General features: G+C 40.6%; 3 protein-coding genes across 14 annotated transcripts; 1 reads left to right on the top strand and 2 right to left on the bottom strand.

Moving 5' to 3' along the window:
* The first annotated feature begins 84,068 nt into the window (after positions 1-84,068).
* Positions 84,069-116,041, top strand: NEMP2 (nuclear envelope integral membrane protein 2). Of its 6 annotated transcripts, none has more exons than XR_010839154.1 (11): positions 84,069-84,316; positions 92,788-92,903; positions 97,598-97,829; positions 97,968-98,040; positions 99,501-99,594; positions 100,642-100,756; positions 102,399-102,624; positions 105,336-105,512; positions 106,239-106,427; positions 115,199-115,254; positions 115,864-116,041. XR_010839154.1 is itself a non-coding variant. In XM_059054666.2 (10 exons), exons 1-9 carry the CDS (start codon positions 84,211-84,213, stop codon positions 106,378-106,380), a joined length of 1,281 nt encoding a protein of 426 aa, XP_058910649.1. In that variant the 5' UTR covers positions 84,069-84,210; the 3' UTR covers positions 106,381-106,427; positions 115,864-116,041. The 6 variants fall into 6 exon arrangements, 3 of the variants coding, with proteins under 3 accessions (XP_058910649.1, XP_066882563.1, XP_058910646.1); XR_009334100.2 differs by lacking the exon at positions 115,864-116,041 and adding an exon at positions 115,811-115,858; XR_010839153.1 differs by lacking the exon at positions 115,199-115,254 and having other exon boundaries at positions 106,239-107,161.
* A 925-nt stretch (positions 116,042-116,966) lies between these two features.
* Positions 116,967-195,226, bottom strand: MFSD6 (major facilitator superfamily domain containing 6). 4 transcript variants are annotated; one of them, XM_067026460.1, is made up of 8 exons: positions 194,872-195,226; positions 167,712-169,322; positions 139,319-139,416; positions 123,478-123,639; positions 122,455-122,553; positions 120,946-121,226; positions 119,247-119,271; positions 116,967-119,099 (listed from the first exon to the last, which is right to left on the bottom strand). In XM_067026460.1, the coding sequence occupies exons 2-8, from the start codon at positions 169,268-169,270 to the stop codon at positions 119,089-119,091; spliced, it is 2,235 nt and encodes a 744-aa protein (XP_066882561.1). In that variant the 5' UTR covers positions 169,271-169,322; positions 194,872-195,226; the 3' UTR covers positions 116,967-119,088. The 4 variants fall into 4 exon arrangements, with proteins under 4 accessions (XP_066882561.1, XP_066882562.1, XP_058910635.1 ...); XM_067026461.1 differs by lacking the exon at positions 194,872-195,226 and adding an exon at positions 194,290-194,723; XM_059054652.2 differs by lacking the exon at positions 119,247-119,271 and having other exon boundaries at positions 194,872-195,210.
* A 29,702-nt stretch (positions 195,227-224,928) lies between these two features.
* Positions 224,929-259,839, bottom strand: INPP1 (inositol polyphosphate-1-phosphatase). Of its 4 annotated transcripts, none has more exons than XM_067026457.1 (6): positions 259,653-259,839; positions 235,909-236,176; positions 233,277-233,337; positions 230,118-230,318; positions 227,394-227,568; positions 224,929-225,659 (listed from the first exon to the last, which is right to left on the bottom strand). In XM_067026457.1, the coding sequence occupies exons 2-6, from the start codon at positions 236,110-236,112 to the stop codon at positions 225,092-225,094; spliced, it is 1,209 nt and encodes a 402-aa protein (XP_066882558.1). In that variant the 5' UTR covers positions 236,113-236,176; positions 259,653-259,839; the 3' UTR covers positions 224,929-225,091. The 4 variants fall into 4 exon arrangements, with proteins under 4 accessions (XP_066882558.1, XP_058910654.1, XP_066882557.1 ...); XM_059054671.2 differs by lacking the exon at positions 259,653-259,839 and adding an exon at positions 251,903-252,290; XM_067026456.1 differs by lacking the exon at positions 259,653-259,839 and adding an exon at positions 251,789-251,923.
* Positions 259,840-266,534: the final 6,695 nt, after the last annotated feature.

Genomic DNA, 266,534 nt, shown 5'->3' with positions numbered 1-266,534 from the left:
TATTATCTTTAAGTTGGATTGGAAGAGGTGGTGAATGTATCAGGTACAAGTGTGTATCAGGAAAAGGAAAGAAAAGCAGAATGGGTTCAAAAAACACCCTCTGCACCAAGTGCTTTCACCACACTATGGTTCACATATGAAGAAATTGAGTGTGTTAATATTAATGATTGGGCTAATTGTCACAACAAATTACTCAACACTGCCTTCTAGGAGCAGACACTTGGAAGGACAATGCATGTATTGTACAATAAGAGACTTAGAACTATTGAGATAAAAGTAAATCAAACATAGTTCTGTTTACATATAATTGCCAAGTTACAGTCTGGATTATATTGTGCTTACCCAGATTTACACATTGTGTCTCATCAGCCTGCCCAGGATTGGCAATAATATATGGTAGTCAAAAATTTTAAGGACCTTGATTTCTTAATAATAGGAACTATTGCTGCATTTTTTTTTCACTTTCTACTGTAACAACAGTCTCTAATAGAGAGTGAGAGTTTTTTCCAACTACAAATATATTCCTCAAATAAAATTTTCCAAATCTGGTGTCGGGGCTCTTATGCGAATTGCTGGTCAAAGGGTAAATAACCTTCAGAAGGGTAATTTGGCAAATTGAGCCAGGAGTTTCAAAAGTGTTCATACAATTTGATCCAACAGGTTCACTTCTAGGTTATTATTCTAAGTTTATAAACATTAAGAGGAAGATATTTATTACAACATTATTTACAAAATTGAAAAAGCAAAACATCTGAGATGATGAATTGGTTAAGTTATAGCACATCGATGTAACGGAATACATTTAATAACATTGGGAAATGCTTATGATACAATAGTAGTGGTCAAAATAGTACAGAGCAGAACACACTATAATCGCTCTACCTAAATATGAAAGGAAATTTACCAAATGTTAGCAGCAGTTATCTCTAGATGATGGTATTATAATTTTTTATGCTTCTTTTAGTTTTCAAAACTTTAACAAAAACATGCATTACTTTAAAAATCAGGGGGGAATTTTAATGTTTTTTTTGCGGTACGCGGGCCTCTCACTGTTGTGGCCCCTCCCGTCGCGGAGCACAGGCTCCGGACACGCAGGCTCAGCGGCCATGGCTCATGGGCCCAGCCGCTCTGCGGCACGTGGGATCCTCCCGGACCGGGGCACGAACCCGTGTCCCCCGCATCGGCAGGCGGACTCTCATCCACTGCGCCACCAGGGAAGCCCTAAATGTTATTTTAAAGAAAGATCCTGCTTCAAAAGCCGTTTACAATGAAATAAAAATGAAAACAAATTTGTATGTTTATCTGTTTGAAGACAGTAACAAAAATCAGGAATTTGGGCTTCCCTGGTAGCGCAGTGGTTAAGAATCTGCCTGCCAATGCAGAGGACACGGGGTCGAGCCCTGGTCTGGGAAGATCCCACATGCCGCAGAGCAACTAAGCCCGTGAGTCACAACTACTGAGCCTGCGCGTGTAGAGCCTGTGCTCCACAACAAGAGAAGCCACAACAACGAGGAGCCCGTGCACCGCGATGAAGAGTAGCCCCCGCTCGCCGCACCTAGAGAAAGCCTGCAGACAGAAACGAAGACCCAACACTGCCAAAAATATATAATTATTTTAAAAATAAATCAGGAACTTATCCAACAAATATGTATGTATGGAGCCCTTCGTACGTTATTAGTCCTGTATAACTCTGTGTATTGTGAGCCTACCATGTGTGAGATGTGAATATATGTGTGTGTGTATATATATATATATATATATATATATATCATTATATATATGTTTATATATGTATCATTATATGTGTGTATATATCTGTATATATATATATATTATAATGTTACAAATATAGTCTTCCTTCTTTTATTTTTCTGATTAATCATTCAGGCAGGTATAAACTTGTATCTTCTTGAAGGTGCCTCTACTCCAGGGACATATGCAGTCCCTGGGCTTTTGTAATTCTTTCTTTGGGCTTCCACAGGCAAACAATGACAGAATTGGCTTCTGGGCAGCCCCTGGTGTCACTGTTTCTCACTGCCCCTGTTTTGCCGCAGTAAACTGGGCCCACCGGATGCAGTGCTGGTCCAGTACTGCTGAGACCCTTCTGCAGCCTGCGTGGTTCTTTAGGAGAGGACAGAGGAGCCCACTCTCTATCTCCAAGACTGCCCTTTGCAGGGCTCTGCTCTTCCTTCATTTCACAAACACAACCATCTCCCAAGAGTGTTGGCTCCACGCTGGCCTTGGTCAGCTCCAGACTCAAAGCCACTCCTGTCCTCATCCCAGGAATCAAACTACCGGCAGTGGCTCTCTTTCAGACTATTTTCTGATAGATTTTAAATTTGTCTTACAGTATCTTTTCTGGATTATATAAATTTTGAGTCATTCTTCTCATTCCTGTTCTTCCAACCTCTCAGCTTGCCTAACAGTCGAGGTTCATTTGCGTAAGGACTATTTACATTGCTGAGAAGGTTCCCATGGCAGGCTGCCCAGATGCTTACGATCCAGATCCTCTGAGCACCAGGGTAGTTGCACAAGGCCCCTCTGTGTGCCTGGTTCTCGCCCTCCACTCCTACTCACACATACTATGGAGGAGTAGGAGTTTTGAAGAACTGAACGCTCCACCTTCCTTGTATGCTAAGGTCAAGAAATAGGCAGGTTACTTATAAGGTGGCATTTTTGAAACAAGAATGGACACCCAGAAACAGATGGACAGTGGGACGGCCATTAGAGGCAGGACAAGATGTTGTCAAGAAGTAAGAATAGTCTAGGCTTCCCACTTGGCACAGCAATCTGACAGCTAGGTGTCCTGTCTGAAAAAGAAAGGGGGACTCAGGTGAGACAGGTCCTCAGTGCTGCCGGGAACAATGTGGTTGCTCCTTTCTCTGCAGGGCCGCACAGAGATCTAGGCAACATCACTTTGGATTTCATCCTGCTTCCTTCACTAGCTTTCACACCCCCTGTCAGGCACCCAGTGTTCTCCTGATGTCTGAGTTTGGGTTGTTTCCTGAGAAGGAAGAATATGATCTGATCCAGGTATACCTGGAGGTGTTAATGTTGCAGTGTGCTACTTTTCCAAAGATGTGCATACCTGGAGATTGTTTGAGCAACAACTAAACACCTACTGAAGGACACACACACACTGTACTATATACTCAAGAGAATTTTAAAAATAAAATAAATAAGCCTCTGCCCTAATTCCTGGTCTAGAAAGGGGAATAGACATATGAAAGAATAGTTACTCCACATTGTAAGATGTTCTTAGTCCCACAGTGGAAAGGGTGATGATTCTGCCTTGGATGGGGCACAGGGGTGAAAGTCATGAGGCTTACAAGAAAGTGACAATTGGACAGGTCTTGAAGGATGAATTTAATAGAAAGACTCAGGAAGTACAGGCACTCCCCAGCAAGTACAGAGGCAGTGAAACAGCATGAAGCAAGAGCAGTGAATTAGGGCAATAATTGTAAAATGAAACCTAACTGGTTCCAAATGACTTCAGAATGAAATGTGAGGAGGGCAGAGGCAGAAGATGAGGTTGCAAAGAACAAATTATGTAGCATCCTCATATGATACTCTAAACAGTTGTGGGTTTTATCCTGTTGGTATAGTCCTCATCTTCAGTGAGTGCAAGAATCAAACTGGTAGTGTTAGACATCAGAATAGTTAAAATTAGGGAAGAAGGAGGTGATTGGAAAGGGAACAATCAGGACTTCTGAAGTGTTGGCAAGGCTCTTTCTTGTTTTAGGCTGTGCTTGTATGGCTGTTCACTTCGTAAGAATTTATTGAACTGAATATTTATGATTTCAGTACTTTTCTTAATGCATGTTACACTTCTCAATTGTGAAAAGGTTTTCTTTTTAATCAAACTGGGTAATTTGTTCAAAACACAGATTCCAGGGCCTCACACTCAGACATTCTGAGTGTAGGCCTGGGCTGGGACTCAGGAATCTGCATTTTTTAAACAATTACCTTGGAGGATCTAAAGCCAAAAGGGACCCCTAGACCACACTTTGAGAACACTGCTAGGGCTGTTGGGGAGTCACCCAAAAGGTTTAAGCAAGAAATTAAGAACAACGATTTGCCTGTCTGAATGTGCTGGATTAGGGAGAGGAATAAGTTGAGGATGGCTTCCATCTTATACCCAAGAGCACTTGCAGGTCCTGTATCCCATTCCCTCTTTGCTTTTGAAAGAGATGTGACAAACAAGGTGCTAATGTATTTTTTGAGATGTGTTTTCTTTTGGGGGGTTCTTAAATATGAAAAGATTTGACCCCAGTACAATAATTTCTAATAGTCAAATTTAAGGCATGGAACAAGCCCGTGGGGTAGATATTCTGGGGCAAGGAGCAACTTTCTAGAATTTTTTAAATGAGTGCATGCTTAGCCTATGAGTAATAGTTGTTCAGCTACTGATCCACCATTGTTATGTCATGTACTTAAGGATAAGTGATTTACATGGATGCAGCTAAATTCTTTTTCTTGTGCCCCTTTATAATCAGAGGGATAGTTTTGTGACATAAAGCAGCCAACATGGTATTCTTCCAAACCATAATCCCTATGGAAAAAAAAAGACAAATTTTGTTTTTCCTTTGGTGTTCACAGAGTTGGAAAAAGAAAGGGCAAACTTTACTTGGCCTTGAACAGAGAATGGGAAAGTCCAAAAATATGACACAAAATATTCGCAGATTTTCTTCCTCATGACTGAAATACTGAGGAAATGCCACAAGGTTTTTTAATTGCCAAAATTATTACTTTGTAACCAGAGTCTGTCAGTCCATTCCTTAGATCAGCAAAAATGTTTAAGTCTGACAATACAAAGTGTTGACTAGGATTAAGAGCATTAGGACTCATATACGTATAAATTGATGTAATCACTTTGGAGAGCAATTTGGCAATATTTAGTCAAGTTAAAGGTGTGCATACTCTTTGACCCAGAAATTGCACTCCCAGGTATATTCTCAGAGAAACTCTCTTACCTATGCCCAAGAATATTCACAGCATCACTGGTTGCAGTACTTAAAACTTGGAAACAACTTGTTGATATATTATATCAATAGGAGAGTTTATGAGTAAATTGTGATATATTCATACAGTGGATATAGCTGCGAAAATAAATGAAATAGATCTACATATCTTCCATGGGAGAATCTCACAAATATGATGTTGGATAAAAGAGCAAGTGGCAGATAAATGTGTACAATCTGATGACATTTATATCAAGGTTAAAAAATGTAAATACTATTGTTTTGTGGGAAATTACCTTGCTGCTACAGAAGCCTGTTAAGTATAACAACAGGCAAACTGTCCAGGAGATCACAGAACAGAAGGGCTTACAGACCAAATTGAGGTACTTATATCTCATGGTTTATTAAATCAATTGAAAACACACAACAAGAAGCAAGGTGAAAGAGCTGGGGTAGTTTAAGATGACACTACCTGAATTCTCAGCCCTGTCCCTGTCTTCCTTGATAAGGGTATGCCAACAAGGACCAGAGTTGAGATTTGATTGAGCAAAGCGACCCAACACATAGAAGGTGCCTAGTGTCAAAATGCACACTTGCTCTGCAGGTTTGGGAGCAAGTGCATCTGGCTGATAGCTGTATTGTAATTAGCCTGATGAGCAGTTATGGATTTTATTTTGCATTAGTTGTGCAGAGGACGTGAGGAGCCAATGGTCAGCTGAACTAAGACCTCGTAAATAGTGAATGCCTCGTGTGCCTCCTGTATCTTCAGTGTGTCATGAGTATTTGATGATTCATGGCCTCATATATGTTTAGTGTATCATGACTATTAGGTATTTCTTGGTCTTTCCATCCATTTCTAATTATGTTCATTATAGTTCATTATTCAAATGCTCTACTTACTTTATGTCTAACATGTCTCAGAAGTTACTGACTTATCTTATGTATTTTACAAAATTTGCCTGTCTCATAAGCTATTTGCTTTAATTCTAGTTTCACTTTTCTCCCTATGTATTCATTTCTCTTATTTTTTAAAGCAGAATTGAATATTCTTTGTTAATTGAAATATAGTTAACATATAATATCATAGTAGTTTCAGGTGTAATACATAGTGATTTGACATTTGCATATATTACAAAATGATCACCTTGTTAAGTCTAGTAACCATCTGTCTTCATATGAAGTTATTACAGTATTATTGACCATATTCCTTATGCTATATATTACATCTCTGTTACTTATTTACTTTATAACCAGAAGCTGTTACTGCTTAATCCCCTTCACCTATGTTGTCCATTCCCACCCCCCTCCCTTCTGGCAACAACCTGTTTGTTCTCTGTATCTATGAATCTGTTTTCATTTTGTTTTGTTTGTTTTGTTTTTTAGATTACACGTAAAAGTGAGATCATATGGTATTTGTCTTTGTCTGACGCATTTCACTTAGCACGATACCCTCTAGATCCATCCATGTTGTCACAAATGATTTCATTTTTATGGCTAAGTAGTATTCCATTATATATATATATACCACATCTTTATCCATTCAACTGTCAATGGATACTTAGGTTGCTTCCATATCTTGGCTGTTTTAAATAATGCTGCTATGAACATTAGTGTGTATATTTCTTATAGAATTAGTATTTTTGTTTTCTTTGGGTAAATACCCAGTGGAGTTGCTGGATTATGTGGTAGTTCTATGTTTAATTTTTTGAGGCACCTCCTTACTGTGTTCCACAGTGGCTGCACCAGTTTACAAGTCCACCAGCAGCACACAAGGGTTCCCTTTTCTCCACATCCTCATCAATACTTGTTATTTGTTGCCTTTTTAATGATAGACATTTTGACAGGTGTAAGATAGTATCTCATTGTGGTTTTTTGCATTTCCCTCATAATTAGTGATATTGAGCATCTTTTCATGTGACTGTTGGTCTTCTTTGGAAAAATGTCAACTCAGATTCTTTGCCCAGTCTGGTGCTTGTTTTTTTGATGTTGAGTTATATGAGCTATTTATTTTAGATAGTATCCCCTTACTGGATATATTGTTTGCAATTATCTTGTCCCATTCAGTAGGCTGCCTTTTTGTTTTGTTGGTGGTTTCCTTTGCTGTGCAAAAGCATTTTAATTTGATATGGTCCTATTTGTTTATTTTTGGTTTTGTTTCCCTTGCCTAAGGAGATCCAAAAAATATTGCTAAGACTGATGTCAAAGAGCATACTGCCTATATTTTCTTCTGGGAGTTTTATGGTTTCAGGTCTTATATTTAAGTCTTTAATCCATTTTGAATTTATTGTTATATATGATGTGAGAAAGTAGTACAGTTTCATCCTTTTGCATCTAGCTGTTCAGTTTTCCCAGCACCATTTATCAAAAAGGCTGTCTTCCCCATTGTATATTCTTGACTACTTTGTCATAGATTAATTGACCATATAAGTGTGGGTTCATTTCTGGGCTCTCTATTCTGTTCCATTGATCTGTGTCTGTTTTTGTGCCAGTACCATACTGTTTTGATTACCATAGCTTTGTAGTATAGTTTTAGGATGCTTGATACCTCCAGTTTTGTTCTTCTTTCCCAAGATTGCTTTGGCTATTCTGGGTCTTTTACGGTTCCAATACAAATTTTAGAATTATTTGTTCTAACTCTGTGAAAAATGTCATGAGTATTTTAGTAGAGATTGCATTGAATCTGTAGATTGCCTTGAGTAGTATGGTCATTTTAACAATATTAATTCTTCTAATTCATAAGCATGGTATATCTTTCCATTTGTTTTTGTCTTCTTCAATTTCTTTCATCAGTGTCTTATAGTTTTCAGAGGACAAGTCTTTCAGAACTGAATACTTATAAATAATTCAGTAAACAGACATTGTAAATATATGTGTAACATGGTTAAAGTATAAATAAATGCTTGGAAAGAGTAATCCCCAAGTTCAGCATTTGGCTCAAGATGGTGGAGAGGGAAAAAAATGTATTCAGATGGAGTTCACAGGGCTTTAATTACATTAGTAATGTTTTATTTTTCAATATGGATGGTAGATGTATGAGTATTTATTATATTATTCTTTAAATTTTTCACATCTGAACTTTTTCAAAATAAATTTAAGAAAATTTTGAAATAGTAAATATATGGTATCTTACATGTAATAGGCATTTAATACATATCATTTTGATTTTAATAAAGTTAAAGAATTGGACTGGGCTAAGTAAATTGATATGTCATCCTTCTATTGCTGGTACCTACATATATTTTTCAACAAATATTTTCTGAGTACCTACTATTTACAAGGAAGGCATTGCACCAGTTGATACGGATGATGAAAAGCTGAGTGAAAGAAAATTCTTACTCTCAAGAGTTAATCTCAAGGTTGCAATTTAATCAGAGAGTTGAGACTACTGAAAAAATAAGAACAATACCAGAGCATAATATAAGTGCCTTTAGAGATATACAGACTGTGGCTAGTCAGTCTAGGTGTGGCTAGTCAGCCTATGATTAGATCAAAATGCCTTTGAGAAGTGGCATTCAATCTGGGCCTTGAAAGAAGTACATGTCAACAGGTGAAAACAGTGAGGAAAGCATTCCAGGAAAAGGAAGTACAATGAACAGAGAAGTAAAGTGTAGGGCATGCTCACTCCGTGTCAAGGGTGGGTATGGGAGAGTGGCACAGAGGGTGTTAAGAAGTTAAGTCAGGACAAGAATCCTTCTATACAACATTAGCAGTGGTTACCTATGGTTGAGATTATGGGTAATTTCAATTTTTTTCTTTGTAATATTCTGTATAGTCAACATATTCTACAGTGACCATATATTACCATGTATTACAGTGACCACAAAATTGATTTTTGTTGAAATAGCTGGACAATTTGTGTATGGAGCTCTGACCATCTGGAAAGGCAGGGACAAATACTCTATTTTGCTCTTTTTGAGATTTATCAGGATTGCCTGGCTAAAGCCCATTAACAGAGAACAGTAATGAGGCCCTGAAATAAAATTTTCTTTAGGAATGGGCAGACTTAGGTATCCTGTCATAAACATAAGAGCCTAGGTATTCTTGGAGGAAGCATAGCACATGGCTAAGCTGGAAGTTCCTTGGGACCCAGCCACACTGGCCCAGTGCTGTGCATTAGGGGAAAATGGTAACTCCTGCTGAGTATGTGAAGGACTTGAAGAGAGCTGTAACTGCAGATCCACAGGTCAGGGCCCTACCATGGCTGGGCAGGGGCCAAAACCAGCAAAGGCATTTTCACAGAATGGACTATGTACTAATGAAAGGGCCTAGATCTTTCCCTTTAGACCTGGCATTGGAAACACAACTCACACTTGTCCTTTGGACTAAACCCTTGAGGTCTTTAGACAGTTTGAGGAGAGTCTATATTAGACTTTCTGCTGATAGGGCAAGTAAAGGTCTAAGAAATTTATTATAAAAATAAAGATATGACTATAGCAATAAAATGGCTTTGTGAGTTAGGCCAGAAAATATTGGTCCATGTTATGCAAATATTCTGCATTAAATATGTGTTAATTTATAATCAGATGGATGTTACTTTTATGAGTCCTATTCTAAACACAAAATTAACTTAAAAATACAACATGAACTTTGATCCATAATCAATATAAAAGTGGAAAAATATTAATATAAAGATTTCTATACTTTAATCTCTTAAAATGACTTGATATTATAACTGGTCTCTGACAGTGTCTAAATAAGTTTTGTTACCTTGACAAAAAGGACTTTGCTGTACTGTCAACATAGATAGCCTGGTTCGAAATTCAACATGATCATATCAAAGTTGGTGGTTCTACACAACCGGAGGAGGGAAGTTAAATCATGTGTAATCTGCTTCATCTGGCTGGACATGTAAGCATCTTGGAAGACACTGTTTCTTCCTCATCTAGAACTCTGCAACACTCATCCAACACATTTGAAAGAATTTTAGTTAGTCAAACCTTACAAATTCTTGAGATTTTTGTAGCTGAGGCTCATGCTTGGCTTCTTGAAATATGCAACAAACTCTGCAAAGTAGTAGTATAATTTCTTAACATGGAGATTTTCATTGAGAGCAGTGTTAAAGGAGAATAAATCCTTTCACCAGTGTACATTAGGGAAATATGGTACACTCTTCTTATCTAACTTCTACTAGATAGAGAGCTCCTAGGAGGCAGGGGCTGTGTCTTAATGGTTTTTAAACTTTCAGTATTTGACCTGGAATAGAGTCTATAGTAGCTGCCCAATATATATATATGGTGAATTACTGGTTTTTTGAGGAAGGATAGTTGGCAGGGTTAGGCGCAGCTGCAAGCGATGCTGTGTATCATTCTGGACCGAAAAACATACCTTTTACTGTTTGGATATATTGTAGGATTACTTGTGTGTTCTAAAGTTCTTGAGAGTTTGGATACTTGAACTTGATAAAAGGACTACGTTTGTGCTTTGTTGCCATATAAATTGTGGAGTCAATGTTTTAGCAAAGACTTTTTAACGTTGCACAGAAGAAGTGAACTTCAGGCCAAGGGTGGAGGCAGCCCTGTCTCCTGAGGGACAGGGAAGCCTGTCCAGGGCCAGGAAGCCTGCAGGAAGCAGGGAAGCATGCTGTCTTTCTCCTCTCTGCTTTTCTCTCTGTAGATTTCTTTCCTCTTTTTCTGCAGGTGTTTTTACTTCCTCGGGGTGCACAGCCCCAAGCACTGCTGATCCACAGCTCCCCATCTCTCATCTTTTCTGTTGGAGAAACCAGGACAGACTGAAATGAGCATTTTTGTCTCCATTTCCAACTCCAGTGAGAAAGACTGGTCTGCCCAGCTCAGGCCAGGAGGATACTCTTCACTCAGTAATTTGTGTGATAACAGAGACTGAAGTTACAGGCATTACAGAACTGATTTTATATTTTCTAAGGAAAAATGTGTATCGTATATATCTCTAGTTAAAATCACATTACACTGTTGGGCTCTAAATTCTCAGAAGCCTGGGAGGTTTCCTTCCTTGAAGGGTGAAAAAGTAGTGAACAGATGGCCCTCCCACCATCAGGCCCATCTCCCTGGGGGCCTAGAACACATCTTTGGACCTCTGCTTTCAGAGGAGACTGACCAACCATGCCCAGGACGTCACAGCTGACAGTCAGCTGGCCCCAGCGCCTCCCCCAGCCCATTCCCGATAGCCAAGTGTGAAGAGTAAACAACCTGCAGAAATTCAGTGGTGTCAAAGGAGCTAGTCCAAAGTCATGCCTTGCTGCTCTGATTTTAATGACGCCCAGGAACAGCCCCAGAGGCGAGTGTGCAGCTGCCAGGGGAGCAGCTGGTGGGCTTCCCGCTGGGTTATGGGAGGCTGGGCCCTGGGGGTGCGGGGAGGGGTGGAGAGGAAGAGCGTGGCAGGGGCGCGCGGAGGCGGCCCTCCGCGCCGCAGTCTGTTTCGCTCGGCTTGTTAGGTTGGCACTCGGATTGAAAAATGTACGTCTAAATCTATTTCTGGCTTTTAAATGTGTGAAGGAAACACATAACTTTATTATTTTATTTTTGTCAAGTTAAAGAGAGAGCCAGATGCCCCTAAAGCGTATGCATTCTGTAAGGAGTTTCTATTCTTTGTTGCAGCATCTTTGGAAGCAAAAAATCAAAGACAAATAGGTCATCTCCTCTAAGTTTTCTGGAGGAATATTGGCAATAAAAAGAATTAGAGTCAGCACTGGTAACTAATGGAGATGAAGGAAATAAAACCAGGGAAGATGTTGAAAATTTTCTAAAAGAACTTGTAAAGGAAAAACAATGAAGTAAGTATTGATGTAATATGAATATGTTATTATTTGTTAAAATGCCCAAAATACTGCAGATATAAATAACCTTTTAAAATTTAGTGAGAAACATATGAACAGTTGCAGAAAGTCCCTCGCCAGAGGAGTTTGGAAATCTTCAAAGCTTAAGATCCTTTTGTGAATGGTCAGGGTGATTAGGAATGAAAGAAATCTGGAAAAATAAAAGCACATTAGCAATATAACAGATATATTCCTGGGAGGGGTTGTTATGATAAATTTAACTTCAACTGTAGTGCTTCACAGTCAAAGAAAATCTTATAAAACAAAATACTGTAGATGTGTGTTTATTTTGTTCAATAACAAATGAACTGTAACATCAGGGGAGCAGCTGGTGGGCTGCTCCCCCAAAATACTGTAGATGTGTTTGTTTATTCAAAAGATATTTTTTGAGCATATGCTATGTTCCAGGCACTGTGCTAAGCATAGGGAATATACTGGTAAATAAGTTGGATGCTGTTCCTACACACATATCCCTACCTAAGCTTTGAGCTGATCAGAGAAAATATCTTAATCACCAAATCAAATAGCTGCATGGGACCTAAGAGATCAGTTAGTCCAAACTTTTATTTTACACAGGAAACTGAGGCCTAAAATATTGTATAAATGAAACTGGCTGTGCTCTTGGCCTCTCTCTTTCTGCTCTCGAAAAGAAGCATTTCTTGTCCTATAGGTCCTTCTCAAATCTCCGAATTGTATGCCATGTAACAAATGTAGACATTAATCTATTTCTATTATAGACTTTCAATATTCCTATGCTTTTCTGGAAATGAAACAGGAAATCAAATTAAAAAAGAAAAACCCTGAAGTCCAATTTTCAATATCTAATCCAGTTTTTCCAGGAAGTGTTAGCCATGTGATTTCTATTGCCATCAAAAACAGTCATGTCGTGTGATACTGACCATCTGTTTAGGAAATGGCAGATAAGCTTGGAAAATCCAGAGTAATAAGAACTCAAAACCATCATTGGTTAGAGAGGTTATCAGTCCGAGAAGATGCCACTTCGGTCAGATGTGGATGAAGCTTTATTAGTTGGACCATCTGGATTTCACGCCTACCTGTGCTCTAGACTTGTTCTGATAACTGTGTGTCCCTTGGTTGTCTGACCTGCAGTTGTACTGCACTGTTAGCACAATGCTTGCCACCCACAAGGATGTTGTGACAATTGTTCAAGTAAATGCTATAAAGCAGTCAGAGCAATTCAAAAGAAGGGTGCTGCATAACCACCCAAAATCATTATACAGGTACAGCTCTTTTTTTATATTTATGTAGTCTTAATACAGTAATATAAAAGATTCCTCAAGATATGTTTGAATGTCTGTGTGTGTTTCATTCCATTTTTTATTCATTCTAACTTTTAAATTTATTATTATTATTAACCTGGCACTAAAGGGAACCTATTTTCTAGAGCCCCACCCCACCCTCTGCCTGTTAATCTATAACATAATGAATTGGGTCATGATTTCCTGGCTGAATATGGATCATTTGGCCAAGGACTCAGATATGTTGGAGACACATGTTTGAGAATCTATTTGGCTGGATGACTTGGACTGAAGCCTCAAATTAAAAAAAAAAAAAAAAAGGAAAAACACAACTAAATACAAGCTAATAAATCCAAATACCTGACAGCATTGAAGCTGTCAGGGATGATGGTGACCTAACCATCACAGATGAGTTTCTATACAGCCCTCTTTGTTTTTCTTCCCCCCTCCCTCCCTCCCTTCCCTCCTTCCATCCTTCCCTTCTCTTTCTTTCTTTTTCTTTCTTTCTTACAATAGGTTTATTGAGATGTAATGCACATACCAAAAAATTTACCCTTTCAAAGTGTGCAATTCCGTGTTTTTAGTATATTCACAGTTGTACAATTATCAGCCAAAATTCCACAGCATTTTCATCAGCCCCCAAAGAAACCCTATACCCATTAACAGTCACTCCCCAGTGCCCCTCCCCCAACAACTACTAATCAACTTTCTGTCTCTATGGATTTGCCTACTTTGGACATTTTATGTAAATGGACTCGTACAATAAGTGGTCTTCAGCGTCTGGCTTCTTTCACCCAGAATAATGCTTTCAAGGTTCATTCATATTCATTCCTTTTTATGGCCAAATAATATTCCATTTATGGATATGCCACATATTGCTTATCCATTCATCAGGACATTTAGGTTATTTCCGCTTTTTAGCTATTATGAATAATGCTATTATAAATATTAGTGTACAAGTTTTTGTGTGAACATATATCGATATTTTTTTTTTTTTTTTTTTTTTTTTTTTTTTTTTTTTTTTTTTTTTTTTTTTTGTGGTACTCGGGCCTCTCACTGCTGTGGCCTCTCCCATTGCGGGGCACAGGCTCCGGACGCGCAGGCTCAGCGGCCATGGCTCACGCGCCCAGCCGCTCCGCGGCATGTGGGATCTTCCCGGACCGGGGCACGAACCCGTATCCCCTGCATCGGCAGGCGGATTCTCAACCACTGCGCCACCAGGGAAGCCCTATATCGATATTTTTAACTAGAATTGCTAGATTATATGGTAACTCTATGTTTAACTTTTTGAGGAAATAAAACTGCCTTCCAAAGTGACTGCATCCATTTTACATTCCCACCAACAAATAATAAGGGTTGAAATTTGTCCACATCCTTGTTGGCACTTGTTATTGTCCAAATTTTTGCTTATAGCCATCTTGGAGGGTGTGAAGTGGTTTCTCATTATGATTTTGATTTGCATTTCCCTAATTACTAATAATGTTGAGCATCTTTTCATGCATTTGTTGGTCATTTGTATATCTTCCTTGAAGAAATATCCAAGTCCTTTGCCTATTTTTAATTGGGCTATTTCTTTTTTATTATTAAATTATAAGAATTCTTTGTATATTCTGGTACAAGTCCCTTAACAGATAAGTGACTTACAAATATTTTGTCCCATTCTGTGTATTGTCTTTTCACTTTCTTGAAGCACAAAATTTTAAATTTTGATGATGTTCAATTTACCTTCTTTTGTTGATGCTTGTGCTTTTGGTGTCATATTTAAGAAACCATTCCTAATCCAAGGTCACAAAGATTTATCCCTATATTTTCTTCTAAGAGTTTTGTAATCTTAATGTTTATATTTAGGTCTGACTCATTTTGAGGTAATTATTTTATATGATGCAAGGTCAGAATCCAACTTCATTCTTTTGTGTGTAGATATCTAGTTGTTCCCTTGAATTGTCTTGGTTAGCCTCCTTGTAGAAGATCAGTTGACCATAAATATGAGGGTTTGTTTTTGGATTCTCAGTTCTGTTCTGTTGATCTGAATGTCTATCCTTATCCCACTACCACCCTGTCTTGATTACCATAACTTTGTAGTAAGTTTTGAAATGGGGAAGTGTGAGAAAATTTCTGCAAAAAAGCCAGCTGAAATTTTGAAATGTATTATATCGAGTCTGTAGACCAATTTAAGGAGTACCACTACTTTAACAATATTAAGTCTTCCAATCCATGAACCTGGGGTATCATTTCCATTTATTTAGATCTTCTTTAATTTCTTCCAGTGATGTTTTAAGAGTTTTCAGTGTGGAAATCTTTTATTTATTTTGCTCAATTTATTCCTATTTTTATTCTTTTTGATGTTACTGTAAGTGAAATTGTTTTCTTAGTTTCGCTTTCACCTTGTTCATTGCTAGTGTATAGAAATATACTGACATTTGTATATTGATCTTGTATCCTGCAACCTTAGACATTGTTTGTTAGTTCTAGCATTTTTTTAGTAAATTTCTTAGGATTTTCTATATACAAGAGCATGTCATCTACAACTAGAGATAATTTATTCTTTCCAATTTAGATGCCTTCTATTTCTTTTTCTTGCCTCGTTTCCCTGTCTATAGAGCCTCTGGTACAGTATTGAACAGAAGTGGCAAGAATGGATATCCTTGTCTGTTTCCTAATCTTGGGGGAAAGCATCTGGCCTTTCACTATCATGTATGATCTAAGTTGTGGACTTTCTGTAGATGACCTTTATCAGGTTCAGGAAGTTCCCTGTGAAGCTCTCTTTAAATGCCATTGATGGGCAGGGCTGAATTGTTCAAACTAATGAGATCTAAAAGTTCATTTGGGACTTTATGTCCTTTTCAATGTTGTAATAAGATATGGAAACAATATGCCCACTAGAGCCGGATTATCTATTTTTTTTTTCTGGAAAAGGCTGCATGTTGCAGAAGGAACTTTTCTGTATTTCTCTTTTCCTATCCCCCAAGCATTCTTCCTTATCTCCCACCACATGAGAGCAAACAACTGATTGTGGCAGGAGCTTCTCTCCATGCTCTCCTTATGCTTGTAGGATGCAGTATATTTGTACACAAATTTCAATAGTACATATTCTATGGATGATATATAAAATAAGCTGCAGGAAGTCAGTAAAGGTGTCAACTCCAGAAAACCATCTCAACAGACTCCTAAGAAAACAAGACATTATCAAATCCAACTTAAATTTTAGTTCTCAGGGGATCTGGCAAATTAGGACTTGCTCCGCATCCTGGAAAAAGAATTGCTGATTTGATGGTGATTGTGACAATGATAAAGATGATGATGATGCAGCCTCATCAGTTTACTGTATAAGAGCTACCAGGTGCTAAGTGGTACCTTTAAGAGTCGGAAGTCAAAGAGCTAATGCAGGACTGGCCACCCAGGTAAAAACAATCCCAGCCAGGGAAGACACAGTATGGCAGAATTAATTGAATGGCTTTGGTTCTATTCTCTAACTTCTATTCTCAATTTTCCAACTTCCTATTGCAATTAGACTGCCATTTTCCCTAGTGGCCAGTATTCATCTCTCACTCTCAACTTTTAGCATTTTGCCTTTTGCTCTGTGTAGTGTCTAGGGACAATACGTACTGCCCTTGGCTGCCCCATGAACCTCTCCCTTAAATGGCAGAATAGAAACACTGCATGTCTCTTGCGTCTGGAACTGACCCTGCATGCACCCCAGGTTTGACTTTGCTTAGCCTTGCATTATTTATGTATGAGAATTATAATTTGAAAAGCAAACCATGACATTAAAAAAAATCTTTAAAGTCCACATCATGTGCTTTCAGAGCCAAGTAACAAATGTCTAATACTCTAAGTCTTAATAGCAAGACCAATTCTGCTCTTTGAATTGAGAGCCAGCTTCACTACCTCTGATAGAAGAGAGATTATTCTTTGCTTATTTCCATTCTTTTTTTAGCATTCTCATGCATTTTATTTATTTATTTATTTATTATTTTATTGGATTATAGTTGATTTACGATGTTGTGTTATGCGTATTTCCATTCTGCCAACTCCCAACATTTTAGGCAAGAATTGTCAGGATAAAAAGAACTTTAAAAGAACAGAGAATCTTCCTTTGCTTTCAGATGAAACTACAACCCAATCACAGAGTAAGTTAGAAGTTAGGTAATTGGGAATTATTTCTTCTGCATAAGGCTGACATCATTTATCCCTATCTAGTAACTTCTGCTTGGTGGAAGGGAAAGAAGGAGTGATGGAAGAAAAAGGGGTTGGGATACATGAAAACTCACAACAGTACTATACCTTTTTCAGGTCTCAGTGAAGGAGTTTGGGTGTTTCTCATGAAGTGCCACTGATCCCTTTGAGAAATATGTTTGTAGTGTTCCATGCCTGCTCAGAGAGTCCAAGAACTGCTAAAAACTGATGGTAAGAACTAAGGAACCACCTAGAACAGCTGGCCAAGGGTGAAGAACTGAACAGACAAGGGGAGATGAGATTTGTAGTTTAGGTCACACTAGGTAAACAGTGAGGCAAAACAGTGGAAAGGCAGGATTATTTTTACTAAAGCCTTGATGAGTTATCACACTAAGTTGTGAGCAAAGTGGAGAACAAGCTCAGGTCTTAGGCTCTGACTTAGCTCTACGATGAGACATCATGTCCTCGGAGGCTTCTCATGTGGCCTCACTAAGAATCCCAGGAGAGGGATTTTCCATTCAGCTACTTGATAATAAAATTTAAGTCCTGATTTTCAGGCAATTAAAAGAAAGGACAAAGCTAATGTCCTCATAAAAGCCTGAAAAATGGAAACAATTAAGGAAATGATCATGAAACTCTAAGAACCATTTCCAAGATTGAATCATAAAAAATATAGACTAAAAACTTACTAGCGATAATCATGGTGATGAGGATAAAGAAGACTGTAGTGCAAGCAGAGAAATCATTCAATTCCCACATGGCTGTCCTAAGAGAAAAGAGACTCTGGCCTAAAGGAAATATCAAAACTTATTTTTTTAAATGTATGATCCTGTTGTTTTTTTCAGAGAATTTGCATTTGGAGGTTTATTCTGAGTAAATTTCCCCAGAGAAACGTTATGCTCTCTTACTCTGAGGATACAGAGAGTACAGATAGTGTCAGAACAAGAAATGGAAATGACACTCAGAAATTAAATAGGGGCCAAATGGAAATACTGTGCAGGTGAAATGTTTTTCAATCATTAGTGTATTTTCCCAATCTCTCTGACAGGGGTAATTTAGTTTTGGGTGAGAGTGGGGATAGGATGGGTGGGGTGGAGCTAGGGGGAATTTGTGGTACCCTTAGAACCACAGGACTAGAAAGGGAAAGGAAGAGTATAAAATCCACCTTTTGTTCCTCCATCTGGATTACCCTAAACAATTTCCAAATAAATCATACCTTCTCAGGAATACATCTCAGGAAAAAAAAAAAAGAAAAGATTACCGAGCCTCCAAATAGAGTCTAACTTCAGATGACATAAAGGCCTTGGAAAGACCCTAGGGTAGTGGACATTAATTAAAACTGAAGTGGAGTGGGTTACCTAAGGACTAGGAATTGAAATGTTCATAAATCCAATTATTCAAACAGTCTAGAAACTATTTTTAGGAAAAAAATCACAAAATGTATTTGCAAGGCACAGGTAAGATGATTAAGGAGAAATTTGTCTGAGAAACAAGTCTCAGAGTTCAGAATTAGGAACTCAGCACATGGGTTCTGCATCTGTGAGAGCCAAGGGGGCTGCAGGAGAGATCCAAAAGTACAATTTCCTTCACCCCAAAAGAGGATGCACCGCAGTGAACATTTCCTCTTATGTTTTGAGGTTGTGAGCAGATCTCCAAGATACGTATCTACATGTTATCTTACAGATTATGAAGTCCCTCATTTGTATGTAAGAGTTTACTGTTCAGATGCGACTTGAGATAGGATTTAATTTTAACACATTTAAGTTTTAACACATTTTACTATACACTGAATTATTGCACTGCATAATAATTAGACATAAATACTAACTTTGTATTTTTCTTCTTCTCATTTTGCCATTTCTTCAACACGCAAAACTAAGGTCAATGTTTATGTCTCTAATGCCAAGTACAATTTAACTATCATACTTTTTGGTCCTAACTTTCTCATCATGTACCTGCTTATTTGATTCAGTATCTGCCCCTCAGTACCTGAGTCCATGCTCCTGGCCTGGTATTCTCTGTGCCAAAGTATTTTATCCCAGCATCCCTCTGCCGCGTCTACCCGTATTCCAGGATTTGGGCAAGTGCTTTCTGCTCCCACTCCTGCTCATTGTGTCTTGGGCAATGAAAGGCTTGAGGGGGCAGGAACTCGGGGCCATGACTTAAACTGCAGGCTTCAACAGAAGGGCAACAGTAATGTTTCTATGCTGTGGGTGAGGAAGAGAAGGACCAGGGATGGCAAAGTAGAGAGTAAAGAAGGGAAGGAATGGGGTGGGCCTAGAGAGAATAGGCTGGGGATTCCTGGATACCTTAGATTCCTCTCTAAATTATAGTAAAGTGCCAATGGCACCCCAGCACCACGAGGCCAAAGCAAGCGAGAGGAGACCTCTTTACGATGTGGTAGTTGATGCGATATGTCACTCAGGTCTCCTTCTAGGAATGAAGGCTTTATTCCTCCAAATGCCAGAAGTGCTGGTAGCCGACAGCCTTCAGCTCTCTGCCTTCTTTAGAACTGCTTGGGCTGAAGAGAGCTGCCTCGCCCTCAGTCACAGCCCCTTCTTGTAGCACCGTTGTGTCCAATGACTGGTCAAAATCAAAGAGCTTTCCCTTCACCCCCAACAAAGAACATCTCTGAAAGTCCATCTCAGCCTCACTGTGGTGAGGAATGGGGAATTAGTGTTTAGTGGACATAGAGTTTCACTTGGAGATAATGAAAAATTCTGGAGATGGATAGTGATGAAGATGGTTGCACAATAATGTGAGTGTACTTAATGCCACTAAACTGTACACCTGAAAATGGTTAAAATGATCAATTTTATGTTATGTGTATTTTACCACAATAAGAAATTCATAAATTAATTAAGAAAATACAGGGGTGGGATCAGGTGTGCTTTCAGTTTCCCTCCAGTTCTAAAGGTCCATAATTACATTAAGTTACCCTTTGCACCCAAATTTGGGTTGGTGTGATTTCAGGGGCCAGATTATACAGCAGTTCTCAATTTTGGCTGCATACTAGAATCACTTTGGGAGCTTTTAAAAAATGATGCTTCAGCACCCCCATACTGATTTATATGTTATTGTCTAGGGACCCAGGTTTTGGTATTTTTAAAATCTCCCAGTGATTCCAATATGCAAAACACAGTTGAGATTTACTGGGCTAGAAGAACGCCAGCCCACACCTTCCCCACCCACTTGCTATTACTGCTGAGGATTTGGCCACTTGCTTATCTTTCTAGACTCATCTTTCCAACTCACCCCCTCCTACACATACCCGAGGTACAGCTGAACCAAATGACTTGTCATGTATCCTCTCCCATCAAACCCTGTCTGACTTCTGTCCCTTTGCTCCTGTTTCCTCTGACAAGATTGCCCTCATCTGACTGATGTCAGCCCCATTGGACCCCTTCTTTGAGCCCTCAGCACCCCTCACTAGGCTGTGCGGGGTACCCTCCTCTAAACTCTGGAAGCGCTTCATGTGTAGACCCTTGTACTGCTGCCCTTATCACAGAGGTGGGAAATCCAACTCCCCAGTGTTGGGATCCAGTCTTTCTTTCTGAGTTCCCAGGTGTGAAGAAAGACACTAAGGAAGTTATCAGTAGATATAGTTGAACAGGTAGGTTTCTTTAATTAGAGATAATTCATCGCACAATTGAATAGCATTTTTTGAAGTAAATGCATTAGGAAGAACTAGTGTATCAGTGTAAATAAGGCAGTTTTCATTTAACATTTATTGAGCCATTATTATGTGTCTGGGATTGTGCTAACACTTAGAATTTCTTACTGCATCTCTGTGGCAACCATAGGAGGCAGGTACTATCATCTCCATGTTGTAAATGAGGAACCAATTTCAGGCAGGTTAAGAGCTTGCCCAGGATCCCAGCTAGTGTGTAGCAGAGCTGGGAGTTGCCGTTGGTATACAAGTGATGACTCTAGATCTTTCCTGATTTGGGGAAAAGGACAGAGCAAAAAATGTATGAGGTCACTGGGAATCTTAAATGGGAAGAGAGGAACTTCCCTGGTGGCGCAGTGGTTAAGAATCCGCCTGCCAATGCAGGGGACACGGATTCGATCCCTGGTCCGGGAAGATCCCACATGCTGCAGAGCAACTAAGCCCATGTGGCACGACTACTGAACCTGCGCTCTAGAGCCTGTGAGCCACAACTACTGAGCCCACTCGCCACAACTACTGAAGCCCACGCACCACAGCTACTGAAGCCCATGCGCCTAGAGCCTGTGCTCCACAACAAGAGAAGCCACTGCAACGAGAAGCCTGCGCACTGCAACGAAGAGTAGCCCCCGCTCGCCGCAACTAGAGAAAGACCATGTGCAGCAACGAAGACCCAACGCAGCCAAAAAAAAAAAAAAAAAAGTTTTTTTTAAAAAATGGGAATAGAGGCTGTTACTGGTAGGAAAAGGGAACTAAAAAAGGTGAGGTCGCAGACAGAAAAGACAAATGTTGAAATCTTGCTTATTTTACTCAGGCCTCAGCTTAATTGTGAGTAGGTATTTAAATCACATTCTTAGTCTGGAAGGTAGGTGCTGTGGGCCCCTCATTCCTCAGATATACTTCAGTTAAGCTCGGCCCAACGATATTTACTGAGGATCTATCACACGCCAGAAACGGTGCGAGATATCTGCATTCCAAGTACAGATGATACTAGATCTCTGCCCAGATAGAGTTCTCCTTCTAGTGGGGGTGAGAGGTACACTGTCAGCAGACACCCCAAGTACAAAGGTATGTGTTCTTATCATCAAGGTATGTATCGGCAGCTGTAGAAGTGCAAGAGGACCAAGTGTCCCAGAGAAGTTAGGGAGGGCTTTACAGCATTTGAACTTGGGTTTGGTGGGTGTATAGGAATGACATTTGAACTTGGGGTTGGTGTGTGAATAGGGGTGGCCACGTGGGAAAAGAAAATGAAAGTTCAGCAGGTATGAAAGCATGGATTTGAAGGACATAGTCGTTTGGGGATGGACCAAGGAGTCAAGGTTGTGATAGGGAATAGGGATGGGAGGAAGACGGGGCCATCTATGCCAGGCTAAGGAATTCTGACCTTATCCTGTGAATTTATAAATGAGAGAGTGGCATAAATAAATGTGTATTTTAGAAAAAAAAATGTATTTTAATGGCAACATGGAGGTTTGAAAGAGAGAACAGTTAGAACTCTTACAAAATGAAAAATGAGAGTCCAGGAGTAGGTCTGCACTGCATGGGTATGTTTGTATGTGTTTGTGGGAGAAAGAATCTGTAGGACTTGGTGACCAGTTTTTCAAAAAGAGAGTGAGAAAAAGGGAAAAGTCAAGGGTCCTAGGTTTCTAGTTTAAGCATCTGAGTTGATTGAATTAAAGACTGGGAACATAGGAGCAGTTTTGAATTCAGTTTTGATCAGGTGGAATGTGAAGTACCCCAGAGACATTCAAGTGAGGGCAGAAATAACACAGGAGGCATGAGGCTGTGATCCAAGATGTCAGGTTAGGGAGGCAGCAGAATAAAAATATCACCAGTTTTTAAAAAATGAATGCCAGACTGCCAGATGACATTAAAACACATCTGGGAGTAGAAATGGGCTTTGGAGCTGCAAGACTCAAGCTTCTAGACTTGGCCACTGAGTGCTGTGATCTTGGGATGTTACCTAGCCTCTGGGACTCTCAAATGTAAAATGGAAACAATATTAATCTATCTCGCAGGGTTGTATTCAGATTAGCAATAAAGTTTGCAAGCTCCTAGCAATGCTGGTCCAACTGAGTTGGCCCATGGTAGTTTCTGTTAAAGTTCATGGATGGAAGGAGTAGGGTTAAATTTGGGAGAGGGGACTGTCCTGTGTTCAAAAGAAAGAAAGAGAGTCCACGGAAGGGACTATTTGCCTAAAGTGGCTAGGGTACAAGGTGGACTTACTCTCTGTAGAGAAATGGATCATCATCATCCATGGCCCTGTTCAGGTCCCGGAAGTAGGTGTTTGAGGTAGAAAAAGACCATAACCACCTTTTCTATTTGATTCCCTCTAGTCACCCTCAAAGAATTAAAATCAGTGTACTGGGGACTTCCCTGGTGGTGCAGTGGTTAAGAATCTGCCTACCAATGCAGGGGACACGGGTTTGAGCCCTGGTCTGGGAAGATCCCACATGCCGCAGAGCAACTAAGCCCGTGCGCCACAACTACTGAGCCTGTGCTCTAGAGCCCGCGAGCCACAGCTACTGAGCCCACGTGCCACAACTACTGAAGCCCGTGCGCCTAGAGCCCGTGCTCTGCAGCAAGGGAAGCCACCGCAATGAGAGGCCCGTGCTCCGCAACGAAGTGTAGCCCCCGCTCGCCACAACTAGAGAGCGGCAACGAAGACCCAACACAGCCCAAAATAAAATAAATAAATAAATTTATTTTTTAAAAAATTAGTGTACTGCTAGGGTTGGTCTTCAGAGTAACCCTGTCTGTGCCCACCCTTTCCCCAAGAAGGAAAGCAGAAAGGAAGGGAGAGAAGGAAGGAGGCACCTGTAGAGGGACAGGAGGACTGTCACCATCTGCTTATTCATACCTGGCTTTCCTTTCAGAGTGTAACACATTCTTTCATTTTATAATAGAGAAAAAATTCAAATGAAATTCATTAATTCCAAATTATAATCAGTTGATCAATTTACAAGTAAAAATGATTAAAATGAGGTCCTTTCCTATTTCGATAGGAGGAAGGAATGAAGGGGGAAGATTTGAACATGGAAAAGAGAAGGATTGTTGGGAGAGTTGTTTAAAAAGAGAATTTTTTTTTAAAAAGGTGAAGAGTGAGGATATAGAAAACATACTTCAGATTTTGCCTACAGTTGGTTTCCAATATTTGACAGACATTAGCAGCATGTAAGATTTTTGTTGTACACAGCTGCCAACAGTTGCAGCTGTGCATCAAGAAATTTGTAGAGCTGTTGTTATAATGTTGTTGACTTTTGTTCTAAAGGAGCTTTGTTCAGTGAGAATCCACAGAACTCTCTACCTTCCTAAGAGCCCAGGCTCCCCAGATACCAATGTTTAGTGCAACTCAACACACACTGTTGCAGTAAACTCCATATGTCAGAGACGACACCGGGAGTGAGATAAATAAAGGTAGTTTTTGTCCTCAAGGAGTGTCCAGTGTGGAGAGGAGTAGGGGTAGCAGCCATGGTGGTGGAAGCAGATGAGGGTGGGGGGAGGCAGATGAATAATGGCCACATAAACAGATACGTTTATTAATTCCCTGATGTGACTGGGACCTTGACCCATTTGCAAACATTATGTAATCACTGAAACAAGTCCAGCTAAATTATTCAAAAATCTCTAAATGCCAATTCCATTTAATTTTAAATAACAAGCATCCCTGAGAGGGATGATTTTCGGAACGATGACTAAGGGAAAATATTTTTCCAGCAGGGTTTCTGCACAGGAAAAAATTCATTGCTTCCATCCCCACATCCCACACCCCGCATTCCACACCCCTTGGTGTAAAAATATTTGTATTTAAATAATTTTAAATGTCATGCATTTATAATTAAAAGCAATTCTGTGCTCAGAGGAACAGAAATTACTGACTTTAAATCAATGAGAAAAACTAAATTTTCCTCAAAGGAAAATTTCATGAGATTCAAAGGTAGTGTAGATCAAGCTAATGTGATATAAGCCTATTCGTTGCATATGGTCTCTGGTGTGACCACTGATATAACGGCCCACCTCCAGTGGCAGGAGCATATAGGACATTCCAGCAAGAACCCTTCGTTTCTCCCAGAGGGTCTCTTCTCCTTCCCATCTTTAAGTACCCAAGGACTGGATTTGCCCAGAATGTTTCCTTTTCCTTCAAAACCACACTCCGCTACCCCCTACCCTTGGTTGGTGAGATCCTTCTAGTTAAACAGCTCCTGATGCCTGCTCAACATCCCTTCTGAAACACAACAGCCTCTCTCCCCATTCTCAACCCTAGTCAGGGCATTGCATTCCCTCAGCCACAGTGATTGGTTCAGCAGGGAATGAACTGGAAGATGAGCCAGCCAAAGCCTTCACCAAGGAAGATGGGGTGGGGTGGGTTCCTGATAACTTTGGGGCACTCCATGGATTCTACTCTGCCTGTGGTGGTTAACTTTATGTGTCAACTTGCCTAAGCTGTGGTGCCCAGTTGTTTAGTCAGACACCAGTCTAGGTGTTTATGGGAATGTATTTTTTAGACGTGATTAACATTTAAATCAACAGACTTTGGGTAAAGCAGATTACCCTCCATAATGTAGGTAGGCCTCATCCAATCAGCTGAAAGCTGTAAGAACAAAGATAGATTTCCCAAGAAGGAATTCTCCTCAAGACTACAACATAGAAACACTGCTTGAGTTTCCAGACTGCCGCCCTGCAGAATTCAGACTGAAGACTACAACATCAACTCTTACCTCATTTTCCAGCCTGCCAGCCTGCCCTGAAAATTACCCTCACAATCACATGAGCAAAGTCCTTAAAGAAATCTCTTCTCTCTGTCTGTCTCTCCTTCCCTTCCTCCACCCTTCCCCTACCTTTTCTCTCTCCTTTCCTCTGTCTTCTGTTGATTCTGTTTCTCTGGAGAACCCTGACTAATATACTGACTAAGTCATATTTTCACTCTCAAAAAAACACAGGGTTTTATTTGTGTGTTTGTTTAAGCCAGCTTGAGTTGTGTTTCCATCACCTGTACTAAGAGTCTTGAACATTCCTGTGTGTAAATGGACAGAATGCCCTATAGGTTAATAGATGAAAGATTCTTCCAGAATTCTAGTTACTATACAGTAAGTTGCTTAAGGACTGGGATTGTCTGATGCTTTATTCAACTGACATTGCTTAGAATTCTTGATACACAGTCATGTTAATAAATGTTGGTTGAGCTGAATTATAGAAGGAGGTGACCTGGAGTGCTCAGCTCCTGGAATTGCCCTGGTAGGTGGAGATACAGATCTGCTGACGTTTAAGAAGCCCAAGAGTGACCACAGGTTTTTATCATTTGGTTATGATAACCATAACAAGTAGCTCCAGCAATTATTATTTTCATGGAGTTTCTTAGAAGTTGTTGCAGTGTGTTTTCATTTATGTCCTTACATGTATATGTCTATTATCAATACACATGCATTTCATTCTAGGTGTTTGGATTGGATGGTGCACATTTCTTAGCCACATCAAAGCCGCACCCTTCCAGGGAGATTCTAGTCAAGAGCAGGACAGCTCCATCATTGCTACATTGTTGTATTAGTTTGCTTGGCCTGTCTTTTAACAAATCACCACAGACTGAGTGGTTTAAACAACAAAAATCTATTGTCTCACGGTTCTGGAAACTGGATGTCTGAGATCAAGGTGTCAGCAGGGCCTTAATTCCTCTGAAGGCACAGGGAAGGATTGTTCCAAGCCTCTCTTCTGGCTTCTGATAGTTCCTTGGCTTATGACAGCATAACTCCAACCTTCATGTGGTATTCTTCTTGTCTGTGTGTGTTCATATACAAACTTCCCCTTTTAATAAGAGCGCCAGTCGTATTGGATTATAGGCCCACCCTAATCCAGTATGAGCTCATCTTAACTAATTACATCTGCAGTGACCCTATTTCTAAATAAGGTCGTATTCTGAGATATTGGGGGTTAGGACGTCAACATATTTCAACCCATAACAATTGCCTATACTTCTTCAGCTCATTTCTGAGCAGCCTTCCTATGAAGGCACTAGAGCTGTGAGTGACAGAAGGACAGGAATGCTGGCTGCCAGAGCTAGGAAGCACATTGCTAAGATTCTGGCCACTTGGTGGCTCCGTGATTGCAGCTACACATTCCTACACCAAACAAATAATTTCTATCTAGAAGCAGCAGCCTTGTTCCAAAACTAATACTGATTATCTTCCTCTTGTACCCTCCTCTAGCAGGTCTCCTTTCCTTCTCCAATATCTTTTAGTTGGTTTTCAACCTACTTCTTCTCCCTTCTTGAAAAGAATAACCAAGAAACAAGAATTAGAAACAACGTAAAAAGAAAAGAATGAGAGGAAGAGCAAGAGAGGTTTTAAAAATAACACTGTTAAAGATGGCAAATGTACTGTTTTCTGTGACGTATAGAGCTGAGGTTGGAAAGCTTTGAAAAGTCATTTTCTGATGTTCTAGGTGCTTTGTACCACTCAGACTAGCTAGAGATGTAGGAGGTGACAGATGCAGAAGCAGCAAGGATGGTGCTTGGCAGTGGAAGTGGAAGAGCGTGAGGCCATTGTGCTGCTGCAAACTCTCCATTTCAATGCAGGAGGGGGTCAAAGACAGTTCTTTCAGGTGACTGGGGAGAGGGAATGTGACTAGGATGGGGGGCAGGAAGCTTGGAGGAGGTTGGTGAGTTTGTGGAGAAAACTTGCCTAAGGGACACTGCAAATAGGCCCAGGTGCTATCTTTGTCCTGCTTGCTATAGGTCACAGTCACCTACTCTTGGAAAGCTTTCAGTGTAGTCCCTGATGCATAAAGAGCTGTGAACACCTGGCCTATATCAGTTGGATAATTTTACATAACTCCTCAGCCAAGTAAATTGACACCAGATTAGGGGCTGGCACCTAACACAGAAGATAGCATCTAAAAGCAAGTAAGAATTAAAGTTAAAATTAAAACTCTTAAATGTATTGGCAATATTTATGCTATTCCTATTTACTTACATTTAACATATTACTAGTAAGTCTGTGGCAAATATGGAAAAATATGATGAATAATTTATAGGCCAGAAAGTATATATTTTTTTCCAGAAATTGTCTGAAACAGATGTTTCAAGAGTTTTACCTGTGATGTTCTTCTGGGCCTGCCATCCATCTAGCTGAAAATAAAAATTTAGCCCAAGAGCATTTTTTTGTTTGTTTACTTGTCTACAAGTAGTAAAACAATAGGAAACAGAATTTTCACCACATAGTGTAATCTTTTAAAGCTAGATGTTTGGCTTTATAAAAACCCAGCCTACCTTTTGTAGAGTCCCTCTCTCCTAGTCCTTGATTTCTGTCCTACATTTACAGCTGGAAAAGCCAGTAGTTTTTAATCTTCATTAATATCAAAATAATGGAGAAAAGACTAATTACAGCACAGTTTTAAAAGAAATATATCTGATTTTTCTGTGAAAATAAAATCTGCTTAAAATTGGTACAAATCCTGGTCCACAGTCAGTGTTCAATAAGTGATAGTTGAAATAAATCGTAGAAGGAAGGGGCCTGGAATGCTACTACCAACAAACACACACATACACACACACACAACCTTACCATTTGTGGTTGTTTTCTATTCTTTAGGAGCAAAATACAAGTCAAGATAAGATGTAAACACCGAATAAGGGTGTATCCTGAAGCTTCAGATTAAGGTATATTAATTCTTAGTCACTCTGAAGATAACGAGGTTTGGTCATAAGGTTATTCAGTAAGGTCAGTGTTGTCTGCAAATTACAATTTTGCTGGTAACAAAATATTTTAAGTCTGTGTGGCAACATGGTAAAATGGATCTAGAATAACTATGTCTCAGTTATGTTACGAATAAAGATAGTTGCTCTCCTAGCTAGTAGACACAGTGGGTTCTTAGAGAATCACAGTAAAAAATAAGTTATTCTGCTAAAATGTGTTTTCAGCAGTGTTTCAAAGTAATTTGCAAAGTTTGGGGGAAGAAAAGAAAGCAACACTTGATGCTCTTCCATGGGGAAGGCCGCAGCGCCACAAGTGATGAAACTGACTGAATCGATAGCATTCTTCAAGGCAAATGCTTGAATCCAGTAAGACATTCTGTCAAAAAGCAGTTATAAGTTACAGTTTAAAATAGTATTTGTAATATTGGCTTGCTTGGAATAAGATCAGTTTCCTCAAAACATTTGTAGGCATCTTTGAATAACTTCCATAAACAGAATGACTTCAAGAATAAATATCTGAATCTTTCCTCACTCTCTTGGAATCTTCTCTTCCCCTTCACTAAAGGTCCTCATCTCAGCCTAAACCAGTGATTTTCAACTAAGGGAGATTTTGTCCCCCAGAAGACTCTTGGCACTGTTTGGAGACGTTATTGGTTGTCACATCTGGTGGGGGGGGGGGCTGCGGGAGGAGGGAGGGGCCCACTGGCATCTGGGGGATGAGGCCAGGGCTGCTGCGGAACATCCTAGAATGCACAGGACAGCCCCACAGCAAAGAATTATCTGGCCCAAAATATCGATAGTTCTGAGACTGAGAAACACTAGCCTGGAGGTATAAATGAGGCAGGTGTGTGTGTGTGTGTGTGTGTGTGTGTGTGTGTGTGTGTGTGTGCAGCATTGTCACACAAACAAGTAAACTATACACATGCTTGAACTCTAAAAGCCCACTGAAACCCACGTAAACTGGTAGCCTTACAGATCAGCAGTTCCAGTAGAGAAATTCTACTTTCAAGCTAGATGTGAGGCAAGCTCAGAAAGGGTTTATTTATTCTTTGCTCCACCCCAACTCCTCAAGTAGAAGTTCTAAAGGAAGCATTGTTGTAAACGATCAGAAGGACCGTTGACTTTATTCTAAGGTTTTAGAATTGTGGCTGGGCCTTAGCCTGAGATTCTCCACTACTGGATGGGGCGCCTTCATGAGTTTGTTCCTTCTATCCTGAAAGTTTTAACTGTGTATTTTAACAGTGACTGCCATGTGAGCATTCTTTATGTCATCCCTTTTGTTTACCTTTTGGTTTTTTCTCCTCACCCTCCAGGCCCTTGTCCAAGACAACAGGAAATTTTCAGGTCACGTGTTTCCTTTCCAGAGTGTTGTTTTGTGGATAGCAATGGAGTCTTTAGCATTCACAAGATTTAGAGGACTTCAGCATAATTTTATTGTCACATACCAACAATCACTTATGGCAAGTACCTTTTCTCTCCTGACAACCATAGAGCACCCTTTTGTTTCCCCATCCAGTCCCGTCTCAACTGGCCACAGCTCTGAAACGGCTGTGTTCTTTACCACAGTCTTCCTGAGACAGGTTGCTGCCTCCTTTTAGGAATACCCATGGTAAACCCACCTGAGGAGGGTTTTGACTCAACTGAAAGTTCAACCGGCATCACAGGCTTTCGAAGTATAACTGATAGGTACTCCAAATGTCACTAATGTTGGTAGATACCACACAAGAAATTTTAAGCAGATAAAGCACCGTTTAGCAAAACTACCACCTACCAACATCTTTTCAACAGACAAAAAAAGGCAAGAGGAAGAAAAAAAACAATAACTTATATAATTAATCTGTACAAAATAACACAATTGATATATTTTTTAACAGTAATAATCACAGAATGCTAAAGCTGGATGGAACATTCTGTACTGCTTAGGTGGGCTGCCTGGTGTAACAAGTGCTGGCTTCTTTCCTTTTCTCTCTCTTGTTTTACTTTGGTGATGAAGACACAAAGGCTCAGGGAGGGGAATTGACTTGGCCCAAGTCACACAGGCAGCTGGGCAAAGTCAGAATTGGAAACACAATGTGCACCTTCCTCCACATATATAAAAGGCTGAAAACACAGAAGACTGTGATATTTATATGCATACTTTTCCAATTTTTTTCCAGTGTTTCCTTTTATCCCTGTTATCTTTTAACCCAAATTTCCCAACTCCTTACACAGACTACTTTGGAAATTAGAAGACATAGTTGTAATGCAAATAATGCCCTTTTAAAAGAAGTTGTAAGCACCCACAACATTTTTATGCTTAGTGACTTGATGCCAACTATATATATTCATAGGTGGATGGGTATATCTGGATCTATAAATGTCATTTGTATATTCATATACATCCATACACCAGATTTCCAAATCTAGTTGTTTCCCCTCACCTCCAAGGAACACACCACTCCTGACATTTCGATAGCATAGCCTAACTATACAGTTCCATCATGGGAGTTTGTATTATATATAAGTTTATGGTAAAGGTAAAAATATGGGTCTTGATAGTTTTCTTCCAGTGATATTCATTATCTTTTGCTAGGAAAGATGAAAATATAAGCAATCAGTGCTTTTCTGTGGAAAGGAAGGAGAATTAGATCTAAATAAGAATAAGCATCTCAGGCTTGACAAACTTTTCCGGAAATTTTTTTTTCCCTGCTCTGCAGAGAGCCCCTAGCATGGGACATGGGTCTGAGATTGCTGAAAGAAGTGTCCATGCAAATCTCATTCTCTATTTTCTGTAATCACCACCTGAAATATGTAAGTAAAGCACACAGTCTAATGTATCTTAATGTTCATCCTCATACTTTAAAATAAGCATTATTTCTCGGTGAGTATACTTGAGAAGTTTTCTATTTAAACTGCATATACATATGATACCAATTTTTAAAAATCCTGTGTGTATTCACATATATAGGAACAAAAATGTATATGTATGTTTACCAAGATGTCGACAATGGTTTTCTTTCAGTGGTATGACTTTTCTTTATACTTATCTCTATTTTTTACAACAATTGTTGATTTTTTAATGTTCAGAAAATTATTAATTTAGCACAAAATATTACGTAAAGCCTTTTCAAATGGCATCCTTTGTCTCTCTGATTCACTGGAGTTTGTAGCTACTTCTATTCATTCAATAAATATTTAATGAATACCTACTATGCTCAAGGTCCTGTGCTAATGGCTGTCAGATAAATAGTTTTACTATTTTACAAAGCTCAAGCCTGTCAGCTGACATATTCACGGAGTGCCTGCTCTGTGTTCATAGCTGCGCAGTAGGAGTTCTGGATACAGTGGTGAACAAGATAATGTTCTGTCTCCAGGAGCTTCTATAAACACGTAAACAATAAATAACAGTGGTCAAGACGCGTGTTATGAAGGACACTTTGAGGTAATGTCGCAGATAGTAACTGGGAGGATGAGGCTGCTTTAGCTGGGAGTTTGTGGAAGCCCTCGCTGGACAGGTCACATTTGGATTGAAGACTGAATATTGGAAGGAGACACTTTGTGAAGATATGACCTCGCACAGAAGGAAGAGCAGGAGGGAAGGACCCAAGATGAGAACAGCTTGGTACATTCAGGGAAAACAACAAAAATTGGCAGAGTACAGAGAAGGAAGAAGAATAAGCAGAAGCCAGTAGGGCAGCCTTCCAGGCCACAGTACAGAATTTAGATTTGATTCTCTGTTGCAAAGGGAGGTCTTTGGTGAGTTCCAAGCAGAGAAGTGATGTTGCCTAGTTTACATTCAAAAAAGATCCTGCTGGCTTCTGTGTCAACAGTGGATTTGGCGGAGGCAAGTGTAGTGGCAGGGTGCTGTTGAGGACAGAGTGAGAAGCTGCCACATAAGGATAATTGTGGAGGAGAGGTACTGAAAACTTTAAAATGAGAGAATACCTCTTGGTTGGGGCAAAAAAAAAAAAAAAAAAATGTGCTCTACCATTGTATAGCTACTCTTCTCTTTTAACTTCTGTCTTTTAGAGTGTAGCTGAGATTAACATCATCTGTCGGTATCCTTTCTCCTCTATTTTCGTAATAGAACTCCCTGAGTTCTAGCTAGACACATGGCCATTAGGTCATCAACTACATTTCCCAGCTTTCCTTGCTACTTGGAGTGATCTTAGGACTAAATTTAGACCACTGGGAAATGAAGTAATGTGTGCTCAGTCTAGATTATCTCCTTAAGGACATAGTCACTTGGTAAACTTTCTTCATTCTTCTCTTGGGCTGAAACTCAGACATGCATCAGCCCAGCTTTGACCCCGGGGCATGAGAACATCACCCTAGGGCATGGTGGAGCAGTGGAAGGACCGGAAGGACCGACTTCCCTGAATCACCTCATGGGACAGCCCTCTGGCTGACCCTCAATGCTCCTGTTCAATCTATATCACGTGAGAAAAAGAAAGTTCTTTCTTTTTTAGAGCTGTGCTGTATTCTAGGGTCTTTTGGTTAGAACTGCTTATCCCATACCTTAAGTAAATGAGGAGCTTTGGGGAAGCCAAAAGAAGCATTTACAGCAGAGAAACCAGGGCATGGCAGATGTCTTTGGGCCTATCATGTCTAGGGCCTATGTCTTTGGGCCCCCTTGTCTGGAATAGGAAGAAAGCATAGCCAAATGAGAGAAAAACTATTTGGATACTAATCTGCTCCAAAGCCCTAGGGCCATACCCAAGCCTTGGGAGAGTCCTGACCACCAGTTAAGATTTAGGGTGAGTAATAAAGGAACATTCCAATCATGAACTCTGTATAACATTAAGTTGTGATAAGCTGATAAAAAAGAAACTGAAAAATAACATAGACTCGTTTTCCTTACCAGTTATTTTAAAGAAACTTTACATTTTGAATTAATTACTCCTAGTGAAGAAGTATGTATATACTACACACAAATGGAAAATACACCAAGTTCTATATCAATGGAGCACATTTACACACGAGGCCTTGTTCCTCCATCTGTACTGGGTGGCTACAGCTAACTCTTCTCATCTGGTTGCAGTGTGCCTTAATTTGGAAGCTTACAAATTTTTTTTAAAAAGCCCATCTCAAGGTTATGAAGGTTTACACACACACAAAACAAAATGAATTAAGTAATACTAACATTATGTTAGGTAAGAAAATAATCTTCAATATGGAAGAAACACAAGCTCCCTTAGAGAGGTTTTTTTTTTTTTTTTTGAGGATTAAAAAAGAGAATGTATGTAAAGCAACCAGCAAAAAATATTGTTGTTGTTAGTTTCTCCCTTTCCTGTACTCACTCAATTATTTTTCTTTCAAATTCCAAAATACTCTGAAATCTGCCATGAGTCCCTGAAAGAATGACTAAATGATCATTCTCAGTAAGCTGGTAATTTGGCTTTTCTACATCACTCAATATATAGGATTGAAGTGAAAGGTGGGAGGGAAGGGACACTAATATTTATGGAGCATCTACCATGTGTTCACTTTAGGTTGGTTATTTCCTCTGATCTTAATAATTCAATGTGGTGATACCATCATTCTTTTTTTTTTAATTATTGCAGTAGTTAATTTACAATATTGTGTTAGTTTCAGGTGTCCAGCAAAGTGATTCATTTATATTTTTTTCACATTATATTCAGTTAAAGGTTATTACAAGGTTATAGTTCCCTGTGCTATACAGTAAATCTTTGTTGCTTATCTATTTTATGTATAGTAGTTTGTATCTGTTAATCCCATACATTTTTAAAATTTTTTAAAAATTTTACTGGAGTATAGTTGATTTACAATGTTGTGTTAGTTTCAGGTGTACAGCAAAGTGAATCAGCTTTACATATACATATATCCACTCTTTTTTTAGATTCTTTTCCCATATAGGCCATTACAGAGTACTGAGTAGAGTTCCCAGTGCTATATAATAGGTCCTTATTAGTTACCTATTTTATATATAGTAGTGTGTTTATGTCAACTCCAATCTCCCAATTTATCTCTCCCCCCCACCCCCACTTACTCCCTGGTGACCATAAGTTTGTTTTCTACATCTGTAACTTTGTTTCTGTTTCATTTATAGTTTCATTTGTACTCTTTTCTTAGATTTCACATATAAGCGATATCATATCCCATACTCTTAATTTGTCCCTCACTCCCTCCCTCTCTCCCTCTCCCCTTTGGTAACCATAAGTTTGTTCTCTATGTCTTTGAGTCTGTTTCTGTTTTGTATATACATTCATTTGTATTATTTTTTTAGATTCCATGTATGTGATGTCATATAGTGTTTACCTTTCTCTGTCTGACTTACTTCACTAAGTATAATATCCTCTAGGTCCATCCATGTTGCTGCAAATGGCAATATTTCATTCTTTTTTATGGCTGAGTAATATTCCAGTGTGTGTGTGTACACACACACACAAACACATACTTGGGTTGTTTCCATGTCTTGGCTATTGTAAATAGTGCAGCTATAAACATTGGTGTGCATTTATCTTTTCAAATTAGAGTTTTTGTTTTTTCCAGATACGTACCCAGGAGTGGGATTGCTGGTCATGCGGCAGCTCTATTTTAGTTTTTTAAGGAGCCTCCATACTGTTCTCCCTAGTGGCTGCACTAATTTACATTCCCACCAACAGTGCAAGAGGGTTCCCTTTTCTCCACACCCTCTCCAGCATTTATTCTTTGTAGATTTTTTGATGATGGTCATTCTGACCGGTGTGAGGTGATACCTCATTGTAGTTTTGATTTGCATTTCTCTAATACTTAGTGATGTCGAGCATCTTTTTGTGTGCCTGTTGTCCATCTGTAAGTCTTTTTTGGAAAAATGTCTATTTAGGTCTTCTGCCCACTTTTTTTTTTTTTTTTTTTTTTTTTTTTTTTTTTTCGTTATGCGGGCCTCTCACTGTTGTGGCCTCTCCCGTTGCGGAGCACAGGCTCCGGACGCACAGGCTCAGCGGCCATGGCTCACGGGCTTAGTTGCTCCGCGGCATGTGGGATCTTCCCGGACCAGGGCACGAACCCGTGTCTCCTGCATCGGCAGGCGGATTCTCAACCACTGCGCCACCAGGGAAGCCCTTCTGCCCACTTTTTGTTTGGGTTGTTTGTATTTTCAATATTGAGCTATATGAGTTGTTTGTATATTTTGGATACTAACTTCTTGTTGGTCGCATCATTTGCAAATATTTTCTCCCCATAGGTTGTCTTTTCATTTTGTTGATAGTTTCCTTTACTGTGCAAAAGCTTTTGAGTTTGATTAGGTCCCATTTGCTTATTTTTGCTTTTATTTCTTTTGCCTTGGGAAACCGATCTAAGAAAATATTGCTATGATTTATGTTGGAGAATGTTAAACATCATTCCTATTTTAACAATAAAGAAACCATATTTGACAGAGGTTAAATTCCTTACTCAGTCACATAACTAATAAGTGGTTGTTAATGGTTGAGCTGCAGTTCAAACTCAGAGCTGTGTGACTCCAAAGCTTCCCTTTCTGGCTGTACCTCTGGAGTGGTCTAAGCCTCATGGTACACAGGATGCAAGGTTGTATGTGACAGTCCCAAACAAAGTAGTGGACCCCAAAACCACTTCCTACTCTCAATTTTCTTTTTTAATCTCAGGCAGAATTAATCATTTCCTCCTATGTATTCCCATTTAACATCTTGTATACACATCCATATGTAGAGTAACTATTGGTTTACAGACCTATTCATGGTTGCCTTCGCTAGACTGACAGCTTTTCATCAAACATTTAGGCATTTTGGCATCTGTGTACTCTTCGTGTCTAGTATAATACCTGCAGGTAGCAGACACCTAATGAATGTTTATTGAATCATCCACAGATTCCCGAACAGCAATAACATATCATCATCCAGTTGCCCATGACCATCGCCAGGACTGTCTCTGAGTTATCTTCAGTCTAGGCCCCCAAGCCTTGTGAGATTTCCATGAGCAGCAGGTATCACATGTGTGTGAAGACATGTGAAGCACTGCCTGTCAGAACTGTCACACATTGACTAATATAAACAAAACCCTTTTGAAGTTGTGCTTTATGGTAACTGCAGAAACCTTTCTTAGTAAATGAGAAAACACCTTTTTCACTCTGCCTTGGTTTGATGCATTAAAATGTTCTGAAGGGCAGCACATGTATACACACACACACACACACACACACACACACACACACACACACACACACACACAGTGAGAGCTAGCATTATCCCTACAGTATCAGGGACCTCCTGAACTGTAATCTCACCACATGGGAGCTGAATCCCAATAGTAAACATTAAGAGGAGCTTTCACAACAAATTCTTTAAACATATTCATAGCTGTCAGCAATGATATTGCGTTTAATTAGGCAACCCTGATTTGTGCCGCATACAGTCTTTATTGTAATTAGATTCTTTGTTGTACACATTTTGTCACCACTGAGGAAAGGTCATTAAGAGGCACACTCTCCTATAGGTAATCGCACCCTGGACCCTATAAGCGTGACAGTAACTGGTAAAGAAAATGCACAGCTTCTTCCCCTGCATGGTAATACAAAGGGAACAAATAGTGCCTGAATCTCACTCATTTCCATTTTTTGTCAAAATGTTCTTTGTATAATCTTGCTGAGTCCATAAGAGCATGTAGCAGAATTATCACTATCATTTTGACAACACTAGGCAGAGAGGTAAAAAGCAAGCATCATTTCTGTAGAGCTCTGTGCTGTGATTGTTGTTTTACAATCCAGACTGTTGTTCAATGTGGAGATAGTGTCAAGAACTATGGAAAAGTCTGATATTGTACTCTACTTGCAAGCTGACAAGTTAGCCTGCCATAGTTTCATGTATTCTGGTAGAAGAAATAAGAAAATAAGAAGAAATCAGAGACAAAGGACAGCTTATTATTCACAGCAATACTAGGTGAACCGACTGTGCTGGCCTGGGGTTGCCATTAGGAGAAAAGTTAAAGCATCTTACCTGGGAATGGTCAGAGAAGAATCCTAAATTTTCTAATTAGGATTATATAACTTCCTACCCCTTTCATCCTAATCATTACCCAGGAAGCAGCTGAGAGAAACTGATCCCCTTCTGGGGAGATCTAATTGTCTGAGTAAGGTATGTGGACCAGGAGGAGGTGAGGGAGGTAGAGTTGGAAACATTGTTGAATCAATTATGGAGGTGGCAATTCCAAAGCTCAACAATATACCAGATGCCCATGATAGCTTGACTATAAGTCCATTGTTGAGTAGCTTGTGATAAAAAGCACACCATTGTCAGACTGTAAATGTCCAGACAGCCAAAACCTTGACCTGGATTAGTTTCAAGGACCACGATAGTGTTGCCAGAGTTGGCAGATCAGACTGGAACAGAAATAGCTTAACCTGAAAAAGTATTAACAGCCCTGAGACCCCCATGGATAGCCCTGGGAAGGGAGTCAAGTGTAGTTCTTCTGCCAGGAGTCAGTAGGGTTGATGGCCCACATGATGTGTCCTTCCTTGCGCAAGACAGATGGGTCAACTTTTGGCAGGTGGTCCAAGTCTGGCATGCAGCAGTAATCTCTGTGCCAGAAACTAGAGGCCTTTACTTTGTGCCCAGCCTACGATGCTTCCATAGTAAGTGTTTCCATGTCTGGCACAGTGATGGATCCAGGCAAGGATGGTAAGAATCTGGACAGTAACAGCTTAATGAGCAGCTTGAGTCAAGTCAGTTTTGTCAGAGAACAGACTCTTAGCATGGGCTTGATCCAGACAGTTCTGTCGGCAGCCACAATTTATTCCCACAGTTTGCAGCCCCAAAGAGGGTGTCTCCAACCTGCCATTCTTTAGTTTCTAAGAGGCAGATCAAATAGCTAGACCACTGGCAACAGCCCAAGAGTCGGTAAAAAGTATAACAAGGTTCTTCAAGGATAGTATTATCTAGAACTATGAGGAAAGCCTTGAGTTCTGCCCACTGAGTGGAGTAACTTCATTCTCATTTGGTTTTTGCATCACAGCACTGAAGTTGAACAGCCATAGCAGCCCAGTGAATACCACCAGGTTTCAGATAAATGGAATAAGTAGACCCAGGCATTTAGGGAAACTGCTGTGAATTGACAGTCCTGTAAGGGCCAGTGAGTTTGCTTCAGTTGACATAATAAGGCATAGAGTTTCCCCCAAAGGAATAGGTACCACTTTTACATGTAAAGCCTAGATGCTGCTGAGGCCAAGCTGGCTGTGTTTTTGAATATGCGATTTTCATTTGACAAGTGAAGCTTGTTGGGACTGTCCCCCTTTGTTAGTCATTGAATCTGAGTTGACTCACCCAAAAATAGAAGAATCATATCAGAGAGTCACACAGTTTCCATGGGTTAGGCATTCAGTTTTGATAAGAGCACAGTAGCAAGCTAATAGCTACTTTTCAAAAAGAATGTTTCTGGTAGTTGCATCAGGGAAGTAATGAATCCAAAACCCCAAGGGAGCATCGCTGGGTGGAGACAGCCTCCTTTCGCTAGAGGCACCAATCAAATCATCAGTCACAGAGGACAGGGAAATATTGACCTCCATCTCTAACTGTTTCTCCATAATGTGGCTGAGGTAAGAAGGGTAGGAGGACATCATTTCCTCATTCTCATTCATCAGCATTGTAAACCCAATCCAGAGTAGTAAGAGCCTGGATCCTAGTCAATGCCACATCTGTGGTCTCCCACAGGAGTTTTTCTGTCTCAGAAAAATCTCTCCATGAAGGCCAATGCTTGCTTATAGAAGCCAGGACCCACTGCAAAAGAAGTTGAGACCATTTACTGTCATCTCCAAATGGATCTAAAGTTAGCATTGTAGATTGCAGGAGGATTTGAACTATGAGAAAGCCCAGCTGTTGTCATTCTTCCTTGATAAGCATTACATACCCCATTCCCTCAGCTCCCAGGCAAATCAGCCAAAGCTCTATTGATTTGTCTCGGTTTTGCCTACCACCATAGCAATTTTCCTTCCTTTCATGCTCAGTGTGGATTTGGGTCTTTGTAACTTGTCTGAACGGAAGTGGAACCTTCTACCCACTCGAGATGAATCTTAGTACCTACTAGCTGTTATAATGGGGCAGATATGAGGTTGACCCCCGGGTCGATGAGGAAGTTCCCCCACCTGGAAGAGAGTTAGCAATAAGCAGGGCACTGGTCAGGCAACTGTCTCTGAAACTCCTTCCTGACAACTCAGCCTGCAACCACCTTCCCAATTACTTCTCTTTAACAGGCAATAAAGTAAAAAACAAACAGACAAACAAAAGCATTTATTTTCCAGTTGGCCATAACATTTGGTCAACTCCCTACTGATTCCCTTGAACTTTCCTCAAATCCTGTTAATTGGCCTGGGAGGCACTCACGCTTTCTCTTCCAGAAAGCCATGTCTTTGTCAGCATACCACCATCATTGTCCGAACTGCCAAGAACTGTGAAGGGTCTGACGTTTACCCTACTTGCAAACTACAAAGTTAGCCTGCCATAGTGTCATGGGTGCTAATAGAAAGCCTGCGATTCCTAGGCCAGAGATGCAGTTTATTACAGCACTAACAACAACCTGAACATCAGCATTTTTATATCCGTTCCTAATTCCCATGGAATGCGAATAGGATCAGGTAACATCCGCCCATGCAGTAGGTTGTGTTACAGAAGGACCCCAAGCTCAAGGAACCGGGATCTTTATATAATGGCCCATAAGTATGCCTGCCCTTTGTTCCAGAGAGAGACACTACCTCTCACTTCCAAGGCTCTTCGCTTTACGAACATCTTTTTAAAGGAACAAAGGGCAAGTCAGTGCTTTGGCTCACAGGTGTGCAGAAATATGAGAAACCCTCAGAGAATTGCCTCCATTAGCAAAAAGCAATAAATAGCTAGCAACAACAGTATGGAAGTGGCACTCAAACACCCGTGACTAGGAATTGAGTCCACAGCTCATGGCATTCTGTGGATTATATACCTGGAGGTATTGGGAGCTTATGATTACACAGATAAATTGTCAACCTTCTGCAAGAGGTTAAAATAAAAATCCTCACAAGAAGAGGAAGAATCTGAGAATTTCAGGTATCTAAGTGGCAGTAGAAGTCAAGGCATTTTTTTTATACTAGATTAAATTCAAGAGCTATTGAAAATTGTTGCAGTATGATGGGTATCTGGGGGTTCTTTTTACTGTTCACTCTATTTCTATGTGTTTAAAATTTTTGGTAATAATTTAAAATTTTTTAAAATTAAACAATGTGAGAATAACAAAATTCTCTGTTGAAGAGAAAGTGCTTAGGATAAAAACTTCTAATGGTTGAAGTTGGTATAAGAATGTTTCTCCGGGCTTCCCTGGTGGCGCAGTGGTTGAGAATCCGCCTGCCGATGCAGGAGACACGGGTTCGTGCCCTGGTCCGGGAAGATCCCACATGCCGCGGAGCAACTAAGCCCGTGAGCCATGGCCGCTAGGCCTGCGCGTCCGGAGCCTGTGCTCCGCAACGGGAGAGGCCACAACAGTGAGAGGCCCGCATACGCAAAAAAAAAAAAAGAATGTTTCTCCCCCAGAAAACCTGTGGTAGGAAGAAGAAAAATATTCAAGTATTTCATCTATAGATATTACTAAAATTAACATTTAGTTTTAGAAATACTTGATATATTTTAAATATGGGGACAAAGACCTGGGATGAAAGAAAGTTGAACAACTGAATTTTACCGGATGATTAACTGCTGAGGATCTAACATATAACCCAAACATCACTAAGATTCCAGTGTTCACTGAGCAGAACAAAAAGGAGTGACTTGAAAATGTTTACAGCAGAGGCTGCTTCTATATAGCAAATGGAATCAAAACAAACGGTAAGGGGAGTCTAGTCATTCATTCTTGCATTGAGTATCAACCAAGTGTCAGCACTGGGCCAGGTGAGTGTATCTAAAGAGAGAATAGGTTTAAAGATTTTTTTTTTTAAGAGAGGGGGAATAAACTCATGATCTTCAGTATTTTTCTAAAAATTGTATTAACCTTATATTGTGATAGTTCTTGTATTATTTAGGATTTGAACATATTTGGGGAAAGGAAATAGAGAATGAAATCTGAAAGGGGACAGGTACAGGTGATACATATCTGAACTGATGAAGAAAGAATGCAAAGATACCTCATCAAGCTTGGAAAATGGATAGAAAAGTATGCAGTAACTCTCTGCACGGGCCACAAGATGACAGTGAGTGAGTCTTGGGCAAATTAACCTAAACGATGATTATAAGATGATCATCTCTGAATTATCTGAGTCATTAGAAACCCTGGCAATAGAATCCGTTATTGTCTTTTTACTCTGGCCCCTGTTTTATAGCTGCCTCAACCCCACATCCCAAGAAAGGCAGAGAAAGGTCAGTAGGCTCTAAATTAAGAATTAATAGGAAGATTAAAATCCCTTGAGAAGATGGTTGCTGAGAAAGGATATTATCAAAATATGTAAAACCTTGGTGAAGCCCAGGAGTGCAGTATAACACTGTACCAGTTGCACCCAGCAGGGGCACCAGGCAAGGGCATGGTGCAGGGGAGGGAGTCGAAAGGGGACCAAGCTGGGAGTAAAACGTAGCCATGGTCTGCTCACGGAACCGTGCACCTGGCACAAGACTGCATCTGCCTGAAAGAGGGAGCACCCTTCCCTCAACTGAGTGGCCAGGGGGGGTGCTTTTTTCTTGTGTGCATAAAGCTCTGTCTGTGCTAGCTACAGCTCTAGTGTGAGAACATCCTCAAATCCTGGAATGTTTCAGGGCATCCACTGAAATTCTATGAAAGTAGTTTAAAGATAAATAAAAGATGGCATTACTTTATACAGTGGGTAGTAAACATATGGAACTCATTATCCTCAAGATGTTGCGTAGTCCACAAATATAAATAGGATAAAGAAAGATTTAGATAAATTCATGCTTGTTAGATTCATATGAGCTGCTAGAGCGTTGTTAGAAACACACAGGGAAAGTCTCCAAATGCTTTCAGGGAAAACACCATGTTTATCTTCAAAATGTCCTGCAGTGCCAGTGCCATGAATTGAGCAGGCAGATCTCTGGCTTTCCAGGTTTCTCAGCATCCATAATACTGAAGTTTTCCAAATAACAGAGGGCTGAGCTTCTGTATCATAAGAATTTTCTTTACATTAACAAATTGTGTACAAATTTTTTCTCAGTGGTGGTATGAAGTTTTATGTGATCTTAAACTGAGTTTGCCAAACTTAACCTTTTCTTGAGAACTTGGAAATGTCATGACAAATGTGCATTTTTGTACTGGGCTGTAAGTGTACCCAGGGCATCAACTCAGATGTGTGGCACTATTTGACTCTCACCTATTCCCACAGAGTTACTGTGGTTTGTTCTTTTCATTTCTTTCAGTATTTGTGCTTACTTTACATAAACATTTTAATCTTCTCTCCTGTTCTTCAAGCTTCTGTTTTCACTCTTGTCAGTGGGCTTGCAGGGAAAACCCTTTCACTCGCTGCTTCCACCTCTTTGACTTCCGAGGAAAGCATCCTACTCTCCTCTGTGTCATGTCACCTCAGCTGTGAAACAGACCTTACCTTAATTCACTACAGCCCTCAGAGACCAGGCTGCACTTTTAACAAGCTTAACTGAAGGTTGGGGAGTAACAGAAGAGAAGTACATTTTAGTACTGCTGCTGGATTTGGCTACCAGATGAGCTTACTCTGAACCCAGCAGGGTTCAGACCCATTCTGAGTCTTCCACAGAGATATGCCTGTTTAGTTCTCATCCCTGTCCAGCTCAATCCAACACCAGGAGCAGGTCAAAGGTATCCACAACTCCAAGCACAAGCCCACTGCCAAGCTCTGGACATGGGAAGGAGATGTTTCCTCCCTCCCGTTCAAGGCCTGTGTCTCCAATCATCATTCATTGGTGCCAGCATCTTATTACTTTCCTAAGATGACAGACCAACAGAATCATGAACTTGTCCCATGGTTCCCAGTAGGATAATGCATCAAAACACAACAGTGCAACATCAGTACATTCTAGATTATTTGACCTTATGTAGCCCACAGACATGAGCCCTACCAAGTGCAATTCTGTCCTTGGTGTAGTCTGTCCACTAGTGTGAGATGCATGTCTTGTCTACTCATCCTTCATGCAATCTCCAGATTTTGCTTCTGAGCAAGGGTGCACACAAATCTCCAAAGGAATAAGTGGTACTTTTCAGGCACAATTTAGTCTAAATTCACTCTTTGAAGATAATAAATATTTATCAAAGGGAAAATACAATGTGCAGAGATGCAATTCTGCATATTACAAAACAGGCATTTGTTGTTAGGTGATAAAACAAAGATGTTTAGCAACTCAGAGTCACCCTGATTGAAAGTCACCAGCTCAGAACAAGGCCTTTGCTTAGGTTTGACACCTAAATGACTCATTCTGATGATTTTCCCAAAATAAGAGAACAGTCTACCCTGGGGGTGAATTCTAGCTGCCGTCTCTAGGGAGGAAAAAACTGTCTATAGCTTTTAAATCACAGAGCTTTTTCCCTCCTTCTGTCCGTCAAGTTTTCAAAGATCTTTAAGCCCGAGTTTCAGTGCAGTTTCCTCCACAGGTAAGCATGCTATTTAATAGATTCTAAAACACCCTTATTTTATTTTATTCATTTAAATTTGTACATTTCAACATCTCTGAAATCAGGACACATAATCTGTGACAATCACATTTTGCCAAGCAGCATTCATGACATAGTTGCCTACATCGTGAGAAATTAGTCCATTAAAAAATGAGCTTGGGGCTTCCCTGGTGGCGCAGTGGTTGAGAGTCCGCCTGCCGATGCAGGGGACACGGGTTCGTGCCCCGGTCCGGGAAGATCCCACGTGCAGCGGAGCGGCTGGGCCCGTGAGCCATGGCCGCTGAGCCTGCGCGTCCGGAGCCTGTTCTCCGCAACGGGAGAGGCCACAGCAGTGAGAGGCCCGCGTACCGCAAAAAAAAAAAAAAAAAAAAAAAAAAAAAAAAAAAAAAAAAAAAAAAGAGCTTGTTGGGCTTCCCTGGTGGCGCAGTGGTTGAGAATCCGCCTGCCGATGCAGGGGACACGGGTTCGTGCCCCGGTCTGGGAAGATCCCACATGCTGCGGAGCGGCTGTGAGCCATGGCCGCTGAGCCTGCGCGTCCGGAGCCTGTGCTCCGCAACAGGAGAGGCCACAGCAGTGAGGCCCACGTACCACAAAAAAAAAAAAAAAAAATGAGCTTGTTGAAAATATAGTGACTTGGTTGTTCCCATCAGGGCCTGACTGGACAACTGCACATCTTCAGACAGCAAATCGTTCGAGGATATCTGAGTTAGGAGTATAAACCTGTTGTCTGAACACCTTCCAGCAACTTCCAGGAGGATTCATAAAGCTCCAGATTTAAAACTTGCATAATGGGGGTTACTAGCTTGGGGAAAAGTCGTTGAGATAATAATGAACACTCTTTTAAGAAATGATGCCTCACCCATGCTCTTGGTGGCACAGTGTCTGTAGAAAACCACAGATACCAGTGATTCTGAATTCAAAAGTGATTCAGAAGCACAATCCTCTAAATGTGCAGAAGTTTTAGAGAGTACTTTTTTTTTACTGAAAGATAATTTATTTACAATGTTGTGTTAATTTCTGCGATACAGCAAAGTGATTTAGTTATGCATATATATACATTCTTTTTCATATTCACTTTATCATGGTTTATCACAGGATATTAAATATAGTTTCTCATGCTATATGGTAGGACCTTACTGTTTATCCATTCCGCATATAAGAGTTTGCATCTGCTAATCCCAAACTCCCAGTCCAGCCCTCCCTCGCCCTCCCCCTTGGCAACCACAAGTCTGTTCTCTATGTCTGTGAGTCTGTTTCTGTTTCGTAGATATATTCATTTGTGTCATATTTTATTGTTTGTTTGTTTTGTTTTGTTTGTTTTGTGGTACACGGGGCTCTCACTGTTGTGGCCTCTCCCGTTGTGGAGCACAGGCTCCGGATGCGCAGGCTCAGCGGCCATGGCTCACAGGCCCAGCCGCTCCGCGGCATGTGGGATCTTCCCGGACCGGGGCACAAACGCATGTCCCCTACATCGGCAGGTGGACTCTCAACCACTGCGCCACCAGGGAAGCCCCCTGTGTCATATTTTAGGTTCCACATATAAATGATATCATATGGTAATTGTCTTTCTCTTTCTGACTTACTTCACTTAGCTTGATAATCTTTAGGTCCATCCATGTTCCTGCCCTATTGCAGTATGGCATTATTGCATTCTTTTTTATGGCTGAGTAGTATTCCATTGTATATATGTACCACATCTTCTTTACCATTCATCTGTCAATGGGCATTTAGGTTGCTTCCATATCTTGGCTATTGTTAATAGTGCTGCTATGAACATTGGGGTGCATGTATCTTTTTGTTTTTGTTTTTGTTCCCATTACGCGGGCCTCTCATTGTTGTGGCCTCTCCCATTGCGGAGCGCAGGCTCTGGACGCACAGGCTCAGCGGCCATGGCTCACGGGCCCAGCCGCTCCGCGGCATGTGGGATGTTCCTGGACCGGGGCACGAACCCGTGTCCCCTGCATCGGCAGGTGGACTCTCAACCACTGCGCCACCAGGGAAGCCCCGCATGTATCTTTTTGAATTAGAGTTTTGTCCAGACATGTGCCCAGGAGTGGGATTGCTGGATCATATGGCAACTCTATTTTTAGTTTTTTGAGGAACCTCCATAGTGTTTTCCACAGTGGCTGCACCAGCTTACATTGCTACCAACAGTGTACAACGGTTCCCTTTTCTCCACACCCTCTCCAGGATTTGTTATCTTTTTAATGAGAGTCATTCTGACTGGTGTGAAGTGATACCTCATTGTAATTTTGATTTGCATTTCTTTTAGAGATGACTTTAACCAATTTATTTTGATTAATTTACCCTCTTCGTTATGCAAAAGAGTGATACATGATTTTTTTAATCTGTTGTCCAAATACCTCATTCTGTGTTATAAGAAAGCCTCAAGTCATAGTTGGACAGTGTGTTTTTTTCCTTAGAGACATGTAAACGAATGGTTTATGTGACTGAACATTGTACTCGCTCAATCTGTCCCCCAGACTTCCTTGTGCTCTTTTAAGTAGGCTGTGCATGTGACTAATTCTGGCCAGAGGATATGGATGGAAAGTGACTTGTGTTATTTCTCAATCCAAGCATGGAAAAACTAGGTCTTGACTTCAGTCACTTTTCTCTCACCATAGTAAACCCTGAAACTTCTTATAGAGATGATGGAGCCTTCATCAGCATGTGTCTCCTGAGTGACTAAGTAGAACAGAAGCTTCAAGTGACCTTCACCTAGCATGAAACGAACTATTGTTGTGTAAGGCCCTGATGTGTGGGCCTTGTGTTTTCACTACACACTGAGTCTAGCATATCCTTACTGTAATATTATAACGCACAACAACAACCAATGATATCTTACATTTGGTGAAATACAGTACAGGCCTACTCATTGATGTGCTAGTAAGTGCCCAACAACCAGCTCTCATGGGGGTGGGAGGAGTCCCTGACTTGTATTATTTGCTTATTTTTGCAGTGTAAATACTCCATCATAGCCGATTTTGAGTCATCAATGTGACATCCACCAGCTTGCTAAGTTCCAGAAAATTTAACAATTGGCTCTTGTGAACCAATATAAGTGAGCTCCAGCATACCACCAGACATATGCTATAAACCTCGCCAGTTTACTTCTCATACAGCATCTCTTGGTTTTTGACACCCAAATTCACAGAACATATATCGCTCTCAATATATCCTTTTGGGGCTGACATTATGGGGAAAACATACATTTACATACTCAAAACTCAGTAGAACATTTTTAAAAAGCAATACGTGGGGAAAATAACTGATAGAAAGTTAGAATTGTGCACGGACTTTAAAAAGTGCACATTGTCAATGAAGGTGAGTTTCTGTGTCAATGGTACCAAGACATCGAAGCATTCAGAGCAGCTGTTAACTTCTGTGTCCATTCTTCCATAATCAGTAAGCTTGCTTAGTCATTTTGACATTTATGACATCATAATAAGTCATCTGTTACTTACATATACACATCTTAACTATGGTTTCATTACCTTTTTAGAAATCTGTCGGTGGTTTGGGGCTGATGTGTGACACATTATAATTTTTCCCGTTTGAAATAATGGGAAACAGGCATCCAGTCAGTTTGTTTCATGTAGAACAGCTGATTTTCAGTAACGGATTACTGACATGAGGTAGGAGATGTCGGTTATATAAATTCTAAGACCTTTAGTTCTTATGAGCTTGAGCATATGAATTTAATGACATTTATTTTGCCTGCTCAGGGAACTTTTTGCATAATTCTTGGTTTGTAGTTGTGTTCCAGACGGACAATACTTCTGGGGAGCTAAGCTGTGGATGGCTGAAGCAAAGAATTCCTCACTTCTAATATAGTTAAAAATATATAGGGCTTCCCTGGTGGCGCAGTGGTTGAGAGTCTGCCTGCCGATGCAGGGGACACGGGTTCGTGCCCCGGTCCGGGAAGATCCCACATGCCGCGGAGCTGCTAGGCCCGTGAGCCATGGCCGCTGGGCCTGCGCGTCCGGAGCCTGTGCTCTGCAATGGGAGAGGCCACAACAGTGAGAGGCCTGCATACCGCAATATATATATATATATATATATGGAACAACATTAGTTATTATCTATTCTGAGGTGAGAAACAAGGTGGAATCTAATTATTTCTGATTCATTGATGCAAAATAAATCAGTAACCATTCCGAGAATGGTTAACAACCTTAGCTAATTCATGTGCTCAAATGTCTTTCCTTTGGACCAAAACTTTCATCCTTTGACCTTCTCAATCCTGATGAGTCAGAATGAGACCGAGACCCCTTCTTAAGACTTTTCCCAGCACTATCACTTTTCCCCACTCCTTTTATCCTGGGCAAGGTCAGTCTGTGGAGGAATGAAAAGGCCATTTAAGCCAGTCCACCTATTAAAATACACTTTTCTGCTTGTCATAGGGTCTGACATTTTCCTGATAGAGCTTTATCCTTTTGTGTCTTGAAAATCTGGAGTCTTAAAATAAAGAGTCCCCTGGGAAAGGTCACACCTTAAATTCTTTACTGTCTGTTTCCTTGGAGGAGATTAAGACAATTAGCTGAGGTCAAAATCCTGAGAAAAAGAGATCAAAGTAGGCTCTTAGGGAAAAGCATGTTCTAAGAAGGGAAAAGACAAGCAGGTAAGAAAGGACTAAAACAAACTTCATTTCCTTGACAGTGTAGTTTGGAATTCCCAAGAAGTCCCTGACATTTACCCTAATAGACCGTATTATCACCACCCTAAGGAGACACCAATCCAGCTCCACACAGATTTCACACTCCCTCACATAATAAATTTTGGCCAATGAAAAGAGCCAAACTATGGTTTTCAGATGGCATCACAAGGCTCCTTTCCTTTTATACTATTAATTTTGTGATTCCATGGATAGAATAGTATTGAATCTTATCCTCCTAATGCAGTATGTGTCCTTGCCTAGGAAAATAGGTGAGTACCTGAAATTCCATCAATGCTTTCATCTACAGCCTTGCTTCTTTTTTTTTTTTTTTTTTAGCATCTTTACTGGAGTATAATTACTTTACAAAAGTGTGTTAGTTTCTGCTTTATAACAAAGTGAATCAGCTATACATATACATATATCCCCATAACTCCTCCCTCTTGTGTCTCCCTCCCACCCTCCCTATCCCACCCCTCTAGGTGGTCACAGAGCACCGAGCTGACCTCCCTGTGCTATGCGGCTGCTTCCCACTAGCTAGCTATTTTACATTTGGTAGTGTACATATGTCCGTACCACTCTCTCACTTCGTCCCGGCTTACCCTTCCCCCTCCCTGTGTCCTCAAGTCCATTCTCTACGTCTGTATCTTTATTCCTGTCCTGCCCCTAGGTTCTTCAGAACCTTTTTTTTCTTTTTAGATTCCATATATATGTGTTAGCATACAGTATTTGTTTTTCTCTTTCTGACTTGCTTCACTCTGTATGACAGACTCTAGGTCCATCCACCTCACTACAAATAACTCAATTTCGTTTCTTTTTATGGCTGAGTAATATTCCATTGTATATATGTGCCACATCTTCTTTATCCATTCATCTGTCGATGGACACTTAGGTTGCTTCCATGTCCCGGCTATTGTAAAGAGAGCTGCAGTGAACATTGTGGTACATGACTCTTTTTGAATTATGATTTTCTCAGAGTATATGCCCAGTAGTGGGATTGCTGGGTCGTATGGTAGTTCTGTTTTTAGTTTTTTAAGGAACCTCCGTAATGTTCTCCATAGTGGCTGTATCAATTTACATTCCCACCAACAGTGCAAGAGGGTTCCGTTTTCTCCACACCCTCTCCAGCATGTATTGTTTGTAGATTTGTTGATGATCAGCCTTGCTTCTTTGAGTGGCCTGTGGACAAGCATAATTAGCATCTCTTAGAAATATAAAATCTTAGGCCCATCCCATACCTACTTAATCAGAATCTGTGTTTTGATAGATCCCCTAGTGATTAAAATGCACGTTAACATTTGAGAAGACTGATCAACAGTACTTGGAAAGCTAAGGAAGCTCTGAGGACTTCTGGACCATCTCTCAAACGAGTACCGCATATGTATCCGAACTTGGTGCTTAGCAAACATCTGAAGGTTTTTATCACTGAGGAGAACACTTCTGGTCTTCTTTCAGTACTACACAAAGTTGGACTGGCTGGTTTATAGAAATAGAGGCTATTCAGAAATGACTGATAAGCGTTCCAGCCTGTTTTTATTAAATAATTCTCCCTAGTACATAGCAGGACCTTCTTCTCTATATTCAGTTTGCTTTAGCATTGCTGTGGAGGACTTGGGCCTCAAGTTCTCTCTGCGTTTATATGTTTTACATACAGCCTGTCCAATAATAGTGCTAATCACACAGAGACATTCTTTTGTTAGCTGATCTTAAGGCACCTTAATATTTGAAATAATTCTGTATTGCTTAAAGCACTGTATAGTCCTAGAATCATAACGTCTTAGGCTTTTTGCATAACTCTTCGGGGTATCTTTAGTACACCTCTCATTTGCTGCTGGACAGCCAACAACTGGTCGTCTTCCCTCTGTTTGGACATTTCTAATGACACGACATACCACTGAAACCACACAACTCAGATTGGGACTTGAACCCACTGTCCTTTAATTTAAATCACTCACCTGGTCTCGGTTCTGAATGAAGCTCAGGTTCTTTATGTCTCAACGCAGAAAGAATTCAGTGAGAGACGAAGTGATAGGTAAGAAGTGGATTCATTTAGAGAGATACACATTCCTTAGACACAATGCAGTCTGTCTCAAAAGGTGAGAGTAGCGGAAATACAGGCTGGTTAGTTTTTTTTTTTTTTTTATTTTTGTGATATGCGGGCCTCTCACTGTTGTGGCCTCTCCTGTTGCGAAGCACAGGCTCCGGACGCGCAGGCTCAGCGGCCATGGCTCACAGGCCCAGCCGCTCCGCGGCATGTGGGATCTTCCCGGACCGGGGCACGAACCCGTGTCCCCTGCATCGGCAGGCGGATTCTCAACCACTGCGCCACCAGGGAAGCCCAGCAGGGAAGCCCCTGGGCTGGTTAGTTTTTATGAGCTAGTTAATTTCATAGGCTAAAGAGTGGAAGGATTATTCCAGCTATTTTGGAGAAGGGGCAGGGATTTCCAGGAATTGGGCCATCACCCACCTTTTGGCCTTTTATGATCGGCCTCAGAACTGTCATGGAAGCCTATGGGTAAGTTATTTAGCATATGCTAGTGTATTACAATGAGCATATAATGAGGCTCAAGATCTACGAGAAATCGAATCTTCTGCCATCTTGGGCCTAGTAGGTTCTAACCAATTTATATCATATCCTCAACAACGATGTCATTCTTTTAAAGGTTGTGCCCTGCCCCCTTCCCTCCTGTTTCACCTCCTCCTAGTTTTGAACAATTCTAATCAGTAGAAGTTCTTTCTCATACTGGATTAAAACTTATTGTCCATTTGTATTTATAATCATTTATCCATTGCAGTTATTAATTCTACATCATATTTTCCTTAGCTGGTTGATATGTTCTTTCTTGTTACTAGGAAAATTGGGAACCAAGACACAGAAATATTATAGCACAGTTCCATCCAAAAGCACATGAAGAAACCGAGACACTAGCCTCTCTTTCTAATTTATAGTTCTGTTCACTAGACTGTCTGCCAAGAAATGCTGCTCTGTGACCAACACTGTGATAATACACAAGCAAAAACATCAGTCCCTGGGAAAGATCATGGATCAGGGTGTGGTAAAAATCCAGAAACTCTGTCCCTCCCTTTTGGGATCAAAAATCTGGCAGACATCCTGGGGTAGGATCTGTGGCCAGAATCCACCGTGGGGAGCTGATTTGTTCCCACAGGGAGATCTGAGTCTCTGGCAGCTGGCAGTTTCCCTTTGTGAAATGGGTGTTCCTGGCACTCCATAAAAGTCCTCCCTCCTTCCGCACTCTTTTTTCTCTCCACCCCCGCACTCCACACCCTACTGCACACACCCTCCTGCACACACCCTCCCACTCCTACATCAATGAAACCCCTCCCTAACATACATTCTGCACACACACATGCCCCCAGAGCTTCCTCTGCAAACACACCCACACCTCTCTCCGACATGCACCAGGCAGCACAAGGCTTTCTGTCTCACGCCCTCATCCTTGCTTCCATTTAGCCTCCTCAGAGCACCTTATACCGTATCTACCACCCCTACTTCCTGTTCTCATCATCTCTTCTATTTTATTTTATTTTGTGATTTTCCTTCACCTCATCCCAGCTCACCCCGCTTTGCTCCCGGGGCCTGGGAATGCTGGCACTGTAATTTTGTTCTGCACATGTGTAATCTGGAGCTGTCACAGGCAGGAAAGTAGTCAGCCTGCATGTGCCTGCCTGTTCTTCTCCCACAGCTAGTCTAAGACGGAGGATGGGAAGGAGCTGGCAGTCAGTCCTATTTCTGGAAACTACAAAAACTCTTGTTTTCCCTCTTGAAATTCCTGGAGGAACCAATGCTGTCTCTACTATAGTCATTGCTCCTTCCCGCTAACTCTGTCACAGGCTTTCCCATCCTTTCTTCAGATGCCCTTCCAATATGAAGCTGGGGGTGGCATCCCTCACATGCTGTCCATTACAACCAGTCACTCGGGGTTAGGAGACCCCACAGAGGATATAAAGGACAATGAAAGAGGGCAATTAGTTTGATCAGGTTTAACTAGAACCTTAAATAATTTAAATATATGCTAGTCTTCTGGACTCTACCTACAGCTATAGCATTGAAAAACATGCTGAATCAATGAAATACAGAACATATCAGTTTACAGAACTTCTGTGCTCATAGTACGTGATAACTTTGCTAGGATTTAAAAGTGGTCTTCTTGGGCAAATGATTTGCCACAGTTGCCTAGGTTTCTTATTTTTCCTTGGTGAGGTAGATGGTAGTTTAGCTAAATAAATGTTAAAGCAAAGGGGGTCCTTTATTCCTTTCATACTAATAATTCTTGAATTTTTAATAACAGCTGTTTACATCAACTAAATATTAAGCATAGCTACCACATTGCATTGGACATTAAACAAGCAAGTAGAATAGATGCTGTTTTTGTTCACTGAAAATTTACCATCTAAAAAAAGATATCAATAGGACAAAAAATATGTGAATAAATAGCCACAAAGAGCTTTGATCACTTTCTTTTCACATTAAAAGGAAAATAAATTAATGAGTCCCTGCTTTCCAAAGAATAAAGTCCTAACATAAATTTGGTATTCAGGAACCTACTGATTTGAGTCCTACACTCCTCTTCAACTCTATCTTTCTTCCATTTTCCCCACCAATGTAGTAGTGGACTCATTGATTTGCAAATATCATCCGTGCTTTCCCACATGATCCAGGGGTCCTGTCATTTCTACATTGTATCCCTCACAGTTCCTAGCCATTGAGTTATGCATAATTTTATAGTTGTTGAATAAACATTTGCTGAAAGTAAGCTTCATGAGAACAGGGCAGTTGCAAATAGAGCAGAAGTAGAATTTGGAAAGCTCATTGAATAAAAGAAAGGTATGTCATGTCCTCTTAGCCTTCATAGTGCTTGCTGTTCCCTTACATTAAGCCATCGCCCTTTAAGCATTCTTTTTTTTTTTTTTTTTTTTTTTTTTTGCCATGGCTCACGGGCCCAGCCGCTCCTCGGCACCTGGGATCTTCCCGGACCGGGGCACAAGCCCATGTCCCCTGCATCGGCAGGCGGGCTCTCAACCACTGCGCCACCAGGGAAGCCCCCTTTAAGCATTCTTAATCATCAACACTGTTTTTCTGTTGCCATAACTGCCCAACAATGTTAATACATTTATAGCTTTAGGATGTGCTTATTCAGCCTCACATGTCCAGGCTTCGCTTATCTTTAGACTGGGATTTACCAGAAACTAACAAGTTGCTATCACCACATGTATCCAAAACACACAGAAAACAAGTCAGCACAGCACAAGTAGAGACTAGAAACAGACCCCCATAAACTAGTTAATTCATCCTCAATTCAGTACATTGTAGAAATACTGTCTTCAGGGGTATATAAGCATTCACATGTTTCATTAATTTCTTCCCTCCTAGAGAACAGTTCTTAATGCTTTGGTGCATTTTGTTGCTTCCTATTTTATTTAATGTCAATACATATGATAAAGTTCAATTTATAAACTAGGCACAGTAAGAGATTAACGATAATTTAATAATAAAATAGAACAATTACAACAAAATATTGTCGGGACTTCCCTGATGGCACAGTAAAGAATCAGCTTGCCAATGCAGGGGGCACGGGTTCGAGCCCTGGTCTGGGAAGATCCCACATGCCGTGGAGCAACTAAGCCCGTGTGCCACAACTGAGGCTTCGCTCCAGAGCCCGCAAGCCACAACTACTGAGCCCACGTGCCACAACTACTGAAGGCCACGCGCCTAGAGCCCGTGCTCCCCAACAAGAGAAGCCACCGCAATGAGAAGCCCGCGCACCGCAACGAAGACCCAATGCAGCCAAAAATAAATAAATTTATTTTAAAACCCAACAATATATTGTAGTAAAAGTTGTGTGAATGTGGTCTTTCTCTCTCAAAATATCTTACTGTACAAATTTTTCCATCTTAACTAAGCACTTACCATGTACAGTGACCGTCACTTTTGCAGTTTGAGATGTGACAGCAAAACTAGAATGAATTTCTTTTCCCTTCTTCACAATTTTGCGGGTAGAAGATTCATTCTTACCATAGGTCTTAGCACCCTTGGCATATGATTTTATTCTTTCCTTTTTAAGTAGAGAACTCTCACCTTTTCACTTACGGCTTTACGGCTTCTCTTTGGCATATTCGAATTGCTGGCATCACTACTTTCGCGCTTTGGGGCCATTAAGTAAATAAAGGCTTACTTGAACACAAGCACTGCAGTACCGCAGCTGTTGACCTGATAACCCAGATGGCTACTAAGTGACTAACGGGAGGGATTCGCTGAACAAAGGGGTGATTCACATCCCGGGCAGGATGGGGCTGGACGATGAGAGACTGTGTCACACTACTCAGAATGGCACACAATTGAAAACTTATGAATTGTTTATTTCTGGAATTTACCATTTAATATTTTTGGACATGGTTGACTGCCGGTAACCACAGAAAGCATAACCGTGGGTAAGGGGGACTACTGTACCCTTTTGAACCATTGATTTCAATTTCTGCCTTCTCGTAACCAACACTTTAAAAATAACAGAGTCATAGGAGAGCAATTTTAATTTAATCTCACCTATTTGACCACTTTATATAATGAGTCAGAGGTACTAACAAGCTGTGAAATGTCTCATAAGAGAACAATGGAAGAGAAGACAAAGTTTGAAACCTCTACAAACTAGATAATCAGGTCATGAACAGATGAGAGCTTTAAAAAAAATCATATATTTTTTAAACCTCTAGTAATATTGATACATCGCAAGGAAATTCTAAGTTTTTAGTAAAGTAAAAAAGAAATTAGTTTCTTACACCAGATACTTTAGAATTTAAGCTTTGAATTAAAAATAATTGAACAAAGCCTTGCAGAGTTGGGCGTGGGGCTGGAGTGGTGGGATGGGGGGAGAACCATTTGTTGAGGATGGAGGGAAACTGAAATTCTGGGAGCCACTGTTAAAAAGAGACAGAGTCCAGAAATTAAATTAGTACTTGTCTAGGCCTGGTGGGGTGAGGTGAGAGGTGGATGGAGAGATTCAAGTGATGGCTAAGGGGTGTGGGATTTCTCTTTGAGGTAATGAAAATACTCTAAAATTGACTCAAGTTGATTGGGATGGTGAATACACAACTCTGTGACAATACTAAAAGCCACTGAATTGTAACTTTAAGTGGTTGAATTGAATGGTATGTGAATTATATCCTAATAAAGTTGTTAAAAGACAGAGAGAGAGAGTCAGTACGTGTTTGCTTTGAGAATTTACTTAATCTGACTCATTCTAATCTGACTCATTCCCCTCCAATTTTGAAACCATTTTTTACTTTTTATAAGCATATAAATCTTAACTGCTCTCAGGTATATTCAAAACGAGAAAAATGTAAAAGGTACCTGAGTTCATGCGGTTTTTTCTGCGGAACAAGCCGGGGCTTGAATAGCAAGCTACTGTACCTTTGAGTCAATTTCTGTTTATCTTCCAGCAAGTTTGAGAAAATAGAGGTTTTACTGCAGGAATAAATATGAAGTTTAGAAAACAAATGTTAAAAAATTCACATAGCGATGTAAATAATGCCATAAACTTCCAAAAACAAAGAAAAAAGATAAAGATGGAAAGAAACACACCAGGTTTGAATCCCAGCTCTGCTGGATAATGTTAGGCAAAATACTAATCATTCCAAGGTTTGCTTTTCTCCTTTATAAATGGAGGGTTTTCTAACATGCAGGGTTGTGCTGAAGATTAGAGACAATATATAAAAATACCTGGCAAGGAGAGGGCATTGAATGAATGGTAGTAATTATTATCATAAAGGATATATATTGAGCCTCTACCATTGGTCCAACATCTCATTCAGATTATTTTATTAATCCTGAGAAAACTTTCAGCAGTCACGATAGACTAGGTTATGCTGCAATAAAAGACAATGTCAAAGTCTCAGTGGCTTAAAAAAAAACTAAAGATTTATTTCTTACTAAATTCGCATATCCATCACAGGTTGGCTTAATGCTTTGCTCTGTGCCATCCTTACTCTAAGACTCATTTAAAGAGCTGGTATGGGGCTTCCCTGGTGGCACAGTGGTTGAGAATCCGCCTGCCGATGCAGGAGACACGGGTTCGTGCCCTGGTCCGGGAAGATCCCACATGCCGCGGAGCAACTAAGCCCGTGAGCCATGGCCGCTAGGCCTGCGCGTCCGGAGCCTGTGCTCCGCAACGGGAGAGGCCACAACAGTGAGAGGCCCGCATACCGAAAAAATAAAAAAAAAAATTAAAAAAAAAAAAAAAATAGCTGGTATGATCTGAAGTATTTCCGATCACACGTCATAGGGAAAAAAGAATGTGGCATATAACACACAGATCCTTAAAATGTATGCCTGGAGATGACACATGTTACTTTTGCTTCCATTTCACCGGCTAAAGCAAGTCACTTGGCCATATCTCTCGTCAATGGAGCATGAAATTGCATTTTCACCTGTGCCTGATGATAAAACAGATAAAGCAAATGATAAAACAATATTTGTCAACAAGCTTAAAGATTACCACACAACCTTATGAGGGAATTTTTATCCTCAATTTAAAAATAAGGAATCTGAGGCACAGGGAGAGTAAGAACTTGCCTACAGCTATATAACTAGGAAGTGGCAGAATAAGACTCAAACCCAAGTCTTGTGTTTCCTGATCATTCCAGCCAGACCCTGAAAATTGAAAATATTCTACCTATGAGGATATGTGAATATGTCTTCCTCCCCACATTCATAGAAAAATATGCAGATTTCCTTTGGGAACAAATTGGTACTGCCTTCTCAGAAACCAATTTGGAACAAAAACATTAAGAATCATAAACTGTTCACACACCCTTTGACCTAGTAATCCTAGTTCTGGGAATTTATCCTAAGGGAATCATCCCAAGATAAAAAAAAAATAATACTTATGGAAAGATCTATTGTGACATTGTAAAGAACTGAAAAGAATCTTCATTTTCAATAATAGGAAGGGTCAAAGAATTTATTGATTATACACACAACTATTATAAAGCCATTGCTTTATAATTATGAAGACCATGTAGTAACATGAAAAAAAAAAAGCTTTCGATATAATGTTCGGTAAAAAGCAAAATAAAATTGCTTTTACTATATTGCAACTATGTGATCAACATTTGTATGGGAAAGACTGCTAACACTCTGCACATTTGTTCTCTCTTTTCTCCTTTTGATAATAGAAACCCCACCTCCAGTTTTAGCTGGTCCCAGCTAGGGAACACATTTCCCAGCCTCCCTTGAAGCTAGGTATTACCATGTGACTAGGTTCTTACCAGTAGAACGTGAGCAGAAGAAATGTGTACAACTTCCCAATTTTGCCCAGAAATGTGATGAGACACATGTTCTCCATCCCTTATTTACCCTTTCTCTAGAAAGGAAATGGTGACAACTGAAGCAGTTGCCTTAGGTCCAAAGATGAAAGCCACATGTTCATGGAAATGTGAATTTTTTTATTTTTTCTGAAACTTCCTTACTGTAAATTTTGTTATTTTTAAAAGGTGTGAAAGTCTTTTAGCCATAGTTGTAATGCCATTAATAATCAAAATTTCACTTAAATGTTGTTTTTCTAAAAGAAAAATAGATTCTCTCATAGCAGAGATGTTTGAGGAAGACCTGGAAAAGAAACAACAGAAAATAATAGAGAAACACATGAAAATGACATTTTTTCCCCAATCTGGGCATCTTATAATTTTGAACCACCAGAAATGATTAGGGAACATGACTGGTAATGACTATGGATAGGCAAGGCATGCTGCAGTGCTGGGGGTAAAAATACCAAGAATCTGTATAGCCTGGGGCAACAGGAGACTGTCAGGCTGTGGCAGGGAGAAGAGAGGCGATGATATCATCAGTACAGTCTATTAAAGGAGGAAGGGGGAGAAAGGGAGAGAAAAAGAGACAAACCAGTTATTGTTCAGTTTTACCAGTGTCTTAACTCCTTTCCTTTCATAATGCTACTGTGGAACAGAACATTTATCAGCTCAAGTAAAGCCCTATGGGTTGACTCCATGGATCAGCATTTTAAAGTTATCTACCAATACAAAACCAGGAAAATATTGCACACCTGGAAATTCTTAATAGAGAATCAGATTGTCACAGCTACCTATGATTTTAAAGGAAAAGATTTTAATTTAAGTAAAAAATATATTAATAGCTAACGTTTATTGAGAACTTATGATATATGCCAGACACTATTTTAAGTACATTACATGTATTAGCTCATTTAATCTTCCAAAACCCTATTAAATAGGTACTATTATTTTTATCTCCACCTTACGAAAAAGGAAACTAAGGCACAGAGCACTGAAGCAGTTTTCTTAAGGTTACACAATAATCAATAATAATAAATGGAAGCCAGCAGTCTGCTTCAGAATCTGAATTTTACCTCCTAGCTACACTCCCTTAATCATGAATTATTAAATCCAACACAAATATGTAATCAAAACTTCAGATAATGAATTTGCTAATTACTTAATGCTTATGTCAGCTTTTCCAGCAGTATATATAAAATAACAAATCGACAGATTATTTTTGTTTGAAATGAATTACACGGCAGTTACTAAAACATGTAAAGATTGCTTTTTGCCTATCGAATATTCATTCTCCTCTGTCAAAGTAATGAAACTCCTGTCCCAAGCTGGACATATTGTTACCTACCTAAAAGACCACAACTTGCTACCAAGCTTGCAGCTATTGGTCATGTGACTAAATTCCTCACAAGGAGACCTAAATGAGAGTAGGATAGTGACTTCTGGAAAAGTCTTCCTGAGAGAAAGGACGCACCCTTCTCCTCCTCCATCCTGCTCTTCGGGGTGTGGATGTACTGCCTTACATTCCCTGAGCCTTAGCAATAAAGCAGCAGGAGTTTTGATGATTATGAAGCCACCATGCTAGCTCTGGGCTACTTTCTCCAGATTTCTTTTTACAGGAGGGAGTAATCTAATTGTTAAACAATCACCTTGGGGTCTCTGTTAAGTTACTTGAAGCTGAATTTAGTAATCCAAAGTAATACATAAACCTAATGTTACATAATTTCCATTCAGATTTGGGAGACATCAACAAATCATCTAAAGGTATGCAAATTTAACTATTCTTATAAATTTAATAAGGAAGCAACTTTTTTCAGACTTTATCTAAATAGCTGTCATTCCTTATAATGGATTTTTATGGCACCTGGGTAAGGCATTGCTTCCCAACCTTTTTCATGACAGGGCACTCAAAGAAAACTCATAATAATCATACAGTCCTGTATAAAACAGTTAGGCTGTTCTTAGCCAGAGGATGCTGATTCAGGGGGTCTGCCTACCCTAAGAAGTGTGGGGATCAATTTCTCAATCCCCCCATTCCTGACCCATTCCCCACAGCCCAGCTTTAATTGGGATTCCACAATGGATAGATTGGTGCTAATTACTATTAGATAAAATTTGAATGTGGAACTTATTCAAAAATAAGTAAGGCTTGAGCAAAGTCAAGTGAGTAAACTATGTATTGCACTTTATTGTTGAAAAAAATAGATTTGTTGCAAAGCTAGCCAGATTACACAAAGGGCATTTCTTATTTCACATAGGATACTTTTTTTAATGCCTTCATTATATATGTGCACACTAAGTATTCTTGTATATACAAAGTGTAATGGGAGGGTCCTTGTGAGTCCAAGCAAAGAGGGGTTTCAAAGAATGAGTTTATACTACTGAAAACTAGTGTCTTGGTTTTTTGATCTGTAAGAGGAAAGAAGGGAACCTATATTGATCATTTTCTTTCTTTTTTTTAATCTTTTTTAAAATTTATTTTATTTATTTATTTTTGGCTGTATTGGGTCTTCGTTGCTGCGCTCGGGCCTTCTCTAGTTGCGGCAAGCGGGAGCTACTCTTTGTTGCGGTGCGCGAGCTTCTCGTTGCGGTGGCTTCTCTTGTTGTGGAGCACAGGCTCTAGAGCGCAGGCTTCAGTAGTTGTGGCGCACGGGCTTAGTTGCTCCGCAGCATGTGGGATCTTCCTGGATCAGGGCTCGAACCAATGTCCCCTGCAAAAGTAGGTGGATTCTTAACCACTGCACCACCAGGGAGGCCCTATATTGATCATTTTCAACCCACCAGGAGCTTCCAGATGTTTTTTCTCATGAACTCCTTACACTTTGTAAGGAAGATGTTAAAGATTTTAAAGATTAGGAAACTGCAAGCAGCAGAGCTAAAATTCAAAGCCCTTCCTAAGTGTCTATGTGACTGAATTAATTCCTGCAAATTAATTGCTTTTATTTTTCATTTAAAAAATGTATTCAATGTAAGGTCGTCACAAGTCTACAAAATCAAATGGTTTAATAGTGCTTACAGTGAAGCTCAACTCCAGTCCTGTTCCACCCCCCCACCCCCAGAAAAAACTTTCAAAATTTTCCCTTTAGCTTTTTAAATTAAGTTATACTTAACATACAATATTATTTGATATTTTATACATTTTGAAATAATCACCACAATAAGTCCAGTTACCATCCATCGCCAAAGTTGTTAAAATATTATTACTATATTCCCTATGTGTTCATTACGTCCCTGTGACTTCCTGTAGCTTTAAAGATGGTTGCCTCCATATCTGAAAAATGATATGCCTATATTATCATTTTTCTTTCTGACATTGTTTACATTTTCATCTAAGTGATAAATGTACAGAGTTTAAAAAGCCAAATCTCTCTTCAGAAGCCAAAAGAAAAAGAGCAGCCCCTTTCCCTGCACAATTTGCAAGTTCTGGTTCTAATTCCATCCCCAAAGCAACCACACTCAACTTTCAGCCGTTTCTTCTGGTATTTATCTCCACATTTCTAATGCTATTTCTTGGTTTTTCAAAGTTCCAGATATTATCTAGGACTCTCTTCTATGGAAGATATGGATTTAGCTTCTTATACCCTCCTCTCATTCTGCCAATATAGTTATATCACAATGCTTTTTTCAGGTCACTATTCGGTTTTATATAATTAAAATAATGTAAATAGTATTTAAGGCTGAGGCATGTAATATACTATGATTATATTACCTTTCTCAGGACAAATTTGTTTTCCCTGGAATTGGTCATCTCATTTTATTTGTATGCTTGCTTTTCTATGTACCTGTCAAAAAAATTCCCTATTCTCTTCCAGAAATGCAGATCGCTCAATACATTCAAATTCATGACACATTCTGTAAATTTCTCAATTTTCTTGGAGACCTGCTTCCTGAAGCCCTGCGTCCTCTTGCATCAGTCTGAACTTACTGCTCTCTAGGCTTCTTGCAGAGCTGCTGTGCTCAAATCACCTTCACAAAGACACAACGATCATGTGGATTCCCAATGTGATGGCTCTCCATTTTTTTTTTTTTTTTTTGCATCCGATGTCTTTCTCTTTCTTGTCTTCCCCCCTTATTTTTCTAGATCATATCCTGCAGTAGCTTCCTACAAAAGTCACATGAGAGGTAAATGTTCTGAATTCTTCTATGTTTGAAATATCTTTATTCTGCCCTCACACTTTATTGATAATTTGGCTGGGTGTTGCATTCTAGGTTAAAAAAATTATCCTTCATAATTCATAAGGCATTGCTCCTTTGCTTTTTTTTTTTTTTTTTTTTGCGGTATACGGGCCTCTCACTGTAGTGGCCTCTCCCGTTGTGGAGCACAGGCTCCGCGGCCATGGCTCACGGGCCCAGCCGCTCCACGGCATGTGGGATCTTCCCGGACCGGGGCACGAACCCGTGTCCCCTGCATCGGCAGGCGGACTCTCAACCACTGCGCCACCAGGGAAGCCCCGCTCCTTTGCTTTTTTGAGTCCATTGCTATTGTAGTTGTGAAACCTGATGCATTCTGATTCCTACTTTTTAGTATAAGACTCATTTGTTTTGTTTTTCTGGACGTTTTTGAGATTCTTTCATTATTCCCACTGGCCTGACACTTATTTCTCAATGATGTGCCCTTTTTTACTTGTGCTGAGTAGTTGGTAGGCATTTTCAATTTTCAGACTTATGCCTTCCTGTTCTGGAAACTTTTCTTGGATAATTTTCCCTCCATGTCTTCTCTTTCTAGAGGTCCTTCTAGTCAGATATTGTACCTACTGGATTGAGTCTCTAAATCTCATATCTTTTCTTTCTTATTGTTCATCTACTGATCTTTTGGTTCTATTTTCAGATTTCCTTGATTTTATCTTCCAATTCTTCTACTGAAGTTTTATTATTATATTTTTAATTTCCAAGAGCCCTCTCTTGGTTTTTCCTTAACATTCTTTTTATCATAGCATTCTGCCTTTATTTTACATATACAAATCTTCTCATAATTTTTTGAGGCTATAAATTAGCATATAAACAGTATTTTTCTGTTCTCTATCGTTTTCTCTTGTATCCTATTTTCTGTTTATCATAATGAGTCCTCTTTTTTAGGTTAGAGTTTGCCTTATATACCTGGTGGTCTTTTTTTGTCTGTTCATATTTAAGAACAGCATGCTAAAAAAACTGATGAGGAACTCTGTGAGTGTGGATGGTGTTTACAAGGTGACGGTTCACTTTTGGATGGCAGAGAAAACATTTTGTTTCTTCGCTGAGTCAGTTTAGCTTTTTTGAAAAACATTCCTCTAATCTCTTGCCTAGGGAAGTGATTTTTAAACATTTTTGACAGAAAGAAATTATTTTTCATCATGTCCAGTCCACACACACACACACACACACACACACACACACACATATGTACACATATGTACATATGCAAAAAAGTTTCATGAAACAATATTTAACTTTTCTAAATATAATGCGCTCAGATATTTTCTATTTAGTCTATTGAATTTTATTTGTTTTAATATTTGTGACAGACCTTGTGATGTACCAGTCATATTCTCTGCAATGAAAGTCTGGTTGCCCCAGTCGCTGAGCACTGCTGGTGGGCAGTCTTCAGATGTCAGCCCCTCCAGGGATTCCCTCAGTTCAGAGAGTTGACATGCCCAAGGTCACACTTCCTGGGATGACCACATCCAATGAAGGAGGATGTATTAATTTCCTAGGGCTGCCACAATAAAATACTGTGGACTGGGTGCCTTAAACAACAGAAATTTATTTTCTCTCTGTTCTGGAGGCTAGAAGTCCAAGATTAAGATGTCAGCAGTTTGTTTTCTCCTGAGGCCTCTCTCCTTGGCTTGCAGATGGCCATCTTCTCACTGTGTCCTCACGTGGCCTCTTCTTTATGCAATGCCCCTGATGTTTCTTTCTCTTCTTATAAGAATGCCAGTCACATTGGATTAGGGCTCTACCCTGAGGCCCTCATTTTAACTTGATCACCTCTTTAAAGACCTCATCACCAAATCAAAGATAAAGGGGATAAAGGCCTGGCTACATTGGCCTGACTTGGGACAATTCTGAAGAGCCATTCTAGCTTCAGTATTCCCCATGGGCTTGGCCAAAGAGGTCATTGGGCCTTGAATCACAGCTCTACTTCATCTTTTGTCCAATTCTGTTTCCTTCTACAGGTTTTGATCCCAAAGTCTCACCCTAATGAATATTCTGAACTCTCAGTTCTGTCTCAGAATCTGCTTCCTAGGGAACCCATCCAATGACAGTGTTCGTTATGACCCATTAAAATGATTTCACAATCCACTAATCATAACTATTTCATAACCCACAGTTTGAAAAATCCTGGCCTAGGGGTTAGTTTCCTGATTAACAGTGCTTTGATTGTGTGGCAGTGGAGAGGGCACAGATGATCCAGCCAATGCAGATCTCGAATTCCTTTTGCTGTTTATATCCCCATGCCTTATCCATGTCTTCCCTTTTCTTTTTTAAAAATTTATTTATTTATTTATTTTTGTGGCTGCATTGGGTCTTCGTTGCTGTGCGTGGGCTTCCTCTAGTTGCAGTGAGTGGGGGCTACTCTTCGTTGCGGTGCGTGGGCTTCTCATTGCGGTGGCTTCTCTTGTTGCAGAGCGCGAGCTCTAGGCGCGTGGGCTTCAGTAGTTGTGGCACGCGGACTTCAGTAGCTGTGGCTCGTGGGCTCTAGAGCACAGGCTCAGTAGTTGTGGCGCATAGGCTTTGTTGCTCCGTGGCATATGTGATCTTCCCAGACCAGAGATCGAACCCGTGTCCCCTGCATTGGTCGGCAGATTCTTAACCACTGCTCCACCAGGGAAGTCCCTCCGTGTCTTCTGTAGACCTGATTTCTCTGATGCCCAGGCCTTTCCTACTGAGTATCTCCAGGAATAAATCTCCCTCCTCACCCTCCAAAAAGGAGTAGGCTGGCTGCTGATTTTCTGTGCCTGGGGGTATAAGAGTAGGTGACTGTTCCATATATAAGCTTTCAACTTTTGCTTTACACCGCACACCTTACCCTCACTTTCTGCCAAATGTGGTGACTCCAAGTCCTGAGCCTCTTTCAGGTTCTTCAAGGTGAAGTATCTTTCTTATCTTCAGCATGCCCCAGTGCACACACTTTAGATTGTGACTTCATCTCCCATTGGACCACTTAACATTCCCCCATTCTGTTTCCACCAAATATTTATTGAAATCTTGCATCTATTCATAACCCCTCTTCTGATCTCTACTAAGAGGAGATATATGCCTCTGTTCATTGCACCATCTTTAGCTAGAAGTTCACAGTTAGAAACTTGGTGGCAGTCATACCACCACTGTAACTGTGGAATGGGCTAGGAGGTATTTGTTTCTTACTTTTTATACTTTGCTTGCATCTTTCTATGTGAGGTCTTTTTTAAAAAAGTATTTATTTATTTATTTATTTTGGCTGCTCCAGGTCTTAGTTGCGGCAGGCAGGATCTTCGTTGCAGCATGTGGGATCTTTTAGTTGCAGCATGCGCGCTCTTAGTTGCAGCATGCGGGCTTCTTAGTCTGTGGTATGCAGACTTCTTAGTTGCAGCATGCATGTGGGATCTAGTTCCCTGACCGAATCTGGGCCCCCTGTATTGGGAGCTCAGAATCTTACCCATTGGACCACCAGGGAAGTCCCGAGGAGGTTTTTTTTAATGTAAGGGTCTTTGCTTAGTGTGAGGACATGAAGTTAAATCATATACTTAAAAGTCCTTATAAGTCATGATGAGCTCTAAGATTAAATTTGATACAAGAGGGCTTCCCTGGTGGCACAGTGGTTGAGAGTCCGCCTGCCGAGGCAGGGGACGCGCGTTCGTGCCCCGGTCCGGGAAGATCCCACATGCTGCAGAGCGGCTGGGCCCGTGAGCCATGGCCGCTGAGCCTGCACGTCTGGAGTCTGCACTCCGAACGGGAGAGACCACAACAGTGAGAAGCCTGCGTACAGCAAAAAAAAAAAAAAAAGATACAAGAGAGAAAGTGATAAATGCATAAGAGAGTAGAGCCAGCATTGTGGAAGTTTAAAGGAGAAAGTAGTTATATTCAAAATAAAGAGTAAAATACCGGTGGATAAAAAGTGGAATAAAATTGGCCCTAAGGTTTAGTGCTGACAAGAGAAATTACCAGCCTTGTTAGGCATGTGACTACACCTCAGAGAGATAAATGAGGAGAAGTGGTCCCAGCCTTCCTTCAAGGAGTGCACATCAATTTAATATAGAGAAAGCCAAACAACAAAACAAAATTAAAAAATACCAACACAAATTCAATTGTGCACTTCTTAAAACCCACCATTATGCTCGTATTTCCTATTAATGAGTGGACTTGTAATACTGCAGAATAGATGCTCTTCACAACATGTGGCGTATTATCTGAGCTCCTTGAAAAGATAAAAATAGTTACCACAAATGGGAAGAAACTCCAGCAATATCTTTCTAATTCTTCATACTTTAAATACTGAGAAGGTTCAGGAATGACTCTCTAATGCTGGAATTTTAGGCAAAGCAACATCAGGTTAAGGGTAATTTGGGGAAGGCCTTTCTGATAGCCTTAAAAATACACACAAGGAGCAAAGACTGGCCTCCCCACCTCCTCGGGGGCCAGCCTCCCCAAGAGGAGGCCTTGGCAGGGCTTTGATGAGTGGGCTGATCCTTGTGTTGGTTCTGGAGTTGCTCTGGCATAATTCACAGCCAATTTAAGAATAAAAGAGCTGTTTATTGACTATTTATGTGTGGATAGAGCTTGTTAATTAAAAAGAACATAATGGGGGCTTCCCTGGTGGCGCAGTGGTTGAGAGTCTGCCTGCCGAGGCAGGGGACACGGGTTCGTGCCCCGGTCCGGGAAGATCCCACATGCGGCGGAGCAGCTGGGCCCGTGAGCCATGGCCGCTGAGCCTGCGCGTCCAGAGGCCACAACAGTGAGAAGCCTGCGTACAGCAAAAAAAAAAAAAAAAAACCATAATGGTCGTTGGAAACATTATTCTCTCCCCACCCTTAAGCCATTATTGTGTTTTGGCCACCTGTGTAAAGGAGAGAAGATGAGTAGGTGGATTTGTGGGAGAACAAAGGAGAGGGTCCATAGTAGGGGCCAGGTCACTGAGTGTGTGTGTGGGCAGAGGCTGGGCCCATGACTTAGCAAGGAGTAGGAAGCCAGGTATGTGTGGGCGAGAGGAGAAAACAGTACAAAGGCATTTTGCAAATGTGAATATCTTAAGAAAATATCCATAGGACAGTACAAAAGAGCATTAGAAAACAATTCATTAGCAATTCTAATTTTTTTAAAATGGTATTTTAGACTTTATATATATATTTATTTCGTTTGTAATGTGGACCATTTATAAAATCTTTATTGAATTTGTTACAATACTGCTGCTGCTTTCTGTTTTGGTGTTTTGGCCCCGAGGCACGTGGGATCTTAGCTCTCTGACCAGGGAATGAACCTGTACCCCCTGCATTGGAAGGCGAAGTCTTAACCATTGGACCGCCAGGGAAGTCCCAGCAATTCTAATTTTAAAAAGTAAAAGCATTGCTGATAATGCCATCTTACAGATAGTCATTTTTAATTTTTAATTATCTCATTCAGAATTATATTTGTGTTATTTAACCTGATAATTGGTGTGAACCTGCCAATGTCACTGAGGAGAATGTTTTCAGCAGTGATCTCAGAGTTGCCTCCATAAACAAGAGTGGCTCAAGACAGAGCAGAGGAGCAAGCTAAAGACCCATAGTTGAGGTAAGCTTAAATTTTCTATCTAAAGTAAGCTTAAAATCCCAGGAAGAAAGGGGTACCTTTTCTCCCTCTGTTAGGCAAAGGCATCTAGATTAAGTTTCTTTTGTAACTATACATGGGATTTTTTTAAAAAATCTGCATTAAAGTCTGAAACTTAAGAATAGACTCATATAACATTAGGGTGAAGAGGAATCAAAGGGATCATCTTGATGAACAACCACATTTATAGAATGAATTACAGACTCAGAGAGCTGAAAAGGACTCGGCAAGGAGTACTATGGGGAGTCTATAAAGTCTCATGAATCAATCAACCAACTGGAAACAAGGGCACTGCCCCGCCCATCCCCGCAGCAGCCTCCTGAAATAGATATAAAATGAGAAACTCAGAAGCAGAAGCTGGGGAGTGTTCACTCCACGGAGAGGTAAGAGGCAGGAGGTGAGGCATGTGGACTGACACAGCAGGATGCAGACTAGGAAGAGCCCGGCTCTGATGCTACAGGGCAAGTCTGTGCATAACTGAGTGGGGGACTGGAGACGCCCAGTCCGTCTGTAACCATATGAGCTTCCTGGCTGGGAAGTGACCTTATCAGACCAGAGCTTAGCTAAGGAGTTCATGTCCCGTTTCCACTGGTCTTCGCCTGTGTCTTTCCTTTGAGCTAATTCAGATCCGCTGGGTTTGCTTCTTGCAGAACTTCCCGAAGAGAGAAAGGGCTGTTTGGGTTTTCTCTTTTCAGTCAGCCCAGTGAATCCCAAACCAAAGATTTCTTCTCTTTCTCTTCTCTTTTACTGAAGTCTTTTAATTACCATTTACCAGCTTTTCGTGCAAATTTTTCTATGTGCTGAGAACATCCAGTCAAGGGCAGGGTGAAGCAGTTGGGCAGCAGTTAAGTACACAGTAAAATAAAAACTAAGACCTCCTTATTAAAAAAAAAAAATTAAGTTAGTAGCCTCTAAGACTCTGCTGGGGGGGGGGGGGGGCGCTAATGGAAACTCTGTCTATCCATAATAGAATTAAGTAACTGAATTCATTATATCATGAAAATAAAGCTGTGATGTTATCTGTAATGCTGGTATTTTGGCATTTATTTTGTATAACATAAAAATGGCTGTATTTGATTTTTTAAAAATAAACATAAATGGTGCTATGGACTGTTGACCTAAAACAAATACACTGCTAGTTATTTCTCCAGCAAAAATGGGTTTATTGGGGATCAACAAAGAATTGCAATTCACAGGTGCAACCATGGTGAGCCAGGTGCAAGTGCTCACAAAACTGGAGAGAACTCCTTTACAGAGTGGAAAAAGAAGTTGGGGGGAGGTATAGTAAACAAAGAGCCCATGGCTTTTCATTGGCTGAGTCATGACTGTCTCTCATAGGCTGGGTGCTTACCCGGAAAGGAGTCTTTCTTCTTCCTGTTGGGCTCATGCTAGGGCATGAGAGCTCCCCCTTCTGGCCTCCTGACTGTATTTAATTGAGATTTCTGTTTATTAGTTTTTTACAGGGCTGAATTTTGTCCTCCCGCCAAAAAAAATTCATACGTTGAAGTCCTAAACCCTAGTACCTCAAAATGTGAGTGTATTTGGAGACAGGGCCTTTAAAGAGGTAATTAAGTGAAAATGAGGTCTTACGGGTGGGCCCTAATTCAATCCGATTGGTCTCCTTATAAGAAGAGATTAAGACACAGACACACAGAAGGAAGATCATGTGAAGACACAGGGAGCAGTTAGCCATCTGCAAGCCAAGGAGAGAGGCCTCAGAAGAAACCAATCCTGTTGACATCTTGATCTTAACTTTGTAGCCTCCAGAACTGTGAGAAAATCAATTTCTGTTATTTAAGCCACCCAGTCTGTGGTACTTTGTTATGCAGCCTTAGGAAACTAATATACAGTCTTCATTATGTGCTACATTTTACCCTCAGTGTTCTCTATCTGAGAGAGAGAGTTAAAGTTCAATACAGAGATTACCCTCTCCCACTTCTTGGGTCTTCTCAAGTAGGATGACTAGAGAAGGTTCTGTTTGAAATCAATTATCCTAGGAGAGAAGGGCGCAGGCTGCAAGAGAATGAATGGTACAGAGGAGAGCAGAGAGAATCTGGCCCCAGGGAAAGGGTGTGCAGGCTGCCAGGAAAATCATGGTAACAGGGCCCTGGGAACGTCCCCTCCTCTTCCTCCCCAATAACATCTCCTAAACCTCCTGGAAGAAGCATTGAAGTGTTTCTTAATGAGTACAGCTTTATTCCATTCAAAATATTAATGAAGTGTATACATTTTCTGGTTACCTGAGGTGCACTCCATCAGGGGTTGTGCAACCAACTTAGTGGATTGCATTCACTTTTCCTAGATGAAATTGGTTAGGGTGGAAAATATATAAATATCAGTCAAGTTTCAACAAAGTTTTATTTTACATATATACATATGTAATCACACATATGCATATGCATATATAGTATATATGGGCATGTAAAATTTTTTTTTTTTTTTTTTTTGGCTGCGTTGGGTCTTCGTTGCTGTGTGTGGGCTTTCTCTAGTTGTGGCAAGCAGGGCTGCTCTTCGTTGCAGCGCATGGACTTCTCATTGTGGTGGCTTCTCTTGTTGCAGAGCACGGGCTCTAGGTGCACGGGCTTCAGTAGTTGTGGCTCGTGGGCTCAGTAGTTGTAGCTCTTGGGCTCTAGAGCACAGGCTCAGTAGTTGTGGTGCACGGGCTTAGTTGCTCCGCGGCATGTGGGATCTTCCCAGAGCAGGGCTCGACCCCGTGTCCCCTGCATCGGCAGGCGGATTCTTAACCACTGCGCCACCAGGGAAGCCCTGTATTTCTTACTATAGATGATGATCAAAGAAATTTAAAGCCATTCTTCTAAAACACGAAACTGATCAGGTCACTTTCTTTTTTGAAATGCTTCATTGGTTCCTCAGTGTCTACAAAACAAAGTCCAAAGATTTAACAAAACCTTCAAACTCCCAAGATGGAGCCCCAGTCTACTATTCGTTCTTTGCCCCAGTCTATTTCTTCTTATGCTTTCAGACTGAGGAACACTTCAGGAGTACATGGTAACGTGCCAGGAGGCACCGAGAGCCACCAGAGGAACAGTCTACATTTCCCTATAATGAAAATTTTACTTGCTGGCATGTATGGAAAATATGCTTTTTGTATTCAATAACACAGATATATTGTGAAGTGGAATTTAAAAGTTGCATGATTTTAAAGTAAGATATTAGAATGCAATGAGAGGCTGCCTGAAGGTTGGGACAGGATTCTCCCCTCCGCTGCTCAGAGTACTCGGGAGTAAACATTGGAGAAGCAGTGCCAACAAGCACCAGAAATGCTGACACTGTCCTTTCACATCACCATGAAGCAAAGCTACTCATGTCCAGCAACAAGCAGGTACAGCAATGCCGCATGGAGCCACTCCGAGTACGGCAGGTCACACAAAGCGCACTGCTGACGCTGACCTTAGCCAGCGGGAAAATCAAACCGCAGGGACTAGAGTCCAAAAAACCGGGTTCAAGTGCTACTCTGTCTCCTCCAGGGTCTAAGGTGCTAGACAAAGCTCTTAACCAGACTGTGAGAGAGATCTCCCTGCAGCACCTGTCACCCCGTGGGTCCTCAAGAAATATTTGACTGTAGAGCTGGCCAGGCAGGTTCCACTTCCACCCACGTGCTGCACAAGGATCTCTTCAAAGCTGAGCCCTGGGCGGAAGAGTAAAACCTTTTCACATAGAGGTGGGAAGAGTCCTTTCTGCTAATGGCTTAGAACAAGTCATTTATGTCCTCTAAGCTCAACTTCTTCTGAAGGGTGGGACTCATACTAACAATACCTCCCTAACACGGTTATTTTGAGGATGAAATGAGATATGTGAAAATCCTGGATAAACACACCTCCTCTTACATAACATGAGAATGATCATTTTTATAATCGTCAGCTTATATTTGCCTTATGTCCAAGGTTTATATAAAGTTGGTTTCCAATAATACATGGAGCACCTAATTTATTTTTAACTGGTTCAGGGACACAGAAATTTTCTCTCTTTAATTGTACCAGAAGTAAAAAATTACACTGCTCCAAAGTTCTCAGAGGATTTTATAACATGGAGAATACATTTCCCAAACCCTTCTGAAGTTATAATAAAATTATCAAAGCTTAGGAAGTTATTAGTAATGTACTATTTCTAACTCTTGTGAAAATGCAGGTTCTACTTAAAGAAGAGAGTAGTTTAAATCTATTTAGTGGGTTCAGGGAAGATGACTACAGCAGCAGTGTAATTTTGAATCCAAACCTTAACATAAAAACATATGGGGCTCCTCTGGTGGCACAGTGCTTAAGAATCTGCCTGCCAATGCAGGGGACATGGGCTCGATCCCTGGTCCGGGAAGATCGCATATGCCGCGGAGCAACTAAGCCCGTGCGCCACAACTACTGAGCCTGTGCTCTAGAGTCCACGAGCCACAACTACTGAAGCCTGTGCACTCTAGGGCCCACGTGCCGCAACTGCTGAGCCCACGTGCTGCAACTACCGAAGCCCATGTGCCTAGAGCCGTGCTCTGCAAGAAGAGAAGCCACCTCAATGAGAAGCCCATGCACCACAATGAAGGGTAGCCCCCGCTCGCCGCAACTAGAGAAAGCCCACGCACAGCAACGAAGACCCAACACAGACAAAAGTAAATAAATAAAACATTAAAAAAGAAAACATATAGAACAACAACTTAGCAAAATCAAAATCCCATGGACATCATTTACACGGACGCTAGGCTGCAAGGCATTCACACAAACTTCAAAATACATGCGAATGAGAACAAACCACCCACAGCCATAAGATCTGGATCCTATCAGCATGTGAGCAGGAAAAGGAGAGAGGAGCAGTGAAACTTGACAGACTTTGACAGACTTGAAAAGAGAAGGCCTTAAATAGCAAGGACTATTTACTGGAAAGCATGTGGTCAGGTTTTGCCCAATCGGGTAGGTGGTGAGTGCAAGGGGTCTGCTACAAAGACTGAAGGTGCTTAAGCAGCCCTAGAGGCTGACTTGCCAGAGCTTCCTTTCAGGACAGAGTGTCACACTGAAGGGAAATGCTGAGAGTGGAATCCAAATTAAGCTGGACAGAGACAGATAGAACAACAGATAGAGGAGGCCTAGACAAAAGTGGGGGGAAGGGAACAGAACCAGGAAATCTCATAAAGCAAGCTGACCCTTCTTAACACTACCTGAAAACAACAGAAGAGGGAGTTTATGAAGTTAGAAAAGCTATTCAAAGCTGTGTCTCCTACTAAAAGTTCTGGAAAGCCATTTTAACATAAAAATGAGAAACAGAAAAGTATTAAGGCCAAATGCCTTGCAAAGTTATTTCTAAGAAAACAATGAGCACACTACATATCCCTACACCAGAAAGACATGCTCACAGAACAAATCAAAACTATTATCTTCTGTCTCAAAAGAAGCTAAAATACATTAAGAAAACGATAAAGACATAAAATGAAAACATTATTAAAATACTCTGCCACTGAGGTGGTAAAATCCAGGAGACAATTAGAAATTTTAAAAAAAATTATTTCTGAAGTGACACTAAAATGAAGGAACACAGAGCAAACATAGTAAAACAGATTAAGACTTAAAAGAAATAAAATATTAAAAGGAGGAAATTTTAAATTTTTTTCCCAACAAACTTTTTAAAAAATATTTATTTTTTTAAATTTATTATTTTGTTTGCACCAGGTCTTAGGTGCAGCATGTGGGATCTTTTTTAGTTGCCTCATGCAGGCTCATAGTTGTGGCATGTGGGCTTCTTAGTTGCAGCATGTGGACTTCTTAGTTGCAGCATGCAAACTCTTAGTTGCAGCATGCATGTGGGATCTAGTTCCCTGACCAGGGATCGAACCCCAGCCCCCTTCAGTGGAAGGGGACCACCAGGGAAGTCCCAAAGGAGGAAATTTTTTAAATAAAAAGTAAAGAAAAAGATAAGAAACATTTGACAGAAAATGACAAATATTGGGACTCTAGTAGAGCCTGCGTGCCACAATTACTGCAGCCCGCGTGCCTAGAGCCCGTGCTCCGCAACAAGAGAAGCCACTGTAATGAGAAGCCCGCGAACTGCAACAAAGAGTGGCCCCCACTCATTGCAACTAGAGAAAGCCTGCACGCAGCAACGAAGAACCAGCGCAGCCAAAAAAAAAAAAAAAAAAAAAAAGAAAGGAAACGACAAATATTAAAGATGGACAAAGAAGATTCAACCTCATATAACTGGAATCTTTGAAGACGTGTAAAAGCAAGGGGATAAAACATATACTAAAAAATATAATTAAAGAGAAATTTTCTTTATAAAAAACAATATGAAACTACATATTGAAAAAATATACTGTGTGGCTGAGACTGTTGACCCAGAATTATCAATACCAAGACAAATTTCTAACAAAATGGATGAACTTTAAAGAAAATAAAATTCCACTGAGTATCCAATCAAAACCAAAAGTGACTTAAAAGGTAAAAAAGTAGATTATCATCAGGGTTTTTTGACAGCTATACTTTATGCCAGAAGAAAACAGAATAACATATTTAACAGATGCAAGGAATAAATGTAAACCAAGGATTTTATATTCTGCAAAACTGACTTTCAACTATATAGAAGGCACAAAACAACAGTTATCAATATGCAAGGACTCAGAGAATATTGTTCTCAAGAATCTAGAGAAGGACGAGTATTAGACAATCAAAATGATTAGAGTGACATCAGTAAAGAGACGTCATCAGTAAAGAGACATCATGAGTAAAGAGACATCAGGTGGTAGATGGTAAAACATAGTTATCTGAAGAACTAATAATAAATGAGAGTTAAATGAGAGTATAACATATAAAGGCTATATTCTCACATAATGTAGATATAGTATAACTATTAAAAATGGGAAGAGGGTAAAGAGAACATATACAAAAAATTCAGCTGTTCTTTGTAATTATATTGGTGGTGGTAATATGTGTATTGTTATTCTAAGCCTGTCGTGTGTACAATGTAGAATCATGTAAATGAGTAATTATGAGATACAATTCTATCCTCTACTGTACACTTGGGAACCAGAAATCTTGTTATGGAGGAAGAGAGATATAGATGCAGTAAAAGTATAAAAAAGTCTAGGTTAAAATCCCATAGTACTGACTTTTAATTGGAAATATCAGCATAATCATTAGGTATTTTATCTGTAAAATTATATATAAATGTATATTTATCAATAGATAGATTTCCTAGCTCTGCCACTGAAAAGGCCAAGTAACCAACCCAGAAGCAATAAGTATTAGCACTTAGATTGTGGTCTTGAAATCATAGAAGAAATCAAGGCTTTTGGAAACATGACTGATTTCCTATCCGGGGCAGGATGCATACAAGATGAATGTGGACATATGTTATTAAAAATCAGGGAAGTTATCAAAAATTACTAGGGTGTGTCAGAAGGGCTTAGACCAACCTGAAGAGAATCCTGCTGGCCAAAGATAGGACAATTTGAGCTTCAAAAAAAAAGTTATAATTGCTATTGATTGAAATTTTATCAAATATGTTGAAATCATGAGTTCATGACAATGTTTTCTGGGTTTTTTTTGCGGTACGCGGGCCTCTCACTGTTGTGGCCTCTCCCATTGTGGAGCACAGGCTCAGCGGCCATGGCTCACGGGCCCAGCCGCTCCGCAGCATGTGGGATCTTCCTGGACCGGGGCATGAACCCGTGTCCCATGCATCAGCAGGCAGACTCTCAACCACTGTGCCACCAGGGAAGCCCCATGACAATGTTTTTAAAAACAAAGAATTGGTGACCTTCAGAGAAGGATAAGGAACCAATTTATTCTCTTGAAAACTGGTAAATAGAGGAAAAGAACGAAGCACCTATCCTACCTTTTCCACATGAAATGTATCACTGGGTAACCAAATAGTAGATGAGAGATATGTCTCCTTGTCAAAGCATTTCAGCTAATATAATAAGTGAAAAAGAAATAATGGAATCTGAATATCACCCTTTTGCAACCCCCAGTGAATTAATGGATCTAGACATCAGTAGTTAGTAATACCACAAAAAGAGAATCAACCAGACATTGTATGACTCCTGATGAAAGAACACAACACAACCTATAGTCTTACCCAAAGGAATAAAACTTAAGTCCAGTGAAGCCTCAGAATCCAGGTACCAGTTTTCAGGAAATACCAAGGACAGAGGAACATGCCACACTGCACAATGAGTCTGAAAACAGCAAACTTCAGACTATGGGAAAATTGACAAGTCAAAAAGCTTGGGTTCTTCAATAGATAAATCGTAAGGAAAAGAAACAATGGAAGAGTGAAACTGTACAATAAGAGAGATTTAAAAGACATATCCAAAAAAAAAATTTTAATGGTCAAAACTGTCTATGGATGTGCATTTGGGTGTCATAAACTATAAGGAAACCAGTGGAAATGATTACTATGAAGATCAGGATGGTGGGTACTTTGAGGGACGGGAGGTGATATGAAATTGCAATGAAGCACATGGAGGACTTCTGGAATATCTGGAAAATTCTATTTCTTGACTTGGGTCTTGGCTACAAGAGTGTTTGCCTTATAACAACTCATTGGGGTATACGTTTATTTTGCATTGCCTTCTAAATCTTTTATTTTACAGTAGATATAAGGATTAAAAGTAATAAAAACCTATTTAACATAAAGGACACCTATTACACGAAAGGGAGAATTTCAACAAAATCCTCTCGTGTATGTTATTCAAGATTGATAAAGCATCAAAGAGAACCTATTATATTTCCAGTGATTATTATATCTGGCAAAGAGTGGAAAGAGGAAGAACGAGGAAAAGTCAATAAAGAACCAGGTGAGGTGGTGAAATGAAAGGCAGGGACAGTAACCTCTTAATCCTAAAACAAATCCAAGCAATATTGGTAGGTTTAGGTGAGCTGTTTTCTCTGAAGTGGGTTTAGATTGTACATAGAGGAATAAATCTTTATAAAGCCTCAATCATTTGGAAAGTCTGGCCCTTTGAAACTCAGAGCCTAAATATTTCCTTGTTTTAATTATTGCTGAGACAAGTTAAGAGCCTTAAGTATTTAGATGGATTATTTTAAACATCATTGTTAGGCAAATTATCTTTAAATGAAAAAAAACAGGAGTGCCATCAAAACACTACTGTCAAGCCACATGAACATGAAATGAACATGAACATGAGTTTCCAGGGACACACCCGCAGTGTGGTTAGGACCAACAAATTCTAACCTGCAAAAATGCATGCCTGAAGAGTCGGCTTCCTCCTCCTTTTCTTCTATTTGCTCCAATGTCTTAGTGGCTTATCCTGCCCATCATTTCAAGGGGCAAGTGACCTAGTTAACTGAACTTTGTCACATTAGATCATCCAGATTAGTCATTGCTCATTCTACTCTATCCCTCCTTTTTTTTCCCTGCCTTTTTTGTTTTCTGTCATTCCTAGTATGTTCTCCTCATTTTCCCCATTATAACCCACACTCCTTCATCCAATTTTTCCTCTCTTTCATTATTCTAATAGAAAATACTTGCTACTTTGGAAATTGAATGCTTTAGAATGAGAATGATATGTAAATCCACTAAACAAGACCGATAGAAGGAAAAACATATGATTTGTGTAGAAGTAACTCCCATTTTGAGTCAATGTGTACATTTCAAACAACATTTATCAAAGTTGAGAATAATGCATAAAACTCATTTTCTAAGTCAGCATAAAGTTTCAGACTACCATTTTCAGACACTTATGAGGGCTTTCGGAAGCTGTCAAAAATATCACCATAGGGCTTCCCTGGTGGCGCAGTGGTTGAGAATCCGCCTGCCGATGCAGGAGACACGGGTTCGTGCCCTGGTCCGGGAAGATCCCACATGCCGCGGAGCAACTGAGCCCGTGAGCCATGGCCGCTGGGCCTGCGCGTCCGGAGCCTGTGCTCCGCAACGGGAGAGGCCACAACAGTGAGAGGCCCGCATACCGCAAAAAAAAAAAAAAAAAAAAAAAAAATCACCATAATAAATTTTTCCCTATCTGTTGTTCTTCCAGTTTTTGTCGTCTGTGATACCACTTCCCACAGAGGCTGGAAATGCCCAACATTCACTCCACACAGTTTAACAAGGGCATGGGCCAGTCACTTGCTAATGGGACTAGCAAGAGAGTTAGCCGAGAGGGTAAAGGTGACAGCTTCTAAGAAAGGCTTTATTTCTCTCTTCAAGCGATGGAAGGGGAAATAGTGCTCCTGCTTTTGGTTACAGTTGTGTGAGGGAGGACCCAATATCAGTGGCAATGGCAGCTTTTTTCAATTACGAGGAGAAAAGCTTGAAAACAAGTCCCAGCAAGCTGAGAGTGGTGGAGTAGAGAACTGCAAACAGCCTGAGACCTTGATAGGATGGTTCAGCTGCTGAATCAACCTGCTGGGACTTCCATGTGACATAATAAATGTCTTCATTGTTTTCAGACACTTTTACTTGGAAATTCTGTTACTTGTAGTTGGAAACATCCGAATACATACTCTGATAATATAGGTAGACTTTTTGACCCAGTCAATAAGGACAGGGTATAAATCAAAGTAAGCAAATGTAATTGAGTTGGGCAGAATGTTACTGAAATGTCCTAAATAAGTATTATTTTTTTCATCCAGCTTTACAGACTTTGCTTAATGCAAAAATATATCTAATTTCTGTCAGATAGACTCTATCGGCAAAATATGATTAATAATATTAGCAAAACAGAAGTACATTAGTTGAATTATTTATACTTGCCACAATCTCTATTGAAACATGACTAATCTAGAAATTATAATTTGGTTATAGAAACTGCTCAGAGCAGATAGACTTTCTTGTGTCAATTTTCTTCAAAAAATAAAGTATTATTTTATTATAAATAAAACATAAATTTCTTCCTAACAGTTAGTAGCTTACACTGTCTTTCCACACCCATGGTCACAATAACATCCTGGAAAAATAAGGGAGTCAAAAATCTGTGTAACACATGCCGCGGAGCGGCTGGGCCTGTGAGCCGTGGCCGCTGGGCCTGCGCGTCCGGAGCCTGTGCTCCGCAACGGGAGAGGCCACAGCAGTGAGAGGCCCGCGTACCGCAAAAAAAAAAAAAAAAAAAAAAAAAAAAAAAAAAATCTGTGTAACAGCTCCATAATACACTTGGGTCAAGCCAGATATAGAATACAAAGAGACAGCCATATTGGAAATAGAGGCTGTTGAGATCTGACTTAGAGAAGCAAGGGGGAGAGAAACAGCAGAAGAACAAAACCTGAGACATATTTATCTCCATCTCCGGGCCTCCACATACCCTTTTTTTTTTTTTTTTTTTGCGGCACGCGGGCATCTCACTGCTGTGGCCTCTCCCGTTGCGGAGCACAGGCTCCGGATGCTCAGGGCCAGTGGCCATGGCTCACGGGCCCAGCCGCTCCGAGGCATGTGGCATCCTCCCGGACCGGGGCACGAACCCATGTCCCCTGCATCGGCGGACAGACTCTCAACCACTGCGCCACCAGGGAAGCCCCACATACCCTTTTTAAAAAAGATTTCTTTCTAAAAACACTTGAAAGAATATAGGTTAAAGAATTTTTCTGAGTAGACTGTGGTCACTGGGGACATTCTGAAGTAGCTGTTGGGAAACTGAAAGCAAGAAGAGAAAATCTCTGTTTTAACTGAATTGGAGGGCTCCTTAAATTACACACAGATCTTTTACATGGTCAATAAATGACTAATAAAGGCTGTTAAAGAACTTAACTAAAAGGATATCGGCAGTTTATAGCTTCCCCTGAAAGAAGAAAAGATTTTCAAATATAATTATCTCACTATAAATTATTTTTTGGAGAGATTACTCCAGTGGGGTTGGGGGCAGGGTGGGAGGACCAAGATTGTAGAGAATGGCCGATTAAGAAAAATGCTCTCTAAGGGTGAGTTGGCAGAAAAGAAGACTTTGGCAGAGCTTCTTTAGGAATCAAGTCAAGTGGAGTGGTGGGATTGGATGGTGTCCAGGTAAGAAATAAACTAGAATCCCAGTGCTGGGAAAATGTATGCATTTTACATGCAATCCTGAGCTTACTCACTGCAATTTAAACCTATTTCTTTTTTGCTCTTAAGAAAACATAACAAATAACTGGTGACTATTTTTCTGTATCCTAGTTCCTTAAATTAACTCTTAGAAAGCTGCAACTCTTCAACCTTCTTTTTCTCAGATTAACCAAGAACATCAATCTTTTCCCATAGATACAGTACTATTTTCCAGCCATCATCAACTAATCATCAATCACTTTTGAATATTTTTCCCCACCAGTTTTATAGCATGGTCAAAAGACTATTTGCCTCAGAATCGTAAATGTGGATTCCCAGGCCATACACTGTACCTACTGAATAAGAATCTTTGGAGATGGGACTCTTATCCATACCAAAATTTGAGAACCACTACTTTAAAGAATTCCACAGCTCTCAATTTGAATGGAAAGATCTGAATTGAATTTGACCAATTATCTTTTATCAAGGACTTTAGCAATTTAGTTTAGAGAACATTTGATGTATTTCTTAATTAATTATATTCTAATCCTTCCCAACATCATTTATTCATACTGAAAAGCCACCTATCTTTTACTTCTGACATGAATTATTAAAATTACTGAACTAGTATATGGCAAGTCAATTTCAAAGTATTTCCTAAATGAAATATGCTAAGAAAATCATGATCCAACAAGTCAACGTCTATTTTTATTCTTTTCTTTTATGGAGAAGTCTTGAACAGCCTGCTTTTTTCTCTTGATATATAAAAGTCTAAAAATGGGAATTTTTAAAAGGAAGAAACGATGACATATAAATTCTATAATCTTTGCGGCATTGGTGGATATCACTACAGTCTTTCTAAATCTTTCTTTATGAAAGAACCCAAAGTAGTAGAACTTTGCCTACTTCTTCTGATACATTTAATTAAATGTTCTACCTACCTAGAAACCAAGTGAAAGCTCCTAAATAATTTCTGACATGAGCTAAATTTTACTTCTGATTCATAATGACTGATTATAACCCTATGACAGTTACAGAAAATTAATTAGTTATGAAGAGCAAGAACTCTAGAAATAAAAATGCAGAGGCAGAAATTTGAATTGTAATCTTTTTCACACCATGTGGAAATAGTCAAATGAAATTAAAGAACTTGGGTCACTAAAATAATATTAAGGAAGCTCTTTATTATACATTGGTTTTTAAAAATAGGAATATGTCATATTTTAACAATATGAATTACATAAAATGCACACACAATATTTTAGCTGTGATTATAAACTTGCGCAAAATTCTACTTACTGTCAAGCGTGAAACTTGTAAAACTCAAAATTTAGTCCTCATACTCTTGACTCACTTGGGTTACATGTTAGGGGCTCTACGCCAGATGGACCGAATCAGTCTCTGGAGGGTATGTCCTGGGAATCTGCATTTACAATGCTAACCATTTACATATTACCCACACAACTAGCATTCTGGCAAGAGTTCCAACTTCTTCCCTATCTATGAGATCCAGATCTCCCAAGTGGCAGTGCTTCATTTTGTCTTAGAGACGGACATGGGGTGTTTACCAGAAATCCATAGCTGAGGGACTTCCCTGGTGGCACAGTGGTTAAGAATCTGCCTGCCAGTGCAGGGGGCACGGGTTTGATCCCTGGACTGGGAGGATCCCACACGCCATGGAGCAACGAAGCCTGTGTGCCACAACTACTAAGCCTATGCTCTAGAGCCTGCGAGCCACAACTGCTGAGTCCGCTTGCCACAACTATTGAAGCCCGTGCACCTAGAGCCCGTGCTCTGCAACAAGAGAAGCCACAGCAATGAGAAGCCCGTGCACCGCAACGAAGAGCAACTCGCCGCAGCTAGAGAAAGCCTGCGCGCAGCAACGGAGACCCAATGCAGCCAAAAATAAATAAATAAACAAATTTGAAAAATTGTTTCCCAAGCAAAAGCAACAGTGACAATACTCGAAGTATTGCCAATGTTGTTATTAAAAAAAAATCCATAGCTGAAATCTGTAGGCAATACAATTGGGCAACTTCTTCAAAGAGACAATGAATTTTTTCCTTTTTCAAGCATCTCTTTCGGTGTAGAAACGTATGGGCTGGTATTAAAATCCAGTTACAATTAATCGTCTTACATCACCTGGGCAAATTTAATGGTGACCCCCAACTACAACTTTCTCACCTCACTGACCCACTGATGGGCAAATATATTCTCTATTTTCTAACAGAAAGATAGAAAGCAAACCTGCATAATAATCCCAGGAGGCTTTGAACAGAAGATTCTGCAGGTGTCCTGTTTATATGGGATTCAGTTTTGGTTTGGTTTGTTTAATCAGTATAGTTCATCTCCTAGAAAGAGGCACACAAATGCTGGTGTAATTTAAGAACAATAGACTGCACTGATCACAGATTGTTAATCCTGTCTGCTCCTCATGAGAAGGAAGCAGTGTTCCATGATGTGTCAAAGGACCTATGAGCCTTCCTAAATCTGACCACTCTCCTTATTCTGTCTTCTTGTATTTCTTTCTCCACGGTTCTTTGGTGTCTTTTTTCTCTTCCTCTCATCGCATTGTCACCACAAAGCTTATCTATTTTTATATGAGAGGTTTTCATATGAGAGGTTTGGGGAGGTTAGGTCAGATTTCATCATGGTGCCCCAATGACAAAATTATCACCTCCTAAGAGTCTGTTATCTCTGGAAAAAAAAATTATTGCTATCCTATAAAGAGAAATGTGGTATTTTGAGTTAGCTTCTTTACTAAGAAGCTAAAGATATTTATTAAGCATATGCTACAGGAATAGCACTTTAAATATTAATTTAATACACTACTTTCTGTCCTTTTATTCCTCTACCTGATACAGCTGTAGGAAAACACTTGTCGTTCAAGAATATACCTGTTAAAAAAAAGAATATGCCTGTTTCTTTTAGCCACGTTTCGTAGTGCCATTCAAAATTAAACTAAATCAAAATGAATATGGTTAGGGAAAAAAAAGTTGGGCAAGAGGCAAGTGGGGTCAGGGTCTCTGCTATTTCTCTGGAGATAGTCTGCAGGGTCAGACAAGGTAGGAGTTCAAGTAATAATAGTTTATCTGTGAAAATCATCCTCCCCAGGAGTCCTTTACAAGGAGATTTCTGAACTTTCGAAAAGCCATATATGGGTGTGCACATGGCACCAGGGATTTGAAGGCAGTTGGTTAAACCTAACTTTGAAGCCAGGGAAAGTCTAGTGAGTTTTACTCAGACCTTTGGGGAATATGAGGCTAAGCTATTTTTAGAGGATGATTTCTATTACAACTGGCTACTCTGAAGTACCTTAGCAGAAGCCCAAAATTAGAAAAGAGGAAATGACCTTTTTTCTACCGAGTGTTTAGTAGGAAATATTGAATCACATTAACGGGTTTCCAAGGCCTGAGGAGGGTCTGGGCCTTAAAAAAAAAAAAAAAAAAAAAAGTACAGTATAATAGTGTAAGACTACAAGCTCTATACTCATTATCAATAGTAAAACCACTCAAGATATTTTTCCAGGTTTATTGAGATATGATTGACATATAACACTGTATTTGTTTTAGGGATACAACCCAATGATTTGATATATGTATATATCGAACATATAATTTATTTAACATCCATTTCCTCACAGTTACACATTTTTTTAATGACGAGAACTTTTAAGATCAACTCTTAGCAATTTTCAAATATTCGTTACAGTGTTAACTTTAGTCACCATTACATCCCCAGAACTTATTTATCGTATAATTAGCAGAAGTTTGCACCTTTTGACCACCTTCACCCAGTTCCCACCTCCCCCCACCCTGGCAACCACCAGCCTGTTCTCTACATCTTTTTAAACACACACACACACACACACACACACACACACACACACACACACACACGTTAATTTGAAGGGATATATTGGTGAGGGAACGTTTTACATGCTCTTTATACCGAAATGTGAAAAGTCAATGCTATATAAGCAACCAAATTGCCAATCTGTTATTGTTACAAACAAAAAGGAAAAATAAACTGATTTTTATTTCTAAATAAGAGGGTTGCTGAAGGGCCTTCGCCTTCCTGGGGTATGACTCTCAGAAGCTCTGACAACTGAGCCCTAGAGCCCCACAGCGACGGGTCAGGGCAGTTTTAGGCACAATTCTCAGAAGAAAGGTCTCCTCCTCCCCACACCCTCCAGGGTGAGACGGGGCGGAGCCCGGAGGGCCTAGGAGGCGGGAGGGGCGGGACAGGGCGCGAGCCGGGGGGCGGCGGCGGCCCGATTCTTCCTGCGCGGGGGGCGGGACCTCCGCTTTCCAGCGCGCGGGCCGCACCGGCCCTTGGTCTCCTTCTGAGGTCCGCGCCATTTCCGCTACTCTCGGCCAAGCGGGCCCCCCAGGGCTAGTCCCGCCGCTGGGCCGCGCGTAGCTGACCGCCTGGCGGGATGCGGTCGCCCCTGGGGACGTGCTGGCTGCTTCTCTGGCTGCCGCCGCTGGCAGTGCTGCCGGCGGGCGCGGTGCGCGGCCAGGAGAACGAGGCGGCGTTGTCAGGTAACCACGGGCACGGGCGGCGGGCGGGCGCGCGCACGCTCATCGGCTCCCCCGCTCCCTAACCCCCCCTCCTCGCCCCCTCTCCCCGTCTCGCCCGGCTCCGCGGTGATGGACCAAGCTCTCCCTTCCCCGGGCGACGGGGCGCGGGGAGCTGTTTCTCTGCCTGGTTTCAGGCTCCCTCCGCGGACGCGGCCTCCCTTACCGCCTGCTTGGGCTTCCCTGGTCTCTGCTGGCACTGGGACACTATAATTTTAGGATTAGAAGCAACTGCAGAGTTCATTCTGGCCCAGTTCCCTCGTTTTACAGAAGCAACCGAAGCCCAGAGAAGTTTTGATTAGTCCAAGGACACACAGATAGTCATTGTACAGATGATCTTAGTCTCCCGACTTTCAACACACGGCATTTGTATACATCAACTTAGGTTGAAAATATTATTTATCTAGCTAAAACTTTGGACTCAAGACTAGAGAAGGTAAAAGATTTGGCTTTATAATTGGACTGAAATTCCCCTGCCCTTACTAGCTCTGTGACCTTGAGTGAGTCACGGATCATAATATTTCACAGGATTACTGTGATGTTTAACGTGTGCCTGGTACAAAGGAAACAAGAAATGGTAGCTGTTCATAGTGTTGTTATGGGCTGTCTGGAGTGGGGCAAGGCAGGAGTTCTAACTCCACAACTGCTACTAATTTGCTATGAGCTTAACTTTTCTTTTTCACTGTTTTCACTATTTTTAAAAGATTTCCTGGAATCACTGTCCACTAACTTCATCTTATTGCCCCCCTTTGGTTGCAAGGGAGGCAATCAAGTGTGGGCTTTTAGCTGGGCATAAATGCTCGCCTCCAATAAAATCAGGATTGTTTGTCTGAGGATAAAGGCAGTTATCAGATTGAGCTGGAGCTACCAACTCCTCTGTATCTTGCAGTGAGGTACGCCTTGGGGGACTCTTCTATACCAGTTTTCATTGAATGGACATTTGTTGAGTATTTACTATGTGCTAGGCAGTGTTAAAAGTGCTTTAACTGCATTATTTAATACTCATAGTAGCCCTATGGGGTAGGTACCATTTATATACCCATTTTACAAAAGAGGGAACAAAGGCTTGGTAGTAGGAGAGGTAACCAGTATATACTGATGAAAAAATAAATCACAGATCTGTCTAAGAAGGAGGGTTTCCTAGCATGGCAGCAGCCAGAAAATTGTAAGTAGCCTTGGACCAGCATCCAGAACCTTGATTTCTTTAGTTCGGTCATTACATTCAGCCACCCACTTGCAGAATTACATTGGTCCAGGCACGTAATCTTTATGGGCTATAGTTTTCTCATCAGTAAAGATGAAGATGTTCTGTTACTGAATGTTCTCCAATAATTTCCTTACCTTTTATTTGCCTCAATGAACCCATTGTTGTTCAGGTTTTTATGTTACCAGATTTAGTGTTAACAATGTCAACTTCTTTATTTTGTTAATCAAATCATATTTAAATGCTTCTGTTCTGCCTGAGACATGCAGGATGCCCACTGAGTTGATAAAATTCTACTCCAGAGCTAAGAGAAATGGCAACTTCTGTAGCCTTATAGCAACACTTGCCCTTCCAGGTGGGCTTCACAACTGAGACTTTGAAGCATCCTGGATACTGTGGTGTGCCAGTGACACCTCTGGACTAGACTGGGTCTGAGACCCATTGCTGCTCTAAAAGTCTGCAGTTTTATGGGGAACCCTGAAATCAAACAGCTGGTACTTCCTTTTCAAAAACTAGGGCCCAACTATAATGTGAGATGCTTGGATTAAATGATATTTCCTGTTCTAAATTTCTGTCTTCAACACACACACACACCCTTCCATGGAATGGAGAACATCCAGACTGAAGCCAGCTTTCTGGCTCCCTATTTGGAGGAGGGTCAGAGGCAGTTGATACAGGAGAGGTGGACAGTTGTTGGGCTGAGAGGAAAGGAAACTTGAAGCCAAGAGTCACCCATAGTTTGTGAGGTCCCTAGAAACCATGTGATGTCCTGAGATGAAGTTCATGCCCAGGAATGAACCATAGCAATAGGCCATTTGAAACCACAGCTTTCGAATTCATCTATGGAGAAGAAAATCAATACTTGAAGTTAAAATCAGGCCTGAATGTGCATTAGCATGTGATAGTTACAGTTTCATTCTCTATGCACATTCTTGGAGAAATGAAAATCAAGATTCATATTCAAGCCAGGTTAGAAGAACAACAACTGGGGTTAATAGAGAAGTTCCTTTGTAACTTTGATACTACATGCTAATTACTTTGAATTTGAATTTTACAAAATAATACCAAGAAAAGTCCTTCCTCCCTTTGAACTCTCAGGAGTTAAGGTTTGTTGCTTTTTGTTTTAACTATTCTCCCTCCCTTTCCTTATCCCAAGAGAAAAGCAGTTACATAGGCCAGATGGAGAAAGTGTCAGTCTAATAAGTGATTTTATTATTCAGTTATAATTTCATCTGAAGATATTTTTTCCCATAAGGGCCCTGTAAGGTTAAATTTTCAGAAGGAACATTGCTGAAATATTTTTATGTTGGAGATTGTTTAAGATCTGTTAGATTAGAGGAGTGTATGTGCTTTTTATTTTTAGCATATTCCATAAGTAGGTTTAAGTACTGCTTGCCCTTTTCTGAAGTTTTGACTGAATATTTTTACCTTAAAATAAAAGGTAATTTAGTTTATGACTAAACTCTTTAACTTAATTATATATATATATATACATATATATATATACACACATTTAGGAAAACATAAATGAGAAAAGTAGTACAAAAGAGTAATTTTAAAGTTAATTTATCAGTTAAAGCAACTGATGTGTGGTTGTTTCTTTTTTTATATATAATATGTAGTCCTAACATTGGATTAATTGAATATTTTCAAATTGAGTGGTATTTTAAATGAACCAAGGGATTTCACTGGTAAAGGTAACCCTGACTCAAATCCTTTGGTAATGTAAAGAATTGCATTTTGTCATAGCAGTTTGGGCACAACTGTCCAGAAATACACTGTTCTCCAGGAGTCAGGTTTACTGAAAGGTTCAAAAGAGCCTGCCAAGGACTACAGGTAGTTAAGGAGGGCCGTGCTCGGTCCGTGGCCTTGCTGGGGTAGCCGTAATAAGCATGGCATTCGGGGTTGGTCCTGCTTATACTCCTAAGTACTGGGGAAATGAGGCAGAGTTGGGATAGCCCACACTTGCAGACCCCTCTCCTGACCTGAATCAGGCTTGAGGAAGTGAATGCCTAGGTTATGAGAGCACCCTCTGGGGAGGAGACATATTTCAGCTCCAGGGGGAAGCAGTGTCTCCCTAGGCAGGTGTTCTCGTCTCACCAAATGAATGATTATTATTACATTTTTATGAAGCCCTAGAAATTCCCTTTTGTTTTCTGGATTGCCTTGTGAGGGGATGTTGTTGATATTGTGGTATATTTGGATTTGCCTGGATCTGATACCAGGAGGTTCCAATCCTAGCTGAATGAACCGGCAAAGACTAAGACTGCATGAATAAATGACACCTGCAGACCTGCCAGCAGCATCACAGCCCTCGGTGTCAGGGCTGGAACAGGTGGTAGAGTTCAGCCAAGCAGTCAAGCTGGCTATAATTTCTGTTTCCTGCCTGCAGACAGAGATAGAGGCAGTAGAAACTGAATAATGAAATGTCTCTAGAAGATTACTGAAGGGAGGAGGGGCCCAGGAAAGACAACGTTTATAAACAATCTGAGATTGAAAGATCTGGTTCCCTCTAGGAAGGCAGTAGGCCAGCTGTGATAAGAATCTTGATTGTCAAAGTCACTGTCTTATGCTGGTTGCCCATGGCTTAAGATTCACATGAACTCGCTTCGAGCTAGGGTTGTGGTTTCTTGTGGCTGTGAGTTTCTACTTGCTTAGATAATTAGGAATTCTTGTGTGGGTTGATTGAGATGCATTCACCTCAGGAGACAGGTGATAACAATGAGGGCAGCCAGAGGGCACCATGAAGTGCTGACACCTTGTCTATAATGTCTCATGTATTGTGTGAATTCAACATCAGTTTCACCTCAAAAGCCAGAGGCCGCTCTGGAGAATTCCAGGGGAGACGCCGTTTGCAACATGCTTTTAGTAGTGTTTCTATAAGTGTGAAGAATCAGGGCAACATACCCCTATCTGTACTTTCCTTAATCTGGTTGAAGACCAAGGTGAAATCAGAGCAAGTTCTTTTCTCCTAACTGGGAGGTCTTTACACAGAGTACGCTGATGTACCATACAGAGTACAACAAAAACACACTGATTGCAACCTCTTGCTTCTCTCTGACCTCTTCTCCCTGGTGAGGAGAAAGAAGAGGGTTCTCAGCCCAAGGGATATTAAGGGTTATAGCTCTCCACCCTCTAGTTACAAGTACATTGATGATGGGGTAGGGTAAGGAGGAGGTGTAGCCTGCAGGTTCTGTGGGTGGGATGGCAATGGACAGGTGTCCAGCATTAGGTTGCTTCAAGGGGAAGAGCCGAGTGCACCCCCTTTCACAGTGCTGGCACCGGCCAGCCTCTTATAAAGATTGGCCAGGCTTTCACTGGGTCGGCTGTGCATGCCCAAATAACCTACCAGTCCTCTCGAATTACCACACACAAATGAAAGACAAATATTTAAACGCTACGGGGCTTCCCTGGTGGCGCAGTGGTTGAGAGTCCGCCTGCCGATGCAGGGGACGCGGGTTCGTGCCCCGGTCCGGGAAGATCCCACATGCCGCGGAGCGGCTGGGCCCGGGAGCCATGGCCGCTGAGCCTGCGCGTCCGGAGCCTGTGCTCCGCAGTGGGAGAGGCCACAACAGTGAGAGGCCCGCGTACCGAAACAGGTAAATGCTACGGATACAGTAATGAACATGCCATGTCCCTAACTTCATGGAAAGAGAGTATAAACTAAAAAATACATATATAATATGAGGAGAATAAAGCAGAGTAAGAAGAAAGTGGGTGAAAGGGGTTGGAGTGTGCCATTTTAGACAGTGGGATCAGAGAAGGCCTTCCTGAGAAGGTGAATTTTGAGCGACTCCATACGTTATCTATGAGAAGGAGCAAGCTCTGCCGAGATCTGGGGAAAGCCGGTTGCAGGTGGAGGAAACAGCATGTAGGAAAGGTTGAGGCAGGGGCGGCTTGGCATCCTGAGGACAGGACGCTTGGTGTGGCTGGAGAGGCTAAGCAGGAGGAAAGGTCAGAGGGTACCCAGGTCCTAGGAAAGGAGGGTGGGTTTTCTTACGGGTGTGATGAGAAGTCATTGGAGGGTTTTGAGCAGGTAAATGCTGTGTTCTGGTTATGTTTCTAAAAGGTCCTTGTACTGATTCGAGAATAGGTTGTAGGGGAGCATCGTAGGGGCGATTCTGGAAGCAGACCAGCTAGAAGTCCGTAGTAGTAACCCAAGTGCAAGAAAACTGCGGCCTGGACAGCAGAGAAGCATTTACTCCTAAATTCAAGCTATTGCACTCTACCCAAATTGCGTCATCTTGCTCTTACCTGAAGAGTTACAGATATCAAATGATTTAGGAGACAGTCTTAGGACCAAAATGGAAAAAAAAAAAAAAAAAAAAAAACTCACTGGAAGGCAGCGTTTGTTTGCAAAGCTCAGGCTCCAAAGGGTTTTTCCTCAGACCACTAACAAGAGGGTAGTTCGTGTACTTAGGGGAATTGACTCAGCCCTTGAAGTGGTGGAACTCTCTCCAGGAGAGGGGATGCACGGAGGGACCCTGGAAAGACCACAAGAAAAGCCCCTAGTGAGCACACGTATGGTGTGAGGAGTAACCCTGAAGAAAGAACAGGCTGCAGTTAACGCTCTCATGATGGTCTGGGCTGCTGGGGTCTGCAGACCATAGACCTCACGCTCTTCACCTGACCCCAGCCCCAGAGTGTGCTCCCTTTCCGACGATAGGTAAGAATCCCCTCTTCCACTGGGGACTCCCAGCATAAGGTTCTCAACTCCAGCCGCCCGATTTCACCCTGTTCCTGCTTAGAGAGCCCACGGGGGACCGTGGAAGGCAGAACATGGGATACCAGAAGGCGAGTCCGGAGCCGCCCCTGCGGCTCACTAGCTGAGGGCTTTTAACATGCGTGGTGTGTTATCATCGCAGTCGCTCAGGGTCTTCCAGGATCCTCACTGCCTCCTTGGACACGCATCTTTCATATGGCCAGCTGCAGCCCCTTGGGGTCCTGGGAGGGCCCTGTCCCCTGGGCAACCCGTGGCCAGGAGTCATTTGTGTCTCAGATATACCCAAGAAGACTCCTCAGCATCTGTCGCTTTGTGTGTGTTGTGAACACTGTTCTGCATTCTCCTTTTTGCCCTTGTGTATAAACAGACCATGAAAGAATGCATTTTTAATTTTTGTATCCTATATTTAAAAGAGAGCCTCTAGAGCTTCCTTCTCATGCCTTTTTGAGATCTGCCTCTTAACCTGGATTCTTATATTTGCATTTCAGACTCTCAAACTCTGCAAATTTCTTGGTATATTTAAAAACATATGCATCACAATGTTAAGAGTAAAGATTAAATGGTTTCACAGCATCACAGTGGAGGGTACTGGATCCTCGTGTAACTTCCCTGCTTTGTGCAGCCACCTGAGAACCTTGACTTTTATGCAGTTGTATTTTCAGAGGTGATAGGCATTCACAGTGTCTGTTTCTTCAGTTGTCTCCAGCTTAATGCTAAGGTGTTTCTAGGCAGGACCAGGACCTATCTGGACTTACTTAGTGTTATTCCCTAAATGGATGTAATTGTCGACTTGTTATTACTGGTTGGTTACCCGATCCTTCCCCAACTTTGGTGTAGCAGGTTGTTATAGCTTCATTTCAGGCTTTTCTGGAGAAACAGCTGATCACACTCTCCTTAGAGGAGTGGGGGTTTGGGCATAAGGCCCGTTTCTCGATGTGCACGTAAACATTCCCTGTTGCTGTTTCTTATTTGACAGACGTAGTGGTGATACCCTATCCTGGGTCCAGAAGCATCTGTGACTTTCATCTCACTTCATTTTAAATTCAAATATAGCAGCAGCCTCAGAAAAAAATGAACCCCATTACTTCATAATTTTCTTGTGGCATTTACTACATTTACCATCTGTAATGCAGCACCTGTCTTCTCTCTCTCTCTGTTACACTGTGTTATATTGTATTATATATTACATACTATATATAAAATATTTTTTGTGTATTACACAGAACACACACACATATGTATGTACTACATCTGTCTCCAGCCAAACTTCTGTGCTATAGACCTATCCATCTTCACCTAGCCCCACCAACCAAGACTCAGTACTTCTAAAATTGAACTCCTCCCCTTTTTTTACTTCTTCTCTAGTATTCCTTATCCCACTCACCAGAACCATCAGGTCATTTCTGAATCTCTGAGTCTGTTGATTCTACTTCTTAGGTGCTCTTACATCTGTTGTTTCTCCTGCCTACTTAGTTTGTTTCTTGTTTAGACTGCTTCGGGAGCCTCCACAGTTCTTCTGCTTTCAGTCTTCTTCCCTTTGCGTGGCTTACAGGATGCTCTTTCTAAGACACGACTGTGTTCTCCGTTTGCACAGATCCATTCTGTGCCTTGCTCTCCCCTGCTCGGTTCCTGGCAGCTGGCCTCTGTGGGCTTCTTTGCCCTCTGGCTTCCAATTGGGTTTGGCAGATGAGAAGCACCGACAGGAGGGCAGGAGAGAGCTCCCCCTGAAGTTCTGGCAGGGTTTGCATTCCCTTAGACTACTGTCCTCTTGGCTCCAGTAACAACGGGTCCTCCCTTTGCCATTTCAGGCCTAGGGATGTTGAAGGCTTTCTGCTCTTGTTGGTGCCTGGAAACTTCACGGTTCCTTGTTGGTAATGCCTTAACCCTGCCTACATCTTCACTGAACTCTTCTCAGTTAAACCCTTTGGAATGTCAACCGTGTCTTGCTGAGACTCTGGCACTTACCTAAAATCCTTCAATGCTCTGCTTTCTGCGGGAAGTCCACACTCCTCAGTGTAATAGAAACCACCTAGCTCTCTAGCTGCAGGTGTTGAAATGTCCTGTGTATTCCCTACACTCCGTCCTCGTGAATGGCCGAAGCAATTCCATGATTTCCCTCATCTCCATGGTTCTGTACACGTTTGTCACCCCACCCCCTGACTTCTGTCTCGTTGCCTCTGACTGTGCTTCAGTACTGCACGCACGTTTCCTCCTTTCTGGGAAGCCTCCCTCAATCCTTGCCCTCTACTTCAGGATTGAAGAAGTGCCTGTTCTCCGTGCTCTTACAGTCCCCCCGTCTGTCATAAGAGTATTGGTACTGGACAGTAATTTTTTTGTCTGCCTCCTGCTAGATTGGAAAGACTGAAGAACTATAATTACCACGTTGAAGAATTTACTGGCCATAGACTACAAAAACAGCTGTCATTAACTCTGTGAATAAAAAAGAAAGAAGATAAGATTCTGGGCAATTACATATTTAGGAAATATATTCTCTTTTCCGTTTCTCAGTTCCAAGATGTAAAGCTTTGAAGGAAATGGATTTAGTTAAAACGTCTCAGTCAGACTGTTACTGCTACAATCAAAAGTCCCAAGTGAAATGGAAGTATATATGGTCAACTGTGCAGGTAAGAGCCTACTTTCAAATTATGTCTTAGGAACAGGGAGTTAAAACATACTATTTCAAGAGTAGAAGTAGCTTTTGTATGACATAGAGCTGTGTATCAGTATGAAAGCTGCCTGGGGGGTTACACACAGTAGTTCAGGGGGGGCTATGGGAGGGGAATTAACCTCCATACGCTTCATCAGCCCCTCTCCAACCACTCCAAGTAGATATACTATCTGAGTGCAGTGTGTTGCTGTTCGGACATGGCTCAAGACAATACCCTCTTGCCTACTTTCCAAAATAATTGCTATCTCAGACCCTTCTCTATAGAAATCCTGAAGTTACCTCTGATCCCAGCTGTAGTCAAGATAGTAGTTACTCTTTTTTTTTTTTGTGGTACGCGGGCCTCTCACCGTTGTGGCCTCTCCCGTTGTGGAGCACAGGCTCCAGACGCGCAGGGTCAGTGGCCATGGCTCACGGGCCCAGCCGCTCCGCGGCATGTGGGATCTTCCCGGACCGTGGCACAAACCTGTGTCCCCTGCATTGGCAGGCGGACTCTCAACCACTGGGCCACCAGGGAAGCCCGATAGTTAGTAGTTACTCTTAATAGCCTAGCACTTTCCTTCCTTCAGCATTTAATGAATATTTATTAAGCACCTACTAAGTGCCAGGAATTCTTCTAGGCTCTTAGGATCCATCAGTGAACAAAATAGATCCCCGCTCCTGTGATGTTTACACTCTTGGGAATGGGGGTAGGGGGTAGGGTGGGGTTAGCCATAAATGCAAAAGAGAAGAAAATTATAAAACTAGTAAATGCTATAAAAAAAGAAAATGTAGAGTAAGATAAGTGGAATGAGGGGGGTGGAGGCAAGTTGCAGTATTAAAAAGAGTGGTCAGGGTCGTTCTCATTGAAAAGGTGACACATGAGTAAGATCTCAGTGATGTGAGTTACCCAACAGGGTATCTGAGGGAAGAGTGTTCCGGCTGAGGGAAGTGCTAGGACATCATCATATCAATAGGCACTTGATGTCGCTTTGTACTGTTACTGATGATATACACCACTTTGGTCTCTTGGTTAAGGTGGTATCTGTCAGTTTACAGTTTTACCACTGTAAAATAACTATTTTCACCTCTGTAATGAATGACTGTTTTGAGGGGATAATTTGAGACTATGTATATATTTTATTCCTCATCAAACTTTTACCCCCTAGTTTTATTATCTGTTGATGATGCTTACCTAAATCAATTATCATCACGATGTTTATCAAACGGTGATTTTCTAATTCCATTATTCCTTCTACATTCATTGGCATTCTTCTATAAGAAAGAGCTTTACCTCCCCAGTTTATTTATATCCATATAGTTTCATGGATTGCCATTTGCTGGACTACAATTCCTTACTTTTATTATTTGTTTTGTTATTCAAATTGTCCTAGATTTGGCCAGTAGGAGCCCCTTCAAACTAGCTCTTATGTTCTTTAACTTGTACCTATCATTATTTGAGTACTTCTTTACCTTCTGGCAAACAAGATGTTCCCAAGCTTATCCTATAATGTCTTAGACGCAGCTTTGGAGGCATACATTTTCCAAGGAGCATTCAGTGTCAGGTGTGTTCATTACTACCAGATATCATTATCATATGTGTATATACACACCTATACTCATGACTGTTTCTTCCTTCCTTTCTTTCTTCTTTCTTCCTGTCTATCTGTCTTCAAAAACCATGAATTCTGATCTCTCCAACACCACTGGGTTCACTCTAGTCTTTCTCCTTTCCATATCTATAACTCACTTCTCTGATTGTGAGAAACCTGGTTCCCATTTTCATCAATGTATTGATTTGTATGCCTAATCCTAGAGTGATTTCAGAGTTGCTAAGCCATACCGTTGTGAAAAAAAAAAACAACCTAGTAACCAGAGCTCAGTATTCGTTTACAGTGTGTTTTATCTTTAGTTTGAGGGGTCACAGTCTAAATACTGTGCTGAAAAGTTACTTGGGTTAATTCATTCCCACCCATCCCCCTTCAATATGGTTGTACTATTCATTTGAAATACACTTGTTTTTATTTGTTTCCATTTCAGAGTTTTTCCTTATCCTGGTTGATTTTATTATCATTATTTTTTAGTATGTACAATATTAATATGGCTCAAAAAGTCAAAGCTACACAAAGGTGTTCTCAGAGAAGTGTCACTCCCCCTCATCCCTTCCCACCCAACCCATGTAGGTACTCAGTCTTGTTAGTTTCTGGTATATCTTTCCTGTGTTTCTTTTTACAAAAGTAAGTGGTGATGCATATTTATAGATGGTGCTTAAAGCCATGGGACTAAGGAGTGAGTTTAGACAGAGAAGAGGAGAGGACCAGCGACTGAGCCTGGGTCAGTCAGATATTAAGAGGTCTGAGAGGAGGAAGGGGCCAGCAGAGGAGAGAGAGAAAGGGCAACAAGTGAAAGAGGTGCCCAGGGAGCCCCAGGAAGTACGACAGGGAGGAGGGAGTGATCAGCAGCGCCAGACTCTGTAGATGGATCAGACAGAATGACTGAGAGTGAGTTGACCATTCGGTTTAGCAACATGGAGGCCACTGATGACCTTGTCAGGGGCAGCCTATTGGAAATGAAAGCCTGACTGAAGTGGCTAAAGAGAGAAACAGGGGAGAGGAACCGGAGGCTTGCAAGTATTGGCAACTTTTAAAAAGAATTTTATTGCAGTGGGAAGCGAGGAAAGGGGGTGGTAGCTGAAGGGGAAAATGGAGTCAATAAAAGGGTTTTTTGTGTTTTTCTTTAAGTGGGAAGAATGCCAGCATGTTTGTAAGCTGATAGGAATGGTCTAGTAGAGCAGGAAGAAGTACTGGTGGGATGTCCTTGAGTAGCAAAGGTGGATCGGATCCAGTGCACAGGTTGGGGGCTTGCCTTTAGAATGGAGCGTGTAAATCTCCTCTGTGGCAGAAATTTCCTCCAGAAATGCACAGGCCAGAAGCAGAGCATGTACCTGCAGATGCTGACAGGTGGGGGGATATGGGGATAAGAGCCCTCCCGGTTCTCTTCCGATTCCTTCTGTTCTCAGTGAAGTAGGAAGGATCACCAGCCAGAAGTGAGGCAGGGAGGAGTCATTGGGGTATTGAGGAAGGAGAAGCAGTGAGGTCATCGTTGAAGAGAGTGGAAGAGTGAGTGACTGGATAGGAATGTGTGGTATGATTGCCAGCAGCCTTCCGGTCCTACTTCAGGTTCACAGTCAAGGGTTTGAAGTGAGAGCACTGCGGGTTTCTCCAGCATGATCGGTGGTGCAGATGCAAAAGTGGAATAGGTGGAGGGTTGGATTTTGCAAGTGAGCGTGACAAGGCACGAGGGGTACAAACAAGTTAAGGGTACATATAAGGGAATGCTTGTGAATGATTGATCATGGAACTTAGCTGGAAAAGAAGGGGCTGAGGACATCAAGGGTGAGGAGCAGGGGAAAGGTGCTTGCTCCCTGCTGGGGTTAGTGCTTGCCGGGGTCGGGGTGTTAAGGGGGGCACGCTGGAAAGATAGGAGGTGGTGGTCAGCTAGTGGGGTGCATTTCATGCAGCCTGTATTGGGAGCTGCAGTTTGGGACTGACAAGATCAGGGTGTGGCTGCAGGCATGATTAGCTGAGGTAAGTGGGTGGCACATAAGAGGGGAGGAGTTCAAGGAACCAAGAGGACAGGATATTGGAAGTTTTGTGTGTATCTTGTGTATATTTAATCCCAGAGACATGACAGGAAGTAGTATTGGAGAGAGAGCAGCAGAGAGCCGGGAGCTAAAATCCAAGAGAATCGGGGAGTAGGTAGACAGATAATGGGTGATTTCACCTGAGGCCTGAGATTCAGAGCTGGTGCTCTCGCTCCCCTTTTCAGGCTCGCCGTATCCTTGGACGAAGAAGAGAAATAGAGAGGGACAAAGGCAGCAGCAGAGCTGTCCTTTAATGATCCCTGGGCTGTCATCATCTGCTCAGTATTGTGGTTGATTCTTTGCTTTGAGACTTGAGTAGGACCTGGGGTTAGGTTCTGATCCTTCTTCAGTGGGCATGGTGAGAGAAGCCTGAATCACATATGCTCAGCTGATCTGTAAGATAGAAATGCTTTTTCTCAATCACAGTGGAAGTGGTGGATATATAAACCCTATTCTTATTAGGTTTATAACCAAATAGTTTGCTACCTATTATCTTCTATCTCATCCATTTCCACATGTCCCTCGGCCACAATAACCTGCTGGAAGAGGGAATTCCATCATCTGCAACTCAGGGGAAGAAACATACACTTTAAAAAGTGCCTGTGGGGGCTTCCCTGGTGGCGCAGTGGTTGAGAATCCGCCTGCCGATGCAGGGGATACGGGTTCGTGCCCCGGTCCGGGAAGATCCCACATGCCGCGGAGCAGCTGGGCCCCTGAGCCATGGCCGCTGGGCCTGTGCATCCGGAGCCTGTGCCCCGCAACGGGAGAGGCCACAACAGTGAGAGGCCCGCATACCACAAAAAAAATAAAAAATATAAAAATAAAAAATAAAAAGTGCCTGTGCTCCAGTGTGTGTTGACTAAACACAGATCTCTGGGTCTGTCCCTGGGATCAGAACATTGCCAAGTATCTCTGAGCATTCTTTACTCAACCAGTCTTGGGCTCTCTTTACTCCTTTTCTCATGATTTTAAGCAGTTTATAAGAAGTTTTAACTTCTGTGTTTGTGAATTTGTTTGTTCTTGTTTTGTAGGTGAAAATTACCAGTTCAGGCCTGCTCAGTATTGTATATATCACAGAAAGATATAATTGCCAGTATCCAGAAACCCTTCTATCTATTATCAAATGTGTGATTCATAACTTTTGGACACCAAAGGAATCTAATGATATAACCATAACCATCAATCCATACGGGGCGACTGTGTGCTTCTCTGTGAAGCCTGCCAGGAAGATATTTATCTATACAGTAAGCGTGAATCGAAACAGTAAGTCTGTTTTTATTATACTTGATTTCTGGAATCAGTTTTTCTGGTGTGACATTTCAGTAAACTGACTTTTTTTCACCAACACTACATTGACACAAAATCTTTGTTTGTTGTGTGTCTGTGTCTTTTTTGCTCCAGTTGTGGATTTCAAACTCTTCCTTGTGTTTGTGGCGGGCATTTTCCTCTTCTTTTATGCAGAGACCTTGAGTCGGTAAGTATTCATTTTTACTTTCTTAAATTTATGAATCAGAAAGAGTAGGACATTTTTGACCCTGTGCTGAATATTTCCACACTAGTTTGTAGGTCTTGCTTTAGATTTTGCAAACAGTTGGTCTGAAGACAGTGTTTGAAAGGTTTTAAAACCAGTAACATTTGTTTGTATAGTATGATATGTACTGGTTACAGAGTACTTTCACATGCATTACTTTGTATTACGTATCAATATACATTTTAAAAAATAGATTTATTTTATTTTAATTAATTAATTAATTTTTTGGCTGTGTTGGATCTTTTGTTGCTGTGCGCAGGCCTTCTCTAGTTGCAGCGAGCGGGGGCTACTCTTCGTTGCAGTGCTAGGGCTTCTTATTGCAGTGGCTTCTCTTGTTGCAGAGCACAGGCTCCAGGCGGGCAGGCTTCAGTAGTTGAGGCACACGGGCTTCGGTAGTTGTGGCTCACGGGCTCTAGAGTGCAGGCTCAGCAGTTATGGCGCACAGGCTTAGTTGCTCCGTGGCATGTGGGATCTTCCCAGACCAGGGCTCGAACCCGTGTGCCCTGCATTGGCAGGCGGATTCTTAACCACTGTACCACCAGGGAAGCCCCTATACATTATTTTAATTGATTTGATTCTCTTAACAACTCTGTAAGCTCTGGACTATTGTTCTTATTTTATAAATGAGAAAACCGACATCCGTCATTACATGAGTAGTCTTTCCAGGGCTGAAATTTATACTCAGGTTTTCTGATGCTGGTTGCCTTCCTCTCTCTTACATTTGCACCACCTCCTAGATTTGTGGCTCTGATACAAAAGGTTGAATTTAACATATTATCCTGATACTTTTTTTCTTATTACTTCTCTCATGATAAAGGAGTTTCTTTCCAATAATATTTTACTTCTTAACTTGCTATTCTGGACATTATTTTCAAGTTTTTCCTTATGGCTTAAGAGAGTATGTTTCATGTCCTCCATGGTCTTAATAAATTGGATGTTGCTTACATAGCCTGAAGAGTAAAGCTTGGACTCACAGGAGCTGGGCTGCAGGCCTGAATCTTCCAACTGGCAGATACTGACTTGGGAAAGACTTTAATTTCTTGGCACCTTAGTTTCCTCCCATGTAAAATTTAGACATGGATAGCTGTTTCACAGGACTGTTGTGAGAGCATGTTAAGTTCTCAGACAAGTGCCTGCTATGTGATAGGTGCTCCAGTAATTATTATTGGACCAGATTCTAAACATAGAAGATAACTCAGACATTCTGTTGCGAGTTAGTGGCAAGCTATTTATCATAAATTTCAAGTAGAGATTTCATTTTTTAAGAGTATAGGATGTAATTAAAGCTGCCATCTGAGTTTTTCTTCTTAGTAATCTTTATGACTACTGTCAGGTTAAACATGTTTCTAATACTGAAAGAGCGACTTGGCATTTAAATGGCTTTTATCTTCTTGTCTTGACAGGAGCCCTATTTTCTTTTACTCTTCGGGGACTATGCTAGGTATTCTAATGACATTAGTCTTTGTCCTGTTGCTGGTGAAAAAGTTCATTCCTAAGGTAGGTATACCATGTACAAATGAATAAAAAATGGAAATCATGATCTCATAAACATGAAAAATTGATTTAAATTAATTCATGTTTATTCTGAAAGTTCTTAATTCAAACTGTATTTCTACATTGTATAAAATGGCTTAAATTGTATCTTTTCTAAGAGATTCCATTTTTATTTTTTACTATGTGTAGGCTTAAGTATTATTATTATTTTTTTTTGTGTGTGTGTGTGTGGTACGCGGGCCTCTCACTGTTGTGGCCTCTCCCGTTGCGGAGCACAGCCTCCGGACACACAGGCTCAGTGGCCATGGCTCATGGGCCCAGCCGCTCGTGGGATCTTCCCGGACCGGGGCACAAACCCGTGTCCCATGCATCGGCAGGCGGATTCTCAACCACTGCGCCACCAGGGAAGCCCAAGTATTAAGTTTTGGCGATACTTTTTTTGAGACCCTTTTATTTTCTAGATAATACGTTTTTCTTATGAGTGATGGGGGCTTATTCTATGCTGAGTGCAAATTTCTCTTGGCTCAGCTGAGGAATGTCATGATGCCTGAACCATTGGGGCCTTGAATAACAGCATTGCTACATCTGGGGATTTCTTCATCATTATTAGTTCCCCCAAAACACCTTCAATAAAAGAATGCCCTGCACTTAGTTGAGGATACATATATATTAGTTCATGATGCTCATGTTGTAGTTACTATGATGAAAGCTTGCAACACCAGCATTATTTTGAGATAAATTTATTCTTTAGAACAGTGCTTCTCCAACTGTAATGTACATGCAAGTCACCCAGGGGTCCTGTTGAAATGCAGACTCTGATTCAGGAGTCTAAGCGGGCCTGAGAGTCTGCATCCCAGCAAGCTCCCAGGTGACATCGAAGCTGCTGGTGCGTGGATCAGACCTTTAACAAGACACAAGAAGAGTATCTTGAGTTGACTTCAGTGCAGTTTGATATAGAAGTTTTGAATACAAAGGGTTTATTTGTTTATTTCTATTTTTATGAGAGTGAATGAACCCAAAACTGTGTCATTTATTTTCTTCCACACACAGTATAGCACCTTTTGGGCTTTAATGATTGGTTGTTGGTTTGCTTCAGTTTATGTTGTGTGGCAACTGATGGAAGATCTGAAGTGGCTGTGGTGTGAAAACAGAATATATATATTAGGTAGGTAAAGCTTTAAAAAATATGGTCTATTATTGGTAAAGCTGAGAAGTACAGCCAGGGGCCTTCTTTTGGCATATGTTTCTCTCCAGCATCCAAATTTTCATTTTGAGCTAAGGAGAACTGTTAAAAATAATATTTTATTCCAATGCTTGGTGATTTCAGTTCACTAGTTCTCATTTTAGACTATTTCTATATGACATCCTTCTTAGTTTTCTATACTAACGATCAAAAGAGCAAAAAAGCGTTTGCCATTTTTGACTGCATGTGCTTTTGAGTTATGGTTAAGCTCTAACCACATCTAAACTGTAATGAAAACACTTCTGTAAAATGTGGCTCTTTATTTCTTTTTCTTAATTTATTCAGTATGAAAGGTAAGAAATCCTAAATATCAGTGACTAATGAAAACTTGACTTTTCAGAAACAGAGACACTTGTTCTTCTTGTTTGATGTTATTTTAAAAAACAAACAAAAAAGAAAACCCCAACTTTTTAAAGTGTTTTATTTGGGAAATTATAGAGAATGGGAGAATCAATTTTCTCCTAACCTCTTAGTGCCAGATTTCTCCCATAAGTCCACCCACCCAGAGCAAAAGCAATCAATTCTTTGTTTCACTTGAAGGTTTTATGTTTTTAGCCCATTTTTCTTTTTACGCTAAAGTATTTTCAAAGTTAATTATTGCTATTACGGTGTGTTTCATTAAATACTTCACTAAGCATCTCTACAAGGCAAGAGCATTTTCCTCTATATTTAAATAAATTGAATCTAAAAAAATGAATAGTTACATAAAATCATCTATTATCCAGGCCATGTTCAAATTTCCTAAACATCCTTGATGCTTGTTTTGTATAAGGTAGGATATAGTCCAGAATCACATTTTGCATCTATTGTGTCCTGTAAGTCTCTTTTTATCCATAACAGGTTTGGGTGTTTTTTTTTTTTTTCTCATCACAATGATATGCTGAAGAGACCAAGTTGTCCTATAGAATGTTCCACTTTCTGGATTTCTCTGATTATTCCTTTGTAGTATAATTTAATTTGTTTCTCTCTCCCCTGTATTTTTTTATAAGCTGGAAATTAGATCTTGAGGCTTGCTTACATACAAATGAAACACTTGGCGAAATACATAAGAGGCAATGTGCATGTGACATTGGATCACAACAGGAGACACCGCAGAATATCTCACTGTGTCCCTCTTTTGGTAATTCAGAAACTGAGCACTGGATTATGAGGGTGACAGCCCGATCCCTCCACTGTAAAATTATATTTTCATTTAGTGACTAGAAAATAAAAATTAGGAATAGCTTTTGTAGCAGACTGTGACATACACTGAGGCTTATTCCTGACCAAAGCAACTGTGATAACATTTGCCCTCTAGGACTCTGGACCAGAAAATAGGGATACTTACATATTAATGTTATAATAATTTATTATTATACATCCTTAATTATTACAAAAGTCAGCCTAATATCTCACATGGAAGGAATAACTAGCCCTAAATGCATTTTTCAACTTCACTGGAAAAAGAAGACAGAAAGGAAGGTTTTCTGATATGTTCTTAGCTCTCGGTCATGGCTCTGCCGGTTTTTTTCCCATAACTTTTCAGTTCAGTGTTATATTGTTTTACATTCTTCTGCTTTTACAGGCTACGTCTTGATAGTTGGGTGTCTCAGCTTTACTGTTTGTTACAAGCATGGGCCCCTCATGGAGGAGAGGAGCATGACCCTCTTGGCGTGGACGCTGCAGCTCCTCTCCCTGCTCCTGGTCTACGCTGGTGTGGCCATTCCTCAGTTCGCCTATGCAGCAATGCTCCTCATCCTGTCATCCAAGATCCTGCACTACCCATTGAGAGTACTCGCTTATGTGAGACGGTGCGTATCTTTTTTTTTTTTTTTTTCCATCATAAATTTGACATTTTGAGCTCTGGTTTTATTTGTTTTGGGGGGGAATTTTTTGGACACATCATAGTTATTTAATCTCACAATTAACTCCACTTCATCTGGCTATTTCCCTCTGAGAGGGGGACAGTTAGAGAACGTAATAAGCATCTGCTCCCATCTCCATTGCTAGTCGTCGTTCATCTTTCAGAGGTGCACCACCAATTACTAGGTAATGACAGCTCACCCAGAATTCACTAAAATCAGTGGCAAAATTACTTGGGCCTCGGGGTCACCTATAATTTCTACTTTCATTCTACGTTTCCTTCTTTTAGGGCCCAGGACTGCTTTAGAGGTAATTGTGCATATGAGATAAGAGTTAGGGAACAGAAGTGAATCACAAATGATTGAAAGTTATGATTTATATAATTCGGACTTCCTTTTTTCTTAGGTTTTAAGATAAGGCTTAAGCCTTTGGAAAGTACAGAAAGAAAGATGAGACAACTTCTGTTGTCACGGCTTTGTGATGTCCTCAGTCATGGAGTCTGATCACCTGTTTTTGTGTCAGGTGCACAGGTGAAGGAGATGGTCCCTACCCTTGAGGTGCACTTGTTGACATGTAGGCATATGTTTCTATAGCTCTGAAGTGTTAAAGTAGGCCTGCACAGGAACTGTGGTGTGTAGAAGAAGTTCAGGAAAGTTCCTGGAGGAGGTCACTGGGCTGAATTTTAATGAATCAAAACAGCCAGATGAATAAATGTAGGAAGGGCCTTCCTGACGGGGAGAAAGCCCAGTTTGGGACCTTCACAGGGCCAGCGAGCGAGGTGGGTGTCGGCCAGGTCATGGAGGCACCACGGGCCCTGCTGGAGAATCTGATCTGATCCTATAACGCGGCGGAGGCAGCTGACTGTTACACATCTTCGTCAGTGCTCTATGACTACTGCCTCGACAGGGTTAGAAATCAAATGCCTGGGGCCCAGAAGGTGCTGAAGGAATGAGTCCGAGCAGAGAGAAGGCAGTGGTGAGGACTGTGTGAAATTCTACAACGTTGCCTCCTTGAAAGGGGGTCAGTTGCCATTCAGCCTGAGCTGACTGTTGCCATGTGGGAATATGGGCCTTGCCTTGCCGGCTCTTCTGGTTTTCTAGAAAAGCTGGGAATGTGGATTAGAATGTAAATTCTGACAATGTTTAACTGTTGGCAACTAATCTGAAAATAAAAATACGTTCAACAAGCAAACATCAAAGCAGAGACCATGAACATGCCTCAGGCAGTAGGAGGGGCCCATCTGTCTTTTGGCACAGAGGGTGGAGGTTAAGGGGACATTCCGGGGCAGGAGACCAGTCATCAGACATCACAGCAAACCACTCAAGAGGCGATGAGGGCCTGGAGTAGGGCAGTGAGATCAAGGCAGGAAGAGGATGTTAATAAATGTTTACAAGGTAAACTTGGCTGTGAGGAAGGAGACTCTGTGGTAACTGGTAGTTTCTGGATCTGATGACTGCATGTGTGGTGACGTCACAGGGTTAAAATGCACCAGTGACAGGGCAGGGCCCCTCTGCAGAGGATGCTAGGGAGACCGAAAGGCAGCAGGGTCAGGGGACTGATGCTGAACACTTATTATAGACCACTCACTGTGCTAAGCACTTGACACAAAATAATGTATTGCATCTGCACAGTGACCTCCTTCTTGCTTTCATTTTTTTCCATGTGAGCAAGGTGAAGCTCAGAACTGTGAAGGAATTGCCCCAGTTCACACAGTGGGTAAACCTCAAAGCCAGGACTGTGTCCCAGGCTTCTCCTCAGAGCCCAGGAGTTTTCCTCTAGGGAGACAGTCTAGGTATTCAGAAAAGGAGAAGGAAATCATGTCAGTGGTTCCCTAATTCAGCTCATGAACCATCAGACAATAAAAGTTTAAAGATTTTTCAGGTCCCAAACCTCAAGAAAATGTACATTTAAAACACCTCCTGGTGATTCTGATGCTCATTTATATTTGGGAGTCTCTGGTTAAATTAAATTTTAAACCACCTAAAAACATTTTTTTAAACTCATTGGTAAGTATAACATATATGTTAAAACCTTTTCATCATTACCATTTTTATGAGATTCTTCCCTTTAGGACTTTTTTGTTTGGAAGAAAATTCCAATCATGAGCCCCTCAGCATGTAGCAGAGGAAGAATTATTATAAATGACTGTATATACACGACCCTTGTACAGTGTTTACTTCCTCTGAGATTAGTCAGAATCCCCACCACTAGGTGGAGGCGATATTCCACAAATCTTCCTGGCTTCTGTGTTCAGACTAAGCGGCAAGCGATTCTGCTAGGTCTCCATAAAAGGACATCTCAGAGGCTTGCTGCTAAGGAAATCAGCAGGGCAAGCATAAAGAAGCCAGACTTTTAATTGTCTGATTTGAAATTACTGAGGAGGAAAAATGCAATCAACATCTCTATCAGAAATTGATCCTCAAGTGCCGTAGGACATTATTTCAGATGGTCCAGGAAGAGGGGAAATGTACTGATAGGCCCAAACTACACGTTCTGTAAACCTCCATCATGATAACAATAATAAAGTATGGTATGATACAGAGGAAGTTAAGAATTATTACCGTTACTGTCAAAGAAATGTATTTTTATAAATCTTAAGGGTTGAATTGAGCAACCAAATATGGCCAGGAATATAGCAACCAAATGCCGCCTGTTTTAGGAAAATGAAGAAATGGTTTACATCAGAAAAGCCGGTGGTTAAGTTTCTTACTGAAGATGAGTACAGGGAACAAGCCGATGCTGCGACGACCCGTGCCCTGGAGGACCTGCGCCAGGCCTGCTGCAGCCCCGGCTTCCCATCCTGGCTGGCTGTCTCCAGGCTCCGGGCGCCTAAAACGTAAGCCCCGCTCCACTGCCGCAGCATAGCTTGGGTTGGAGTTACCGTGAAAATAACATGATGGTTTGGATCAGATACTTAAGGCTAGAAACAGACAACTTCCCTGGATAGCAAATGACATGGAAGCTGTCAGAGTCGCTTTTGCTTCAGTGCTCTGCCTCGCCCCGTGGAACTGCCAGTGTCAGAATAAATGTTGATCAGATGTGTTTCATAGGGAAGGCCATAAAGATAACTCATAGGAGAAGGGAGACGGAATAGGATGTGTCACCTGCTTCTCTTCCTACGAGGGAGGAAAAGTCATTTGTAAAGATCACCAAGAAAGACATCTCTGCCCCAGCATCTTTTCCCTACTGCTTTCCCTTCTTCCTAGCTTTATTCAAATGACAGTGCCCTCAAATTAAAGATTGAAGGGGGAAAGTCTTGACACTAAAATAATGAATAAATAATACGTTTAATAAGAAAGAGAGAAAGAAGGAATTAGAAAGCAGGATTGGGTATATTTGGCAGCATTCAGTGCTCCTAAGTCTGCGTACTTCTCGATCGTTTCCCTGAACGTCTAGAGAAGGATCACATAAGCCATTCCTGTTTTTACACCCACTGTGCAAATGCCATCCTCTATTGATGCAAAGTCAAATTTAATTAAAGGGGATAAGTAGCCAGGGAACATGTTATCTTCCAAATAAAGCTCTCTGTGATAACATTAACTTTATTTAAAACAAATACTAGGTTTGCAGACTTTGTTCTTGGAGGAAGCCACTTGTCGCCTGAAGAAATTAGGCTGCATGAAGAACAGTATGGCCTTGCGGGTGCCTTCTTGGAAGAGCAGCTCTTTAACCTGAGGACTCCTGACAGCCTACCTGCACACTGACTTTGTTCTGGACAAGGAATTGGGGAACGGCAAGGATCCTATTAAAGGTGGGCAGAACTGTACCGGGGAACAATGGCAAAAGCATTCACTATGGAGAAAAATCAAGTCACACTGGAAAGGAAAACTAAACTGTATTGAAGATAACTGATCCTTCTTGGACAGTTCTGTGTATTGTACTGTAGGTGGCCACCAAGATTCTGTGACAGTCATTACCACTGTCCTTGAATGAAAACTTGCATTAGGAACAAAGGGATCATGTTGATCTTCAAGGGGCCAATTAAAGTGAATAGGTGCCTTGTCAACTGCAGGGCATTAAATCCTCTCTTAATCCCCAGAACCTGTGTCAGAAGACTCTGCATTGCTCTTCCTGTGTGTTATCAATATAAGTGCTGGAAGAGACCTGAGATACACTGGACCAGTATTTTCCAAAGTGTAGTCCACAGGATGCCAGTAAGTGTTAGTAGGTAAAGGAATCCTGAGGTCAACTAAGATGGATGCATGATTAAACAAACATACTGCAGGACTTTTCAGAGCCTTTAATAATGCTAATGCACACTGTGAACCTCCTAAAGAGGAGAAATTGTGTGCAGCATTCTCCAACTTAATTTGACAACAGAACCCTTATTCATGAGATTAATATTCCTTGGAACACATGTTTGGAAAATGCTGATGGTGGAGGAATGGAGGTTTCGGAAGGTTAAATAACTTGTCCAAGACCACAGGACTCTTTAGAGGCAGCCCTGGGACTACAACTCCAGCCCTACTGTTTCCAATGACTCAGGTAGAAGAGACCTTTAGAAATGAGGCGCCATCTCGCCACAGCCTTGGGTTTCACAATATTCATGACTTATTTTTTGTTTTTTACTAATAGCCAACTAACTGTTTGATAACTGTTATAAAGAGAAACATTTCCTATGGTTATATTTTAAATTTTTGATAAGGCTTTTATAGACATATATAAAGATTAGAATTTAGAATGACTTTTTACATTTTTTTGTATGTTGAAATTGAAGGCATTTAACCTCAAGTCGACTGGCCTATTTTATTTTATTTTTACTCCCTAAATTCAGGTCTCAATAGTGTTCACACCTGAATTTCTACAATTCTTTTTTTTGGGCTGCATTGGGTCTTTCTTCGCTACACGCAGGCTTTCTCTAGTTGCGGCGAGTGGGGTCTACTCTTCGTTGCAGTGCATGGGCTTCTCATTGCAGTGGCTTCTCTTGTTGCAGAACATGGGCTCTAGGCTCACGGACTTCAGTAGTTGTGGCTCGTGGGCTCTAGAGCACAGGCTTAGTTGCTCAGTGGCATGTGGGATCTTCCTGGATCAGGGCTCGAACTCGTGTCCCCTACATTGACAGGCGGATTCTTAACCACTGCACCACCAGCAAAGCCCCTCGACTGGTCTATTTTAAAAAATTGTTTAGTTATACCTGTTTATAACAATTTCCTACAAAACAGATTTGTGATCTTTCTCATAGAGAACAAATCATTTTTCTTCTTGTGCTTCATGATTTTAGACTCCAGAGTGAAATGAGGGACTAACCATGAGCTTTGACCCTGAGAAAAGGAGGCCAAAACATAGGTCTGGGAAAAGATCTGAACATGGCAAAACAATCCAAGGGTTAAGATGTTGCTAACTTCTCTTTAAGAATCAAACGCAGGCTCTTTTGCTGTGGTGGGGCCATAAAGAGTAGCAGCATAAAGAATGAGGAATCTCCCTTTTCTAGAAGGGTTATGGAGGAGGGACACAGAGATCATTTGGGCATCTGCTTTCCGGAACCAAATTTAGTATAGCGTTTTTCTAAATTGTTGAATAAGAGTGTGGCTGCCTGTTTGGAATTCTTTAGATTGATTTCCAAATGATATTTCCTCTTTGAAGCAGTGTGTCAGTGTTTTACGGGTCTCTGTTTTTGCCAGACAACTTTTAATGTCAGAAGCTTTGCTATTTTTGTGAAATACACTAAATTTAATCTGTGCTTTCACATAGACTTTGATATAAAAAAATCAAAGTACCTTCCTTTCAGATTTATGAAGATGATGATTTTTATAAGTAAGCAGTTTTAATAGCGTTTTTGTTAGTTTAATCTGATTTTTTTTTTTTGTAATTCTATTTATTGGTGCTATATTATAAACGTATCAGATGTGTTTTTGGTTGTGCTCACCAAGAGGCAGTGTGTGTGTGTACTACAAAATGTGTGTGTGCATAACGTGTGCAGTCTGCTGGAGTTCCCAGGGGACATCCCAGCCAAGACAGCCACTGGGCCTCACCTGCACCAGGGTGAACAGGTGCCGACAGTAGAAGAAAGCAGCTCCTGGTGGGCCGACAAGCTAGGTGTAGCTATTTTTATTGTGATTTTTATTGCAATAAAAATAGCTAAAGGAAGAGAAAGAGCAACAAGAGGCTTTGGGGATATTGTTTTTCATTTTTACTTTTAGAGGAAACCATGGATTTGTCAGTTTCTGTTATGTGAGTACTGTGAGAAGCTAAATAATTAAAAGCATTGCTTGTGATATAATGGGTGTATTTCTTTTGTGTTTATTTGAATTGGGGTTTGTTGTAGTGCTGATCATAGGTCCAGTCCCCATCAAGCAGTATGTATGACAACTCTTCTAAGAGGTCTTTTTTCTCTCCTTCCCTTCTTCCCTTCCCCTGTCTATCCATCTCTCTCTCTCTCCCCACCACCCCACTCCCTCTCTCCTCTTTTTCTTCATTTATTTAAAGGCCTTTAAACAATTTAAATGACCATTCAGTAAAATGGTTATACCCTTCATAGGTTGTTGACAGTTGGTTCTGTGCCTCATGCCACCCTAGGTGTGCAGTTGTGGAGCACAACAGAACCTTTGTTGTGTTAGTGCGCCCACGAGGTGCCTCACAGAAGCTCACTGTTGTTAGCAGGTTGGACTGTTTGACCCCAAAACATATGAGTGAGATGTAGTGTAGGTCGCCATGCTTAAACAGTCGTATTCAATGTTATTTTTTAAAGGTTTTAAAAAAATATTTATTATTTTTGGCCACGTTGGGTCTTAGTTGTGGCACGTGGGCTCTTTCATTGCAGCGCGCCAACTTCTCTCTAGTTGTGGCGCACATGCTCAGTAGTTGTGGCGCGCAGGCTTAGTTGCCCCGCATCATGTGGGATCTTAGTTCTGCGACCAGGGATCGAACCCACATCCCCTGCGTTGGAAGGCAGATTCTTAACCAGTGGACCACCAGGGAAGTCCCTGTTTTTTAAAGGTTTTAAAACACATTTTACATATCACAAAAAATGCTTTGTCAATGAGTTGTATAGTTTGCCAATAATACTTAGAGCTGAATTACAGGGGAGTGTCCATCTGACATTTAGGACAATACTTGAATTTATGACTTTTAAAATCTAGAAATTTATGGGATTTTAGATATTAAGAGGTTTGGAACAGCTGACATCAAAACATGTGGAAGGGGGCTTCCCTGGTGGCGCAGTGGTTGAGAATCCGCCTGCCGATGCAGGAGACACGGGTTCGTGCCCTGGTCCGGGAAGATCCCACATGCCGCGGAGCAACTAAGCCCGTGAGCCATGGCCGCTGGGCCTGCGCGTCCGGAGCCTGTGCTCCGCAACGGGAGAGGCCACAACAGTGAGAGGCCCGCATACCGCAAAAAAAAAAACATGTGGAAGAATTAAGACCTCCAGAATGATGTCAAGAAAAGAAAAAGGATCTTATATTATTCTGTATGTGATTATTCCCCAGAGTTAGAGAAGTACAATATTTAAATCATCTTTTTCTTTTGTCCAACTGAAAGAAGGATCCTGTGCATAGATAACATAATAGATGTGGAATTTTGAAGATCCCCCACAGTAAGATAGGTATTTTTATCTGATCTGGGAGCCAGCTGTTTACTGTATATTTTGGATATTAACCTCTTTTGGTCACATCATTTGCAAATATTTTCTCCCATTCCATTTTTGTTTCCCCATAGGTTGTCTTTTCATTTTGTTGATGGTTTCTTTGCTGTGCAGAAACTTTTAAGTTTGATCAGGTCCCGTTAGTTTACTTTTGCTTTTATGTTTTTTGCCATGGGAGACTGATCCAAGAAAATATTACTATGATTTATGACAAAGAGTGTTTCACCTGTGTTCTTTTCTAGGAGTTTTATGGTTTCATGTCTTACATTTAGGTCTTTTAACCATTTTGAGTTTATTTTTGTATATGGTGTGAGGCAGTGTTCTAATCTCATTGTTTTACATGTGGCTGTCCAGCTTTCCCAGCACTATTTGTTGGAGAGACTCTCTTTTCTCCACTGTATATTCTTGCCTCCTTTGTCACAGATTAATTGACCATAGGTGTGTGGGTTTATTTCTGGGTTCTTTACTCTGTTCTGTTGATCTGTGTGTTGTTTTTGTGCCAATACCATGCTGTTTTGATTACTGTAGCTTTGTAGTATAGTCTGAAGTCTGGGAGGGTTACACCTCCAGCATTGTTCTTTGTTCTCAGGATTGCTTTGGAAATTTGGGGTCTTTTGTGGTTCCATATAAATTTTTGGATTATTTGTTCTAGTTCTGTGGAAAATGTCCTGGTGTTTTGATAGGGATTGCATTAAGTCAGTAGATTGCTTTGGGTAGTATGGCCATTTTAATAATAATGATTCTTCCAATCTAAAAGTATGGGATATCTTTCCATTTCTTTGAATCTTCATTTTCCTTCATCAGTATTTTATAGTTTTCAACATATAGGTCTTTCACCTCCTTGGTTAAGTTTATTCCTAGATATTTTATTCTTTTTGATGTGATTTTAAATGGGATTGTTTTTTCACTTTTTCTGATATTTCATTATTAGTGTATAGAAATATTTTGCATTTTATGTATAATAATCTTGTATCCTGCAACCTTGCTGAATTCATTTATTAGTTTTAATAGTTTTGGGGTGGAGACTCTAGATACCTTTTATTTTTCTTGTCTGATTGCTGTGTCTGGGACTTCCAATACTATGAGAGTAGACATCCTTGTCTTGCTCCTGAATTTAGTAGGAAGCTTTCAGCTTTTCACCATTGGGTATTGTGTTGGCTGTGGGTTTGTAGTAAATGGCCTTTACTATGTTGAGATATGTTCCCTTCTCTATCCACTTTGATGAGAGTTTTTGTTTTTTGTTTTTTGTTTTCCCCTCAGCAAACAAAAGATCCTTTACTGAATCCTGAGTGTGAAAATCTACCATTTAGTTCATTCTCCTTTCTCCCCATGAGATTCAATAATCCCTTGATTTGCATGGAACGTTGGTGTGTTTGCTTGTTCTTGCTGTTCTGTCCATTTTGTTGTTCTGATGAGAGTTTTATCATGAATGGATGTTGAATTTTGTCAAATGCTTTTTGTGCATCTATTGAGATGATCATGTGGTTTTTGTCTTTCCTTTTGTTAATGTGGTGTATCACGTTGATTGATTTGTGTGTGTTGAACCATCCTTGTGACCCAGGAATAAATTCATCTTGATCATGCTATATGATCCTTTTGGATTCAGATTGCTAATATTCTTTTTTTTAACATCTTTATTGGAGTATAATTGCATTACAATGGTATGTTAGTTTCTGCTTTATAACAAAGTGAATCAGTTATACATATACATATTTCCCCATATCTCTTCCCTCTTGCATCTCCCTCCCTCACACCCTCCCTATCCCACCCCTCTACGTGGTCATAAAGCACTGAGCTGATCTCCCTGTGCTATGTGGCTGCTTCCCACTAGCTATCTATTTTATGTTTGGTAGTGTATATATGTCCATGCCACTCTTTCACTTTGTCGCAGCTTACCCTTCCCGCTCCCCATATCCTCAAGTCCATTCTCTAGTAGGTCTGCATCTTTATTCCCGTCTTGCCCCTACGTTCTTCATGACCATTTTTTTTCTTTTTTTTTAGATTCCATATATATGTGTTAGCATACGGTATTTGTTTTTCTCTTTCTGACTTACTTCACTCTGTATGACAGTCTCTAGGTCCATCTACCTCACTACAAATAACTCAGTTTCGTGCCTTTTTATGGCTGAGTAATATTCCACTGTAATATGTGCCACATCTTCTTTATCCATTCATCTGTTGATGGACACTTGGGTTACTTCCATGTCCTGGCTATTGTAAATAGAGCTGCAGTGAATATTTTGGTACATGACTCTTTTTGAATTATGGTTTTCTTAGGGTATATGCCCAGTAGTGGGATTGCTGGGTCGTATGATAGTTCTATGTTTAGTTTTTTAAGGAACCTCCATACTGTTCTCCATAGTGGCTGTATCAATTTACATTCCCACAAACAGTGCAAGAGGGTTCCCTTTTCTCCACACCCTCTCCAGCATTTATTGTTTGTAGATTTTTTGATGATGGCCATTCTGACCGGTGTGAGAAGGTACCTCATTATAGTTTTGAGTTGCATTTCTCTAATGATTAATGATGTTGAGCATTCTTTCATGTGTTTGTTGGCAATCTGTGTATCTTCTTTGGAGAAATGGCTGTTTAGGTCCTCTGCCCATTTTTGGACTGGGTTGTTTCCTTTTTTGATATTGAGCTGCATGAGCTGCTTGTAAATTTTGGAGATTAATCCTTTGTCAGTTGCTTCGTTTGCAAATATTTTGTTTACAGTTTCCTTTGCTGTGCAAAAGCTTTGAAGTTTCATTAGGTCCCATTTGTTTATTTTTGTTTTTATTTCCATTTCCCTAGGAGGTGGGTCAAAAAGGATCTTGCTGTGATTTATGTCATGGAGTGTTCTGCCTGTGTTTTTTCTTCTGAGTTTGATAGTGTCTGCCCTTACATGTAGGTCTTTAATCCATTTTGAGTTTATTTTTGTGTATGGTGTTAGGAAGTGTTCTAATTTCATTCTTTTACATGTAGCTGTCCAGTTTTCCCAGCACCACTTATTGAAGAGGCTGTCTTTTCTCCACTGTATATTCTTGCCTCCTTTATCAAAGATAAGGTGACCATATGTGCGTGGGTTTATCTCTGGGCTTTCTATCCTGTTCCACTGAAGTTTGCTAATATTCTGCTGAGGATTTTTGCATCTGTATTCATCAAAGATATTGGCTTCTGATTTTCTTTTTTTTGTAGTGTCTTTGTCTGGTTTTGGTGTCAGGGTAATGGTGGCCTCGTAGAATGAATTTGGGAGTGTTCCTTTCTCTTCAATTTTTTGGAATAGTTTGAGAAGGATAGGTATAAGTTCTTCTTTATATGCTTGGTAGAATTCCCCAGTGAAGCCGTCTGGTCCTGGACTTTTTTTTTTTTTTTTTTTTTTTTTTTTTTTTTTTGCGGTATGCGGGCCTCTCACTGTTGTGGCCTCTCCCATCGTGGAGCACAGGCTCCGGACGCGCAGGCTCAGCGGCCATGGCTCACGGGCCCAGCTGCTCCGCGGCACGTGGGATCTTCCCGGACCAGGGCACGAACCCGTGTCCCCTGCATCGGCAGGCGGACTCTCAACCACTGCGCCACCAGGGAAGCCCTGGTCCTGGACTTTTATTTGCAGGGAGTTTTTATCATTACAGATTCTATTTCACTTCTAGTGATTGGTCTGTTCAAATTGTTTGTTTCTTCTTGACTTAGTCTTGGCAGGCTGAGTATTTCTAGAAATTTGTCCATTTCTTCTGGGTTGTCCAATTTGTTGCCATATAACATTACTTGTCATTTTCCCCATTCTCTTCAACTTATGTTTTGATCCTTAACTAGTTCATATCTCCAACCACTTAATGTTTACAATGCATGTTGGAACTTAATGTCTTACTAGACAGCTTATTAGGTATAGGTAAACGTTTAACATAGCACTGTAATTTGGGAGCATGCAATATGGTTATAGATTAATGTTAACAAAGTACTGGGCTTCCCTGGTGGCGCAGTGGTTGAGAATCCGCCTGCCGATGCAGGAGACACGGGTTCGTGCCCTGGTCCGGGAAAATCCCACATGCCGCGGAGCAACTAAGCCCGTGAGCCATGGCCGCTGGGCCTGCGCATCGGGAGCCTATGCTCCGCAACGGGAGAGGCCACAACAGTGAGAGGCCCGCATACCGCAAAAAAAAAAAAAAAAAAAAAAAAAACAAAGTACTAAGAGCTAGGGCCTGGATGGGGAAATAAGATAGCACTCCCCTTGCCATGGGTTATTTGTCACACAAAAATAATGGCAACATTTATGGAATGTTTACTGTGTGTTGGGTATGTCATTTAACCATCAAAAGAAACTGTAAGGTAGATACTGTAATCATCTTAATTTTACAGAGGAGGGCAGTGAGACCCAGAGAGGTTACTTAACGTGAGTTCTCACTGGCAGAACTAAGACTCACATCCAGACAATGGGGCTCTAGAGCCGGCAATCCTAACCCCAGCACTGTAAGGTCCTTGGGTTGCCATCTAAAAACTGGGACCTCCCTGGAGCCACAGTGGGGCAAGTGGTCCTGTATTAGCCGCCCGAAGCAGATGGGAGTTGAGTGAGAGTAAGATGCCCACCTGGACTGGCTCATTTCTTCCCCATTCTAGACATCACCAAGTTTCCAGTTACTCTCTTATCTTAAACCACAGTTTGTCCTCTCATAAGGTAAATTACTTAGTGATTTGAGAACCCACTCCCCCTCTCACCCCTTTATTCTGTTCCCATCCAGGCACTGACCTCTCTCCCATCTGCCTGATGGTTTGGAATTTTTGAGCCAGGAATTCTTAGAGCTTTGATGAGATGACACAAGAGTGGTTTGGGCCTTCAGAAGTAGCTTTGTCTTGTCCCACTGCACCCAAAGAGAGAAAAATTTCTGAAGGGAAAATCATCTTTTATTTGCCTACAGTCAGATCTGTCACAGTATGCCCTCATCTTCACAGAATAACGTTAATTTTAGGGTCCAGCCTTTCACAATGAAGATGAGAAAATCCAAGACCCAGAGATCTCCCAAAGGTAATTTCTTCCTCTGTTCCTGCACTGTCTAGTATGGTAGCCACGAGCCACAAATGGCTGTTTAAATTTAAATAACATGAGAGGGACCTCCCTGTTGGTGCAGTGGTTAAGAATCCACCTGCAATGCAGGGGACACGGGTTCGAGCCCTTGTCTGGGAAGATCCCACATGCTGCAGAGCAACTAAGCCCACGCACCAGAACTACTGAGTCTGTGCTCTAGAGCCCGCGGGCCACAACTACTGAGCCCACGTGCCTAAAGCCCATGCTCTGCAACAAGAGAAGCCACCACAACAAGAAGCCCGTGCACCGCAACGAAAAGTAGTCCCCACTCACAACTAGAGAAAGCTGGTGCACAGCAAGGAAGACCCAACGCAGCCAAAAATTAATTAGTTAAAAAAATACATAACATGAGAAGTTAATTCCTCAGATGCACTAGCCACATTGTAAGCTCTTAATCGCCACCTGTGGCTAATGGCTACCACACCTGACAGTGCTGCTCTATGAAGCTGTTGCCTCAGGATACTGAGCGGTGGGTGTGTCTGCTGGCCCTTTCCAGCTCCCGTGGCACTGGTCTTCAGAGTCCCTGCAACCTCCGAGTTTTCTCTGCAGGGTTGCCAGACCTTCCGAGTTATCTCCAGAGTGGCACTCACGACTAACAGAGCAGCAGGAGTTCGAAGGCACTGGATTTCTATGTATCTGGGAATAGCTAGCGATCCTAAATGGAACTGCAGCCACGGAACTGCAGCCACACAGGGTGAGTATCAGGCACACAAGGTAAGGGTTCAGAATGGCTGGGTCTGCTTTCAGGCTTGTTCTACCACAACAGAAGCAGAGGGTGGCTTCCCTGCCTCCTGGGGTTGGAGAAGGTCCTGGGTGGACCTGCACTTGGGCATCAGGCGGGTCTGAGTTTGAATCTTGGCACTGTGACCTTGTTCCCATAATGTAAGCCAAGTTCAGCTCCAAAATCCTCATATTTAAAGAGGGGATAGTGGATATGTATTACAGTGCATTGTTAGGACAGAACGATAATGTCATCAGCACACACCAAGCACCCAGTAACAGTGGGTGTGGCTCCCTGTTTCCTGGAATCATTGCTTAACTTCAGATTGGCTGCAGGGAATACCACTTAAATAATGGTCTCAGCACCATCAGTAGCCTCCACGCCCGGCAGTCTTGGAGGAACAGCAAATCAGGGGGGAGCACTTGGCCAACTGTCTGCTTCGTGTGGCCCGTGACAAGATTAATAAGCCAGTAAGGCAGCAATATTCTTCCTATGACTTCCTTAGGCTTTTCGTGAGGTTTATTGGCTGGTGGAGGTATATGTGTTATTGTCATCTATTATTCTACTTAAGGCCTTGAGTAATAGTTTAATAGTTAGTAACTAACCTCTTTGGATCCACATGAGCTCAGCACTTTGCGTAATTCACTTTTTCTACAGTTAATGGGGAAAAGCATATGCAACAAGTCATTGAGGTCGTGATTACCAACCTGGGCTTTGTGACCTCCCTGGGTATTTCCAGGGGATCTCAAAAGGGATTAGAACATTCTCAAATCAAAATTTAATTTGAATTCACTTTAATTTTTTTTTTTTAATGGCACTTTGAGGACAGGAGGAAGTCACAAACCCATGAAGGTGTCTGCTCTAAAAGGCTGGAAATTACTGCACTGTTTAATCACCTCTCACAGTAAATGTCTCATAACAAAGACCTGTAGAGTTTGATCTCATTCATTACAGAGCGAAGGACTTTTATTTGTGTGGTCACATCATTATCATTTAAGAAATACTTAAAAATGGTATTTATTTTTATTTCAACATGTCAACTGTGCATTTCCAAAACAGCAGGCTTTTCAGAGGAATAAATCAGAACTGTAAACACAAGACACAGTAGAAGTTTTTTGACTTCCTACAGTCAGTTTCACAAATCCACATACTGTACATTCATAGGTGAGGTTCAGCCTGTCACCCATTTCTTTATTTCTATAATTACATAAGCATAATAAATACATCTGATTTTTAAAGGTCACTTAAAATGAGTCATGATAATTTACAGTACAGTACATTTCAGTTCAAGTGCAAAAATAACTATTTGCTTAATTCTATTTCTTCCTGTTATTTTGTTTTTAAGCTGTGTTCTGTGGTGAAGCTAGATATCCAAGTGTACACTTTCTTCTTCCAGATGCAGTTGTGGGCAGAAGTATGGTATCGTGGAGAAGCCCTCACTTGATAATTGGTCCTGCCTAATCAGGGTCAGAGAGTAAGGTGAGTTGCTCATTTTTAACTCTTCTTTTCTTTCCTCTCTCCTGTACTCATCCACAGTATTGTACACACTATATAATTGACCCTCCTTCAGCTAAAGCAATGTTCCCTTGTCCACAGCCCTCCCCCAAGTCTTCCTATAACCTCAGCTTTCATTTTTAGCAGCAAGCTTTATGCATGAGTCACCCGGCCATTGTCCTGACTGTAGCTGTAATATTTACAGTAGCATGCCCGTAACTGAACTGTCCAGTGTCTGACTGTGTCTTCATGGGAAAGAATGTACTGAGATTTGTTTCTTTAGTCATTGGAAAGTGTACTTACTTATTTCTGTCTTTTCCATTCCTGGTTTCCTATTCCCCACCTTTTCCCCTCACCAAAAACAAAACAAAAAAACTGAACCAGTATGTAATTTTTTTAAATTGTATCCCTTCCCCAGGCACTTAAATCTTATACGGTTATTTGTAAGTAGTACTGCTTAATTAAAGAAACCCTTAGGAATTCAGTGATTTTGTGTGTTTTAGTCCATCAGCTAATTAGAGCCCAAATCACTATAAAGTTGTATATAGTGATAGAGGCTATTTACAGTATCAATATATTTAGTAAACCCTTGTCTATCAAGCCACAGGATACTAAGTTGGTTGGTTTATTTCAAATATTCCCTCCTCTTGTCTTAAAGCCCATTTAAAACAAAAGGCATTTTAAAGCTCAGCTTAGCTTGCAGTAGTCAGTAACAGCTTTTGCCACTCAAAGAATTGACTATTTTCATTATACACCATACCCATATAAAAATATATTTGCTAGAGATATGCCAAGTTTCTAATGAAACTTTTCCCTTTTTTTTTTTTAAACAAAAGCATAGATGCCACTAACTTTTATCTGGTTACTTTTAAAATGCGTCTTAAAATTTTTTTAATTGTTCTCCTTAAGAGAAACAAAATTATAGATGTATTCTGTTTCTTCCCAGTTTGCATTAAGAACCAAATAATTAGGATAAATAAATAATCAGAAGAGGGAAATTATATCAGCATTCACCTTGAAACACTTTCTTTCCCTCCACTCATTTAGTGTAACTGCTGGTTTCGACTCTTACTGTCCTGGCAGAGAAGTCCTGTAGTCCTTAACCTACCAATCCAAGAACTGAAAGTCCTCACTGAAATCCATTTTCCTTCTGTGACTCCAGTGGGACTACGGAAGTTGACCTATTTCTGCCAGTATGTACTGTAGCTTCTATATGTGTGAGTGTGTGTGTGTATGTGTGTGTGTATTTCTGCGTTGATGAGTTCAGGTATTCAGCAGCGTATGTGGTGCTGTGCTCCTCAAGGTGCTCCCTCTGTGCTGGCGGAGGAGCCCAGTTCCATGCAGGGTGTGAGACGAGCAGAACCCCTCAGTGTCCCCCAGAGGCAGGCTGAGCCTGCTGGCCCTCAGTCTCCTCCCTGCGCGGGTCTACACTGGGGTGAGTGGGGCTGCTCTGCGTCTGAGATGCTGCTGCTTGAGGGGACGGCTGGCTTCTCGATGGGTCAGAGGGAGCCTCACATGGTCCAGGCCGGGCTCCACCAGTTGGAGAAGTTTCCCGATCCTCACTGGTCCCCTGTAAGGAAAAAATAGGAGGTGCCCCATGGTCAATGCTAGCAAACTTTATATGCTTTCAAGTAAGATATAGGAAACATGGGGAGATCATCCTGAAGTAACCACTTCAGGAAACAAGTAACAGAGGAATAAGGATGGAATGTCTTACCTTTCATCTCCTTTCCTACGTGCAACTGTCCGAGCCGCATGAAAAACACAGACACTATAAGCAGACGTATCTTGTGGATAAAGGAACGTTACTACCAACATGCCTGTTACTCCTAGGAGAACAATTTACATCAGCACATATATACTGGGCCCCCACCAGCCACTGTGGCAAGTCACTGGGCAAGCGGCATGGAACGGGAACTTAGGCCACTTGCTAAGAGAATTCAGGGCTGGAAAGCACCTTGTCCAACAGGAAGTGAGGAAGACATCTTCAGCCTCGGAGACAGGGCCAGGAAAAGAAGGTCCTGAAATTGAGTCCTGATGTATAGTTGGGATTTTAAAGTATACACTGAAAGTTGATTTGTAAAAATCAGGAAACATTTCTTTTTTAATGGATTTTCCTCTGAATTAGTACCCATCACTTCAAAGAGCTGAGCACCAAAAACGAAAAACAAAAAAGTTCTATTTCTGTAATTAATTCTAAACTCTAAAATAAAAAATATTAGTATAATGACTTCTTCATAAGAGTAGCTAAGCCATACCAGCCAGTTTTTATTAATCTTAATATTTCAGAAAAAATGTTAATGATACTTAAGCCTAATAGGCTTCTGTGAAAACAAGGGTGAGTATCCAAAGTAATGAAAACACTGCCATTCAGGCAGAAGTCATCTTTCCTCCTGCATCACCTCCTTGCTTCACATCCTTTATATGCTCCTCCCACCCTGATATCTTCCTTGACTTGTGAGCAGAGGATTTGTGTGAGTTTATTATCTTGATAAACCAATAGGATCATACATGGACTAGTATGCATTATGGTTATCAGCAAAGAATCAGATTTGGTTTAAATTAGAGAAATATTACATGTCAGTTTACAAATTGTGATAAATTTAGTTAAGGTAGTTCAAATTAAGGAAATTACTCAAACTTAAAGTCTTTCCCCTTTATTTTTCTTCCTCCTGTGTCCTCTGAAGCTACTCTAGATATAGAGCTGACATGATTCATCAAGTGAGAGGGAGTGATTAATAAAAACACAGGGAAGTAGACTCATTACTTAGGCCAAAAACTGTTCATAGAAGTCACACTTAAACATTTTCCAAAAGTATATAGCTTCAGTTACAATTACCTACAGTGTTTTTATCCATGCGATTCGACACTACTCAGGAGAGACCACACCTCTAGGGACAAGAAAAAACCACACTTTTTATCTTTCAGGTGAGCCCGCTAGCAAAACCACATTTCCACTGAGTTAGGTGTCCTGTCAGACCCATTTAGTGGCTCAGAGTATTAACTGATCAGATATTTATTGAGGTCCTATTATGTAGAATGTCCCCATTAGAATTTTTAAATTACAGAGGTTAATATATATAATTCACCAAGGCAAGAACCATATATCCATACTGTAACTAATGTCCACTGAAACAGACATTTCAAAGAAATACATAAAATCAGAATGGATTTATTTTCTTTCTTTCAAGAGGTACTGTCTTCTCTGTGAGGCCTTCCTGAACCCCGTAAGGCAGAATTTTCCCTCTATGGAACCTTGTATACACCTCTATAATACACTTGTCACAAAGCACTGAAATTATTTGTCTGCATGTCTATTTTCCCCACCAGACCTCCCATAAATCTTGTTGAGTGAATAACTGAATAACTGAAACAACTGAGCCTGCTTAAGGCAGGGCAGCAGGGGAACTTTTTACCTGTAAAGGCTGTATCTCAGAAGCACGGTTGTCTCTTGTTAGCTGCATCATCTCTTTAATTTGGTAGAGTGCGTAAACAAAGGTCACCCAGGGAGAGGAGCTGACCCCCCAGGCTGGCTTGTTCACATCCTCCTGTTCTTCCTGGTGCTTGGTTTTCTTGGGTGGAAGTCTGGGCTCAACGCGTGGCAGAACATCTTCTGTCTGTTGCTGGACCAAGTCGATGGTTGCTATGGGAACAGGACTAGAAGGAACAGGAATCCTTTCTGCCAGCATCGTCTTGTCTGGAGAGAAAGCCATGTTTAAATCATTTCTCAGAGTTTTTACATATTTAAACAGATGTATGTATGTATGTATAAATAAATAATAAAAACGGAACAAATGGACAACCTCGATAAGCCCATTCTGGTATGCTTGGGAATGTTGATAAGTTGCCGTGTACCAAGGGCGGCTTCTCTACTTGGAGCAAGTACTGAGCAAATGAATGTGATGTTTACCTTCCAGGGTCTCCTTACAGGACTTAATAGACATTAACTTATATTTATTTATGAAATGTATTGGTTCAGTTAACGTATATAACATCTGTGGGGCACAGGTTATAGTGAATGTTGCCTTAGGCCCACTTACGGGATTGAGATTTTAAAGATAAGCATCAAAATAGGAAAAATCACACAGTAGCCGCTTTTATTGGCCTTTTACTGAAGGCATGGACTAAGCTGCATAAGAGATATGATCTAGTTAGGATTATAAAAGAACAAGAATAAGAAAAGTCAGTACTGGTCTTTCTTTCTGAGTAACTTGTTGGAATTAAAATCTGTCTCTGAGGTTTCTGTAACAAGTTAGTTTTTCTCTTAACGGAAGCACTTCGGGTACTTGAGGCAAATGCTCCTCAAAGGACAGGACACCATAGAAGATGAGCCCTGTTCCAGGACCCAAGAGCTGAGAAAGAATATTTGTTTTAATGGTTGGCCTTCTTCATTGAAAAAGAAAAAGTTGATTCCCCCAAAAAGTTGAAAGCTTGTTCTCATCAACACATTATATTGGATATAACCTTCTTTCTGGATAATACTTTTAAGTAGGCCATGCCTAACTAAAGGAAAACTTCAAATTTAAGGTTTAGACATTTTTATCAAATGAAGATAAAAGCACAGAGATTAATACCACTTCCTATCCCTAATAGTAAAATTACTGTATAATCCTATATGTATTTGATTTAAATTTTAAATCTCTTTAGAATACCAGAGAAATTTAAAACCAATACTTTCCCCAGTACCTTGTACCATAAAACAAAACAAAAGCAAGCTGCTTAAAACAACCAGTATTCTTTTCAACATAGCAAGTGGCTTCTCTCCAGCAATGGTGCACGTGAGTTCACTGATACACCCCTGAGAAAATCTAGCCATGCAGGTCTGTGGTACACTCTGTTCCCACCTCTGGATTTCTGAGGGGTATGTGTAGAATTCCCCATGGCTTCAGCCTTTAGAACCGTTCAGGAACAACGAACATGCTAACCTTCTTCCTCATCTGGCACCGCCAGCCTCTGGATCAGGGCAAAGAGCAGGAGGGTCAGCAGGCAGGCCATGCCAATCCCTCGGAAGGTTGCAGCAGCCCCTGTGGAAACAAAACAGCGCTCTGTAGAGTAATTCCCGGGAGGACAGGTAGCCCTCATCCAAAACTGTCAGTGTTCTACAGTTCAGGGCAAAGGGAGCAGAGCAAAAGAATGGCAAATGGCCATTAGCTTCACACAGTAGGAAAAGCACAGGTCTGGGTAGGGGTCAAGAGATCCAAGTGCTGGTGTTGGATATCTGTCATTGATCAAATTTTAAAACTGCATTTATAAAATAAAGGACTGTCTCCGAGTGCCTTTTTTAAAATTCAGTGGTGCTCTCTTCATAAAGACCATTTACCTAACTATATATTAAACAACCTTATTAATCTGTAATTAGAACAGCCGAGCTCAAGTAGTGCTATAAATTCAGACATCTCTGAGCCCACCTTCTAGGGACCTGAATAGTCAAGATTCCTGGAGCAGAATAATGTCATCTCCACCTCAGCCCCGCCCTTGTATCTCCAATAAGGGAGATCTGACAGGGCAGACTGTTATCACAGATGCAGTGACATTACCAAAGCCAGCATATAGTTAGATTGTTTTGGTTCAAAATCTCCTGATGGAACAACAATGATGAACTCTCTTTCCTCTAGCGTTACTGTCAGCAGGTTTAGGGTACTGTACTTCAAACCAAGAGCACACGTGACTATTCATTTGTTTGGCTCCTTTGAGGTATCTGTGCGGCATCGCATTAAGCTGTCAGAGAAGCGTGCACGGTTACAAGCTGGCTCTAATCATCTTAACTACTGAAGCATACTGCTCTGCAATTTTGACTGCCATGAAAGCTAGAAAGAGAATATATGAACAGTGGGGTTTAGCTTCTGGCAATCTTCAGTAATAATTTGAGTGTCTATTGAGGGGTTGCTAAAAAAAAATGTGTAAGTTTTCATCAAAGAAGACAGGGAAAAAGAGAAAAACATTCTTACCAAAATAATTGACTAACACGCCTCCGATCATGGCTCCACAACCTCTCCCCAAACCCAGATGAAGGCCCTGCAGGATGCCTTGAGCAGACGTCCTCAGCTCTGGGGGAACCGCGGCGCTGAGATAAGAAATGCAGGCTGCCCAGATGGCCGCGTGTGTCACTCCTGGAGAGGAAGAGAAGCGGGCAGGGTGACTGATTAGCACTCCTTAACATTACTCTTTTTTGGAACATGAGTTATTTACGTAACTATATATATATATATATATACACACACATACACATACCTAATAAAGATATTTTGTGATAAAATATATGTAACAAAATTTATCGTTTAAACATTTTTAAGTGTATGGTTCAGTGGCTTTAAGTACATTCAGTGTTGTACAACCATCACTACCATCCATCTCCAGAATTTTTTTATCATCCCAAACTGAAATTCAGCACCCGTTAAACAAAATACTATCTCCAGGCCCTGAGAAACACCATTTACCTTCTGTCTCTATGAATATGACTGCTCTGGGTACCTCATATAAGTGGAATCATACAGTGTTTGTCCTTTGGTGTCTGGCTTAGTTCACTTAGCACAGTGTCTTCAGAGTTCATCCATGTTGTAGCATGTGCCAGAATTTCCTTTTTAAGGCTAAAGGATATACGTAGCCTTGTAACTTTGTTTATCCATTCATCTGTTAATGGACATTTGGGCTGTTTCCACCTTTTAGCTATTATGAATGCTGCTGCTGTGAACACTGATGTGCAAGTATCTGAGTCCCTGCTGTCAGTTCTTTTGAGTATATACCTAAAAGTGGAATTACTAGGTCATATGGTAATAATATATTTAATACTTTGAGGGACTGTTTTCCACAGTAGCTGCACCATTTTACATTACTACTAGAAATGCACAAGAGTTCCAATTTTTCCACATCTCACCAGAGGTTATTTTCTATGTTTTTTTTATAATAGTAATCTTCATGGGTATGAAGTGGTATCTCATTGTGCTTTTGATTTGCATTCCCTAATGCCTAGTGATATTGATCATCTTTTAATGTGTTTTTTTGGCCATTTGTAAATCTTTAGAAAAGTCTTTTGTCCATTTTCAAATGGGGTTGTTTGGGTTTTTTGCTGTTGAGTTGTCAGAGTTCCTTATATATTTTGGACATTGACCTCTTACTGGGTACCTATTTTGACATTAAGAACAGATACATAGGGCTTCCCTGGTGGCGCAGTGGTTGAGAATCCGCCTGCCGATGCAGGAGACACGGGTTCGTGCCCTGGTCCGGGAAGATCCCACATGCCGCGGAGCAACTAAGCCCGTGAGCCATGGCCGCTGAGCCTGTGCGTCCGGAGCCTGTGCTCCGCAACGGGAGAGGCCACAACAGTGAGAGGCCCGCATACCGCAAAAAAAAAAAAAAAAAAAAAAAGAACAGATACATAGATCAATGGAACAGAACAGATCCCAGAAATAAACCCATGCATGTACAGTCAATTAATCTACAACAAAGGAGGCAAGAATGTACAGTGGAGAGAAGACAGTCTCTTCAACAAGTGGTGTTGGGAAAGCTGGACAGCTATGTGTAAATCAATGAAACTAGAACACTCCCTCATGCCATATACAAAAAATAAACTCAAAATGGTTTAAAGACCTAAATGTTAAGACATGACACCATAAAGTTCCTATAAGAGAATATAGGCAAAACATTCTCAGACATAAATCGTAGCAATATTTTCTTAGGTCAGTCTCCCAAGGCAAAAGAAATAAAAAGCAAAAATAAACAAATGGGGCTTGATCAAACTTAAAAGGTTTTGCACAGCAAAGGAAACCATCAACAAAATGAAAAGACAATCTAAGAAATGGGAGAAAATATTTGTAAATGATGCAGCCAACAAGGAGTCAATATCCAAAATATATAAACAGCTCATACAACTCAATATCATAAAAACAAGCCAATCAAAATACGGGCAGAAGACCTAAATAGAAATTTCTCCAGAGAAGACATACACATGGCCAACATGCACATGAAAAGATGCTCATCACTGCTAATTATCAGAGAAATGCAAATCAAAACCACAATGAAGTATCACCTCACACGGGTCAGAAGGGCCATCGTTACAAAGTCTGGAGAGGGTGTGGAGTAAAGGGAACCCTCCTGCACTGTTGGTGGGAATGTAAATTGGTGCAAATGCTATGGAAAACAGTATGGCGTTTCCTTTAAAAGATAAAAATAGAGCTACCAATCCCACTCCTGGGTATATATCCAGAAAAAATTTTAATTTGAAAAGGTACGTGCATCCCAGTGTTCATAGCAGCACTATTTACAATAGCCAAGACACAAAAGCAACCCAAGTGCCCATCAACAGATGATTGGCTTAAGAAGATGTGATATATATATATATACACATACATACATACACACACACATATACAGACAGTGGAATACTACTCAGCCATTAAAAAAGAATGAAATATTACCATTTACAGCAACGTGTATGGACCTAGAAATATTATACTTAGTGAAGTAAATCAGAGAAAAGACAAATACTATACGGTATCACTTATATGTGGAATCTAAAAAATAATACAAATGAATCTATATACAAACCAGAAACAGACTCACATAGAAAACAAACATGGTTACCAAAAGCGAGAGGGAGGGCAGGAGGGGTGACAAATTAGGAGTATGGGATTAACAGATACTAACTACTATACATAAGTAGATAAGCAACAAGGATTTACTTATAGCATAGGAAATTATATTCAGCATCTTATAACAATTTATAATGGAATATAATCTGAAAAAAAATAACTGAATTACTTTGCTGTAATCTGAAACTAACACAATATTGTAAATTACCTACTTCACTTTTAAAAGATTATTTCCAATTTTTTTCCATCATAATTAGCACTATGATTAACATTTTTGGAGATACAGCTTTTTACATATCTTATTTACATTGGCTATAATTCTACAAGTGGGGTTAATGATGCAAAGAATATAATATTTTTTTTGCCTTTTAATATACAGCTCCAATTTGTTTTCCAAGAGGGTAGAGACTATTTACAATGCCTCATTACCAGTTTCATTATATCTTCACCATTTGTTGGCAGGGAGGGGAGGGTAAAGATAAAAGGTGGAGGAGAATTTGATCATTATTTTAATGTACAGCAACTGTGCATTGTATGAATTTAAATCTTTATTAGAACACTGCTTTAAGTGTAATAGGAAGAGGGACTTCCTTGGTGGTCCAGTGGTAAAGAATCCACCTTCCAATGCAGGGGACGTGGGTTCGATCCCTGGTCGGGGAACTAAAATCCCACATGCCGTGGGGCAACTAAGCCCACGCGCCACAACTATTGAACTCGCACGCCCTAATGAGAGAGCCCACGTGCCACAAACTACAGAGCCCACATGCCCTGGAGACCGCATGCCACAACTAGAGAGAGAAAACCTGCACACCACAACTAGAGAGAAACCCGAGCAGAATGCATGCCATAACGAAAAAGATCCCACATGCCTCAACAAAGATCCCATATGCCGCAACTCAGACCCAATGCAGCCAAAAAACTGAGGAAAATAAATGTAATAGGAAGATATTGTCACAACAGGTTTTATAGATAGCTTGGAAGGATTAAGAGATCATCTGGTTCTACCTAGATTAAGTCTTGGACTTGCTTCCTGAAAAATAATCTCACTTGGAGATAATATCATCAGAAACTCTTAACCTATGTTTTGGAAAATTAAACAAAGATTAATATTCATTTAAGATTTAATCTGGGGCTTCCCTGGTGGCGCAGTGGTTGAGAATCCGCCTGCCGATGCAGGGGACACGGGTTCGTGCCCCGGTCTGGGAGGATCCCACATGCCGTGGAGCGCCTGGGCCCGTGAGCCGTGCCCGCTGCGCCTGCGCGTCCGGAGCCTGTGCTCCGCCACGGGAGAGGCCACAACAGTGAGGCCCGCATACCAAAAAAAAAAAAAAAAAAAAAAGATTTAATCTGACATTAGTCTGCTTCTGGCCAAAATGGAATAACAGGGACTGGATTTACTTCCTTCCTAAAACAACAAACAACTGGACAAAATATATGAAACAATAGTTCCCAAAACACTGGACATCACCAACAAGGACAGAGATCTCAGAGAGATGGGAAACAATGAGGAGCTCCAGCTTACTGCCTGGTTAGAGTTTGAAAGCTGCAGGGCACAGAGGGGGAACCAGTGAGTTGAGGAGATGGAGCTGACAGTCTGGGGAGACCAAGGCAGCTGGAGCTCCCGGTCAGAGTACCGGAGAGGAGAGAGTTTCACAGCAACTCCAGAGATCTGCAGATGGTTTCCCTCAAGTATTCAGCAGAGTACTGATTAGCAAGAGCGTGTATAGAAACTATCCAAAGCCAGAGAAAGAACCGCCCAAAAGCATTACAAAAAGCATTCCTCAGAACCCAGACGGGGCTGGGAATAATACCTGTTTCCACCAGCCAAACTGGAAAAACTCATGATTCCTGGGATTGGTAGAGTACTCAAAAGGGTCTTCTTGTGTTAGTATTATGAAAGAGTTAGCCCTAGTTTAAACACTGCTCTGGTACCATCTAAGTAATGTTTAAAAGCAAGACTCAAGGGGCTTCCCTGGTGGTGCAGTGGTTGAGAGTCCGCCTGTCGATGCAGGGGACGCGGGTTCGTGCCCCGGTCCAGGAAGATCCCACATGCCGCGGAGCGGCTAGGCCCGTGAGCCATGGCCGCTGAGCCTGAGCGTCCGGACCCCGCAATGGGAGAGGCCACAGCAGTGAGAGGCCCGCGTACCGCAAAAAAAGAAAAAAAAGCAAGACTCAAAAGGATTACACTAGTTCCAAGTAATCTAGTTGTGTCCCAGAACAAAGCTCAAGAATATTTGTAGGAATACAAAAATATCCAGCACCTAACAAGGTAAAATTCACAATGTCGGACATATAATCAAATTACCAGGATGAGTTTACTTAAGTAGACCCATAATAGAATAAACACTATTTTCACTGGGTACATTTGATTATATGCCCTATAGTAAACTGAGAAGTATCAAAATTTTTCTTATATGTTTCAGTAATAATTTCAAGTAGGCTGTTTTTTAACTAGAAAGATGGAAGAGGCAGTATGCACACTTAATTAATTTCCACAGAATTCAAATGAAGTATTTGCTTTATCTGACTAAACAACTGCAGTACCTTAGATAATGCCAGTCTTCGCAGAATTGAATAATGCCTGGCTAGAGTCTTAACTAAACGTTGACACAGTAATACACAATTAAAATATTATATATTTTAAAGAATAGATTATTAAAGATGCTGCTGACTCCATTTCTTTTCAGATATGCATAGTTTTTCATTAACACTAAGGAAAAAACTCAAAAATATTATGAGAAATAAAATGAAATTTATTCAACATTAATTAGATTCAATAGTAACATCCAGCATAGATTTTGGAAATTATTTCTTTTTTCTTTTTTTCAGTACGCGGGCCTCTCACTGCTGTGGCCTCTCCCGTTGCGGAGCACAGGATCCGGACGCGCAGGCCCAGCGGCCATGGCTCACGGGCCCAGCCGCTCCGCGGCATGTGGGATCTTCCCGGACCGGGACGCGAACCCGTGTCCCCTGCATCGGCAGGCGGACTCTCAACCACTGTGCCACCAGGGAAGCCCTGGAAATTATTTCTTAAAGATGAATCATCAAAGACCTGAAACCACATCAAATGGTTGTCAATTAACTTTAATGGTGATGCCAAGTCTATTGTTATGTTTATGTTTGAGCAATCAATTACAGGATTTACAAGTAGACAAAGATGGGTCTATGTATTTATGTGATGAAAACAGTAACATATATTTGTGCTATAATTCTAGATCAAATATAATTCTAGCAGTTATTCTCTTAAATGTGAAGGCTTGGACACACAAAATCTTCCAATAATAGGGTTTCTTTTTTTTTTTTAATTGTAAGGGTTTTCTAAACCTTTGAGTCTTCTAAGATAATTAAAGCATTTTCCAGCAGGATGACTTAAATTATGATATTTTGGGGGCTTCCCTGGTGGCGCAGTGGTTGAGAATCCGCCTGCTAATGCAGGGAATACGGGTTCGTGTCCCGGTCCGGGAAGATCCCATATGCCGTGGAGCGGCTGGGCCCGTGAGCCATGGCCGCTGAGCCTGCGCGTCCGGAGCCTGTGCTCCGCAATGGGAGAGGCCACAACAGTGAGAGGCCCGCGTACCGCAAAAAAAATAAAAAATAAATAAATAAATTATGATATTTTTAAACTATTGTTAAAATTTGTTGGCTGGTATTAAGTGGCAGTTATAAAAGATTCTCTGTAGTTAGAATTCCAGAGTTTCCTCGTTGCTTTTTTGGGACTGATTAGATCATTGGAAACTACATTCTTTAAAGCAACTCAGGGCATTAACTAAAGGGAAAAATAGTAAAGCATTCAGTAAAAAATTTTTTCTCTGGTACTAAAAGCAGAAGAATGAAAGCCATTTGGCTTGTATGTTCCAACATTTTCCAGGGTAGATGTAGAATTAAAATTGCTTTCTCTGAAATACCTTTATTTCAAAATATCATGTAAATAGAAGAATCCATATTACTTCCTAGAAAAGAACGAGCAAATGTAAATGCACAAGAGGGAATTGGGTTGATGACAATACCTCGTATACAAATGACAATTGTGGAGTTTTGGTTCTTATTCTTAAACTTTAATATGCAACCTAGTAATCATATTAATAATCTGAAACTCTTGCCAGTATTTTTACTACACATGTGTTCTGGTCCTCTATAATAAAGCAATCTAGAAATCTAAAAAAAAAAATTCCACCATTTTCCATATTTGTAAAATTGTATTTTAGGTATAAAACAACTTTCCTTTAAAATTTAGAGGGTAAAAGATATCATAAGCAAAAAAAAAGAAAATGTTTCTACTTCTTTCCCTTTTATTAGAGAACTGTGAAAAAGGAGTAGATGATTATTCTCTACATGATGAAATAAATAAGCAAATGTATTGTGTCACTGGTAAATGTGTTTACCCTAGAGCTATACCTTTTTAAACCTTTTAGCATGAGGTAACTAAGTTGGTGGATCAAACAGTAAGAATAAAAGGATGTTACCTCCGTGACTTACAGTAGTAACAAAAGGCACATGAATTGACTCTCCTTGCAATGTTTTATTAACTCTTCCTTGGCTACTTGTTACCAAACTACTGATAATTTTGAGTGGCAATTCAACACCAACTCACATAACAGGTGCTTAACAAATATGTTGGAGTGGCAATTCAACACCATATGTTAACTGACAATAAATAACGCTCGAAGACCACATAGGTCTTGGAAACTTAGCTTCTCAGTCCTTTCTTACCTTTACCGGGGTCCCTCGGGATTACCTTCAAGGCTAACAGAAACTCAGAGGTATTTTCACACCACCTACTGCCAAGACCTTAACTGTTTGTGAATACACTACATTTGAATAACCTAGAACCATTAGAAATAATTACGATTAACATTTAATTTCTCTCATTAATAACGCTATTATAGCAGCTTACTCTACCAGGAGCTGTGCTACGTATTTTACAAAGATTATCTCCTTTATTCTTCCTAGTAATAGGTACCATTTTTTTCTTCATTTTCCAAAAAGGCACAGAGAGATTAAAGTGCCTTGTTCAGAGTGACACAGACAACAGGGTAGTTGAACAGGACTTGAACCCAAGGTGTCTAAGCTCAGAACTTCAGTGCTTAAGTACTATGCTATACATCCTCATAACCACTGTTAAAAGTATTCTATAATAAATGTAATCATCTAATTTGAGAAGTTTTCTTGATAATATCAGACATGCCCAATAATCTATCAATTTTTTAAAAATGCACATTCTTACTCCCTTCTTCCCCTCCCTCCTAAGAGTTCACATCACACATAATATCAAGTTTTTTATATGTCCCAAATAACTCTTTACCTTATAATATTCAACATTCTTACCTGATCCTACAACACGAATTTCAAGATTGTTCAGTCTTGGCCCACAAGAATACTCTATTACAATACATGGCATGTATTGATATGAACAAGGAAAAATCCTTTCTTTCCAAGAAGACAGCTGCTTTTTGTACAGTGCTGCTTGGCTTGGGGAAATCACATCATAATGGCTGGGAGGGGTGAGCACTGATGCGGTATCGGGGAACTAGTATTGTTTTGTTTTGTTTTTCTTGCTCTGCCACTGACTTGTGCTTACTGAACAAAACATACATATCCCTTTAGCAGTGGCATATTAAATCAGTTGTGACAAACCTTTTCCATTGATGGACCAAAGCATACATTTCAATTAGCTCAGTGTACCTCTCAAATGCTGAGATTTTAAAAAGTTTCTGAAAGATCAACCTGGTAAAAACCAGTAAGAGACTACTCTTCAACAAACAATGCAAGAAAACAAAAACCAAACCAAAGCAGAAACAAACCCTCCACTGGGCAGGCAATAAAAGGAGTCAGTATTGGTTAAGATAATGCTCCTGTTGTAAGAGAGAAACCTCAGAATCTTAGTGGTTTCACCCATTAGATGTTTTCTTTTCTTGCCCATATGAAGTCCAATGGTCAAGGGACAGGAAGAGTAGCAGCTCTGCTTTACATCGTCATTCAGGGACCCAGCCTGCAGAGATTCTGTCTTCTTCCTCACATGGTTACCCTGGGCACCAATATCCATCAGAGGATGGAGGAGACGATGGCACATGGAAAATTTTATGGGCTGGGTTTAGAAGTGACACATCACTCCTGCTTACATTCCACTGGGCAGAATCAGTCATATGCTCACACCTAACTGCAAGGAAGGCTAGGAAGTGGAGTCCAGTGTGTGTCCATGAAGAAAAGGAAATAGCAGGTGAACAACAAGCCAGTATCTCTGCCAAAGTCAGGGCCACCAACAGCAATGGACCTTCCAAAGAGAGTAGAGGACCCCACAAAGAGCAGTGGACCTAGCAGAAGCTTCATGAACCTTCTTGTGTCGCATGAAAGAGACTTTATATATGACACGCAACAATCAGCACTTCCACGCCCACCCATGTGCAGCACTGCAAGAATCTCCTGCATTCATTCACTCAACAGTCCTTACTGAGCGCCCAGACCACGTGCCGGAGCCCTTGCTCTGCACTGAGACTGTGACAATATACGGCACGTGTGTTTAACCACCGCAGAGCTTACAGTCTGGTGGGTGGAAGGGGGCAGGATTTCCCTGAAGGAGGAGCAGACTGAGCTCCTTGAGGAGAACAAACATACCAGGACCTGGCACAGGGCTTGACACGTACCAGCAGCTGCGCAGAAGGGAGCTGAAATGAAACGGAGCAGGCGGTGGCCTGCGGGCTGGGATATGAGGAAGACAGCACTTGTGGATAAAAGGTACCCTGGGTGGGCTTCCCTGGTGGCGCAGTGGTTGAGAATCCGCCTGCCGATGCAGGAGACACGGGTTCGTGCCCTGGTCCGGGAAGATCCCACATGCCGCGGAGCGGGTGGGCCCGTGAGCCATGGCCGCTGAGCCTGCGCGTCCGGAGCCTGTGCTTCGCAACGGGAGAGGCCACAACAGTGAGAGGCCCGCATATATATCACAAAAAAAAAAAAAAAAGGTACCCTGGGTAACAATGGAGAAAACTTCCAACTCCCATGTATGAGTAAAAATGGAAAGAAGAAATGAAGTTTCTGTAAGCTTCACTTTGCAAGTTAAAAAAGAAAGACATGTAAGTTGCTTAAAAAAAAAGTCTATAACGAATACAACAATGTTTTGGGGGCCTTTGTGAATTGTACATGCTGGTATTATATCCTTGGCATACCTTAAAACAGGTCTTAGGAGACTGCCACCCCACACTGCCTGTGTTTAAGGTCAAGACTTAACAACACTATATACTATATGCCCAGTGTCTCCTCATAGCAAGCCACACATGAGAACTGCTTTTATAGCAAAGCCAGTAAAAATTTCACTTCCCCAAAGATAGCTTTAGAAACACTGTACACTGACTAGTCATTTATGGCCAGGCTTTCATGCATAATTGCAATGTAACCTCGTAGGGTAGAATCTTCTAAGTTACATTTCCCCTGGTCCTGATTTTTATTATAACTTTTAATTTTACTTTTATTGCATGTTATTTAACATTTATTGAAGGCTAACTGTGTGCCAGGTAATATATACTCTGCATAGAGTAGTTTATTGAATACTCATATTAGCCTATTCCATAGCACAAAAGTCTAAGAGGCTTAAAGTGATTAAGCAGCTTGCCTAAAGGACACAGAGCTTATAGGTAGGGGAGCTGGAATACAAGATAGTCTAATTCAAGCCTGAGCACCTTACGGTTTCCAGCTTACTGCATATTTTGGTAAGCTGTCTCAAATAATTTATAGAATGAGGTGGGGACATAAGTAAATGATTAAAACACACTGCTGTTTTTACAAATGTGCAATGGATGGCAGGATGGTATCCTAGGGAAAAAGCTAACATATTAAAGATTATACTTTTAAATTTAGTCTTCAGCTTTCCTTCACATATTTATAAGCTTCTGAGATAGAACGTCCTCTGTTATTCAAAAGCTTTAATAATTAGAAAATATCAACTATAGTACATTTTGCAGGGGACTGTGAAATCAAACAACAAGCATTTACAGTGTATCTTCCTGTGTGCATGCTTCTTTGGAGAATTCAAAAACTGTAAGGTGTGGTCTTTGCACTTAAGGGTTAAAACTAAGTCAGGAAGTAAAACTAGTATTTGTTAAATAAAATAATTGGCTAACAATTAAGTGCTAAACTGTGTAACATAGTCCATAACTCTGAGAACAATTCAGAAAAGGAAGAGCTAAGTGTCAGATGCAGTTTGCCAGAAAAGGATTCTTGCAGCAGAAGATATTTAAAATGAATTCTGAAGGAACAAAATAATGTCTATTTTTAAGAGATTGTATAAGAACTGTTAGTAACTGTAAAGCATGGGAATGATATAGAATAAAACTGCTCTATTACAATTTATGACTATTCTGATTAAAAATCAACTTTAGTAGTAACATCAATGACATCCGTATGCCAATTTATTCTCTGAAATACTAAACTTAGAGCATTTTGTATATCTTATATATTCATGTGACAAGCTACTTGTGTTTTAAGGGTTAAGTCAGACAGAAAATTTCCAATATGGATGATAACAGCCTGGAATCATGGCTAGAATTTCCACTGTCAAATAAGGGCTACAGTGTAATGCTTTCATAGTTTCTCCATGTTCTTCCAGAACATGAGAGGAAGGAAAACATGATTCTCACTCGGCTGAGTAGGCATACTAAATAAGAGAGTAAAGCTTCATAAATGTCGGTTCAAGCTTTCCTACTGGTGACATTAAAACACTATCTTTCATCATAATCTTAACCCAGATCCTACTGATCAAGCAACCTGCAGAGAAGGATGCGACACAGACCTCATTTTCACCCTTCAGTGCCTGAGCCATTAATGTGAGTACCACAAAAGGACCTCTTTTAGTTACAGCAGCCCTAGTCTGGCCTTACTCTCCTTAAATACATTTTAATAGCAAGAATAATTTGAATCACATTCATCTCAAAGTCTTGCAAGGATTCACAACAAACACTGGCATAAAAATGAGCATAACAAATTTGACTTTGATTTTTATCAGAAATGTATACTCCGGATCACAATCAAGAATATGTTTAAATGCTTCTCGTACAGAAGTAAAGGAGAAAAACATGTGGGTTCTTAAGATGAGATCTTATAAATAAATATAAACTATCCTAATCCCTCCACTGCACCCAGCAATGCTTTCAGGCACTTAGACCCACTGTCTCTTTTTAAAATAAATTACAGGCTCCTTATGAGTAGGCAATACATCTTCTGCTTCTTTACATGGTGGCACCCATTGCCTACTGAATAACATGTTTGCTGCAAAAGACAAGTGAACGGCTAAAAGGCTGCAAGAGATACTGGCTACTATATGTGAGAAAGATCATAGGAAAGAAACATCCTCATAATCCCCAAGAGTCTTACCTTGCCCCCAAATAGATACCCACATAGCCTCCCCTTCCTAGGGGTCTAGAGAGGAGGACATTTGCTTTATCTCCATCCCATCTGCTAATTATTACCAACACAGCCTGAGGAGACACATGCTGAGATGATGATCAAGAGCTTCAGGAAATGAAGGATAACAAGGAATCTTCCTCCATCAGTTACAGGTAACCCCAAAGAGGAAGCGATGAGTAGCCAGAGATATGGAATAAGGCACATCCCATGTCTCCTCCCCTTACGTTGCTCCAGTAGGTGGTACTAGTTCTCACGGTGTTTTGGGGATGAGGCAACGGGGTGAAAGGTTGAAGAGCTAGACCTCACCTTTATTTTTTAAGAAGACCCTCTGTGTGGCGCTGGGGCCGGAATAAAAGAGTGGAAGTGCTGACTGTTCAGTGTCACGACCATCAGTGATGAGAGCCAATGTCCTGCTTCCCCCCCCTCCCCCTCCTAAGGCTGGGTCTTTGGAAATCATCAGGTAGCAGTTCCAGTCAAGGGATTAAGGGGCATCTGTCATGATAGTGGGCTTGTCCTGTAATTAAATCATTCCGTGTTTTGTCATCATTTCTTGTTCTACAGCATCCTAAGTAGAGCTGCCTTAAGCACAGGGACTTTAAAGCATTTGGATGAGCCTTGTAAATTTGGAAGAATTCAGACTGGAAAAACAAAGCTGTTCAGTCAGAAGTGTGTTCCTATGAAAACAGGATTTATTCCACATAGATAGTCCACTGTTTTCCCTAGGGTGGGCATGGGTCAAACAAAGGCAAGGGATGTTTTGTTGTACAGCCAAAACACTCAGCACTCACTTCTGCCAGGGAATGAAACCATCTCCTCCAGTTTTAGACGCAAAGAGCTCTGTGGAACTGGTCACAGAGCCCTGTGTTAGATGCGGAGACTCCCGGTATTTACAGATTCCCCCTTTTTACTTGCTTCAGATCAGTAACTAGGGTTTCTACTGGCACGGGGCAAATAAAATGAAACACAGAGGTATACACTATAGCCTGCCACGGGAAGCAGGGATAACTGCCCTAAGGTGCACATAAGTACATATTATAAAAATATGTACGGGGTCAGCAGCTTAGGATGACAAACCCATCGAGCCCTAGCCAAAACCTCCCACTCAGGTTTCCTGAGATGCCATTCCGCTCTCCACGCTGGGCTTTGGCACGTGGCTCTGCTCTGTGCCAAAATGTCTGCTTCTCTTTAGGCCACCGGGTGGGGTCCTGGTCACCCTTCAAAATCCAGCTTATCTGTGATTTCCTTGGGGAATCTTTTAATAATATCATCCTCCCACTCTCTGCTTCACAAAGCTAATCATTCCCTCCGTGGAGCTCCTTCTCTGTTACCTGGCACATTTTTCTGATTCCATCTAACACACTGGGTAGCAGTTATGTATTTATACATCTGGCTTCCAGAACAGACAGTGAGACCTTGATGCCCAAGTTAATATATTGTTTTTTAACTATATTCCCAGCACTCAGCATGCTGCATGACTCTTGGTGGCTATTTAACATATCTTTACTAAATTAACAGGGGAAAAAAGACGTTTTCGATTCGCAACAGCGTTTGTTTTTTCCCTCTTATAAAATTCTTGTTATAAATGTCTTCTTTAACCACTGTTTTAAAAAAGCTTCTCTCTGGAGTATGTCATACAGAGTGAAGTAAGTCAGAAGGAGAAAAACAAATACCGTATGCTAACACATATATATGAAATCTAAGAAAAAAAATGTCATGAAGAGACTAGGGGTAGGACGGGAATAAAACACAGACCTACTAGAGCATGGACCTGAGGATATGGGGAAGGGGAAGGGTAAGCTGTGACGAAGTGAGAGAGTGGCATGGACATATATACACTACCAAATGTAAAACAGATAGCTAGTGGGAAGCAGCTGCATAGCACAGGGAGTTCACCTCTGTGCTTTGTGACCACCTAGAGGGGTGGGATAGGGAGGGTGGGAGGGAGGGAGACGCAAGAGGGAAGAGTTATGGGAACATATGTATATGTATAACTGATTCACTTTGTTGTAAAGCAGAAACTAACACACCATTATAAAGCAGTTATACTCCAATAAAGATGTTAAAAAAAAATAAAAGCTTCTCTCTTTTGCTCTCTTTTCTTTTTTAAAAAAATATATTTATTTATTTATTTATTTGGCTGCACCGGGTCTTAGTTGCGGCACACAGGATCTTCAGTTGCAGCATGTGGGATCTAGTTTCCTGACCAGGGACCGAACCCAGGCCCCTTGCACTGGGAAGCGCAGAGTCTTAGCCACTGGACCACCAGAGAAGTCCCTGCTCTATTTTCTTAAGTCACTAATGCAAACCATACTTTTTAATCTAATTCATATTAAATTAAAAGGAGAGAAAAAGGTATATGCATGTATTATTCATGCATTATTATAACAGGTATACCAGCTTTTTTGGTTTTTGTTGTTTTTTTAAGAGTCTGCACGTGGTGTCATACCAATAAATAAAGCAGTTAAGTCAGGCGAGCACCCTGCCTCATAGAATAGAGTCAGAATTAGAGGTGGGAACCCCTAAGGCTGTGTTGCTTATACCTTGTTATTGCACATTTCTTTCCTGCAGTTCATATTTTGTGCTTTGTTTTTCTTACATGACACGATACTGAGATGTATGCCCCACATCAAGACTATTCAAGAGTTCTAATTATTACAAACAATAATTTCTTATTATAAGACCAAATTTCCATTTTCTATATATTTATAAACAAAATCTCTTTTCATCATTTATACCACTGCATCAGACCTGAGAAAAGCACCTTTAAAGTGTGTACATATTTGAATTTTATAATTTTAATGTGACTATAAATTATGTCTCCTTTCAATTAGGATAGGTTTTTTTTTTCCTTGCCACCATGGGATTTAGTGAGTGAGCTTTTGCATTTTATACATTTTGTTTAGATATATAATTGTGAGTCTTTCATCTTAGATATTATGATAAAGAATTATGTTGATTGTACAGCATTTGCATCCTCAGGGTTAGGGAAAATGATAATGGCAACCTATAAAGCTAATAAAATTGTATATAGTCATAGACTGTTTGGTACAATTAATGATTTAGGAGCCTGGGCAGCCCCGGAAGACCTCAACTCCAATGATGTTATCCTGAACCTTTATTTTAATCGTAATGCCAATCACCAAATGGTTTAGCCAAGCTGCTAAAAGAACTTCTCAGGATACAGTCTAGATTATATGAGCTAATGAATAGAAATCAATGTTTTCACTGCTCTTAAGCCACATGGCAAGAAATCTTTTTCAAAATTACATGTTGAAGGGTTCAGTGAAGCAAAGAGAAGAACTCAGGTCAGGATATGTGAGCAAAGATTTTAAAGGTGCATGGGAAAACAACAGCCTGACTATAAAGCTTTAGTTACAAATCACTAGATGTGATCAAAGTAACTGAGGAAATAAAATAATTATGACAACCTTTTTTTTTTGTAGTAAGTATAGTTTACCTACAAAAATACCAAAATCTTAAAAATATAAATCCTTTTATATTTAAAACCACCTTTGGATGTGTACACCTAACAACTGTACTTGAGAGTTTATTGTAGAGTTCCTCTTTCTTTGTTTAATCACAAGGGTGTGGGAAATAATCCACTTTGTTTGGCTCAACAAACACAGAACACCCAGAGGAACTGAAGAACCAGCCCCCTGACGTAACCTGTTCCTTCACAACCACTTCAAACTCATATAAAACAGTGCCTCTGCTCTTCCTGTGTAGAGTCAGATGCTGAGGGCCACTGAACTTTCATGGAGTCATAACTCAGGTAGAAAAACAATTCTAATTCCAACTGTTAACTTGCCTTGAAGAACTTCCATGGGGAGAACAGTCCAGGCATTTTCCAGGTAGGAAATATAAATATAGCGAGCTGTATTGCAGGCCAGGCCAATGTACAGAACCCTAAAAAAAGCAAAGGAAAATAAGTTGAGGCTCTGGTAGAGATACAAAACATACAAATATCACCTAGTTTTTCCCCTGCCCGAAACATCCACCATCCAGCAGACAGTGTTCCAAACTCAGAAGTGGGGAAGCTAAAGGACAATTAAATTTAACCATGAACTCTTAGGAATAAGAAAACTGCTTCTAAGTATCTGCTCTCAGCCTTTTCAAAATGCTTGTTAATATAAAAGCAAACATCACCCTTCCTGAAACTTACTTAGTAGCAGAGATGATGCTTTTTTAAGATAGTCTGGGCATACTGCCATCTGTAATGACATTGCTGGCTTCCTTCCAGGTGGCTGTAGGGTAAATATGCCTGAGATTGTAGCCACTTCACTATGATGGGGGAAGGACAGGCTAAAAATGAGAACATGTGAATATGTGGCCTCGCTTGCAATACCCAAGACACCAAGCAGTTTCACAGAGACTCTCAAGGTCATTGAAAACTGTCATCCAGTGATGAATAATAACTATTTGGAAATCAAACACTTTTTCCTATCAGTTCAATTGATACAAGTTCATTATTTTTTTTAAAAATCCATGATATCACATGCTTAAAAAACTGATAAATATATCTCAGCCTCTAGCTTTCACCCTCACAATCACCACCACCAAAATTATGAGTAAAAACAAAATAAACAAAGGCCTAACGTGGTGAATCCAAGCATAAGGTTACAATCTCTCTCATTCTGAACTAGACAGGCTGGTTTGGAAGCAAACGGTGGCTACTTCTCTTCACAAAAACACAACCCAGGGGATTTCTTTTTCTTGGTTGTTTTCCATTTTCTGTTAATTTTCCCAACCTTAATGCTTTTCTTGTGTTCTAAATCCAAGTGGATGAAAACTAGAAGGTAAAAGAAATAAACCAGGGCTTCCCTGGTGGCGCAGTGGTTGAGAGCCTCCCTGCCGATGCAGGGGACACGGGTTCGTGCCCCAGTCCGGGAAGATCCCACATGCCGCGGAGAGGCTGGGCCCGTGAGCCATGGCCGCTGAGCCTGCGCGTCAGGAGCCTGTGCTCCGCAACGGGAGAGGCCACGGCAGTGAGAGGCCCACGTACCTCCAAAAAAAAAAGAAATAAACCAATTTGACAATCAGTGGTATTTTCCTAAGTTTGCTCAACTGTATTTTTATATTAAAATCATTCTTATAAACAGTGTCCTCTTTTTCCAACACTGGATCAAGGAAACAAAATGCTCTGAGGCATCCAGCTGGTATTAGCTGCAAATATGGAGCAGAAATAAATATGGGGAAAGATAACAAAAGGGTTGAGGGGGTGGGGATGGGATAGGAAATGGATATTAGAATGGATTTAGGAGCTCTTCAATAATGAAAAGGTCTGGGTTGTCATATTCTTTGGACTTTATGCTCTTTTTACTTGTATGTTTTGAAGAAAAAAGTATGTTTCAAACCTGTTTGATAAAAAGTTTGCTGAACAAACTTGCTATAAATCCATCAGCCAGGGTCCCTCTGCTAGGAAACAGCAACGAAAAGCCCACAGGAGATTAAAATGCAAAATACACTATACAAACACACAAGTTACACAAATATGTTTCCTTCCAGGTTCTAAAGCAGCCCGGCTGATGACATCAACTTAGCCTAACTCATGGTCAGCAAACATTTTCTATAAAGGGCCATATAGTAAATAGGTCTTGTAGGTCTTTTGCAAATTCTCAACTCTGCTGCTGTAGCATGAAAGCAACCATAGACGATATGTAAATGAATAAGCATGGATGGCTGCATTCCAATAAAATTTGAATTATGAACACTGAAATTTAAATTTCATGTAATTTTCATGTATCACAAAACAGTATTCTTCTTGTGATTTTTTTTTCAACCACTTGAAAGTATAGAAACCTTTCTTAGTTCCTGGGTCCTACAAAACAGGCAGCAGGCCAGATTTGGCCCCTGGCCATAGCTTGCCAACCTCTGACCTAGCTCATTAGTTCTTATTAACTCTGACTGTACATCAGATTTACTCGGGCAACTGTTAAAAACTACAGTGTCGGGCTTCCCTGGTGGCGCAGTGGTTGAGAGTCCGCCTGCCGATGCAGGAGACGCGGGTTCGTGCCCTGGTCCGGGAGGATCCCACATGCCGCAGAGCGGCTGGGCCCGTGAGCCATGGCCGCTGGGCCTGCGCGTCCAGAGCCTGTGCTCCACAACGGGAGAGGCCACAACAGTGAGAGGCCCGCGTACCGGAAAAAAAAGAAAATAAACTACAGTGTCGAGGCCCATGCCACCCTCAGTTAAGGCTCTTTAGGATTGGAACTCAGGCTCTGTACTTTTGAAAGCTCCCCAGGTTATTCAGATACTGAGCCAAAAAGGTGGAGAACCACTGATCTAGCTCATTCTAAGAAGCTCCAAGTAATTCTTGCCCATAATCCCATCATAAAAAGATTTGGTACTACATCTCCCTTGCGTTCATATTGCCTATCCTATACCTTTCTTTCCAGCCCGCTTCTAAATCAGCGTTACCGTGACAACCGCTATTCAATCCAGGCCACAGTCCACAGGGCCTGGCCCTAAGTAACCCATAAGAGGTAGGCTGTGCTATGCCTTCAAACCTCTCTCTACCCACGTGGAATCCAGCCACCGGAGTCTGTAATTTCTCGGACCCTTAGGTCTCAGATTGCCACCAACCAGCCCAGTGACTCCGAGCTTGATATACCTTTAAATTCTTTTCCATGTTTCTAATCTCACAACTGATAGTTCTTTGGGACCAAACAGGGGCCGTAAAGGTGAAGACACAAAATAAGAAGTATCCAGCGCAAATTACTTCATCTCTCAGAGCCTCAATTTCCTCATATATCAAGTAGACAACAACATCAACTCTGCAGGCTTGTGATAATTACAACACAGTGAGTTGCCCATAATAAGCACTCAGTAAAAGGTATTATTATTACTATTCTTATTATTTTAAAGAAAAGTGTTCAAGTATCCTTCTTTTTTCTGATAAAACTTTTATCCCAGAATTCCAAAAGGGAGGACACTAGCATTCCTCCCTCACCAACCATTCTGGCAAAGCCGGTGGCTTAAAAAAATCATCAAGTGTAAAATGTGCAGAAAGGAAGGCAGCATTTTGATCTATGAAAAGGGAAAGAAGTAGACAGCATATTTATTGAATAATCACTGAAAAGTATTTCAGCAACCTAAGAATCTCTTTAATATCTGAATGGGATATTTAAACTGCCGTAGTATTCACTGTTATGGGCTGAACTGTGTCGCCTCCAAAATTCATATGTTGACAGTCTAAGTCCTAAGCCCGAGCACCTCGGAGTGTGGCTAGATATGGCGATAGGGCCTTTAAAGAGGTGATTAAGGGGAAATGATGTAATATGGGTGAGCCCTAATCCAACATGACTAGTGTCCTGATAAGAAGAGTTTAGGACAGAGACAGACACAGAGGGAAGGCCAGGTGAAGACACTGGAAGACAAGCCAAGGAGAGAAGTCCTCAGAAGACATACATCCTGCCAACACCTTGATCTTGGACTTTTAGCTTCCAGAACTGTAAGGAAATACAATTTCTGTTTTTTAAAGCCAGTCTGTGGTGCTTTGTTATGGCAGCCCTAGGAAATGAATACATTCGCACTCATGAAATTAAGGATTTGCTAATAAAAAGGAATTTATAATATGTTTTACTAGATCATCTTCTGGACAGATTCTTTATGCTGAATACAGAGCATATGTTTGAAGTCCTAGAATTTGCCTGAGCATTAAGAGGTCTGGAAATACAGAAAAATAGTCTGAAAAATGCCTCTCAGTGACATACAGAGACCCACTGAACACCTATAGTGAAACAGCTCAGAAACAACGTCATTGCTTTCCTATTTCACAACAAGAAGTCAGTAAGTATAAAAGAAGACAAGAAATGAAGAGCGTTTTAGACCGGGTGTTACAGATAACTGATCTATAAAGAACACAATTGGTAAGAGGCAGATGATTCAGCAGAAAACACTACACCATGGAAAACCCAAATCACTGGTCAAACTCCTTGATTCTCTATTTGAGCAAAATATAACAGTAGGAGAAAAGTACATATGAGTTTCTAATTTCTTACAAAACCACAACCCACAGTGTTGACAGGATAAGTTGATTGGTGATTATCTTATAATGAAACTGGTACTTGTTTTTTTTGTTTTGTTTTGTTTTTCAGAAAGACAGTATTCAAGATACAGAAGCAATTAATTGTGAGTCATCCTGCAATTCCTAACAGAGTGTGGCTTAATTATGATGCCCTACTTTTCTAATTTAAACCATCTACAACATGGCTGAATAACCCCTGAGAACATTTCTAAATTACAAAGAACATGAATTTTGCTCAATAAACATTAACTGAGATACTATGTAACATACACTGTGCTGGATGAAAGGGAATAAAAATGAAGAGAAATCCTTGCCTGCAAGGAACTTAGTCAAGTGGGGAGACAGGCACAGAAGCAAATAAGTTAAATACAATACCCTAAGAGGTCTGCACAGAGTGCTATGGCTACACAAAGGAGAGGTTCTTAGCTACTCCTGAGGGTCCTAGGACACTTGGGTTAGAAGCAAACGGACAAAGGAGGAGGGACGAGCATCACAGGCAGAGGAAACAATAGAAAGGTAAACCGTAAAATCTCAAGCATCTGCAGGCAGAGAGAGTATCTGAACGATATAGGAAGGATCAAAGTCTAAGGATTTATGAAGAGATGAGTGAACTTTTCCAGCCCAGATCCAATCTGGAAATTATTCTCTATTCCAGAGACAATACAGGTTATGAGCAGCAGAGAAAGATTTAAGCAGGATTATCCCACGATGCTCTCAGATGTATGAGATGAGAGAGCAACACCACGCAAAGAGAGCCCAATGTCAGCCGAATGAGTAATTGGCAGCAAGCATGTTGCAAAGCCTCTAATGGAGAAACAGAAAAGTTCCTCAAAAAAGAAAAAACACTGGATGAAAACAAAATGCCCTGGGTAAGGATGGTTCTTATCAACCAGACATGGAGTATTTGCAGATGGGAGTCTGAACGTGCGCTCAACCTGTGGTACAAGCCCTCGCACAAAGACACAGTGTTCCAACGCACAGAAGTGTTGCTCCAGGGCTGGGTGGAGATGAAGACAGACTAGCAACGAACCAGGATTCAGAAAGTAATATTTTGACAGGTTACAGGCCATTGGGACAATGTCCTCAGCTAGAGGACAATGTCACCTAGCTAGAGTTTCATTAGCAACACCAGTTCCTAATGGGAAAGAAGTGGTCATTAGTACTAGATACTTGGAGCACAGTGCACTCTTTGCCTCGTGTATGAATCAGCTTAGGTTTTCTGTATGGTAAACAGTATATGGACTCACCCTTAGGCTGGGTTCCATCATTCCCACATCATGCTTTTATGGTCTATATGAACTTGTCAGTAAAAAAAAAAAAGGTCTTTCAGATATTGCTACAGATGTCCTTCTAGAGCAGGCAGACATCAGCTGCTAATTAAGGTCAGGATTCTGGTGCTTAATGCAAGCATTCAGTGTAAGCAGTGCCCTCCTCCCCAAGAATGAAGCTTATTTCCAGCATAATCACCCAATACTGACAACCTTATAGTAAGATGATGTTCCCGATTGTCAGCTTTAAAAGGTAGGAAAATATAAATCCAAACTCTTTAGAAGATAACTAAAATAGAAGGTTTAAGCCTTGAAGAGTTAAATTTTAGTCTAGAAAATTACTGTTTTTTCATATTCATCCCCCACCTCCCAACCAACCTGCATGATGTAATGTCACTGTGGGTGTCCTCCCAGGACTTCTCTGCCTCTACGTAGCAGAATAGGGTTTTACTGTCACTGTCTGGAATCTCCTGTCCTGCCTCCCCTTTCTTGTCCTCTCTACCCTGTGTCCCATACCCAGGGCTGGATGGCTTGAACAGATCCTGGCTGGCATTCCTTGGAAGTCCCACCCTAAGCAGAGGGCCTGAGCTACCATCACGGGACACTTCTCATGCCACAGTGGTAGCAAAAGCAACCAGACAGAGTGAAGACGTGGCCAAGAGTCAATGACCCGGGGCTTCCCTGGTGGCGCAGTGGTTGGGAGTCCGCCTGCCGATGCAGGAGACACGGGTTCGTGCCCTGGTCCGGGAGGATCCCACATGCCGCCGAGCAACTAAGCCCGTGAGCCATGGCCGCTGGGCCTGTGCGTCCGGGGCCTGTGCTCCGCAGCGGGAGAGGCCCCAACAGTGAGAGGCCCGCATACCGCAAAAAAAAAAAAAAAAAAAAAAAAGAGTCAATGACCCGAGCAACATGTGGCAGGAGCTGTCACACCTCATGCCCAGTGCTTACCTAGAAGTGGCAGAGCTGATGACACACCTGTTCCTTCTTCCAAGACACGACTTTGGGCACTAGTATCTCTGATTGTGAGAGTCCTACCCTTGAAAGTGCTCTTCTCTTCTAAGAAACCATCTCAAATGTCCCCAGGTATAACTGATCCTATCTCACCATCTCAAATGTCCCCAGGTATAACTCTTCCTCTGTTATACTCTTTGTTTCCATTAGAGTACTTGTCACGATCTCCAAGTGCTATACACAGAAGACTGTGAGTTCCTGGGAGGCAAGGACTGTGTCTTTTTCATCTTGTACTCAGAAGGAGCCTGCCTTCCTCAAGTGCTCAGTGAATTATAGTAAAGTAATTTAATATAATCTTATGTAAATGGATAAAACATGAGGACAAAAAGAAGCACTATTCTCATGAAAACAGTGTTTCTCGATGGGCCACTATCATTTTGGATGCTATAATTCTTTATCATATGGGACCCACCCATTCACCGGGGGATGTTTAGGATCCTGGCCTTTGGGCGCTAAGTGACAGTCTCTGAAAAAACTAAGATGCCCCCTCACACATTTCTAAACACCTCCTATTGGGAAGCACTAGATAGAAGTGTTGCTCCTATCAATGCTGGAGCATTAAAGCCTTAAAACAGAGGCTTCCTGGTCACTGTATCATAAAATGCCCTGTGTGTGTGTGTCTCCATATTCAAGTTCTATTAGTACCTAAACAAATCTAGAAGGAGACAAACACCAAACCATGATCAATGCTTACCTGGGAGATTTGTGATTACAGACCATTCATTGTCTAAGGAGTGTATTTCGGTAGATTTTGAGTTTGCATAGTGAGTTATGTACTTTTTGAAAATCATGTAAAAATAAACACTTAAAAGATGGGGAAAGAACGATCAAATTAGGCATGGGATGGCAACCATTAAAAACTTAGGTTAAAATAATGAAAAAGCTAATAGAATTCTGTACCCAAATTGTTTTTAAAGTATCTTTATGTCTGTGTTCCACACAAAAGAAACCAAAACTGATGGAAGTCATAACCCCAATAACAGAATCATTTTCAAAGAAAAGGTTTGGCCCTACAACCAAAGATTAGCAAATGTTTTTATATTTTTGTGTTTCTTTTTTTTTTTTTTTTTTGCGGTACACAGGCCTCTCACTGCTGTGGCCTCTCCCGTTGCAGAGCACAGGCTCCGGACGCGCAGGCTCGGCGGCCATGGCTCACGGGCCCAGATGCTCTGCGGCACGTGGGATCCTCCCGGATCGGGGCACGAACCCGTGTCCCCCGCATCGGCAGGCAGACTCTCAACCACTGCGCCACCAGGGAAGCCCTATTTTTGTGTTTCAAAATGTTTAAGTGGTGAATATGTTACATCTTATCATTAATCCACCAACCACTAACTATTTGATACTGTCACCTAAAGCGAGCTAAAAGTCACTGCAGAACAGTAAGTACAGCACTGTAATCCTCACGTCAGGAAAGGAGAGTTACATACATATGTATGCACTTACATGTGAAGAGACTATCTCTGGAAGAAGACACCAGAAGCTCATATCACTGATGGGCTCTGGGTGGGGGTTGGAGCTGGGGGACTGTCCCAAAGGTGGGAGAGAGACTTTACTGAATATCTTTTAGAACTCTTGAATTTCTTCCCATGTGTATATCTACTTTCTCAAAGAATAGAGATTAGTCACTCACTGTGCTTCATGTAGCTATAAATAGGCACAGTAAATGATGTATGATGCTTGACCCATGGTTTTCCAACCTGAAGGGATCATTATCTGGGTTTCTGTTTTGGTTTAAAAATAATACAACATTCTAGGCTTAATTAATATTCAATATTATTTCTATCTTTTGAATCTGTTATGAGATTGGGTGTGAGTCAAAGATTTATACAAATAGTTAAGAAAGGCACATGAAATATTCAGCATTGCCATGATTGTGTTCTTTCTGGACAAAGAAAATTGGCAGTCTATAGAGATAAACTTAAGAAAAGTATTCATTTGGTTCAAGAGCCACTTGGATCATCAGAAAGTATTATATGTAATACAATGGGAACCTTTGAATCAAAACCGCTAAGAACAACCAAAAAAAAGATTCTATTATAAAACATCTTTTTTGGTAGACTCTCTGGCACAGTGCACTGCCTGGCTTCTGTCCTCTAGCCACATGAATTCCCAGTGGACCCACTGGGCCACTGTCTCCACCCATCCCTACCTGTGACCTGATTCCTACTTCTCCTTCAGATCTCACTCAGCTCCTTATACATGATCACAGCATCATGTGCCTCTCCTCATAACCCTTATCTCAGTTGTAACTGTACATTGACAACTTGACTGTATGCTCCATGCAGAGTGATGTCTATTTCATATTATGTTGGCTCAGATTTATCTCATGTGCTTGACACATAGCAGGCACTCAATAAATACTCATGGACTAGAGGGAAGATATAAATACTTTAAACAGAACATCACACAACAAATATTTATTGAATGAACATACTCTGTGTTAAGTGCCAGGCATATGATAGTGAACATGATATAAATGTAAATTATGCATATACTATACTTGTAATTATATGTGTATGTAGGCACCTATTATATTGGTAATTATATATGCATACTTGTAATTATATATATATGTATAAGATACTTGATCATGGTACAGGAATAAGTGATGGGTATGTGAAAGAATGAATTGACTTATAAAAGAGGCCTAGAAATAGAATGATTTAAAAAATGGATGTCCACATTTGGCAATATTTTTGATTAATGTTAACAGGCTATGCTCGAAGATAAATATTTATGTGGACAAGGAATAGTTCAATGAATAGCTGACTATAGTTTGCTTTTGCGGGGCATCTTGAAGCACCATGCAATGGATCCTCAACACATGTGCACAAGCAGATAACAAGGATCTTGGGTACCCACAAGCCTATCTCACCAGAATAAGAGTTAGCATGTAAGCCACAAAGTTCAAAGAGTCAGTGGCACTGCCATACCAACCACAGCATAGCCAAAGGGATCACCAACAGAGACCCTGGAAGCCACCAAGCTTCTATCGCCAAACAGGTGTATGCAGCTGGCCATTGACCCATCTTTGTAGAACAGAGAATAAGAACCACACTATACCAGAAGAGTAAATGGGGGGAAAAGAATATTCATCTAGCTATGTATGTTTTCTGCAGCTACTGATACTTCCTTCTATTTTTTTCTGCTAGAAAAAGAAAAGATAAAAGTGAAGTCTCAGTCTCTGCTGGTCTTAAGTCATTCTTTATTTTGCTGCCTTCAAATCTTTCCTCTCCAAATGACAGATAAGCTAAGAGTATAATACTGGTAACCATCAGCTGGGTCACAGTGCTGGTTCCTGGCCATATTTACATCTTTGCGTTGCTCTTTTAGTTTATCTGCCCACCTTTTCTTAGCTTGTGTATATCTCTAGGGAGAAAAATGAGGATGTTTAAAACAAAATAGAACCTTGATTAATGGAACCCAACCACTTAAAAGATACAATATGCTGTTTCGTTGTTATACCTTCCATTACGGTAAAAGTCAAATGACCAAACACACACACATAGACAACACACACCCACATACACCATGATTTTGTTTAAAAATTTTCCATGGGATGGCCTGAGGTATGTATGCATAAAATACAAATTCTATAATTTCCAAACAAGAATCATTGACATTTGTCATAGCAATTAATTTGAAAAAGGCCTCAAGAGTTTTAGTTGACCCTAAGCTAAATTTGAGGGAACTAATAAACAAGTTCATCAAAATTCAGGCTGAAGGAATATCATGACCAAACCGAAAGGACATAATAATCCTACTGTTCTTGACTTTGGCCAGACCACAGCAGGAAGTGGGTACAATCAGGAGATCGCTGACAAAAAAAAAAAAAAAAAGAAAGGAGTCTGAATGAGGGGAAGATTAAAAAGGGGAGAGTCGGGGATAAGATGTTCTGGGGAAAATCCCTGAGGGAGTTGGAGAAGCAAAGCGGCAGGAGGGACATTCAAATATGTGAAGGGCTTTACTGCTGAACAGGGTGTGGGCTGTGTTAGCCCATACCTGAGAGCAGTCAGTACAATATTGTTGTTTTAGCTGCTAAGCAGAAACTAAGGGAATGCGGCATTCTCTCTTTTCAACTGGACTTGATCCTGGGAAGATGTGGACCTGCCTGGGACCTCCGGTGTAAGCCTAGAAATGAAGCCTACTCAACAGGAGACAGAGCTAGTAGATGGAGAGACCAGGCTCTGATCACACATCTGAGACCTGATTAAAGCCACACCTAAGGCCATTTGCTAGACTTTTAAGTTAGACAATACACTCCTTGTTTTGCTTAAGCCACTTTGGGTAAGGTTTTCTGCCACCTCAAGTGAAAGAGTCCTAAAGTGACACAAGATCTCAGCTACCTTGTGAGATAGCAAGTTCCATATCACTAGAAGGGGCCAAACAAAGGCTTAGTAACAATCTGCCAAGGTTTAGGGGGAAGTGAACCAAACTGGGATGAAGCTAGGCCTACCTGACTGTATTATTTTGCTAGGGCTACTGTAACAAATACCCCAGACTGGGTGGCTTAAACAACAGAATTTATTTTCTTATAATTCTGGAGGCTGTAAGTCTGAGATCACGGCGTTGGCAGGATTAGTTTCTTCTGAGGCCTCTGTCTTTGGCTTGTAGATGGCTAACTTCTCCCTGTGTCCTCACATGGTCTTCCCTCTGCATGTGTCTGTGTCCCAATCTCTTCTTCTCATAAGGACATCAGTCATATTGGATTGGGATCTACCCTAACAGCCTCATTTTAATTTATCCCTTTAAAGACCCTATCTCCAATGCAGTCAACATGCTGAGGTACCGGGAATAGGACTTTAACATATACGCATTTTCAGGGAACACAATTCAGCTCACAAAAATGACCTCCAGGGCTTCCCTGGTGGCGCAGTGGTTGAGAATCCGCCTGCCGATGCAGGAGACACGGGTTCGTGCCCTGGTCCGGGAAGATCCCACATGCCGCGGAGCAACTAAGCCCGTGAGCCATGGCCGCTGAGCCTGCGCGTCCGGAGCCTGTGCCCCGCAACGGGAGAGGCCACAACAGTGAGAGGCCCGCATACCGCAAAAAAAAAAAAAAAAAAAAAAAAAAAAAAAAAAAAAAAAAATGACCTCCAAGGCTACTTACAACTGCAACATGAAACAAAATTTAGTACAGAGTGCCAGTTTTTTGTTGTTGTTGTTGTTGTTGTTGTTGTTGTTTTACTTAAGAGCCATTAACTCTGTGGACCAGAAATAGAGCCTGTGATACCAGTGGCAGCTTCTCTGGCCTCTAAAGTCAGAGAGTGAGTCTGCACCCTTAGCAGAGAGAGGATTGTTAGCGTTTTGTACAACCCAATCTGACTATGCTTATTCATTTACGTTATCTAGGGGATTGCTATTTACTTTTCCAGAGGTTGGTGTAAAATGAAAGGCTTTGACAAACAGTGCTAATAAATGTGTTTTCACAAGGGGCAGCACAGTGGGACGTATGCTGCACCTGGGCTGCAGTGGTGGAATCCAGGGCACAGGCATCCTGGAAGTGGACTTTTCTCAGCAATGGTCCTAACTGCCCGGGCTATAGTGCAGGGGTTTTGAAAAGATCAAATAAAGCACGTCAAGAAAAACTGCAAACATCTTGCAAATGTGTAAACTACCATTAAATACAATGCACATATCTCACGAAGAGCAGCCAAGTCTTTCACAAATTCTGTCTGAGCCAGCACATGAAGAAATGTCTAAGGTTTAGGATTCTAACTTCCATTCAAGTCAGCTGGTGTTGGAGAAACAAAATTCTCTACACAGATCCCAAGGGCTGCTATCATAAATCACATCCCCTATCACTGGCTAGACAGTCTGTTGTCATGGCATGGCCTGGATGAGTTGGCATGAGTGGCTGTGTGTACATTTCTGACTTATCAGCAAAAACCATTCAAAGCCTGAGTCCTTGGCAGGGTGGGCAGGGAGGGGTGAGATCTGATGTGTGGTTTTTCACATACTGAAACCAAGCAAAATAAAAAGTTAGATCATTAGAGGTAGAACTAAACAAAGACACAACATCAAGTCCAATCCTCTTATTTTAGAGAGACAAGGAAATAGAGGTCCAGAGAGGTAGAATGGGGCCACCGTTAGTGGGCCAGTGGAAGGTCAAGGTCCCTGCCCCCTTGCCCTAGGGCTCTTTCGGCAGGTAATAACAATGTGCTGTGTTCCTACACCAAGGCCCCTTCGTGAAGTCAAACCTAGACACGGACTTGAAGAAACGCCTCTGGATTGGACCAGTGGAGACAGGGACGGGTTGTGTTGGCCTAGTTATGCTTCTGGTAGCAGCTGTGCACTTGGATTAAGGAAGTTGGGTGTATGTTTGAGTTGACTTTAGAAGATGGTTAATATTTTAAACTTTGATGAATGATTAGTAGGAATGAGGTAAGAGAAAAAAAAGTAGAAAAACAAATGCCACTCAAAGGCTGCCCAATATCCTGGATCACAAAAGAAAAATTTACCCAGCAAAATTTCGTGTTCTGAGATGAAATGGACCAAAAGACCATTTCTACTGATGTAGCCCCAGAGGCCACAGGTATCAGTGCTGAGGCAGGACACAGGATGAGCCAGGATTTCTGCCTCCACCTGTGGGCTGGACAAAGGCTGCCTCGAGCAAGCAGACTTTGAAATCAAAGAATCAGAAGTTGACTGTAGGGTTTGGGTTGCATAAGGAGAAGAAACTATGCAGGGGCACACCCCCACTCCTCACCCCCGACCCCACACAGAGAACAGGATTGTGAGAGGAGAACAAAGACAGGGGCTGTTCAGGAGGCTGCATCTTGGGTAGATCCGACCACAGGCACAGGCTCTGCTCACCACGCCTGCAGGTCTCTAGATGAGCCTGGGAAGTCTCCAAGATGGGCTCACCCCCCAGGGGCGCTGAACAGCGCCCCGATCTTCTCCATTCCTCGACCCCTAAGGTGGCTCCACAGAAACCACTGGGAGGAGTCTCAACTGCTCCAGCAACACTGGGTTTGGGGCCATCTCCCTCTCTTTCTTGAACTTTCACTTCCAGACTTAATTCAATGTGATCCCAACTCATAATGCTAAACATCTTCCCTGAAGTGACAATTAACTTCTGGATCTTTCAAGTATGGAAAAAATAATGCAAATACAAGTACAATAAACTCCTGGCCCAAACTTGTCAACGAATACGTTTTTATGACTAGGAATTTTGTGCTATTCTTTTTTAAAACAGGGAACTTAACTGAATAGTAGATTTTGTTCAAGCCACTTCTGTCCCCTCTTTTTGTGACATTCAGGAAGAAAGAGCATCAACATCAGTGGTCTTGAGACTTCTGTTTGCTGCAGGCCCCTCCCCATGCCAACCCCCCCATCCTGACATTTTTGTAATATTCTCCAATTCTTTCACATTCTCCCCACTTAGTATCTCATTTATTCCTGCCAATAATCTTCTGAAATAGGGAAGTCAAGAGTTATCATTCATTCTATTTTACAGCTGAAGAAATCAAGGCCCTGAAAGGTTAATAACCAAGCTGCAAGGTCTAAATAAATTGCAGAACCAAGACCCAACTCTAGGTCTTCTGCTGTCAAATTCCAGGCCCTTTCCATGGTCAGCAGAGCCCCTCCATCAGGAGTGTAAGACTTTGATGGGAACTCAGGGAAATTTAAAAGGTGCTCTTTTTCACACACAAAAATATTAATGGCCACCCTACCTTAAACATCTTGTTTCACAGAGATTTGCTGTAATATTCTCTCTGTACCTGAAACAAATTGTTAGGTTTCTAACAAAATCTCATGAACAGAACTAAGAAAAACTCAATTATTAGTAATAACTTAATTAATAGTAATGAAAGAGTAATAGTCATTAATAGTAACTTGATTAATGAAATAGTAATGATACTGGTCTTCATCTACTTTGATGAATACCAACATTGCTCTTGACAAACTGAAAAGAGCATGGGAATTATAAGCCAGAGACCCTGGGCTGAGTCCCTACTTCGTCACTCAGAATGGTGGACCTTAGGCAAATCATAGCAAATCTGTTCCTTCCAAGGCTTTCATGGTAGCTCTGACCAACCAACCAGTATACATGCTACCAGGAATGTGTACACAAGCAGAAAAATAAGTTTGCCACTGCCAGACTCACTCTGTCGTCCCTATGTTGGGCCACAGGTCTCTCCTACTCTAGTGTCCTCTGACTCTTAGAATCTTTGGAAATCCCAGCCATCTATATGCTCCTCAGGCTCTCCTTGCTGTATCTGTTTAGGCACATGTCTTAGTCTGCTCAGGGTGCCACAGCCTGCTCTGGGTGGCTTAAACAACAGATATTTATTTTCTCACAGTTCTGGGGGCTGGAAGTCTGAGACCAGGGTGCCAGCACTATCAGTTTCTGGTGAGGACCCTCTTCCTAGCTTGCAGATGGCTACCTTCTCACTCTGTCCTCCAGTGGCTCAGAGAAAGAGCTAGAGCAAGCTCTCCAGTGTGATTTCTTATAAGGGCACTAATCCCATCAATAAGGACCCCATGCTCATGACCTCATCTAACCTTAATTATCTCCCAAAGGTCCCAACTCCAAATACCATCACATTGGGGGTTGGGGCTTCAACATATGAATTTGGGGGGACACAATTCAGTCCATAGCAACACAGTTCTCTACCCTAATACCCACACTCTCTAACACAATTAGCAACAGACCCTGGGGCTCCATGAACCCTGACTGCAGGTTCTCAGGGGCTCCACCCCAGGGCCCCTGGGAGTCAACATGGTCTTTCCACCAATGGAGGATATATCAGGCTCTCATCAAACCACTGTAAAATGAATATAAGAAAACTTAACAGTTTTGCAAGGTGGTTGTAACAATTAAAATATTTATGAAAACTGTGTACATTGTAAAGCCTACAATAATATTATCTCCATTTATTTTTATTGGTGATCTAGAAATTGGAAATGGAAACAATGAGCTTCTGATTTAGCATAATTAGGAAACTGAGCATAAAATTGTTCCCTATTAAAGATACAAGAATCTTCTTTGTGGAATAAAGTATATTCCACCTATTAGTAGCATTCCTGAGGTAAGGCAATAAAAACAATCCTACACTTGGGCATTTGTGTTAAATACAATAACAATGATTTCTTTGCTGTTATAGTCTTGGCTTGATTTCTTTCTCAGTTTACACTGTACTTAACAGATAAGCACCAGGCACAGAAAATCACACCTAAGCCATTAGGCTATTTTTGGCATCATATTCCCTCTGGTACTGTGGTTCTCCAGGCCCACAGAAATGCAGGGGCCACAGTTCTAAGGGTGAATGGAGGCTCACTGTAGGATGAAGGTCTTGAGTTATGAGTGAATAACATCAACAGAACATTAAAGATACAGCCATCAAGACTTCACGTTCTGACTTTAGAATACAATGTTCATCCCCATCTTAGAAGCACTGAACTTGTCACTTCCCAATGGTCCTGTTCTATGGCACTGCTTCCAGAAGTAACACTGATAGCAACATGTTTCTTGTTTGAGGTAGATGATTTCCCAAAGTAGATTTACTAGCTGAAGGGAAGGGAAGGGAAGGGAAGGGAGAGGAATAGAGGAGGAAGATGATTACAGAAACCTCAAATCACTGGGATGGAGCTAGCTGTTCTACCTACATGCCAATGTTTTGCACAGATGTCTCTAGCCTCATCCTCTCTCCCAGGATCCAGACTTATAAATGCAACTTCGCAATGGGCATCATCTCATAGGATTGCCACAAGTCCCATACTCCAGAACTGATACGCCTTCCCTGGGTTCCCTTGCTTGGTGAGTGGTACCACCACCCATCTGATATCCAATTCATAAGATAATTCTTTCTCATTCCACCTACACTAGGCCCTGCCCAAAAGAACTCTCAAGTTCATTTGCTTTACTCTATTCCAGCTCCCAATGTCTTAGGTGCCTAAGTTAATACTTCTGTTGCACCCAGCATTTTCTTTTTGTTTTATGGTCATCTGCCCCCTACCAGAAAGTGAACTCCATGAAAGAGAGACCTCGTCTGTCTTGTTCAACACTGTATCCCTAGAACAGAACCTGGTCATTTAATAAAGGTTTCTTTAAAGAAATATTGAATTGAACACAATACTTAATTGTGAACCCTTTCTATATGATACCTAGTCATCATTAAAAAACAGTTTTTGCCACTTATATTTGGTGTCAGTTGGTGTAATCACATTACTCTCTTCCTAACACTGCTTGAGGGTGGCTAATCTGGAGGAATGAGAGTTTCACTGGGGGCAAAAGGGATAATTTGAGAGAATGGGGTATTTTAGAGGAATGGAGATCTTACCAGGAGGGTGTTTGTGACAGATGAAAAAGCTGTACCAGGCACTGATCACTCAGAGCAGAAAAGAGTAAGATGAAGAGTTGAGACTGGGTTGCATAAAGGGACAAAATACTGGCCAATCTAAGTCTATGTGCCTATGAATCTATAAGGTAGCTGAGAACATAGGCTTTGGAGTCTTGAGTGGCTTGGTTTGAATCCTACCTCTGCTATTTACTAGCTGTGTCACCGTGGGCAACCTATTTCACCATTCTGAACTTCCCCTCTCTAAAACAGACATGGCAATGCCTAACTCACAAGGCTGTTACAAGGATGAAATGAGGGCTTGAAGGTAAAGCGTTTAGCACAGTGCCTTGGTAAGCACTTGTATGTATAAGTGCTGTAACAGTAGTGTAATACTATTTTAATTTTAATTAATAATAATATTATTAATATTATACTGTAATTATATTTTTTGTTAAGGTTGGAGGCTTTTTAATTTAAAATTTTTATTTTTTGTTTATCTTCTAGAGTCTATGGCTATTCTGAAATTTTGAAGTTGCTTAAAAAAAAAACCTTCATCTGGGATCAAAGGCACTAAATCAACAAAGGTTGTGCATGAGTCACCAGCTTATGACTCATAGAACAACTCATAATTTTTCTGAAACTCAGAGGATGAAGTAAAATGGGACTTTTCTAAAGTAGGGCGGGATAAACAATAATACATGCTCCACCCATGTAAGTGTTTTAAAGAAACATCAGAGTAGAAATCTGTTCATGTCACCTCTTGCTTAAACTCACCAATGGCCTCCCACTTCTCTTAGAAAAACATTCTCGGGGCTTCCCTGGTGGCGCAGTGGTTGAGAATCCGCCTGCCGATGCAGGAGACACGGGTTCGTGCCCTGGTCCGGGAAGATCCCACATGCCGCGGAGCACCTAAGCCCGTGAGCCATGGCCGCTAGGCCTGCGCGTCCGGAGCCTGTGCTCCGCAACGGGAGAGGCCACAACAGTGAGAGGCCCGCATACCACAAAAAAAAAAAAAAAAAAAAAAGAAAAACATTCTCTCTTTCAGTGTGACCTGGAGGACTTGCACAAGCCCTGCCCACCTCCACCTCGCTGACTTCTATTATTCTTCACTCTCTCCCCAGGCCATTCACACCTGTGGCTTCCTCATCTTCACTGGGTGGCTTCTATTCAAATGTTACTCTGCTCAGGTGTCTCTTCCCCAGAGAAAGCCACCGCCCAGCTGACTCAAGCCCAAACAGTTGCCTCTCCTCAGTCGTTCTGGGAACCCTCACCCTGCATTAATTTTGCCATGTATCACTCATCGTTATCAGCAATGAAATAATCTGTTTACTGTTTACTGTCTACCCCAATAGGTTAATTCCTCGAGGACCAGCCTTTGTCTACCTTATTACACACTCCATATATCCCCAGGGCCTAGAAAAGTGTCTGTCGCCTAGTGTGTGCTTAATAAATATTCGCTGAAGGAGTGAATTAATAATAACAATAATATTGATAATACTACCTGCTGTTTACAGTTGAGCACTTACTATGCGCTATGCATTACCTCATTCATCTTAACAATGCTATGAAGTTAGGTACGATTATTACCACCACTTCACAAATGAGGAATCTAAGGCCTATAAAGCTAAATTGCTGACTTACCCAAGGTCAAACATACAGTAAGTGTGGGATGTGAATCTAGGTCAAATGCACACATACACAAACAGACATGCACACACAAACACGTGTGCACTCTTTACAGGTGAACTGTCAAGAAGAAGAATATAAGGAAACAGGATAGCTACTAGACTACCCAACACCCCTACCAGGGCTTGGGAAGATGACTGGAGTCAAAACTGGACCAATTTGCTCCCTGCTCTTGTTCATTCTCCTAAAAGGAGTGAAATGCTTGGCCAACATCCACAGTTGTAACCCAGGACCATGCCAGCCCTCCATCGCTGAGGGGTCCTCACTGCACTCAGCAGTCCACAACACACAGTAACATGGTCCAAAGATACAGTCCCCAGACAAACGAAACCTAACATTGATACTTTCCAAAAATGTCTGAGCGTCCATCTACATGTTATCTTTCTAAAGGAAAGAAAAAGTTAACAAGTTACTGTTTGTCAGCCTACAGATTACTATTCAAAGATGTTGTTGTCAGCAGAGAAAAGGCAGAGAAAAGATGATTAATACTTGAGAAATAAGAATGGGGTGGTATTCTTCCTTCCCGTTGGAAAGGCTTTGGAGGGGTATGCTATTAAGTAAGGTCTAAGAATACTTCTTTTCTTACCTACTCTTCAAAGTATCCTAATGAAATTATATAATTACAGTCTACCAAATATTCCAAGAATAAGTAGAAATATAGTTAGCCAGATTGCTTAGGTTTTTGACTTGCACAAAAAAGGCAGTAAATTGACACAGTATGACTCGAGATAATTAAACAGCTGGTGCGAACCCTCATACCTGGACTCACTGTCAGCAATAAGCTTCATGATCTTTGGGATATCACTTGGCTTTTTGGTACCCTGATTTCTTTTTATATATAAAGAAATATCAATGTTATGATTATGACCCAAATCAGGGTTGTTGGATACATTTTGACACTAATTCCTAATAAGATAGTATAAATTTGCACCTGATTTCGTTTTAAAGAGAGAGAAATAAGACCTGAGGCCATGATAATTATGTAAAGTAGGCTTTTAATCACTTAAGTTTATGCTACTTAGGGAAAAATATATGGGCAATATACATATTAGTGGCACAAAATCTCAATGTTTACCTGATATATGTGGATACAGTATGTCTCTTTAAAACATATACAGCTACACACACACACACACACACACACAGTTGGTCTTTTTATGGGAGGATAATTATATTGATCCACTGTAAGCAGACCTAAGCTTCAAGCTATTTTCCAATATAAAATACCAAAAAAGGTAGGGAATACATATATATATGCAGATAAAGTGGGGGCTTTCCTTGTCCTCTTTGTTCCCCATCCCAGTCCCTTCTTTTTATGTCCTGTCCAGAAAGCTAAGGCTAATATGAATTCAGAATGCATTTTCCCTCTATAAATGTAAATGTTTTTCTATACAATTAGGTATATCCATAAAAATATGTATAACTTTTGAAATGCATTGTTAAAATCTGCATAAGTGTACCAAACTGTGCATCATTCTGAAACTTGTTTTTTTTCCCATTCAACATATTTTTGAGAGCTTTCCATGTGGACATATTGATCTAGTCCATTCCTTTTAACTTCTCCATAATATTCCATCTTATGACTATGCCATACAGAATGTATCCACTCCCCAATTGATGGATATTTAGACTAATTCTCTTTCTCACTGTTAGAAAGCTGCAGTAAGCAAGTAAGCATCCTTGTACATGTCTTTCTATGTGTGTATAAAGGTTTCTCTAGGCAAGTATATATCTTAATATGCAATTTTCAAGCCATAGGAAATGTCCAACTTGCACATTACCACGGACTACTGAATTTGTCTCCGCAGTGGTTATCTAGGTCATGAAAATTTGTAGGAGCTGTCTTTACTCTTGTCTGGTGTACACTTCAAGGACTACCCACCTTGCCCCATGAGATGGTGAGGGGGGCCACCTGCAACCACAAAAGCTACAGCTCATTCGGAGTTAGTCCTGCTCTCTTTAACTCAGTGAGTAACTCATTCAATGCAGCGGAAGAGAAAACAAACCAAATATGACACCAATAACTAAAAGCCCTGGATTCACTTACACTACCTTGCAACAATGGCCTTTTATTCTGAACTATGAATAGCTCAATTATCAGTAATGCTGTTAGTAACAAGTCAGCCTGGTAGCTATGATATAATATAGTAATATATTTCTTAGCAAAGATGTTCTTTTCAGGGGGCTATAAAAAACCAAATTACGCCCTTTCGGCTCTTGATCATAAATTCTTCTACTTTTGAGACCCTACATCTTACAGATTAATAATGAGAATCTATACTTGAAATAGCTCTAAAAGACTTTTCCTATAAAAATGAATACCAACATCTTTGAAGGTAAGGTAGGAAAGAATAGAAAAAATAGAAACCTACCCACATATAAATAATAATGGCTACAATTACAATCATTCTGTATGCCAGCTATTACAGTTAGTCACCAAGCCCTAAAAAATAGCACAGAGAATATAAACAACCTACAGTCATCATAAATTGGGGGGAGGGGCTTCCCTGATGGCGCAGTGGTTGAGAATCCGCCTGCAGATGCAGGGGACACGGGTTGGTGCCCCGGTCCGGGAAGATCCCACATGCCGCGGAGCGGCTGGGCCCGTGAGCCATGGCCGCTGAGCCTGTGTGTCCGGAGCCTGTGCTCCGCAACGGGAGAGGCCACAACAGTGAGAGCCCCATGTACCACAATAAATAAATAAATAAATAAATAGGGGGGAGAAGATCTCAATTTGACCAAAATGTTTTTGAGGAGGAATTACTTATTTTGAAAGCCACAAACAACTTTGCAGCCTTAATGATCTATACACAACCGATAATATACTGAGTCACTGTATTTTTATCAGATCCAATGGGTCTTGTACTTATAAGCAACATAATGTATCAGAAGATTGGCAAAATAATAATAAAAAAATCAACTGAACTCCGAATATATGCAAGTCACTGTTCTAAGCAATTGCTGTGTTTTTATCTCATTTAGTCTTCATAAAAAAAATAAGAGGTTAATACTAATGATATTCCTATTTACAGGTAACAAAACAGAGATACCAAAAGTAATATAACTTGTTCAAAACCACATGGTTCCAAGTGTCGGAGCCAAGCTCTGAACCAGGCAATGTGACTCCCAGCCTATGCTTGTAACCACTATGTACCACTGCCTTTCATGCATAAGGACGGGAAGAAACCTTCCCCTGGAGACAGCAGCTATTCCTCTCGCTATTTTCTTACCTTCCATCTCTGTTCCTTATATTCCCTCTCCCTTTACTTTTCCCTCTCCCTTGCTTATGTCTCAGGTCCATTTATAAAACACTCCTAGAGGGCTCCTGGATCAGGTAATGGCGTTGGAGGGGTGCTCAGAAAATCATTTGCTCCTGAAGCAAGATGTGGAAACAGGTACAGCAAGTATCATCCAACACAATTCCTCATAAGCATTAGGATACTTACTTTAAGCGATAAAACATAAACTAACATTTCAATAAGATCAGAAACTCAGACTAAAATCTTGGAGACAATCATAATTGATTTTCCTTAGCTCACGTCTCTTCTTTCACCACAAGATTTCCTTGTTGATCTTATCCGTATTTCTGGTTTTAACTGTCCCAAATCTGTATCCCCAATCCTAACCTCTTTGTTGACCATCAAGTTTTATAATAGTCGACTGTCATCTATACATTCCCATCTAGATGTTCCAATTTTAAGCTAAACACACCCAACACTGGATTCTAATTGCCTTACCACCCTCTCCCCAATTCTGCATCTCCTTCTTGAATTTCCTATGGGATTTAGTGGAACCACTGCACCCAAGCTGAAACATGGGGGTCTCTATATCATTTCCCACATCAAACCATTCCGCTGATTTTACCTCCCTCAATTTCTGTTGCTACTGCTGCATACCAGGACTGTAACACCTCTCACTTGGACTATTTTTTGTTTGTTTGTTTTGGTTTTTTTTCTTTTTAAAAAAAAAAAAAAACGAAAAATAGAACTACCATATGACCCAGCAATCCCACTACTGGGATAATACCCTGAGAAACCATAATTCAAAAAGGGTCATGTACCACAAAGTTCATTGCAGCACTATTTACAATAGCAAGGACATTGAAGCAACATAAGTGTCCATCAACAGATGAATGGATAAAGAAGATGTGGCACATATATACAATGGAGTAGTACTCAGCCATAAAAAGAAACGAAGTTGAGTTATTTGTAGTGAGGTGGATGGACCTAGAGTCTGTCATACAGAGTGAAGCAAGTCAGAAAAAGAAAAACAAATACCGTATGCTAACACATATATATGGAATCTAAAAAAAATATCATTCTGAAGACCCTAGGGGCAGCACAGGAATAAAGACGCAGAGGTAGCGAATGGACTTGAGGACACGGGGAGTGGGAAGTGTAAGCCTGGACGAAGTGAGAGAGTGGCATGGACATATATACACTACCAAATGTAAAATAGATAGCTAGTGGAAAGCAGCCGCGTAGCACAGGGAGATCCGCTCGGTGCTCTGTGACCACCTAGAGGGGTGGAATAGGGAGGGTGGGAGGGAGAAAGAACCACTTGGACTATTTTGAGAACCTTCTCAGTGGGCTCCCTGCTTCCAAGTTACCCACTGCATTGAAAATAAATGAAAATCTGTGGCCCTCCCCTGCTCTGAACCTTGCTATAATTCCCTACTGCACCCAGAATAAAGCTCCGTTTCCTAACCCCAGCACTCATCTGGCTTCAATCTCCCTGTCTTTTCCAACTCACATCCTTTTAGTGCTCATCCTTGCATCCTATTAATCTGGGGCTCCCCAGGCCTAAATAAACTGTTTGTTCAACTAAACTTAACAAATATTCAGGGTTTTGATTTTTAAACAACACAGAGTAACACTCACTCCTTTAGATTATGTGTAAATTATAATTTCAAATTTACTATGAGTTCAAATTTACTATGAGCAATAAGCCTTAACATTTTTTTTCTATTGTGGGGAAAGTCAATTTTTAGATAAGAAGTAACACTCCATTAGGACATGAGAAGGGAAAAAAGTTGTTTAAGGTCCACCATCTTGTTTTTTTTTTAAATCAAGAATTGAGTTATTCTATTTCCATTCTATTCTTTCACTGTGGTGATTGTCATCAGAAGTTCTAAGCAGTTAAGGATTGTGTATAAATTAGGATATAATCAGGGAAACAGGCACCAATCTTAATTCGGGGCCTTGGTTAGATAGGTGGTGCAAGAGCCAAGAAGCCAGAGTACCGTAAGAAAGGCACAGACAGTCTCCCAAGGTCCAGGTCCAAAGGATGAAGGGTGAGGGCCACGTTACCAGAGCTCAAGGTCCCCCACAGTGGGCAGATACATAGGTGAGATGCAGCAGTTATCAGAGATGCCATCTGACAGGGTACAGAGGACTCCTGAGTTGAGGAGGGAGGGCTGAGTCTGGGAGCAGTGCTGAGTACCATGGTGGAGGAAATTACATAAAGAGAGGGCTGCAGAGATCTCCAGAGGGTTCCCCTGTAGTCTCCAGCTGAGTACTGATCAACACCTGCCTGTGAAGAAACCACCCGAGGCCAGGGCAAGAACCACATGAAAGGATTAGAGGGAACAATCTCTGAAGCTCACACAAAACCCTACGGAGAGCTAGGGTTTTCTCCCTTCCTCCCTCCCTCTCACCCTCCATCTGTGCCTCTCACCAGTCTGGTGGTTACCAGCTTTGGCTGGAATGACTGGGAACACCCTGAGAGAGTCTAATGTAATTGGTCGAAGTGCAGGATGAGCATTAGGAGCTTTAAAAGCTCTCCCAGTAAGTCTAATGGTTGAGTACCACTGCAGGAGGTGAACCCAGCAGACCAGGTCCTAGAAAAAGCAGCCTGTGGAAATCTGCACCATGCCATGCAAGGTAAGGAGAGGACCTGAGAGCCAGGGGATCCAGGATCAACAAATATGGCATAAAGAGGTGGGCAGAAACAAGGAAGAGGATAGGAAGCAAAAAAAAAAAAACATAAACACAATCCTTAATCCTTCACTGGCTGGCTCAAATTCAGCTTCCCTCATCACCCCAGCTGCAGTTTCCTCCCTCTTATACCGCTGATTGCTATTCTTCCAATGACAAAATGTGAACATGTACTACCTCCCAAGTATTCTCAGCTGGTAGCCAGCGTCTTGCTGCCTGCTCTGGGTCTTCCTGCAGTGCCCACCAGGAAAGTCTGTATGTTCCTCCTCTTGCTAATTGCATCATGCATTTCCTTCTTTCCCTAACTGACTGGCTAGCTCATTTGGATACTTAGCTACTATTTAGTAGTAATTAATGGCTAATAATGGTTAATATATTACCCTTTCCAGATAGCATTTGCATGACAAAATTGACTTTAAGAATTTCAGGGCAGTCAGAGTTGCTTGAGTAGATTTTTGTGTGTCCCTTAAAATGTAAATAAATTTGAATCACATAACATAGGTGATGGCCTAATATTGAATAGTAATGATTTACAAATTTACAAATGATTAATTGCAATGTATTTTGATCACAACCCCACTCATGGCTGCTGAAACATTCAGCAAGGTTGAATATAGCCTTAAAATACATTTATATCTCTAGTTAAAGAAATCTAGGGCTTCCCTGGTGGCGCAGTGGTTGAGAGTCTGCCTGCCTATCCAGGGGATACGGGTTCGTGCCCCGGTCTGGGAAGACCCCACGTGCCGCGGAGCTGCTGGGCCCGTGAGCCACGGCCGCTGAGCCTGCGCGTCCAGAGCCTGTGCTCCGCAATGGGAGAGGCCACAACAGTGATAGGCCCGTGTACCGCAAAAAAAAAAAAGAAAAAAAAAAAAAGAAATCTAGTCATCGTCATTACATAAATTAGCCTAGAAATATGCTTGTTATAAATTCCAAAGTCTTGAGGTTTCAAATCAAAAGACATTTTTTTTTTTTAGTGGAAATAGTAAACATTATCTTATTTGCCTGAGAAAGCCACTTTCCAAAGAGGACAAAACCCAAGGTCAAAATCAGAAATCATTTACTCTGTGTGTGTGTGTGTGTGTGTGTGTGTGTGTGTGTGTGTGTGTGTGTGTGTGTATGTTTAGACTGATAGACAGGTTTTTCCCTAAAAAACTGAGCCCAAACTGCAGAAATGTTACCATAGTAAATGGTTCAAAATTGGACATGCTGTTTCAAAAATTGTTTCTTCATTATGAATCTATATAAAAATTTGTGACAATCCACTTCTGACTCTATTAGAATAGTTACAATCTTTGTGGTAGTGCTGACTCATAGAAACAAACTCCCATAAGACAGTCACAGAATACTGAAAAACATACGTGCATACATAAGGGCCAGACAGATATCTCCTTATGACCCTACAAGAAAAACATAAAGACTGAATTTGTACAAAGATGATTTCTCTTCATCAACTAATGCATAATATTCTTCCAGCGAAAAGTTCAAACTTCCATCTCTACACTTTTAAACCCCCAAATCTCAACCACCACTAATTGGGCTCCAAAAACTCTCACCAAAAGAAACATATCCATCCTACCTGAATACGTGGGCATAATCTCACTACAACTATCAGAATCTTCTAAACGTAGTTAATACATTTTAATGGATAGAATAAAAATCCAAAAGAGGTAAATGACCACAAACTGATGGAATCCCAATAGGCTTTTGGGAGCAACAATGCGACAAGAGCTTTCTTCTTCCATCACATCATTAAAGAGAAAAAAAAAAAAAAAAGATGCTTTTGTACGTAAAACTAGAAAATTAAGGTTAAGTGAGCCATTGGTTTTTACATAATGAGTAACTTGTAATACTTAGGAAAGAAAATACAAGTGTAAGTTCATGTAATTACCAAAATTAATAGTAAACCCACTAGGATTTTATCATGAAGGTATATACCTCAGACAAAAAGCAAAGACAGAAAAGAAACTACTTTTCTTAGCATGTAAGAAGAACCTAACAATTTCTTTGAAAATAAAACCTATATACGTACTCCATACTGAGTCAACATTCAATTAACACTATTTAGTGATTAAATCATGATGTCTAGGAACTCCACTCACGGCTAAGACCTGACCGGGTACCTTTCTAGGAATAAAGGGCTGTGGGGTTTTTTTGTTTTTTTTTTTTTTTGCGGTACGGGGGCCTCTCACTGTTGTGGCCTCTCCCGTTGCGGAGCGCAGGCTCCGGACGCGCAGGCTCAGCGGCCGTGGCTCATGGGCCCAGCCGCTCCGCGGCACGTGGGATCTTCCCGGACCGGGACGCGAACCCGTGTCCCCTGCATCGGCAGGCGGACTCTCAAGCACTGCGCCACCAGGGAAGCCAGGGCTGTGGTTTTTAAACACACTATTAGCTAAGGTGAGATCCTGCTCATACCAACAACCAAGCTGAAGAAATTCATCACTGTGAGTCGGATTCATCACGGTCAATCCACACGGCTCAGAGAATGTAAACATGACCTGGACAAGGTTAAAGGACATCCCCAGCCCTGAATGTTAAGGCTCTTTTCTGATTGGTCCCAATGAGTGTGCCTCGGGGACTCTGTGTCTCTGGGAACTGCCCATACAGTGCCTGACTTTGTTTGTGACAACAAAGGGGTCAAAGATTTGAAAAACAGAAGGAAGAGCACACAGCCTCCCAAAGCAAAACCAAACCAAACAAGGAAAAACACTCACAACTGCATGGGGAAAAGAATGATTCTAGGTTGAAACTTCACATTAGAAAATACTTTCTTCAGTTAGTCAAAGGGAAATTAAAGGAAAAAAGATCCATGTTTCTCAAAGTTTGACTCTATTTCTCCTTTGTAATTTCTGATGGAAACAGCAGATTTAAAGATTACCACATAAACACAAACACACACAGTTGCTTTGTTTTAGTTGTGGCAACTTCAAATTTTAGGGACAGACATGCCACACTTTTCTATGAGGTAAGAATGCTTAAGTGTACCTGGCTCTACATTTTAGAGCCAACAGCAAAGCAGAAAGACTCATAAAGAGCAAGGTACTATTCAAACAACTTCAGACAAATATTAATGGTGAGAAACATTACACAAAAAATGCTGGGCCATTTATAGACTTTTTTGCTTAAAAGGATTACACGGGAAATTTTAGGTAGAAGCAAGATTTTTAAATATCCCATGTCGGGCTTCCCTGGTGGCGCAGTGGTTGAGAGTCTGCCTGCCGATGCAGGGGACACGGGTTCGTGCCCCGGTCCGGGAAGATCCCACGTGCCGCGGAGCGGCTGCGCCCGTGGGCCATGGCCGCTGAGCCTGCGCGTCCGGAGCCTGTGCTCCGCAACGGGAGAGGCCACAGCAGTGAGAGGCCCGCATACCGCAAAAAAATAAATAAATAAATAAATAAATAAATAAATATCCCATGTCTTCGTGGCAGATAAAAACCCAGAGACTTATGTAATAATCAGAAAAAATTACGTAAGATTCTCTTCCACATAATATCATGGATCAGGGATGATGGTGGGTCACATCACAGCTTTATTAAATATAATGGACACCTTCATACACCATATATTCAAGGTCTTCCTGTGTCAGCAAGTGGCTGAGAATAACCGAAGGCTGAAAAAACATAATCCTCTTTATCCACTTAAGGCCCTCTTCATAAATGCCTGAGACAGGTGGTCAGACCCGTCAAGGTCCATGGAAAACTACTGTTGACTAAATTGGTGTTCCTATACCTGAAAACATTTCCTGTAAGATTCTCTTAGCATACAGAGCAGAAACGGCATATTTTGTTTATCTGAGATAATCCAACTAGGTTCATCACTTCCTTTCTTCTGTTTCTATCTTAAAGAGAAAAAGAAACAGAAACCCCCATTCCCACCCCAACCCTGCCCCCAACACAAATGATAATATCCTTAAATGTGCTCAAAGGAGCTGTAAACTATGAAGAGTTAAAGCTCAATTGCTGGGGGGCAGCAACAGTACACGTGTTCTTACCTGATGTGGCCAATCAATTCTATAAGCTTGTGACTAAAGAAATAAGCCGTCAGCTCAGACACATGGCTCAGGACAGAACAGACTCCGAAGAGGGTTGTCGTTCCGTTCAGGTCCTCCAAATGCCAGTAGAGAAAGGTGAACACGAAGCCGTATCCGAAACCCATAAACCAAGCCACGAACAACACGGAGCCGTACTGCACACTGCAAAGCAGCCTGATTAAGTCCCAGAAGTTGAAGGGCTGCGAGTGGCTGGTGGTGGTTGGTGTCTCCTCAGAGGAATCTGTGGAGCTGTTCCTCTCTACCTGAGGGATCTCCACCTCTTTCCCTTTATTTTCACTGTTTTTGAAGTGGTTGTAGCGGAACCGGAACTGAGTAGCGACGATCAAGGCCATGGTCATGAGAACCCCAAAGACGATGAAGACAATCTGGTAGTTCCGGTATTCAGGGGGCTTACACCCCTTCCCACTGATGGGAACGTCCATGTGGGTGTAGTCAATGCCAATGCCCACGGACAGCATCGCCAGGCCCCAGCCCAGGGAGCCCCACATGCGTTGCAGTCCGTAGCGGTCCCTGTGCTTTCCCAGATACTGGAGTGTTACCGTGTCCACAATCGTGACAGAGGAGGCGCTGAAAAATTCTCCTATTATGACAACTACCAAGATCACCAAGAATATAGCTTCTACTTCTTGTTGATCATAAACAAGAGTGACTTGGTCAGAAGGTAAAGATTTGGTGGTAGTGACAATAGAAGTGGTTGTCTCCCAGGTTGCATTTCCTGGGGAGGCAGAGGTTACAGTGCTTGGGTTCATGGTCAAGTTCATAACATGGTCAGTAATTTCATCAGTCTGAGGCTGCAGAGTGGGCACACTGGTCTTGTTTGGAGCTGTCGAGAAGACGACAGTTTCCGTGACACTGTGCCCCGCTTCTAACGTCTCTGACCCATTGTAAGGAGGCAGGTTCCTTTTCTCACGAATTCCTGGTGATGTGGTAATGGAAGAGACAATGGAGGAATTCGCGGGCAGGAGAGTGAACAGGTGACTTGAACTAGTGGGATGAGCTGTTGGAGGAATCTTTGGTACACACCGCAAGGTAGCAGGTTTGACAAATCCGATGCCCAGGTTGAATAAAACCCAACACAGAAGAGAAAAGAGGAGGACAATTTTGCCTTTTTTAAAGCGATCTGCAACTACACCCCAAAAGGGGGCACTGCAGAATTCAATGAAGTATCGAATACCTACCAGCAGTCCACTCTGGCTTGGTGACATTCCCAGCTGCTTATAATACACAGGCAAAAGGGGGTAAAGAGAGCCATATGCAGAGTAAAAGAAAAAATAAAAGACCTTGGAAATTAGAAGATCGTTGTTTATTTTAACGCAATGTTTCTCTATCCAGTCTATTTCCTCCTCAGGAATAGCAGCTGTTTCAGAGGGGGAGGGTGTTTCATTTGAAGGTGGTTCTGGTTCCCTGGAAATACCATTAAAAGGATCGGCAAGCACATACTTTCTCTTCTGTTCCTCTTCATCATCGGTTAAGATGGCAACTTTATCATCTGTCGCCATGGCTTATCACCACCATCAGAAGTCGATGACCTTCAAAATATTGGTTGTTGATCTGTAAAGTAAAATTTAAAAGAAGGCTTAGTATGAAAATGATAACATTTAGACATAGAGCTTCATCTTGCCGGAAACTGAGGAGTTCCAAACTACAACTAAAAATAGTAATTGTGAGAGAGAACCATCACCACTTATCACTTGCAGCCGTACAGTACTGATAAAGAAAAATAGCTTTCAAAAAATCAAGTACTCGCTTTGTAGCCACTGACTGACTAATTACATCTTCTAATGACAGGTGTATGGCTCACGTTCATTCTCAATCTTTTCATTGATTCCTAGGGAAAATGTACAAATGATAGGGATCATGTCTAAACCAAATAGAGGGAATTGAAAGTAAACAGTATTTATAGTTTCTTGGTTTTACTTTTCAAATAAATCCACTGCACTATGAAGTCCAGAATTCTTAGAAAATAAAGGTAGCTAAAACTGTTCAGTTTTTAGAGAAAAACAGAAATAAGCTCTTAACCACAACTGCAAATGTGATGAGAAAGAGGGAGCCAATTGCACGTTTGCATCTGTAGTTGGTCACTACAGCCATGCCAATGATATCCTGGTAAGGAAGTAGTCTTTATGCTGCTTATATCACATACATTTTCCAGATGTGCTTTTATAGATTACAGTTTAAGAAAATGTCAGGAAAAAAAATAGCAGATAGCATTTATTGAGCACGTACTCTGTGCCAGGCAACACTGAAAGATCTTTAAATGTATTAATTCATATTCATTAAAATTACCCTATTATCTTCTCCATTTTACAGATGAGAAAAAAGAGGCATGTGAGTTTAAATAACTCACATGTGGCAGAGCAAGGATTTGAACCCTAATATTATGGCTTTAGGACACATGCTCTAATACACCACACTGAACTGCCAAATACCACACTTTGGATAATAAAGTGCTATTAAGCCTTTTTATGAGACAGGGTGCTTCATATGAAAGATAAGCAATATATCAAAGGCAGAAATTTATAGGAACTGTGCCACATTCCACCAGAATTTCCCTTCCTTCTATTATACAAGTGATTAAAGAGTCAAAAGGTCTTGCTTGCATCAAGATTTGTCAAGTTGCAATGAATATCATTGGATGTAGGAGGTATACATATTAAATACTTATTAATTCATTTCATCTTCTTTACTAGAGAGAAGTAACTCCACTTGCCACGCCTTGGAATACATCTTGCTCTCCCTTTTCCCCAAATGAAGAATAAATTTCTGAAGATCTTCCAGAATCATGCTTGTAAACATTTATAAATCTCTACATAGCTCCTAGGCAGACAATAGAAACATAACTTACTGAGGCCTGTGTAATAAGTCAGTTTATCTTTTATCCCCAAAGCCAGATGTCAACATAGCTATAAGCTTTGAAAATGTTCATGTATTTTTTTCTTAGATTAAAATTTTTTTATTTGAGGTAAAATTCATATAACATAAAATTAACCATTTTAAAGTAAATGATTTAGTAGAATTAGTACATTCACAGGGCTGTGCAACCATCACCTCTCTCTAGTTCCCAAATCATATTAAAAGATTTTCTTCAATGTTCTCTACTTATTTTTCTTTCATCATTATTGTCTCTACCTACCCAAGTCAGCAGCTCCAATTCTCTTTCATTACCTGAAAAGAATGGCAATTCTCCTTTGGACTTATTTTCTAAATTAATTTCATTTTGAGCTCAAACTTGAAAGAAATATTTGTTTTTAAAATGTGTAAAATTATATGACACTTCTAGGTAAAAATGGCAGATTGAGTGCATCTGGTTTTACTCCATCCCTAAATCCAACTAAAATAACAACAACACACACACACACACACACACACACACACACACACACACACACACACTTTTAAAGTCATAATCCAAGCTGGGAAAATTAAAGGGTACATAATAGCAATAAAATAAAATTCTGGAAGCCAGAACATAGACAATTGGTAAATCACAGTAAATCTGAGAAGGCTGAAACCCTGGTTGACAATGGGAAAAGCAAGAACTAATACAATTTGTTCCTCAGAATCCCTCAAAAGCTAATGGGTTGGCCATATTAGGTTTATCTGCAAGTAAGAGTGTGTGTGTTTGAGGGGGGTTTCCTTCTAACTACAGAGTTAATCTAAAGTCTAGACCCCCAACTCCAAATGCCGAATTCCCTTCTCCACTCCACATAGCTGGTCAAACAACTAGAGGTTTTTCCCTCTGGAGAGGATGAAACAGAAGTTCTTGAGCCATAGAGCAAAAGGAACAGTTGAGAGTAGGGGTGCCATATTGAAAACAGGGGGCATTAAGTGAACATACACATCCTAGATTCAAGCCCTGGCCCCGACTCCAGCCCCCATCCCACTTACCTCACTAGGTTCCCAGAGGCTGGCAAGGCTTTTATCCTCCAAGGCTTTCATCCTCCCAGAGGCTGGCAAGAACTGGAAGGTTCTTCCGGGGAGAATCTGACTAGCCCAAGAGAAATGACCTCTCGATCCTGATACTGAAGCCTCCCCAACTAAGGAACCCAACCAAATCACTCCACACAGGAGTTCAGAGTCTTATCTAGCCCTGCCACTAAATACGAGCAGTCACTGAGAATTACAAGATATTTGAGGAAAGTCTCTTACAGGAAAGGTAGAACCAAAACAAACAGGAAAAAAAAAATCAATATGAAGAAAATAGAAGCTCTGTGAGGATGAAAATATTTTTTTAAATATATTATTAATATCTTGAGAAATAGGAAAAGAAATGCAACTATGAAACAAAAATAAGAATACATATTTTTTAAGAAGGAGGAGGAGGAGAAAGGAATAAAAGGAATGCTTGAATGAAAAAAAAAGCTATAAAAATGTGTTATAGAAAAAAGAGCACAGCGATTTCCCTGGTGGCGCAGTGGTTAAGAATCTGCCTGCCAAAGCAGGAGACACTGGTTCGAGCCGTGGTCGGGGAAGATCCCACATGCCACAGAGCAACTAAGCCCGTGCGCCACAACTACTGAGCCTGCACTCTAGAGCCCGTGAGCCACAACTACTGAAGCTCACGTGCCTAGAGCCCATGCTACAAAACGAGAGAAGCCACCGCAGTGAGAAGCCCATGCATGCACTGCAATGAAGAGCAGCCCCCGCCTGCTGCAACTAGAGAAAGCCCGCATGCAGCAATGAAGGCCCAACACAGCCAAATTTATAAATTTATTTTTTAAAAAATTAAAAGAAAAAAGAGCACACATGAAAATTTAACAGATGATGTGAAAGGAAAATTTGAGGTGTCTTAGAAAAAAACAACAACAATAAACAGATACCTCGACCTCACATCATATAAAAATCAATTCCAAATGAATTGTATATCTAAAAGTAAAAGACAAAATAACATAATTTTTAGAAGAAAACACAGAAAAACATCTTGAAGATCTTAGGATAGAAAAAAGATTTATTAAATAGGACATAAAAAGTGCTAAGCATTAAGGAAGAAAAAAATAAATTGGAGTACGTTAAAATCAAGAGCTTCTGTTCATAAAAAGGCAACATTAAATCTGAAATGGCAAGGCAAAGAGTAGGAGAAGGTATTCTGGTGAGGGTGAATGTTCTACTTGACACAAGAATGTATCTGATATATAAAGAATCCTTCTTAAAATTTATAGGAAAATATCAAGTATCCCAATAAGAAAAATGAGCGAAAGACTTGAACAGGCACTTCACAAAAGAGCTTATGCAAATGGTGAATAAATATATAAAAAGATGCTCAACTTGACTAAAGTGAGCAGTGAAAGCAAATTAAAACCAGAATGCAATAATGTAACATACCTCCAAAATGGGAAAAATAAATAAGACAAATAATACCAAGTGTTGGTGAGGATGTGGAGCAACTGTAACTCTCATATATTGCTGGTGGGAGTGTAAAGTGATACACTAATAACTGTTTGGGAATAGCTATTGAACCTGAATGTATAGCCTATGACAAGTCTAAGGTATGTATATTAAATAGTAATATATTCACCAAATGATATCTATAGAAATATTCAGGACAATTTTAACAGTCCCAAACTGGCAGCAACCTGTCCACAGCAGAATATATAAATTGTGTTATATCCATACAATGAAATACCATATAGCAATAAAAATGAAGAAACTACAAATACGTGCAATGACAAAGATAAATCTCACAAACATAATATAGAATGAGAGAAAGAAAAACCAAAAGAACATATACTACATGATTCCACTGATAAAAAGTTCAAAAGTTGGCAAAACTAATTTATTCTATTATAAGCCAGGTAGACTTCTGCTTCTGAGAAGATGAAGTAGACATACTTTTCCTTACTGCTCCTGCTAAGTACAACTAAAAACCTTGGACATCATATATAAAACAAACATAGAAGACTCTAAAACGTAGGCAGAAAAAGGCAGACCTGCTAGGGGCCTTAATACTCAAAGAACAACACAACGATGAGTGGGGCTAAAGAACTCAGAAACATTAATGAGGATGGACCAAAAAAAAAAAAAAAAAAAAAAAAGAACTGGGCCTCTCCAGCCAAAGAGCCAGGAAAGGGCAGCCTAGAAAAACAGAAAGCTATAGATAATTGCTCTATTCCAGTTAAATACCACAGAGAAAGAAAAGCATATCCCACTCCCACCTCTACTAGCAAAGGCCAAATGGGGAACCTAGACTTCCACCTTCACCAGCTATAACAGAGCACCTCAACCCCTCAGCCGAGTTGGTGTCAGAGAAGGTCAAGTATGGAGTTGAGACTTTCATCACTGCTAGGTGGTAATGAGGCCACATCCCCACAGCAGTGTCAGTGGAGGCCACATGGGGAATCTGGACTTTCACCCCCACCTGTCAGATTAACAAGACACCCTTTCCCCACTGAGGTGGTGTCAGAGGAGGTCCGGTGGAGAGTCAGAACTTTCACCACCACCCAGCAGTAACAAGATTACTACCCCCACCTCCACTATGGTATCCATGGGAGGCCACATGGGGAGCAGTAAAAAGGCACTCCTATCCCTCCCTGCCAGGGAGGTATCAGTGGACACCTAATCATGAGCCAGAACACCCATCTCTACTGCAGGCGTCAGCACAGGCTGAGTGGGGAACCTGGACTTCTACCTCCATCTGGAAGTAATGAGGCAGCATCTTCCATTCCCTTGGCAGGGCAGTGTCAGAAAATATCCAGCTAAAACAGAAGGCTTAAGTAAGATCCAGAGTCTCACAACATAAAACCCAAAGTGTCCAGGTTTCATTTAAAAAAACCATCATACCAAGAATCAGGAAGACCTCAAACTGAGTGAAGAAAGACAGTAGATGCCAACACCAAAATGAGAGGAATGTTAGAATAAGGTAACAAGGATTTTAAAACGGCTATCAAAAACACTTCAACAGGGCTTCCCTGGTGGTGCAGTGGTTGAGAATCTGCCTGCTAATGCAGGGTACACGGGTTTGAGCTCTGGTCTGGGAAGATCCCACATGCCACAGAGCAATTAGGCCCATGAGCCACAACTACTGAGACTGCGCGTCTGGAGCCTGTGCTCCGCAACAACAGAGGCAGCGATAGTGAGAGGCCCATGCACCGTGATGAAGAGTGGCCCCTGCTTGCCACAACTAGAGAAAGCCCTCACACAGAAACGAAGGCCCAACACAGCCAAAAATAAATCAATAAATAGACTTGTGTTTAAAAAATGCTTCAACAAGCAATTACAAACATGCTTGAAATAAATGAAAAAAATAGAAAGTTGAAGCACAGAAATAGAAAGTCTCACCAAAGAAATATAATATATAAAGAAAAACAAAATGGAAGTTTTAGAACTGTAAACTACAATAACCAAAATATGAAAAACTCAATGCATGCACTCAACAGCACAATGGAGGAGAGAGAGGGAAGAATCAGTGAGCTGAAAGAATAATAGAAATCATACAATATGAACAGCAGAAAGAAAAGAGACTGAAAAAAATGAACAGAGCCTCAAGAACCTGTGGGACTATAGCAAAAGATTGAACATTAATGTCATCAGAGTCCTTGAAGGAGAAGAGGAAAAGGGCAGTACTGAATTACTCAAAGGAATAAAGGCTGAAAACTTCTTAAATTGGCAGAAGACATAAACCTACAGATTCAAGAAGCTGAATGAATTCTAAACAAGAGAAACCCACATCAAGACACATCACAGTCAAACTATAAAAACCAAAGACAAAGAAAAAATCTTGATGGCAGAGACAGGAATCACAACTTACCAACAGGGAAAAAACTATTCAAATGATAGCAGATTTTTTATCAGAAACCATGGACACCAGAAGGAATACAGTATTTTTTAAATGCCAAAAGAAAAGAATTATCAAGTGAGACTCCTGTATCCAGAAAAAAAGTCCCAAACCCAGAAAACTATGGACCAATATCCCTATAAACACAGACACAAAAATCCTTAACTAAATGTTAGAAAAGAAAATTTAGCAATATGTAGAAAGAACTGTGCATATGACCATGTGGGATTTATTCCAAGGATGCAAGTCTCGTGCAATATTTGAAAATCAATCAATGTAATCCACCATATAAACAAGGTAAAGAAAAAAAGTATCATGATCCTATTAATTGATGCAGAAAAAAGCATTTGACAAAATTAAACACTCATTCAGGAAAAGTCTCAGAAAAATAGGAATAAAGGGGATCCTCCTTAACTTGATAAAGATCGCCTACAAAAACCCACAGGTAACATTACACTTAATGGTGAAAAACTGAATGCTTTTTCTCTAAGACAGGGAAGAAGGGAAGACTGTCTGGTCTCATCATTCTTATGCAACTTTGTGTTGGACGTTCTAGCCAGTGCAATAGGGAAAGAAAAGGAAACAAAAGGCATACAGATCAAAAAGGAAGAAACTGTCTCTATTTGCAGTTGGCATGACTGTCTATGTAGGAAATCCCAAAAAAGCTACAAAAGCTTCTAGAAAGAAGAAATATTTCAGTATAAATGAACAAAACATGTACAGGACTGTATGCTGAAAACTACAAAATGCTGATAAAAGAAATTAAAATTTTAAATAAATGGAGAACCATACCATGTTCATGGGGTGGAACACTCAACACAGTAAAGACTTCAATTATCCTCAAATTTATACACAGGTTTAACACAGTCCCTATCAAAATCCCAACAAGATTTTTTTGTGGATATAGGCAAGATTACTCTAAAATTTATCTGAAAAGGAAAGGGAACTAGAATAGCTAAAGCAATTTTGAAAAAGAAAATTTATTACTTAGCCACATGCTAATCACCACTATGTGGTACTGGTGGAAGAACAGACACATAGATCGATGCAACAGAACAGAGAGCCCAGGAATAAATCCACACAAATATGTCCAAGTGATATTTGACAAAGATGCAAAAACAATTCGATGGGAGAAAGATAAAAAACTTTTCAACAAATAGTGCTGTTGCAATTAGTCATCAATAGGCAAAAAATGAATGTCAACCTAAGTCTCATACCTTATATGAATACTCACTCAAAATGGATTCATGGATTTAAATGTAAAACTTTTAAGAAAAAAAAACCTAGGAGAAAATCTTCAGGTTCTAGTGCTAGGCAAACGCTTCTTAGACTTAACACCAAAAGCATGACTCAAAAAAGGAAAAAATGAACAATTAGACTATTAAAATTTTAAACTTTTGCTCTGTGAAAGGCTCTACTAAAAGAATGAAAAAACAAGCTATAAACTGGGAGAAAATATTTGCAAGCCACATATTCAACAAAGGGCTAGTATCTAGAATATGTAAGGAATTCTCAAAACTCAACAGAAAATATACCAAACAATCCAATTAGAAAACAGACAAGACATGAAGAGACATTTCACCAAAGAGAATATACAGGATATACAGATGCAAATAAACACACGAAAAGATGTTCATTGTCATTAACCATTAGGAAAATGTAAATTAAAAACATGATACATCACTATACACCTATAAGAATAGCTAAAATAAAAATAGTAACACCACCGAATTCTGACAAGGATAAAGAGAAACTAAATCCCTCATACATGGGGATGTAAAACGGCACAGCCACTCTGCAAAGCAGTTCGGCAGTTTCTTATAAATCCAAACACGTGACTACCACGTGACCCAGCAACTGCACTGCTGGGCAGTTACCCCAGAGAACTGAAAACTTATCTTCACACAAAAACCTGTACACAAATGTTTATAGCATCTTTATCTGTAATAGCCAAAAACTGGAAGTAACTCAGATGTCCTTCATGGATGAATGGTTAAACAAACTGGTACCTCCGTACCATGGAAAATTGTTCAGCAATAAAAAGGAATAAATGATTGACACATACAATAACCTGAATGAATCTCCAGAGAATTATAAAGAGTGAAAAAAGCCAATCTCAAAAGATTATCCACTGTATGATTCCATTCATATATCATTCTCAGACTGACAAAATTATTGAAATGGAGAACGTATAAGTGATTCTCAGGGGTTCAGTAGGGAGTAGAGGTGGGAGGAAAGTGGAGGCGGCTACAAAAGGGCAACGTGAGGAATCTGGTGGTGATAAAAATGTTCTGGGCTTCCCTGGTGGCGCAGTGGTTGAGAGTCCGCCTGCCGATGCAGGAGACACGGGTTCGTGCCCCGGTCCGGGAAGATCCCACATGGCGCGGAGCGGCTGGGCCCGTGAGCTATGGCCACTGAGCCTGCGCGTCCAGAGCCTGTGCTCCGCAACGGGAGAGGCCACAGCAGTGAGAGGCCCGCGTACCGCCAAAAAAAAAAAAAAAAAAAAAAGTTCTGTATCTTGACTGTATCAATGTCAGTATCCTAGTTGTGCTATTATACAAAAGTTTTGCAAGATGTTACCATTGGGGGAAAGTGGGTACTGGATAAATGGGCTATCTCTGTATTATTTCTTACAACTGTATGTGAATCTATAATTATCTCAGACTAAAAAAGATTAATTAAAAAAATTCAAGACAGTAATTACCCTTGGGTGAGGCAGGAGCTAGAAGGAGTTCTGGGGTCCTGATAATTTGGGGGTTTGGGGGTTTTTTGTTTTTATCTGGATCTTTATTAAATGGAAGCATTCATGTTATAAAAACTCAGTGAACTATATTATTTTTCAACAACAAAAAAAGAATTTAAAATACGAAGCGAAAAAGAAAAAAGATGAAATTAGGAGAGAAAAGATAAGACAAATATAGGATCACCAAGAAAGTCAAGTACCTAAAAAAAAGGAACTCCAAGAGAAAAACAGAGAAAATTGAGATGGGAATCTTTTTAATTCAAGAAAATTTCTCAGAACTGAAAGATATATGAGTTGTCTGAAATGACCACGGAGTACTTAACACAGTGGATAAAATACCTCCAAGCCAAAGTACATCATCAAGCTTTCAGAACATTAGAACAAACAGACGGCCCTACAAACTTTCAGAGAATAAAATGTGTCACATACTAAGGATCAGGGCTCAACAGCAACACTGGAAGCTGTACTCAACCCAATTATCATTCAAGTTTATAGGTAAAAGAAAGACATTTCACATATGCAATTTCTCAAAAAAAATGTACCTCTCGTATACCCTTTCTCAGGTTGTGCACTGCCAAAACCAGGGAATAAAACAAGAGAGAGCAAGACACGGAATTTAGAAAATAAGAGAACTAACATAGGAGAGAGGCAAAGGGAATACGGCATGCTGGTGACTGGAGATCGCAGGATGACACAAAAGGCGGCCAGTGTACCTGGGTCAGGTGTGCAGGCTCCAGGAGAGGCTTTGTCAGCAAAGCGACACTGGCAGAATACCAACACATCTGAATGTCCTAAGAGGAAATTTAGACCACTGGTGAAGAGTTTAGGGATGAATTACTGGTAAGTTTAGAGAAAGGTAAATAAAACACTACAAGAAAACAAAAAGTTGCACAAGAAAAGAAAAATAATCATAGTTTACTACATGTCTCAGCTTCGATCACATAGTCATACTAATGTAAGTAAGGACTACTGAACTAACCAAAATTGCCACGTAACTAATATGGGGGAAGATAGGGAAATGAGAAGGCTGAATGGGCACAGAGAGCCGGGGTAGCGTGGAGAGTAACTCTGTATCTTCCATAGTGGGAAGACAACAGATAATGCCTACATTTAAAAATCATGAATTAAGAATACAAGCTTTTTATTTCAAAATGCACCGGTGAATATCAAAATAATCACCTTAAAGACAGAGAATGTAGTTGCCTCTGGGAGGGAAAATGAGGAGGGATGTCGTGGAAGTCTGATTTAAAAAAAAAAAAAGAAACAAGTCTTGTAGACTTGCTAATTTTTTAAAAAAAGCTTTGTACATGCATAACTCACCTAAAAAATAAAAATCAAAGCTAAAAAAGAAATATGCAGTCACATGGGCTTTGTCTTGGTACAAGGTAATCAAAAGCAGCTGCTAATATCTTCCTATCACAGCCTAAAAATAGTTTTCAGAATTGTACAGAAAGAATTCTGACTGCATGAATTCTTGTCAGGTGGCTTTTATTTAATTATCCTCCATAGATCAACTGCTGCTTCTATAACAAGTAGGTCAGAGAAGGACACAAAGTTATCTTTAAAAAGCATAATTCCCAAATTGTTCAAGTGATGATGAAGAACTGAATCAACCTCCAAATGCTAATTCAAAGCTGCAAAATATATTACATTAGGAGGTTGATTTAAACCTTGATGAGTGACTTCCCCTAAACCATTCTTTCCTCTCCATCTGATTCAAATGATTTTTAATTATCATAGGTTATGCAAAGTTTCTCTTGTTAACGAGTCCAGATGTTAAGTAGTTCTCAAAATATCAACAAATGCAAAGTAGTGAAGAAAATGTTCCTGTAATATGGCATTCAGTACCTTGTATATGAATGTCACATTCAGTAACTTTTATATGAATTTCAAATCTAAAAATACAAACAAACAAAAACTTTTAGTTTCAACTCTGGACATTAGTGTTTAGACTCAATATTTTCAGGTCATATTTAGATACTGATGAAAAGGAACTGAAATAATCACATTGTGAACACAGAAACAAAATAAAGTATAACTATAGGCATCTGTGTAATCAAAGGATCAGGGACAAAAAAGAAACAAATGAACCCCCCCAAAACCTCTCCATTTTAATACAATTAAAATATGTCCCAAAGCAGGGCATGCTTTGGATGACTTAGATTACATTTAATTTGCCATAAGGATTGATAGAATAAGTATAAGGAGTAGTTAGAATATTTATATGCTGTATGAAGTACTTAACCTGTTTATAAATCTAGGGGAGACTTTTTTAATTTAATAGGCCACCAACATGAACCCATTAAGCTAATATTTTGTTTTAAACTTCTGAATCTTAAAGATTTTTTTAAAGAAACTTTAAAAAAGAGAGAAGACATTTCAAATTATAAACAGAAGTAGATCTCTAGAAAAATCTATATTACAGGTTTGCAGCTAATCCTACTTGGATAAGAAGGGCTTTTGTTTGTTTTTTAGAAAAGCAGAAAAGTTTTCTCACTTGGTATTCTGTAATGATAGTAATCAACATCATTAATGTGAACATATATAACACAGCCTTTTAAAACCTGGAAGGGCATTCTACTAGTACCTACACTGAGTCATTAAAAAATAGCAGGTATTTCTGAATTATTGATGAGAGGTGATGAAATCATTCTTGTTAAAATTGATAGCTTTCTTCATTAAATATTTAAATTAAAGCTGCTCAAAAATACATTGAGTTATCCACAAATATATGAGTATGGAAATGGATTCAACTTTTGAAGAAAGAAAATCTTAAACCTGAATCTATTACTTGGAATAATAATTGCCAAAGGTCAGATCTGCCAACGCTATGATAATGTGTGCTCTAATGTATCAGTGACATAACTACCAGTGATGGAGAGGAAACAATCCCTGGATTACACAGAAGGGACATTCCTCCTGGCACCACTGCTATCAACACGATGTTGCCCAGAGACCAGGACTGAAGCTGCAAAGTGGGGAAATCCACCTCCTGAACCCTCAGAGGTAGCTCTACCCTGTCAACTCTTATTGACCACTCTCTATGCCTCTGAGCAATGTGAATCCCAGAGCAGAACTCTAATCACTGCTGCAATGTAGTCCCAACATAGACATACAGAAGCTCCTCTAAATGAGCCTTCGAATCCTGGTATTTACATACTATACTGTGAACATTCAGTTCAACCCTCAGCACTTTCCAGAATAGAGCTTTCCTCAGAAGCACAGCGCTCAATTTCAATTCCAACAGATCTTTTCTCAATAAGGATTGCTTTAGCATCTGCTACACATTTAGCCAATGTCATAAAAAAGAAATATAAGGTTGGTTTTACAACAGTTACACATGCTACAAGGGCATTAAGGTGGGCAAAGGTGAATGACTATTTTGGAACCTTCCTCTTCCTTCTGGAGCATTTTGACGTGGCTCCTTTATGGCTATATCAAATTGTGAAAGAATCAAGCTAGCTCTAGTTTTGTCAGCCGCGATTCTCCGGAGTCCAGTTTGAGCCCTGCAGGCACTCAGTGCTACACCCACAGGCTCCCCACAGCTGCTAGCGACAGCACTCCACTTGGACTGAAACTCCTCCCGGAACCCAGAACCTGCTGTCCTTGTCATTCTTGATGGACCTTTCCCAGGCTCACAGCAAAACTTGTCTGCTAGGTGACAAACTGATCTATACAGTGGTTAATTCACAGCCTGTGGTTGTCCCCCTTGGATAACATTTTTGTATTTTAATAAGAGTTTTCAGTGGGCTATATTATTCTCACTATTATTACTAACTACACCACCACAATACTTAAACAACACTTGCTATGGGCTTAAAATGTACTAACTCATTACTCCTCACAACAGTTTCTCTGGGGTAAACATGATTACTTTCCTCACTTTACAGATGAGGAAACTGAGGCACAAAGAAGGTAAATAATTACCCCAACATCACATAGGGAATATGCAGCAGAGCTGGGATTCAAATCCAGACAGTCTGTGCTCTTAGCAGGTGCTGCCTGTCAACCCACTGTGCCGCTACTAGACAAAGAGGTCTTGGGCCTCTAAGACTTTATAGTTGACAAGGTGAGTCCAAAACACAAGGAAGATTTAAATGACAAGTCAGAGGAATAATACAAGAGAAGTCACAGAACACTGCATAATTAACTAAAAATGTTACTGATAACAGGGGTGCTTCTGGAGTTCAGAGTAGAGAGTCCAAACTGCACATGGGAGTTGTCAAGAGAATGAGGGACTTAACTTGAACCTTGAAAGATGTGTGCGATTTGCCTCAGACAAAGGATGGAAAAACTACTCCAGGATGGGGGAAAGAAAAGACAGCAAGAGATCCTTACAAGGTTAATACTGGGGCTGAAGAGCAAAGGAGGCTAGCAAACAGCAACAGATTACAGATGCCCTCAAGTATCAAGCTGAGGGATGACTGGGTAGAATACAAAATACCACATTAGAGAGTTACAGTGAAGATAAAGACATGCTTTTTTTTTTTTTTTTTTATCCCACAAGCATGAATTTAACACCAACCATTAGATGGGATGCATGCTTGGTGATCAATAATTCAAATGGTGTAAAGACACAGTCCCTGCTATCAAATCCAGTGGAGAGAGAGAGGCAGGGGTCTCTCCACAACCATAACCTGCTGTGCCAAATGTTAAAATAGGTGCAAGCACGGATGATACAGGAGTCTCTGGGGTGGGGCCTTAAGGGGAGCCTTAGCAGATGAGTAAGCGTAACCCACAAAGGAGGACCATGGGAAGTGCTGATCAAGAAAGGCCTTCTGCACGATGCCAAGGGGTTCCTGAGTTGGGAGTGAGAGACTGGCCGAGATTGGGATCCTAGCTCGGCCACTGTCGAGTTCTGTGGCCTTCGGAAAGCTTTTAACTTCTCTAAGTCTTACTCTTCCTCATATACAAAATAAGGAACATAATAACATTTTTCCGTTAGGGTAGCCGTAAGGATGAAAAAGGATAATGTGTGTTGAGCCCTTAGCACAGTGCCTGATACGTAAGAATTTGTGCGTATTATGTATTTTGAGTATAATGGGGAGCCTCCAAAGAGAACTGAACGGGAGAGTAGAAGGGCCACATTTGTATTTTACAAAGATCATTATAGCTTCAGTGTGGAAAACAGATTGCCAGGATTCTGCCACTGCAACCTCTACTAAGGATTCCCTAACATCTGACCTATTTCAGTGTAACACTAATTGCAAATACTGATATCCTGTGATGGAATCATTTTAGACAGTACTTTATGAACTGAATCTAAGGCAATTTTTTTTTTTTTTTTTGGCGGTACGCGGGCCTCTGACTGTTGTGGCCTCTCCCGTTGCGGAGCACAGGCTCCAGACGCGCAGACTCAGCGGCCATGGCTCACGGGCCCAGCCGCTCCGCGGCATGCGGGACCTTCCCGGACCGGGGCACGAACCCGTGTCCCCTGCATCGGCAGGCGGACTCTCAACCACTGCTCCACCAGAGAAGCCCTAAGGCAATTTTTTATAACATCTGGAAATAGAATAAACTTGCAGTATTTTCCTGACTCCTTCCTCTACTTCTGAAGATTACTCCCACACCTGAGCTGTTGCATGATGTAGGGGTAATTCTATTACTCTTTTTATAGATATTTCCTGTTTGCCCAACTAGATTATAAACTCTTTGAGGGAGGAATCCAGTACTTAGCATAATGCCCTTTACTCTTGTAAGCTCTCAATAAATATTGGCTATCTTTGACAAATACCTGATGGCAAAATACACATAAGATTTTACTAAAGCTTAAGGTGACAGACATTAATTTTAGGAAGTGCAGAGAGAAGTCTCAGTTGCTCTCCTGGCTTTGACAAAGCTCTGCCTCTTTGAGCCTCCCTTTCCTCATTGTAAAATGGAGATTAAAAACACAAACCAGAGTCAACTCTCAGAGGGGTTCTAGGGCTTAAATGAAATAATGTATGAAAAAGCATTTTTCTAAATCAAAAGCAACATAGCAACATTCGGTGGTGGTGGTGGCTGTGATCTCATTCCAGGGTATGATATTTCATTACAATGCTGGGCCTTATTTTGCAATCACTCCAAAAGCATTCTTCCCAAATGTTCTCGTAATCCCTGGCACCACCCTTGAACCCCGGAACCCAGCTAGCATTTTATCCATCACGGCTCATGAATTTACATCCATATCCATTTCCATAACCAAAGTCTAGCTGGGAGGTGGGATGGGTGCACAGGCTTATTAGAGAACACATTGTGGGATTATGGACTAGAATGATAATTAAGTATCCTCAGCAAGAAATAACTATTCATTTAAAATATAGCCCCCTGGGACTGAGTGAACTGATGAGGATGATTGTAATTTTTGTGACTTTCTGTTTGAATAAAAAAAAATACCACAAGGACTCAGAGGCAAAAAATATACAAATCAATTTTCACTGCAAAGTAAAGGAGCTGTTACAGTGGAGGATTACTGGACTAAATGTCAATATTATGACACAGTATGAGTGTGTTTCATGTTTGGTAATTGCAATCATTGTTGCTTTTGTTGTGGCCATCCATTTACAATGCTTGGTGTCAGTTTATTTATCTCTTGTAAAAATAAAATACAGTGTGTGTGTGTGTGTGTGTGTGTGTGTGTGTGTGTGTGTGTGTGTGTGAAAAAAACAAAACAAAACAGGTGTCTTTGGGCAAGTTATGTTACCACTCAGGTCACTGTCCACACCTGTAAAGTGGGAACAGGGGCACAAGCCCAGCCTATTTCACTGGGCGATTAAGAGGATTGATTGTGCTTAGAAAGGGTGTCATGTCATAACTAAGAGGGTGAGCACTAGAGGCTGAAAGATCAGTTTTGAAGCAATTACTAGCCACATGGCTCTGGCCAGGTTTCTAACCTCTTCACCTATTAGGTTTTACATTTATACTTCTGTAAATCTCATTCGCACTAAACTCTTAGGATTGCTGTAAGGAATAGATGAAAAAAATGCATGTGACAGGTTAATAGGGCTGGTACATGGTAAGCTCTTAATAAATGGTAACTTTAAGAAAAAAATAAAATATAGCCCCCCGGGACTTTCCTGGTGGTCCAGTGGTTAAGACTCTGCACTCCCAATGCAGGGGGCCCAGGTTCCATCCCTGGTCAGGGAACTAGATCCCGCATGTCCCAACCAAGAGCCCGCGTGCTGCAACTAAAAAGATGCTGCAGGCTGCAATGAAGATCCCGCGTGCCTGTGCCACAACTAAGACCTGGCGCCACCAAGTAAATAAATATTAAAAAATTTTAAAAATATAGCCCCCTTAGGAACACTTTAATTATATCTGTAACATAATAAATGTGAAAGAAAGGAGATGAAGCCCACTCTAACATATTTCCCTTCACCTACTAAGATGGTAAATAGAACAAATTATTTTCATGGGGGGTGGGGTGGGAGCGCAGGGGCGTGGCATAGACTTTAACCCTAAATGTGGTTTTAGTAATAAAAGCCAAGGGGGTTTTCACTTTCACTTTGTGGAAGACACATTTAAATGTCAATAAAAAATTTGTAATGTAGGTCCTTAGACCTTATCAACCATCATGGAAGCAGATTTCTATTTATTTGTTTTAGGCTTTTGATTAAATATTGTGCCAAGAGCTTATAGTATAAATTGGAAAAAGGGAGATCAGCTTGGTGCTTTGTGTCCACCTAGAGGGGTGGGATAGGGAGAGTGGGAGGGAGACGCAAGAAGGAGGAGATATGGTGACATATGTATATGCATAGCTGATTCACTTTGTTATACAGCAGAAACTAACACACCATTGTAAAGCAATTATACTCCAATAAAGATGTTAAAAATAAATAAATAAATAAATAAATAAAACAAGCCCAGTGTGAGGAACAAGTAACAGTTCATAGTACAGCATGGAAGAAAAAGGTTTTTTTAAAATATATTTATACCTTGTTTCTCCAACCAAAAAAAAAAAAAAAATCCAATAAGTGTTGAAAATAGGAAGTATAATTAATTGAATATGCTGCTGCTGACACTGCATTTATTTGTCAAGAAGGAAAACAATGTAAGGATTTAAGGGGGCCACAGAAACTTTGTAAAAATAGAACCAGTGCATAGTCATCTCTCTCTAAACCAAAATCAACAGCCAGACATGGCAATGAAATTGTTTGTTTAAAATAACCAAACTCCTGAACAGCCGGGTTTCCAATATTCATTGTACTTCAATTGCTGAAGCTTAGAAACCACTTCCCCATTGAAATACTCTTACAAATAGTGGTGGTATTCAGATTACTGAACCAAGAGTGCTAACCTCAGTGTTACAAAGCACATAACTTTTAAATTGGGGGAAATTCTTTCTACTTTTCAATCTGGAATGCCGGCAACAGGTCTCGAAAGACAAGCCCACCCAGAGCTTCCCTACCCACTCCCCTCCAGCCATGAGCCACAGAAGTGGGCATGGACTCACCGGCCACTGGCTTCCTCCACGGCAACAGTTCTAGCCTGTGGGAGCTGTGGAGTTACTGCCAGTGGTCTTTGAAAGCACTGAATAAATGTGTCATACATACATGTTCCACTCATTTTCAAATGCATATTGATGCTATCATCATACATCTATTTCTCTAATAAATGTTTATGCAATTCCTATTAGCTTTCCAACATTATGCAGTTTCTCAGATTGGGAACCCTACAAGTGCAATTATTTTCAAGTGGGAGCCTGAGAAATATGCCAGCACTGCAACGGTGTCTTCAAACACCTTTTAGGTAATAGAACAGGTACCGGGTTGGAAGAGGAGAGAAACAGGGAAGGCTGGAACCTGGTCAGCACGGGCACAGGCCACAGTGAAAGCAGAAGCCACAGCAAGTCAACTCCATTTGAAAACTGTCTCTATTATCAAATTACTTACTATTTTAATGATTATAAACACAATTTTTGTTTCTTTGACAAATAGCTAACACAGAAAAATCTTAGCTTTTCTTTTTCTTATCTTATCTTTTCAAAGTATAAAAAGACTTTTTTAAAGATTGATATTGAAAGCTACGTTATTTAAAGTTTCAGATTTTCCTCTATAAATTATTGCGTGCTATACTTGAGAAGCAATTTATACAGAATATATGAGTAAAAAAGAAATTAAAATTCTATTTAAATGTTTTTTGGTTTATTTTTAAACCTAGTTATATGAATGCTTGTTCTATACACACAGACACACATTCAATTTTTTTTTCAAATCTTTTCAGAAAAGGACTTGGGCAAATACAATTAGTATAGGACTATGGGTCCAAAATCTAAAAATACTAGGAACACAGGAAAAGTAGACTGTGGAAAAATAAGAATTATAATGAGAAATAAAAATACAACTCCAGGTATTGGTACTATAACAATGGGTTAGAGCACCAATACATGTATTATGTATGTAAAATAATGCTATATTTACAATGGGTGCTTGATAAATGCTCATTCAATAAAAGACTGGTATTATTATGCGGCTATTCTGGCACTATTAGACACTGAGAAACTTAAGAGGCTTAAAGAGTATACAGTCTATCTATAAGACAAGGCATTCTAAACAGAAATTTGTAGGTGTTTCTTTCTCAGACATATCTTTTACGAGTTTACAATCTAGATGGAAATACAGACCTCAACGTTTAGGATACATTCTTCTATAGACATGTAGCTACCGTCAATGACTTTTCTTTATATCCCCTAAGCACACTATAGTCTAAAATAATCATTTATATCCTAAGCACATTCCAGCATATGTAATCTAAAATTATCTTGTTTCTTATGCTGTTAGGACTCTGATAAATTGAGAGGTACCAAGTGCTATCAGTTTCTTTCAGAAAAAGATTTATTACCTCGCCCATTAAAGAAACGAGATACTTCAATAAACATGCCATACTAATATTTTTGAAAATGAAAATATTCAATGCTGGTAAAGATGAAGATCGATAGTCACTCTCATTAACTGAGAGTAGAAGTATAGTCTTTCTAGAAGGCAAGGATTTAAGTGTATGGATGTTTATCATAATGATCAAAACTAAAACAAAGTGAGCAATCAGTAACAGAAACAGTTAAATAAATTATGGTATGTCCACATGAGAGAAAAACAGAAAGTTACATCCACAGGATGGAAAACTGAAGTTAATTAATAGAACTTAAATAGAATTAATAGAATATGGGGAAATGCTCATGATCTGTGCACTGCCTTAAGTGAAAAAAAGCAAGACACAAACCTGTATGTATTGTAAGAGTTTATATTTGTAAATCTATGTACTTCATATAAAATATACTTTAGAAAAAGATATGAAAACAATACCAAAATATTACTAGGGGTTATCTCTCAGAAGTAAAATTAGGAGTTACTTTAATTTTTTTTTAGACTTTACTGGATTTTTCTCCAATGAGCATATGTCACTTTTAAAATATATATCTGGGACTTCCTTGGTGGCACAGTGGTTAAGAATCTGCCTGCCAATGCAGGGAACATAGGTTCGAGCCCTGGTCCAGGAAGATCCCACATGCCGCGGAGCAAGTAAGCCCGTGCGCCACAACTACTGAGCCCGCACATCTAGAGCCCACATGCCACAACGAAGAAAAGCCACCGCAATGAGAAGCCCACGCACCACAATGAAGAGTAGGCCCCGCTCGCTGCAACTAGAGAGAGCCCGTTCACAGCAACGAAGACCCAATGCAGCCAAAAAATAAATAAATAAGTTTTTGAAAAAATAATAAAATAAATAAATAAATAAAATATTTAAAAGGTATTATTTGAAATACAAGGTATCTGAGTGATAATTGGGACACCCTTGACCCTGTAGTTCCTGAAAGGTCACTTGGAGTTGCTCAACTGAAGTCTGCCTATCCTTGGGCTGATCCTCCTCACCAGCAGGAACAACTGAAAGGGCCAGTTACAAGAGCTTTGAGATGCTCTTAAAGATATCACACCTTCAAAACATAGGGAACCTCATTAATAGGAAATAAAATTTAAAAGTGTATTATTTTTACCCTTTTGATACTCTTTTATTCAAACTCCCTCAAAAAGGTGAGTTTGGGGTCCATCTGTTCATTAGTTAAACACAATTCCACAGAAAGCATTTTGAAATAGAAGAAAGAAGGCACCCCACAATAGCTACACAGAAGCTTGGCTACGGTGGATCAGATCAGTGCACTTCTTCAAAATTCATAGATAGGGGCTTCCCTGGTGGCGCAGTGGTTGAGAGTCTGCCTGCCGATGCAGGGGACACGGGTTCGCGCCCCGGTCCGGGAAGATCCCACATGCCGCGGAGCGGCTGGGCCCGTGAGTCATGGCCGCTGAGCCTGTGCGTCCGGAGCCTGTGCTCCGCAACGGGAGAGGCCACACCAGTGAGAGGCCCGCGTACGGCCAAAAAAAGTCATAGATGGTGTCCACATCGCTCTGTATGGTTCTGCTTTAAGTGTTTAGTGTGGGGCTTTGGGGCTTGACTCTGTTGAGAAAGGCCTTATTTACCTTGGGCCAAATGTGTTCTACCTTAACCTTGGGCCTAAAAAAGCCCAGGACAGTTATAGAGAAGAATTCCCCACATGGCTCACGGGGACTCACTCCTCTGTTCTGGGGCTCAGAGTTCCTCTGGGAGTCCTGGACTCTGCTGCTCCATTTCCCCTCTTCACCCCACAGCGCCACGTGGGGAAAGTGGGGTGGGGGGCACCCAGGTCTCTCTACAGAACCACACGGGGAGTTAACTACCAGCCTAGGCTTCTCACTCACTTTCGCTGGGGGGGGGGGGTAGCCCACAAATCAGGTTTGTTGAGACAACACCAGTTCCTCTTTCCAGTTCCCCCTTTTATCCCCAACAAATCCACACCAGAGCTCCCTCGGCCACTGCTGACCCATAACGTCCCATCTCCCTCTCCCCCAAATTCCACTCTTGTTCTCATATCAAAACATTTCCTCAGAGTCATTCAAAGCTGGACTTCCCTGTTTTCTACTTGCACATCATTCCCTGAATCTGTCTCCCCTACTCAAACACAGGCCATAACAAATGTCAAAAAAGATGTCTCGGCCATCCTTTACTCAATCTTCTTTTATATCTCTGGAATATGGTTTTTGTAAGAGACTAGATTTCTTCCCATCTTTGCCCCAATCTCTCCCATTCCTAAATACAGCAGGACCACCAGGTCACAAGGTAATACAGGCCAGTCATTCTCATTTCCAAACCTTAACATCTCTTCAACATAATCATCAGCACATCTATGGCTCAGCCATATTCACATTACAGTGGACAAAAGCAGATGAAAGCTACTTTTAATACACAACATTTGGGGTATTTTTTGTTGGTGCTGAGGTAGAGGTGTGTGTGTGTGTGTGTGTGTGTGTGTGTGTGTGTGTGTGTGTGTGTGTGTGTGTGTGTGTGTGTGTGTGTGTTTGCGTGCTATTTAGAGCCACAAACTAGCAACCAGAGTTGAAATAGCTATAGCAGACACATATTAATATATAGGTTCAAAGTTTAGGTGTTCCACACTTTTTATTTGTTTTAGTTTGGTTTACTTTTCTATTGGGCTCAGCACCAATAAATCAATATCTTAGCAAATGGTTCTGATAGTTTCCAAAAGCTACCCAGCCAAGTAACTTAATTTAAACAATGCCATTTTACAAAGTAGTAAGTAAGTGTCTTATAAATACAGAGAAGGAAAACCAGCTACAAAGCAAAGTTACTGAAACCCAACAATAGGGCTAAGTACTGGATAACATGTCATTCAGGATTTAGGACAACAAATCAGGCTGACACAGGCATTCTCACCCTCCAAAATGCCAGTAAAGTAGAATAAATGGCCAAAGACAGCTAATGTTGGGTAATTAAACATGGAGGAATCATATCCAAATGGAATGTTCCTCATGGAGACATTAAGAGTGTTTTCTTTGCCCCACACAGAATTCACAGCAGATGTGTACGTCTGCATTTCCCAGGAATCCAAAATGCTGTGCCCTGGGAAATGACACATTCATTTTGCTTTGAGGAAAAGGTTTTACCAAAACCGGCTTTGTACTAGGGTAGGATTCTGCACTTGATTTCTGGGTTTAAAGAGAACCTACTGAGCAACAAAGTTTCCTAAATCAAAAGACTGAGATTTCCCTCAGCCCAAAACATAATTAGAACCTTAAATGAAACGTTGGATGATGCCTAAAATTGTCAGAATATCTCTTCTGCAAAATAATTTTACAATTATGTTTTTCTCAGGATTGCCTATTATGTTTATAATGAACCAACCTTATTCACTTTTCCTTTGGGTACAAAACACAAGGAAGAATGTGTTTTCTTGATTCTGAAAAGTCTGAATGTATTGGATTCTGGATTTCTAAGTCTGAGCAGGGAAATGTATTAATTTTTAAGGATTCTAAGCAATGATTTTTATTAGTATTACACAAAACAGAATTGTGGGATTTGTATATATACATTGGTATGTATATATACACATCAGACAAGATTATGTACATATATGCATATGTATATGTATCTATACATATATACGTATGTTTATATATGCATCAAACTAGATTAGCTAGACAACTTCCTGCTCCTGAAATTATGTAACTAAAAATAATTACACCTGAAGTCATCCAGAATGCCGTAATTTCAGGAAATGACACAGCAGGTAAATTTATTTCTCCTACTCCTACCTTCTTCATAAAGAACAATTATGCTTCCAAAGACAGCCACCACTAGCAAGAGCAGGAAGAAATTCTTATAACCCTATCCAGCAGGTAAATTGGGGTGTGTGTACCAAAGCATTCTTATTGGGGAAGAAAATTGGGGGTGATGTGGAACACCCTATAGATAGTTAGAAAAGGTAAAACTTAGTCATCCAAGACTCATCACCCATCGCTCCTACACATGCAATTCCCAGAACACCACCTTCCTCTTTGATCTCCTGAGTCTCAAATTTCACTTCTCTAACATTACAGAGTTTAGGCACATTCAATTTTTTTCTTATTTTTGATTTTTATTAAGTGAATCAATTCTATTCCTTTTTTTTCTCTTTTTAGTTTCTATAATAAAAGAACAAATGCTTGTTGCAAAAAAAAAAGCTTTTAAGCCCAAACATAACTTTATAAGGTAAAAAGTAAAAGTACCCTCTTCTCTTTACCATCTGAACCCACTTCCTTCAGGAAGCCACTGTCAACAGTTTGGAGACAACAAGGTAGATGTGTGCTTGTATGATGGTTTGTATATAAATCTCTTCCTTTTTTCACTTACCATATCATGATTTTTTCCCAAGACAATGTGCCAAAGCAGCTAACAAATACATTTATATCTACTGCCTTTCTCCCTTTCCCTACAATGAGACTGCTAAATCAAGATTTACTGAATATCAAAAGAAGTCAAACAAAAAACCTATCAGCCTAATACTAAATATATCTGGTTATATTCATTTTTACACTTGCCTTCAACCTAAAAATGGTAAGAACCAATGGGTAAACATACACGCATAAATATATATGCACTATATAGATTATCTTACACAGATAAATGTTAACATATGTAATGTATGTATGTTGAAATGAAATTAATTTTCAAAGGCAAGAAGCAAAGGAAGGCACCTGCATAGGTGGTGAGACTTAATGGGTCCTGAATAGGGAGGGACACCGTGTGGAAATTTCCTGGGCTTTGGAGCCAGAAACACGGGGTCAAACCTAACTCCACCTCTTACTGATTATGTGGTTTGTGTAAGTTCCTTAACCATTCGAGCTTCCTTTTCATCATCCATAAAATGCGACAAGCCTAATCTTACAGGGATATAGAAATTTAGTGTTTAAGATGGTGTCTTGAACATACTAAGTGCTCAAAAAGTGCCTTATTACTGTTAATAGTCCAGAAACTATATATGCTAGACTTGGTGATCCAATACCTCAGATCACCAAATACCTGCAAACCTTGCTGTTTCATTTATCTTTGTGTTTTGGTTTGCCTTCATGTTTTTACATTTACCTTATTCATACAGATACAGAAAGGGCCTTAGAAATAAATTACTGTAAACATGCTTAGTAGCTTTAACGGGTTATTGAAATGTGATCCCTTCTCCTCCTACTCCCCTAGGGTGTCTTGCCCTGGGCTCAGCAGCAATGTCCCAGCTTCCTCCTAAAAGCAATCTTAAGCTTTATTTACAACTTGTGGTAAACACAAGCCACCTGACTACCACAAAATAACTGAAAATATCTTCCGTGTCTGCTGATGACCATCAGCTTAAAGTGTCCAAAGTCGACCTTCCCAGTGAGGCAACTTCCTATCCTCTCCTTTTACTTAACAAGGCCATCAATGATGCATACACCTTTAGCAGACTAGTGGCCATGTCTTGGGGAAGAGATGCTCTGCAGACACGAGAGGCCTACCAAAAACACATCTGCTTTTATCACATGTCGTTGGTCAACTGTACGTCCACCCACCCTTTACATTCATTTATTTTGAAGAGGTTAATTTCCAGAAAATCCCTAAACTTCTAGAACAATTAGGGGGAAGCCTGACCACTGTACTATCCAACCATCTCCTTTTACAGGTGAGAAAACTGAGGCTCAGGAAGATGTGACATGCCCAACAGCATACAAATATTTAGACACCAGTTGGGATTAAAATCTCAACTCTTCAAGGTTCTTTTCTACTACTAATAGGCAAGATTTTATCTGTTCCAGTAGCTCTGTAAAATGTTTAATTATTAAAGATTTTCGGATGAAAGGAAATGTTTGTGGTTGCGAATGTGTGTGGGAGAGGCGAAATGCACCGAGTGCTGGCCTTAAGGTAATGAATCCACCTGCTTGTCCACGTGCAGGTGGGAATAAATGAAGGGGAAAATCGCATTTGGAATTTTTCACCATCCTACTTAAATTTACAGGGAGCTGTGTAGGGGACTCAGAGGACCCAAAAGGACTAGAAACCCCAACTGTTATCTCAAAATGGCTCTAGGGACGTGTTAGGCCAGGCTGAAGTAAAGCAGCGCGGAGGCGGGGAATTTCTCCCAGGATGATAGCAGGCAAGGGAAAGAGGTGGGTTTTTTTTGCGTATTTATTCACCTGGGTAAGCAGACGCTGTCAATTTCCTCCTCTTGCCACCCAAGGGGCTACGTCCCTGCACTCGGACTGTCTGGTGTTCTCGCCTCCATCTTTCTCCCAAGGATGGTTATGGCAAGGGCACGAGTGCGGCCGGGCCGACAAGGGCCTGGACACTGGGGCGCAGCCCTCACCCGGCACCCTGGCTGCTGCCGGCGCCCGGCGACGGCTTCCTTGGGCAGCGCCTTTGTTTTCCCGACTGCAGTTACGTTTGCGGAAGTGCTGCCCGCGCCGGGCGCACCGGGGGTGCAGGCTGTAGCTGCCCTCAGCGCCCCAAAAGATGACAACCGACTCGGGATCCAAGGGGAGGGAGACAGTAGCGGGCGAGCGGGGCTGGGAGCGGAGACACCCCCCCTCCGCCCTGGCGCCGGGCCCCTCCTCGGAAGCCCCTCTCCGACAGCAGGTGTGCGCGCCGCAGGGGGCTCCTCGCCCTCCGGCCGGGCCCCGCCCCTGCAGGGGAGCCCAGGGTGGGGCTACCCCGCCACCCCGCCGCCCCGCCGCCCCGCCGAGCGCGCCCCCTTCCTCCGCGCGCCGGGCCCGACTCACCTGCGGCGGGCGGCGGCGGCGGCGGGAGCTCAGCTGCGCGGGGCGCGGGGAGCCATCTCCCCCGGGCACGGGGCGGCGGCTCCGGGCGCCGGGGCGGCGGCTGTCGCGACGGCGCTCACCATCTCGGGCGGGTCACTGGTTCCTCGGGGGCTGCGGCGGGGCGGGGCGCGGCGGAGCGATGCGGGCCGGTGGGAGCACAGGGAGCGGCGAGCCGAGCGCACCGGCCGGCGCGACCTTCTCTCCTCCTCGTCCTCTGGTCCGGCCTCCGCCGCTCGCTACCGGCTGGACCCGTTTAAGGGCTGAGCGCCGAGAAGCCGCCGCCAGGTGCAGCGCTCCGCCTCCTGCGGCGGCGGCGGATGCGTCGGAGGCTGTTCCTCCCGGCCTCCCGCCAGCCCTGGCGGCCCCGGGGGACCCACCGCCCCAGCCCTGCCAGGGAGGCGCGCCGCGAAGCCGGAGGGCAGACGCGAGGGTCTATCCCCAGGTCCCCGCACCCCGGCTCCCGGCTAAGAGCCCCCCACCCCGACCCCAGGCAAAAGATGCAGGCCTAGCTCCGGGGCGAGGGGGCGGAGAGTAGATGGCCGGCTGGTTGGGAATTGTAATAATAACAACAACAGCAGCAACAACAATAGCCATCGTTTATAGGGCGTTTATTCAGTGCCAAGCAGAATGCTAACACTATTAATGCGTTGCCTCAGCGTCTGTCGGCCAGCGGTTGCCGTGGCCGACTGTCCTCAGTTGACCCGGGAGAGAGGAGCTTGGCAAGAAACAGGAGGCAAACAACCAGGGTTTCAGGACTCACCGGGGAAGGGCTGAGACTAAAGCACGCTTTCAAACTGAGAAAGTGCTACGGAGTATCTGGCAGCTTGCTGAAGAGGTAACCATGTGTGTCGCATCCGTAACGCAATTATAGTTGTATTTCTGGTTAGACACGCAGAGAGGGTGGGGAGAGTGGAGTTGGCTGTAAAAGGTATCATTCCTTCAGCAAGTATTTTTGGGTGCCTGTGATGGGCCTTTGGGGTGCCAGATCCTGTCCTCAGGGAGCTTATCGTCTTGTTCTGGGAATAACAATAATAATGGCACCTAGCATCGATGAACATTCCTCATACACGAAACACTGTTTAAGTACTATTTAAGCTTTACCGTAATCCTAAAAGTATAAGTACTATTATTCCCATTTTACAACTGAGGAAACCAAGGCTGAAATTTAATGTGACTAACCTAAAATGACTAAATAGTAAAAGGGTGAGAAGTCTTTTATCTCCAGCGTTTAAGCTCGTAACCACGAAATCATACCGATGAGAATTTTATAGGCCCTGAAGCTTTAGGATTTGAGGTCCCTCTTTGGGAAGAATAAAACAAAATTACAAAGTCACTGTGGCACCTCCTGGAACCTACAAAGGGTCCCTGAAGTTTATGTTCCATTAGCCTCATGATAAATCCACTTGCAATACTGATAAAAGCAAAACGATGAAAAGCAGTGAGTGCTCAAGTTTCATATGAAAGAGATTAAAGTGTTTGTTGGACTCTGAGATTGACAGATTTGGGTCTGGTGTGGCCTGGAGACATCTTCCCCTGCAGTATTTGGAACTAACTGAACGGCTCATAAAGTACCCAGTTGGTAGCTGTCATAATAGAATTAGCATCCTTCTTATCTGTCCAGATGTTAAAGAAGCAACCTTTCGAAAAAGAAGGAAGAAGAAAAGTGAACAGACTCCAGGTCTAACATGATTCAGGTTCTCTCCTGTATACAGAAGGAGGGCTGGAGGGGGCGGGGGGGGGGTTGTTCTTCGCCTACAGCTGGTTAGAAATGGCTCCATGTTGAAAAGTGAAGCCAAATCATCCTAGAGGTTAAAGCTGGTTTCAAATAGGACAGGGTAGCCTCCAGAGACATCACAACTGAAAATGTTTTAATTGGCCTTATTAGGGCAGGATTTCTTTTCCCTGGTAGCCCCTTCCCTTTTCAGTGTAACTCAGGAGAAGATGCAAATATGCATGAAGAAAAAGTGACTGCCACTCCTCCCACATCTCCCTACCCACTGTGAGGTAACTAGTGGGTGTGGTGTGGGAAGTTAGCTTCCAAGTATACCACGAGGCAAGCTATCCCAGAGGTCATTGTACAGAAAGGCTCAAAGACAAAATTAGGGTGTTGAAATCACGTGGCTAATTGAATCAATTTAAAATGCAGAGTCAGAAGTCAGGAGATAGAGTAGATTAACACACTTAGGCTAGGGTACAAGCAGGTGGTATATTTTATGAAACGTGTGTAGAATCTGTGCCTCCCTCTCCTGAGTCAGCCTTCTGGTGCTGATGGTGTGATTACAAGGACCAGAGTTGAGGCTGATACTGGCAGTCAGAGGGTACCTGGGGCGAGAGCCAGCACACGCTTTCTCTGTTGAGAGACACAGGAGCGCGGATGGCTGGCCAGTTCCAGCTCACCAATTAGCCCGATGAGCAGCTGTGGATTTCATCTGCATTTCTCAGGCAGGGAACATATGGAGGCTGTGTCGCTGTCACCAGTGGGTGGTCATTTGAAGCCTGCCTAAATATTGAGTGCTAATATGCCTCATGAATATTTACCGTATCAAGAATATTTGTTGCCTATTTGGACCTTCCAACCCTTCCTCTCTACGTTCAGCTCCTATATGCACTACTTACTTTGTCTCACAAACTACTTGCTTTCATTTAATTTCATTTCTTCTCATAATGTTTGTTTCTCTTATTTCCTTTGGCAGAATTGATTATTCTTAAATAACAAAGCAAACATATTACAGTAGGTAATAATGAGAACAAACAGCGAACACATATAGGACTTACCTGTGCCAGGTACTGTTCAAAGCCCTTTTTATGTATTTATTAATTTAAGCCTCACAACAGTCACATACATGTAGGTACTGCTATCACCCCCATTTTACAAATGAGGAAATTGGTGCATATAAACGTGAAGTTACTTTACCAAGCTCACATCTCTTGTAAGTGATAGAATCTGCGTTTGAACCTAGGTAGTCTAGCTTCAGAGCCCTGGCTCTTAACCAGTCCCTCTTCCTAGCTCATGCAAACTCTTACAAACATGTATATTCACATATGGCAGGTTGGGGATTTTATTTTAAGGCAAATGGTATCACCTACTTTTCTCTCTCAGCAACACTGGACACTACTGAGTGTCCCCCACCTTGAAACTCCCTTCCTCAGACTTCTGTGACCCACAGCCTTGGGTTTTGCTCTTCCTCTCAAGCCACTCCCCTTTCTATACTCCATTTTGGTTTTGTTCTAGGCCTTTCTTCTCTTTCTTCTGTGATTGATCTTACCCCCCCCCCCGCTTGGCTTTAATCATGGAATATTTGAGGATGTCCCCAAACCCCTCTCTCTGGGACAGCTTCACTCCTGAGTGCCAGATCTGTATGGCTAATTCCAGTAGGTTGTTTCACAGGCACCCATCTTCCGCGCCCCCCCGCCCCCGCTTTTACTTCTGGGTTCCCAAACGTCATCCTCCTAGTTGTACAAGGTCCTATACTCACTGCTCCCTCCCCCCCTTACGCCCAAACCCAGCATATTAGTTTTCTATGCTGCTGTAACAAGTTACCACAAATGTAGTGAATTAAAACATGACAAATTTACTATCTTACATGTCTGTAAGTCGGAAGTCCGAAATGGGTTTTACCAGGCTAAAATCAATGTGTCTGCAGGGCTGCATCCCATCTGTAGGCTTTGGAGGAGAATCCACATTTTGGACTTTTCCAGCTTCTAGAGGCTGCTTGGCTCATGGCCCCCTTCTCCATCTTCATAGTACCTCACTCTAACCTCTGCTTCAGCAACCATGTTGCCTTTTCTGACTCTGACCCTTCTGCCTCCCTCTTATAAGATCCCTTGTGATTACACGGGGCTCACCTTGATGGTCCAGGATAATCTCCTCTCAAGAACCCTAACTTAATCATATCTGCAAAGTCATTTTGCTATGTAAGGTAATATAGTCACAAGTTCCTGGGATTAGGACATGGACATCTCTAGAAGGCGATGATTTTGCCTACCATACCCAGTAAACACCCAGCCCTGCAGAGTCCTCCTTTCAAAATATTCCTGGCTCTGTATTCCTGTGCTATGCTAATCCAAGAGGTTCTCCCTCCTCTGCCTTATGACAATCACTTCTCTGGCCTGTCTGCCTCAATGTGTTTTCTCATCCAATCAATTTTCCCTATTGCAACCAAAGTAATCTTTAAGGAACATCTGACAGTGTGATTTCTTTGCAGTCCCACAGGGTTGCACAGAATCCTGGGGCACCTTTCACACTGTGTTGTGCCTCCTGGATGTGCTACCAGCAGACCTTAATTCTCTACTTAAAACCCATCCAGAGGAATTCCCTGGTGATCCATTGGTTACGACTTGGCACTTTCACTGCCAGGGCCCAGGAACCCTGGCTGGGGAACTAAAGATCCTGCAAGCTGTGTGGTACCGCCAAAACAAAACAAAAAACAAAAAACCAAGGGCACCTTTACCATAACAAAGAGATTCAAAAGTTCAGTAGTCAAATGGAATTAGAATTTTTTTTCTCATATAACAGTCCACAGGTAGGCAGTCTAAGGCTGATGGTGCGACCTCACCATCTGCACAACACATGGATTCCATGTCTGGTCCAGGGTGACTGCTTCAGTTCTCACCGTTTCCAGCACATGGGCCGGGGAGAGTATAAGCCCTGTCCCTTAAATGGAAGCCCTCACATTTGCACACAACATGTCCATACATATCACCTTGGCTGAAACAGTCACGTGCCCACATCTGAGTGCAAAGGAGGGAAATGTAGTCTTTAGCCAAGTGGCCAAAGACCCAGCTAAATTCCATTGCTACAAAAGAAAGGGAGAATGGATTCTGGGAGTCAACTAGTAGACTTCCACAGGAAAGAAAACAAAGTGCTATGCAAGAGAAAAATGAAGAATGTACTTTACATTGGAAGACAGGGAAGGCCTCTTTGAGGAAGTCACAGTAAACTGGACCTGAGGGATAAGTAGCAGATGACCAGGAAAAGAGTTCTGGAACGACCTTTCCCCACAGAAGGAGCTGCCTTAAGGCAGCAAAGAGCTAAGCTTTGGTGACTGGAGCAGCGTGAGTAGTGGCCTAAGGGGAAATGTCAAGAGATGAGGTGGGAGAAATAGGCAAAAGCCAGGTCAGGCAGCAACCTGGGTATCATGTCGAACATTTTGAATTGTACCTTACATTCAGTGAGATCCACTGAAGAATGTTTAGGAGATCTGACTTGTGCCTTTAAAAGGTCACTGTGGCTGCTGTGTGGAGAATGGTAGGGAGAGGGCAGAAGTGGAAGTGAGGCTCAGTTGGAAAGTAACCAGTGGTGAGGAGAGAGACTAGCAGTGGCTTGGACTAGAGTGGTGAGCAGTGGGGATAGAAGAAATGGATGGATTTGAGAGAGAGTTTTTGGAAGTGCATCAGCACACTCGGTGATGTATTGTGTGTGGGAAGCAGATGTAAGAATGACTCACAAGTTTCTGGCTTGAGCAACTGGGTGGATTGTGACAAGCTTCAGTGAGAGGGAGAAGACTGTAGGAGGAGCAGGTTGGAGGGAAGAAAGGAAGAGTTCACATGCTGGCATGAGCTGGAGGTGCCTGTGAGACTTGCTGGTGGAGCTGTGAAGTAGTCAATTAAGTCTATGAGTCCAAAACTCAGAAGAGAGGGCTGGACTTGGCAGTCATCAACACTGAGGTGCTATTTACAATCATGGGAATGAAGGGGTCACCACAAGAGGAAATATACTGAGAGAACCCTGAGAAAAGCCAACATTCACCAGCTGGTAGAGGAAGAGGAACCAAGAAGGATCAGCCCTAGATGTAGGAGGAAACTCAGGACGGTGTTGTCACTGAAGCCTACGAAGTGTTTTTTCAAGCAGGAGTGAATGGATAACACTCTACCCCTCCTTCAGATCCCAGATAAAACATATGTCCTCCACAGACTAGGCTTGCTACCCCTCAATGGCCTCATGGACCTGGTGCCTTCTGTATCACGGCACTTATCAAATACTGTTATAATGATTTGTCTTCCATGCTGGACTGTGAGCTCCTTAAAGAAAGGAACATACGGCCACTCTGGAGAACAGTATGGAGGTTCCTTAAAAAACTAAAAACAGAACTACCATATGGTCCAGCAATCCTACTCCTGGGCAGATATCTGGAGAAAGCCATAATTCAAGAAGATATATGCACCCCAGTGTTCATTGCAGCACTATTTACAATAGCCAAGACATGGAAGCAACTTAGATGTCCATCGACAGAGGAATGGATAAAGAAGGTGTGGAATATTTATACAATGGAATATTACTCAGCCATAAAAAAGAATGAAAAAGTGCCATTTGCAGCAGTATGGGTGGACCTAGAGACTATCATACTAAGTGAAGTAAGTCAGAGAAAGACAAATATCATATGATATTGCTTATATGTGGAATCTAAAAAGATGATACAAGTGAACTTATTTACAAAACAGAAACAGACTCACAGGCTTCAAAAACAAACCTATGGTTACCAAAGGGGAAACGTTAGGCGGGAGGGATAAATTAGGAGTTTGGGATTAACATATAAACACTACTATACACAAAATAGATAATCAACAAGGACCTACTATATAGCACAGGGATCTCTACTCAATATTCTGTAATAACTTACACGGGAAAAGAATCTGAAAAAGAATGGATATATGTATATGTATAACTGAATCACTTTGGTGTACACCTGAAACTAACACAACATTGTAAATCAACTATATTCCAATATAAAATAAAAATTAAATTGAAAAAAAAGGAACAACTTGTCTTATTCAAGATTTGTATTATTTGTATCAGTTAGCATGTAACAGTCCACATACAGTGGTTTAAACAAGATAAATGTTTCTCCCTCATATGAAAAGTTCAAGTAAATAGGTGTCTCATGGGACCAGGGGATTTATGTTCTTTTGATCTTATTTTTCTGTCGTTTTCAACATAAAGCTTCCATCTCAAGGTCCAGCATGGCTGCTCCAACTCTTCCCATTGTGTTCACATTCCAGTCATTAGGAAAGAGAAAAAGTAAAGGGGAAGGCATGTTCCTTCCTTTTACGACATCATCAGATGTTCAGATTAATAAGTTGTACATATTAACACATATTTCAATTCCAGTGGCAGAACTTGGTTGCATGGTCACATCCAGCTGAAAGGAAGGCTGACAAATATAGTCTTTCACTGGTAGCCATGTGCACAGATAAAAATTCTATTATTATGAAAGAAGGAGAGAACAGATAATAGATGCAGCTAGCAGCCCTGACAGGCCATTGTAACTGTCACAGAACCTGACTGTGGGAATATGCTTGAATGAGCATAGAGAAAGGTGGAGAAGAATAAACATCAAACTCTTGACAGAGATTACCTCACATGGGAGGGAATGGAAGGGAGGAAGAGGTGATAAATATTTGTTGAATAAATCGATGATAGTAAGTGGATAAACTCAGTGGTGACAACATAATGAGGTTGGTTCTTTTTAGTTCCCCCTACCATCCCCTTTCTTTCCTTGGCACTGGCTTCATGGAGAAAGTGGGACTTATACTGGACTTTAAAAATGACTTAAAGTGTAAATAGGAGGAATGAAGGTTAACTTACAGAAATTTTTTTTTTATAAATTTTTAAATTTATTTTTGGCTGTGTTGGGTCTTTGTTGCTGCACGTGGGCTTTCTCTAGTTGCAGACAGCGGGGACTACTCTTCATCGCAGAGAACAGGCTCTAGGTGCGCAGGCTTTAGTAATTGTGGCTCGCTGGCTCTAGAGCACAGGCTCAGTAGTTGCGGCGCACGGGCTTAGCTGCTCTGCTGCATGTGGGATCTTCCTGGACCAGGGCTCGAACCCATGTCCCCTGCATTGGCAGGCGGATTCTTAACCACTGCGCCACCAGGGAAGTCCAGAAATCTTTTATTCTGATATCTTTTTGCTTAATTCTCTTGAGTTTTCCAGAGATGGATGATCATATCAACCTACAAATAATAATACTGTGGTCTCCTTTCTAATATTTATACCTACTTTAGAAATTTTATTACACTGACAAAACAATGATAAATATTCATGCTGATCAGCAGAGTTGTCCCCTTCTCTTACTACCTTCTTTATTATGAGTGTCTTTCTTGCTTTACCACTGAGTTTGAGGCTGGCTATTGCTTTGAGATAGATAATTCTTCATTAGGTTACTAAAGTAGCCTTCTATATATGATTTGATAAGAGTTTTAAAAATTAACAATAGATGTTTTAATATAATTTCCTTCATGTATTTTCTAAGATGTTTTCTTGTCCATTCCAATCCAGTTACACATCATATATTGTCTTTTGGTCTTTTAATTATGGTAATTTAAATGATAATAAATCTACTGTAGCGGGGCAGAGTGTTAAAACCTGGAGATAAAACGAAGTATAAAATCCAGTCCCTTCCATCAAGAGGCTTGTGATTTACTAGCAAAAACGTGGCTATAAATAGATCGATTATAATAGAAGATAGCATATGCTATCAGTGGTACACAGATTAAGTTTTCAGAAATATCACTTTCATAATTTCTGGCCTATTGCATAAAGTTCCAATCTTTAACTACCTTCCATCAAATGCTAAGTCTTGCCAACTTTATCTCCTTGGTATTTCATTAATACGTTTCATCTTATCCATCTCTACCCACAGTACTCTAAGGCTCTAACACAACAATCTCCATAATGACTTTCCTGTTTCCAGCCTTGCACATCTATCCAATACAAATCAAAGCACCTAAAATGGATCTCAGTTATGTGATTTTTAAAAATATACTTATTTGGGGGAGTTCCCTGGTGGCCTAGTGGTTAGGATTCCAGGCTTTCACTGCCATGGCCTGGGTTCACTTCCTGGTCAGGGAACTGAGATCCCGCAAGCCATGCAGTGTGGCCAATATATATATATATATATATATATATATATATACCTTTTAATTTTCAAAACTTTTTCCTAGAGTATGACATATGTACAGAAAAGTGCATAAGTCACAAGGGTAAAATTCAATGAGTTATAATAAATATGATTAAAACTTGTGTAATCACCACCAATAGCAAGAAATTGAATACTACCAGCACCCCAAAAGGTCCCTTTGTGACCCTTACAAATTACTACCTCTCCCTTCTCCCCAAAGGGAACCATCATTCTAATTTCTAACCCCACAGATAAGTTTTGCCAGTTTTTAAACTTTGTATAAATGGAATCAAACAGCATGTAATCTTTTTTTTTTAAGGTCTTAAATGAAGATCTGTTTTTTTTAATTGATGCCAATTCTACTTATTATATTCAAAGCCCTTCTAATAAAAATAGTTAAACATTGTTACTGAGCTATATTCTTGACTGACCAATGATTAATAATAGGCCTAACTCCTCTCCCTCACTGATCCCTCTTATACCTGCCATATTCCACTAGGAAGTCAGACAAAACAACTATAATATTATTCATTAATAATATTTCTGATGACTGTGGAAAAATCAATGCCACTTTATTTTTTTATTTATTTTTATTTTTTTTGTGGTACGTGGGCCTCACTGTTGTGGCCTCTCCCGTTGCGGAGCACAGGCTCCGGACGCGTAGGCTCAGCAGCCATGGCTCACGGGCCCAGCCGCTCCGCGGCATGTGGGATCTTCCCTGACCGGGGCACGAACCCATGTCCCCTGCATCAGCAGGCGGATTCTCAACCACTGAGCCACCAGGGAAGGCCCTAATGTCACTTTAAACATGCATAACTAAAAATCTTAGGCACTGAAAAGATCTGGTTCAGCATGTAATCTTTTGTGTTTGATTTCTTTTGCTCAAAACTACATTGCTGTGTGTATTTTATTTCCAATATACAAAGATACCACATTATTTTATTCCATTCTGTTGATGGTCATTTGGATTATTTACATTCTTTGGCAATTATAAATAATGCCGTTATGAACATTCTTGTACTTGTTTTTTGATGCATATATATACGAATTTTTATGGTATATACATAGGAGTGTAACTGCTAAATCATAGTATATGCAGGTTCTCACTCTAATTAGTTAGTAGCAAACAGTTCCTCAAGGTGGTTACGAGAATTTATACTCCTACTAAGCAAGTTTTCTGATTTCATCTTCTTACCTTCATTTGGTATGTTCAGTCTTTTCTCTCTGACTCCTTCTAGTCTTTTATTTTGAAATAATTTAATACTTACAGAGATGTTGCAAAGATAGAGGAGAAATCCTATGTAACTATAGTACAATGATCAAAATGGAGAAATTGACATTGCTGCCATACCCTAACTAAACCCCAATACAGATCCTATTTGGACTTCACCAGTCTTTCTACCAACATCCTTTTTCTGTTCCAGGATCTAATCCAGGATTCCATATAACAGTTATGTCTCCTTCGTCTCCTCCAATCTGTGACAATTCCTCTGTTTTTCGTGACCTTAATATTTACTGGTCAGGTAGTTTGTAGAATGACTCTTAATTTAGTTTTACTTATACTTTCTCATGGTTAGAAGGAGGTCATATATTGGGGGAAGAATGTCACTGAGTTGATGTGCCCTTCTCAGATCATATCAGGAAGCACACACATCATATATCCCATTACCTGCGATGTTAATCTTGATCCCCTGAGAAAGGTGGTGTCTACTAGGTTTCTCCACTGTAAAGTCACTGTCTTTCCCTTTATAAGCAACAATATTCGGGAAGAGACACTTTTATGCTATGAAAATATGCCATTTTCCCTTAAACCTTGATTCATTCACTTTAGCGTCTGTCGGTTGTTCTTGCCAGCAGCTGTTATTACTGTGATGTTCTAATGGAGATTTTTTATTTTCCTTATCACTTCTACATTTATTAATTGGAATTCTTTTGTACAGAAAAGTTCTCCCTTCTTCCCCACTTATTTACTTATTCGATTATTTATATCAGTATTGACTTACAGATACTAATTGTTTTCTTTCACTTAAAAATCAATATTATTATTTATTTTCTTTCTCAAATTGTTCTATATTTTGCCATTGAGTGTTCTTTCAGGTTGACTTCTGTGTTTTTTTTTCTTTCAGGGTGGAATTTGTGTATAATTTATTAATTTCAGCAGAATTTAAAATGTATAAACAGGATAATTTTGCCATGAACTTTGCCAAGATATCTGCTAAAATCAATTCTCTCATTAGTTGCTTCATAAACTCATTTTTTAAATTGTGGTAAAAAATATAAAATTTACGATTTTAGCCATTTTAATTGTACAATTCCATAGCATTGAGTATGTTCACACTTTTTGTACAACCATCACCACCATCCACCTCTAGAACAATTTTATCTTCCCAAACTATGTACACATTAAACAATAGCTCCTATCTTTCCCCTCCCCGCAGCCCCTGGGAACCATCATTCTACTTTCTCCATGAATGTAGCTACTCTATATACCTCGTATAAGTGGAATCATACAGTATTTGTCCTTTTGTGTCTGGCTTAGTTCACTTAGCATGATGTCTTCAAGGTTCATCCATGTTGTAGCATGTGTCAGAATTTTTTTAAGGCTGAATGACGTTTCATTGTATGTATATACCACATTTTTTAAAATTTCAGTGTCTCTTTGACATGCTTTATTTATTTATTTATTTAGGAGCTTTGGCGTCACAGGTTGCTCCAGGTGCATCTTATATATTGCCTGCCCCAACACTAGGATCAACTCCTTCTCCAAGGAGCTCTGGTTCTTTTCATTGGATGATGGTATTGAGAAACTATGTGACTGCATTCATTATAATTAGGATATCAGTGCTTCTAGGCCCTATCAGTGGACAGAGTAGGAAATGTATGTATGTATACTAACCCATTTAAACATAAATATCCAAGGAATTCCCTGGCAGTCAGTGGTTAGGACTTGGTGCTTTCACTGCCATGGGCCCGGGTTCAATCCCTGATCAGGAAACTAGGATCCCACAAGCTGAGTGGCACAGCCCCCCAAAATAAAATAATAAAATAAAATAAACATACATATCTATATTTCTGTACCTATCTAACTCTATATATACTTTAAAATAAAATAAAATGTGAATTCATACTGATACCTCCAACTCCAATCCAGCATCATGGGATTCATTCTAGCATTCCCCCTTTGCTTATTTATAACTTTTTTCTACCAGTGAGAAATCTGATTTGCATTGTCTACAATATATTTACTTATTTGTTCAAACTCAGTATACATCTCAAAGTAGTTTCAGAGTTGCTCACTAATGCCCCTATGAGAAATAAATTCACCAACTAGACTGCAGTGTTTTGGAAATTTTTTGTTTTAGCTCTATTCTATCCAGTGAAAACACTGTTTTCCAAAGCTACTTACGTCAAGCTCCTTTCTTACCCAAACCTTTAATGTGGTTACTGATGTGTAATGCAGTAATTTGTAATGCAATTAGAGTCATTTGCCAAAACTCTGCATTTTATCTTGAGTCCCCCTCCTATATCCTGACTGTTTTTAATTTGCATACAGTTAAAAACACTGGATTTCGTATATTGTTCTGTGGCTTTTAAAAAATTCAGTCATGTTTCTACCATCACAGTAACATGAAGATCTGTTCTATCACCTAAAACATTCTCTTGTGCTATGCCCCTTTGTAGTTAACTTCCACCATCCCCAACTCCTGGCAACTACTTATCAGTTACCTGTGCCTATAGTTTGCCTTTTCCAGAATGTCATAAAAATGGAATCATACAAAATATAGCCTCTTAGATCTGATTTCTTTCACTTAGCAATATCCATGTAAGGTCCACTGACATTGTTTTATGAATCAATAGTTCATTCCTTTTTATTGCTGAACAGTATTCCATTGTAGGGACATAGCACAATTTTTTATCCATTCACTGATTGAAAGGTATCTGGGTTATTTCCGGTTATTGGTTATTATTAATAAAGCTTCTATAAACATTTGTATACAGGTTTCGAGTGGCAAAATTTTTAATTTACTTGTGCAAATACCGTGGGATTGCTGGGGCACATGGTAAATGTATGTTTAACTTTATAAGAGACAGCCAAACTGTTTTCAATGTAGCTATAACATTTTGCATTCCCACCAGCAATATATGGCAACACTTTGTCAACACTTGCTATTTACTGTGTTTTAATTTCAGCCCCTCTAAAGGTACTGTATTCAGTGGTAGATCATTGTGGTTTTTATTTGCCTTTCCTTAATAACTAAAAATATTTAGCATCTTTATATATGCTTATTTGACATGTATCTCTTCTTTGGTAAAGTGTCTGTTTAGATCCTTTGTGCATTTTTATTGGGTTGTTTATATTCTTATTGTTGGCTTTTGAGGGTTCCTTATATATTCTGGATACAAGTTGCCTACAAGATATGTGGATTGCAAATGTTACTCCAGGTTCATGGCTTGTCTTTCATTCTCTTAACAATGTGTTTTTGCAGGGCAAAGATGTTTCATTTTCATAAAATCAAACTTATCAACTTTTAATTTTATAGGTTATATTTTTGATGTCATATCTAAAAACCTTTGCCAAATCAGTAAAATTAAAGGCTGGTTCTTTGAAAAGATCAATAAAATTGTTAAACTTCTAGCCAGATTGAGCAGGTTATAAAGAGAGAATATAGGAGTTCCCTGGTAGTCCAGTGGTTAGGACTTGGCACTTTCACTGCTGTGGCCTGGGTTCAATCCCTGGTTGGGGAACTAAGACCCCACAAGGTGGGTGGCCCAGCCAGAAAAAAAAATGAAGACAGAGAGAAAGAGAGAATATACAAATTACCAGTACAAAGAGAGAGAGGGGGCAGGAGGGAAGGAAGGAAAGAGAGAGAGAGAGAGAGAATCACTACCAATCCTATTAAAAGGATAAGAAAATGTTATGAATAATTATATGCTAATAATTTGTCAACTTTGATGAAATGCACAAATTCCTTTGAACATAAACTATGGAAGCTACTTCAATAGAAATAGATAACATGAATAGCCAAGTATCTATTAAAGAAACTGAATTTGTAGTTTAAGGCTTTTCCACAGTGAAAACTCTAGACCTAGCTGTCTTCTTTGGTAAGTTCTACCAAACATTTAATAACACCACTTCTATACAAACACTTCCAGAGACTGAAGAGGAGGGAACTCTTCCCAGCTCAATTTATGAGGCCAGCATTACTCTGATCCCAAAACCAGACAAAGGTATTAAAAGAAAAGAAAACTACAGACCAAAATCCCTAACATGGGTGCAAAAATTCTTAATGAAACTTTAGCAAACTGATTCCAGCAATATATTAAAAACTGTAGTACACCATGACCCACTGGAATTTATGTCAGAAAGGTAAGGTTGGTTCAATACTTAAAAGTTAATCAATATAATTCATTATACCAACATAATAAAAAGGAAACATGATGATCTCAATAGCTACAGAACAAATATTTGACAAAATCCAATGTCTATTCAACATTGTACTAGAAGTTCTATTTAATGCAATAAGGCAAATAAATAAATAAATAAAAGGCATCCAGATTGGAAAAGGAAAAAAGTAAAACTGCCTTTATTCACAGATTACATGGTTGTCTATGTGGAAAATTCTAAACAATTTATGATAAAAGCTGCTAGAAAAAATAGAACTAATAAGTGAACTATCAAGCTTGCAGGATACAGAAATCAATTTAAAAATCAATTGTATTTCTCTGAACAAGCAGTGAACAGCAAGCAGTTCAAATTTATAAGACATTACCATTTACATTACATCAAAAATATACTTATTTTTGACCTATTAAAAACTTTTCGTTAAAAAACTCTTTCATGTTAAAAATTACAAAACATTGCTGAGAGATATTAGAGAAAGCCTAAATAAATGGAAGTGATCCACCATAATACTGGACTACAAGGCTCAATATTGTTAAAATGTCATTTCTCCCCTAATCTACAGATTAAACACAATCCCAGTCAAAAAATCTCAGGAGGCTTTTTTGTAGGAATTGACAAACAGATTCTGAAACTTACATAGAAATGCAAAGGATTTAGCATGCAGACCAATGTTGAAAAAGAACAAAAGGACCTACACCATGAGTTGCAACACTTATATAAGCCTATGGTAATCAAGACACTGTGGTATTGGTATAAAGACAGATATAGAGACCAACTGAACAGAATGGAGAGTCCAGAAATAAACTCACACACCTATACAACTGATTTTCAACAAAGCTACCAAGGCAAATCAGTAGAGAAAGAATAATCTTTTCAACATAGGTGCTGGAACAACTGGATCTCCATATTTTAAAAGTGAATCTTGGGGCTTCCCTGGTGGTGCAGTGGTTGACAATCTTCTTGCCAATGCAGGGGACACGGGTTTGAGCCCTGGTCTGGGAAGATCCCACATGCCACGGAGCAACTAAGCCTGTGCACCACAACCACTGAGCCTGTGCTCTAGAGGCCGTGAGCCACAACTACTGAGCCCACATTCCACAACTACTGAAGCCCACGCGCCTAGAGCCCTTGCTCTGCACGGAAGAGCAGCCCCCACTTGTTGCAACTAGAGAAAGCCCATGTGCAGCAACGAAGACCCAACGCAGCAAAAATAAATAAATAAATAAATAAAAAGTGAACCTTGACCTTACCTCATACCACACACAAAAATTAACTCAAAGTTGGTCATAGACCTAAATACAATAGATAAAACTAGAAAACTTCCAGAAGAAAACGGGAGAAAACTTTAGTTACATTTAATTTGGCAAGTTTTCTTAAACAGAATATAAAAATACAAACTATAAGAGAAAATAATCAATAAATTGGACTTCATCAAAATTAGAAACTTTTGCTCTTCAAAACACAATGCTATACAAATGTAAAGGCAAGGCATAGAATGAGAGAAATTATTTTCAAACATATATCCAACAAATGACTTGTATCTAGAATATATAAGAACCCTCACAACTCAACAATAACAAGACAAACAACCCAATTTTAAAATGGACAAAATGGAATTCCCTGGTGGTTCAGTGGTTAAGAATCTGCCTGCCAATGCAGGGGACACAGGATTGAGCCCTGGTCCGGGAAGATCCCACATGCCGCGAAGCAACTAAGCCCATGTGCCACAACTACTGAGCCCACACCACAACTACTGAGCCCACACAACACAACTACTGAAGCCCACGTGCCTAGAACGCGTGCTCTGCAACAAGAGAAGCCACCGCAATGAGAAGCCCACACACCGCAACGAAGAGTAGCCCCTGCTCACCGCAACGAAGAGTAGCCCCTGCTCACCGCAACTAGAGAAAGCCTGCACTCAGCAACGAAGACCCAACTCAGCCAAATAATAAATAAATAACATAAATAAATTTATTTTTAAAAAGTGGACAAAAGATTTCAAAAGACACTTTACCAAAGAAAGTATATCAGGCAAATAAGCCTATGAAAAGATGGCCAGTATCATTAGTCATTATAGCAATGTTTTTCAACTGGGTGCAATTTTGCTCCTATACCCCAGAGACATTTGGTAATATCTGGAGACATTTTTGATTGCCACAACTGCGGTGGACAGTACTACTGGCATGTAGTGAATGGAGGCCAGGGATGCACATAAACTTCCTACAAAGAACAGAACAGCCCCACATATAAAGAATTATTTGGTCCAAAATGTCATTAGTAATAAGGTTGAAAAATCCTGCATTAGAGAAATGCAAATCAAAAACACCAGTACACATGTAGTTGAATAGGTAAACAAGTAAGTAACAACAACCACAACAAGAAACAAAAACAAAAATGAGCATACCAACTGTTGTAGAGAATGTGGAGCAACTGGAACCTCATACAAAGCTGGTGGGATTATAAAATCATTATAATACTTTGGAAAATAATTTGGCAGTTTCTTAAGAAGTCAATCATAAACTTACCCCCAGCTATTCCACTCCTAGGTATTTCACCAAGAGAAATTAAGGTGCCTGTTCACATAAAGTCTTATACATGAATATATCCAGCAGTTTTATTTGTAATAGCCAAGAACTGGAAACAACCTAAATGTCCATCGATTTGTGAATGGATAAACAAATTGTGGTTTTTGCATCCAATGCAATACTACTCAGCAATTAAAAGAAACGAACTACTAATACATACATTAACGAACATATAAACACACATGGATGAATAGCAAAAATAATTATCTTGAGTGAAAGAAGCCAGACACCCCCCTGCAAAAAAAGAGTCCAGTATAATTCCATTTACAAAACTCTTAAAAATGCAAACAGATTCATAGGAACTGAAAGCAGATGGCTGGTTGCGTGGGAATGGAGGTGGCTGGGGAAGGAAGAGGAGAGACAGGATAATTATAAAGGAGTATAAGGAAATGTTGGTGGATGATGGATATGTTTATTACCTTGATTGTCGTGATGGTTTCAAGAGTAGTTTATAAAAACTTATCAAATTATACACTTTAAATATGTGCAGCTTATTGTATGTCAATTATCACTCAGCAAAGCTGGGGGAGGCATGGAGTTTGCAGCTCATGTGCTGTGTCAGTGAGTAAAATCACCCCTTCCCTCCTGGACCACATCTTATTCATAAGCCAAACACAACTCTGCAGTACTGGACTGAAAGGCAGTCAGTAACTCAGAGTATCCTTGCCTTAAAACTCTGCCTAGTAGGAGTGCCCCATATTGGATGCTACCAAAGGACGCAAGATATTGTATAGCGAATTAGTAAATTTCCCTCCCTTGCTATGTAAAATTACTGTTTATTTTTATAATAAACTCTCATTACTAAGAATACCCCATGCATGTTAAGGAGCCCGAAAAGTACACCTACTTACACCCATCTTCCACATTTGCTGAAGCGTTCTTCCAGAACTTCTAATCAATGCAATAAGAAAATAAAAGGTTGGTTATACATGTTAGAAAGGAAGAAATAAAATCATAATGTTTATACCATTTGACTGTATACCTGGAAAATTTGGGAGAATCAAACTGAAGAATTATTAGAATTAATAATGTTTATGTAATATGACAAGGTACAAAATTAAAATACAGAATTCAGTATTTCCCAAATATCACTTAAAATACCAGGAATGTAGGATGGGGAAAAAAATGACTCCATTCAGACAAGAAGGTCTTCACTATCTCGGTCACTTCCTCTGAATATTTTCTAATTCTTCTGTATCCTTTTTAAAGTGTCATCTTGGGAATCAACTAAAATGTATTTATGGTCACTATGCCTTTCTGGAGAAGCTATCACTGTGGCATCAAAAGTGTCATCATTTCCCCTTGATTCAGTATAATGCCTTGGTTTCCACTTCATTCAGTGTTCTGCCCTCCACAAGCCATGGCAGGATCCATCTTACCATTTTGTTGTCTGGGAGTTTACTAATGAGTTGATTTACACAAAATGTAAATAATGGATATTTTTTATACTGGATATTTTTCTATATGATGATAGACTCATTTAATTCAGGAGAGCTGTGTAGGTAAAACAACATATTTGTAATTATAGATTTAAGTTAAATAAACAAGAAAGCAAATATTTGTGTACTCAGTAACTTGTACAAATAGAATTTAAAACTTTTGCTGTATGGTATTTTAAAATATATCTCAAAATAAAAGTATGAAACAATTAAAATATTTTCGATTATTTAAAACCAAATACTGTTTATTATCATAAACATCACAACTGTTTACTGTGGGACCCTGAGTCCTGAGGGCACTGAGTTCCCTCACTGTGTGTAGATTACTGAAACTTTCTAGATATGAGAGTCTCTTTTATAAAATTAATGAACTGAGAATTGGTTATCTTTAAGGCCTCTTTAGCTAAAAATTTTTGTAAGTGCATGTAATCTGTACATCTCAAGTGTTTTCATCTTCTTCTTGCTTTTAAAATAGTATGCAGTAAATGTTTCCCTTTAAAGCCAAAAGCTTTGTGCTTTTTCTGTGTGTTGGTATTGTTGAAAATTTGTTTGTAATATCAATATTCTTCTATGTAATCTATTTTTAAAATGCTATTACACGGCACACAGAGAACGTAAAAAGAACCATAATTCTATCTATCTTCACTCAACTAGATTCAAAGTCGAGTTTCTAGTAAATTAATATTGCCAAAATAAAATAGGGATGATGTTTACATCCTTAAATACCAGGTTATTATTTTTATCATTGATGATATGTAAGTAATTAAAGATCAATAATTTAGCAATTATTCAAATAATATTTATTAGGCACTCAAAGTTCTGGTAAAGTCCTTATTGAAATGGAATGATACAGATCATAGGAAGAACAGGCCATGATATTAAGAATCTGTCAGTCTCAACAGAGAAGAAAATACATTTACAGCATATTTCAAGAGTGTATGTCACAGTTGACCCTTGAACAGCATAAATTTGGACAGTTTATGCAGGATTATGCTAATGCAGGACATTCCCAAAGGTAGCTATTACCCTCTTTTCGAAGATTAGGTTCCCAGGGAAGCAGACTCTGAGATATCCATAAGTTGGGACCAATACTTGTGGGAGGGAAGAGAAGAAAAGGGGTGGGGGGGTTAGCGAGGAAAAGGAGGCGACGGAAAGAAACGTGATTGGGCAGAGGTAGAAGCTGGGCTAAATTGCAATCTCAACGAAGTCTTCAGCTAACTCTACAGAGAGCTCTAAAGATGGCATAGCTCTTCAGAGTTTTCCCAAATTGGGGTGAGGGCCTTTATACCCAGCCCAACAGTTAGAGATATAATCTCAGGCCAGGCAGCCCTCTTCAGCTGAGGCACTTCCTAAGAAGACCATTCCTGAAGGGGGATCTTGATGGCACATTCTATGAGTTCTGCTTGGTTCTGAATATTATATAAATGTTATCGTATAGTATATACTTTTGGGGTGTTGCTTCTTTCATTCAACATTATGCATGTGAGATTAATACATGTTGTTTAATTCCATTTCTTTGTACCATAAAATATTTATTCATTCTACTATAGTTGAACATTTGCTTAGTTTTCAGGTCTTGGCTATTATGAATACTGTTGGTATGGATATTCTTGCACACACCTTTTGATGTATATTTGCGTGCATTTCTGTTGGGTATATACCTAGGAAAGGGTCATAGAATAAGTATACGTTTAGCTTTATTAAATATTGCCAAATATTTTCTAAAGTAGTCATACAAATTATACTCCCACCAATGAGTGTATGTAAGAGATTTAGTTGTTCCAAATTCTCACTAATACTTAACACTGATTATTAAGTTTTAGTTATTCTGGTGCGTATAGTGGCTCTATGGTGTTGTAATGCATTTTCCTGATAATTAGTTATGTTTACAATTTTTCACATGCTTATTGGCCATTTAAATACTCTCTTTTGTAAAGGGTCTTGTGGCCATTTTTAAAATTGGGCTTTCTGTCTTTTTCTTGCTGATTTATAGGAGTCCTTTATATCCTTTATATCCTTGGGATACATATATTTGCTTGATATATATTACAAATATCTCTCCCACTCTGTGGCTCATGTTTTCATTCTTTTATGCACAGAAGGAAAACAGCTTTAGGAAAGTTGACTAAGATGTCAACAGTAGTCTTGTCTGGATGTTGTTTTCTCCTTCTTTTTACTTTTTCATATTTTCTAGTTCTTTAAGAAGCATGTAATGAGGAGATAATTTAAAACACAGTAAAAGGAATGAGTTGTCTAAGAAAAATGGCATATTTAAAACATGATGATGTAGCTTAAAGGCGACCCATTGGAAATGGTTAGCAAAGACAAGAACTTTGCTACAATTTTCCTTCACTGTTACCTATGTTCCTGCGCAAATCTGCTAGAGACACCTGGTGGAGAGTGTTGAGTTTACAGCAAATGTTCGAATATGCTGAACTGTGCTTAGAATGTTATAGCATAAAAGGCCAGCTTACTTACCAGGTGAGAAATGTACGTAAAACACACTCTGGTTCTCTTATCACCTCAGTTTCCAAATAACTGGAAAGAACCCTTCAACTCCCAGATGGGGGTAGACCTAGTTCACCAGTGGGCTGGGTTTGACCTTGACCAGCAAACATGTCAAAAATTCAGAGAGAACAAAAGACAGTGAGGTTAGGAGTAGAAATGGGACCAATTCAGGGCTGGCTACATTGTTGGTAGCACCTGGGCAAGATGAAAATATGTAGCCCCCTGTACAGAAAACAGGAGAAAGGCTTCCATTAAAGATACTAAAGTAAAAAGATGTTCCTTCCTTCTACCATCTCTCTCTCTCCACCTGTTGTGATATTGTTTATTTGCTATTTAATGTCATTCTGGGTAAAGAAAATTTTTTAATTTAAATTATTACTGTGAATTTTACAATTCATATTTATATTGTACAATGCCAGGTTTCAGTGTAAGTATAAGAGTATTTAACTCATATGTGGAATCACCAAATGATACAATTCATTTTTTATAGCTCATATACAAATACATATCTTATTCTTACCAGAGGAGTGGAAAGAGTGCACAAAAGTAACTCAACTGGGTTTTTTTTTAACATCTGCATTGGAGTATAATTGCTTTACGGTGTTCACCATGGTTTATAACTTTTGCCACGGTTCTCTGCTAAACACATTCTCTCCTTCAGTTCTAAGGAAAATGTACGTGGAATGCCTTTTTGCCCCTATAATTCTAGATACATAAATAAAATATTAAAATAACTGTTTATGAAGTAGTCAAACAGGATTTTAAGTGTAGGATTTCTTACAGGTTAGTTACAGGTGTTTTTTTTTTTAAACATCCTTATTGGAGTACAATTGCTTTACAATGGTGTGTTAATTTCTGCTGTATAACAAAGTGAATCAGCTATGTGTATACATATGTCCCCATATCTCTTCCCTCTTTCATCTCCCTTCCTCCCACCCTCCCTATCCCACCCCTCTAGGTGGACACAAAGCACCGAGCTGATCTCCCTGTGCTACGTGGCTGCTTCCCACTAGCTAGCTATTTTACGTTTGGTACTGTATATATGTCCATGCCACTCTCTCACTTCGTCCCAGCTTACCCTTCCCCCTCCCCATGTCCTCAAGACCATTCTCTACGTCTGCGTCTTTATTCCTATCCTGCTCCTAGGTTCATCAGAACAATTTTTTTTTAAGATTCCATAAATAAGTGTTAGCATATGGTATTGCTAACACTTATATTTCACTTCTCGACATGCACACATCCTGCCAATCCTCTCTACCTTCAGCTTTCTGGCAGGGAAGGACAGGAAGAGAAGCAACTATGGGTGGCCCTATCTTTCCCCTTCTTTCCATGCCATCATTTTCAGCCTATGCGATTTGCTGTAATTATACAGGAAAAAAAACAAACACAGATAAGAAAGGGTATGATAGATTTCATTGGACATTTATGTTTCTTAGAATGCCATTGTCATCTTTTGGCATTCCAAGGAAATCCTGGTTGTTGGGGGCTGTCATCCCCCTCCCAATTAGTCATAAATGTAATACACTTAACTTGTGCTTGCTTTAAGTCTCATTGAACCCCCATACATCATGAGTCCATAGGAATTCTGTTCTCACCGGGCACTGTGAACACTATGTGAATGGAATGGCACTGCAGGGAAAGAGGGTGGATACGTGTTGTACATTGCACCTCTGTTCACACATGTGCTTCACTGTCCTTTCAACTTAACTTACAAGTTCAAAGATAAAATTTTTGAGAATTTCAAGATGGCAATAGCAGAAGCAAGCATGGTGCCCTTCTGAGTGAGAAGCCTTCTGCACCTGCAGAAGTCACAAGCCCATGAAGCCAGCCTAAAAAATGCTTCTTTTCTCTTTTTCTTTTAATAGGTAAAGAGAGAAAGCTCTTAATCCTATATGATCATGGCTCCTTCAGGATCAGGAGCATTGAAAATACAGCTTAGAAAAGAAAGATCATATTTAGAATTGCAGGCATTTTGTACAGAGTCAGAATTTTGGCTAGACCGATCATCAAATAGAAATTATAAGCACATAAAACATTTTAAGAAAGATGTCAATGCTAAAAACAGCTACTTCCCCTGGTCGAGTTTCAAAGATCTTTTTGTGTACATACCAGGCTTTAACTGAGTCCCCTGCCACGGAGGGGACATTCACAGTTCTTTAGGCTTGCTTTATGAATGTGTGTTACAACCTAAGTACCAAGCCAGGTACAATGAAAGTGTTAACTATGGATGTGAAAGGTTATAACTTGCTGTTTCTACTCTGTCTTTGCATTGAGCACTTACAGAAAAAATAAAAATAAGAACGAAAACAAAACTGGGGGACAAGAAGGAAACTGTTGGAAAATTTTGTTTGCTTTTTCCCCCTTTTGGGAAAATAGCAGATGTGTGCAAATGTGTGGCGTGGACAGGGCTGTTTTTGTCCGGTAGCTGTGTTTCATGCAGATGACAGTAACATGGTCTGGGCTGTGGATGCAGGACGAGAGGTTATGAGCAGCTGCTGTGTACTGGGCTGAGCAGACTCTTTCAGTGGATGGCTAAGCAACGTATTGAAAGTTGAAAGCAGAGACTTGACAAAGCTTGTCTGTACGCTGAGCACTCAACAGAGGCAGAAGGTGTGGTCTGATGAGAGGGGGCAGTAGGCTTCTAGGCAAAGTGCCAGGATCAAGAATGCCAGAGAGGGCTTCCCTGGTGGCGCAGTGGTTGAGAATCCGCCTGCCGATGCAGGAGACACGGGTTCGTGCCCTGGTCCGGGAGGATCCCACATGCCGCGGAGCAACTGAGCCCGTGAGCCATGGCCGCTGAGCCTGTGCGTCCGGAGCCTGTGCTCCGCAACGGGAGACACCACAACAGTGAGAGGCCCGCATACCGCAAAAAAAAAAAAAAAAAAAAAAAAAAAAAAAGAATGCCAGAGATTTCTCACAGGTCTTAAGACAAGAATAACTGTGTTTATGTTTGTCTTATATTTTCATCCGTGCTTTTACTGGCAGGAAGTTCCCTTTCTTTATCATCTCGATGAATGTATGTATTTATGGCACTTTTCATTCTTTGGGGGATGAAGTGGATAAGTACATCATAAGTAGATAAGTGAGTGTAGCTAAGGGTTGGAAAAATATGGCTATAAATGTCATGAGACCTTAGTAAATAGAACGAGAGATGTGTGATCAGAGGTCAGATGAAGGCAGAAGCCTGGACAGCTCATTTGGACTGGGCGTTAGAGATTGCTAGATATCCTCTAATACCTGTTTCCCATCTTCCAGGGTGATAAAATGCCTGTTCTTCAGCTGCGTACACGGTTGCCCAAAATGGAGACTATACGTGTAGTCATGGAACTAGGTTCTGGTCAAGGATGTGGAAAATCACCTATCCTTCCCTTCTTCTTTGTCTTCTCCTCTATCTTGCTGCCTAAAATGCAGATCCTGTTGTCTTAGACCTGAGAAGAAGGGCCGTGGTCTGGGGCTGGGGGAGCAGCGAGGTGGAGGGAGTGTGACTCCTCGAGGACTTTGGGGTCGAGCCTCCTTTCAGCTCTGGACTGCACACCAAACAGCTTTTGTCTTATTTAAGCCATTGTTATTTTGGCATTTTGCCACTCACAGTTAAACCTAATGCTACTGATACAAAATATCACTGCAAAGTTATCCCGGCTGCACTTCTTCCAGACAAAAGGGCTATCTTATGGAGTTTACACATGGGTGCAAAGTTCTGTTTTTTTATACTCCCATCATTATAACATAGCAGAAAGCCCTTTATAGACTACTTATCCCTTGGCACATCAAAATCTCATGCAGGGAGCCTGTAACTAGGGGGTCAGAAGCCAGGGCAAAAGGTTGGCAACATACGAAGGGCATTAAAAGACAATGATCATTAGGACCCTATTCAACATGGGTGCCAATCCTTAGGAACAGTTGGATTGAGACTGAGGTGATGGTAAGTGGAAGCACACGGCTGGCGTACAGAGTATCAGGTAAAAGGAATCTGTAGAAAATGTTTTAAAAAGCAGATCTTGAAAAATTATTGTATTAATTAATTTAGATTTTTTAAATGCAAGCAAAACATGTAGTCAGGAGGAAAAGACTGTTATGCCATGGCAGCTGGGAATACACAAATTTTACTCATTAAGTAAATTAATGCAAGTAAGTGTCTAACAGTGCTTGGAGTACCACGCTCAGTATATGTTAGCTGTTACATGATATTATGTTATTATATTACAGTAGAAGAATTAAGCCTATTAACAAATTGTCTGAATGACTGACTGAATACAGTGAAGTCTCTCTTTTTACTTATTTTGTCATGGTTTTGTTCCCCGATAATGTTTAGGTTGACTATGTTATACATGAATAATAAAAGTGGCTATGTTTCATTGAGCATCTACTATGTAAGAGATGTTTTACACACACTATTTCATTTCCTTCTTACAGTAGTCCTGAGAGATGACATAAGTCATTTACCAGACGAAGAAACTGGAATTCAAAGAGGTTACATGGCTTAGTACCTAACTTAAGATCACATTGTATGTGGCATTGAACCCAGGTATGTTAATTCAAAACCCATGCTCTTTCCCTAATACCAATTCTTACTCCTTCCTTGATAGTAAGGTATGTGTCAAGTTTCATTTGTGGTTCACTTTGGACTATTGAAACAAAATGGTGGATCAGAATTTTTCCATAGTCATGTTCTTTTTAACAGATTTTAAATCAGTGAAGATACAGTACTATACGATTGCATGAGAGAAGGAATAAACCAGCAGTTATAACATGGAAAATATGAGAAAGAAAACAAAATGTAAATTAGTAACATAGATAGGACCTAGAAACTCAGTTCTGACACTGTACCTGAGTTAGTGGCTCAGTCCCACAAGACTGCTGCCCCACTGCAGACGCCACTTACACGTCAGGTTGTCACCAGTGCTCTGACCAATCGACTGTAAATCCGAGGGTCCCACAGCCCCTTTTCAGGTTTGATTAATTTGCTAGAGTGGCTCACAGAACTCAGGGAAGCTCATAGTTTACCAGTTTATTAAAGGATATGATAAAGGATACAAGAGAACAGCCAGATGAAGCGATACATAGGCCAAGGTCTGGGAGGGTACTGAGCTCAGGAGCTTCTGTCCCTGTGGAGTTGTGGTGCATCACCTTCCTAGTAGGTGGACGTGTTCACCCACCTGGAAGCTTTCCAAACCTCCCACTATTGGGATTTTATGGAGGCTTCCTTACGTAGGCATAATCAATTATTAACTGTATTTCCAGTCCCTCTAGCCTCTCTAGAAAAGTTGGGGGCAGGGAGGTGGGGGAATCAGGGCTGAAAATTCCAAGCTCCTGATTATGGCTTGGTCTTTCTGGTGATGTCCCCACCCAGGAGCCATCCAGGAGGCTACCTATTAGAACAAAATATGCTCTTAATGTTCTATCGCTTAGGAGATTACAAGGGCTTTAGGAGCTCTGCGCCACACCCATATATATTTTTTCTATTATCTCACATAGGCTGTGCAAGGACTTTGGCTTTTACCCTGAGAGAGTTGAAACACCATTGGAGGAGGTTCGTTTAAAAACTAGAAATAGGGCTTCCCTGGTGGCGCAGTGGTTGAGAGTCCGCCTGCCGATGCAGGGGACGTGGGTTCGTCTCCCGGTCCGGGAAGATCCCAGATGCCGAGGAGCGGCTGGGCCCGTGAGCCATGGCCGCTGAGCCTGCGCATCGGGAGCCTGCGCTCCGCAATGGGAGAGGCCGCAACAGTGAGAGGGCCGCGTACCACACACACACACAAAAAAAATAAAACTAAAAATAAAACTACCATATGACCCAGCAATCCCACTACTGGGCATATACCCTGAGAAAACCATAACTCAAAAAGAGTCATGTACCAAAATGTTCATTGCAGCTCTATTTACAATAGCCAGGACATGGAAGCAACCTAAGTGTCCATTATCGGATGAATGGATAAAAAAGATGTGGCACATATATACAATGGAATATTACTCAGCCATAAAAAAAGAAATTGAGTTATTTGTAGTGAGGTGGATGGACCTAGAGACTGTCATACAGAGTGAAGTAAGTCAGAAAAAGAAAAACAAATACCATATGCTAACACATATATATGGAATCTAAAAAAAAAAAGGAAATGGTTCTGAAGAAGCTAGCGGCAGGACAGGAATAAAGATGCAGACTTTAAATCTCGCACATTTAACTGCGGCATGAATATCAGTCATTTATTGACATTAACATTATGAACACATAATGGAAAAATGCTCCTCAAAAGAGGAAGGTGAACTTTGACTGTCAATAGGACAAAGCTGTCTTCAAAAGATAGAGAGGTGGAAACTATGTTCACAGACGTAGAGAATGGACCTGAGGACACGGGGAAGGGGAAGGGTGAGCTGGGATGAAGTGAGAGTAACATGGACATATATACACTACCAAATGTAAAACAGATAGCTAGCGGGAAGCAGCCACAAAGCAAAGGGAGATCAGCTCGGTGCTTTGTGTCCACCTAGAGGGGTGGGATAGGGAGGGTGGGAGGGAGATGCAAGAGGGAGGAGATATGGGGATATATGTTTACGTATAGCTGATTCACTTTGTTATACAGCAGAAACTAACACACCATTGTAAAGCAGTTTTACTCCAATAAAGATGTTTAAAAAAAAAAAGAAAAACTATTGGAGGGTTGTTGTTGTTTTTTAACATCTTTATTGGAGTATAATTGCTTTACACATTGGAGGGTTTTGAACAAAGACATGAACTGATAGATGTTGGAAAAGGATCACTCTGGCTTCTGTGTTGTGAATAGACGGTATGGAGGCAAGTTAGTTTATTGCAATAATCCAGGTGAGACATAAAGAGGGCTTGACACAGGGTAAGGGTAACAGAGTGATGAGGAATGGTTGAGTTCTGGATATATTTCAAAGGTGGAGCCAAGAGGGCTTCCTGAGTGATTGGATGTGGATTGTAGGAGCAAGAGAGGAACCAACGTTGACTTGGCTTCCCAGAGACTGCTCTTATTGATGTGCAGGGAGAGCTCTCTTTTTATCACCTTCCAACTAAGCGACCTGGCAGATTCGCCTCTCTGTCAGTCTCCTGCAAAACACACTGGCTGATGCATAAGACACTTGATCTTCATGACCAACAGGCTACTCTCTGGAACACCCCTCCATCACAGTCCCCAACTCCCATTCCCATCAACTGAGGTGTATGTTTACTTGGAGTGGTTGGCTTCTTTCCAAAACTGTATATTCCGACTGTACTCTTAATAAGAGCTTAAATACCATGTAAAATGAGTTTTAAAACAGAGAACTGAAGACTTCAGAAAATAATGATGAGTCTTAAAAATTTACTGAGTATGAGACAATTGTAAAAATGGAGAGAAAAAATGTAAATCCAGAACGATTATGTTCTCAGATTACATGGCAAATATTTCAAAATTCTTCCTCTAAAGAAATCAGAAACAGACATCATACTCCCGTGGGTGTGGTTTATGCAAGAAAAACAGTACAGACCAATCAGCACACACATGCTTAAGGAAGGGCCTTAGCTTTCCGGCAAAGATCGACAATGGATGTGTATAATAGATGTTCACAGAATATATTGGATTCTCTGTTCTATCCAATTTTCCCCCCAATAAATTGACAAACTTCTTGTTCAGATCACATTGAAGATGACTTTTCACTGCATGTTATCGATCAGTTACATTCTAAAAATGTTTATGTGGACAACAAATGCTTTTTCTTGAACCATATTCTATTTCTCCATTCTGATGACTATCAGGCAGCAGGACTAGTTTCAGGGTTTTGGATTTTAATGTGTTTTGTGAAGAATGAACTCACTTTGACTTAAAAATCAACCTTTATTCTTTTTTTTTTTTTTTTTTTTGCGGTACACGGGCATCTCACGTTACGGAGCATAGGCTCAGCGGCCATGGCTCACGGGCCCAGCCGCTCAGCGGCATGTGGGATCTTCCCGGACTGGGGCACGAACCTGCGTCCCCTGTATCGGCAGGCGGACACTCAACCACTGCGCCACCAGGGAAGCCCAAAAATCAACCTTTAAAATTAGACTGTTAGTGGTAAGAATAAACTGCTTGAGGACCCACAATCACAAAGCACGTGCGGACTTTAAAACCTATAAACCTGTCACTAAATAAGTCATTGAATCTGCCGTGTGCAATGAAATACTAGTAAAAAGAGTTTGATTTACTTTCATTTGTTTGTAATTGAAGAAAAACAGGATGCTCCAGAACATATCCTTTTGGCACCCAGAGGGGGCGCAAGGCCGAAAGAAGTCAGAGGTGAAAGTGTAACCCCTCCAGATGGTGGCGCTACCTCCTCACCAGGGCTGCTAAACAGGATGGGAAAAGTGGTCCCACCCACCTCAGAGGACCTTCAACATGGGATTCTAGTAGTCCAAGGACTGTATATATTTAACTCTACCTCTGGTTTTTGAAGTGCAGTAAATATGCAAAAATTACAGAAACCTCTTTACCCTATTCCCTTCTGTCTTACCAACAGAAATGGAGTGTGTATGTGAGAGTATTAGAGAGAATTATTAGAGACAGAATTAGGGAGAATTAGAATGAGAGGGCACATGAGATTATGAATTTGAGAGAGAATATTAGAATGTGTGTGTGGGATGAGAGGGTATGTGAGTCGGAGGGACCCCACAGCGCTCCAGGCTTTGATTCTTGTAAGAAACATAACACTGTTGAAAGTACATGAACATGGCTAAATTCACAGTTCTAAATGTTTTGCCAAAGGCTAAAGCTGCAGATTTTTCCTCCAGAAGGGAAACAAAACTAAGCTCAACCCCCTCTTTGCTCTCCCTAATACTTCAGTGACATTAACTTATCCCTTAGATGTTTAGAAGAGGTTTACTAATTGAGCAGGAATTTTTCCTGTCTTCAATATTTTATTGAAGTGTTTCAAGCAACGTTAATAGCACAAAATCCACTATTAAGAATCTCACACATGGGCTTCCCTGGTGGCGCAGTGGTTGAGAATCCGCCTGCCGATGCAGGGGACGCGGGTTCGTGCCCCGGTCCGGGAAGATCCCACATGACGCGGAGCGGCTGGGCGCGTGAGCCATGGCCGCTGAGCCTGCGCGTCCGGAGCCTGTGCTCCGCAACGGGAGAGGCCACAACAGTGAGAGGCCCGCGTACCACGGAAAAAAAAAAAAAAAAAAAAAAGAATCTCACACATTTAACTGCGGCACGAATATCAGTCATTTATTGACATTAACATTATGAACACATAATGGAAAAATGTTCCTCAAAAGAGGAAGGTGAACTTTGACTGTCAATAGGACAAAGCTGTCTTCTGGAAACTAGGTTCACAGTTGGGTTTCGAGTCCCTGAGGATGGAGCTCGTCTATGTATGTGCATCCACAGGGGCAAGGTGTCGGAGGAGGAGGCTCAGGAATGTCTCCAGCTGCTTCTTTGATCTGTAAGCGATTAGTCCTCCCTTGTTGGCCCACTGGTCCACTCCAGCAGCGCCTCTGTTTCCCACGTGGTACACCAACTGTGGCAAGTCAAGCCCCGAGTTGGGGTTTCTTTCCAAGCACTCTTTTAAGTCCACCATTCCCCCACCCATGGCCCTGAGGATGGCGTGAGCGGCACAAGAGTCCCACTTGAACGTGGTATCTTCTGAGAAGATGTAAATGTCAACAAGGCCCAGGACAACACAGAGGCTCTTGTAGCCAGCCCCAGCTGCCCGGAATATGCGCTCTCCACACACACGTGACAGTGCGGCCTTGATGGTCTCCTTTTCACTTGTACTAATGACAGCTGAGAACGGGTGGGAGCATTCTGCCTCAGAGCTGGGGTTTTGGGTCACTTGGCTCTGCGTTTCACTGCTGTTTCTTGTAGAGACGGGAGGCAGAAATGAATGGATATTGGTCCCCATGTAAGAAAGGCCCCAGTAGCACTGTCCTTTCCACCTGTGGGAGAGAACATTCAGTTTGTGGCCGTAGGTTAGTTACCCCATTCGTTTTTCATTGCTCATATGGCTTCCCAACTTGATGATATGAAAAATATACAACATAATGGGTCGCAAGGTCCTTAAGCTTAGAAATGGATACCAAGTAGCGAATTCATTTCTAAAAGTTACTCCCTGTGCGTGTTGCTGCCTGTGCGGTTGCAGGTTAGGAATGCTTTCAGTTTTTCTGTATTATCACACCCATCTAGGACAATGCTAAAATATTTGCTCTGTTCCTGGAGGCCAGAAGTCCCGCAAAGTTTCACTGCCACTTTTGGCATTTAAAGTTTAATGGGGGGGGGGGATGAATAGATAAATAATCTTTTCAATCTGCAAATCTTTCACAATCCTTAAGTTTTTCTTCAGTTGGTAATGCCTTTTCATTCTCTAATTCACTAGCTCCACTTTGGTTTTAATACCAAGAAAGACGGACTCATTATTTTTGGCAACAACAAAAATAGCACCTATCATTTCTCAATGTTTAACTTACTATATATGCTGGATTGTTTATTTACAGAGATGGAAACTGAGGCTTAGAGTATGTAAGTGTAAGAATGTAAATCACTGGTAGAATCTGCATTCAAACCCAGAAAGTCTCACTCTAGGATCTGTGCCACTAACTACTTTGTCAACCATTTCTAGGTCATGATTATGCCAGCATCCAGTCCCACTTATTTTTAACTTCTTAACGACCCTTTAAAGACAACAAACACTTTCAGTTTGGAAGAAGGCAGGGTTAAAAGAAAACTATCAAAATTCCATAAGTGTAGTTTATGACTACTAAAGAACAAACAATTCTTAGTTGCTTGAGGCAAGTCAAAGTTTAACATAAACAAGTAGTTCTAGGACTTCCCTGGTGATGCAGTGGTTAAGAATCCTCCTGCCAGTGCAGGGGACACGGGTTTGAGCCCTGGTCCAGGAAGATCCCACATGCCACAGAGCAACTAAGCCCATGCACAACAACTACTGAGCCTGAGCGCCACAACTACTGAGCCTGCGCACCACAACTACTGAGCCCGCGCACCACAACTACCGAGCCCACGTGCCAAAACTGAGCCTGCATGCCAAAACTACTGAGCCTGAGCACCTAGAGCCCATGCTCCGCAACAAGAGAAGCCACCGCAATGAGAAGCCCGCTCACTGCAACCAGAGAAAGCCCGCACGCAGCAACGAAGACCCAACGCAGCCAAAAAAAAATAATAATAAAAAACAAATAAATTTATTTTTAAAAATATGCAGTTCTATACAAGTGGAAAAAAATATTATCTATTTCCATAAAAAACTGAAATCACAGGAGAAAAGCTGTTTTTTCTTGGCCTCTGCCATGCCCTGGAGCCCAGCAAGCATGGGCCACGGATCAGAGCAACTGTGCCCTGCACAGGAGTCCAGGGGAGCCTGAGGAGGGAGGAGGCAGAAAAGGAAGTGATGCTGGCAGTTCTACTGGGAGAGCACCCCAGAGCCAGGTCCTAACCCTGGCCATACCTACTCAGCTTTTCATTAGATCGTTGTCACATTTTGCTGCAAGACCCAGGGCTGAGAGTAAAAAGAACATTAATGCAAACATGCAGATTTTTAGTAGGAATACCAAATCTACTGAGTCATGGGAATGTCACGCAGAGAGATCATCTCGACAATAAGCAAAGCTGAGGTTGTAAATTCTAAAAACCATAATATACCAAAAATTTTCATCTTTTACCTGAGGGTGTTTAGGTCTTGTGATACAAACGGTTGGTTGATGACTCCCATCAGGGGCACCCCTGTCTGTATGTCATAGACACCAATTAAAATAGTGACACACTGAAGTCCACTGGGGAAGATTCCTTGGTTGGATTTAATGTCAGCAGAACCTTTTATATACTGATAAGTTGAATCTGAAAAATGAAGCAAATTTGGGATTTGCAAATTAGGATTATTTGAAATGATTATTTAGAAGACGATGAGGAATACATCTACAAACCCTGTACTATATCATTTCTCTCTTCTAATTTGGTAACTGCTATGGTCTGAATGTTTATGTCCTCTTAAAATTCTTACCCCCAAAAGTTGATGGTATTAGTAAGTGGGGCCTTTGGAAGGTACTTAAGTCCTCAATGTGGAACCCTCATGAATGGAATTAGTGTCTTACAAAAGAGGCTCCAGAGAGATCTTTAGTCTCTTCCGGAATGTGAGGACACAGTGAAAAAGTACCAATTATGAATCAGGAAGAAGGACCTCACCTAGTCATGCTGGCACCTTGATATTGGACTTCCCAGCCTCTGGAACTGGGAGAAATAAATTTCTGTTGTTTAAAAGCTACCTAGGGCTTCCCTGGTGGCGCAGTGGTTGAGAATCCGCCTGCCGATGCAGGGGATACGGGTTCGTGCCCTGGTCCGGGAAGATCCCACATGCCGCGGAGCGGCTGGGCCCGTGAGCCATGGCCGCTGAGCCTGCGCGTCCGGAGCCTGCGCTCCACAACGGGAGAGGCCACAACAGTGAGAGGCCCGCGTACCACAAAAAAAAAAAAAAAAAAAAAAAAGCTACCTAGTCCATGGTATCTTGTTATAGCAGCCCAAACTGACTAAGATAGTAACCAATCAGTTTTTACCTTTGGGTGCCACTTATATTGAATTATTTTTTGACCTCTTGTACTTCACTTTTAAGCTGCTTGTGTTTCATTTTCCCAACTATATAGTCTTGGAGAGAAAGGACATGTCTATAGTTCCTATGACAGCTAGCACAGCACCTTGCAGATAACAAGTACTCAAATATCCATCACATGTCAAAATCATTTAAAAGCTAACAGCTCAGGATAACCAAGGGGATTCCTTAGAGCTCTTACTAATCAGAGGACAAGTCCAAAGTGGATGGAAAAGCCTCCTTCCAGGAATCTGTCAGGGGTGGAATTACCTTTTTGTTTGTTTGTTTGTTTGTTTGTTTTTGTCCCTCAAATTAGGAGGAAGGAGACAATGATGGTAGTACAAGAGGAAGACATTGATGGCACTCCTGAGAAAAAGAAGCCAAGTAGCTAGGTTTCTTCTTAAAAGACTGTACATGCCAGCAGCTGACTGCCAACATCTAATGAGTTAATGCCCAGCTAAGGATGTGCCAGGCACAGGATCCAGAGAGCTAGCTAACAGAATCAATTCAGGATAGAACAAGAAAACAAGGTTTCTGTCCCTCAAAAACCTTAACTGAGTCTGATTTACCTTCAAGCAATAAAAGATTCTGGAAAACATTCTTAGTTTGCATATACAATCCATAGGCTGAATATTCTCTAATTCTCTGATGACTAAAGACATTTCCGTCATTATTAATGTGCTTGTAGGATGGGGAGGGTGGGGGGAGTTTGCCTGTTCAGCATGATTGGTCGCAGTTGTACTGGGTAGAATATGCCAGGAAGGCTGGGGGGAAAAGGGGGACTTCCGAAGATTAATACCTAGGGCATTATATTAATAGCATCATTGAGAGAGGCCTACACTTTTTTTTTTTTTTTTTTTTTTTTTTTTTTTTTGTGGTACGCGGGCCTCTCACTATTGTGGCCTCTCCGGTTGCGGAGCACAGGCTCCGGACGCGCAGGCTCAGTGGCCATGGCTCACGGGCCCAGCCGCTCCGCGGCATGTGGGATCTTCCTGGACTGGGGCACGAACCGGCGTCCCCTGCATCAGCAGGCGGACTCTCAACCACTGCACCACCAGGGAAGCCCCAGGCCTACACTTTTTAAACAATGAGCTATACATTATGGTTCTACCATAATCATGACCACAAAATTAATGGTGAGGCTTTACACAGGACTCACAAACTGACTGCTAAGAGTCACATTCAGCTGTGTTTTGCTTGGCCTGTATACTGGTTTTGATTGTTTGCTTGTTTAACTGAATTAGTAGCCAGTGGTTAAATTGTGAGATCTCACATAAAAACCTAGATTTTGATTTTTTTTTTAAAAAAAATCTGATAAGCTGGACAGTATTCCCAGATGGCAATAACCCGCTGGTGCTGAATGTTCTTAAAATGGCATGTGTGCTCAATTAGTTATAGCTGCTATCACTTCATTCTTCTCTTAGATTTAGCAGTCTGGTCTCTGAGGTCTTTCAAAAATGAGTTAATTCAGCTTTGTATATGTGCCTGTGTGTGTATGTGTGTACATACACACATATGTTATAGATATATGTATATAACACACACCTCAGCTCTTCGTTTATCTTTTTTTTGGCTGTACCACACAGCTTGTGGGATCTCAGTTCCCTGACCAGGGATGGATCCCGGGCCACGGCAGTGAAAGTCATTTATCATTTTAAAAATTCAAAAATTTTAAAACTCCTAGGAGAGTTAAGCCATACCCTCAATTTTTATTTTTCTAACCAACCCCCGCCAAAAAAAAAAAAAAAAAAAAAGGATTACTAACAAAAGCAAATAAACAAAAGCAAACACTCTCTCTACTTACCTATAGGATCCACCCAAACTCCCAAAGTGTCCTGTGGAATGTTGATCTCTATTGCATCCAGAGCTGGGTCACTAAAGACAACGTCCTGATGTACAACCTTGGCTAATGCTTCAGATGCCAACTTGTTACCATTAAGGACTTTGTTGAGAAGATCTACTGTTTCCTCCTCTGTTGGACACAGTCTCATGATAATCTTTTCCCCTAGAGTAAAGACAAACTAAAGACCATTACATCTCAAGTTTCAGGGGAGAAAGAACAACAGAAGGGTGGGAAGAAACAAAAACTGTCAGGGCACCTCAGACTAGGTGAGGGCAATATATCCATACCAGTGTTTCCTAACCTGGCTGATTGCCAGAATCACCCAGTGGCCTTCAAAGTCATAGCTGCTCAGTGGTCAGTCATGCACCTAACAGTGAGGAATGAATTCCAGGTGTCAAAGGACCTACTCTCCAGAAAAATGTCCACATGGGCACATGCACACAGTTTTTTGTATCTAGTTTAAGGGAGCTCATGGACCAGTTAAGAACCCTGAGTCCTTGATAATCAATCTTTTATATTTTTTGCCTTTTGACTTTTAATATACTGTGGGTCACGCTATTCACATTTGAATATGTTGTCGAAAAGAATGGAATTCTTATCAGTACAAAGAAGGGCTTCTACCTCCCTAAATTGTTTATGCTCAGTAAAGTAACATAAGATGAAGTACATTAATCTTTAAATGTGGTAAAGCTGTAGGACTCTAAATGATATACATAGAATAGCTCTCTGTGAAACCACTGGAAATCAGGATGTAAGCAAAGCTGCTTCTGCAATTGAAATTCCAAGTTACCGAGTCCAGGTGCTTTACCATCACTTTAAAGACACTTCTTAGACCCTTGCTTAATCTGGTTTCTAAACCCCGCAAAAGTAAGAAAAGAGGCTGGCAAAAACAGGCAAGTTAATAGCAACAGAAAGTCACAGCAATGCAGAATATAAATTTTTTTAAAATTAAGAAAACATGGCACTTTGGAGATTTTGTGGTATATAGACAAATACACCTAGCTAACCTAGCCATTCCAAGAACAGCAGCATTTGCATCACCTGAGAACTTGTTAGAAATTCAGAACTGCAGTCCCCATCCCAGACCTACTGAGTTCTAACAAGATCCCCAGCTGATTCATGTGATACTTAGAGTTTGGGAAGCACAGTGTGAGTCTATTACAATGATGATTCTGAAATAGCAAGAAACAGTCAATTACATGTAGTTCAATTCAATTAAATGAGACTGTTAAAGTTGGAGAAAAATAATGCTAATCACTGCCACTTGCTGAGCACCTACACTAGACTCAGTAAAAGTCATGGGATCATTCAAGGGAGCAAATCATATCACATTACTCCTTTGCTTAAAATCTGCCACTGAATTCCGATCATGCTTAGAGGAAAATCCAAACTCCTTCCTTTGAACTTCCACTGTCTCACCTCACCTCATCCACCAGCCCCGCCCCTTCGCCATGGTTCTCTGCAAAACCCAGTCTCTCCTTCAGTTCTAAGGAAAATGTAAGTGGAATGCCTTTTTGTCCCTATAATTCTAGATATGTAAATGAAATATTAAAATAACTGTTTATGAAGTAGTCAAACAGGATTTTAAGTGTAGGATTTCTTACGGGTTAGTCACAGGTGTTTTTTTTAAACACCTTTATTGGAGTATAATTGCTTTATACATATATCCCCAAATCCCCTCCCTCTTGTGTCTCCCTCCCACCCTCCCTATCCCACCCCTCTAGGTGGTCACCAAGCACCGAGCTGATGATCTCCCTGTGTTATGCAGCTGCTTCCCACTAGCCATCTATTTTACATTTGGTAGTGTATATATGTCAATGTTACTCTCTCACTTCATCCCAGCTTACCCTTCCCCCTCTCCATGTCCTCAAGTCCGTTCTCTACAACTGTGTCTTTATTCCTGTACAGGTGTTTTTTTTTAATCTTAAGTTTAAATGAGATTTTTCTTTCTTCTTATTGAGTGTCATAGAATTAAGTACATTTTAATACACTGCCCATGAAGGAGACAAATTTTTCTCCAGAGTTAATCCAGAAATTAGTTTTCTTTGTAAACATGACTCTAGATGTTTAACTATTTGTCACATGATCAGTGTTTAAAGTTCACTACTTTAATCTTCTACCATTAAACAAACAAAAACCCAGACAAACTAAAAACAGTTTGTTTCTCTAAAAAGGATCAGCGATTTTGATATTTTCCTCTCTATCACAAGGGAACATGGTGGTCCATCAAAGGAGAATCTGGTCCACAGGAAACTAATTAAATAAGAGTTAAAACTTGGTGGTAAAAGGAACCTTTTTGGTTGTCCAACTCCCTTTACAGAGGTTCTAAGACCAGAGAAGCCATGAGGTGATTTCAGGGACAGGGCCTCCTCTACATTCTCAGCCAAGGTCTATGGACTCCCAAGGAGGTCCACAAATGGGTTTACTTGGACCTGAAATTGTCTGGAAAACTGTGTAGATGTGCATCTTTCTGGGGGCATCTATAACTTCCATCAGATTCCCAAAGGGCCATGCAACTTTCCCAAAGGTTAAATCATACATTATTCAAATGCTACAGATTTATATCTAGACTAATACATGTGGACGTGCTAAATAATCCTAAGATGCCACATCTCCCTATCTTAAATGGCATGATATTCTGAAGTATTGAATGAAGCTTAACATTCAAATATGTTATTTACATGAAAGGCCTCCAAACATCCATTTACTTCATGATGTAAATTGAAAATAAAAATACCATATGATAGGGCTTCCCTGATGGCGCAGTGGTTAAGAATCTGCCTGCCAATGCAGGGGACACAGGTTCAAGCACTGGTCTGGGAAGATCCCACATGCCGTGGAGCAACTAAGCCCATGCACCACAACTACTGAGCCTGTGCTCTAGAGCCCGCGAGCCACAACTACTGAAGCTCGCGCGCCTAGAGCCCATGCTTCGCAATAAGAGAAGCCACCACATGAGAAGCCCGCGTGCTACAACGAAGAGTAGCCCTTGATTGCTGCAACTAGAGAAAGCCTGTGCACAGCAACGAAGACCCAAAGCAGCCAAAAATAAAATAAATATTTTTTTAAAAAACATATGATAATTAAGTTATAAAAATACATTAAGATTTTTATACTTACCCAAATCATTTGTAAACTCATTGGATTCTTCTCCAAAAATTTTTTTTCCCAAGCCTGGAAACTGAATGATTCAGAGTATGACAAAAATACAACAATAAAGAAAAAAAAAATCCCACATTTATGTTCAATTCTGAACAGATTTTCATTTTATACTTCAAATTAAATAGCACAATTAGATCTGAAATTTACAATTCCAGAAATCAATCCAAGTATAACAAGTATAAAAAGTGAAGTCAGCTTGGTTCAGTACTTAGTTTTCTAATATTTTCCTGCTCCTTTGCCCCTTTAGAAAGTCCAAATCATGGTAGAAGTCTGGTTTCCTTATGTTCTGTTGAGTCTGCAGAAGTACTTCTAGAAACTTCATCCTTCTAATTAAGGGCCACAGAGCTAGAATGTTTACAAAGGAGATGTTTTAACTGTTGCTCCTAAACAGTACCTAAGTAGCTTATACAAGGTAATGTTATTGACCAAGTACCTGAGATGATTACTTGAGACTGGATAAAAGGTATCAGAGGATAACATTTGACTTTGTTTTCATTTTCGGTGTGTTTTCTGTACCTGTTGGAGGTATCATTAGCCATCAGGCTAGGAAGGTGATATAGCAAAAAAGGGGAAATATTTTATTTGCCAATGATATGCACCAATATAAAATTTGAAAAAAATAGGAATTTTTCTCTCATCTCTGTATGACTAGGAAGCTTTCAGACACATTTTGCTTCTGATTTTCTCTGCAGTAAAGACAATTTCTCTCAAAATATGTGCTGAATGATGATATGAGTACAGTTCTCAGGCAATAAAAGGAAATGCTTCAAATATTTGAGCTCAGTTATTCACAGATGGCCAGTAGCTTTAATAATGCCCACAACTACGTGTTATTTTTAACTTTTTTAAAGAACAATGCAAGTCGGGACTTCCCTGGTGGCACAGTGGTTAAGAATCCGCCTGCAAATGCAGGGGACACGGGTTCGAGTCCTGGTCTGGAAGGATCCCACCTGCCGCGGAGGAGCTAAGCCTGTGTGCCAAAACTGCTGAGCCTGCGCTTTGGAGCCCGTAAGCCACAACTACTGAGCCCGTGTGCCACAACTGCTGAAGCCTCCGCAACAAGAGAAGCCACTGCAATGAGAAGCCCACGCACCGCAATGAAGAGTAGCCCCCGCTCACCGCAACTCGAGAAAGCCCGTGCACAGCAACGAAGACCCAAAGCAGCCAAAATTAACAAATAAAATAAATAAGTTTTAAAAAAAAAAGAACAATGCAAATCAACACGGGCTGGCACTGAGCCGATTCATCCATTCATCCAGGGCTGAAGCTCCAGTCTCCCAACCTACCTAGAAACCCTTTCTGAAGCTACAGTATAAGAGAGTCATGAAACTATTTTATACAAGCCAAAAGTGAATATCATTTATGTGTTCATAAGTCCTGGCATATACTTCATGAATGAACAACTGCCTGAACTTGTTATGCTCTGGGGCAAATATTAGCCCACAGAACTTAACGTTGATACATTTCTAATCCAGTTGCTCAACCATCCCTTCCACCCAGCTCTTGATCAGTAACAAAAATAAATTTGCTTCCTTTTTAGTTTATTGGAGCCAGATATTATAGGACATGAAAAAGTACAGTTTGTAGAAATTTCAAGGGGTCATTTATTCTCTCTTCCTGCCTGCAGTCAAGAATTCACTTAAATGATTCTAAATGATTCCTAATATTTTGAGAATTTCATAGAAACGATTCTAATATTTTATAGGGCTTTCCGACATAAAATTTTATCCTCCCAAACCTAAAAGGAAAGAAATTATTAGAGTACCATATAAAAGGCAATACAGTATTGCAAAGAGCACAGACTCGGTCAGCCTGGGTTCAAAAACCAGCCCTGCCATTCACTTGCTGTGCAACCTTAGGCAAGTTATTTAACCTCTCTGTGTCTCCCTTTTCTCATCCATTACAATGAAATAATTGTTCTTACCTCATAAAATTGTTATGATTAAATTAATATATTTAAAGCCCTTAGAACAGTACCTGGCTCACAGTAAGCATTTATAAGTGTCTGCTAATGTTATTGTTTGTTATTACTACTTAGGAATATAATTTATTTTCCCCAGTCAGCTTAAAAGACCTAGAATTACAATCATTGTTAGTTATAAACAATGTTTTCCTACTCAAATAAAGGGAGACTTTAAGTCTCCAGGACTCTGTGAGCCCATAACTGAGGCAACCATTAGATAAATGATTATGTCAAAAGGTGGGACTTAATACATCAAGTTTTAAAAAAGTTATAAAACAGTATGTTCTCATTTCTTTTGAAATAAGTTATATGCGCCATGTACACACACAGAAGGAAAATATTCTAACAATATTTAGCAAAACAGCTGTGGTTTTCTCTAGTGGTAGGATTAAGAGGATTCTTATTTTTCTGTATTTAAAATTTTTTTCTGCAGCACACATTTTGGTAATATTGTAGTCAAAACAAGGGGAAAAACCCAATTTGTTTATTAGAATCCAAGGTGTTAGTAATGGGGGTAGGGGGGACGAGGATGGGCAGGGGTGGCGAGGAGAAGGGATGCTATTCTATAGAGGGGAAAAACCACAGGGGCAAATATTTTGCAATTACATTGGCTGGGACCTTTCTTACCTTGTTCTCCATATTCTGTTTTATAACTTCCTGTACCAGTACATCAGCCAGGGTCTTGAAATCAACTGCAAACTTCTTGTTCTTTTCTCCCTCTTTCTTTTCTTCTATCAGCAGCTGGAAGAGGGCTTCCTGCTGCCTGCACGCCCGGGCAATGTTGGCAGCTCTCTCAGAGACACAGAGCAGCTCCCGGAGGATACCTGACATTTCTGAACCTGGCTTTTCAGTTGCAGCGTCTGGTGGAATCGGCACCCACCCTCCGGGCCGTCAGCTGGAAAAGTACAAGAATGTGAAAGAGAAAGCAGCTCAGAGAGTGATGTCAGGGTGCCTCGGCACTGCTTTACAACCCATCTGGCAGTCAATCGGTCAGCATGGCTGAACAGCTGCTATAGCTCACAGTCGCATCCTCCGGGTGGAAGACTAGATATCATCTAAATTTTGAAACTTATTTTTAAAGATCAAAAGATTTACAGTCTCAAATCCATTATGCAAAGAACTGAATTCTCAGTGAAAGAAAGAATTTGAATGAGAATCTACATTATAATTACAAAGCCCTAGACCAATAGGCAGGTGGATACCCGAGCACAATGTTAACTTAAAGGAAAAGCCAAGTTCACGTAATGACCTTGGAATGAGCACACAAGCTTAGCAACAACATTATTAAAGTAGTGCTCTTCCTTTCACCCTTTGGGGGAAGAAGGAAGAAGTGAAAGCCCGTTTATCCCATCAGTTTGGGGGCAACTTTCTAAAGTACCAAGCACCACACCAGCAAGCATCTTTGTGTCCTGCAGGACTCTGAGGTCACACCTGGGCCAGCAATCCAGGTGATCTCCCAATCACCTTTTTTTTTTTTTTTTCTATTAAAAAAGTCCCACTAGCTGTGCTGCTCTTCTAGCAAGTTTAAATAATAAAGTGAATTCAAACATGCAACTTGTTGGGACTTGAAAAGTTCTGGCTTCTAAGAGGCATGCTACCACACCTTGACATACCTATCAGGTAATTAGGAGAGAACCATTTCTCAGTTTCAAGAGTAGCTGCATTTTATTGAATGCTTTAATAATTCCTATCTCAGTATTGTGAGAATTATTGTGAGGATTATCAGCCCTGCTTTACAGTCAAGGAAACTGAAGCTTAGAGAAGTTAAGCAACTTGTTTAGGGTTACACAAGACTAACCGGCCGGGCTCATACAGAAGCTCATGCTCTTTATTATCATAACAAATACTCTACTTGTTTAAAAAAAAAAAAAAAAAAGAAGTTCCATTAATGGACTCTAGGAGACTGAGAATTAGTACAACAATGAAGATGTCAATGCAATGGAGTTCATTGTGAATTGTCATAGCCGTTTTGTCTGAATCAGGCCTGCTTCAAAAAATATATGCTATTTTCTTAAGATTATGGGTCAACCACCCTAAGAAAATATGTCCAACCTCAATAGTAAGAAAAGGAAAGAGAATAAAAACAATGAGACATCCTACTTCACTATTAGATGGGCCAAACTGTTTTTAAAGTTAATTTTCATTCTTGCAGGTGTGGTGAAACAGGTGCTGGCTGATACTCTGCTAATGGGCGTGCAAACAAGTGGGTTTCCACAGGGCAATTTGAGAAAAATGTATCAAGATCCTTAGAAATGTTATTACCTTTAGCCAGTAACTCCAGTCTGGCCCTATTTTGTGTTAAGTCACAGCTGTGTTAAAATATTTCCACAGAGGGCTTCCCTGGTGGCGCAGTGGTTGAGAGTCCGCCTGCCGATGCAGGGGTCACGGGTTCGTGCCCCGGTCCGGGAGGATCCCACATGCCGTGGAGCGGCTGGGCCCGTGAGCCATGGACGCTGGGCCTGCGCGTCCGGAGCCTGCGCTCCTCAGCGGGAGGGGCCACGACAGTGAGAGGCCCGCGTATCACCAAAAAAAAAAAAAAAAAAAAAAAAAAAATATTTCCACAGAATAAGGATTAGTACTATTGACAGTAGCAAAAAAGTTAAAAATAATCTTAAACATTGGTGCAATGTAAGATAGACTACAATGTAGTTCTTAAAATAATATTTTTGAAGAATATTTAATAGGGATATATGTTAATGTTATAATATTAAGTGTATCTATAGTATCATAGTATGATCCTAATTTGTGTTTATACACACATGCACTCTGTTTATACATAGAGAGAGAGTTTGAAAGGCTAGTAGGTGATGTTTTAATGATAAACAGATGTTTAATGGTAATTATCACTGGGTACTAGAATTGTGGGGGATTTTTTTCATTATGCTTTTCTATAATTTTCAAATATTCTACAATAAATATATACTGCTTTTCTAATAAGAAATGATATTTTAAAATATCTTGGAACAATTAAGCACAAAGGACAAGAATTCCTCAATTCCTGGAGATAACTGTCCAAACAAAGTGGTACTATACTGACAACACAAACATCAGGTAGTAGAGATGATAGTTAAAAATTAAACAAAAACACCTGCTTACCTAAATGCCTTTTCCCCCCAAGGATTGAATAATATGTTAAAAAAATTCACTTTGGTTGACTTAAACCTCAACATTAAGAAAAACGGTTATATTAATACAGCTGAGGCAGTTTGACTTAGAAACAAAACAATTTATGGTATCTGTATGCTCTAAACTATAAGTTATATATAATGTATACACACATGGGTACATATATATCAGTAGAATACAGAAGCTCTAAGTGTATAAATTCAATAACTTTGATTATTTTGATATCTTGCTACATGTTATGAGGTTATTGTAAGTAAAGGAAAAAGAATCAATGAACTAACAGTACCTAAGCAGCTTTTTATCTTAAAAGCAGCATGAAGATTTTAAGGAGTCCAGTTTGAAAACTTTCTAAATTAACAATACCAGTATTGTCTATTTTACTCAACTTTGTTAAAGTCAATTTTTTTTTTTTTGGTAAAAGAAACACCGTACCACCACACCATTGGATAACCAAGAATCTCTCCCTATGATGCCCTCAGAACACTCAGGTGAGTTACTCACACAGGCTACAATCTCCAGGCACCACCACCACCCTTCTCCTGACACGGAAAATTCACCAACTTAGTCCTGATAAGTTTCTATACAGCTGCCCAGAGATCTGGAGTTTCTGACCTTTATTTCCTCAATAATGACCATTCTCACTTCACCTGAGCACAGCAACTTGACCAATGGGGGAAAAAATAGCAGCTCTAAACTTTAGTCCTGTAATTAACAGGTACACAGATTTTAAGAATTCATCATAACACAGTAAATCAGATTTTTCAGTTCCAAAGTTATCCCGGCACTCAACCTTAATCACCTTGTATTCTGAACCTAGAAAACACTATGGTGTCTTGTCAAGCTCCAGGCTGAACCGCAGTTTCAGCTTAGGACTAGGTTTTCTCCAGCCATCCTATAGAACCATTGTATAGAACCCAGAACTTCTTTAGCTCCAGGGTCCTAACCCCCTAAAAAAAAAATCTCTCATAGCTATCATCATGTACATGCAAGACTTTCTAACTAATTTGCATAGCTAGCCTGCTACTTTCTAGCTGAATGGACTATTTCCTCCAAATGAATGAGCCAGGGTCCTCTGTGCTTATCTCTGTAAGCTGCTTCCATATCTCTCTCTCCATCTGTCCTCAATTCAATTCACTCAGCCAGGCCACACACTCAGGGGCATAATGGACAATTTGCCCTCACTTTGAAGGATTCAACTTGAGAGAAACTGAGGGCTACATCCAATACAGAATTTCTTCGAGTTTATTAATAGCTTGTATTAACACTCATGGATATTATCATTCAGATGATTTTTAAAAGCAAGTTTATATATGCGTTATTGGGCTTCCCTGGTGGTGCAGTGGTTAAGAATCCTTCTGCCAATGCAGGGGACACGGGTTTGAGCCCTAGTCCAGGAAGATCCCACATGTGGGGGGGTAACTAAGCCCGTGGGCCACAACTACTGAGCCTGCACTCTAGAGCCCACGTGCCACATCTACTGACGCCCACATGCCACATCTACTGACACCCATGTGCTCTAGAGCCCGTGCTCCGCAACGAGAGAAGACACAGCAATGAGACGCCCATGCTCCGTGCAACTAGAGAAAGCCGCGCACAGCAGTGAAGATCCAGCACAGCCAAAAATAATAATAAATAAAAATAAATAAATTTTTAAAAAGAGTTTATATATGCATTACTGACCTAAGTTGGCTTTATTTAAATATTTCAAATACTTTAAATGAAAATTATTATGGATTCATGATTAGTAAGTTATGACATTTACCATAATTTAATAGCTTTGAATATAGAAGAAATTCCTTTGGATTCGTATTTAATGGGTATTCTGGCAACCACGTGTTAGAATTACCTAAGGAGCCTATTAAAAAGACAGATTTCTGGGGCTCCATCCCAACTTAGTGAATCAGAATCGCTGGGGACAGGGTCCAGGAATCTGTAGTTTTGTCAGCCTCCAAGATGATGCTAAACACTGAGATTTAATAGCTACTGTTCTTCAGGCTGTTCATTCATCTTTAATACTATGCTGGTAATTTCAAGGGGGCTGGCACCTGGTGGCCAGATATCTTGGTGAAACCATGTGCTAACAGTTACTCATATGCAGAGAAAAAGCCCAAGTTAAAATAATAATCGCTAACGTTTATTAGGTACTTACTATATAGCAGGCATCCTTCCAAGCACTTTACATATGTTTTTACATATGTTAATTCGTTTAATTCTCACACAACCCTATGGAGGAGGTACTATTATCTCTATTTTACTGATAAAGAAACTGAAGCACAGGAGGGTAAATAATTTGCCCAAAATCACACAGCTAGGAAGTGGCTGGGACAAGATTCAAGCCCAGGTGAACCGGCAGAAACCCAGTTTTATTGACTAGAGCACACTGTTAGCCAGTGCTCTAGCCAATAAAATCCTTTCATAAATTGTTAGCTGTTAACTAAGGGAAGAAATGAGCAATCACTGAATAAATAATCACAAGAATATTATTATTATAAGGTATATTACATAGCAAAAAGGAGAGAAACACACACACCTCCCTGATGGCTGTCAGTAGTTTGATTATTAAAAAAATCACTATTTTTTTTTTTGTGGTACGCAGGCCTCTCACTGTTGTGGCCTCTCCCGTTGCGGAGCACAGGCTCCAGACGCGCAGGCTCAGCGGCCATGGCTCACGGGCCCAGCCGCTCCGCGGCATGTGGGATCTTCCCGGACCGGGGCACAAACCTGTGTCCGGTGGACTCTCAACCACTGCACCACCAAGGAAGTCCCCCAAATCACTATTTGATACTCACTTTCCTTCTGCTCTCCGGAAAACCTTTCCCTAGCTGATTCTCAGTCTCAGTGTAAACCATCTTTGCTGGATAGTAAAAGCTCATCTATGTTCTACTGATATCCCTCTTAACTGGCTGTCTTGGCATGAGGGGCGGGGAGGGGGTCAGCTCATGCCGAATATCTAATTCCTCTTGTTATTTGTTTGCTAGGGCTGCCATAACTAAGTGCCACAGTATGGATGGCTTAAACAACAAATTTATTTTCTCACAGCTCTGGAGACTGGAAGTCTAAGACCAAGGTGTCCGCAGGGTTGGTTTCTCCTTGGCTTGCAGACAGACTTTCCTCTGTGGACGAGCATCCGTGGGCGTCTCTCCCTCTTTTATAAAGACTCCATTCAGATTGGATTAGGGCCCACCCATATGACCTCACTTAACCTTGAACTGAGTTAAGTTAAAGGCCCTATCTCCAAATACAGTCACATTATGAGGTAGTGGAGAGTTAGGGCTTCATGTACAAATTTAGAGAGAATACAATTTAACCCAAAGAGACCTTGATAATCTTAGCAAATGCCAACCCAATCTATTCCTTTGTCTTCTTTTTTCTGGCCAAACAGTGAATTGGGGTAGGGTGCTCTTTCCTGTTTATGTGGTCAATAAGTTTAATTCTGTAAGACAATCTTTTCCACTAGGAGCTACTCACTTTAACAGCCAAATCATTAATGATCAGTGAACACTGAAATACTCTTATAAGCCTTATTTTGTGACAACCCATTTCAAGTCACATTTGAGCAGAACAGGTTTAAAGAAGTTACATTCCTCACCATCTCAGGCCAAATGTATATCTACATGTTTACGTAAGATCATGTCACAATGTCAGAAACAGTCTCCTTAGCTTTTATGGGATTTTCACATCTGTTAGAGAAACACTGAGTAAACTGAAGTAGGCCAATTAGAAAAAAAAAAAAAGCTTTTAAGACTTTTCCTGGAAGCCCAAATCTCTCTACAAAGACAAAACTCAATTTTAATTTCTGACCATCTTATCATCTCATCAGAACACCAGATATTAAAAATCATATCTGAATAATATACACATATTTCAGACATGATAAACAGTAAAATGGGAAAGACATAGGCTTCGGAATCAGATAGACGTGGGTTGAAAACCAGGGCTCTGCCATCAAAGAGCTGTGTGGCATCAGGTAATTTACCTACCCTCTCTGAGCCTCTCTCTTCATCTGTAATATGAAGATAATACATATCTTGCAGGGACATTGTGAAGATCAAAAGAGGTATTTCTGGAAAAGTACCAAGCACAGAGCCTTGCATATAGTAGATGACAAATGACAGCTATGACTATTAAATACAACTTCACAGAACCCACAATCACAGTCCTTACTTGAAAAATAAGAAGTCGGCAACTTTATAGGGGTCACTGAAATCTTTTCTGAAAATTTACTACTCCATTAAATCTAAAAGGCTGGAAACTACTTGTAATTCTTTGAATGACCCAGAAAAAAAGTTCCTTTATGCAGGCCAGATCTGATTGCTTCAGTTTCTGGGTGTCTGGGTGGAAACTTTGGCTCCCGGAGGCTGAAGACTACTCTGGCTTCATGGTAAACCATCTACAGATGGCTCAGGAGGGTCACTATTCTGTCAAGGGGGATACTTTGTTGGGAAATTTGTGGAGATTCTAGAGCCAAGGGTGTCTGTTTTTGTGTGATGAGCCTGCTTGTGCCAGAACCTGGCCATGCCCCTGTGCTGCTCATGGTGACAGAAATGTGACAACATAGGTAAGGGCCCTCAACAAAACAGAACTGCTCACTAATGAATAGGCAAGTAGGTCAAAGCATTTCTGTTGACATTCATTTCTTCCTGCAGGTAACCTACTACTTTTGCAGAACCCACATTTTTGCCCATTAGACAATGACTCCACCCCATCCCCTCAATTCATAAACAGGATTCAGTCTGTCACTCATCCTCTGAAGACTGGCAATTTGAAATTACTGTGTGGTGGCCCTGCCTGACTGCTATTGCTGTTGGGGAAGAAGGTCCGACTTCCATGAAATACCTGGGTGCTTTACAAGAAGTGTTTTTGGTGACCTCTCTCAAAGGGGTGCAGCTGGCCAGGACTCTCCCTAGGTGGGCACATGCTGAGGGGCTGGCCAAGGCTCTAAATTAGCTCACATTGCTATTGTAGGGGAAACAGAGACCTTGTTCCTCTTCCCCTTCCAGGTTAGGGCTGCTTTAGGGAGTAGTTTAAAGAATGGAAGCTGCCAGAAAGGATGGGGAACAGAAGTGGGCCCACACAAAGTATGTAATGGGCTCAACTGGAGTAACCAACGATGGCTAAAGTGCAACTTGCTAACAATAGCCTCCCCTGACATCCCTAGGAGAAGCTCATCTACCCACCTGGTTACCTAGGCCAGAAGGAAAACTGTACCACAAGCATTAACAGGCATTTACAAACACTACCTTTTAGGTCAACGGAAACTGAATTGTCCTTCCAGTGTATGAGCTTTGCTCAACTTTCAGATATTTGATCATCACACATTTCTCAGAATCCACTAAGTAGTACAGCATGGGACTGTCTGTACTTCTTTAGTGCTATTTCACTTTGATCTCTGCGATGTTGCTGTCATCACTTCATAGTCTCTGATTAAGTTTAGCATTTTAGTGGCTGATTTCCCACCATCTGTCCATTTACTTCCATGCTCTGGGCAGATCATTAATTTGCACATGCTGTTCCCTCTGGCTGACATGACCTTCCTCCTGCCTTATGCCTAATGTCTACTCACCTTCTCAGAATCAGTTCAAAGGCAAGAAACTTGAACAGATACTTCATAAAAGAAGATGTTCAAATGGCCAATAAATATATGGAAAGATAGTGTAATTTGTTAATAATCAGGAAAATGCAACTTAAAAGTTGCAACAGGGTATCACTGCGTGTCCAACCGAATAGCTAAAAGAAAAGACTGAAAATGTCAAGGTTTGATGAGGATGTAGAGCAATGAGACTCATATTGCTGGTGTGAATGAAATTGGTACAACCATGTTGGAAAATTGTTTATAATTTGCTGAATATAAGCATAACCTATGACCTAGCAATTTCTCTTATAGACTTGTACTCAACAGAAATTCCTGCACATATACATTAAAAGACATATACAAGAATATTTATGATCAGCATAATTTGTTGCAGTAACCTCACACTAGAAATAACCCGAGTGACCATCAACACTAAAATGAAATAAACTGTGGCATACTTGCAAAAGAAAATACTATACAGCAGTGAGAATTAATGAATTATTGCTATAGGCAACAACGTAGATGCATCTCACAAAAACATACTGCTGAGTGAAATAAGTCAGACACAAAAAATATACGTGGAGCAATTTAATTTAGTGGAAGTTCAAAAAAAGGCAAAACTAACTTATGGTGTTAGAAGTTGCAGTGGTGGTTACCCTTGGAGAAGGAGGAGGGATTATTGATGGGGGTAAATGATGGGGCTTTTAGGCACTGGGGATGTTCTAGATCTGAGTGATGGTTACATGGGTGGGTTGACTTTGTGTACATTCATCAAGCTACACCCTTAGGACTTGCATACTTTTCTGTATGTATTTCTATTTAGATAGAAAGTTTTTTAAAGGGTGTGTGTGTGTGTGTGTATGTGGAGAGTTGGCTCTTCCAGGAGCCATGCTTGACCCTCCATCTTGGGTACCTGGACCATAGGAGACCGGAGGCAGGACAAATCTCTATCCCAGCTCTCCAACACACTGTACATTGGTTTGCTTACCTATGCCCTCGTCTGGCAGGAGATTTAAACGTGCATGGTTTCTTATGACTCTTAGCGCATACCTCAGGGGTGTTCAATAAATGTTGGCTTATGAATTTTCTCTTAGCTTTGTAAATACAGAATTCATCTTTGTCATATTGTTTATTATACTTGTATTTTATCAGCATTACCCAGGTGCCATCAGGCATGTGGGCCCATATTTATTTATATCAAAGTCTACATATATTCTACATTCATTTACAAAAAAACCCAAAGCTGTATCTGGATGACTAGCAACTGAACCACATTTTTGAGCACCAGATCGGAATCTGATATTATGCTCTGACATCTGGAGGTGACCTATCTTGATTAATTTTGTTGATTAAATAGCCAAAACTGGTAAGTTTAATTTGGTTTTGTTAGAGAAGACATTAAATATGGGATATGTAAATCCATCTATTTAACCTTCACATTTCTCCCTCCCTTCTTCCCATTCTTCAAATAGCGTTGACATAACACGCCCACTTCTAGGTCGATCAGTCCACCTCACCCTATAGCTCTAGTAAGGTTACTGCTGGACCACGTTACCTGCATTTTTTTTTTTTTTTTTTTTTTTTTTTTTTTTCGGTATGCGGGCCTCTCACTGTTGTGGCCTCTCCCGTTGCGGAGCACAGGCTCCAGACGCACAGGCTCAGCGGCCATGGCTCACGGGCTTAGTTGCTCCGCGGCATGTGGGATCTTCCCGGACCAGGGCACGAACCCGTGTCTCCTGCATCGGCAGGCGGATTCTCAACCACTGCGCCACCAGGGAAGCCCGTTACCTGCATTTTTGCTCACTGCTGCTGCTCAAAGCAATAGATCACAAAGAAGTCCTCTATCCTCAAATGTTGTTCTGGTAGCTTGTAAATGGGGGCTTGTGCTAAAGTAGCGTGTCCCAAATTAGTAAGAATCAATTGAAACACTCATTAAAAATACAGATTTTTAGACTTTTCCCCTGGAGATATTGATCCAGTAAATCTGGGTTGAAGACAGGCAATGTCACTCAATTAATTTTTATTTGACAATTTAAGGGAACACCAGGTGCAACAGTCAGCTCTGTGTCTCACTAGTTATTCAGGAGCAGAACAGGGAAAGCTATAGCTGCTGCGACTAAGAATAATGGCCTTGGTCGGCTAAGGGTCAACTATATTGTCTTTTTTGTAACAAAAATTAAATGCTGGAAAAAAAATGCAAGTTGACCTACATAATAAGTATTCCACATTACATAATACTTGCCTAAAGTACACATTTCAATGGCTTCCCAGAATGCATTTGAAAAGTATGAAAAAATATTCCATTTAGAAATACTTTTAAATTTGTTAGTGACCCTCTTTTATCCTCTTCTCCAGAGTGAGAAACACTTCCACTAAATAGAAACTCTTTTCTATCTGCTGTCTTCCAACTATATGCTTAAACTTTTATATGCTAAGAGATGTTCTTAGCATACAACCGAGGTGTCACAAATGAAACCTGAAATCACATAAAATATAAAAAAATGGAAGTAGATTCAGTGTAGCTATCTTAAGTGTTGGGAAAGAATAAATAGTTTTTAAAATACAAATTTAATGCCTAATTCAAGGCAAAAAGAAAGATGTATGGCTTGTAGAAACTTTTCCAGCAGAATATTATTTATAGCTTTGATAATTGTTAATCTTATAATTAATCGTATTAATCCTCAAATCCATTTTGAACATTTCCTCTTGCATGTAACGTTTTTCAGTCATTTTATCTTTTCTTTTGAACTTTTGCAGCACTTAACTTTCCGTACCAACTCATTTAACACTTGCCTTTTATGGTCTACGTGGGCCACCGTGGGTGTGTGGTATAAAGAGCCTTGTTTAGGCCACAGGGGAGCTGGGTCTTAGGCTCTGCCTGGCCTTTAACCAACCAGGTGTAAAACCCTGGCCACATGTGTAAGCTCTCAAGGACTTGTTTTCCTCATTTCTGTAAACATAAAAAAGGAAAAGAAAGAAGGGACAGAGAGGTTGGAAGGAATGATTTCTATGGTCTGTTCCAGTTCAAAACTTCTCTATTTTTTAATATCCACTTTCCATATAAAAGAGGTTGGAGACTATTATTCAGCCTTAAAAAGGAATGAGATTCCAGTACATGCCTCAACATGGATGAACCTTGGAAACATTATGCTAAGTGAAAGAAGCCAGACTTAAAAGAACAAATATTGTATGATTCAACTTATATGGGGTACCCAGAATAGTCAAATTCATAGAGACAGAAAGTAAGACAGTGGTTACCAGGGCTGGGAGAAGCAGAGTTATTATTTAATGGATCCACAGTTTCAGTTTGGGATGATAAAAAAGCTCTGGAGATGGATAGTAGTGATGGTTGCATAACAATGGTAACGTACTTAATGCAAGTGAATTGCACACTTGGAAATGGTCAAAATGGTAAATTTTATGTCATATATATATTTTTTACTACAATTTTTTAAAGAGTAAAATACAAATAAAATTACAGGTTCAAAAAAATGTACATTTTTAAGGCTTTTGATGTTTATCATCTACCTAATAAGGGCATAATAAATATTTGTTGGTTGAATGAAAAAAAAAAGTTGGGGTGGGGTCATTAAAATTAAGTTGAAAGAGCACACTAGGCTCTTTGCCTTGTAGTTGATTTTGACTGCAATCACGCTGGTTTTTATACTTAATGTGTGCTTATATGCTACAGTGGTTTGGATTAATGAACATTATTAGGAAGGCCTAAGCACCCCCCCCATGCCTGCACTTGGGGCACCATTATTCTCTCTCTTATAGGCTGTAGGTTCCTTGAGAGCAGGATACATAATTTTTCCATCTCCTCATGATACACAGTGGGAGTTCTGTAATTTAATTGACTGATTTTCATTCCATTAAAGATAAACATGTTTAAAAGGATTTTCTTGCATTAAAATTAATCTGTAAGGGTTATTCATTATGCAAATTTTAGGATGATAACTGTTAGGAAACATGATTCAAACGAGTTCTTTATGGAACTTCTTAGAAGATGGTTATTATTATTTATTTCTGCAATGACAAATTACATGACCTAAAATATATTCTCTGAATATTATAGCAAGAAAGTAAAGGTGAGTGATCACACTGCATCATTTTGGCAGGCTGGGTTTATGGCAGCATATCTCTTATCATTCTACTTCCATTTTGTAGAGGTAAATGTTTATTTTTAACAGATATTGACAAATGTTGAATACAACAATACATAATACTGAATATAACATATGCCTTCAAAGGAACATAAAATGATAGAAGAATATTTATAGTATCTTTTACTTGAAAAGGTCTAAGTACTAAAACGATAATAAATGGCTCATTAAAGCCACTCCAATATACAAATATACTTAATGCTCTTGCATTCTTGCTAATGCTACAACCATAGATAAATGTCTAAGCTAGTTAATATTTACCTTTTTGATCTGAGTTTTCATTTCTATTTCCCCCATTCTTTGCTATTCATGAAGCTTACAATCAACCATCTTTTTAAAACAGACCTTTCATGATTCCCAGATCAAACTGGGATTATCTGTGGTTATATGTGATTCTTGCAAATTCTCAGGAATTAACTAGAGGGGTTTTCTAGAACTTGGAAGATAAGATCCTATTTTTAAAACTACTGATGATAAAAAAAATCTTTTTAAGTACATTAGGATTACCTTAAGCAATATTAAATAACATTTTCCTTTGGTCATTTGAATTTAATCCTGTGCAATTTGTTACAACTCTCATTTGCATTGAGGGAAACCTAACCATTGTCACTCTGTTAAGAAAAGGACAAATTTAAGTATCTATTGAAAAAGTTAGAAAATATTTACATTAATTTGAACTTGGATAATTAAGTTAAAAGATTTTTAACATTTAGTTGATTAAAAATAAAAACAAGAAAGCAAAACAACCCTCCTCCACCTCTAAAACAAAAGAAAAGAAAAATAAGAGAGAAAGAAAGAAAAGGAATGGAGAGAGAAAGAAACTGATACTTTCCAATGTGGTAATTCATCTTAATGAATTATTTTGTAGATTAATACTTTATTTTGTCAATTTGTTTTTATATATAATTGACCACATTTTATGCTGAAATAAAGATTTTTCTTTTTTAGATGGTGTTGGGTCATTTTAATAAAAGTTATAAATAAGTTACTAAAATTTGCATGCTCATCTTCTCTGATTAGGAACACAGAAAAAGTAACAAATAAGTCTGTTATATGAAAGAAATGATCAGGCACAAAATTTTGCTGTAGATTGCTATCACAGTAATCTGCACTAAAAATCCATTAATAAAATGCTCTTATAACATTAAAGGACTTGAATTGAGATTGCCTACCACAAAAAAGAGACTGAACATGTAAAAATGTTTGCTGGGCTTCCCTGATGGCGCAGTGGTTGAGAATCCACCTGCCAATGCAGGGGACATACATGGGTTTGAGCCCTGGTCTGGGAAGATCCCACACGCTGCGGAGCAACTAAGCCTGTTCACCACAACTACTGAGCCTGCCCTCTAGAGCCCTTGAGCCACAACTACTGAGCCCGTGAGCCACAACTACTGAAGCCCGCATGCCCAGAGCCTGTGCTCCGCAACAAGAGAAGCCACCGCAATGAGAAACCAGCGCACTGCAATGAAGAGTAGCCCCCGCTCGCCACAACTAGAGAAAAGTCCGTGCACAGCAACGAAGACCCAATGCAGCCAAAAATAAATAAATAATTAAATTTATTTTTTTTTAAAAAAAAGTCTGCTAAGTTCAATCACCCCAGAAGGCTTGACTACAAAAGGATATAAAAGTTTCGGATTTCCTAAATGTGTGACATCATCATATTAGCAAAACCATAGCTTCCATTTAAGAACATGTTATGTACAGGAATGCTAATAGGTTATATGTCAGCAACAGTTATTTCCCACTTCTGTTTCCCAATCTTGCCTTTTTTGTTTGTTTTGGTTTGCCCTTTTAAATTTTTATCATTTTGGCCTATTTTAAGTATCTTCTTTCCCTTAGAAATTCTAATTCAGGAAATCCCTAGTAGCAACCTGGGAGTCTTTTTAAACCAATATTATCCCCCCTTCCTCCCACTTGGCCACTACCCTAGGTAATTTTTTAAATTAGACAAGTTTGGGAACCACTACTCAACACTAATCATGGGAGATGGGAAGCAAAGTGCTGTCAGCTCTGCCTTTATCTCTAAACTCAAAATCAAACAAAAACATCAACGTAGAGAGTTTTATTAGCTTCATTACAAGATTCAAATATTTTAACAAGGACATTTATTGAGGAGACACATCCAGAAAAAGTTCTCATATACACCATCCTCAAGTTTAATAAATGAAGAAGACACTTGGTTTTATTAATCACTTTATATAAATTCATTATCTTTTAGGCAATTTGTCTACAAGATGAAATAGATTAAGACATTTTCTAAGTGGCAACAGAGACAGAAACAAAAGCAGAAGTAAATATATAATGAATAACTTTATAACTTTTGTTTCACAGGCCTTATATGTCAAATAAGACACGATCTTTTTTTTTCAGAACTACCACAAGTATAGCTGTAATTTAAATCTGTAATAAGATATTCCACATTAAATGGCTGCAGTTTCCAACCAGGTGGTGATTTAGTCAATAACTTGAAAAGAAACGGTAGCTTTCTCTATGAAATAGTAAAATGAAACTTTATGCCTTTTACATAATTTTCTTCATGACTAAGAACTAACTGCAAGAGTAATATAAAAATCCACAAAAGCTTAAAAATAAAGTAGATTCTAAATAAGAATGCAAACAAATATCTGCCTTGAAAAAAATGAACTCTTCTATTGCCCCTTTCCCCCCCTTCTATAACCTATTTTAAAAGGTAAAAAATGAGGTCACCTAGCTAATTCATCAGTCAATAGTAGTTCGGTGGATTATTTTCATCATTAGACTATTATCAGGTTGAGCAGGGCTGACCCTTACCAACTTCTTTGGCTTCAAACCTAGGAATCACAGCAAAACGGCCCAAAAATGTTTTATTCAACCTGTGGGATGCACTCAAGTGGTCTGTCCACACAGCCTTAACCCACTGTTCTTTTGAAGTGAACGCCATTCACACAGTGGGCAAAACTTCTGCTTATTCAACGCCTTAAAACTTGCTTTAAAACGGAAAATCTCCAAAGTACACACCTTGATTGTTTATATGTATTCTTCATGAATGTACTAAATAATCTAGGGATTTTTTTCGGGCTCTTCGTGTCTAACAGTATACACGATTCGGCCAAACCCATGTTAAATATCCGCATCCCCCCGCCCCACTACTCTACTCTACTCTGGCCACACCAACTAACTCTGCACGTCTCACCAGACCGCCTTTCCAAATGCAGTGAATTAAAAGCAAGGAGGCAAAGACTTTTCTAAATATAGTCCCTTCATGTTATTTTACACTCATCTAGTAGGTCACCAGTGGCAGCCAGCAGCAATGGACACTAACAAGCATCTCTCGAAGCAAAACCAAGGGGCGCTTGACAGCTACGCCATCTACACTTTGAACCCGGGCCACTGATCTCGACAACTGTCAAATCAGCTTCTGCGACCTAAAAATGCTGATCGAATTAAAAAAAAAAAAATGTTTGCCACTCTTTCTTCCCACCGTCTACTTCTTTCGGGTCGTTTCTGCGGAGCCCAGGGAACCGCAGGACTCGAGAGCTCCTCCGCCCGGCTGGTTGCAGCAACGATGTGGGCCGGGCCGGGTGGCAGCCTCGCTGCAGCGGACAGAGGTCATCACAGGCCGGGCGGAGAGGCAAGGAGCCCTGCTGGCCCAGATTTACTCACGTACTTTCCGGAGAGGCGATGCGTGCGTGCTGGTCGCCCAGCCCGGGGACCCGGATCCGAGCAGGAAGGGAGGCTGTGGCGCCGAGGCGAGGGGGGCGTAAAGAGGAAAGCGTATTACCTAAGCCGGGATGCGGAGCCCAGAAGGAGGCTGCAGACTTTCCCTCCAGAAAACGGAAGAGGCGGGGGAGGAGGAGGAGGAAAAGGCGGAGGAGGAGGTGGCCGGGCGTGGGAGGCTAGCCGAGGGGCGCCCGGCGTCTGGCCGCAGGCTCAGCCAGAGGGCGAGGGGCTGGGAGCAGGACGGTGGTCATCGGAGAGCGAGGCGCAGCCGGGCGGCGAGCGGCCACGCTCTCCCGAGATCGCAGACCGCAGCATCCGCCAGGCCGCCGCCCTCTCGTTTCCCCCCGGACCATTGCGTGGAAACGCGCGGTGACGCCTCGAGGCTCCCGGGGCGAACGGGGGCATCCCACGCCTGCCTACAGGAGCCCGGAGTCTGCACCGTCGCAAGTGGAGCGTGATGATTCAGAGGGGAGTGCCAGGAAGCAAAGGGTTCCAGGGTCACCTCATCCACTGTTTTTGTTTTCTTCTTGTAGCCGCCCGCAAATTCGCTTTTAATATCTTCCTCCTCCATTCTTCCGTACTCTTTTTTGAGGATTATGGTTTTGATACACGGGTTGGCCGCTGTGAAGATGGACTTCCTGCCGGTGGCAATCGGGTCCCATTGTTTTAATAGAAATGTCAAGCCTGTTGGTTGTGCTGCGAACCCTAGCAGTGTCTCCTGGGCGCTTGACTTACAAGGTTCGGGCCTAGGGCCACCTTGACCAGAAGCACACTGTGGGTAGGGAACTCTTCTCTCTTCAACCTTCTAAACTGTGGGATTTAGTATACCTTAAAGATGGCTTTGAGTGGTGGGTAGTGATAGGAATGGGTGATGATGGGGGGAAGGGTAGGCATTCTTAAAGGGCAACAGTGTTGAACAAAAGGGGTCTGGCCAGTGGCCCAGAAGGCTAGATGTTGTTTGTGAGCACACTGGGCCTTCTAAAGTCCTTTACACATCCTTTAACTTCATGGCACACCTAGGAAATAATCCTGTCTGCAGGACCCCAAGTGGGGCAAACAGGAGGCTGCTCATGCAGGAGAGACTGGGCCCTTCCACCTTGGAGGGCAGAGGAGACCACTATGTACATGTCTGTAACTCATTCCGTGGTATGAAATTAGGAAGCTCTGTTTTAAAGTTCTAGCTAGCAGGTTTTCTTATCTACATTCCCCCAAACCTCCTGAGTTGTCAAGTCTTGGTCCTCAGAGCAGTGGGGAACCACCAGGACAGGGGCCTGGGGGTAATACTCAACTTGTCATAGTCCAGGAAATGGTGCTTAAAACTTTGCATCACCCGGGGCAGAACTCATCTTTCTGCTCCCAGCCTGCTTCTATGGTCTCTGACTGAGACAACTCCTCCTTCACACACACCCCCACCCCATTATCGGGCTTTCACTCACTAGCAAGTCCAGCTGTTCCATTCTGTCTTCTCTCGCAGATTCATTTATTAGGTCCACCCCCTGTATTTGTTTATTAATCAGTCTAATAATTGTATCTAGTCTCATTTCTATCTCTGATGGAAAGATCAAGAAATAGTTTGAACATAATCAACTATACTCCAATATAAAATTAAAAAGTTAAAAAAATGAATCAAATCAAAACCAACCAAACAAACAAAAAGAAACAGTTTGATATTTGGAAGTAAAGAGATAGCAGATACCAGAAGAGTTAGAACGCAAAGAATTTGCCCCTAAGGAGCAGGAATTGGGCGAGAGGGGGGTGGCACAGGAGACTGCTGTTTTTGTGACACAGCAATATGCCTCTATGACCTAAATCTAGTCCACTTTCCACTTTGCTGCCACGGAGATGATCCTACATCACACCTCTCAATAGGTTGCTTGCTTAAAAGCTTTCACTGGCTCCCAGGTCCTATCAAGAGCAAGCTCCTGGGCATGGCTTTCAAGGCCTTTCCCCCTCCCATCTGTCAATCCTGCCCTCTCACACTTGACATGCCATTTTACCACACCACATCTAGTTTCCTAAATGCACAAACTAGTTTCATTCCTTTGTGCCTTTATACATGTTATTTCTTTTGCCTGGAGTATTCTCATGCTGTTGTGATGAGAGCTAATGGCACGAGGCTAAGTGCTTTTTGTGTTTTATAGCTGTTCATTCTTATATCAACCCTGTGGTAGGATTTTACTATTCTCTCAATAAACAATAAAACTGTGACTTAGAGAGGTTAAGTAATTTACTCAAATATGTAGCAAATGGTGAGGCCAAATTTGAACCCAGCTATATGACTCCAGGACTCACATTATTTTACCTGTTCATACTTTAAAAACTTTTCTCAGACACTAAATTTGAGCAGGATTTAAATTGTAAAATGTTTTAAAAGTCTTCAAAGTGCAAGGAGAAAATATAAGTGAATTGCTTTTCATCTCAAAGTAAGCATGGAACAAAGGACAAAATTACAAAGGAAAAGTGACAGATTTGACTATAGAATTTTTAACTTCTTTCATCAAAAAGGCCCATAGAGTAAAATTAAAAGACAAGTAAAAATTATCCAAAAATGTGCAATATATATGAAAGATAAGAGAGTAACATCCTCATTTAATAAAAAGGTTTTACAAAGAAAATAGGGCTTCCCTGGTGGCGCAGTGGTTGAGAATCTGCCTGTTAATGCAGGGGACACGGGTTCGAGCCCTGGTCTGGGAGGATCCCACATGCCACGGAGCAACTAGGCCCGTGAGCCACAACTACTGAGCTTGCGCGTCTGGAGCCTGTGCTCCGCACCACGAGAGGCCGCCATAGCCAGAGGCCCGCGCACCGCGATGAAGAGTGGCCCCTGCTTGCCACAACTAGAGAAAGCCCTCGCACAGAAAGGAAGACCCAATACAGCAAAAATTAATTAATTAATTAATTAATAAACTCCTACCCCCAACATCTAAAAAAAAAAAAAAAAGCAAAGAAAATATAAATATCTTGTTTTTAAAAATGGGCAAAAATGTAAATTAGTTAAATCATGAAAGTAGAATGCAAATGGCCAAACATTTTTAAGGGAAGTGAAAATGTAAAATGATAATGCACCTTCAAGTTGACTGAGAATAAAAGAATAGAGTTAGTGATTTGGGCCAGCGACCCTGAGGCAGGATGTATGGCAGATGAGCAAGCTCATTGCTGAGAAGGGCATAAATTGCTTCAATGTTTCTGGAGGGCAATTCGGCAGAATGCAGTAAAAGCCTCAAAAATGCCCATACCCTTTGACTCAAAAATTACATTTCTGGGAATTCATAATGCAGGGATTGACAAATATTTTCTATAAAAGTCCAGATAGTAAATATTTTAGGTTTTGCAGGCCACATGAAAAAATGTGAAAGCTATTAGCTTGAGGGCTGTAGAAAAACTGGTTGTGGCCTGAAATTGGCCTGAGGTCAGTAATGTGTGCAGTGTCGACTGCAAGGAGTTTCATCAGAGTGGATCTGTAATAGCCAAAAGGATAAAGCCACTAAATGTCCGAGGATAGAAATTAATTACAACCAGGTGTGAAACAAGTTTTTTTTAAGTTTTAAGTGTTTAAAAAATTTTCAGAATGATCTTTATTGCATGAGATAGTATTCATGATTTGTTAAGTGGAAAAATACAGTTTACCAAAGAATATCTATGTTATCCCAAATACAACATAATCATGTGTATATATGCATAGAAGAACTGGAAAGATATAAACACCCTAAGATGTTGATAGTGGTCTTGGGAAGGGGGTGAGATTGTAGATATTTGCTTTTTTTGGTTGTATGTATGTGTTTCCAGTAGTGAATATGTATTGTTTTTGTAATAAGTAAAAATACAAGAAACTTTGCTTGGGCAGCAACAAGGCCCTTAGTTGTCGGTTTGAGAAAATCTTCCCCAAATTCACTTCCCCTCTCTCTGTGTGCTCCCTGGACACATCATGATCTTTTTTTTTTTTTCCTAACAAAATGATTCCTTTATTGCTATTTTTTTTCATAATGATCTTTTGACTACCATTATTTACTTAATTGAAGAATGGTTAATACCTTCGTTTAGTTTTGCATTCCTCTATTATTGGACATCTGGGTTCCCAGTATTTCACTATTGTAAGTATGCTGGTTATTTTCTACTTGCTGTCTGCCAGATCCATTTTCTTTCCTTCTCTGCCGGACCCTGTGCCTCAGAAGGCAGAACTTTCATAGACTATTTTCTCTGGGTTCTCTGGCCGGCTGGCTTCCCGTTAGGATTGACCAGTGGGTGATACCAAAAGCAGGTTGGAGAGTGGAAAATGGAAAAATGTTGGGGTATTTCTTCCCACCTCTTTTGCTGTTTTGGGCCTCTAAGACTCCTGTAAGGCAGCCCCTACCGCTTTGCTAATTTGATCTCCTCCCCTTATCCCTTCAGTCCTAGCAGTGGTAACAGCTTCTTACTGTTACAAGAGGCTGGGTACCTTCACATCGAATTGTTTCCCTTCACCCAACCCAAAACTTATGTAAATAGTCAGTTCAATAAAATCTCTTCTGTCAAAACACCTAAGTGGAAGTTGGTTCCTGTTAGGACAGACTAATGTATTAAAGAACACTAGTGAGGGACTTCCTTGTTGGTCCAGTGATAAAGAATCCGCCTTCCAATGCAGGGGACGCAGGTCCCATCCCTGATTGGGGAACTAAGATCCCACATGCAGCGGGGCAACTAAGCCCCTGTGCCTCAACTAGAGAGTCCGAGTGCTGCAAACTACAGAGCCCACATGCTCTGGAGCCTGTGTGCCACAACTAGAGAGAGAAAACCCGCACCAACTAGAGAGCTCACGTGCCACAACGAAAGATCCTACATACATGCCGCAAACAAGACCCAATGCAGACAAAAAAAAAAAAAGAATGCTGGTGAACATCATGGATCACAAATCTTTTATTTCTTAGGCAACAGGCCCTGTATTCTCACATTTTACACCTGAGCTTTTGACTATTTGCAAGGTAATTATAGGATGATTTAAAAGTTTCCTGAAGCAGGAATTTGAATTACCGTGAGGCCAGTGTTTGGGAATGTCACATTTTGACTATTGTTCTTCACTTCTCCAGACACTTTTTGAGAAGTAAAACTCCATTGCATTTTATTGAAGAAATCATATACTACAATATAGTGGTGTTCAAATTTTGATGTTTTCAGTGGAATCCATAAGAAAATATTCATAAATATCATGCCTAACATATAAATGAGATAAAAGTCACATACAGATTTGGGGGAACCTTCTTTCTCATCTTTGAGGCAGACTTAGGACATCCCTGCAGAATTCCCGGGCCCCTTGGAACACATTTTGAAAATACAGATTTGGAGAGTCCAAGAGTCTGGAAGATATATCCTTCATAAATATCCAGTGTCTATTATATTTCTCTAGGTTAGATTCCTAGAATTACATGGTCAACCATATGACTTTGCCAATTGCCCTTCTAAACACTCTTCACTGTGAATGATGTTGCTTTCCTCATTACTGCATCTATTATCAAATACACACAAACAAAAAACATTTCCTAATTTCTTATCATAGTTTTAATTGCATTTTTATTGTTTCTGAGAGGTTTTTTTTCCTTGCCTATTTGTCATTTGTATTTCTTTTTCTCCTCTGCCTTCCCACTTTTTTTTAGCTTCCTTTTCATGTTCTACCATTTCTCTATTCATTCAATACATATTAATTCCTTATATGTGGGTATTATGCTCATGAATTTAAATGACAAACAATACAGTTATGCCTCTGCCCTCACGGAGCTCACAAACTAGCAATATTTGAGTCTTACTATTTATCTTGTTTAATTGAATTAACAATATAGTAGTATGGCAAACCTTTGTCACTTTTGTTATGAATAATTTTCTTAGTTTGCCTTTTATTGAAGGGTGTTTATTATTTACAAATTTAAAAATTTTTAATGTAGTCAAATCTATAGATCTTTGTTTGTATGCCTGGAAAATCCTTTTAAAACCAAAGATCAGATCAATATTCACATATTTCTCCTGATATTTTCTACTATTTGAATTTTTAGATTTAAGTCTTTAATAATCTGGAAGTTATTTTGAGAAGCTCTAAAGTGATTTCCCCCCACCCAAATATCTAATTTTTTTTTCTAGTATCCAATTTTCCTGACATCATCGCTGAACAGATATCCTTTTCCCACTAATCTCTGATGACAAATACATCATGTATTAAGCTTTTTTATACCCTCGGCTATATTGGGTCCTCTATTTTCTTTCATTCATCTGCCTTTGGATTACTGTGCCAATGGCAAAGTTTTTAATAGCAAATGGGTAATTCTCCACCAAAATTCACTTTCCAAATATTCAAAATATTTATGTTTTCAGATGAAATTTATTAACTAACTTCTTATTATAAAAGTAATGCAATGAAGACAAGCTGTGGAAACTTTGAGAAAACATGAAAAAGTTTAAAGAATGAAACAAAACCCATACCAAATTCTATGCCATTAACATTTTGGAGTATAAGTTCCCATCTTCTCTGTGTGTTTATGTATATATTATTTCTACAAATGTTACTAAACATACTGTTTTGTAAACTGCTGTTTAATCATCATATATGAGCATTTCACAATGTCATTAAATATTCCTTTGAAATATGATTTTTAATGACACATTAGCCGAGGCCTCTAACATAAGGGTCGATAGCTGAGTGTCAGCAGGCAGCTCTCACAGCCTCCTAGACTCAGTCATATCCTTTACTCAGTCATAGCAAACTAGCATTGAGGTCACCAATTGTTGTCATATGGATCAACATTGCATGCCTGCCACTGTCATACCTCATAGCTTGAAATCAGCTGTTGGAAACTTGAAATTGGTTTTGACTGTATGTAATTCACTGGATTATAATGAGTTTTGGAGCATTTGCCACCTATAGCACATCTGTTAGGCATGTGTAAAAATGACTCAACCATAAGATATTAGGCAGCTAACAGATAGGCAAAAATGTAGGTTACTCACGCAAGAACTAAATTTGAGTTGATTTAGTTGTAAGAGATTCCTAGCACCATATTGCACAATCTTATTTTTGTGTTCCTTTAAAAATCATTAACTAGGGCTTCCTGGTGGCGCAGTGGTTAAGAACCTGCCTGCCAACGCAGGGGACATGAGTTCGAGCCCTCATCCGGGAAGATCCCACATGCTGCGGAGCAACTAAGCCTGTGCACCACAACTACTGAGCACGCATGCCCTAGAGCCCGTGCTCTGCAAAAAGAGAAGCCACCACAATAAAGGCATGCACCGCAACATAGAGTAGCCCCCGCTCACCGCAACTAGAGAAATCCCGCACACAGCAACAAAGACCCAATGCAGCCAAAAATAAATAAATAAATAAATAAAACAAATAAATTTTTAAAAATCATTAACTAATATAACTCGTTTATACTTTCCTTAGAAAAGGCTGAACAACTCTCATGAAAACAAAGCATATCCATGATTTTCTTAAAGATTTGGGGGAAGAATCCTTAACATTTGTGATAGAATATTTAAAACTCCTTGAGTTTTTCTTAAATTACAGTGCAAATTTACTAAACTATATAAACTAGGGAGCTTTGAGTATGGTATTGAGGGCTACATGTAGCTGAGATTGTAAGAAAGCAAAGGGTAAATTTCTAGAACAAGTCATGCAGATATATTTATAAGCACTTTCCAATTTATGGGAACATAGGCTTATCTCTAACAAAGTTTCACCAGGCCTGAGTGTTTATCTTTACTCTCTCATACCCTATACACACAAACACATACACACGTAGTATATATACTTAAAACTTCATAAAATAGGAATTATCTTTTTTTTCACTTACCTTTCCACAGAAGTGTTGCTTACTGAATTCCAAGATGTAAAATATAATAAATGGCAAAGCCTTGAAGTATATGGTTACTTAGGATCTGAGTTTCCCTCTGTCTCAAGGAAATTAAAAGCTGGAATCTGAGAGCAAAAAGCTCAGGGAAGGGACTCTGGATGGCCTTCTCCTGTGCTTCATCTGAACACTTTTTTAGTAAACTGCCCAGCCCAGCCCCTACTGATTAGGTGTAGAATTCTCTGCCATTCAGTATGAAGTTTTTCCTCTGGAACAAGCATATTATCAATGAGTCATTTCCTCCAATTGTTAGACTTTCCTGAATATTTTCTTGTTTACTTAAGCCATCCATGGAAGACCCTAAAATCAACTTATGTTGGAGACTCCCTGATACTCCTTAGTTTGTAAAACAATTTCCTGCATATTTTGTTATCTTGAATATTTATATCCTCATTCCTTATTCCTTTTGTGTATTTTGCTTTGGAATACATTTGCCTAGCTTTTTTTTAGAACTGCTAATTTTGTAATCTATCTTTTGGATATTACATGGTAAGTGTGAATATGACACTAATTTCATAGGGAAAAGTGCATTAAAATTCTTTAAACTTCTTAGGCATTCAAAAATAGAACTTTAAGAAGCTTGTTTAAAACATCTAATATGCAGAATCAAATTCTTTCCCCAAACCACACCCTCCATACCTCATGTTACCAAATTATTCTGGTAAAAACTTAAGCCAGGGCTTCCCTGGTGGCGCAGTGGTTAGGAATCTCCTGCCAATGCAGAGGACACGGGTTTGAGCCTTGGTCGGGGAAGATCCCACATGCTGTGGAGCAACTAAGCCCGTTTGCCACAACTAGTGAGCCTGTGCTCTAGAGCCCACGTGCCTAGAGTCCATGCTCTGCAACAAGAGAAGCCACCACAATGAGAAACCCGCACACTGCAACGAAGAGTAGCCCCTGCTCACCACAACTAGAGAAAGCCCACGCTCAGTAACAAAGATCCAACGCAGCCAAAAATAAATAAATAAATTTATAAAAAAAACAAAACTTAAGCCAGCAAGAAACTGGAAAGGCAAGAGGAGACAAGAAGTAGATCTCTCATATGCAAATTATACTGTGTTTTTATTTAGTTTAGTAACTTCCTTCTATGATACATAAAGTTCGTCATTATTTAGGTAATATTAGGAGACAAATGTATTTTGCCAATGGGGTTGTACTATTACTCCTAACACCTCACAACTTAAAAATAATTTTAGCTTTCATAATGTCTTCACAGATATTGAACTTTTGATCCTAAATGCTTTTCACAAGTTTTTTCTTATAGAATGTACTGACACTGAAATGTTTACTGAAATGTTTGCTTATTGTGATTAATTTTGAGTTTCCACAAATGAAATGTTATAAATGGGAAGAAAACATTGGAAAATTAGAAAGAACATATACTTGTCTCCTGTTGTTGTTGTTCACATAGTTCTTTTTTAAAAAAAACAGTTTAAAAAAATACATATTTATTTTGGCTGCCCGGGTCTTTGTTGTGGCATGTGGACTTCTTAATTTCGGCATGCTTGCAGGATCTAGTTCCCTGACCATGGATCAAACCTGGGTCCCCTGCACTGGGAGTGAGGAGTCTTACCTACTGGACCACCAGGGAAGTCCCAGTTCTTTTCATCATAGATATTTTTCCTCTCCTTTTTTCACAAGAATAGTTAAATATATTACCTGACATATACGGTTAAATTTTATCTTGGAAATAGCAACAAATGTGGTTCAGCTGATGCTTCTGTGAGGACCAATGAGTTAAATGAAAGTTGCAGACTATTGCTTGACACCAAGATGAGGAAAAGGACGCTAATTTCCAGTCACCATGCATTTCTCCACTGCCATTTCTGGTCTCCTGCCCACCATCCCTTTAGATAGTTTTATCTCCTGGGTGATTATGGAGGTTTTGTCCTCAACATACTCCAGGGTCTAGGAGGAGATGAGTGCACAGCAGCAGCTGTCTCTCATTTGTTGTTGTTGAAGTCACAACTTAAAACTTGAAAAAAAGCAATCTTTGATGTTACCATTTACCATAAATTTTTCATCAGCTGGGAATTATTTCCTACCTCATCCCTGGATCTTAAAAACACGTATGAAACATTTTTGTCTTGCCTTGCACTGTCTTTTTGTTTTAAGTGAGTATTTTGCTCCTAAATATAGGCAGAAATTTTACAAATTTCGATTGATCCTACCACTAATAACATAGGATGTGTTGTTTTGGTTTTTTAATTTAGGATTTGGAGGCAAGGGTCTCAAAGGAGGGTTTCTGAGCATTGCAGCTGCACAGAACACTGATATTCACAATTTTCTCTTTCCTTACCCTCTATCTTTATCTTCCATTGGGAAAGTGAATATAGCATTAAGAATAGTAGCAAGCCTCACCAACCAAACACCAGAACAATACAAAAGTGACTCTGAAAAGGACTCAAAGTCTTCCCATATGAGTGGAAAAGCATACTATTTCGACAGTCATTTGATTTTATTTCTCCTCCTCCAAAGAAATACCAAATATTAAGAAATCCAATGTTCATAAGAGGGAAGTATATGAATACTTTCAGGCAAATTTTAATCTACTTACATATTATTATTGCTGTGTATAGATACATACAATTCTAGGGAATTGTAGGGAAACCTAGAAGAGTTTAAAGGCTATAATTATTATTATTTTTTTTTTTTCCTTTGCAGTACGCGGGCCTCTCACTGTAGTGGCCTCTCCCGTTGCGGAGCACAGGCTCCGGATGCGCAGGCCCAGCGGCCATGGCTCACGGGCTTGGTCGCTCCGTGGCATGTGGGATCTTCCCGGACCAGGGCACGAACCCGTGTCTCCTGCATCGGCAGGCGGACTCTCAACCACTGCGCCACCAGGGAAGCCCTAAAGGCTATAATTATTATAAAATATTTTCCTGATTACATAGGTCCCGGTTGGATTTGCTAACATTACAGTATTTGTAACTCTACTTACCAAACTTGGTAGGACAGGTCAATTTACTCATTTACTCACTGGGGGATGTTTTAGTGGTAATTTAAAATATTTATTGCTAAAACTGAGCTCCTCAAGACTGTATCGATATAATATCCATATTTTAAAATAATGAAGATAATTTGACATTGCATATTAGAAATATGCAAATTATTAGAAATATGCAAATAGACATTTGTACTATTATTATGTACCAAGGTTTACGTTTTTTGAAAATACAGAGCTTTATAATATCAGTGTTATATCTTATGTTGTGTATGTAAGAGTTATGCATGTATTTTAATTTTAATTATTAAGGACAGAGTTTTGCATGCAAAATCAAGCAATGTATGAAAGGTTTTTTTGTAAGAAATCTGTTTTGGAGGCACTACCTTATGGAAAAACGTAAGCCTTTCAATCTTCTTTGATGTGATACGTTCATCACCCGGTGGCAACTTTCTAGAAACCCAGTGCATGTAGTAAAGAAAAAACTCATCCCAAAAGTATGTTGGGAATTACCTATAAAGAAAAATGTGGTAGGTTTTGTGTAACTTTTTAAAATATAAATTTATTTATTTTATTTATTTATTTTTGGCTGCATTGGGTCTTCGTTGCTGTGTGCGGGATTTCTCTAGTTGCGGCGAGCGGGGACTACTCTTTGTTGTGGCACGTGGGCTTCTCATTGCGGTGGCTTCTCTTGTTGAGGAGCACAGGCTCTAGGTGCACAGGCTTCAGTAGTTGTGGCGCGCGGGCTCAGTAGTTGTGGCGCGTGGGCTTAGTTGCTCCGCAGATGTGAGATCTTCCCTGACCAGGGATCAAACCTGTGTCCCCTGCATTGGCAGGCAATTCTTAACCACTGTGCCACCAGGGAAGCCCTGTAATATTTTTTATGTCCTTAAAAATCACTTTTATTTTTGTTACAAAACGATTATTTACTCTTAAGAGAAACAGTAGAAAATATAAATAATAATAGAGAAGTAATGAGTCTCCCCTATTTCCACCACCAGCCAGGGATAACTGCTGCTAACATTTTGGGTATATATTCTTCTAGAATGTTTCTATGCATACACATACACATTTTTTTCTAACAGAAACCATCTTTGTTTTTGAAATTCCCTATTTTATTAATGCTCCTATCTTTATCAGCTGTTCTTTGAATCAGTACACTGGGCATGGATACTGGTTGATGATCTGAGAAATAACCCATCATTGCCTGCCAAACCCACCTAATCTTGGAATTCATAAACATCCCCAGTACCCAAATAGATGGTTAAACCCCAGGGCCTCATGATCCAAGGTGACCCATTATAGCTCAAAAAAGTTAAACCAAGCTAATCAGATTGTTATGCAGAGTTCAGAAAATGAGAAACAGATTGGCCAGTTAGTAAGTTTGACAAAAGCAAAATGAATAAGTAAATAAATAATGATTTAAAAGCGATATTGTGAGATGCTGTCACGAAATAGAGTTGGGCTCAAACAAACAAAGGCAAGTCAAAACCTCTTAAAAGTCAAGTTAGTATGAAGGTGTAGAAAAGACATAGGAAAGGATGTGGGAGCCAGAAAAACTGGCCATGTTTCAAAGTGATACTGATAGAATTCAAATCTGATTTTGTCATATTTCTGCTTAAATATCCATAAGGTAGCTTCATAGACCCTTTGTCATCTGATGCCATCCTGTCACTCCTTGCCACTATCAGAATGCTGGAGTCATGTTTTGCTTCATCTGTGCAGAGTTTTCCTATATCTAAAACAGTCAGTTCTTCTGAGTAGCTTTTTCTGATTCTTAGACTATGACAGGTGGTCCTGCTATGTGCTTCCATAGCACCATGTAACCTCCAAGGCTGCAGGGCCCAACACCTAACATAGCACCTGGATCATAATAGGCCTTCAGTGACTATATAAAGCACCAAGAGAGAAGCAGACATTCCACAAGTCTGTGTGAGATTCCATGTTACCAAAGAAAGAGGGCAATGGAAAGAAAGAGCACCCAGATGTGGCTCATATGTAATCAATATTTAAAAAAAAATTTTTTAAGTGCTGGTTCAGTTGTTAAATTTAAATTTAAAATAATTCAGTTCCTCAGTTGTACTAGACACATTTGAAGTGCTCAGTAATCACTTGTGTCTGATGTTGAACAACATAGCTATAGAAACTGGGAGAGTTTTTAGCAGCTAAATAAAAAGTCAAAAGTGGCATCCTAGGAAGATTTGTTATCAATAAAATGCAGAGGGAATTGAAGGATGTGATGGTTGAGAGAGAAGAGAGAAGTTAGATCTGGAATGAATTACATGTGGGTACTAGAATGGTAGCAGTGGGGTGTTAAGAGGAGTGGGTAAATCTGAGAGATGTTTCAAGGAAATAATTGGTATGCCTCGATGACTGATTGGCAAGAGAGAAGAAAAAACTATTCAAGACTGGTAGCCAGGGACTTCCCTGGTGGCACAGTGGTTGAGAATCCGTGTGCCAATGCAGGGGACACAGGTTCAATCCCTGGTCTGGGAAGATCCCACATGCTGTGGAGCAACAAAGCCCACACACCACAACTACTGAGCCTGCACTCTAGAGCCCACGAGCTACAACTACTGTGCCCACGTACCCTAGAGCCCGTGCCCTGCAAAAAGAGAAGCCATCGCAATAAACCCGCCCACTGCAACGAAGAGTAGCCCCCACTTGCCACAACTAGAGAAAGCCTGTGTGCAGCAACGAAGACCCAATGCAGCCAAAAAGAAAAAAAAAAAAGAAAAGAGTGGTAGCCAGCCTCTAAAGTGCCCTCAATGATCCTTACCTCCTAGTAGTCACACCCTGGTGGGTATAGTCTCCTCCCACACTGTACTGGGCTAGTATGTGTGACCTATAGAATAAGGCAGTAGTGATGGTACATCACTTCCAAGATTAAGTCATAAGAGATATGGTGGCTTCCGTCTTGGTGGTTCTCTCTTTTGGATCCCTTACTCTGGAAGAAGCCAGCTGCTATATTGTGAGCAGCCCTATGGAGAGGCCCCTATGGCGAGGGACTGAAGGCTGCCAACAAGGTTGTCAGTGAGTTTGGAACTGGGTCCTTCTGCCGCCGTTGAGCATTCAGATGACCGTCGTCCCAGCCAACACCTTGACTGCAACCTCAGCAAAGACTCTAAGCCAGAACCACCAAGCTAAGCCTCTCTCTGATTTCTGAGTCTCAGACTCAGAGAAATAAGAAATGTTTGTTGTCTTAAGCTGCTAAATTTTAGGGTAATTTGTAACAGCAATTGATAATTATTGCATCAAACCTTAATAAAAAGATAACCCAATTTAAAAATGAGCAAGAGAGTTGAACAGACACTTTACAAAAGAAGATAGTAAGTATATGCAAAAGTGCTCAATATCATTAGATACAAGGGAAATGTAAATGAAAACCACAATGAGATAATACTATACACACGCCAGCAGGATAAAATTAAAAAGACTGACAGCACAAAATGTTGATGGGGATGTGGAGCACCACAATTCTTTTTTTTAAATTGAGATATAATTCACGTTTCATACAATTTACCAATTTAAAGTATGTAATTCAGTGGCTTTTAGTATAGTGCAACCATCACAATACATTTTAGAATATTTTTATTACACCAAAAAGACACCCACATGACTTAGCTGTCACCCTCCAGTTGTCCCACCACTCCTCCCAAGACCTAGGCAGCCACTAGTCTACTTTCTATCTCTATACATTTGCTTATTATAGACACTCATAGTAATGGAATCATACAAAATGTGGTCGATTGTGACTAGCTTCCTTTCACTTTGCAGTGTTTTCAAAGTTCATGTGGTAGCTTGAATCAGCAGTTCATTTCTTTTTATTGTCAAATAATATTTTATTGTGTGGATATATCACTTAAAAAATACACCAGTTA

The sequence above is a fragment of the Kogia breviceps genome, chromosome 2 (assembly GCF_026419965.1).
Source record: "Kogia breviceps isolate mKogBre1 chromosome 2, mKogBre1 haplotype 1, whole genome shotgun sequence".
NCBI lineage: Eukaryota > Metazoa > Chordata > Mammalia > Artiodactyla > Physeteridae > Kogia > Kogia breviceps.
This window is presented reverse-complemented; position numbering and strand designations above follow the sequence as displayed.

Bases quoted from the DNA above. Each gene is read 5' to 3' on its own strand.
- NEMP2 (XM_059054666.2), top strand. From the start codon at position 84,211: ATGCGGTCGCCCCTGGGGACGTGCTGGCTGCTTCTCTGGCTGCCGCCG. The intron at 100,757-102,398 runs GTAGGTAAAGCT...CTGCTTTTACAG, and splicing joins AAACAGAATATATATATTAG to GCTACGTCTTGATAGTTGGG. The intron at 105,513-106,238 runs GTAAGCCCCGCT...AACAAATACTAG, and splicing joins AGGCTCCGGGCGCCTAAAAC to GTTTGCAGACTTTGTTCTTG.
- INPP1 (XM_067026457.1), bottom strand. From the start codon at position 236,112: ATGTCAGGTATCCTCCGGGAGCTGCTCTGTGTCTCTGAGAGAGCTGCC. The intron at 230,319-233,276 runs GTAAGTATAAAA...TCTTTACTCTAG, and splicing joins TGAGTTTACAAATGATTTGG to GGGAAAAGATTATCATGAGA. The intron at 227,569-230,117 runs GTAAGTAGAGAG...TTCATTTTTCAG, and splicing joins AGTTTGGGTGGATCCTATAG to ATTCAACTTATCAGTATATA.
- MFSD6 (XM_059054652.2), bottom strand. From the start codon at position 169,270: ATGGCGACAGATGATAAAGTTGCCATCTTAACCGATGATGAAGAGGAA. The intron at 139,417-167,711 runs GTAAGAACACGT...TGCTTTTTTTAG, and splicing joins GAATTGATTGGCCACATCAG to GGTTCTGTACATTGGCCTGG. The intron at 122,554-123,477 runs GTAAGAATGTTT...TTGTTTCCACAG, and splicing joins CGTGTTAGTCAATTATTTTG to GGGCTGCTGCAACCTTCCGA.